At 44.7% G+C, this 288,358-nt stretch overlaps 7 protein-coding genes and 1 long non-coding RNA gene across 13 annotated transcripts in view; 3 read left to right on the top strand and 5 right to left on the bottom strand.

Annotated features, from left to right (window-relative positions):
* The window catches only part of ACADSB (acyl-CoA dehydrogenase short/branched chain), a 41,587-nt gene extending 7,199 nt beyond the window's left edge, over positions 1–34,388 (bottom strand). The window contains exons 1-9 of one of the 4 annotated variants that reach the window (XM_082674210.1): positions 34,255–34,388; positions 12,864–13,023; positions 12,549–12,649; positions 9,857–10,063; positions 9,136–9,306; positions 7,941–8,066; positions 6,672–6,764; positions 3,243–3,332; positions 2,186–2,323 (exon numbers count right to left, since the gene is read on the bottom strand). In XM_082674210.1, the coding sequence (XP_082530336.1) occupies positions 2,186–2,323; positions 3,243–3,332; positions 6,672–6,764; positions 7,941–8,066; positions 9,136–9,306; positions 9,857–10,063; positions 12,549–12,649; positions 12,864–13,023; positions 34,255–34,296 (1,128 nt within the window). In that variant the 5' untranslated portion in view covers positions 34,297–34,388. The remainder of the gene's footprint in view (positions 1–2,185; positions 2,324–3,242; positions 3,333–6,671; positions 6,765–7,940; positions 8,067–9,135; positions 9,307–9,856; positions 10,064–12,548; positions 12,650–12,863; positions 13,024–34,254) is intronic. The other 3 variants (XM_082674211.1, XM_082674212.1, XM_082674213.1) reach the window with 3 other exon arrangements.
* A 126-nt stretch (positions 34,389–34,514) lies between these two features.
* IKZF5 (IKAROS family zinc finger 5) lies at positions 34,515–50,110 on the top strand. 3 transcript variants are annotated; one of them, XM_082674232.1, is made up of 5 exons: positions 34,515–34,626; positions 36,139–36,287; positions 43,145–43,333; positions 45,323–45,505; positions 46,107–50,110. In XM_082674232.1, exons 3-5 carry the CDS (start codon positions 43,201–43,203, stop codon positions 47,048–47,050), a joined length of 1,260 nt encoding a protein of 419 aa, XP_082530358.1. In that variant the 5' UTR covers positions 34,515–34,626; positions 36,139–36,287; positions 43,145–43,200; the 3' UTR covers positions 47,051–50,110. The 3 variants fall into 3 exon arrangements, with proteins under 3 accessions (XP_082530358.1, XP_082530360.1, XP_082530359.1); XM_082674234.1 differs by lacking the exon at positions 34,515–34,626 and adding an exon at positions 34,803–34,923; XM_082674233.1 differs by lacking the exon at positions 34,515–34,626 and adding an exon at positions 35,638–35,721.
* A 556-nt stretch (positions 50,111–50,666) lies between these two features.
* On the bottom strand, positions 50,667–61,486 carry PSTK (phosphoseryl-tRNA kinase; the record flags this gene model as incomplete). The annotated part of the gene is made up of 6 exons (XM_082674156.1): positions 61,225–61,486; positions 58,558–58,849; positions 58,119–58,317; positions 54,705–54,780; positions 54,076–54,169; positions 50,667–50,866 (listed from the first exon to the last, which is right to left on the bottom strand). Exons 1-6 carry the CDS (start codon positions 61,438–61,440, stop codon positions 50,667–50,669), a joined length of 1,077 nt encoding a protein of 358 aa, XP_082530282.1. The 5' UTR covers positions 61,441–61,486.
* A 6,910-nt stretch (positions 61,487–68,396) lies between these two features.
* Positions 68,397–73,486, bottom strand: LOC309834948. The gene is made up of 3 exons (XR_014297911.1): positions 73,373–73,486; positions 72,533–72,603; positions 68,397–69,286 (listed from the first exon to the last, which is right to left on the bottom strand). It is a non-coding gene; the product is annotated as an uncharacterized lncRNA (long non-coding RNA).
* A 292-nt stretch (positions 73,487–73,778) lies between these two features.
* On the top strand, positions 73,779–89,542 carry LOC309834884 (ATPase PAAT-like; the record flags this gene model as incomplete). The annotated part of the gene is made up of 6 exons (XM_082674070.1): positions 73,779–73,942; positions 74,706–74,909; positions 75,742–75,814; positions 77,930–78,136; positions 84,633–85,087; positions 88,392–89,542. The coding sequence occupies 6 exons, from the start codon at positions 73,779–73,781 to the stop codon at positions 88,624–88,626; spliced, it is 1,338 nt and encodes a 445-aa protein (XP_082530196.1). The 3' UTR covers positions 88,627–89,542.
* A 20,931-nt stretch (positions 89,543–110,473) lies between these two features.
* Positions 110,474–127,056, bottom strand: LOC309834364 (ATPase PAAT-like). The gene is made up of 6 exons (XM_082673037.1): positions 126,890–127,056; positions 125,911–126,114; positions 125,014–125,086; positions 121,980–122,186; positions 116,441–116,895; positions 110,474–111,661 (listed from the first exon to the last, which is right to left on the bottom strand). The coding sequence occupies exons 1-6, from the start codon at positions 127,051–127,053 to the stop codon at positions 111,427–111,429; spliced, it is 1,338 nt and encodes a 445-aa protein (XP_082529163.1). The 5' UTR covers positions 127,054–127,056; the 3' UTR covers positions 110,474–111,426.
* Positions 127,057–127,338: 282 nt separating this feature from the next.
* On the top strand, positions 127,339–174,876 carry LOC309834793 (uncharacterized protein C10orf120 homolog). The gene is made up of 4 exons (XM_082673876.1): positions 127,339–127,456; positions 159,679–159,888; positions 173,495–173,570; positions 174,109–174,876. Exon 4 carries the CDS (start codon positions 174,178–174,180, stop codon positions 174,862–174,864), a length of 687 nt encoding a protein of 228 aa, XP_082530002.1. The 5' UTR covers positions 127,339–127,456; positions 159,679–159,888; positions 173,495–173,570; positions 174,109–174,177; the 3' UTR covers positions 174,865–174,876.
* Positions 174,877–198,699: 23,823 nt separating this feature from the next.
* DMBT1 (deleted in malignant brain tumors 1) lies at positions 198,700–241,902 on the bottom strand (the record flags this gene model as incomplete). Its single annotated transcript, XM_082672977.1, has 24 exons — positions 198,700–199,249; positions 200,728–200,999; positions 201,637–202,025; positions 206,540–206,724; positions 207,592–207,800; positions 209,685–209,835; positions 210,108–210,137; positions 211,835–211,861; positions 212,992–213,315; positions 214,591–214,620; positions 215,225–215,254; positions 216,035–216,358; positions 217,415–217,444; positions 218,045–218,074; positions 218,852–219,175; positions 221,639–222,026; positions 224,479–224,874; positions 227,301–227,696; positions 230,124–230,495; positions 232,947–233,318; positions 235,765–236,136; positions 238,594–238,937; positions 241,523–241,552; positions 241,845–241,902. 24 exons carry the CDS (start codon positions 241,900–241,902, stop codon positions 199,083–199,085), a joined length of 5,250 nt encoding a protein of 1,749 aa, XP_082529103.1. The 3' UTR covers positions 198,700–199,082.
* Between the last annotated feature and the right edge of the window lie 46,456 nt (positions 241,903–288,358).

The raw sequence follows: 288,358 nt of genomic DNA, 5'->3' as shown, positions 1-288,358 counted from the left end.
GAATATTCTTAGTAACGTGGATTCACTGTTATTGGCAGTTGGAAGGATTGAAGTCATTTTATAAATTAGCATTTCTCCTTAGTCCCATTCTCTATACATACCATTTATGTAAAATACCCTATTAGTTCACAAAACTCTTATTTTCTTAAGAAAATTAGGGTATTTGTTTAGACTCATACTTGTTACTCAGCAAATGTTAATCAAGGGCCTTCTTATGTCACCCACTCTGCCAGCCACAATGGTGAGGGGTGGCCAGTCACTCACTGCCCTTTTGGTCCTGCTAGTCATTCAGAGAGACAGAGATTGAATAGCAATCACCGAAACTGAAAAACTGTATGGGGCAAGAGAAGAGCCTGCTAGGGAAGCTGCCGTGACTTAGATGGAGGATAGGTGAGGAAATTACAGCCTCGCTGAGAACTAAAGGATGAGTTAGGGGACATTTCAAGCTGAGGAATGACACGTGGAAAGGCTCCAAGGGGAAAATGGGTTCGTCAGCCTCAAGGGCCTGAGGACCAATGGGCTGGGATCGGGGTGACCTGTAAAAAGGGAATGGGGTGCAGGTGGGCCCCACACGATGGTGAGCAGTTTGAATAACGTACTGGCCCCCAAAGATGTCCACAGGAGAATCCCCAGAAAGTGTAAATGTTCATCACCTACATGGCATAGAGACTTGCAGGTGTGATTAAGTTAAGAACCTTGAGATGGGGTGATGATCCCAGACTATCTGGGCCGGTCTCATGTAATCCCAAGGGTCCTTATAAAGGAAAGAGGGAGGCAGAGAAGACGATGTAACCACGGAAACAGAAAGCAGTCAGATCTGAACACCCTACACTGTTGGCTCTGAAGATGGAGGGAGGGGCTATGAGTCCAAGAAACAGAGTTGGCTCTAGAAGCTGGAAAAGAAAAGAAAATGGATTCTCCCCTAGAGCCTCCAGAAAGGCAGCTCTGCTGACACGTTAATTTTATCCCAGTGAGACTCATTTCAGACGTCTCACCTCCAGAGCTGTGACATAATAGAATTGTACTGTCTTAGGTCACTACATTTTTGGTATTTGTTAAAAGTAGCAATAGGAACAAATAAAAAGGCCCCATTTGTTGTGAGGAGCCACTGAAGGGTTTAAAGCTGGAGCGTGGCATGGCCTCATGGACACCTTGAAAAGGGACACTGGATGGGAGAAAGCAACAGGGGAAAACAAGAGGCTAGAAGGTGAGTCCAGTGGTTTGATAAAGAAACGGCACAGCGTGGACTAGACAGGTGGCAGTACGAAGGGAGAGAAAAACAAATTCAAGAAATATTTAGGGGGCTTCCCTGGTGGCGCAGTGGTTGACAGTCCGCCTGCCGATGCAGGGGACACGGGTTCGTGCCCCAGTCCGGGAATATCCCACATGCCACGGAGCAGCTGGGCCCGTGAGCCATGCCGCTGAGCCTGCACGTCCGGCTCCACAACAGGAGAGGCCACAACAGTGAGAGGCCCGTGCACCGCAAAAAAAAAAAAAAAAAAAAAGAAATATTTAGGGGGTTGAATCCTCAAAACTGAGGATGGATTCAACTGGGGGATGAGGGAAAGGAGGGTGTCAAGCGGACTCAGGTTTGCGACTGGGGTCGGGGGGAGGTGGGTAGGTAAAGCAGAAGCAGGATCTATTAGTCTGGAACTCAGAAGGGAGGCTGAGGCAGAAGATTAAATCTGGGGGCTGAAGATGTTAAATAAATATTTGAAGCCAGGGAATGACTAAGACGTACTGCCGAAGCTGGGAGAGAGCAGCCCAGTGATGAGGCTAAGTTTCCACCAAAGTCCGGTGTGTTACACGTAGAATGCATATGCATGAGCGGGAAGCATCAACACAGGGACAGTCCCTTCTTGGGCATTCTTATTTCACATTATCTCCAGGGCATTCACTTCGTCCCAACCATCGTTCAGCTGAGGTTCATCCAGGGATTTATGGTGGGCCTTCTACCTGAACTGGGTGCCTCGGTTTCCATCTAAGAGCCTATGAAAACATGGAGACCTCACAGAATCAAAGCACCTCCCTATGGCAGCTTTACTTTTTTGCATTTCTGGTGTAGAAACTAGAAAGTTCATGTTACTTTACTTGAAAAACAAATGCATAACCAACATTTCTAAATGAAGAGGTTAATAAATAAATATCTTTAAAAAATAAAAAGACTGACTTTTTTTTCTTTTACCTCTGATGCATAGTACTTGGCCATAGATGATTCTTTAATGAATGGCCTTCCAGCTTCTAAAAGCCTTGCAGCGTTGTATGTGAGTAATCTTGCAGCTTCTAGCTGGGTGGCCATGTGAGCCACTTGGTGCTGGAGCCCCTGTAACATTCAGGCCCAAGGTAGAGAACTGTGATTTCCGAAAACAGCTCATTGTCGAAGTCCTGCCTGGATGTGGAACACTGACAGATCCAAAATATACCCGTCCAAAAATTCACATTCATTTCGCAAGAATAGTTTAAAATCTGCAATCTAAAATAAACCACTACAGGGACCTCCCTGGCAGTCCAGAGGTTAAGACTCTGTGCTCCCAACACAGGGGGCCCGGGTTCGATCCCTGGTCGGGGAACTAAGATCCCACATGCCGCAACTTCTGAGCTGGCGCGCCGCAACGAAGACCCCGCGCAGCCACAATAAATGAGTGAATGAATGAATAAATAAATAAATAATAAAATAAACCACTACGTGTATTGCTTCTTTAAAAAATTTCAAAGTTCAGGTAATTGTTAACTGCCAAGATTTAAAAAATAAATGATCACAAAATTAGGTTTAAAAATTTGACTTATTTTTAATAATGTGTCAAACACTTGAAACATTTACCTGATTCTGAATCACCCTAGACGGTACAGAGTGTTATCTTTATTTTACAGATGAGGCAGTTGAGGTTTGGAGAGGTGGGGTAACTAAAGCTAGTAATAGTAAGACAAAGAACCAGGATTTGAACCCAGGAAGTCTGACTACAGACCCCATGCCCTGGAACTCTGAAGCAGTGAGGAGGCAGCTCCCAAGTGCTCACCAAGGTATCCTGAATCATGCCATAGCCAGGCCTCAAGGATTACTGCTCTGCCCTTGGAGAAGGTCAAGGTAGGCACAAGTATATGCACCAAGATCTATTCCTTCCTCTCTGTGCCTCTCCCATTAAAATCCCCGAAGGGATTCCCTTACAGCTTTGTAACGAAGCTCTTCATTAATGGGAAGAGGGAGAGCACAGCACTGTAGAAAGATGGTAATAATTATATACCTGAAAATCAAATATTCTTTTGCCAAATTGTTCCCTTTCTTTAATATATGGAATAGTGTGGTCAAAACATCCTTGAGCCAGTCCCAGCATCTGTTAAAAAAAAAAAAATCAGAATTTCTTATTTTTTATAAGTTTATGCTCTTAATTATTCAAGTTATGAAGTTATGAAGTTATTCAAGTTATGAATGCTTTTTACAGGCAAATTGAAAAGTTGGGGTAGGGAAAGGACTAGAGATACCGAGATGGTGAGGTCTAATGTTAATGACCTTCATCCACTGCATTTATAGAACTTAAGTTCTAGTAACTGGGAGAAATTTTTTTTTTTTTTTTTTGCGGTACGTGGGCCTCTCACTGTTATGGCCTCTCCCGTTGCGGAGCACAGGCTCCGGACGCGCAGGCTCAGTGGCCATGGCTCACGGGCCCAGCCGCTCCGCGGCATGTGGGATCTTCCCGGACCGGGGCACGAACCCGTGTCCCCTGCTTCGGTAGGTGGACTCTCAACCACTGCGCCACTGGGGAAGCCCTGGGAGAAAATGTGAGTAATTTCCTGTGAAGAAGAGCACATTTGATTCCAGGAGTTAATCTCCTGGTGTGGCTGTGCTCATGCACCCAGGTTACTTTTTGGGATTCTTCTCCCTTAGGCTTGAGTCTCCAGGCACAAAGTGAGCCTCAGAAATTTTGCTCAAAGACTGGCCTCAAAGACTGTAGAGTAGCTGCCTCTAGTCCTTCTAGAAGTCAAATGTGCAAGGTCACTTCTGGTCTTCTTTTGTATATGATCAGGATTAACAAGAGCTTTGGTGGGTAGGGCATCAGAACATAAAAGAGCAGGGTTTCTCAACCCTGGCAGCACATGAGAATCATCTCGGGGAGCTCAATAATGGGGGTGGTGGGGGTGGCGGTGGTGAGTGTGGCCTAAACACCAGCATTCTAAAAACTCTAATGTTTTAATGCACAGCTAGAGCTGAGGATAACTGCACAGAGGAGCTGGTAAAAACATCAGTTTATACATTTCAAGAACTAATCAGGATGTGGTGACAGTTTTAGCTGGACTGTCTCATTGCAAACTAACCTCCGTAACAATTGAATGACTCAACCTTAGAAATTGTTTCTAAATTCTAACATTAAATCACTATCTAATTACAGATGGCCAAGAGGCACATGAAAAGCTGCTCAACATCACTAATGCAAATCAAAACTACAATGAGGGATCACCTCACACTGGTTGGAATGGGCATCATCAGAAAATCTACAAACAACAAATGCTGGAGAGGGTGTGGAGAAAAGGGAACCCTCTTGCACTGTTGGTGGGAATGTAAATTGATACAGCCACTATGGAGAACAGTAGGGATGTTCCTTAGAAAACTAAAAATAGAATTACCATATGACCCAGCAATCCCACACCTGGGCATATACCCAGAGAAAACCATAATTCAAAAAGACACATGCACCCCATGTTCATTGCAGCACTACTTACAATAGCCAGGTCATGGAAGCAACCTAAATGCCCATCGACAGACGAATGGATAAAGAAGTTGTGGTACATATATACAATGGAATATTACTCAGCCATAAAAAGGAACGAAATTGGGTCATTTGTAGAGAGATGGATGGATCTAGAGACTGTCATACAGAGTGAAGTAAGTCAGAAAGAGAAAAACAAATATTGTACATTAACATATATATGTGGAATCTAGAAAAATGGTACCGATGAACTGGTTTGCAAGGCAGAAACAGAGACACAGATGTATGTAGAGAACAAACGTAAGGACAACAAGGGTGGAAAGGGGAGGGTGGTGGTGGGATGAATTGAGAGATTGGGATTGACATGTATATACTAATATGTATAAAATAGATAACTAATAAAAAAATCACTATCTAATTATGCCAAACCATGTAGGTTTTAGAAAAAGGAAAAGAAAAATCAATAGTTAAAGCTTTTGGGGGAAATGCCCACAAACTTATCAATATTTCATTAGTGTTCATTCAAATTTTCCTTTAGCCTTTTATTTTGAACTTTCTGGAGAATGGAATATTACACTAAAAATTAAAGGACAAAATCCAAACCAAACCAAAACAAAACCCCAAAAGTAAATTAAGGTGAGACAGCGACTCACTGCACTTTTGGCTATGAGAGAAGATGATGTCATTAAACCCTTATAACTAAAGTTTACAATATGCCAACAATATGGTATATCGACACAAAAACCGTAATTATCAGTTGTCAATCAAAACAGGCTTTTCCAAAACAGTGTAAAATGTTTTCACTATAAATACTGAAAAACTAAATTCTTTACAACTACAGAGTCTTGAGGTTGGATGCCTCCAGTTCACTGTTACATGTGCCTCTTTCTCCAAAAAGCATCCACAGTATTAACCAGGAAATAATAACTACCAGACCTCACCTTTTTCTCTCTTTTTTTCTGACCTTAACTTTTAACTCGGTTATAAGATAACTTGGAGTAATTAGACTAAAGCCCAGACTGTGCATTTACTGCCAGACATCTACATTATTTACAGGTCTGTGAATAAAGAAATCCAGTGTTGTAGTTTTTAATGTCATATCTGATGAAGTTGAATCACAGAAAAACTTTAAAAAGATTATCTAGTTTTGTGGGAAACATGGGTTAAGTTCTGATCTGAGAATACTTTGCTAGCAAATTAACAGCAGCAGCAAAAAAAAAACAAAAACAAAACTAGAGTACAATTACAATTTAAATACTCCAAAGAGCTAATATATGCACCATCTTCAAAATCTAAAAGCTGTAAGTTTTTGAATTTTGGATACTCATTGATTAAAAATAAATACATTACAAAAATGAAATAATTCATAATAAAACCAAAGACTTTATTCATTTTGTGATTCTAGGAAATAACTGCTATCACCTAACAGAAAAATTTAATATGCTATAAGGGCAAATTTGGTAAGAAATTGAATAGTTTTCATCATACATAACTGTTTAATTGTTGCCATATCAAAAAAATTGTCTGATTTTCACATGCAAAACACTAAGCAACAAATCTTTTATTATCTATAGAGACTCTTACTACACAATAGAATGTTACTTATTCTTAATTTTAAAAATTTCAGAATGACTCACATACTTTGAAAAGTTGATTTAAAAAAATACCACATTTAATCTATAATGTACTTAAGTTATCGATCCAGGTATTAGATAATACTTTAACGCTCTCAAAGCAGAAAAACTGTTACCACTAAGCCGTTGTTTGGTTCTCAGGACATGATATAATTGACCAAAGTGGAATCTTAAAGAAATCACAGCCAGAAGCTACTCTTTTACCTCATGGAAGGGAAGGGTGCCATCTTGTGTTCACAAGCTTCCAAACACTCATTGGTTTCACTGCATTTTTTCTTTTTATGTTTTGACTGTGTGTGGAAGAGTCAAGTTAAAGGACTAAAATTTGACTCACCTGTGCAGCAATTCCTATTCTACTTTCATTAAGACCCCCGATGGCGTACTTATAGCCATGTCCAATTTGTCCCAGGATATTGGCTTCTGGAACCTGAAAAGAAAAACGTGCAGTTATTTCTCAATTTAATTTAACATAATTCATTTTGGTAATATATTTTTTAATGCACATATACTCTCAATTTCTGTGATAATTCTCTAGCATGGTACTTATTAAACTCCAAGGAAATTATCTGCTATGTCTCTGTCTCCCTCTAAACTGTCTCCCACATGCTCTCAGAAGGATAGGACTCAAGTCCGTGCTGTTCACTATTGCATCCTCCAGAGCCCAGCAGAGACGTTCGGTGAATCTAGAAAAATGAAATCTCATACAATTAATCAATATCATAAATGAGTAACAATTTTCCCCGAACTCTTATCTGTATGCTACAATGTAAGATAAAATATTAGGAATAGCAGAAAACATATAAGGGTAGAAACATTTCTTCTGTTGAGACTATTATCACAACCAAAATCAGCTGAGGGCCGTGTGCTTGTGTGTGTGTGTGTGTGTGTGTGTGTGTGTGTGTGTGTATACACAGGCATGTGTACCAAACAGAAAGGAGGAGAGAAGAAATACATAAAACTATTCAACCGTTTACTTGAAAAAAGATCTAGACCAGGTAATTTTAGAAAATGCACTTAGCTTCTTAATATGGGCAGTTAGGAGAGAGAGTGGGCAGAACGGAGAAAGAAAAGGGAAATTAGGAGAAGAAAGACAGTTGGGGTGCAGTAGTGAGGCTCACACGACATCCATAAGGACACCCCATAGACACACACACAATCCCCAGTGAGCCAAAAGGTCCTGTCCGATCTATGTAAAGTTCTAAAGCACAGCATTCTAGTTATCTTTTCCTCGTTTTTTTTAAGACTCAACTCTAAACTGGGCGCTGCCTGGCTGTTTTCCACTCTCACTGAGCAACACCCCCATCTTGTGGCCTTGCTGGGCCGACACCACACTCCTCGGAAGCTATGTGTGATGCGCAAGTACCGGGTTTATGAAGTGTAAATGAGATTAATCCTCGGGCTGGCTCTTGAGGCCAGCTGCTGGGCAGACAGGTTTCCACCTCTGGTCTAAACTCTCGTGGGAAGTACATTTAGGTCATAACCTAACCTAAGATCATCGTTCAAGAGTTTTACAAAGTACTCTCCTATGCACGCCTAATAGTGCGACGGCTTTCTCGCACAGTTATACTTCCAGGCAGAGCCATTCCGCATCTAGGATACCCACCTTGACATTTTCAAACGTTAATGGGCAGGTAGAAGAAGCTCTGATTCCCATTTTATTCTCTGGTTTCCCTATATGAAGGCCCTCAGTATCACGATCTACCAAGAAGCAGGTAATTCCTTTATACCCCTGAAATGAAGATTTAAAATGCTATAATCACTTTGACTGATAAGATCCCTTGTTTCCAGAGTTCAAAGTAAACAGAAAACGAGGGACTTCCCTGGTAGTCCAGTGCTTAAGAATCCGCCTGTCAATGCAGGGGACATGGGTTCGAGCCCTGGTCTGGGAAGATCCCACATGCCACAGAGCAACTAAGCCCATACACCACAACTACCGAGCCCACGCTCTACAGCCCATGAGCCGCAACTACTGAGCCCGCGTGCTGCAACTACTGAAGCCCACATGCCTAGAGCCCAGGCTCCGCAACAAGAGAAGCCACCGCAATGAGAAGCCCACTCACCACAACAAACAGTAGCCCCCGCTTGCTGCAACTAGAGAAAGCCCACATGCAGCGACAAAGACCCAGTGCAGCAAAAAAAACAAAAAACAAAGCAAAACAGACTTTAGCAGTAAATACTAATGGACTCAGAATTGCAACATGTGTATTATGAAACAAGAAGTATGGGAGGGCATTAGGTTCGAAATCAAGAACCTTACTATTTATTTTACTCTTTCAGAAACCATTGTGGCTATTAAAATTATTAAGTGACACTAAAGTATTACATGATGAATTCCACATTTTAAATTTAATTTTATTACATATTTTAGTTTTAAAATTTAATTCAATTAAATGCTACACTAGACAAAAAACACAAGATATCTTTATCATTTTGCTATATGTCTATTTTCCAACTGAATAAAACATTTTTAAAAATAAATGTACTATTAAATAGGTAAATTCTTCATTATTAAATAGAAAATCTGAAATTCTACAAAATTTAAGATTAGCCTCCTATATAACAGCTTAGGAGATTAATTAAGTCATCCTCCATGTAGCTAATGTTTATTCATGTTAATTGTAATATTTATTTTAGGATATTAGTAAACCAGAGGATGAAAAGATGTCAGTTGTTTAACCTTTTCAGTACTGAGGAGAATGAAGAATTTAAGACTATGTCCTAAAAACGAAATGGAAGTAGGAAAAAAGAAATGAAAAGATTAGGAAGGAAATGGGGAGCAGCTTTGTTTTCAAACTTACAAGAGTAAGGTCTACATTTGCCATCACCACGAAGAGCCCGGCATCCTTGGCATTGCTAATCCACATCTTTGACCCGTTGATGACATAATAATTTCCCTTTTTATCAGCTTTGGTCTTCAAAGCAAATGAATCGCTACCTGCTCCAGCCTCTGAAAGGCAGAAACTTCCCATCTACACATAAAAGAAAAAATTCCAAATTAATACCTATATTTATACTTTGCATAACAAATACCCACTTACAGCAAAATAAACATTTGAAAATCAAACTTTTAGCTACTTCTAAAAGCCTGTATGTATCAAAATAGTAATGGTATTCTGACAGTATTATTTTCCAAACTATACCCCACTATTTGTCTAAGGCAGATTTAAAGACCTAAGCACACATATTCAATGTTAAGCTTAATTAAATTGGTTTTCATAATTACAGGAGAAAGACATCTCAATGTAAATGAAACTACCAAAAAAGGTATTAGACAATATAATTGGGACCAAAAAAGAAATAATTTTATTGTCCAATGATAATTCCCTACATTTCCAACTGGCAAATGAGAGGCAGAGTGTATTTTTCTAGTAGCATTAATTTATTGAGCATTGCTTGAGTTATTAATGGTGCTGTGTTGTGGTCCTGAATAGAAAAGCCAACACTGCGGCTGCTTTTCTCCTGAAAATATCCTATATTTAGAAAAGATCAGATCCATTTCAATAACTCATCTCAACTCACTTGTTCTGTAGCTAGCTTGGGCAAATAGATAGCCTTCTGTTCTTCTGTTCCGTATTTTCCAATTAGCCTGTTAATTATCGTGTTCTGGATGTCACATACCAGAGCCACAGATGCATCAACTTTGGCTAATTCCTCTATCACTAGGATAGAGGAAAAAAATGAAGCTCCCGTTCCTCCATATTTGGTGTCAATTTCAACACCCATCAACTAAAGGAAAAATAAGGAAACATAGATTAAGAAAGTTATTTTTATATCGGACAATTCCTTGCAAGAACAAGTTCAAAAATAATTTGTAACCACATCAGCTTAATTTTAAAATTCTGTATGTATATCTTTCTTTAATTTGGTATGGCTCTTTCACTCTAAGTAACAAAAAAATCTATAACAGAAACTAAATATATTTGCAAAGGATAAAATTACATGCTAGAACTATCATTTGTTTCCTTTTGGGATCTAAAAAACAAAAATAAGAGAGGTAAAATGCTTTGAAGGATACTGGAATGGAATAGTGAGAAAATATATAATTAAGAAACTGAAGAGAGCAGTGGAATATCTAGTTTCATTTAGCGTAATCTCTTCGAGTCAGCCCCCCACCTTGACTCTTTCAGCCGAGATAATAATTGAATGACCATTTCTTTTGGGCCATTTTAGCAAGTCCAGATGGTTAGCAGACCACATGTGGTGGTGTTTCCTAGAACCACACTAGACAAGGCCCAGGTGCCTGGTAAACATGGCCAAATACTGGTCAAGGCTTTCCAGTAACTGCCTGACTGTTCAGTAACCAGTCCTAAGTCTGGAACATGAAACGTCCGTAACGCTCCATTTTTAAGTGTCCTCATTTCAGAAGGAGAATGTGTGCACACATAATTCAAGACCCAAAGCTGTGAACAGGTAAAAGGGCAATGCTTCTTTCTATCCTCTTCAGGCACTCTAGAGTCACACGCGCTGCAGCCTGGGTGTTGCTGTTATATTCTAAGCTGATGGGAAACTTAGCTGATATGAAGTTAGAACCACATGGGGGAGGATACAAAGGCTGAGGGAACCAGAAATGATGTTCTATGAGGAAGAATCCAAGGATTGGGGTGTGCCTGAAGACTGGGGCCAGCATGAGAATATCGGACTATCATATCTTTAACAGCTGTCAGAGACACTGCTTCTCTAAAAAGGTCACCAAATTCCCCTACACTGGAAATATTTGTCAGTTATTATGGCAGGTGATCTTCATAGAAGTGGGACAACAGAAGCCAGGAGTCACATGAGGTTGAGAATAGCTGGTGCAGGATGTGCAACGCAGACCCTCCACGGGGTACGACATGCAGACAGGAGCAGCTGTGGAGGTGGCAGGCAACTCGTCGCTGCGTGCGACCCTGTCTGCAAGAGCTGCCCCTTGGGAGAGTGTTACTCAAGACCTCTCAGAGAAGCCTAGAGGTTCTGCAAACAATGAAGATGAAATCTGGCTGAGAAGTGGACTCACAGATGCCGTTTGACCCACTGTGGCTCCACATCAGATTCCATTTTCCCAAGTTTCATTGCTAAAAGAAAGGTGGAAAAATCACTACAATACATGGTAGTAAAGAAAAAAAAAAGCTGGTATCTTTTAAACAGTAAGAAATAAAACAGGGGGCCTTCCCTGGTGGTGCAGTGGTTAAGAATCTGCCTGCCAACGCAAGGGACACGGGTTCGAGCCCTGGTCCAGGAAGATCCCACATGCCGCGGAGCAACTAAGCCGGTGCGCCACAACTACTGAGGCTGCGCTCCAGTGCCCGTGAGCCATTATCTACTGAAGCCCGCGCTCCACAGCAAGAGAAGCCACCACAATGAGAAGCCCGCGCACCGCAACGAAGAGTAGCCCCCACTCACCGCAACTAGAGAAAGCCCACACGCAGCAATGAAGACCCAGTGCAGCCAAAAATTAATTAATTAATTATTAAAAAAGGAAATAAAACAGTTATGTGGAAAAGGCTAATTTTCAAACAGGATAACAGGACAAGATTTAAGCCAATGGCTTTGGGTAGGAGCTATTAGTTCTGGGATAGCCTTGGTATTCCAAATATAAAATCTTCACACCTATAGAGAAGGGAGAGATGAAGAGTGCAGTGGCTCTGAAATGTTCTCCTTGGGGCTCCCGTGCTGATAACCTCTCCCTTAGAAATCGGCTGCCTTGGTTAATGCGGAATTCAGATATCACCTCTTGTTTTTAAGTTTTCCACAAACACAGGGATTCAGGTAGATGTGCTGGTATGAAGTTTAAAGTAGGGTTTCTTAACCTTGGCATTACTAAGCTGGATAATTCGGTCCTGGCAGGCTGTCCTGTGTACTGTGGGATATTTAGCAGCATCTCCAGCCTCTATCTCACTAGATGCCAGCAGCACACCCAGCTGTGACAGCCAGTGTCTCCAGACATTGCCCAATGTCCTCTGGGGGACAAAAACAGCCCCCAGTTGAATACCTCTGGCCTAAAGAAATCGCTCTTGCTTCTAGCCTTTTACTTAAAAAGCACAGTATTTCTAATTTAAAATGTTAACTCAATTAAAATTTTTTAACTAGGATCTCAATCTAAAAGAGATCCCAGATAATTCTGATTAGGAAATTATGCTATCATTACAATTCCTAAATTTAAAAGTATGCATACATTTTAATCCTGGAAGGTATTTATGGAAGTTTGAAATTGGAAGAATCATTAATTATATACCCCTTGTTGAAATAATCCTCGTATTACTGATTTTTCCATTTTTGAATCTTCATCCATTTTTGAAACCAAAGGAGCAATCTGTTCCTGGGCAAATTTTTTAACTGTAGGGAAAAAAAAAATACTGCTAAGTCTTTATTTTATTAATATGACATGTATTACTGTTTTCAAAAAAATTTTTTTAATTAATGTCAAAAATTCCATTCACAAACTTAGATGAATACCTCTCCCAATCATGCCACATGTCATGTGATCTCACATTGTAGGCCCAAGTAATGACCAGAGGAATACTGTGGTGAAATTGAGAAGTTCACTCACCTGTGCTCTTTATCATCATCTCCTCATCTGTAAATGTTTGCAGAGGGGCATAGGGTTGTGCCTTATTTGTTGTTTTGAGTCCAGCTTCTGACTGGGAAGATTTTAGGACATGAGGAGGATTTTTCCAGGAAGACAGGCAAATTGGGAAGTTTCTTCTTAGCTGTAGGAACAGTCCCCATTGAATAAGGAACACACACACAAAAGGGAAGAAAAGTACTGGAACATCAGTTTCTTTGGGAATAACTTTATAACCCATTCTTATAACTTCTTTCAGCAAAATAAGGGAGATTGGGACTTCCCTGGTGGCGTGGTGGTTAAGAATCCACCTGCAACGCAGGGGACATGCGTTCGAGCCCTGGTCTGGGAAGATCCCACAGGCCGTGAAGCAACTGAGCCCATGTGCCACAACTACTGAAGCCCGCACGCCCTAGAGCTCATGCTCTGCAACAAGAGAAGCCACCGCAATGAGAAACCCGCGCACTGCAGCAAGGACCCAATGCGGCCAAAAATAAATAAATAAAACAAATTTATAAAAAATCATAATAATAAGGGAGATTAACCTGGCACATTATTTTAAGATTCACCGTCTTGTAACCAAAATCGCAAATTGGTTTGTTAACATATATCTCCCTTATCTGGCAATGAGCTGTTCTGAATAAACACATTCCCAGATAATTAACTTCTACCTTCAAGGAAACAGAACTTTCGTGGTGGAACTCATTCTTAAAATGTCACACTTCTCTAACTTCTTGGATAAGGGAAACCGGACTTCTAAGAGTACTGACTGCCCACTGTGAAGAGAATTCTCTCGTGGGGCAGGAATGAGTGAGGGCACAGGGGCAACTGAGGGAGCAGAGCGCCCCAGCCCACCGTGCCTGGCTGCAGGCAGCTGTGCTTTTTTGGTTTCCATGGCTAGTTTTGTTTTTTCAGCTTCTCATTAGTAAGAGAGCATACGGGTTAAGAAGAAAATGGGTTCTGGAGCCTGAAAGAACTAGTTTCAGTCTGATATTTACTATGTGATCTTGGGCAAGTGGTTTTTAACCTCTCAGTTAAAATCTCTCAGTCTTAGTTCCCCTCCTTGTAAAGTTTTGTATTAATAAAGCAATTAATGAAGCAATCCTCAACAAGGGTTTAGTGTGGGACCCACCGTACAGTAAGGGCTCAGAAAACGGAAACGACTAATTCTACTCTGATCCCTAAGAACACAGTCGTGGTGGTCATAACAGGAGTCATGGTTGTAACTTAGTTAAACTGCAAGGTTAGCTCTTCCTGCCATTAGTGTGTCCCCCTGTTGCAGGGCCCCAAATCCTTCAAGTCAGCAAAGGATTTGCTACAATTTTGTTGAAAAAAAGAGACCATCCAATTTCGAATGCTTGTTATACCTTCCCAATATTATTCTGTAGAATTTTAGTACAGGGGAAACAAATGAGGAATTAGTCTTTCCCTGAACATAAAACAAAACAAAAACATGCCAAGTGAAAGAAACCAGCCACTAAATATCATATATTATATGAGTCTATTTATAAGAAATTTCCGGAACAGGCAAATCCATAGAGACACAAAGTAGAGTGGTGGTTGCCTGGAGCTCAGGGTAAGAATGAAGAGTGACTGCAAAAGGGCACAATGATCTTTTTGGGGTGATGGACATGTTCCAAAACTGGATTGTGGTGATGGTTGCACACCTCTGTATATTTACTGAAAACCACTGTATTATACTCTTAAAAATAGTGAATTATATTGCTCTGTAAATTATATATCAATAAAGCTGTTTTAAAAACTAGTGTTTTCCTTTCATTCACCAAAAAAAAACCCCAGAATACACTGAGCATCTGTCAAATGCCTAAGAGCACATGTAGGGATGAAGTTCACCAGCTTCTGAGAAGCTTAGGATCTAGTTAGGACAAAATACAGTGCATGGAACAGGCAAGAAACAAAGTCAAGCTTTGCAGATTAAAAAGCAAATGTAGTAAGATGCTGCAGTATATTTTCTCAATAGTTTTGAGTGTACACTGAAAAGCTTATTGATAAAAAGAGAAAAAAAGAAGCAAGAGTCACCATATTTGAAACCATTGTTAATCTCCCCTACATATCGGTCAATCTTTGCAGTTCTGTGTCTTAGATATATTCTGCTTTGGATTCACCTGGGAAAAAGGAACACTGGCCAGTCAGAAAAAAAAAAGTGTCTGTCTCAATTTTTCTAGCTAATTTTGTTTTGAGAATAAGGAGACAGATAATTCAGGGCAAAGTTGCATGGAACATTTTTTTCTCATTAAAAGACAGAGCTGGGACATGAAAACTTTGGACTAGTTAAAAGGAAGGGGGCGGGGGCTTCCGTGGGGGTGCAGTGGATGAGACTCTGTGCTCCCAATGCCAGGGGCCTGGGTTCGATCCCTGGTCAGGGAACTAGATCCCACATGCCTGCCACAACTAAGGAGCCCACCTGCCGCAACTAAGACCCTGTGCAACCAAAATAAATAAATAAATATTTTTAAAAAAGGAAGGGGGAGACATGAGATACTGTCCTCTTCCTGATGAAACAGACATGAATGAAAAAGCAGGGTAAGGAGAAGCGAGGTAAGAAATGCAAATGTGAAGGGGCCTAGGCGAGGGGACGTGCAAGGGAGTGGTGCCAAGTAGCAGGAGGAGAAAGAGTGATCAGCAACAGCAGCAGGCACAAAGCGGGAAGAAGAATGGGAGAACGGATGCAACTAAGTGTGGGTGCGATTTTGCTCAGTGGCTGGATGGGGCGCTCAATATGTATCCAAATGAATGAAAGAATGGGCCAGGCCATCTTCTCCACAAAATGCTCATGAAACTTGCCTATTACATTTCAAAAGCTGCAATACATTGCACACATTTCTTATTTCTAGGGGAGATTTACTTCACTAAACTCACTACAGAATTCGTTGTGTCTCTTTGTCAATATATCACCTTTCTACCGAAGTTTATCTTTAGCAGAACGCCCAGCACTGAGAAACAAGCCAGTGGGTCTCACTACACCCATTTCTCCCTGCTGACACAACTGTGACCCCCTTAGTCTCAATATTGCTACTGACAAAGTAGATGACTGTTCAGCACAGAGCAATTACTTTAGACACAAGATAAGAGAAGCAAATGTACTTTAAAAAGTGGTATACAAGTGTAGGGGGAGATTATTGAAGATACTTATCATAAAATACAGTGGCTATATACGCTAAGTGAATGGAATCCATTTTTAACCGAAGCATTGAAAGATAACACCTATCCTTTTTGGCAGAAAAAAAATTTCCTTTTAACATGACAGCTTTTAATAAAGGAGATGTTTCCTTGCCTTGCCTTTAACCGCTCAGCCCAAGGTTTCCACGATGATTTTCAACTGTCCCCTGCCCTTCAGTGTTGACCTCAGCCTCTGCAGATTTGGTGCCCACTCCATCAAAATGATTTTCCACAGTTATAAGCCATTGTACCACATCATCACATTTTTTTGTATAGAGCAGCAATTGCTACTTGAATGGAATAATGGTTATTTATGCCTTGCCAAATACTTTTCGAAGCTTGAGTCTCATCTGTTTCCTACTCAACTGCCTAGAGTTCTGTTGCACCCACAAGTCCTAATGATCAAATCTGGGGTCTGCAGACTCCTAAAGGCAGAACAACAAAGTCCACAAACTTGGATGGGGGAAAAACTATATTTTATTTCATGAACCTCTAACTGAAATGTAGCATTCCCTTTGATTATGAATGTAGGCAACAAGTTACAGTAGTACTGAGTTATCTGTGACTGTCACTAAAAGAAATTACAGATATTTTTATATCAAATAACAGTTGAAATACTGTTGGTGCTCATCACTACTTCAAAATTATAGTAGTTATTCAAACTGCTGTCAGGTCTTATTTAAGAAGCACATAGTCCTATATCGCAATGTAAAATATTTTTATCACTTTTATTGTAACTGATTTCCTCTGTGATCCTATATATTTAAATTTATGAATTTTAAAACATTTTGAGAAAAGGTCTAAAAATTCGACTGCACTGCTGTTTACTTTCCACAGATGGCACAAAAACAGGTTAAGAACACCTGACTGCTGAGTGTCCTGGTGAAACTTTTGCTAAACTCATGTGAGTGGATCACAATCCTTCTCCATTACGTTCCAGTACTGTTCGAAACATCCTTAAAGCGCGTCAAGTCAAGAAGCTTTCGCATGTCTGAATGGTAAAAAGACACAGGAGAGGTGCTGCGATCAACTGCGAAGACCCACCTCGGCTTTTCCAAAGGACAAGTTCTGATAAAACAAGAGGGCTTCACCTTAAACCGCGACAGTCATTGGTTCCCACCACATGTGCCCTCCTGGCTCTCCTCACTGCATGTGTGCATGAATGTGTATTCTTTTTTTCGTATTTTGATTCCATTCTAGTACCAGAGTTCACAGGGTTCATTCTAGCCAGATTTTCTTATGGTAACTTCTGACACTGAGAAACCTGCCTATGACTCATGATCTAGGATGAATTTGCTTATTCAAACCTAGTCCACATATAAAATCATTTCAGAACTGCTACATACCACTGTGAGAATCAAATTAATCAGAGAGCTGTGTCCAGTTCTGTCTTTAGCCTCATGGTTCCCAGTCAAAACATTGTTTCTGAAAGTTCTTTCTTCCCCACCCCTGTATCTCAGTGTGGTTGTGTGATTCACTTGTAATGATTCTGGGACCAATTCCAACATTCGAGAGGCTTCCCCACACCAACAAGCAGTTTTCCAGCGCCAGTTGAGTGCCCTACCATTCAACTCAATTCTGACACTATCTACCTGTGAAAGCAGCTCTTTTGCCCCATTCCTCCCCGCCTCTAACCTTCAAAAACCTAAATACAGGAATGAGAGCACTAGGCAATTTAACCTAACTCCTGGCTTCTGCTCTCCTGAATGCACACCATGCCTTGCCTAACCTGTTGATCCTTTTCCTGGAAAGAATAACTAGCTCCTACCCCCAACATCCCCCATAGCAATCCTGCAGGCAGATCACTGGGCAAGATAACAGTGAAGAGAACCAGAGAGCCTGCACACAATGGAGAATGATGCAGAATCCAACCTCCTGCCTCAATGATTCACTGAGATTCTTCCCCCTTTTTTCCCTTTAAAAACTGTCACGGCTGAGCAGAATCTTCAGAGCTGGTCTCGGGACATGAGCCCACCTTTTCCCCAGATTTCCAGCTTTTCTGATTAAAGCATCTTTCCTTCCTTCTGACACTTGCCTCTCAATTATTGGCTTTTAAGTCGTGAGCAGCCGAACCCGAGTTCTGTAACAGATTTTGGCACCAAACGTGGGGCTGTGCTCTTGGGGCATCTAGTTGCTTCTGGCAATCCTGAGTTGGAGCTGCCAGCTGCAGTGACTTGCAGGGTTGACCTCGGTGAACGGGCTGTCAGCCAGCCCTGACACGGGATTCTCAAGTAAGTTCCAGCAGCTGCTGGAAGGAACTATTCATTCCAGGGATTTTTCCTGCCTCTCCCCCTGCTTGGCCAGCTGCCAATTTTCACTTTTGGTCAGTGGAAATGGAAATGTGCACTTGGATGAGCTATAAGCTCCAGGACCAGTAAGTGAAGACTGGACTTGGTTTTCTCTGCCTGTTAAGAGAAAAAAGTTTTCTTGGATAGCTGCTTTTGATAACAGATTGTGTGAGTTTCTTTGCCTTTAAGTGATCTGTATTTGCTTTTGAAATCTTTTGTCACTTTGGTTACCTAGAGTTTTGAAACTTTTTGATATCTTTCACAAACTTCTCAAATATCTACTTAAAGTTCCTTTGCCCTCCAGCTAACTTTGGGATGTTTCAGAGGGGCCTTGAGGCATTTCAGAGAGAACTATTTAATAGTATCATTTGGTATGTTAAATTACACGGAGAGCATTACGACGAGTGATAAAACTATTTAGAATATACTGTATGGATAAATGCTATTAATACAGACATTCTAAAAATTATATAAAATTTCTGAAATTTGGATATGCCCTGGTATATTATAATTCTAGTTGTTATCTTAAAATGTCGTATGTCACAGCAACTTGGTTAAGCTTCTTTGTCAAAAACATTGTAATCAGATCTTTAACCTTGACTTTTTAAGTCCCTTATCATTCAAAGACACTTAAACTGATGCTTGGCAAAACTGCTTCATCTTCAAGAAGATTTATAGAAAGGACTTTTTGACAAGTCCAGTTTTTTGATAACTTTTAAATCATACTGCTGAACTGGGTAAGATATTCAAAAAGTCTAATGGAAACTCTGATTTCATAAAACTGTTAACAAAAAAGGATTAGTTACATAAACTTGAGTAAACTGAATATGGTTATAATTTTTTTGGTTTTGTCTGAAATACTACTGGCTTTTAATCTGTATTTTTCCAGATGTAAGGAAACCTTTCCCTTAAGCTCATCATGACTTACAGCAATTTGGTAAATTATCCATTTGTAAGCAGAATTGAAACATTTACTTTTTCTGTCTGATCCCTCCAGAGACTGGAAACTCTTAGGTTCCCAGCAGCTTTATCAGAGAAATTAGGAAGGCCACCTCCTTACAGATACAAAAATCTCAAGGTATTTTGTGAACCTCAGGAAGCAAGGAATTCACCGCCATCTGTAAGGCAAACTCTTTGCCCCTGAGTTGGATGACACCTGGAGACCGCAGTGTCAGATCACACAGGTTAAGGGCTCAGCCCCACGACGGCCCACACTCCACATCCCCACACACCAACTGCAAGCCCAGGTTGTCACCTGGGCTTCAGACCCACTAGCTATACATGGGAAGTCCCCATTCCCCCTCCTTGGGTTCATTTGATTTGCTAAAGCAGCTCTAGAGAACTTAGAAGAGCATATTACTTATGGGATTAATGGTTTGTTATAAAAGGATACTACTCAGGAACAGCCAGATTGTAAGCAGGTAGAGTAGGAGGTCCCCAGAGAGAGAGAACCAGGTATGGCTTTCTTGACATGAGAAGCCACTTTTGGCCTAAGCCATGTTGTGATCTAAGCTTGGCCACGATGCTTGCACTAAAACATGTCTAACTAATAATCTTAAGGAAAGTGAGTGAATGCAGGAAAAAAGGAAAAGAAGTCAAGAATCCATAGATCAGTGATAAAATAGTCCCAAGGTCCTCTTCAAGGGATATGCATCACAAACTGACACATATCTTTGAGTTCTGCAGGAACTAAGGGCCCCATCCAAGAAGAGGATGATGTTGACCTTGTCTGACCCTTCAGTCAACTAAAGCTTGGACTCTATCAACCTTTGCCCCAATTCTATGTTAATTCTCCTCTGCTCGAGCCCCCTCATGAATATGCAGGTACCCTTAGCATAAAAGTTCCCCAGTTTTGCTGTTGGGAAAGATCTCCTTACTTAGCAGCAAATAATAAATCCTTCTCCTGATCTTTGGCTTGGTTGTGAGAAATGGAATATTTCCTGCCATATCAGTAAACAAAGGATGTCAGTCATCAGCACTTGCAGCCCTCCAAAGTGAGCTGGTGAGCCCTGAGGGAACTCAGGAAAAAAGAATACCTGCCACCTAGCCGCCATCAGACTGCAGCCACTCCCTACGGTGAGCCCTGAGGAAACTCAGGATGTGAAAATACAGGATACTGGTCCCAGCTAGCTGAGGTGCATATCAAAGGAATGATTTCAGTGAGCCCAGACTCTTGCATCTTCCCATACAGTCCACAATTGTGTCTTCTGGCTCGACACCCACCACGAGGTGAACACAGTTTTTCGGGTAACAGGATAAAGAGATGTATAGGGCAGGATATGGGGACAGGTATCAGAGCTTCCATGCTCTCTTTCCAAGAGAACCACACTCACAGCACCTCAATGTACTCACACCAACTGGGAAACTCAGAACCCTGTCCTTTTGGATTTCTATGGGGGTTTCATGTGACCCCTGATTCAACCTCTAGCCCCTCTTCCCTCCCAGGAGGTTGAGTGGGACTGAAAGTTCCAACTCTCCAAGCCTGTGGTTCATTTCCCTGGCAACCAGCCCCCATTCTTGGGTGTTTCCCAAGTCACCTCATTAACATAAACTCAGGAGCGGTTGAAAGGAGCTTGTTTTGAATAACAAGACACCCATTTAATCTTTAAGGCTCTGAAGTGATTTCAGGAACTGAGGACAAGAGACCAAATATTTTAACAAAAGATGCTCCCATTGCTCTTGTTACCTAAGAAATCCCAAAGTTTTGGGAGCTGTGAGCCAGGAACCGTGGAGAAAGACCAAAACATACATTTATTGTTACAGAGAAAAACCACAGGTCCAAAATGGCATCACTTGTGCTAAAGTGCATGATATCAAACCTAGATTTAATACGTGACCTAACTGCAGTTTTGACCTTCCCCGGAAGTATAATCCAGAAAATTTGGAATTTTCTGGTCAGTACCAATGAGACTGTCTGTCACTTGGGCCCTCTCCATCCCTCTCACCAAGAGGAAGCAGCAGCAATGTACCTGATAAAAGAAAAAAAACACCTGGGTGCACGCCTTCTCCCAGATGTCTTGACCCCAAATAGCCCTTTCTCTTCTTTTGCCCAACCCTCCTGTTTATAGAAAATCCTTCCATTTTGAACAGCTCTTAAGAATGACCTTCTGTTTACTAGATGGGATGCCACCCAATTCATGACCATTGAATAGAGCCAGTTAGATCTTCAAATTTACTTGGTTGAATTTTGTTTTTTAACATTATTATAAATCACAACATCAGAACTCGTAATACAGTGAGATTCATTTACCACAGCCTGAATTCCATCTTCCCTCTACACGCTGGTTCGATTTTATTTTTATATATAAAATAACATTCACCTTTGTGGTGTATGGTTTCATGGGTTTTGACAAATTCAGAGTTGTGTATCCAAACACAATTCCTCACAGAATAGTTCCATCCCTCCCCAAATTCCCTCATGTTGCCCACTTTGTAATCAACTCCTTCCCCTATTTCGTTGAAGTACAATCAAAACTCTAACCAAGAATGTGTCCAATGATTACCTTTTCCGAGCCTGCATCCAGAAGACTGACGCAGACACACACACGCTCACAGCCTTATAGTCACCGACCTCAACCTGCTCTTTCTCGTTCTCTGAAATGATTATCTCAGAGCACTCAAAGCTTCACCCCTCACTGGCAGCTTATAACCTCTTCTACTAGAGAAAATAAATGCCAACAAATGGGAACCGCCTCAACTTTTCACCACCAACCCCATACATTGTCCTGCACCTGCACCTATTTTTTCTCTTCCCTCCTAAGGCCAGTCCCTCTACCTCTTCTCTGGATCCCACCCCTCCAACCTCTGCAGGGTGCTCAGCCATACTTTTGTCTTCCATGTTTTTTCCATTTCTCCCTGCTCTAATTCTGACCATGTGAGTCATCCTTGAGCCTGGCATCTGCCTCCGGTGACCAGCCTCTCCCCTTCCTTCCTTCACAGCCACACATTGCTGAAGAGTTGCTCTACTAGCTGTCTCTACTTCACTCCTCAGCCCACCCCAACATGGCTCTGCCCCCCACCAATCAGCAGGATCTCCTCCGTTCGAGATCAAACATCTCCATGCTTTTCGGAGTTCAATTTATTCACTGCAGCTGACTCAGTTCAGCTGAGCGCCCCCTCCTTTCAGATGCTCCATCTCTCCGACTCCCAGGACCCTCGGCTCTCATTCTCTTCCCATTCGTTCCCGCCCCACGTTCCTCAGCCCCCTCTAGCTTCTCCCTTGCGCCCCATTTGACCCTGAAGTGTTGGGGAAGTTTGACAAAGACTCTCCTTAACCAAAGGAGTCGAGCTCCTCTTTCTGCTAGGTCCCAACCTTGGGCTGAGTTCAAGTGCCCCTCTATCCAGTTTTAGTAAGAATCCTGCTGGGACAGATTAATGAAAATCCCCTATCCTTGGTATCTCATCACTTTGGTCCACCTTTGGCAAGATCCTGTAGAGCGTGGGTCTAGCAAGAATCCCCCTGATGTCTGCTGTTTTCTCTTTTAATTTTCCACCCACTGACCCCCACCCTGCTTCTTGGCTATAAATATCCACGTGTCCTTGTATTTGGAGTTGAGCTTTGATCTCACATCCCTACTGCAAAACCCCAATGCAGTAGTCCCTTCCTGAATAAAGTCTTCTTTACCATCTTTTACAAGGGTCATGAACTAGTTCTTTTCTTTTTTTAACAAGCTGTTGTAGTGGGTGGAAGGGAATGGACGGACCCTTACACTTTATGGGTTAGTGTAAAAACTGATGTAATTATAAGGCCAGCAGGTCCGGGGAAGGGCCCAGGGAACCAGACGGAACCCCCGCCAAAGTGGCTGATGCAACCGACACCTGACATTGCCACAACACCCAAAAAGGGCTGCTTCACACAGCAAGCACTTCCCCTGCGTCCACCCCTATAAATTTTGTTCGCGCCCACGCCCGGGCGCGACTTCTCTGGCCCCTTTCTCTCGGACCAGTGAACCTCGCCCGGGAGCGTTCCCAAATAAAGCTTGCTTAAGCTCTCCTCCATTTTTTGGTGCCGTTCCTTACAGTAATTACTGTCCTAAGTGATAGTAAAGACAGACATACATGTCCTGAGGCCCAGCAATTCCATTTGAATTCATATGCACAATTATAAACATGCAAAGAATGAAATGACATCTGAAATGGTGAAAAATTAAGAATCTAATTATCAACAAAGGAATGCATAAGTCGTGGTATATTGATTTAACAGTATATTTTACAACAGTTAAAGTGAACTAGGGAGCTACATATATCAACATGGATAAGTCTTGAAAATATATTAAGCACAAAAAGTACTTTGCAAAAGGATTTATTCAGGGAGACAGCGTTAATGCACACTTTAAAAACACCAAATGTTAGTATATATTCTCACTGATACACACAGATGTAGTCTAAAGACAGGAAGCATACACATCAGCCTCGGGAGTGTCGTTATGTTGTGATTTCTCTAGTGTTAGGATTCCCACTCTCCTTGTGTGAAACTCACAGCAGTTGAGGTATGTTCAGTAAGTCAAGATGGATTCATGGCAGAAAATGTGGAGTCCCAGCGTCTTAGTGTGATAAATTAAGAGTGTTAAGGAATTTGTCTGGTAAAGCCTGAGGAAAACCATCACTGAAACAGAAGGAGCAACTGCTGGAGACAAGACCCCTTGGGCACCATGACCATTACACCTACTGGCCGACTCCTTAGAACACTGAGATGACTTGAAGGGTCTTGGTTGGAGGACCCGACTCCTCGCTGCTGGGCTGTTGCAGATGGACGCTGCCAGAAGGCCCTGCTGGAGCAGAAGGCGACTTTGCCTCCATGCTTGTCTCCACACCCGTTGCTGGACCAGGACTGCCACTCATGCTGAAACACCTGCTTTCCGGACTTCTGGGAGTGCTTGTTATCCTCTTGTCTAGTTTCCCTACTTTGACTAACCCGTGCTGTGTGCTAATTGTGTGCAATAAACTGAGATCAGCTACCTTTTGTCTGATCTCCGGTCCTGTGATCCAAAACTGGCCTCACTGCTGGGCCCCGGTTACAAGTTACTTCTGAGGAGAGGGTGGAAGTGCAGGGTTTATGTCAGAATTGTTTTATTTCTTAAAAAAAAAAAAAAAAAGACAGCAAAAGCAGCTTGTGTGGAAATGGGTGCCAGTTGTACTATTTCTCACACTTACCTGTGTTATTAGAAATATTTAATAATAAAAATTTTGATGTTAATATGTTTTAAAATGAATACCTGAACCACGTATTCTTCGGGCTTTCAAAGTAGGCTTGTTTTTAAAAATGCTAGATGTAGGTCTTAAATAATATGTTCAGCATCACACTACAGAACAATTTTATGGACTTAAGAACCTAACTGCAAAATATAATTATACATAATTAAACTAAAGAAACTAGTTTATCCTGGGAACTTTTACCAATGACTCTATTAGTGTCTTTGAAACAAGTCCCCCTGAGATTTAAATCAGGGGTTGCCACTCTTGGCTACATACCCAGATCACCTGGGGGCGCTTAGACTAAAAGATTTCAGCCCCACCAATTCAGACTCTGATCTAACAGACTTAGGATGAAGCCTGGGCTTCTGCATTTCTAAAATGCTCCCTGAGGTGTGTGAGTGGAAAAAAAAAATTGTTGCCTGCCAAATCAGTAAACAAAGGATGTTGCAGCCATCAAGCCATCACATTACAGCCACTCCATTGGTGAGCCCTGAGGAAACTCAGGAGACAGCACAGGATACTGGCCCCAGATAGCTTAGGTGCATATCAAAGGAATGATTTCAGTGTGCCCAAAACTCTTGCATCTTCCCATACACAGAAAAGTGCTAAATTCATTAACTTGAGATGTTTGGTTTTCTTTTAATTATCAGCAATCTTTTGATGTTCTTACCACCTGGTCTTTGGTGCAAAAACCCCTATATATCTTGGCCCCTCCCTTACCTCTTTGGAGCAGTCCCTCAGAGTGATGAGAGGCTGTCTCCCCAGCTTGAAGTCCTCAGAATGTCCGCTGAATAAAACAGAATTCTCATCTTTTAGGTTGTGCACTTTTTCAGTTGACAGGTGACTCTCATATGTAGCATGAGCTGGAATCTGTGTTTACATGCTTGACTCATGTCACCCCTTATAACTTTCAAAAGCCAAATTATTCACTTGTTGAACAAATGATCCACAACTGCACCTTCCCTGCTCCCCCTTCACTATGTCCCCAGTTGTCTTAAGAATTTTTGGTTTGAACAGGTAACTATGTTCAAAAAAGCTGTCGCCCTATTTCCCATCCAGCCCACTTTCAACATCCTCCATAGGGGATAGGGGAGATCCTTATGTATCCTTTTGGTATTCTTCATATACAAACATAAGCAAGTAGAAATATAGTTGCTTATTTTCCTCCTGGTCCTTCTAAGAGAGCATACTATGTACCATATTCTGGCCTATTTATTTATTTATCTATCTATCTATTTATTTATTTCCCCATGTAGCAATATATTCTGGAGATGTTTCTAACATGTAACAGAATTCCCTTTGTTATTATAAGTAATGCTGTAACAAGGGAGCTCTTTGTTGTGAATGTCTATCTGTATCTTGACTGTGGACTTGGTTACACAAATCTACAAGTGATAAAGTACCACAGAACTATATGTACACATTTCTTGGGAAGAAAACTTCTCTACTGCCTTAGGTTCTAATGGTAGAGGTTGGGTGGGGGGAGTAGGAAATGACTGACAATAAATGGATTTATAGGAGAAAAGACAGTTTCTTTATATCTACAGATGTACTTTCAGGAGGCTTTGTTTAAATTTAGATAATGTTTCTTTCTTGTGGCTGCTGAATGGTCAAATGTTTTAGGTTTAGAGTAATTTTCATACCACTTTGTTGGGCTATCCTTTCCTTGGCGTTACAATAATATCAATTTCCCGGTTTCAATAACTACTACTGAGATACCATGGGAGAATCTGAGTGGATAGGGGGACCTCTCTCTACTATTTGTATTTACGCAACTTCCTATGAATCTAATTACATACTGCAAAGTAAAGTTTCTAAAAAAAAATGCTGCAATGAATAACTTTTTTTTTTAATGAATAACTTTTGATGTACATTATTTCACATCTGTAGCACAAGCTAGAAGAGGGAAATCTCTGTCAATGTTAAAAATAAATTCAAAATACTGACAAATTTTCTCTAATTGTCCTCCGTAAAAGTTAAACCATTCTCACGCCCACTAGCAAATATATAATGGTGCCTGTTCCCCTAGAATCTTGCCAAAACAGCTTGTAGGCCAGTTTTTTAATTTCTGCATCCATCTCATAGGTAAAAAAACATTGTATCACAAAGTGTTCTTATAGCTGTCTTTCATTTACGAGTTTGCACCCCTTTTCATACATTTAAGAACATTTCTAATTCTGTTTTTGTTTATTCATGTCCGGTGCTCATTTTCCTATTCAGTTTTTTTTTTTCCTATTGATTTCTAAGAGCTCAATATAAATTAAGGAAATTAGCTCTTTGGTGACAGGTGTGAGCAAAACACAGAGCTTCCCTCATCATCCAGTTACACGAGGGTAAAGTCGCAACCCACTATAGTCTCCCACCAACGGTGTACCCTAAACGTAATTCAGACTTTTTTAAAAACCTGCAGGCTCAATGAAGCAATCTGTGCTTTCTACAAAAGGGTCCCTAGATGGATATATTATCTCAGGAAGAATTTCAATGACCCCAGATTCTTCCTGTGCATAAAAAAAAGCACTAAAATCATTAACTTGAGGTATTTGTTCCTTGTGGTTAGTATTAGTCTTTTATCAAGATGTATGCTTGACTGCATGTCTTTCCCTGCCGAAACCTTCGTATATATGGTGGCTCCTCCCCTACCTTTTTGGAGCAGTTTGTTTTGAGCTACTCACTGAGAGGCTATCTCCCAGGTTTAGTCATCAGTAAGTCCCTGATCTCACAACTCTCATGTTGTGCATTTTTCTTTAAGTTGACAGAGGAGCTGCAAATTTTTTTCAACCACTTTGTCATCTGTCTTTTGATTTTGCGCATATTTTTTTGTTTTGTCTATCAAAAGGTTTTGATGTTTATGTTGTCAAAATTATCAATTTTCTTTGATTGACGCCTTCCAGCTTTAAATTAGGATGACCTTCCTTACTCTAATAAAGGGGTTTACCCATGTTTATTTTTAGAATTTTATGCATTCTATTTATACATTTAATCTGAGTTTTTATATAGGCTAAAGATAACAGATGCATGAACAAAATTTTTCTTCTAAGTCCTTTTTGACTTAATAAGTCCAAAAAGCTCATATGATGATTCCAGAGCTAGATAATTACAGTGCTCACTCTTGGTAAGCACATTTTGATGGTATTTTTAATGTCCTCTTGCAATGAAGCAACTTTACAGATCAAGGAAAGGTAAAATAATATGTTATAATTAAATGTGAAATGTTAAAAAAAAGACAACAGGCCCCAAATGGAATCACTTGTGCTAAGCCCACATCACCAGACTTAATACCTAAATTAATTAGTTTCAACTCTTCCCAGGAGTGGAATCTTAGACCAGTCAATATGGAATTACCTGGTCAGCACTAGTGAGGTCATCTGCTTGACAGACCCTGCTGTCCCCTAAAGGAAGGTGACTTTGCCCCAATCATCTCCCTGCTAGCAACTTTCTAGCCCCACCCCCTCCTGCCTATAAGTCTTTTATTTTGTATAGCTCTTTGGAGCTTCCTTCTGTTTACTAGATGGAATGCTGCTCAATTCATGAGCTGTTGAATAAAGCCAATAAAATCTTTAAAATTTATTCAGCTGAATTTTGTTGTTTTAACAGTAAGATACTCAAAGAAGGATCTTTTAGCTCAAATAACCATTCTCCAAGTTGCTGGAAACTAAAGAATATTTTAAAATTAAATTAACACAGTGAGATATAATTACACACCTATCAGAATGGCTAAAATAAAAAAATTACCGACAATGCCAACTGCCGGCAAGGATGAGGAGAAACTGGATCTCTCATACACTGCTGATAGGAATGTAAAATGGTAGGAGGTCATGTTGGAAAACAGTTTCGTGGTTTCCTATAAAAATGCAGTTATCATATGATCCAGTAATTGTACTCCTGGGTATTATCCTAGAGAAACGAAAGCTTAAGTTCAAATAAAAACCTGCACACAAATGTTCATAGCAGCTTTATTCACAATAGTCAAAAACTGGAAACAATCTGGATGTCTTTCAGTAGGTGAATGGTTAAGCAACCATGGCATGTCCCTATCACGGTGTGGGGACCCACAAGGAACCTCAGATTCCAATAAAGATTATTCCAAGCCGAAGACATTTGAGATTCAACAGATGCAGAAAAAAGTCTTCTTATCTGACTAAAAGAAGCAACACTGGGAAATGAGGCTACTGTAAATCCCCTCCTGGGGGACTTTATGGAAAAGACCACTCATACTTAAACACTGTTATCATCTTTCTTACCTCATATCTGTTCAAAAATCTGTTTGGTCTTTCCTAAAGAACGCTATTTGTTTCTCCCATAGAATCAATTTCTCCCCCCTCCCATTTCCCTACTAAGTATATAAACCTTTAACTTTATTTAATGAAGCTACTTCTTTTGTTGGCTTCCCTATGCATATCAAGTAAACCTTTTCCTCAGGTTAATCTGTCTTCTGTCAGTTTAATTTGCAGGCTCCACACGCTAAACCCAAGAGAGTAGACGTTTTTTCCTCCTTTACAATGGAATACTACTCAGCAATAAAAAGGAACCAAGTATGATTCAGGCAACTTGTTTGAATGTCATAATAATTATGTTGAATGTAAAAAGCCAATTCCAAAAGGTTACAAATACATGATTCCATTTACCTAATAATCTTGAAATGATACCATTATACAGGTGGGGAACAGATCAGTGGTTATCAAGGGTTAGAAACAGGTGGGGTGGCGGAGTAGGGATGTTGTGTAGTTATAAAAGGGTAAAACAGGGCTTCCCTGATGGTGCAATGGTTGAGAGTCGCCTGCCGATGCAGGGGACACGGGTTCGTGCCCCGGTCTGGGAGGATCCCACATGCCGCGGAGAAGCTGGGCCCCTGAGCCATGGCTGCTGAGCCTGCGCTCCACAACGGGAGAGGCCACAACAGTGAGAGGCCCGCGTACAGCAAAAAAAAAAAAAAAAAAAAAAAAAAGGTAAAACAAGGGTTCCTTGTGCTGACAGAACTGTCCTGTAGTTTGACTGTAGTGGTGCATACATGTGATAAAACTGCACAGAAGTGTATAAATTTATGTGTAAAACTGGAGATACCTGAAAAAGATTGATGGTTTGCATCAATGTCAATTTCCTGGTTGTGATACTGTACTATAGTTTTGTACGATGTCACCTTTGGGGCAAATTGGATAAAGGGTGTGCAGGATCTCTTTGTATTAGTTCTTATAACTGCATGAGATTCTACAATTATCTACTGAAAAGAAATACTTTTAAAGAATTGTATCACTCCTCCCCCACACCCAAAAAAGTAAATTAAATTCCTTTAAAATTAGAGAAACCAAATGTTGTAGCTTTAAAATTATAGGAATTGGTATGGTTTATGAGAATTATAACAATGATTTAGAAGAATTAATGAATAAACATTTTATTTCTTATGCTAAATACTGTGTACTGGTTGTTTAAAAGACATATATTTAGGAGGTATTCCAAAAAGGAAGTAGTAGTAGAAAGAAGGTCCTTCATGTCAAGTTTTTATATAATAAATAGGAGATCAAACACCAATGTGCTTAATTATGCTCATCGCTTGTTACCGCTTTAGGGTAATTAACCTAAGCAAAATGAGAACAGTGATTTTCTGATGCTTTTATGCTCTGTGGATGTAAGGGTTAACATTGCATATAAACAGTTCTGCAATAGGCCAATATTTAATACAGAATTTAGATTTGACAGCTATGGCTCACTGTGTAATCAGTAGATGTCAGAACTACACTGGACACACTTTCTCCTACTGCCTTAGGTGCTGAGGTAGGCAGTCATGCCGAGGCAAATTTCCCTTATAGCAAAGAATGATGATGAGGAGGTGTGATGAGGATTTGCTTATAAAGGGGAGCAGAATATGCCACTCCTAAATATGCCACTTTGGCACACTGATCATTTTTTTAAAATAATTATTTATTTATTTTTGGCTGCATTGGGTCTTTGTTGCTGTGAGCGGGCTTTCTCTCTAGTTGCAGCGGGCGAGGGCTACTCTCCATTGCCCTGTGAGGGCTTCTCATTGTGGTGGCTTCTCTTGTTGCAGAGCACAGGCTCTAGGCACGCAGGCTTTGGTAGCTGTGGCGCGTAGGCTCCAGAGCGCAGGCTCAGTAGTTGTGGCGCACGGCTTAGCTGCTCCGTGGCACGTGGGATCTTCCTGGACCAGGGCTCGAACCTGAGTCCCCTGCATTGGCAGGCGGATTCTTAAACACTGCGCCATCAGGGAAGTCCCCACACTGATCATTTTGAATTAAAGATATTTAAGAAACAGCAGTGCAAGAAGGATACTGACCTCCTCTGTCCCCCCTGAAAACAGGAAATAATCTCCCCTGTGAAAGGTACTCTCCCTGTACCGGGAGGGTAGAAGGCATCCTCATCACCAGAAACAGGGAACTGAGGGCAGAGAAGGCTGTATAAACAAAGCTTGTTACTTCTTCACTAATTAGCTACCCCAAGCCCAAACCTCTTTTTCTTGTCAATTCTTCACAAATGTACCGTTTCTTTGTCTAAAGAGCATAAAAGCTTCAGGTTTTGGTCACTTCTTTGAGTCTCATATTTTTTATGGGCTCCTTTAAGTACAAAATCTGTTTTTCTCCTGTTAATCTGTCATGCCAATTTTTTTTTTTTTTTTTTTTTTTTTTTTTTGCGGTACGCGGGCCTCTTACTGTTGTGGCCTCTCCCGTTGCGGAGCACAGGCTCCAGAAGCGCAGGCTCCGGAAGCGCAGGCTCCGGAAGCGCAGGCTCAGCGGCCACGGCTCACGGGCCCAGCTGCTCTGCGGCATGTGGGATCTTCCCAGACCGGGGCACGAACCCATGTCCCCTGCCTCAGCAGGCGGACTCTCAACCACTGTGCCACCAGGGAAGCCTTGTCATGCCAATTTAATTATCAGACCAGCTAAAGAACCTAGAAGGGAAAAGGGGAACAGTTTTCCTCCCCTATACTTATTAATGCTGTTTTATCCTTCAGGGTTTATATGTTTTTGTTCAGTAAATTACACAATACTTATTTCTCTATGCCCTAATAGTTCAAGGACTCCCAGTCTTCTACTAAGCAACACTTTACTGAATTCTGACTAAACCTGGGATGTCCATTTTAAGATCTGACTTAAGTACTGCATACCTGACTTTAGATTTTAAAAGTTGATCCTGGGACTTCCCTGGTGGTGCAGTGGTTAAGAATTCGCCTGCCAATGCAGGGGACACGGGTTCAGCCCTGGTCCAGGAAGATCCCATATGACGCGGAGCAACTAAGCCTGTGCACCACAACTACTGAGCCTGCGCTCTAGAGTCCACGAGCCACAACTACTGAGCCTGCGTTCTAGAGCCCGCGAGCCACAACTACTGAAGCCCGCGTGCCTAGATCCCGTGCTCCACAAAAGAGAAGTCACCGCAATAAGATCATGCACCACAACCAAGAGTAGCCCCCGCTCGCTGCAACTAGAGAAAGCCCGCGTGCAGCAATGAAGACCCAACACAGCCCCCCCCCCCCAACCAAAAAAAAGAGTTTGATCGTTTCTGTTTTCATATGCCCAAGCCAAAACTTTGGCACCAGAATCTCTCTAATCCCTGCTTGCTTCCTCCCGAAACAGTAGCTTCTGTTTTCAGGTATTCTCGAAAACTACTAAACAGGTAACCTTTCCCTTCCATCAGTCTCAGGCTCCTCATTCCAGCCCCTAGTAGTTCCTAACAGTATCACCACCTTCTAGAAGAAGAGTAGACTGCCTCAGGAGTAGGCTAAATAAACCAAGACAGGGTACAGTGCCAGGAACCAGCATAAAGGAGACCTGTTTGCCTTCCGTGTGACCTTAGCCAAGTCAGCAAGTTCTCTTTCCCAAACTACCAGTGTACAAAAACGAAACCAGAGACTAACTTCCCTTTATTTCCAGAGGAATCTTAAAAGGTGGGATTATTAATGAACTTTTTTTTAAAATTGTGCAATTAACTTGGGTCCAATACCTTACCAGGTACTGGGAATTTCTTTGACCCACCCTCCTTTTCAGGGAAACCAGGCTGGTAGCAGAAAGAACAGTTAAGATAGAAGTAAGGACACCTGAGCTCCAGACCAGGTGTGGCATATTCCAGTGCCCCCAGGTGAACACCAAACTGAGTCAAGGGAGCACCAGAACCTCAAGCAGTTCTTCATGGTTCAATGGACCGAGTTCATGCGCTGCCTCAATTTTCAATCCGTATCTCCATAAATTGACCCTGGGTTAGGGGGCTGTATTTTGAACTTCTCAAAAAACACTTGCCTCTGCTTTCCTTGGGTTGTTTCCTTTACATGGCACAAACTCTGCTTGTATTTTTGCTCTTAAGAAAGGACTGAAATATCTCTCTACTTCTTTTGCTCCAATTCTGAATAAAGCATGTTTGTCACAAAGCCTCCTCTGATAGCCTACATTTATTCTCCTTTTGCTTTGCCTTTCTTCACCATTTACCCAGAATGGTCTGTAATGTACTCCAAAGGCTGACTTGTACCCTCCTGTGCTTCCATTCCCTCACACGCCCCATCCCTCATCTGTGGCTTTGCCTGTCTCCTACTTCTCTAGCTCTTATTTTTCTGCTGCTCTCCAGATCCTCCTCCTGCCCAGCTTCCAAAACTCTCCAGGGGTACATTTTACTGACACTTTTTAAAGTCTAAAAGAAAATTAATAAATTTTCCTTCTGTTCCCCCTAAACTACGTTTCCTCCAGACATCCCAATCTTTGCCCACCACTAAGCCACTCCATTTAGAAAATGTGGAGTCCATCTAATTCCTCCATCTCAAGGTAATTAGCAGCTCTTCTCAAGTCTATTAATGTATCTTCCTCGCTAACCGTCGGTGGTATCACCCTAGCTGAGGGCCTCATTACACCACAGGTGAACTTTTGAAATGGGTCTAAGTGGTAGCTGTGCTTTTGAGTTCCTTCTGCAAGCTACTGACCATTTAGCTTGTAAAACTCTTTGGCAAACAGCACCTCAGAATCTCAACCGCTCCTGTTGGAATCTTGAAGATCGATTCGTATAGTCAACAAACTGGGTACAGCAAATAGGTTGAGAGTTTTTTACCAGGTTGTAAGGAGAACGGTCCCTTCTTCCCACCCTTCTGGAGCACACAATAGTACAGGTCTACACCAGCGGTACTCAATCAGGGGCAATTTTGCCTTTGGTTGTCACAACTCCGGGGTGCTAAACATCCTACAGTGCACAGGACAGCCTCCCACAATTGAGATTTGGCCTCAAATGTCAACAGTGCCAAAGCTAAGAAACCCTGGTCTAGCACTTAGGAAGAAAGGAATCAAGACAAATGGGAAATGTAATCATTGGGGAAAAGCGACATCAGAGAAATGACATCTCTACAAAATGCCTCGAAAGATTCAAGACTCGGCAGCTTTCAGGACCCAATGGCCTGCAAAAGATACCTTGCAGCTGTGTCTCTCCGACTCCATGCAAGGTGATTGCTCCGTCAAAGAAGCTTCTAGACCAGCCCCTAGCCCCCTTCTCACCAGCTGCCACTCCCAGCCCTCCTTACAGAAACTGAGGCCGGCTCGGCGAGAGGCCTGGAGAGAGGTCGGGGTCGGGGCCGGCCCGCGGTGAGGGGTCTGAGAGAGACCCGGCGGAGGGAGGGAAGCGCGGGCCCGGGACGTGGACCGGGCGCCCCAGTCCCGTCAGGGGAAGACCCCGCTGCCGGGGCCAAGGTCATTCGGGGCCCCCAAGACGCCCGCCGCGAGCGCACTTACCAGCGCGCCGCCGCGCAGCAGCCGAACCGTGGCTCCCTCCATCTGCGCCCCAGGACAAGCTCCCTCAAGAATCCCGGGAAGCGGCTCTGGCGAGCCTCCGGGCCGCACACCAATGCCTGGGGGCGAGTGGAGCCAGAGCCCCGCCCACAAACTCCCTTGTCCCGCCCCCTAGCCCTTACGGAAAGCGGAGATAGACAAACAGCTCCCTCTCCGCTTTCGCCCTGCTCACGCGAGAGTTAGGAAAGGCCGTGGGGCGGTAAGGGAACAGGAGACACAACAAACATGGCGGCGGTGACGAAGACGGCGGGGGCGACGGCGACAGCAGCGGCGTTGAACAAGGCGGTAGGGGTTACTCGGTGCGCCTGTCAGGAGGTAAGTAGCTGGTTACAGGCTCGGACGGCGGTGACACGGCTCAGGAGAGCGGTTAAGGAGGAGAACGGTTAAGAAGGAGCGGCGGGAGGAGAGAGCAGGGTGTTCGCGAGAGGCTGACTCCGCCCTGAACTCAGCCTCAGGGAAGGGGCGGGCGTGGTCGGTTGGTCGGCGGGGGTCACGATCCAGGACCTTCCTGGCCCGAGCGCGGAGGGTGCGGTGTCTGGCCGCGGGAGCCCCGAGGAAGCGAGCGGTCCCTGCGGTGGTGTCGCCGTCTGGTAGGGGCTTGGCGGCTCCTGGGTAGGGAGCTGTCTCTCGCTCTGACAGGTGGTCGTGGTGGTGGTGGGGCGCCCCGAGGTTTGCGTCTTCACCGGGTCCTGGGGCCAGGGGATCAGCCGAGGTGCGGGTCTCCTAGTTGTTCCGAATCCTGGTGAGGATGCTGCCCCGACGCCAGTTCCGGGCTACTCGTTGGGAGGACTTTTTAAAGCCTCCGTCTTTTATCTGACGGTGGTCCTTCCTAGATCCGTTTCTACTGCTTGTGCACTCTAATTTTGGGGAGATGTGAGGTTTGGGGAGGATTTTTCAGCGAAGAACTGTTGAAGTTCGTGAAGGATTTGTCTTTTAATAAACTGTCCGGCGTGCGAGTAGTCAAGCCATGCATCTAGTAAGTGCTGGGTAAATTGAATCTAAATAGAAGTTAAACCGGTTCCAGCTGCCACTAACCACGTGGCCCATTTAGTGTCCCCTTAGTGTGCTGTTTAGGCACGAAGAGGAGTGACAAGTGGGAGAAGTAAAGCCGTTTTAAATTGTGAGCTCTACAGAACTTCAGTTTGGAAGAAACACAACTTCCTTAGAACAACTTTTTAAACGTCTGGACTAACAATTTTACAAATCCCGTTTAATTTTGATTTATGTTGTGCATTCAACACAGCTACAGGTTAATACAAGTTTGGGAGTTTGTTGCAGCGAATTGAGACGTTTTGTGTTTTTTACCCCCAGGGGTCCCAAGTGTTTCCCAAGAAAACCCTAAGTGTTTTGAGTTGCCATAGAGAGGATAATAAAGATGGGAATCAGATGTGCTGTTATTGGGCGTGCCTGGTGGGTTTTCTTTTCTAAACCTTTACTCACAAATGTTTCCGTGGGGCTAGGCTAGTACCTCGTTTTTATGCGATTGTAACTGTTCAGCAGTACTAAGCCTGAGCTCCTGAGCCTTTTAGAAGTGTACTACGAACAAATGAAGTTAATAACTTAATTTGGAAAGACAGTAACATTTTTGCCAAAAAATGAAATCCACCAGTGGAAAAAAAAACGATAGTCGCACTGATGCATGTTACTCTTTGGTGATTACTTGGAGCTTTTGCTGAAGTGAACCTGCTGCTTTGTTGTGTCTGTTAGCTTAGTTTTCTTTTCTGGTAGTGGTAAAATTGGCACAAGTTAGTTTGTTAGCTTATTAAACCCGTAGATCCTAATTTTTTGTTACAAAGGTTTTGATTTGTGGTGTATTTTTCTTTGCAGACCTCTGTATGGCTTTTCAATTTTAGTTGAAATTCCCTCCATGGCCTTTTGGAGTCCTTTGGTGTATCTCCAGAGTAAATTTCGATTACTCTACATTTCATCCATGTTGGAGTGGCAAGAAAAAGGAGGAACTGATTTGGGGTGAAAAGGTTAGATTGTGTAACTCCTCTTTTTTATTTTTCCCAGCTTGTATTTATTTAAGTTTTACTTTTATATTATGTTTTCTGATTTCTCAGCACCTCATAATGTCCCTTTTTGCCTTCAGAGAATTGTTTTTTTGATGGTTATGTAATCAGAGGAAATGTGTTCTAATTCTTTTTGAAGTCCATGTTATTCTCTGTACAAACGAAACCTCATTTGTTAGACTTCTCCATTGATACGTATTCTATGGCAGAGTAAATCTTTCAGTGACCATAATTATTAAGCTATAAAAGTAAACACATTCAGGGGCTTCCCTGGTGGCGCATGGTTGAGAGTCCGCCTGCCGATGCAGGGGACACGGGTTCGTGCCCCGGTCCGGGAAGATCCCACATGCCGTGGAGCGGCTGGGCCCGTGAGCCATGGCCGCTGAGCCTGCGCGTCCGGAGCCTGTGCTCCGCAACGGGAGAGGCCACAACACTGAGAGTCCCGCGTACTGCAAAAAAAAAAAAAAAAAAAGTAAACACATTCAATAGAACTGCAGTCACTTAATGTGTGTAGGCCTGCCTAAACCCCAAATTAAGTTACTGTATAAGGAAGTTAATTGTTAGTTACCTTATGTTTAATAACCCTACCAGAAATGGTAGACGAATAAAATGGATCCTACTATTGCCTAATCATGTTGTTCTCAAAATCTAGAGTTTGGGAGGAGGGTAGGTTAAAGAGCCCTTTCTGCTTCTTATATCACCTCTATTTCATAGTTGTGGTTGTCTTCTAATTTGCATCATGATGCCTCTGTTTTACATTGTTTGCTCCTGCTTAAGAGGAGTTGGTTGTGTGTGTATTGATGGACAACTTGCCTTTTATGAGACTGAAGATCAGAGGACTTGAATATCAGAACCCAAGGAAGGTCAAGAATAGTTTGTTACCTGCTTAAAGATAAAGAAGTTTTTGTATTCTTTGTTCTTTGGGGATATCAAAGCTTATTTCTCAAATGCTTCTTTCTTCGCTAGCATGGGTAGTCTCTGGTTGTTTTCTAAGAACCTTATTTGTGAGTTTTGAATGGATGGTTTGGGAGAGCTATTGGCATAAAAATAATTTAGGTGCATTCTAGCCAGTTTCTTTATAGACATGTATCTATACCCCATGGAATACCATACCATCTTAACTTTAATCAGAGGGATCACAGGGAGGACTCAGAAACTTTGCTGTATCATAAGAAATGATAATCATAAAGTATGGGAATGAGAGCATTATAGTTTGCTGATTCCTAACGTAGATTTTTATGTTACATTCATAAAGGTTTTAAAATTTATCACTGTCTTAGATGTATCTCTAGATACCAGTTAATTTATGGAGTTCTTAGATTAAACATTTGGTCCTAAGACTGATGATTACTTTATTAAAGACAGGAAGATGATTTGGATACAAAACTTTTTTTTTTTGATATCAAGAAGTCTTCTGTAGTTTCAGAATTATTCTTTTTCTATTTATTGTGCTTAGAAATACTGACTTGAGATGGAGAAAGCTGGGGTTTGAACCATAGTGTCCCTCCGGATTTAGGCATCTTTCATGCATACTCATCTCTTCTGCAGACTTGAGCTCTGCAAGGGCCTATAATGCTGCATGGCGGGGAGGTGATGTAGGTCAAGTGGGCACAAAAATGCTTAGGGATGGAAAGACAAATTTTAAATCATTGCAGAATGTCTACAACTATAAACCATATCAGTATATTTAAAATTCTTAAGAACAGAGTTTCTCTCAAGTTTACAATGTATCTTCCCTTTTTTCATTGGCATCCTTTATTGTTGTTTTTTTTAAGTCCATCATGCATTTTGATTGAGAATCGGCATGCAATTTTTGGCGGGGAACACAGTGAAACTTATAATGTGACAATGTGATAATAGCCAAGACTGTCAAAATATGCCAGTCGTTCTCTGTGATTAGGCTTATTTGAGTTCTTAAAACTTGAGATGCATGTATAAAAATATCATTTTCTTCTTAATGGCAGTCCTGTGCCTTTTTTTTCTGCATTATCACATGTACCTTAGCAGTGTTATGCTTTCTAATCAGGATTTGGTAAGATTGATCTTGCTTATTGAAGCCTATCAAAGTATGTTCAGATATTTTCCAGTGGCACCATCAGTTTTCATGTGAACTGATTGGCAAGAGGTGATGCAAAGTTGCAATGAAATACCAGGATTTCTTTCTAAATTATAGGTTTTATAATTAGAACACAGACAATCTGTAGGGCCTTACAGCTTTTACAATTTAGAAAACAACTTCCCACATCTTATTCTTTTCTTTTTTGGGGGGCGGGGGAGAGGTATCTCCCTGTCCTTACACCTTTTATTACTTTTTTCCTTTTTATATTGTGGGGTCTTTACCTGCTGCTGTACTGTGTTGAATAGCTGTAGTGATGCAAGCATCCTTGCCTTTTTGATTCTAAAGGGAGTGCATCTAGATTTTCTCCATTGTGATGTAGATTTTTGGAAGCTAGCCTTTAGCAGCTTGAGAAAGTGAAAACTATTCTAAGTTGGAGTAAATTGCTCTGTTGTTTCCTTGCACCCGGTGTTGCCTTTGATACTCAATATCTGATTGTTTTTCTTATGTGGATGGGCTGCTCTTCCTCACTAGAAAGTTTCATATTATTCTCTTTGACCTTGAGATTTTAAAATTTCACAATAATGTGTCTAAGTGTTATTTATTGTTATTTAATCTATTTTGCACTCTATGAACCCTTTCAGATTGAATTGAAAGGAATCTTTAATTCTGGAAATTTCTTGATCATTTTTTTAAAAAGCATTTCTCTTCTTTATTTTCTCTGTCTTTTCGGAACTCATTCTTCATCTTTATCTGCTATATTTCTTACCTTTTTATGTATACTTTTACATTGCTCCCCATCCCTGTATGTTTTGAGGTATGGGTTTTCTTTTTCAGTTTTGTTGAGATATAATCATATTATAGATTATTTTTTAATTTTATCCCCCTCCCCCCGCCGGTACGCGGGCCTCTCAGTGTTGTGGCCTCTCCCGTTGCGGATCACAGGCTCCAGACGCGCAGGCTCAGCGGCCATGGCTCACGGACCCAGCCGCTCCCGGCATGTGGGATCTTCCCGGACCGGGGCATAAATCTTATTCTTGGTAATCTTTTTCATTGGAGCCGACTGGCCCACTTTTTTCCTCCCTAACCAGAGGGCAAATTTTAAAGGACGGATAATCGGCAGAATCAAGTATAGTCATAAAACGAATACTAATCAGTGTTTAGGAAACAGGAGCAGTTCAAGTCAGCTAGGTAAGATGGGAAAAGAAGCAACTGAAACAAACTTGTTCAGAAACCAGCAGTAATCCTTAAGATTGAGAAAGCAGAGCCAGACTAAAGCAAGTGATTTAAAGAGGTGGCCTGAAAGAGTAAAATAAGAAGAGTTGGGGAAATTGTACATTGATTTGGGAAATTGCAAATTGCGATATGTGAATAATTGAGACTAAGGTGGACCATACCATGTTTGTTTCATTGTAACTAAAAAAGAGATATATACAATGGTAACATAAGACACTTGGAATCTGGGACAGTGAGGAATTTCTTAATCCAAGGTATAACCATTTTTGGCTGCAGAAATAGCTGCTGTCGTCTGAAAACATGCCATAAACTACACATCTTGCGAGATACTTTACACGTATCTGTAAAACTTAAAACAGCACTGCAAATAGGTATTATTATCTCATTTTACAAAGTAGGAAACTAAGGCTAGAGAAGACCCTGTTCAGAGTCTTTAAGCTAGTAGGTTTGACCTAATAACATAATATTCTGTTGATGCAGAGGACAGATTTTCAGTAGCTTCAACTTTCTAGAAAACAGTGAAAAGAGATAGTAATAATAATAAACCCCTAGGCATCTTCTAAGAAGGGAGGAAAGGAACTATTCATACGTGTTGCATCAAGAAAAATGAGAATTTGGTCACCTGCAGGTTCTTATTTGGCTAAATGTGTTCAGAGTAAAGAACAAATTAAATATAAGAAGAGAGGAAGACAAGAAATACAGAAGTAAAATATATCAGTCTGGGGCCAGTAAACAAGGGAAACCAAAACTAGCCCTGTGTTCCTTATTAGTTCCTAATTAGTTCCTGTTAGTTCCTCATAAGGAACTGATCGTTACACAGTTCAGTGATCTATAGTAGCAACACAGCCAAGGTAGTCTGACAATAAGGAAAAAAAAATTAAACAAAAATATCACTGATGCTGATGTACAGAGAATAAGCCTCATGTCAGATTTTGTAGTCCTAAACTAAACTGGTCCTCACATAGGTTTATAGCCCAAATTCGCAAATCAAATAACCAAAAAGTTTTCTAGTAAGAACAAGCTGAGGAAGTCTAGCACCTAGGAGACAACAATTATAAAATTATAAAATCTCAAGAACAGAGAATCCAGAAGTAGAATCACATATATAATCACCTGATTAGAAAGGTGATAAAAGAGTCTAGTGGAGAAAGACTGGTCTATTAAATGCATGTCGTTAGGACAGTTGGATGTCTCATTGGGGAAAAAATATATTTTGATTCTTACTTCACCATACACAAAGCTCAATTCCAGATAAAAATATGAAAGGTAAAAAAAAAAATAAAATTTTTAGAAGAAAATACAGGAGAACATCTGCGTGTAAAATATAGGCAAGGACACCAACAACTAACTGTAAAGGGTGGTGGTGGGGAAATGGGTAAATTGGACTATATTAAGAACGTCTGTTCATCAAAAGTTACCATTAAAATGAAAAGGAGGCAACCACAGAGTGGGAGAAGTCCTTAACATATACATATGTAATAAAGAACCCATATCCAGAATATTTGATGAACTCTACATATTACTTAGAAAAAGATGGACAACCTAATAGAAAAATGAACGTGAACAGATACTTAACTGGGTATGAAATAGAGGTTATCTAAGTGGGTAATTGAAGTACACAGCTTAATTAATTGTCAAGCCATACAAATTAAAACCAGTGCGATACCACTGTACACCCACCAGGGTGGCTAAAATGAAAAAGGCAAAAAAATACCTGAGTGTTGGTGAGGACGTGTAGGAACAAAACTCTTGTCCCCCACTGGTGGGAGTGTAAATTGGTACAGTCACTTTGAAAAACTATTTGGCATTATCTAAAGCTGAATATATGCAAACCTGGTGGCCCAGCAATTTCAGAAGTCAGGGTTATGGAGCCCTTGCTGGTGCACGGGGGGGATTAGTACTGGAAGGGTGCACAGGGGGGCTCCTGGGATGCTGGTAGCCTTCTGTTTCTTGACATTGGTGCTGATTTTAGGGATGTGTTCATTTTGTGATGATTCATCGAGCTCTACCTTTAGGATTGATGTGCTTTTCTGTGTGTATGTTATGCTTTGAGAAAAGATTAAGCATATATACAGAGAAGTGACTAATCTTTAGCTTTAAATGCCTGCTACTGGCTATTAAAGATGAGAACTTGGGCTTCCCTGGTGGCGCAGTGGTTGAGAGTCCGCCTGCCGATGCAGGGGACACGGGTTCTTGCCCCAGTCCGGGAAGATCCCACATGCTGCGAAGCGGCTGGGCCCGTGAGCCATGGCCGCTGGGCCTGCGCGTCCGGAGCCTGTGCTCTGCAACAGGAAAGGCCACAACAGTGAGAGGCCCGCATACCACAAAAAAAAAAAAAAAAAAGATGAGAACTTTTTTAGACAGTAAATTACTCATTAAATAGTTGGGTTTAGGGAAGGTAATTTTTAGCATATGCATATTTAAGAAGACCATATACATTTACATAAATATATTTTTATTGGAAGAAAAAGACCTGTTGTCTCCTAGGTGCTAGACTTCCTCAGCTTGTTCTTACTAGAAAACTTTTTGGTTATTTGATTTGCGAATTTGGGCTATAAACCTATGTGAGGACCAGTTTAGTTTATGACTACAAAATCTGACATGAGGCTTATTCTCTGTACATCAGCATCAGTGATATTTTTGTTTAATTTTTTTTTTTCCTTATTGTCAGAATGAGTTGGATGATGGGTGGTGGCAGAGGTAGTGATTTGGATTTCTAGGGCAGGGGTCAGGAAACTGTAGCCCATAGGCCAAACCTGGCTCTGTTCCTGTTTTTGTAAAGCTTTATTGGAACACGGTCACACTTATTCCTTTACATATTGTCTGTGGCTGCTTTTAACTATAATGACAGTTGAGTGGTTGCAGCTGAGACCGCATGACCTGCAAAGGCTAAAATATTTACTGTGTGGTCTTTTACAGAAAGTTTGCCACCCCCTGTTGTAGATCACCTACTTCTAGAGTACTCATTCATGTGAACCCTATGTTTTAAGAGCATTTGCTGTCCGATATGATAGTCACTAGCCACGTGTAGCTATTTCACTTTTAAATTAATAAAATAAGAAACTCAAGTCATTTGTATTAGCGACATTTAAGCCCTCAGTAGCTACATGTGGCTGGTAGCGACCGGATTGGACACGCAGGTATGCTCCATGTCCATCATCCACAAATGCTCTGCCACGGCCCCGATTGAGCCACTTGGTTTCTCTGCTGTCTCATTCATTGATAATCCCTGCTGATATGCCTGTTTCTTTCTTCTGAATTTTCTCTTTTTTCCTCTCTTTGTAATTTCTTTCTATCCTCTAAAAACTAAGTTTGAATCCCAGTTTATTTAAATATTAAATATATTAATTGTTCACCATTTTGTGTTTCTTTAGTTCATCAGGAAGATTATAAGATACTTAAAGGCGGGGACTGTGTTCTCTGTGGCTTTGTAGTGCCTGGCACATAATAATCTTTGTCACTGTTGTTGTTTTAATACATACTGTATCTCCCTAAATAACGTAAAATTATTTCATTTTTTCCCCCGTAGGTATAACGAACTGTAAACTAAAAAAAAAAAAAAATTAAAAAAAATAAAAAGCAAAGATGGGTGAAAAGAAACCAGAGCCTTTGGACTTTGTGAAAGATTTCCAGGAATACCTGACTCAGCAGACCCATCATGTCAACATGATTTCTGGATCAGTTAGTGGGGACAAAGAAGCAGAGGCTCTTCAGGGAGGTAGACTTATCTTAATACTATTAAATAATTCACTTTTTACAAATATATTAGTGTTTGTGTGTCATTACCCGTAGTATGAAGCCCACTACTGTTCACTAATGTGGATCATTCCGTTTTTCCTAGAAAGATAGGGGCAATTTTTTTCCCCTTCTTTAAACATGCCAAGTTTTTGCTGAGGGAAAGTAAAGCTCCAGCAGGGCTTACCGTGGCCCAGAGATGCATTATGGTCTTGTGGGAAGGTTAGGGGTTCTAAATTCCCTTCCCATTCTCCCGGTTCTGCTAACTAACAGCAGACACAAGGAACCAAAAGGGGGTCCAGCTTCATTACACAAGGGGTTTGGCCATTAGGAAATCTGGGTTAGACCTGAGACAAAATAGGGGTTTCTGTTTCTTCTCTTAAAATGAAGAGAAGGCCAACCATGTATACCCACCTAGGAGGAGAAATCAGAGTAGAGAAAGCAGTGACCTACTTGAGCCTATTCTACCTGACCTACAGACAGACTGTCTGGTTTGCTTACGAAGACTGGAATCTATTTGTGAACTTAGCTCAGGAGGTAGCAAACTACAGGCAGTGGGCCCCATCTGGACTGCTGTTTTTACACGACCTGCAAGCTAAGAGTGGTTTCTACATTTTTAAATTGTTGGGGTGTGGGGGAAACAAAAGAAAAATAATGTCATGATGTGAAAATTAGATGAAATTCCAACTTTAGCATCCATAAATAAAGTCTTATTGAAACATTGCCATGCTTGCTTGTTTACCTGTTTTCTATAGCTGTTTTTGAGTTACAACAGCAGAGTTGAGTAGCTGGGATAGAGATCATGTGGCCCACAAAGCCTAAAGTATTTGCTATCTGACGTTTATAGGAAAAATTTGCTAACCCTTGACCTAGGTGGTCTAGGGCCTTGTAATCCAGGGACCAGCAACAGCAGAGACCGGGCATCACCTGGGAGCTTGTGAGAGGTGCAAAACGTCAGGTGCCACCCCAAATTTCCTGAATCAGAAGCTGTATTTTAATACAATCCCCAAGTGATTTCGTATACATATTCTGTTTCAGGAGTTACTGGCTTGGGAAAGCAATGGGAGAAGGGGGGACACTGAGCCTTGCTGTCCCTCCAATGCAACGGACCTGTTGGATGTTGGACTTGCACCAACTAGCAAAGTCACTTCTCCTAGTGAAGGAAAGAGGAAACAGAGCAAAGGGCTTGAATTGTCTGCACCTGCACCGCTACCTCCTGCAGATGGAGTAGAAGTGCTTTTCCCGTGAAGCTGTAGGAACAAACATTTCCCTCTTAATACTTTAGTGTACAATTCTTGGACTGAGATCCAAGAGAGCAGGGTTGTGGTCCCCCGTGTGTTGGTTTTCCAGATTATGAGCACTTGCCCCTTCAGTTTCTTTATCTATACAAAGAAGTAGTTTGATTAAAAGCAAACAGCCAAACATCTCTTAACTCCGAAATTCTTACAGATCATAACATTCAGAGGTATCAGATACAATATTGCCCTATATGTGCTTAATTAGAATTTTAAGATCCTAAATGCAACCCAGAATCTAGAACATATGTGTAAGCTGAGTGTAACTGCAAAACTCAACATTAATTGTTTTAGATTAAATAGATTAGGATTTGGGGAGATGATCATGACTGCCCATTGTATTTGTAGAAGTGGCTAGAATCTTAAACGTGTAACTGCCATCACTGTTTACCCCCCTCTGTCTCCTTATCTGTCAAATAAATACCATACCTTGTTACCTTACTCAAAAGTATGTTGAGGACTGATATAATTTATGTGTTAGTAATTTGAAATCCCCCAATAGAATACTGCTTTTGTATAAAGTTAACCTCAGTTCAGAAAGGCTGTGATTTTTGTGAATTTAACTTTTGTGCTAAGCAAACTGTCAATTTATGAAAGATTTTCTACCACTCCACACTAAATTGCTAAATTGAGTTGATTCTGAGATGCATAATTTCTTTTGCTATATTTGTTTATAGCTGGAACAGATGGTGATCAAAATGGACTTGATCACCCATCTGTTGAAGTTTCCCTGGATGAAAACTCAGGAATGTTAGTAGACGGGTTTGAAAGGACCTTTGATGGGAAGCTCAAGTGTCGGTACTGCAACTATGCCAGCAAAGGCACCGCACGGCTCATTGAACACATTAGAATCCACACAGGTAACGGAGAAGTGGCTGGAGAGGGCATTTCTTTACGGGCAGGTTGATCTATCATATAAATAGTTGTGATAGTTTGAAAATGAAGGTGGATGTAAGGTTTGAATAAATGGAGAAGTGACTCCATTTTTGCACAGCAATAGCAGCATCCAAGGAAGTGAGGCCCCTTGTACAGCTTCCCCTTCCTTAGCCATCTTCCTTCTGAATCTAAATAATCTCAGCATCTGTCTGCTTCTCAGGTTGGGCAGGTTAATGCTGAAGACAGCATGAAGTGATAAAATGTTTTTATCTTTATCCTTATTAAGTACGTTTCCTTTGCAGACCAGGGAAAAGGTTTCTGTACGGTTGCAGGCTATACTGCTAACCCTCAGATGTCACCTTAGCCATCCCTTCTGTGAAAGGGATTCATTCCACTAGTCCGTATAGTATAAAGGTGGTTATATGCAGGTTTATTAATAAATTTTAATAATTTTTTTGCAAATGTGTTATTCTGAAAAGCATTTTATTTTTTGATCAATTTCTAAATCTAATGAATGGACAAAATATGAAACTTTTCATAAATGAGCTACTCTTGCAGTTTCTCCCCATTTTTCTTTTTAAACAGGTGAGAAACCTCATAGATGTCACTTATGTCCATTTGCATCTGCTTATGAGCGTCATCTGGAAGCCCATATGCGTTCCCATACAGGAGAAAAACCATATAAATGTGAATTGTGTTCCTTCCGCTGCAGTGATCGAAGTAACCTGTCGCATCATCGAAGGCGCAAGCATAAAATGGTACCAATTAAAGGTACTAGGTCTTCCTTAAGCAGCAAGAAGATGTGGGGGGTTTTACAGAAGAAAACAAGCAATCTGGGCTATAGCAGACGAGCACTAATCAACTTAAGCCCACCTTCCATGGTGGTTCAGAAGCCAGACTACCTTAATGACTTTACCCATGAAATCCCGAATATCCAGACTGACTCCTATGAAAGTATGGCAAAACCCACACCAGCTGGTGGCCTGCCAAGGGACCCCCAAGAACTCATGGTTGACAACCCTTTAAACCAGCTGTCAACTCTAGCAGGACAGTTGTCCAGTTTGCCACCTGAAAACCAAAACCCCGCATCCCCTGATGTAGTTCCCTGCCCTGATGAGAAGCCTTTCATGATGCAGCAGCCCTCTGCTCAAGCAGTAGTTTCTGCCGTGTCAGCCAGTATTCCTCAGAGCTCCTCTCCCACTAGCCCTGAAGCTCGGCCATCACATAGTCAGAGGAACTATAGTCCGGTGGCAGGTCCGAGCAGTGAACCAAGTGCTCACACGAGTACCCCCAGCATGGGAAACAGTCAGCCAAGCACTCCAGCTCCGACCCTGCCGGTCCAGGACCCTCAGCTTCTACACCACTGCCAGCACTGTGACATGTACTTTGCCGACAATATCCTTTACACTATTCATATGGGATGTCATGGGTATGAAAATCCTTTTCAGTGTAACATATGTGGATGCAAATGTAAAAACAAGTATGATTTTGCCTGTCATTTTGCAAGAGGGCAACATAACCAACACTGATGGGAAACAATCACGTTATGCTTTACTTGGTTTGCCTTTTTGTGTTTTGTAGTTTACTGTTGTTTTCTGCAGGGGAGGGGTGGGGGGTGTCGTCCCTATTAAGGTGTTGCTAATTTAAAGTCTTATACATACAGAGTATAAATTTGACAGTGGAAACAAAATTTTTTTTTTCTTCCATAAAAACCTCATCAGGGTCATTTATGTATTAGAACAGTTGGACACGTTGGTGTCTGTTTTTTCCTTTCATTTAGACATTTGAGAATTGGAGTGCAATGATAATCTTACAAGTGGTCATTTAAATTTCTCACATTTATGGTCCATAATAACTTCAAGGCTGATAGATACCCTTGATTTCAACATCTACACTGCAGCTAGACGTTATTTCTGCCATAATTTCAAAATGGTAAATTACTTTCTCTTACAAAATCTGTTACAATTTATTTCAATGTTTAGTGGAGGAATTGCCTTGAAAATTGCCATTAATTAAAAACTATTTAGTAAACATAGCTTAGTTGAATCAGTAGTTTAATTTCAACTGATAATAGTAAAGCAATTTCAGTGTAGTAAATCTTTCTTTTTTCCATAAGGGAAAATAAAAAACATTTAATTCTTTTAAAATTAAAGTTATAAAAATAGGTAAAAGTTCTGAAAAGAAATGAAACTTAAGACTTTAAATTGAAAATGGAGTTTAATATTTAAAATACCTGCCTATTCAACTTGTAGTTTAAACACAGCAATTTTCCATTGGATTCTTTTTATTATACTTGTAATTTATTTTAGAAACTACAGGTAAATATATGAGAACGCTAGAAATATCAGAGGATTATCTATGAAGATGCCTTTTTTCCTTTTAATCTGAACTGTTCATTTAAATCTTCATTCTGATGTTACACGGGAGGTTGATAACGATACTGAGGATCTGTTATTCCTTCTATTCCTTTGATGACCAAAGAGGTACAGTGGAAGTCATCCATCTTGTTCCTAGGAAATGCGGTCCTTCCCGCCAAAATCTGAAGTTTCCTTTTCCTGCCTTCTATCCATTTATTGCCCATAATTTTCAAGAAAAGGTAGGTATAGAAACACATGGGAAAGTGTGATGGTGAAGTGATATTTACAAAAATGAGAACATATGTCCAAAATGAATTCTGGACTCCTCTTCAGAATTGGCCATTTATTTTCTGTGAATTCAAGTTGTAATGCTTATTTGCAGTTTTACCAGTCTTTAATGTACAGCAAGAAAACTATATAAAACTGTGAATTGAATCATCATTAGTAGAAGAGGATAAAAAAAAATGTGGAAATAGATATAAAAATGAATTTAAACATGATACTTAATTTGTTTACAGAAATAAAACTTGCTGTATAAATCCGCAGTAATTAGTTTTGACTAGGAGGCTGTTTTTGTGTAATAACTAGCATACTCTGAGGACAGCTTGGTCAAACAATAAAATATATTGTTACTAACTGTTGGTTTCTGTGTACTTTGCAAAATTTTTATTTTTAATTTGGTTCAAATCTTGAAAGTTACTAATTGGCTTCTTAAGCAAGTATTCTAACTATTAAGCATTATAACTAAGAAGGACTTCTACACTTAATAGTAAGTGAAAGGGTAATGTTGATGGTATAAGTCCACAAAAACCCCCCAGTGCCAAGTTAATGCATCTTCTGCCCTCCCTTCCAAATGCTAGAAAGCCATTAAAATGAGTTCTGTGGTTTAATATCCAATCTAAACGAATCTCCATCGCATTGTTGAAAAAGCAGCATCAAGGAGTTTCTGCAAACAAATCTTGTCAGTCTGAGGCTTGTGAATGTAAAGTGTGCAGCCTGTTCTGCTCTGTTGCTTGGAGCGCTCGCTGCTCAGATCACTTTTAGTGCAGCCATTTCCCAGTGTGTAGATTGGCCCTCATATGTATATATTGTCAGAAACAAGTTGCTGTCATTTGGAAGCTTTTGTGGTTATTTTTTTCTTCTATTTTATTCTTCATATAAAAGCAATACCACAAAATAGAAAATGAAAGTTTTCATTAAACAAAAAAGAACTCTCATGTTAAAACCAGTCTATTAACTGTATATTCTGGGCCAAATAGTGACAAATACATTTTTTTTCTGACAACTAAAGAGAGATGTTTTGAAAGTACATTTTAGTTCAAACAGATTTTTTTTCACAATTGCAAACTAGAATGTATAATTTTAAAATTCCTAGGACTTAAAGAGCACAGTTGTATTCCAAAGGTATCGATGCTTGAAAGCTGTAGTTAATTCTAAATGCACTGAAGTTTTTGAAGCAGATCTACCTTAGAAACCTTCTTAGTATTGTATTTTTAAAAATATTTAGGATTTTATTTAAATTTTTTGTGAGTTAAATTCTGTATTGGAAAGATGTTAGCATCTTCTATTAAGTATTGAATATGTTTCTCCCATTTTATTTTTAATCAAATATTTTATAGAAATGAGTTCAGAAAAGTTTAACATGCACTATTTATAATACTTTGCTGTTAACAGGCAATGTTCTGAAACTAAATTTATTTTTGTTCAGTGAACATAAGTTTAGATTTTTAAAGTTGGTAGATACTTTATCTCCACTAATATTTTTTTAAGAAACTGTGAAGAGATTAACAGGGAGTAATTTTATTTCAGATTTTATGAATATAGTATGTAGCTACAACTTCTTGAAATTCAAGTAAAGGTTAGACTTTTACTTTGAAAAAATTTCACTGGATATTTTCCAGTGCTATTTCATTTTAGAAATAAGTGTTTGCCATTCATCTGCAGAACTGTTTGACAAAGGGAATATTACTAAAAAATGTTCAGAGATAAACCTCATTTAAGTTCTACAAAAATATTTATCAAATGGATGTATTATTTTTTAAAAAATTCCCTGCTAAGGACTTTTCATTAATTAGTCTTAGAGGGTATATGGTTTCTAGAACTTGGTTTTGTTAATATGTACTTTGATGTCAAGAACGTATTTTGTATGTAAAACATAAAACTTGAGTATGGTTGCAAAACACACTATTGTTTAGGGATTCCAGAAAGCAGTTTAATGCTGAAATAACTCTATCTAGTATGTAGTTCATATTGTGAATGAAGCTTTGCTTTTGTAATATATGAATAAAAAATAACACTTTTTAATGACCTCGATTTTTCTTTTTTGAAAACTAGGATCCAATTAGTTTTTTAAATAATTTTCCAGTGTGTAAAATGTTAATTTTTTTTGATTTTATGGCTACCTTGGTTTGGATTTGTAGAGTGCCTTACCCATGAGAAGATGTTGCATGAGTTAAAAGCAAAAACAGTTCAATAATGAGCATCTTGTCTCCTTCCTAATTTCTTCTCTTTATTTAAGGTGTGACCCCTGCCCCCCCAACTGTTCTGGCACATAAATGAGGAAGGCTTCCTGATGCTTAATTATCTGATGCTTAATTATCCATGTCACATCTGACAAGTGACTGACTGAAGTAGTTTCTGTTATGACAAATGGATCTTTTAGAATGGACTGATTCCCCCCCGCCTTTGGCAATTCACATCATTGGCCTAGAAAACACCCAGTAATACAGAATTGTTTAAATTAGTTTGCAAAATCGTAACCAAAATGGCTTTGATTGGAAATCAAGTTTTAATGCTGCTTTGAAAAATACTTCCGTACAATGTTATCTTTCTCATAATGAAAAAAAGAAATAACATCTGATAAGTCCATGGTTTGTTGAAAGCACAGGTATTTTTTGTTTCCTTGTCTTAGGTCTTCCAAAAACTCTGCTTTGAGCTTGTTAAGTTCTTCGGCTAGAAGTTTCAAGTTGTACGGAAACAACTGTTCACCTAAAATAAAGATATTCTCAAATTATTTGTGTAAATTAAATCAAGCTGGACTGATGACAGCAGGAAATTAATTTGATTACTTCAGACAAACCATTCAGATTCTTCTATAAATCATAATTGAGTTGGTGTAATATATAGACAAAGGTCACATTAATGTGATACAGGCAGATCATTTAAATAACTTGCTATGACATGCACGAGCAGAAAAGACAAACCTGAAAGGGACTTTTGACAAAATAAGTTGACTTAGTCTTATTGAATTAACAGGTAGTAAGGCAAAAAAGCAGAGCTAGAAAATGACAATTTGGCTTTGAAGCTCTGATAGACAATACCTAGAACAGTTGTCCAATATAATTTTCTACAATGATGGAAGTACTCTATATCTGCCCTGTTCTATCCAGCAGCCACTAGCCATGTGGGTAGTGTGACTGAGAACTGATTTTTTTGTTGAACAGCTTTACAGAGATATAAGTCACATAACATACAGTTTACCCATTTAAACTACAATTTAGTGGTTTTAGTATATTCACAGATATAAGCAACTATCACCACAGTCAATCTTTGAACATGTTTATCATCTGTACTCTTAGGTATCATCCTCTTAACTCCATTCCCCCCCTCTCTGCCCTCAATCCCTAAGCAACTGTTAATCTACTTGGGGTCTCTAGATTTCCCCATTGTGGACATTTCACATGACTGGACTCATAATGTGTGGCCTTTTGTGACTGGCTTCTTGCACTTTGCATAATGTTTTTAAGGTTCATCCATGTTGTAGTACTTCATTCCTTTTTGTGGCTGAATAATCCATTGTATGGATAGACCACATTTTGTTTGTCAGCCGATGGACATTTGGGTTGCTTCTACCTTTTGGCTATTAGGCATAATGCTGCTATAAGCACTTGTGTGCAAATTTTTATAGGAACATATGTCTTCATTTCTAGGTCCCGTGGTAATTGCATTTAATTGTCTGAGGAACCGCTAGGCTGTTTTCCAAAGCGGCTGCAGCACTTTACATTCCCAGCAATGGCATATGTGGGTTCTGAGTTCTCCGCATCCTACCTCTTGGACTTTTGGATGCTAGCTGTCCTAGTGGGTGTGCAGTGGTGTCTCACTGTGGTTTTGGTTAGCATTTCCCTGATGACTGATGATGTTTTCATGTGGTTACTGGTCATTTGTATATCTTCCCTGAAGAAATTTCAGATTCTTTGCCCATTTAAAAAATTGGGTTATTTTTGAGTTGTGAGAGTCCTTTATGTATTTCGGATATAAGTCCCTTATGAGATGTGATTTGCAAATATTTTCTCCAATTCTGTGGGTTGTCCCTTCACTTCCTTGATGGAAGGAGAACTGAATTTTTTTTCCGTTTTTTTTTTTTTTTTTTTTTTTGGTGATACGCGGGCCTCTCACTGTTGTGGCCTCTCCCATGGGCCCAGCTGCTCTGCGGCATGTGGGATCTTCCCAGACCGGGGCATGAGCCTATGTCCCCTGCATCGGCAGGCGGACTCTCAACCACTGCGCCACCAGGGAAGCCCAGGAGAACTGAATTTTTAAATTTTATTTAAGCACAGTTCTAGAAGCTAGTACCACCTCCTTCACACACACACAAAAAATTAATGGGTAGGAAAAGAGTCAAGAGTAATTTGGGCATAACCCTATTCCCCCTTCCCTTCATTTTATGGACAGGCAAATAGTTGAAAGAACTCCTACAACTATTTTTGTTTTCATTCTGATCCGATGCCATTTTTGTTCCAGCTCTCTTTTTCAAACTTTGGATTACAACGCATACTAAGATGGAATCAAATAGAACACAGTTCATTAAACATGTGAAGGTTTTGTGAAACTTGTTTCTATGCAGGAGTGTGTCTGTGTACTGGGCTACACACTAGGTTACAGTATTAAAACCTGCTTACGGATCATGGTTCAAAAAAAGTCTGAAAAGCAATATGGTTAGTATATTGTTTATTTTTCCAATGTTCTAAGTTTTTGTAAAGGTATTAATAATAAATGTTGGTGATGTGGGGGAACATGACAGAAAGCACCAACGAGAATCAGACTTAGCTCAGCAACAGGTTGCCCAGGTACAGTATTTAGCAGGTGTTAAGTTCAGCCTTGGGCAAGTTACTTATCCTCTCAGACCTTCCATTTCCCCATTTGTAAAATTACACTTACTTGATAGGATTCTAAAGACTAGAAACAATATTTATAAGGCACTTAGCATATAAAAGGAGTTCAAGAAATGTTAAGCTGCTGTTATTTTTTAAATCAAATTTTAAATATAGCAAAGAGTTCAATATTTAAAACCTGAAGGAGGGCTTCCCTGGTGGCGCAGTGGTTGAGAGTCCGCCTGCCGATGCAGGGGACACGGGTTCGTGCCCCGGTCCGGGAAGATCCCACATGCCGCGGAGCGGCTGGGCCCGTGAGCCATGGCCGCTGAGCCTGCGCGTCCGGAGCCTGTGCTCCGCAACGGGAGAGACCGCAGCAGTGAGGGGCCCGCGTACCGCAAAAAAAAAAAAAGAAAAAGAAAAAACAGAAAGGAATTATTTTATAAAACTATAATTATCACATATTTCATCTAAGTTCAGACTGACAATGCACTAAGCCTGTTCAAACTCCATGCTGATTTTACACCTGGCCCCTGACTACCTCTCCCCATCCCTTCAGCCCAGACTCAATGGCTTTTTTTCTGTTCTAGAACATACCAACTTTACCTGTGGACTTTTGCACTTGATGTGTCCACTGCCTAAAATGATCCTGCAGGCATCAGCATGGCTTGCTGTTCCCTTTCATTCACATCTTTGCTTCAATGCCATGTCCTCTGAGAAGGCTTCCTGATTACCCTTTTAAAAATAAATCCTCCCATCACTACCTTGCCTTACCCTACTTTACTTTTCTTCAGAGCACTGGCATATATTCATGTATTTATTTATTTTTTGTCTGTCTCCTCACTATGATGTTCTGCTCCCTCTCAACTCCCCAGTATCCAAAATAAAGCCTAGTACAGAGTAGCCGCTCAATAAAAACCTATTGGATGGATGAATGCCTGGTTCCAGAGGTAGAAGTTTTAGCTTAATATAACCAAGTTGCATATTTAAACTGAAAACATGATGTAAACTTTATGAATGAAAGCAAATAAACTACCCACGTCCACGGAACAAGAGTAGCAGGAAAGAATAGTCTCAACTAAATAGAATCTTAACCACTCAACACACCTTTCGCTTCCTTCATTGTCTGAGAGACAATTCTTCGGAGGGTCTGATCAGCTTGATGAAGAATGTTAGTTGAACAAATAATTCTGTCTGTTTCCTAGGTAATAGATATTGTTATTGGAACAGTTATCTAGTTTTACAAAAGAAATAACTAAAGTGTAGGGGATGCATAGGTGAAGAGATACAGAAAAGGAAACGTGACTTTTCTGTTCCAGTTATTCTTCCCTAGGAGAGGGTCTAAACGAAATACATCCAGTTGTAAACTGGGTTCCACGTAGGCAGTATGCTGGTAAATGTCTAAGAATGGGCTCTCAAAGAGAAAAACACAAACCTATCCATAGCATTTTGTCTATTTCTACGACGTAAATATTCCCATCCACGCCCACTTCGAGCTACCAACATGTCAACAGGCTCCAACGTTTCTGAAAATTGAACAGTCGTCTTCGACCAGGCAGTGCGAGCTCCCTCCAGAGTACCACTGCATCCAGGTGTCAGGAGCTGCATGCTGGTACGATGCCAAGGCAGGGACAAAGTGTCTCCCACGTGGTATTCATATTTTACACTCGGGGCAAAAAGATCTTCCTACAAAAAGGTCCTCCTCATTTATACTAAGTCTAAACTGGAAGACTTACCTTTTGTTCCACATTCTCCTCCACGTATTTTATTGGATTTTCCAAAGCAGTAAGCAGTAAATCAGTCAATTTCAGTCTATAAGAGAAGGTAGGACAAAATAAATCCTTATATCAAACACCTGTTTTTAAAGAACTTGTGTTTATGGGTACTAAGCTGAATTCTAGAGGAATGAAAGTGGTATATCCGAACTCCTGAAGAAAAGGGGAAAAGCAAAGCGATTTGGGAGCTACCTTCTACTTGCAAAATTAAAATGTAGAAGCTCAAAACAAGTCATAAGCCCCCCAAATCCCCTCATGTAAAAAATGTTAACTTCCTAAGACTCCTATCAATATGGTTTTAAAAGACATTCTCTCTTTTCCCTCATTAACTGCTGAACTTTAGGCTCCTAGAACTTTATATTCCCTAAAGAAGGAAGCTTAGTCTTTATTTTCTGGCTTCTGCTTATTTACTGGATGTGAATTTGCAAAGTTCCCCACAGGACAAGAGGTCATCGAGGGTTGCAGTAGAATTCATTTAACAAATATTTATTGAGCATCTTCATATATGAAAAATGTTGTACAACTATGTATGTGAAACTATGTGCTAAGCTGGGGGTGTAGCAAGATCCCTACCCTCTCTAAGCCTGATAACGTAATGGAGAGAGAGAATAAATAAATAAGCAAAAAATAATAGTTTCAGACAGTGACAAGTGGATAAGTGAGTGAAGATAATGAACAAAATGATCATAAGAGAGTAACTGGCTAGCCTACTTAACACCCTTCCCGCTGGGTAGGATGGTCAGGGAAGCCAGTGAAGCTTACGTACGTGGGAAGGGTAGAGGGGACGGCAAGCACTATGGCCCCGAGACAAGAACAAGCTTCTCGTGTTCTGGGGACAGAAAAGGCCAGTGTGGTTGAAAAGGAGCAAGGGGAGAGTCGTGGGACATGAGGCTGGGGAGTTAATCAGGATTAGAGCTGGGGGGCGGAGAGGATAACTTGGGAGGTTGGAATCGACACATACACGCTACCATATATAAAATAGGTAACTAACAAGGACCTACTGTAGAGCACAGGGAACTCTACTCAATACTCTGTAATGGCCCATATCGGAAAAGAATCTAAAAAAGAGTGGATAATATATATTATTAAGTGAGTCAGGTATAACTGACTCACTTTGCTGTCACCTGAAACTAACACAACATTGTAAAGCAACTCTACTCCAATAAAAATTAAAAGCAAACAAAGAAATTTAGGGATCAGATTTAAAATTCCAAAAAAAGGAAAAGAAAAGAAAGTACTGAATGTCATGTCTCTGAGAATATAATTATGAAGTCTGTCACTCAAATATCACGTACATGACAGGCAGATTTTCGTCTGATGAGATTTTTAATTATACGAAGTGAAAACTTTTAATGCAATCATTAGAGAGTTACATGTCAAAGTAAAGCTCTAATTTAAGTTTTCCAGAATAGTCTCATCTTAAAAAACAAGATTCTTTCCCCCCCAGCGTTCCACTCTCTGTTTTTGCTGACCTAAACTTTTCCCCCTATGAGTCACCCAACTAGAAAAACAAAACATCTTCCTTGAATGGACATATTTTTAGTAAAAGAATAGAATGTTAAAAAAAAAAAAGGAATCAGGGTTAGAGTGTGCAAGTTATGGTAAGGAGTTTAAATTTTACTCAGATACAAGGAGTAGCACTGAAGAAACGTAAGCCAGTGAAGTCATTGAATTAAACCTTCGCCTCAACGTGATCTTTCTCACAAAGAAAAGAGCCCAGGTTCTGGAATGAGTGAGATTGCAATGGGTCCAAATCTTGGCTCTGCCATTTACTATCTGCATATGTTACTTTACTTACCTGGCCCTCAGTTGTCCCATCATGAAAGGGAGTAATTGTATCTGCCCTCAAAGGGTTGTTGTGAGGACTGAGTCAGATTATACGTATAAAGTGTCCAGAACTTGCCCAGGACATAGTATCTGCTCGACAGCTGTTCCTGCTAATAGTAGTACTAGTAGTAGCATTAGTAGTGGTAGTGGTAACAGTAATAGTAGTGGTAATAGCAGCAGTGGTGATAGTAGTATAGTAGTAGTAGCAGCAGCAGCAGTAGTATTTCACAGAAGCCTGGGAAAGGTATATTTGTCACATCATCTTTCAACTTCCAATTCAGGGCCACCAGACTTCAGACTTCAGTCATAGCCATGCTATGACTCTTTTGGACCATATTCTTAAGACCCAAGACAAAACTGCAGATTATGTTCGGGGTTGGTACTGACACTGGCAAAGCTCACACTCTTCCTTGCTTCTAGCAAGAACTGGCCCCCAGAGCAGTGATGCTAACCTTAGACTGCTCTCATGGGGTAAAATGGGGTATCTCAATGCCTCAACCAGCCATTCACTTGCAAAGGAAAACATTTTCAGTACTCCAGAAAGAGTAGCCATCAACTGGCTACATGCTCGCCTTCTCAGAGTTTCAAGATGTTATGAGAAGTTAAAATTAGAAATCTCAGCCATAGCTTATTTCATTAACCCTATAAACAATGGTTACTTAAATCGAATCTTTTCTTTTTTCCTTAGAATGTTAGAGTATTACAAAATCCATGGAAACTGTATCCTGGGAACAAAACATTTTGAGGAATGAGTTTAAAAAATTAGCCTTTTAAAAACTGCTGATCCCCTCTGGACAACAGTCAGGCAGGAACTAAGGAACTGTGGGCAATATACCTCTCGAACTGCACTGTCCCATGCAGCAGCCGCAGGCCACATGCAGCCAGTTAAGTTTAAAGTGATTAAAATAACATTTAAAATTCAGGTAGTAAGTTGCACTGGCTATACTTCAAGTGCTCAATGGTCAGTCGCATGTGGCTAGCAGCTACCATGCTGGGCAGGGCAAACAGAGAACATTTCTATCATCAGTGAAACTTCTATCAGAAATGTGCTGAACTAGAACTCTCCAGAACTCTCGAACTCTCAAGACCTATTTTAGGAATGAAATGCATTAGGCACCATAGCCACAAGCCTCACATCTACACAAGCAGTGTAGGTTTTAGGCAAATTAGGATTTAGTACCAGTTCCACTCCTTTTCTCTCTATAAGAAGACTACTGGGCAGTCTATTTAGACTATGCTACTTCAACAAGAGTATCAGAGATGTGCCCTACTCTGAACTCCCTGCCCTGACCTCTGGAAAACAGTATAATTTTAACAAGAGTACACATCTGCAAACAAACCTGGGTTCACGTCTCAGCTGTAACTTACAATCTCAGTGACTCTGGGCAAACTAAACTTCCTCACTCAGTTCCCTCTTCTAAAGAAAGGGGAAATAATGTCCTTCTCCAAGGCTTGTGTGAAGAGTAACCGGGTGGATACAGGGAAAGCATTCAGCACAGTGCCTGGCTCAGCAAAGCAGCTAGTGAAGGACACCTTTGAGTAGGCTACCTGGCCTCTGAAGTACACGCTGGGCTCTGAATTGTGAGGCTGTTGTGTTCCCAAGCATTTTTCTCAGGGTTGGGCTTTTCTATCTTGCTTCCCATCAGGTGGATGGTCTCGGCAGGCACTGGAAGTGGTCTCTGGCCATTCCTCTGTAGACAGGTCTCGAGAGAACATTCTAAAAAGAGCTGGCAGAAGCCTAATGAATCTGAAAACCATTCAAAAACCACAAAATTACTAGGGTACTATTTTTCCAAAATGTGAAAAAAACGTACTTAGACAAGTTATCCCACCTGCAGCAGGAAAGACCATTTGCAATACTGAACGTGTAGCTTTGAAAATTAAGTAAATCCATATAAACCTCCTAATCCAATCAAGCTCTCACTAAAGACAGTAGTGATTTTGATATGCGAATGTCTGAGTGTAAGAAAAAAAATGTGTTAATTACATTTCCGAGCCAGCTGATAGACTTCATATCTCATACTTTGATAATAAAAGTTGTCATCTAAAATCAAAAGCAGAGGTCTAGAAACAGCAGTCTTCGTTAAGAGATAGTGAGACTGGGCCTCAAGTGCTGAAGAAGATATCAGATCTTGATCCTTCAAGCAGGTTAGAAAATCCTCCCACATGGCTTCAGTCCTGCTGGGTGGGGCAGACATCTGACACCCGTTAATGACAGCCAGAAAGAAGTATTCAAGGTACTTCAACAGTTCCTGGCGAAGCGATTTCCACTGGGATGGCTGCAAAATACCGTAGAATTGCAATTTATATTAGGCTTTGGCCAGTAGAGTGGTCATGCCTCAACAACCCCCTGCTCCATATGATAATTTCTGAACCATTTGGAGTTCTCTAGACACAACTTGCTTTCTCATCCTCATGTCTTCATATACGCTGTTCCCTCTGCCTGAAAAACTACTCAGTGATGTTAGTTCTCTGTGAACTCTTCTCAGACTCAACCATGCAGAAGGCAGCTCAGATCGTCCCTTGCCTATCATGACCCCCTGTTCTGTGTATATTGGGTCTCCACTTTAACAGGGTTTACATTGTTTAGGTATCTCTATGTCCCTGCTAGATCAATAGTCTACTGTATACCCAGGCTTCAGCAGAGGGTCAGACACCTAATAGATGCTCCAGAAATGTATATGAAATGACTGAATGAATAAGTGAATAAATGAAAGAATGAAAAGCTGTTACCATCCAGGAGAAAGGAGGAACCAAAATCAATATGCTGGGACTTCCCTGGTGGCACAGTGGTTAAGAATCCACCCGCCAATGCAAGGGACACGCATTCGATCCCTAGTCCAGGAAGATCCCACATGCTGCAGAGCAACTAAGTCCGTGCGCCATAACTACTGAGCCTGCGCTCTAGGGCCCGTGAGCCACAACTACTGAAGCCCACGCGCCTAGAGCCCGTGCTCCGCAGCAAGAGAAGCCACCGCAATAAGAAGCTCTCGCACCGCAATGAAGAGTAGCCCCCGCTCGTGGCAACTAGAGAAAGCCTGCGTTCAGCAACGAAGACCCAATGCAGCCAAAAAAAAAAAAAAAAAAAAAATATCCTGCCAAGATAAAATAGTCTAGCTAAGATATAGCAATGCTCATTTGCCCTTGAAATAAGAAAAGTTGTAGATAGAAAGAGGATCAGCTGAAAGGTCCCTGGGTCCAGATGAAAAGACCTCAGGCTAACAACAGGATTGGAATGGGATCGGGAAAGATAGAGGAAGCAGACTGAGGAGAAGAGAATAAATAGCTTGAAAATATAAGTAGTCTTGCACTACTCAAAGGCTCTGGTGAACACTGACATAGTTATGAGGTCAAGGCTGGAGGGAAAACACAAGGACAGGAGATCAGGATCCCTCTCCTGTCTGTCCATGCTCTACCACATCACTGAGATTATGGCACATAAAACAGATGCATCAGCAAAACCCACTCAAAAGGAAACAGAAACACGATCACTTCCTAAAAGGTGAGATATCCTACTCGTGGTGACTGGATGAGCTCCATGGCCTTGGTCTGTAGGGGGAGAGTGGAAAAAATATAATAAGAAAAGTGAGGGAAAACCCCAGCAGATACAACAATCCCTATCAACAACTTCCAGCTTTCTCCATAGTGGTAAAAATACTATTACTTAAGTAAATCCGGTGCTACCAGGGGCCTGATACTGTATTTACCTCACAATTAACCAAGAATGAGGAAGTATATAACTTTGGTGGAGAAGTTCAAAACTCTTCCATGTGCCAAACGTACTGTATTTTTGCATATATACTTAGAGTGGAATCACACCACATGTGAATCTTATTTATGTAAATTCATCTACATTCGGCACTAAATGACAAAAATAACTTTAAAATTTTCAGAATATGTTAATCAAAGAGTATTTTCTCTAGAGTGAGCATGAGATGGGTGACGTGAATCTACTCTTCCCCGCGGAAGTCTCAGTTTTCTCAAGGGGATGCATCTCACAGCGCTGAGGGTGATCGGAGGGCTTAAAGAGAAGTATGTACTGGGAACCCAAGCTGACCCCTAAATACAAAGCCTATTACTTCATCTGGTGGTCAACTAAGAAAGAGCCATCTTTTCCTATTCTGGCAGAAGCAGGTTTACCCTCGGTTGAATGAAGATCCAGCTTCAGAGGCCAAGTCCTTCATTTGTACAGACTCTATTGTCACAGGAGGGGCCCTAGTAAGTACGCTGTCACTTATAATTTTGTACGCTTTTTCTTTAAAAGGGTTTCCCCAAACCGCATAACTTAAAGCCCCACAATACCTGGGTTCGCCTGGCTGAATGTTAAATTGGCTGTGCTGGAATTTTTGAGAGATTCTGTCCTTCTTTTCAGAACAACTTTCCCAAAGGATTTTCAGGAGGATATTTGATTATGGGGGACTTCCACCTTGCACGCTGACTTCAGACCCTAACCTTATGCTGGTGGCTTGTTTGCATCGATTCCTATTTCTAGTCAACTCATTCTGTGTTAAACCAGCTCCCCTTTCCTCGAACTCCTGTCTCTCCTCTATCAGAGATCCACCTCCCACACCAGGTATTACCCAGTACAAGTATCGTGGAGTTTGTAGATTTCCCTCCGCTACAGCAGTCTAGGCCCCGCCCCCTCCGTACTGACCAATGGGCGAGCGCTCGCCTCCTCTAGGAACGCGTCTGGCATGACGTCATCATAGGCGACGACGCCCACGGCCCAGCTACTCTCCTGCCGTAGACGGTGGCTGAGGGCACGCGCGAAGGTCGACTTTCCTGCTGCGGGCAGTCCGCAGAGGACGCAGAGACCTAACTTCTTCGGCTTCTCGCTGCGCGCTCCTCTGGCGTCCTCGCCTGCCTTCATGCTGTCGCGAGAGACCCGAGGTGGCTGTGAGCGTTGTCTGCGGAAATGTCCGCCAACTGCGCATGCACACTCCCACCGCCCTCTTGCGCCGCCTGTTGGCGCAATGGAGGAATGGGCGAGCCTTCGGCTCCAAACACCATGCGTGGTGGCGGTTGTATCCGAGGTCGTCCCCTTGGTCGCCGGAACCCCTGGTACTAAGCTTTCTGTGAGGCGAGTCCTCTAGTCTGGTAAGTCCACGGGGATGCGTTTCGTAAAACCTGGACGTTTCCTAAAGGGTCGTAAAGTTAGACAAACTTCAGTTAGAATCATCCTTCCGGAAACTTGCAAACCATTAGGATCTGCGCCTCGGGCTTTTGTTTGTTGGTTTTTACGATGAAGTCCCTTGCCTAGGAAAATCGCTGAAGGGACTTCGAGTCTTTTCCTCCAGCAGTCTTTGGAAGGTCAGTTACTGGAAATCAAAAAATAGGAGTCGAATCTGGGTCCGACGACTGTGCTCCGCTGCCCCTCACAGATGTGATAGGTGGAAGGGCAAAGTAAATAGTAGTCATTGCATCCTAACGCCGCCAGTCGGCAGCAAGTGCGAAGAAATAAAGGCAGGAAAGGAACATCCCCAGACTTCAAGCCCAGTGCATTCATGCAGAAAACACTAGGTATTTTAGTGTTAAAAAAGAAATGCTAAGCTGTGAAGAAGTATAAAACAAATTCTCTCTGTAGGGATGTGGTGTAGAAAAATTGAATTCATATTCTAGCTTTCACCTCATTTTAGGAGATTACTTCTTAGTCATATGAAATTATGTTTAAAATGTGAACGAGTGAAAATCAGTGTATACTGGGACAAAATATAATCAATAACCCAATGCTAAATCTGATATATTTTTGATTACAGAGCATGTACACATAATCTCATTTTTTTTCTCTTGGATTGAAGGTGAGCATTGAATTAAACATACTTTTCATTTCATGACATTTTATTGTCATAGGCCCAGTGCAAGATCCCTCTCCTTTATTATTTTTCATCACTTATCCACACTCACACTCATTTCCTCCCCTTTTCCTAGGCAACCTTTTTTTTTTCTCGTTTAAACATGGTTATTGTTTGTTTACTTATTTTAAGATAGACTTTTTAAAGAGCAGTTTTAGGTTCATAGCAAAATTGAGCAGAAAGTACAGAGAGTTCACATATACCTCCCCCCGCCCCCAGTCTCTCTGGCTATCAACATCCAGTGTGGTACAGTTGTTACAATCGATGAACCTACACATACTATCGCCCAAAGTCCACAGTTTACACAGGGTTTACTCTTGGTGTTATACATTCTATGAGTTTTGGCAAATGTATGATGATGTGTATCCATTATTATAGTGTCATACAGAATAGGTTCACTGCCCTAAAGATCCTCTGTGCTCTACCTGTTCATCTCTCCCTACCTCAGCAGCTGGTTATCTTTTTGCTGCCTGCATAGTTTTGCCTTTTCCAGAAGGTTATATAGTTGGAATCATACAGCCTTTTCATATTTGCTTCTTTCACATCTTTCATGGCTTGATTGCTTGTATCTTTTTAAGCGCTGAATGATATTCCACTGTCCGGATGAATCACAGTTTATCCATTCACCTACAAAGGTTACCTTGGTTGCTTCCAAGTTTTGGCAATTGTGAATAAAGCTACTATAAACATCTGTGTTCAGATTTTTGCATGGACATAAATTTTCAACTTATGGTATCTGGGTAAATACCAAGGAGCGTGATTACTCGATCTTGTGGTAAGAGTATGTTAGTTTTGTAAGAAAGTGACAGACTGTCTTCCAAAGTGGTTGTATCATTTTGCATTCCCACCGCAATGAATGAGAGTTCTTGTTGCTTCATATCTTTGTCAGCACTTGGTGTTGTCAGGGTTTAAAATATTCTAATAGGTGGGTAGTGTAACCAAACAGGACCCTATGGGGCCTTCCCAGAACAGACCCCGCCCCCCCCCCCCACCATGTCCTCCGCCTGCCTCTTGTCTGTAGAAACACTTTAGCCTCCTAGGCCTTCCCCAGGTTCCAAACAGTAAATTTAATCAGAGAAGTGAGAAAATGCAGAAAGAAAGGAAAACAGTCAAGCAAGACAAAATAATAATAGTTTAGTCATTAAACAAAGTCAAGGACCTTTACTTCCTCCTCAAGGGTTATAGATAATATTCTGAGCCAAGTCCTTTGAGCTGTTTTGCAGATACTGAAATCCCCACTAGGCGGAAGAAGTTAACTCTATGCTGCTAACAAGCACGTATGCATGGGGGCCCTGGAATCAATCTCCAGCAGATACTGAGGGATGACTATCTTCTCCGGTGAGGTTTTTGTTCATATCTTTTACCCATATTTATACTGGGTTGTTCATTTTCTTACTGTTGAGTTGTAAGTGCTGTTTGTATCTTTCGGATAACAGTCCTTTATATGTCTTTGCAAATATTTTCTCCCGGTCTGTGGCTTGTCTTCTTGTTCTCTTGACACTATCTTTGGCAGAGTGGAAGTTTTTCATTTTAATGAATTCCAGCTTACCAATTACTTCTTTCATGGATCGTGTCTTTAAAGTTGTATCTAAAATGTCATCACCAAACCCAAAGTCATCTAGATCTTTTTTCTATGTTATCTTCTATAAGTTTTATAGTTTTGCATTTAGCATTTAGGTCTATGATTACATTTGAATTAATTTTTGTGAAAGATAAAAATCCTGTATCACATTTTTTTTTTTACATGTGGTTATCTGTTTTTTCTACCTCCATTTTGTTGAAGACTTTTTTTCCTCCATTGCATTGTCTTTGCTTCTTTGTCAAAGATCAGTTGACTATACTTGTGTGAGTCTATTTCTGGGCTCTGTATTCTGCCCACTGATCTGCCTATTCTTTTTGCCAATACCACACTGTCTTGATTACTGTAGCAGTAAAGTTGGGTAGTGTCAGTCCTCTGACTTTGTTCTTCTCCTTCAATACTGTGTTGGCTATTCTGGGTCTTTTGCCTCTCCATATAAACTTTAGAAAAATTTTGTTAATATCCACAAAAGAACTTACTGGACTTTTGACTGAGATTGTGTTGAATCTGTAGATCACACTGGGAAGAACTGACCTCTTGACAATATTAAGGCTTTCTATCCATGAACGTGGAATATCTCCTTTCATTTAATCCTTCTTTGGTTTCTGTCATCAGTTTTGCAGTTTTCCTCACATAGACCTTTGCACAAATGTTGTTAGGTTATACCAAGTATTTCATTTTTAGGGTGTAATGTAAATCATATTGTTTTAAATTTGAAATTCCACTTGTTCGTTGCTAGTGTTATGAAAGCAGTTGACTTTTGTATGTTAATCTTGTGTCCTGCAACCTTTCCATAATCACTTATTAGTTCCAGAAGTTTTTGGTTGATTCTTTGGGATTTTCTACGTAGACAGTCAGGTCATCAAAGACAGTTTTCTTTCTTCCTTCTCAATCTGTATACTTTTCATTTCCTTTTTCTTATTACATTAGCTAGAGCTTCCAGTATGATGTTGAATAGGAGTGGTGAGACATTCTTGCTTCGCTCCTGATCTTTGTGGGAAAGCATCTTGTTTCTCACCATTAAGTATGATGTTAGCTGTAGGTTTTTTTGTAGATGTTCCTTTTGAAATTTTATTTATTTATTTATTTTTGGCTGCGTTGGGTCTTCGTTGCTGCACATGGGCTTTCTTTAGTTGCAGCGAGCGGGGGCTACTCGTTGTGGTGCACGGGCTTCTCACTGTGGTGGCTTCTCTTGTTGCAGAGCACAGGCTCTAGGCACGCAGGCTTCAGTAGTTGTGGCACGTGGGCTCAGTAGTTGTGGCCCACAGGCTTAGTTGCTCTGTGGAATGTGGGATCTTCCTGGACCAGGGCTCGAACCCACGTCCCCTGCATTGGCAGGTGGATTCTTAACCACTGCTCCACCAGGGAAGTCCCTGTAGATGTTCTTTAGCAAGCTGTAGTTCCCCTCTGTTCCTAGTTTGCTAAGAGGTTTTTTTTTTTTATCATGATGAAAATGTTAGATTTTGTCAAATGCTTTTTCTGCATCTATTGATATGATTGTGACTTTTCTTCTTTAACCTGTTGATATATTACATTAATCAATTTTCAAATGTTCAGCCAGCTTTGCATGCCTAGAATAAACCCCACTTGGTCATGGTGTCTAATCCTTTCTATACATCGCTGGATTTAATTTGCTAATATTTGGTTGAGGATTTTTGCCTATGTATTTATGAGAGATATTGGTCGTTGGTGTTTTTTTCTTGTAATATCTTGTAATGTCTGGTTTTGGTATTAGGGTAATGCCGGTCTCATAGAATGAGTTAGGAAGTATTCCCTGTTTCTATCTTCTCAGAGATTGAAAAGAACCGATATAATTTCCTCTTTGAATGTTTGGTAGAATTCACCAGTTATTTTGGACCAGTTATCTTTTTTAACAACCTGTTTTGGAACAGAATGATTTTTTAAAATTTTTATAAAAATTGTTTTATATTCCAGAATATCAAAACGAACTATTATGACTTCAAGTTTAGGTGTCCACTATCTAAAAAGACATGCTTTTCAAGGACAGGTTCAAAAATAAGCATGTGATGTTGGCATAGAGCCATAATTAGAGTACAACCCTGAATTTGTAAAGCTTTCTTCACAGACCTCACTCCCACCTGAGACCCAGAAAAGGACAATCATGTGATGAGATACTTACTGAATATGTGGTCTCTTAAATTAGCAGGGTGCCAACATGGTAACATTGCATTTAGTACCAGAGACAGAATATTTGAGAGTCCAGGTGGGTGAGTTTTTGGGTCAAATAATGGGGCCCAGACCACTTGGGTATGTGAACTATGTCCTGCTTCACACACTCCCTTCTTCCCTCAGCCCCAGGACTGACCACTTTGCCCTAGGGAAGGGGGCTGCTCTTGGCTGTACTTCAGTGGAGGAAATGCTTCGCACCTCTGAGAGTGTAAAGGTGTGCCACAAAACCATCCTCTTCTTGAGAATGATCTTGAGAATGCAGTATCTCCTTATCAAAGAAGGCAAGTGATGGCTCACATATATCTAACTCAGAGTTCCTGCCTTTCCTCCAGAATTTATATAGTCAAGTGACCCATCCTCAAGAGACATCTGTGACCCATTTTCCCTCACATATAAACACATAACGTGAAGGCACACAGGTCACTCCTGTTTAGGATTTATTGTTAAACTTGATTTAAATCACTATTAGATTGGTTATGTCACATGGGCAGTGTTAGCTGTCATCATCCTGTTTCTTCTGATCCTCAGAAGAGAATGGAGGCTGGTCAGTAATCCTTCATGCTGGAGCAGTCACTCTGCTTTGAACTTGGGGTGAGACTGCTTGACTGACCTTACTTTGCTGGTTCTCTTCTATCAGTTCTGCCACTCACAGCCACAGGCATTGCATGGGACTCTTGCCTCACCTAGACTACCACATGGGCTGTAGGAGGTACCCAGCACCCAGTTCCAATTTTAGCTTTAGCTAAATCTTCCCATGTTGGGGGTGTTCATTCTGTTCTTCTCATGAGAGCTTTCAATTCACTGTGATCCAGCTGCCTGTTCCAAACATGTTAGTTGATCTTAAGGGGAACTGTATTCATCTGAGAGCAAGTGAGAAGAAAAAGCAATGTGTGACAACTCTGGGTTTAAGTTTCCGATCTGTGTAATGAATGAAGTCCTCTTAAGGGGACGTAGAAAATCTGAGATTCCACCTTCTGACATCCCCAGTATCTTCAGAAGCAGATTTTCTCCTCTAATTACTTTTAACACTGTTTTCTACCAACTCAGCACTCAAGTTCTTTAATCACTAACAGAAATTGCTAACAGTCTAACTGCCAAAGCCCAGGTTTATTTAAACATAGCAAGAGCCATAAGACCTCATCCCTCACCACTTTTGTCCATCTTCTCTTTTCTTTACTGATCCTTAGAGCTAAGCCTTCTGGAACCCCTTTCTAGTCACAAACAGATTTTTACTATTAAAAAGACCTTGAACTGCTTTATCTTAACCTCAAAATGACTCTGATAGCATGGCATTGTTCACAACCTCTCCAAAATCTTACTTGTAGTTGCTGAGAAGATTAACTAATACGTGTTTACTTTGTGGCCTAGCAGACACTTAGTAAATGCTGGTCTCCTTGGCTGCCACCCACTTATAGGTCCGTGAAAATGAACTTCCTTACTTTACTCTCCAATGAGGTATTGCTCATACCCATTTCAACAACTCCTCCTCTAAAGTTTATGCCAAAGTAAAAATTATAAGCTTATTCGCTCCTTTTCTATAATCACCATCAATGTCATTTCCAGTTGAATCATCATGTCACCAGTCTTATTGCCCTTCTTAGCTTCTTTAAAAAAACCTAACAAAGATAGCCTAAAGTGTGAGCCAGATACTCAAATGTTACCAAATCTTGAACTAATTTTACAGTATCTAGCGTTTTTCTGATTTCTCAAAGACCACTTTGCTCCTGGTGTTGTTAGGATGAAAGCGAAGTAAATGACCTAATACGCTGAAAGTGGGTACTTAGACCCAGAATAATCATCAATCTCACTAACGCTAAGAACCACCAAAGTGTCTGAGGAAAGATCAAAGGTACAAGAAGCAGTTCTGCTAAGAAGAATCTGAGTGCTACCAACCTCTGGCTCACAGATGAAACAGATGTCAATTCCTTGGTTTCTTAAGCTTCCAAAACAATTTTCTCAGAAGAAAGCAATTCCTAGAGATTTCCAACAGAGATTCTCACTGTTTCCTTGCTTCCATCATGGTGTCATATGTTTAAAATTATTATAAAGATGTTTAAAACAGTCAACCCCCTCGAAAGCCTAATAAATGAGCCTCGTATTTTAACACTGCAAAAGTTAACCATTCATTGTTCACTTGATATTTGTGTACCAAATACTGCCTTAAATGCTGGGGATTCACACATAAATAAAGACATCGTCTGGTGTTAAAAAAAGCTCATAATTTATTTGAGGAGAGAAAGTGAGAAAAATAAAATGTGCACAGCACAGAGATAAATATAACTACAAATTTTAAAAATTTACATTGGCTGTTCACATTACGTTGTATATAAAAGCACAACTCTCAAAGGTAAAACTGGTAAAAAGGATTCTATAGCTTCCTCTTAACCTGCAATCTAATAGTACAACATATCCCTGGAAGGACTTTAATAAACATACCTCAAAATTCTACAATTATACATAAAGACAGGTAATTTTTATAAAAAACACACAATATTCAAAATGAGTTGTGAACATACTATGTAGAATTTTTGCTCAGTTACTTCTTCACAATGTACAAGTGTCACAAAAACATAACAAAAAATAATAAAACACATCCAGGGCTTCCCTGGTGGTGCAGTGGTTGAGAGTCCGCCTGCCGATGCAGGGGACACGGGTTCGTGCCCCGGTCCGGGAAGATCCCACATGCCGCGGAGCGGCTGGGCTCGTGAGCCATGGCTGCTAGGCTGCGCGTCCGGAGCCTGTGCTCCGCAACGGGAGAGGCCACAACAGTGAGAGGCCCGCGTACCACACACAAAAAATAAATAATAATAATAAAACACATCCAATAGTTGATTTAGCTTGGATACTATTTTGTTTCATTATTAACTTACCAAAAGAAGAGTTAGTTCACATAGATCTTAAAACTCTAGGTAAGCAGTCTAAGACCCCAAGAATGCAGGATAAAACAATCCCATGAAATGGGTCCATTATGAAAGTTCTTTTTAAGCCAGGTATTCTGAAGCTGGAGTGGATTTTTCCATAGATGATACCATGTTATTCATGCTGGTTACTTTTCAAGCCACTCTTTCTGGATTCGTTCACATTAGTGTACATTGCTGTAGATCCAAGCAGAATAAGGTTGTTAATTTTTTTTAATGTAGAAGATAAAACCCACTTAAACAAAAGCTCTTTGCAGTTTTCAACAGTTTAAGCGTATAAAGAGGTTCTGAAACCCAGAGTATTTAAGAATCTGTTATAAGGCATGTACAGTTAGCAGTAAAACATGGTTATGGGATTTACTACCTACCTTACCCCCAATACCTATATTTGTATCTTTAAAGAAATCTTTTCCCCAATTTTAATTCTTCTCTTTACTAAGACTCTAGGGTAGTGACAGTGGGCAGAGACAGCGAAGCAAGAAAAGCATGTAACAGTAGTGCAGGGTTCTTTTTTAAAGCTGCACACACCATCTCCTAATAAAACTCTACTACTTTCCCCATATAACTACTGTTACTAATGGAAGAATGCGCAATTCTTCACGTCTTGTTGCTGTTTGTGCCTTTATAACAGATTCTTAAACAGGAAAGGATACAGACTAAAATTAGCAAAGCAAAGGCACATGGAGCAGAGTCCAAGAGAAACCAGGTGCAAGCATTCAGCAGTGATGTGTGACAGCATGTGCAGAGTACTGCCAACCAAGGAAGCTCACCTGAGTCTTGGTGTTCAAGGTTTTTATTGGGGGTCAATCAGGTAGGCATGGAGCACCAATGTGCTGACATTAGTTTCTTAGTCTTTACCTTCTTCACAGGCCAAACTAAAAGAGTATAGCCCTGGGGGCTTCCCTGATGGCACAGTGGCTAAGAATCCACCTGACCATGCAGGGGACACAAGTTCAAGCCTAGGTCCGGGAAGTTGCCACATGCTGTGGAGCAACTAAGCCCATGTGCCACAACTACTGAGCCCACGTGCCACAACTACTGAAGCCCATGTGCCCTAGAGCCCATGCTTCGCAACAAGAGAAGCCACCTCAATGAGAAGCCCACATGCCACAACAAAGAGTAGCCCCCACTTGCCTCAACTAGAGAAAGCCCGTTCCCAGCAACAAAGACCCAAAGCAGCCAAAAATAAGTAAATAAATTTATATTAAAAAAAAAAAGTATAGCCCTCACCACACATCATGCTGTTAGCACAACCTAGCTGGTGGGGCTGAGGCCCATAGTTAAAAAGACAATTTTATTAAGCAGATATTCCAGCAGCTTAGAGGATAAGACAGGAGTTGGTCAGGAACCAGGTCTTTCTTTGGAATGCGGGCAAGTTTTGAACATCCCACGCTTAACAAGTTAACCCTTTACTACAAAAACAGCTTTAGGATAAGAAGGTGTCACACAGGTGATAATCATGGATGTAGGCAGATTTAGCTACACATCAAGAGCTTCCCCATAATTTCTACATGTCTTCAGAAAGGCTGAAGCCAGGCTGTGTTGAAAACGGTATACAGTCCAGCAATGTTGGACTAACCAGAACAGAGGTTATAAATGACGTGGCGGTGGCGAGCAGCTATAAATGAAGTTGGGGAAAAAGGGGTAGGAAGGTTACTCTATCTTTCCTGCTTCTAACTTAATTGCAGGTCCAGCATTGAGGCAGGGTGAGAAGAAGGAACTCCAGGCAACCATAGGGCCTGCAGGGACCAGAAAGAACGGGAAGGGAGGAGAAGAGGTACAACTCAAGTGGTACCAGCTGGGAGGAAAGTTAAGTTCCTAAAACCACCTTGCTGGGAAGTATACTTCTGGGTAAAAGGCAGGGCAAATACAGTAAGAACTCATTCTACTTAAAATTAAGCTGGTCAACACCTCAACTGTCATATTACTAAATGAATGGGCCCAAGAAAATTAATACCACAAGTCACTTCTTCTAAAATGTACCTTTCAAATATGCACTGGTTCATATTCTGAAAACAGACTGGAAATACGCCTCTAAAGAGCATACTGAGTTCGTACACGTTAAGCTGTAACAAGCTTTAAAATGAGTGAGTGAAAGAATTGCATAGTACATCCTAGTGATATTGGTGGTAAGTTTCCAACATATATTTTATGATTTATTTCAAGGGGAAAAATAGGGCCAAAAAATCAGTTGTAATTCATGATGAGAGCAGTTTATCATATTAAGAGTGAGGTCAGTTCTGAACAACCACCACCCTGGCTGTGAAGAAAAAAGCATAAGCTTGAATTTACTATTTTTGCCTTTTTCTGTATCTCTTATTTTGTGATAAAGCTGCCAGCCAACTCTCACCAATCTATCAATTCCATACAACAAACCTGTACTCAGCCCCTTTACCAGGCATAAAATAATTACTAACCTCAGCAAGCCTACATAGTAGGGAACACAAATATGTAAACTGATAAAGTCGGAAACCATAAGAGAATCATAGTACCTGACAAAGATTCTTGCCTGGCCGAACTTTATTCAGGCTCCTGAACCTTCTCCTAGGCTCATCTGGGCATTTCCTTGTAAAATCTAGTTTTAGCAAGAACACTGCTAAGTCAATTTAGTCAACTTATTTTAATTCCAAATCCCCCATCCTCCATATCTGACCACCCTTGATAGCTAATCAGGTTCCTCATCTTCCATCATCCCCTGGGTGATGTCTAATAACCCTGGCCGCTCACCAGCAAGAATTCTGTTAGGTAGGTTCAGGCACAATCATCTTGGCCCTTGAGGTTTCTCATTAGTAATTTTCTTTCCACTGATCCCCCTACCCTGCTCCTTGGCTTTAAATTCTCACTTGTCCATGCTGTATTTAGAATTGAGCCTGGTCCTACACTGAGGTCTTTTCCCCTATTATATAGTTCTGAATAAAATCTGCTTTTACTGTCCAGTTTGGGTTTTTCTTTGACATAAATTAAAAGTATAAGAGTAGTACAGAGGAATGAGTTTAATTCTATAGCAGAGTGGAGATCTGCTTCATTTTGAACGATGCACAGGATTTTCCCTGTTCCCAAAGAACAGGCATTCCAGAGGGAAAAGCCTGCACACAGGTGGGGGAGATGGGAGGGCAGGGAGGCAGGTGGGAGCAGCAAGCACCGGAAGGAGAAGAGGGCAGTGCAGAGGATGGAGTGGAAGTGGCTGAGAACGAAGGCTAATGACAGTAAAGAAGCTCCCGGAACTGTTCAAATGAAAGCTGGTGCTTGAAAACAGAAGCAGCAGAGATGAAGAAAGATAGAACAGGTTTCCTCTAAGAAAACCAAGATTTGGTGATTTACTGGCTGTGCGAAAAAAAAAAGGGGAGACAATAGGAGTCTAGTTTCCTGACTTGGCCCTTCAGCCTTATTCAAGAAAGTCAAAGTCCAGGTGATAGTACTGACCTGGCTCCTTAAAGTGGACACGGGTGTTTCTGAAGAAAAGCCTATTTTCTTTGGGCTGTCCAAAGCTGGTCCTGTGAATTAAAGTTAATATATAGGAAGCAGGAACTATAAGACAAAAATACTGATGTAGACAACCGAGAATGCGTCGGCAGTATTAAAACACCTTTGCAAATTAGGCCCTTTACACTCAAGGCCTTTGGAACTCTGACATTCCACTTTTCTATATTCTAACTCCCTTTTTTCTTTCAAAAGGTGGAAAACTCATCTGCACAGGCCTCTTCAGGAAGGGGACAGATAGTGGTCGTGGGGAGGAACCATCTACCTTCCTATCCCGGCAGTATCTGGAAAGAGCCGCCCGCTCCCACTTCCCCGGACCCAAAGCATCAGGGTCTTTCAGGTCCAGCTCGCATTCTGCTCCACCGCAGACCCGAGGCCGCCGTCCTGCTCGCTTTTCCCGAGGCCGGGAGAGCAGACCCCACCCCGCTTCGGGCCCAGGCCTTTCTCCACCTTCCATCCGGCCCGGGGGACACGAGGGCGGCCAGGGCCACAGACCTTCCTCAGACGCCACTCGCCCCGGCCCCACACCAAGGGCGACACCGTCCCAACCTCCTCCTCAGCTAAAGCCGAACGACCGGCAGCCACCTGACACCCTCGGAGGAGAGAGCGCGTGTGCGGAGCGGGCTGAGGACTTTCTGAAAAGCCGACTCCACCGCCCGGCCGCCGCGTCCCCAGCCCCCCGCACCCCACCGCAGTCCGCGGAAAGGCTCGGCGTCCGCGACACAGACAGCGAGGGTCGGGACGAGGTCCTTCAGGTCTCGAGAGCCACGACATCACACCTACCTCACGACGTACTCTCCTCACCGGACCAACCTTGCGGGTAGGTCCAGACACCGGCATCCACACGACATCTCCGGGGCCAACGTCAAACCACCACTGGGTTCCCACGCGCACCGCATCGCGCCTGCGCACAGCCCAGCAGCTGGACCAGGCTGTCAGTGCGCATGCGCCGGACTCCAGCTCTTCCCGCACCCCCCCGCAGATTTTGCACCATCTGCTCAAACCGGCCGTCGTGCGCTTGCGCGTGTACGGTAGTTGGTCTCTCCCCACCCCGGCGAGAAGCTGCGGCTCTGGGGTTTGCAGCCGGACGAGGCGGAAGTCGCTCTTTTCCTTTATAGTCCCTCAGTCTGGCGGAAATTAAAGAGCTGTAAGAGAGGTTCCGGAGCTGGCCTGGCGTGTAGGTGGCCAGATGGAGACCGAGACCGTACACCCGCCGCTGACCCGCCGCCCGCCGCTGGCCTCTTCCTGGGATGTCGCGTGCGGAGCCCTGGCCCAGAGTCTCCATCTCACCCGGTCTGATCTCGGCGCCCGGGACGCCGACTGGGAGGAGCTGCTGGCGCCGCCTGCCACCGGGTGCGCCGGGCCGGCGGGGACTGGGGTTGTGATCGGTGCCAGCCACGCTCCTGGGGGAGCCTGGAGGGGAGGCGGGGGCCGTGAGGGGAGAGGGTCTGGACCCGGAGCCGAGCCGGTGACGGGTCTGTGCGGGCGGCGAGGGCGAGGAGGCAGGTCCCGGGTGGCGGGAGGGTGGGGGCGGGCCCGCGGGAAAGAGGAGGCGACTCCGGCGTGAGCGTCGGGCGCAGGTGACCTGAAGACTCGGCGTTTCACCCCCTTCCCCCTTGTGTCCGTCACGTCGGCTCCTGAGGCCCCCTGTCGGGATCAGAACCGCCTTTCTATCCCGAAACAAAAACCTCCTGTCGACCAAAATAGGCATTAAAAAAAAATCCAGATGTCGAAAATCTTCCTCAGCTTAGTTTTGAAAATGGCACACTTTGGTCCTTTATTCCATTCTGCACCCCGCCCCACCCCCACTTCTGAACTGTTTTTTAATTTACACTAGCTGCCCAGTACATATATTTCATTAACTGGACAGGCAATTATAGGAAGTCGCTTAGAATGTATTACAAAAGTCAAGGGAAAAGAGAGTGGAGAGCCCTCACCTCTAAAGCATCATTTCCTTGGGAATTCTGTATTGAGCATTTCGTCAGTGCTTTGCAAGGCGCTTGGTCTCCAAATGCAAATGTAAATGAGTAGGATAACATGTCAACCCCTGTGGCCCATTAAGTGGGTTAATGACAGTGTTCAGAGAACTGTATAATATTCTTCCTTTTCTTTTCAGCCAGGATCTGGTGATTTTGAAAAGGAACGTGAACAGCCAAGGTGAAAACCCCTGCTTCCTTTACCTGCGATGTGACCCTCCTGGAGGTGAAGAAATCGTTTCTATTGGCATTTTAAGTTCAGCAAGAAATATGGAAGTATACTCAGGAGAGGAGTACTGTGGAACCAGTAGGGGCAAGAATGTTTGTAATGTTCTGGATAACAGGTTTGTGACGTATGCGTGTGGAAGTGTTCTTCTGAAGTAGTGTTTTATTTTCTTGAACTTTTGTGATATTTATTGATTCTCTGACATTGTATCTGACCTTGGTGCCAGATACTAGGGGAGAGAAGATAAAAACATACCAGCAGACATAGAAGTTTAGACCTTTAGGGATCTTAAAGACAGTCTAGATCAGCCTAGTTGTTTTTATAAACGTGGAAATTGAGAGCTAGTGGAAGAGAGAGTAGTTGGTAAAAGATCATAGCTAGTTAGTGGAAGACTATGATCAGATGAAGTTCTGGTGTTTCTTGTCTGTTTTCTTTAACTCACAGCGATCTGTTTTCCAAAAATTAAGTTGTCTATCAGTCTGGAACTTTGAACATTTTCCTGTAGGAAACTCTTTACACATAGTGCGTGAGCCCCACACTGAGCCATACCAGTATACTTATTTAACCCATTTTTATACTTCTTGATTTTTTTTTCTGATTTCTTACAAAGATTCTGACCTAATCTCTCCTTAATATGAATCAAAATATGAAGTGTTTTATATACCGTGCATGTTGGACATAATGGGTACGTTATTGAGCTTTACAGTGTGCTCTGTGCTACGTAAGTATACATTTGATATCTAATTTCATTTTCTTATACAGCTAGTAAGTGGCAGATGTTGTCTTTGTAGCCAGTGCACTTCAGTAGGAAGTCCCTGCTGTTTATGCCTCACCAGGAAAACTGAATCCAAGGATTTAAATATTGTCCTGGAAACTTTTAATTTTAAATGTAACTGTTAAAAGTGATAATATGTAATTTTTTTTATAAATTAAATCTTTTTTATTTTTAGTGAACATGAAAAGATTATTTTGTACAAAAAATATCTAAAATTGGAGTCTTCCACACATGCTTGTAAAATAAAGGTAAGTCATTCCTAAATTTTAACTAATTTGAAAACTACAGTTGTTTTTCTACTATATATACTTATTTTCTGTAGGTTTGGTAATGTAGTTAGTCCAACTTGGTCCCTGGTTTTAGTTCAGAAATACTTAGTAAACATGTAAAAAGAAATTCTTTTCTAAATAATTGTCTACCTCTTTCAAAATTTGAACATATATTATTTACAGCAATGTCATTACATGTACGATTGATAATACAGTGGTATTGTACTTTTAAGCCTTGAAAAACTGTGATGAAAAAAAGTTTTTTAAATCGAGGTATAGTTTATTTACAATAATACATAAGTTTAAAAAATTTTTTTATCTTTATATAAAACTTAGGTGCCAAAAAAAAAGCACAAGCAGTTTTGGTCCCAACATATGGAGAAAGATAGAATATAGTTAGAGAAGTTTCAGACAAGAGCACCACAAAGTTAAAGGGATTTGGACTGCTGTCTTCAGCATGAAAAATATTGTTAAGGTGAACTTTCCTGATGTCATCAGATCTAGGGAAAGGGTACGGAGCTGGAAATCATAAGCCCTGACTATTAAGTGAGCTCTTTTGCTGACTAGCAGAATAACCTTGGGCAAGTTTCTTCACCTGTTTGGACCTACTTCATGGGTAATATTAGGAGACTAAGGAAAATAAATCTTGGATTATTTTTATCTCTAAAATTCTATGCTGATTATTACTTACAGAAGAGCACAGAACTGATTATCCCAAGATGTTGTTTTACGTGTATATACTAATAGCTTCTGAAGTCATTTAAATAAGGTGATTCATTCATCCAACAAATACTGGAGTGCCTATTGATGCCAGATACTGTACTTGGCATTTAGGAATTGGCAGTTATGAAATACATTGGAATGGAGCCCTCATTCCAATTCTAATATTATAGTGGGCAAGACAGATAATAGGTTGACTCAGTGTGTAAAATAGGTACTACATTCTCTAGTGAGAAGGGCTTGGGGGTTAAAAAGCAGAACAGGGATAATGTGGAGGTTGGAATGTGGGTGTTTACATTTCATGAGGCATTTACTTATTTGTTGATGACAGTCACATCTTTGGTGCCACACTGAGTTTTTAGATCATGGGTCTGTGTTCACCTGTGTCTTTGTGTGATATATGTGTTTGTTGTGTCTCTGAAGGTGAATGGTATTTGAAACTGTGCTGTGGAAGTGCCAGGGAGTGAAAGAGTGTTTCATTTAGGGAAATCCTTGGGTTTGTATGAAGGCTTCTTCTGGGCCAATAGTATATGTAAGTTAAAAGTAATAGTTACTGATGCATATGTTTGAGCACTTACTCAATGATATATACTGGAAATTTTAACACATAATCCTCATAACAACCATGTGAACTCATTTTACTCCTGACTCAAGTTTGGCATTTGCCCATGGTCACGCAGGCAGAGCCATCACTGAGCACAGGTCTCTCTGATTCTAAATGCTGTTTACTTTCCACTTTGCTGCTTTGTTGTCCTACACCACACATGAAATGTCTTTTGGTCTAGAAGCATGGACAACGTGAAGAAGCATAAAGCATTGGAAAAGCTACTGGGATAGAAGCCAGATGAGCTAGGGTCAAAGCTTGACCTTTATTTACTCTTTTCACAAGTTAGAAAATCATCGTGAACTCATCTTTTCTATATGTAAACCATTGCGCTCTCTTAAGTCATCTGGACATTCTCTTAGAATTCCTTTAGAATTCATTTTAAGTTCTAAAATACTGACTTATGTTTAGTATTTCAGCAAATACTTTGCATGGGTTTCTAGAGAGTCTTATTTTGTATTAAATAATATTATAGCAAGTTTCAGTATGTTAAGGTTTCAGATTGGTATAGTTTATCCTTAATTCCTTAAATTATTAAGTAAAACATTATTTACACTTAATTTTTTAGTTGCAGTAAGACTTTTTAAATTCATGTAGTACTTTTTAGCCTTTTTCTGACTATGACTAGAGAAAACTTAAAAATGTACTTGAAGTTAATTTTCAGATTCTTGAATGCTTCAGTCTGACTGCAGTATTAACAAGAAGTGACCTTAAATAATGATTGTTTTTATTATCATTATTAATTTTCCTGAACTTTTGTTTTATATTAGTTGCTCTCCCTTGGCGAAAAGCAGTGTGTGTTCATCAGTAAAGTTGTGGTACACATGAGGCCAGTTTTGGCAAATTCTTCAGCAGGCTGTCCTGCTCTAGGATCAAGGATAGACCTGGAGAGGGTCCAAACCATCATAGAGTCCTTGGGGTCAAAGTTATCACCTGGAGCTCAGCAACTGATGAATATGGTTAGATTCCAACAGCAGGTGAGTAGAAATGGATTTCTTTCCAAATACCATTAAAATTCTTTAAATAATGGATTCTTACAAAGACTTGTGGTGACATAAATTTTTTCCTTTCAACTTTTATTATTTTTTTTAACAATTTATTTTGGTTCAGAATTCTTTTTTTTTTTCTTTAGTTTTTAAATTTTGTATTTTTTTAAATAAGTTATTTAATTAATTAATTTTGGCTGCGTTGGGTCTTCGTTGGTGTGCATGGGCTTTCTCTAGTTGCAGCAAGCACGGGCCACTCTTTATTGCGGTGCTCAGCCTCTCATTGTGGTGGCCTCTCTTGTTTTAGAGTGCGGGCTCTAGGCGTGGGGGCTTCAGTAGTTGTGGCATGCGGGCTCAATAGTTGTGGTTTGTGGGCTGTAGAGTGTAGGCTCAGTAGTTCTGGCGCACGGGCTTAGTTGCTCCGTGGCATGTGGGATCTTCCCGGACCAGGGCTTGAACCTGTGTCCCTGGCATCGGCAGGCGGATTCTTAACCACTGCACCACTAGGGAAGTCCCTCAATTTTATTATTATTATTATTATTTTTTAAATTTTATTTATTTATTTTTATTTTTGGCTGTGTTGGGTCTTCATTTCTGTGTGAGGGCTTTCTCTAGTTGCGGCGAGCGGGGGCCACTCTTCATCGCGGTGCGCGGGCCTTTCACTGTCGCGGCCTCTCTTGTTGCGGGGAACAGGCTCCAGACACGCAGGCTCAGTAGTTGTGGCTCACGGGCCTAGTTGCTCTGCGGCATGTGGGATCTTCCCAGACCAGGGTTCGAACCCTTGTCCCCTGCATTGGCAGGCAGATTCTCAACCACTGCGCCACCAGGGAAGCCCCAACTTTTATTATTGATTTGACTGTTACCTTTACTGACTTAGGTAAAAGTAGCATCTTGCAAAAAAAATGTTTTTGGTACAGACTTCACAGTTTTCTATGAATCCTCTTGCTCATTCATTCAGCAAGCATTTATTAAGCTCCTTCTTGAGGTATAAGACACTGTTTTGGTTAACTTTCGAAGATTCAAAGATCAGCCTGTCTTTAAGGATCTTTATTTGTAGTCTTATTAGGAGAGTCAGGGTATCTAAGTGGGGAATGATGAGGAATGCTAAGAGAGGCTTATTAAAGGAAGTAGCGTTTTGTCTAGGCCTTTAAAGAGGAAGGGTGGGATTAGACAAGTAAACTTGGAGGGGTGCAACTTAAGAGGTAGAGAACAGTATGGATTAAATCTTCAGTGCTAGAGGAATAGGATGTAGCTAGGAAATGAATACAAGTTCATTTCTCTGGAGTGAAGAAGCGACAGGAAGTTTCAGGTAGACTGGGGCTGGACCTTAGAGGATTTTGAATGATGTTACAGAGTTTGTGGGTGTTTTCTAGCTCTGTTTTAATAAATTTAATCCGCTATTATGTGTAAGATGAGTCAGTAGGAAAGATGCGTCAACAGAAAGTGAGGCTACGAGAAGGAAAGCAGCTCTGTTATTTCCATCATCCAGAGGACAGTTAATGAGAGTCTAAACTTGGAAGGAGTAACCTGATGCTGGATTGTGAGAGGCTACAGCAGTGGGGCCATTGGGACTTGACAACTAACTTAATATGGGTTCTGTGGGAGAAAAACAGAATCAAACGTGAAACTGAAGTTTTGAAAATGGTGATACCATAATATACATGGAACCCAAGGCGGGAAGCGACTTGGGGGGAAAAAGAGTGTAATTTGGGAGTGTTGAGTTTTAGATGTGAATAACACATGCCCTGGGGTGATGATGTGAGGCTATGGAAACACAGGTGGGGCTGGTGGAATGGAGGGAGGTTTGGGAGGAGCATGCCTAGTAGATGATGGGGAAGCGGGTGAGGGGAGAGACCGGAGCCAGGAAGGAAGACCCTGGGAGAGTAGGTGCGTTTGCTAAGAATACGGGGAGAGGAAAAGGGAACCAGAAGAGCAGGTCACGGCAGTGCTTAAGAGTCGCAAGAGATCTGATGTCAGGAGACCTGAATTCAAAGCTCTTAGTTCTGTTATTTGGCATCGCTTCCTCTTTTTGAGGATAAATTTCTTCGTGTTTACAATCTAAACGATAATCCTGGTAAGATCATAGGATGAAAGTTAAAACCAATAATATGAGTTTAAAAGCTTGCATAACTTTTGTGAGATTTGCCGATATTAATTTAGGACGAGGATCGTTGGATCGACAGGCAGACACAGGAGAGCAGGAGAGTTGCTCATGATCTTGGAAAGCATGGAAAGGAGAGCTGTGAAATGAACAGCGTCCGCACTCTCCTTGCTCTGGCACTAGCATCTCACCTCCATACCTCAGGAGGCTCCTAGCTGGTCCTCCTGCACCACGCTCCCTCTCCACAGTGCAGCCAGCATGGCCTCATCAGACTCGACGTCCCCTGTGTCAAGCCCCCTGACTGCTTCCCTTGACACTCAGAACTAATCCAGGTTCCTTACGCTCTCACCTGAGATCTGGGCCCTCGTTACCTCCTCAGCCTCATCTCCTGCTGCATCTCCTTAGATGCCTTGCTCTAGACATTCTGATGTGGGTATTCCACAAACATCCAGATGTGCTCCCACCTCAGGACCTTTGCCCTCTTAACCGTTCTCTTTGGCCAGAATCCTCTCTTCCTGACTTTAGCAAGTCTGCCTTTTTCTTGTTATTTCAACCTCATCTTAAACGTTCCATCTTGAATGACACCTTCCCTCACCACCCTGATTAAAATATTAGCCTTTTCCTCCACATCTGTGTCATGTGTTTTCATCAGCGCTTTCTTGCCTGTTTCTGTTTATGTGTTGTTCTGTGTATCTCATTAAGATATAAGCTTTGTGCAAAGATGACCTGTCTGTCTAGTTTATGGCTCCGAGTAAATTTTACATAATATATATGCCCTTTGGATTATCAACTAAATACTCCTTGGAGATCTTCAGGGGGTCAGTTTGAATAGTGATGAGATGGAAACCAGATTTTGAGGGATTAGATGATAAATGGGTAGTTAGAATGTGGAGGTAGCCAGGGTAAAGTGGGTTGTTTCAAGAATGATAGAGATAAGGAACCTGCCGGTATCAGAATCCCTTGGAATGTTTATAAAGTGCAGAATCCTGGCCCTCACCAGTGACCTGAAACACTGAGCTTGTGATCCAGGACTCACCTATCTTATACAGGCAATGCCAGATGAGTCTTATGCATAGCATATTTTAAGAACAGATGTTTGAGGGGAAGGATCCAGTGGACATAGAGATTAAACATTTAAAAACAAAGTTTTTGTGTGTGGAAAATTTTGGAAACATTAGAGAGGGTTAATGAATTAAGTAAAATCAGTTCATGGACTGATTTTTATGTTTTAAAACCTTGACTTTGGAAAAGAAATGACGTGAATAGTAGTTTGTGGGTTTTTTTGCCCATGTTTTTAGGGTTTTTTGTTTCATTCCCAAAATAATACATTTTCTTTGCTATGAATTTCCGTCCATTCACAAGTACATAAGGTATGTTGTAAGAGGGCTCTCCCAACTCTCATCCTATTCCCAAGCTTGGTGTGTGTCCTTGTCGCATTTTCTATCATATAGAAACACAAGTCCTCCAACCAACAGCACGTGTGTTGTAAACCCCCAACACACGTGCTAAATCATTATCTATGGGGACATTTGGGAAACCCCCTGGGGAAGAAAGAAGGTGATCCTGTTAAATCGTCTTTTAAACATGCTAATAAAAGTCTTCTTTCTCGTGGGGAGGCTATATTTATGAATGATTCTCACAGGATATACCTGGTTCTCTAGGATTGCTTTTGTCCACAAACAAGGAATCCATGGAACGTCTTCCTGGAAAGTCATTTAAGCTCTGTAACTATCTGTTGAGTATAAAGTAGGGATGTTTCATGACCAGAACCTCTCCTTCTATGGAAGGGGTGTAAACCCACACTGTTTGGAACCTTCATATGTTAATTGGGGCAGGGCCTGTCCTGATGAGGAAAGAAAGGACCTGGGGAGCAGCTTTCTAGACTCCCTGCTTCACCTTTGCCTTGTGGTTCCTTGTTTCCTGGAAAGTTTCTTAAAGTGATTTCTTCTTTCCTTGTATTTGAAGTTCACATGTGCTGACTTTCATTTGTTTTTGCTTTAGCAATTTAGAATAATTGAGTAGGAATTCTGAGTCAAAGTGCCTGGCATATAGTTGTCATTTAATGTTATCTGAGGGAAAGCTGTGCCCCATTGTCTCAACAAAAATATATTCAGTTATTCAAGGTTTTCACTGTTTACCTTTTTCATCTTAAAAAAGTAAAAAGATCTTTTTTCTTGCATTTTCAAGGTGATACTTGTCAAATTCTTTATAATTAAAAAAGTTAAAGACAGTGTCTTGAGAAATCCTACAAGATGTTCAGAGATAAACAGTTTTTCAAAAATCTGGGGGTATATGTGTACATATATGAAATTAAGTATACACATGTACAAGTATGTGGACACAATTCTACATAAATGCTTTCATGTTTTTTTAGGCTGCTCTGTAATTTTTTTTTTCACATAAAATATGACACGGACCCTAAACAGTAAGTACGTATGAATTATTTTATACATATTCTTCTGCCTACTTTTAAAAGGGTTTGAGGTGCCTTGCAAGACAACATACGACAGCTCAAGAAAATTAAGAATTGAATAAAGTCAAACAAAAGGAGCAGAAGAATAGTCATCAGCAACTAAGGTTGGGTCATTTACTGCACTGCCATATAGATTAACCTGTGAATTTCTTAACATTTAATTCAAAGTGAAAAATAATCACCGTAAGAGCTTTTATCTGAGAAAAATATGACTAATTTTTATAATCAGTGAATTTATTATAATAAAATATTACTGTATATCAAAATAGAAACACTGGTATAGCATGTCTTAATTCCATTTGGATTTTTTAATTATAATTTCTGCCAAATTAATTTTCGCGTACGATTTTGACATTGATTCCACTATTTATGTGATTGCTGTTTTGTAGAATTTTCAATTTTTTATCATAAAATTTTTTTGCAGTACCAGAATTTTGCCACTACCAAAAATAATTGAGTTTTTCCTTTATGACTGAGTAAAGCTCCTTTTCACCTAAGGAGAGTTGTCTAATTTTTAAATTTTGTAAATATAATTGTATGTAATCCTCGTTTTCAGGAATAATTTAAGATTTTTTCAAAACTTGCATTCAATAGAAGAAGGTAAGATTTCTTTATAAAGAGAGTTTCTCCAACAGGCGGTTCAGTAGAAGTTCCGTGGGGCCTTTGTTGTTCCCACCCTACCAACATCCCTGCTCCCGTCATTCCCCTATCCTGCTATATTTTCCCTAAAGTATTTATCACCATCTCTATTCACAGGATGTATTGTCTTTCTTTCTTTTTTTCTTTGTTGTTTGTCTCTCCCTGCTCCCTAGATTGTAGTGTCCACAGATCAGCAATTTTCATTTGTTTTGTTCACTGGCTTATTACCAGTGACTGAGACAGTACCTAACACAGAGTAGATTTGTGGTGAATATTTGTTGAATGAATGAGTTTGGGGCTGGCTTAATCCAAGAATCATTTTTTAGAATATCCAGAAAATATACGGACTGAGGGTCTTCACCTAATCTTGTGTAATTTTCTCAGTCTCTCTCACTAGATACTGAGCAACATTAAGTATGAGATGATATTCCCTATAAGAATCCCTAGTAGAGTTCTGTGTTTAGAATTTAGGATGGAGGTGTATAACTTAACATTTAGATAGGCTAGAGGTAGTTCTGCTTTTCTCTTGTGGAAAAATTGAAGAGCATAGCAAGAACATGGCCCTGTGTAGGAGACAGTGTAACCTGCTCTCAAAGGTGAGCCTGAGTCTTCTCAGGAAATAATATAGCATAGCCGGTTGCGTTGAGGCCACAAAACATAATCATTACCCTACAAATTATTAAGGCAGACTTAGCCAAAAGGTAGGTCGTTTTAGTCATTGAAAATGTCACAGAAGTACTCATATAACATCATACTTTAAATATGTAACTATCTGGTCTGTCTTCCAGTGAAAATAAGTTGCATATCCTTAGGTTGGCTTACCATATGTGACGGCGGGCAGATGATTTTTAATTCTATGAAAGTTATCAATTACTGTGACTCAGCTGAGAATACTACATTTTTACCATATATTAAGGAGGCCTTTGTAGTGGAAACATTAAAATATGCCCATGCAATTTTACTAAGTATGCTTGTATTTATTTGAATATTTTCCTTAGCAAAACTACTGAAATGATTAGAAGTCCTGACTCTGGAGTTCGGTGGCCTGGGTTCCAGTCCTGCTTCTGCCACTGACTAGTTGTGTTACCTTGGCCAAGTTAACTTTAGTCTTGGTTTCCTAACTTGATATTGGGATAGTAGTTATAGCCTACTCCATGTGAAAGTTCTGGGGATCAAATGAAAGTAGGCAGGTTGCCTGACTCTGAGTTACTCCAGAGGTTACCTGTCATTATCACTCATGTTAATAATAACATTTTCTTATTTACCTTGCTTAGAATTGTATTCCCATCGGACAGCAGCTTCAGTCAGTTTTGGGAAGCACTGGATTCAAGCACATGATCGGACTGCAATCATCATCTGCTTCAGGGGCCTTCGACAAGTCATCCCCCACACCTTTCCCTTCCAGGACTGGACTGACATCTGGAAACGTGGCTGAAGACTTAAAAGCTTACATTGATAAAAGTACGCAGCCAGCTGGTGGAGGAAATATGACAAGCCTCCAAGAGTGTAAAATTGTGCCACAAAACCATTCTCTTCCTGAGAATGATCTTAAGAATGCAGTATCTTCTTTGTTACCAAAGAAAGCAAGCGACAGCTCACATATACCTAACTCTGAGTTGCTGCCTGTCCTGCAGAATCTGTGTAGTCAAGTGAACCATCTCCGTGTGGGACCCAACACCAAGTGGCAGGAAAGCATCACCAAGCCCGGCGAAGGCGTTGTTGGTGTTACGTGAGTGTCTAAGACAAGTGTGGTTTCGATTGGGGGCGGGAGGGGGGAGGCAGGTGGAGGAAAGCAGGTTTGTTTCAATAACTACTGCCTGAAAATGTTTCCAGAGAGGATTGTAGGAGCTTTCACATTTCACCATTAACACACTATAGGAAGGAAATACTCAGCAGAGTAGGATGGATTGCTTTGAAAGAAGTGGGTCAAACTGGAGGTGCCGAGCACTTCTCAGGCATCTGATGGAAGGGGTACAAGCAGCAGATAGGGTCAGAGTAGAGAGTTGTCTGCATGAATGGAGAGGAGCTGTGGTGACCATGATATGTACATTTTTTGCCTGATTGTATGAAGTGAGCCATTGTAACAGATGTCCTCTGTAGATCGTGTGTGACCTAAGCTAATTTCGGAGTCATCCAAACGTTTTTCAGCTCTGAACTATTTCTAGTGTACAGGCCCTTATCCCCTGATCTCATAATTCCAATTTTTTCCAGTCCTGATTTGGTTGAGGGGTGGCTAAGTGTTTAGTATGTTCCTCAACCTTTATATAGATGTAATGTGTCCAAATTTTGCGCTAGATTGGAATTCAGGACTCTAATCATAGTTCTAGCTTAACTATTTTGCCTTAGTGTTTAAATCTTTTGGTTTAGACATTTTTCCCATGTAAAATGAGGGAGTTGTATTGGTTGAAATTTTAATGTCTCTAATAGCATTGAAATTTGAGGAGTTTAATAAGTTATTGAAAAAAAGTGGTTCTTACTTGGGCAGGACAAGGAAGGATAACAGTAGTCTTTAATAGTTGATTGTCTATATCAGTGTTAACTTGTGATATGACAAAACAAAACAAACAAATAATAAAACCCAAAGAAAAAAACCCTAAATATTTAAAAACTGCTCCTGGGTCCAGCTGAGATGGAATGTCCCCATTTCTCTCAGATCCCCCACTTTACCAATAAAATCCCTGGACATAATCCAGCAAACATACAAAGACTGTAAAAGGTGGAAAGAAGTCAGATTGCTCAGGGACTGTGAGGCTTAGTGTTCCTTGGTTCCTAGTTACCTGCAAGTTCCTTTCATCATAGATGGGTATAGGATTTTGTCAAATACTTTTCTTATGGCCATTCATAGGATCATGAATTTTCTTCTGTAGTCTGTTCATATGGTGAATTACATTAATTTCAAAAACTGAACCTGCCTTGTATACCTAGAATAAATCCCACTTGGTTGTGGGCTGTAATTCTTTTTTACACGATGCTGGATCTGATCTGCTAATATTTTGTTGAGTATTCTTGCATCTAATTCACTAGAGATACTGGTCTGTATTTTTCTTGTCCTGTCTTTGTCCGGTTTTCACGAGGGTGATACTGGCCTCATAAGATGAGTTCTACATCTTAGAAGAGATTGTGTAAAATCGGTGTTATCTCTTCTTAAGGTGTTTGGTAGAAGCCTCTAATGAAAGCAGCTGGGCCTGGTTATTTCTTTCCTGGAAACTGTTAAATTACCAATTCAATTTCTAACATAGTAAAGTTGTCAATTCTCCCTATTGATATGCAGGCTTAATATTATGCATATTGAAATCCCACCACAATATTTGGCAGACATAAGCAGGATCATTTTCAAAATTATATGAAAACAAAAGAGGTAGAATAGCTAAAACAACTTTGAAAAAGAAGAATGAAGTGGGAGGACTCACTCTTCCCAGTGTCGAGTCTTATGTAGTTAGAGTATTCAAGATGATGTAGTGATGGCAGAGGGACAGACACATAGGTCAATGGAACATAATGGAGGGCTCAGAAATGGACCCACAAAAATATGCTCAACTGATTTTTGACAAAAGTGCAACAGCAATTCAATAAAGGAAGAATAGTCTTTTTAACCCATGGTGATGGAGCAATTGGATATCCGAAGGGCAAAAAGTGAACCATGACCCAAACCTCATACCTTATACAAAAATTAGCTCAAAGTGGATCGTAGGGCTTCCCTGGTGGCGCAGTGGTTGAGAGTCCGCCTGCTGATGCAGGGGACACGGGTTCGTGCCCCGGTCCGGGAAGATCCCACATGCCACGGAGTGGCTGGGCCCGTGAGCTGAGCCATGGCCGCTGAGCCTGCGCGTCCGGAGCCTGTGCTCCGCAACGGGAGAGGCCACAACAGTGAGAGGCCCGCGTACCACAAAAAAAAAATAAATAAATAAAAAGGATCGTAGACTTAAATGTAAAACATAAAGCTATAAAACTTTTCTAATAATACATAGGGGACAAACTTTGGGGACCTAAGACAAGACTTCTTAGATATGACACCAAAAGCAAGGTAATAGAAAATTTGATATATTGGATGCCATGAAAATGTAATACTTTTGCCCTGTGAACGACTCTGTTAAGAGGAATAAAATACAAATTACAAAGTGGGGAAAAATATTGGCAAATTACGTATCCAACAAATGACATATCTAAAATATAGAAAGAACTGTCAAAACTCAACATTAAAAAAATCCAATTAGAACATGGGCAGAAGACATGAAGAGACATTTTATCAGAGAGGATGTACAAAAAGCAAATAAGCAAATGAAAAGATGTGTGACTGACCTCAGGGCTATTAAGGAAACGCATATTAAAACGACAATATACCACTATACAGTTATTTAAATGGCTAAAATAAAAAGTTTAAAAGTGGTAACAACAGCAAGTACTGATGAGGATGTGGAGAAACTGGATCTCATTTTAAATCCTGTGAGGTTTTAAAATGGTACAGCCACTCTAAAAAATATTTTAGCAGTTTCTAATAACTAAACGTACAGTTGTGCTCCTGGGCATTCATCCCAGAGAAATGAAAACATCTGTCCACACAAAAGCCTGTACACAGTTATTCATAGAAGCTTCCAGTAATTTAATAAAGTTGTGTGGATTAAAAAAGAAAAAAACTATTTAAATTGTACAGTTGCTTGGGGAAGTACTTGGAAAACCTTAAAAAATCTTGCAAGATTACTTTAGATTTGGAGCTCAAAATCAAAAGGACCCTTTCTAAAGAGCCATTCTTTGAGGGTAGAAATTCCATCATCTTCATTTTTATATTCTCATTTCAATTGTATGCTTAAATGTTTAAAGAATTGAAGAAATAAGAATGCTTTGGGCATTCAGGATTGTGGTCACCTGTTGAGTGTGTATTTTAGAACCTGGAAGTGTGTTGTATGGAGACAGTATAGTTGTGGAGACAAATTTCAGCAATGTGTGTTCGCTGCTTTATCGTACTACAGTTTGGTTGTTTTTGTTATAATATTAGGGAAAATTGTTACATTATTATTTTTTAAATTTACTTTTAGAATGGAAGAGCAATCCATTTGTTCCTACTTGGAAAAGATTCTTTCTAAAAATATGGAACTGATGGAAAAGAAACTTACGGACTACATTGATCAGCGAATATATAAACTCCAGGAGCACATAGATAATAAGATTGCTTTGTTAGTGGACTTGCTGCAAAGTCCCAACTCCCCACCCTCTGGCACGCCTCTAAGACATTATGACTCTGGAGAAAGACTTTCAAATGGAGAAAGATAGCACTGAACGTGTTCAAAGTACTACAGATATTTATTACATATTTATTACAAATCCAAACCCCAAAAAGTCAAAGCAACTATTTAATGTCATTTGAGGATCACCGTTTACTTACGTAAAGCAATCTCAGTGTTCATTTTAACTGACTGTTACTGTAAATCTCATCCTGTACACTAAGAGTTAACATGATAGGGTCAAAAATTATTTTTGTTTTCCATATTTTTCACTTTTATAAGAAATTCACATATACTTGCTTGAAGTGTTCAAGTTTTTTAAGGATTTCTAATGCCTTTCATTAGTTGGTAGTTTATATGTGTTTGATTGGAATACTCTTAATTTTTAGAAAGACCTTATGTTTTACGGGTATACAAAATGCTTAGAATACTTGATTGTTATTTTTTCGTTTTCTAATTGATCTTAGAAAACTGGGTACTTAAGACTTGCAACCTTTAATTTCAGATCACCATATTACCTTTTTTATTGTTTATTTCAGATAAAAAATTAGATGTGATATTTGGCATGTGTAAAATTGGTTTACATTGGGGCCATTAATTTTGTGTTCTGTCACACTGTAGTTATGGATAGAAAAGTAAAAATTAGAACTGACCTATTCTTTGTTAGGATTATTACTTTAGATTTTATGTTTGATGTAAAATGAGAGAAGTCATCTTGTTTGATCTCCGTCAACTCAGAAAGTAGAAGGAATTCTCTCCTTTTCTGAGCTGATACAGGTTCTTCTTTCCAGAGCCCTTTTCTGATTAAAGTGTGAAATGCTGAGGTTCTGCACTGAAGGATTAAGGCATATGAATCAAGGAGATTGCAGATCTCTCTGGCAGACATGATTTTCAGAAATTATACCTATTGTATATGTGTTGTAAGGTGATATACTTGCATCTGAAAAATAAATGCATCCACTCTGGAAAGTGCTTGTCTTAAACAAATAAAAATATTTTTTTTCATCTAATATTTAAGATGAAAAAGGATGGTTTACACTCATTTAGTATGTTGTATTTTGATGAATTTAGTTCTTTGAAGTGAAAACTAATATAAAGTGTGGTCATTTATTAATCACTCTGACCTTAGGGACATGAGGACTTGTATATTACTTTTTCAGTCTTTTCCTAATTTATTAACAACATATGTAGCCATTAGGTAGCATTTCTTTCAGCACTCAGGAGAAATGTGTCTCATTTAAAGCTGAACCCTTTCATTAATAGTTTATACAATTTCTAAAAAAAAAAATAGTTTATACAATTTCTGATTATTGTGGTCTGTTCTTTGATTCACAAATTGCTTTAATATAATTATAACGAGAACACATGTGCTATGTTTTCTAAAGTAATTAAAATAAATACAATATTCATGATTATAGTAGTAGAAATAATTCAGATGAGCTTTAATTCCTGATCATCCATTTCTTAATTTCTCCATGTTAATGAAAACCTAAATTACATTTTATATATATATTAGAGATTCATAGTTATTGATTTTCTTATACTTACAAATTGCTCTACGTATATATATGTAATTGCTTTATTAAAATTATTATCACCTAAGAAAATACTGCCTGCTCAGATAAGAGGAACAGACCACAGTATGTACAAAATATCTATTAAGTCTTTTTTTTCTTGTAACTTTTCTGCCCTTGTATGCGGCACACCCAGTAAGTCAAGTCTGGGAAATCAGGGCTGGCAAATGCACCTTCAGAGGTGTCACGGTAACCACTGCAGTTTGAGGTGGCTGCAAGGGGTGTGTGGGTGATCAAAAATTAAATCAAGATACAGGTTACGGGGAACTTCCCTGGTGGCGCAGTAGTAAAGAATCCGCCTGCCAGTGCAGGGGACATGGGTTCCAGCCCTGGTCCGGGAAGATCCCACGTGCCATGGACAACTAAGCCCGTGTGCTATAACTACTGATCCTGCGCTCTAGAGCCCGTGAGCCACAACTACTGAGCCCGCACGCCTACAGCCCGTGCTCCACAAGAAGCCACCGCAATGAGAAGCCCACGCACTGCAATGAAGAGTAGCCCCCCGCTCTCTGCAACTAGAGAAAGCCCCCACACAGCAACGAAGACGCAGCGCAGCCAAAAATAAATAAATTTATAAAAATAAAAAAAGATACAGGTTACGTATTTTAATTTCCACATTGCCTTGCCTTTGAGTATTAATTCATCTCTTTCTTTCCTGTGGTAGCATATTAAGTTTTTCATCCCTCTATCATCACTGGACTTTGATCCTTTTAGGTTCAGGGCAAGGAGTGAGTTTGTGTGCTGCTGCCATGTGGCTCATACACAGAGACGACCACTGGAGGCTCTTCCTCACTTAGCCCCAGCCTGGCTTTCCAGGCTCATTGGCCACCACCACATGACCTGCGTTGCAGCCCGCCCTTTCTTCCCAAGTCTCCTCAAGCTGCTGCTTCCGGCAGATGAGAGTCCTCGTGCACTGATCCCCACCTCTTCCTGCCCTACATCACACTACTGTTCAAAGCTTAGCTGAGGTGCAGCCTTCATGAGCTGCCCTTGGTCTCTCCGTTCCTCAGCAAGCGACTGGACACGTGAAACATGAGAAAACAACACAGAAGGCTCTTTTTAGGGGTAAGTAAAACAGTTTAGATTGGCTCAAGCACATGACGCATGTCAGGTAGAGGAAAGGCTTGAAAAGGTAGCCTGGGTCTGGCCTGGGAAAACCATCGCTGCTCCACTCGGGATTTGTTAGCACCAAATAATCAGTGGCTCAAGCAGGAGGGTGACGTGATTCGCTCTGGGCCTCAGAAAGGAGTGGAGCTTTGCTTGGGACCTCACGTGCAGAATTTCTTGGCGTTCTGCTTTGGGTGCTATGAATGTACAACCATGTAACATCTGGTTGCCTGACAAAGGTAAGTCAGTGTTGCTCTTCATTTGCTCTCCAATCTTCGTCAGAATCACCTGGGGAAGTTGTTAAACATGAAGGTTTAACAAATCGCACCAGAGGGAGAAGCGGTCCCTGAATAGGCATTTCAAAAGATCTCAGGGTTATTATTATTTAGATAACAGGCTGAGCTTGGGGAGTCCGCTTTGGTCTCTATCATAGCACACCTCGACACAGAGCCATCTGATCAGCCCCTCCCACCTGCCTTACCTGGGAGCTGGTTAGAAAGGCAAACTCGAGCTTTACCTCAAAACCAATGAATCAGAACCTCTGGTGGGGCCCAGCAGAGACCCTTCGGTGAAGGTTCCATCAAAAACTTAATGTTTTCACTTTCACACTTTGCATCTGGATGAAGCCTGTGAACGGAACACATCTGTGGTTGGAGAAGAGCCACCATCAAAGGGATCAATTGCTCACATTGGCGTCACAGTTTACAAAGTGGTGACACCTGTGTTCTCACTGAAACCTCTCAGACGTTAATAGCCTCCACCGCCATTGTCAAACCACGCATTATTCATTATCTTTTCTCTTTCGAGAAGCAGCAACAGGCACGGGGAGCTGAACCACTTTGCCAACCATTCTATCAGGTAAGTGGGAAAGATGGGCCTGGAATCCAGGACTCCTTTCCTTCTCTTGCTTCCATTCTCTGTTCCCCGTGCCCATGTGGGTTTTGGTATAGAACCTTCTTACTTGGAACTGATCCCCTTTGACATTCGAAATCCAAGGCTGTTGAAAGGAGAAGTGACGCCTCTTCCATGGCCACCTCTCTCAAGGTAAAGCAGGTACACCATCTTCCTAGTTGTCCCTTCCTTTCCTCACATCACTACTTCCTCCTCCTTTTTTTTTGGCTGCGCCATGCACAGCATGTGCAGCTTGTGGGATCTTAGTTCCCTGACCAGGGATTGAACCCACGCCCCCCTGCAGTGGAAGTGCGAAATCTTAACCACTGGACCACCAGGGAAGTCCCACTACTTTCTCCTTCAGGGCAGTCCCATGCCCTGCATTGGACAGCAGCCCAGGATTTCAGTTTTCTGCCATTTTGACATTTTCTCTCCAAATGCCCTCAGAGACCATATTTCCAAGATGACTTAGAGAAAAAAATCACAAGGATAGAAAAACCTGAATTCTCTTTCCATCTTAGTTATTCCTGCTGTGTAACTTTGGATGAGTGGCTTTACCTTTCTTGGCCTCAGTTTTCTCTTCTGTAAGATTGGAGATATCACAGCCTACTCATTCTCTTGTATGAAGTTTATATGACTTGCCTAGCACAGGCCTAGTATATAGGAGATACCCAGTAAATGTTAAATTTTTCCCTCCCTCTTTCTACTCTTCTGTTCTCTGTCTTCTTAAGTAGCAAGAATGGGACTTCCCTGGTGGCCCAGTGGTTAAGAATCCGTCTTGCAATGCAGGGGACGCCCGTTTGATCCCTGGTTGAGGAACTAAGATCCCACATGCTGTGGGGCAACTAAGCCGAGGTGCTGCAACTACTGAGCCCGTGCACTCTGGAGCCCATTGGCCACAACTAGAGAGAAGCTTGCCCACTGCAACAAAAGATCCCGTGTGCCGCAACTAAGACCTGACACAGCCAATAAATAAATAAATATTTAATAAATAACAAGAGTGACATACGTGGTTCTTAATATCATTACTATTCCAGTACATTTGAAAGTCCCCCCTCTCTTCCATCTTAGGTGCTATAGGGAAGTCACATTCAAAGTCAATTATATTGAGCAGTCGTTCTTGAGTCTGGTTCCTGAAGCAGCAGCAGCAGCATACCCTGGGAACCTACTTGAAATGCAGATTTTCAGGCCCTACCTCACAATACTGACTCAGAAGCTCTGGGGTTGGGCCCAGCCATCCATGGTTCATCAAGCCCTCCAGCTGATGTGGATGCATGCGCAGTTTGAGAACCGCTGGTCTACGTTTAAAAGCACAGGCTCTGCAGCCAGATTGCATGGGTTCCTTGCTAAAACCCCACTGACACCCTCCAAAGGTGTTCTATAACAGGCAGAAAAAAAATCTAGACTTTTTACTAAGAGCTCTAAACCCCCATAAGATTTTGTCCTTGGCTAATTTTTCCAACTCCGTCTCCTACCACTGCTCTCCCCTGGATGCATCCCACTAGCCACAATGGCCCTTTTCTTGTCCCTTGAACGCACCAAACCCACTGCAGCCTTGGGATTCAGTTACTATTTTCTTTGCCTGGAATACACCTCCTCACTTTGCTCCCCCGTTTTTCTAGGCCTCTGCTGGAATGTCACCTGTTCAGAAAGGTATGTCAGCTATTTTTACTTTCTTTTCCTTTAACTGTCCTTTAAGGGGTAGATCTTTTCAGGACAAATTCTATTAGTTTTTCTTCATCCGAGAATGCCCTTTTTCCTCCATTCCTGAACGATAGTTTTGCCAGATACAGAATTTAACAGTTGTTTTCATTCAGCACTTGGAAAAATGTCATGTACTGCTTTCTTCTGGCCTCCATGGTTACAAACAAGAAAGAAGTGCGTTGTCCTGTGAATTGGTGTTCCTCTGTAGGTAATGTGTTGTTTCTAGCTGCTTTCAAGTTTGTTTCTTTGTCTTTAGTTTTCAGAAGTTGAATTTAGAACGTGTCTTGCCGTGGATTTTCTTGGCTTTATCCTGTTCAGGATTTTCTCAGCTTCTTGAATCTGTCTTTTGCCAAATTTGGGAAGTTTTTAGCTATTATTTCTTCAAAACCTCATCCCCATTCTCTCTCTTCTTTCCTAAGACTCTGATAACATAAATGTTGGAACTTTTGTTATGGTCCCAAAGGTCCCTGAGGCTTTGTTAATTTTTGTTCAGATTATTAAATTCTCTTGTTCTGTCCTCAAGTTCGCTGATTTGGTCCCGTCATTTCCATCTGCTACTGAACCCTTCCAGTGAGGTGTTTTTGTTTTGTTTTGTTTTTTAATTTCTGTTAATGTACTTTTTAGTTGTATAATATCTATTTGGTTTTTTTGTTGTAACTTCCCTTTCTTTGCTGAAATTTCAATATTGTCATTATTTCAAGAAGATTTGGTATTGATTACCAAAGGCTTTGTAGGATTCTGTCTTCAATTCTTTCTGGATAATTCCAACATTTGATTCATATTGCTGTTAGCATCAATTCATGGTCTCTTCTCATTCAGGTGTTACTTCTCTGGTTCTTGGTCTGCCAGGTGATTTTCCATTGAATCCTGAATATTTTGGCTATTATGTTAGGAGACTCTAGGTCCTATTTAAATCTTTAATTTTATCAGGTAGCCACCGGGTTAGGTTTAGAATGCAGATCCTGGCCTATTTTCGTGGGATGAGGTTCCAATGACAATATAATGTTCAGAGGCTTTTCAGTGCTACTTTGATCTGCTTAGTTTTTTTGGTGCCACTGGGGCTCCCAAGCCTCCAGCAGTGCTGCCTGAAGGAGCAGGAGATTCCCCAGGCTACAGCCATTTGGTGCATCTAGGTGTGAGAGGGAATCTCTGGCCCACTTCCGCTAGCCACTGACTGTCAGGGGGCTCCCACACTGTCCGCCTTGCCACTGGGCTAGCCTGGGCTTGTCAGCAGGGCTCGCATTAAATCCAGGGAGAATGAACTCTCCAGAGCCACCCTCTGTTGCTGGATTCAGAGTTGGGGAACATCGGGCCTGGGCTACCTTCTTCTATCCTGATGCTATACTGCTCATCCAGGCCCAGGATCCCTAACCAGTTTGCTTTCTCTTTCCAACTTTCACGGTTCTCCTTCGTTTGACCTTTGTTGTGTTTTCTTTTGGTTTTTACCTCAGGTATTACAGTTATTCTTTGCAGAGAGGAGCCAGGAGAAACAAATCTAAGCTTTCTTGTCTGTATCTGGAGTCTCCTCATTTAATGTTACTAGATTGGCTGCGTATGAGTACCTTAAATCATATATACTTGACTTAGAACAGGTATCCTATTCAACTTTCATTTTTGTAACCCTTTTAACTATAAAGTATGAAAATCTTGCAATGTCAATGAGCATATATGCTTTAATCCTAGTAAATGGCTCTGTATTATTTCATTGTGTAGCTAACATAAAGTCGTCTATAATTGAACTCCTAAGTGTAAGACTATTTTTAATCTCCCCGTTTCTATCTTTTTCCTTTATTTTTTAAATTGAAATTTTAAATCCTTAAAATTGTCGTGAGGGAAATAAGACGTGCAAAGTTAAAGACTTAGAATTAAGTGATTCAAAATAGTATATCTGTTTCATGGGGGCTAAAATATACCTACACATGGAACAGAACTCGGAACTCCATGAAAGAGCTGGTGTCCAGAGAGCTGATGTCACACAGCCTATGGCCTGATAGGCATACAAGTTGGAGCTGGACAGACGCTGTGCTTCTAAAGTGAGCTCTTCAACCTTGGATCTTAATTCCTCCTAACGGGGATGATTCGATCCCTGTTTCTCAAATTACAGGTTTGATAAAATATCCTGTTCCCTGAAGTTTTTTTGTTCAATTTTTTTCCAGTTGGCCTTCATCCAGATCTGGATGGTTTAACTGTAGTAAGTATGTTTAGCCGTAGAATTGTTTATGCTTCTTTCCTGGCTCACGTTCCCCAATTGCATTGTGTTAGATTAAGCAAATTGCTTATTCCAGACAAACCGGATTTCCTGGGAGGATTTAGGGGGTAAAATGGCAGAAAGGCCTCTGGTCTCCTGTTGAGACAGAATGAGGGACAAAAGTCTCCTAGAATCTCCTTAAACCATGAGATGGCATGACAGCTGTCAGTGGGAGAATTAAAAACTTTCTTTCCTTAAAACATAATCACTTATGAAATGGGTTTGTGTATTCTATTACACAGCATGATATTTTTTAAAAAGTCTTTCCCTTAGTCATTCCCATAAAACAGTATTTTTAAGTTTGCTGAACAGCAAAGGGTCAATCCTGACTCTATCAGTAAATATATTTCATGAGACCCAGGTGTTTGGGATCAAAACCATTTGCTCAAGTGCAGGCCTGTTTTTTACTGACAGTTGCACATTACTGCCTGTGAAAGGGAAAAGATTCTTCTCAATTTTTCTATTAATTTCCTTCTCTCTGGACTTTGTAGTTCAGTCTTTTTTCATCCGTGAATAAACCTTTACCCAACCTGGACCAGCTCAGGATTCTGGGCTTCTCCGGGAAGATCCATTCATGTTTTAGATGCATCAGGAAGGCTCTGTAGCTTGGGTTCATTCTTCTTCCACTGAAGGAAGCCTACTGAGGGTGCTAAGTGACTGTGGGCAGGGGGAACTCACACTCACTGCTTGCCTGCACTTCTCTGCCCAGGTGTGTGTAAGATGTTTGACCTCAAGATTATGATTTGCCATTGGTGGCGGCTTACTGGTGACCGCATTTGTGCTGATAGACGTTATCATCTGTCTTTACTTCAAAGTAGCTGACACATTAAAGTGAGTGATGTGGGTAAGAGTGGCTAACACCCCCCCAGATGGGATCCTGGGGCTCTGTGCTGAGCGGGGTCATCCCTTGCCCTATGGCCGCACCCCGGGTGAGGTCAGGAACAGCAGGAGGGTTTGAGACGACAAAGGCAGTGCGTGTAGAATCTTGGCTTCTTCCCCTTCTGGTTTGGGGCTGTGAGCTCGTAAGTAGAATGTTCTCAGCCAGGTGGCTCTGTGCTGCTTTGTCACTTAACCTCATTGAGTTTACCTTCAGCTGGCTGATTGCACACTGGCTGGCCCCGCTCCGTTCAGGCTCTGCAGATTGGGGACTGTCGGGGAGACTGTGTGAATGAGTCTCTGCCTCTGTTCACCCAGACGACGGGCTGAGCTGACCTCCTCTTGCCTGAGTTGGGGAGCTCTTGGGGTGTCCTCGGGGACGGGGAGGGGGGCCTACAGGACTCTGGGGAAGCACCTGAGGAAGCTGACAAGGGAGTGTAGATCAGACAAGAGAGCATTAAATTGGGGGGAAAGAAACCTTCAAACATGGGAGAGATTGGTTGTCAGAAGCAGTGGTGTTCCCATTCTAGGGAAGTTAGGCCTGTGTGCTGGAAGGTGAATCCCAGCACCCAGGGGACGGCTGACTTTGGCACCTGTCATGCTCTGCACTTGGAGGACTTGCAGTGATCATCTCGTGACCCACACTTGCAATTCACTCTCCCTTATTTTCTGTAACCTGATTATACATTTCTGGCAATCATAGGAGAGAAAGGGATTAGACAGGAACTTGGGACGGGGGCAGAGCACTTTGCGCTGGTGTCGTGTGTTTGATTGGCTCCAGCCCCAAACTTTCCAGATACCCCTGACAATTGTAACAGATGGACTGAAATGAAAAATTCTAATTCCATGCTTTGTGTATATTTTTCTGAAGTGCTGCAAAGGCCCCTGTTGCTATGACCATAACCAAGAGCAATCGAGACAAGGTCACTGGGGCTACAAACTCCATCTCTGAGTCTTATCCCAGCCTCCAGTGCTGTGAAGAATGTAGCTTTCCTGCCGAATTTGACCCCCTGCCATCGTGCTTCTGTGACATAAACAAGGGACTCTGAATACAGAATGAGTAGTAGAAGGTGTCTATAAATACCAACTGCTACCATCTGAGCAGTTACAGAAACAAGGATTCTGTCATATTTCCTCCTTATTTGTTATGAATATATTATGTGTGTATTTACATATATTAAGAAAATATCTTTGTTTTCTTTCCTCTCTTATTTCCATATCATGTAACATAAGATATATTGACTTTATGTCAGCATTCAGTATTTAATTTTACATCATAGTATTTAGGTTACAGGATATCAGGAAAATAGTGAACATCACTCAAGGACTTCCCTACTCTTCTGGAGAAGGAACTAGTGTGTTTTGGGTTGCACGCAGAATAGTTGTATCATGTTAGGTGGAATTATGACCTTATTGTTGTCTTTATCTGGAGATTAAGTATGCTTTAAGAAGATGCATACGAGTGCCACGTTGACTCAGGGTGGACTTGTGGTGGTTAATTTTATGGGTCAACTTTACTGAGCTGAGGGATGCCCAGACTGCTACTAAACCATTATTTATGGGTGTGTTTGTGCGGGTGTTTTCAGAAGATATTAGCATTTGAATCAGTAGACTGAGTAAAGATCTGTCCTCACCCGTGTGGGTGGGCGTCATCCAATCCCTTGAGAAACTGAATAGAACAAAAGGCAGAGGAAGAGCAAATTCATTCTCTCTCTTCTTGAGCTGGGACATCAATCTTCTGCCTTCAGACATTGGAGCTCCTGTTGGACTCGGGGACTCACACTAGCAACCCTGCCACCTCATCCCTCCTCCCCTGGTTCTTAGTGGCCTCGGACTGGGAGTTTCACCACTGGCTCCCCTGGTTCTCAGGTCTTCAGACTCAGACTGAATTACACCACGGGCTTTCCTGGTTCCCCAGCTTGCAGCAGGCATATTGTGTCATATCTCATCCTCCATAATTGGGTGAGGCAATTCCATTATACGTGTCCTCTTATGTATCTGTATATATCCTATTCTGTTTCTCTGGAGAACCCTGACTAATAGAGTTGGATAGGACATGAAAAGCACTTGGAAACTAAAGCATTTTTAAGTAGTATGAAAAGCAAACAAACAAAGCCCCCTTAATTATTCTCAGTGTACATTTTCTTGAGCACCTCCTGCATCTGAAATAGTGGGTTCAGCAAGACAAAGTACAGACACAGAAGCTTTGGTTCCTGAACTCAAGTATCTGTCCACAGTGTAAAATCCTACCCTGGAAACCTGTAGGTCAAACAAAATTCAGGTTTCATTAGAGGCCCAAGCAAAGGGCATGGAGATCCAGTGGAAGGAATAATTAATGGTGGGGGAGGGGGGACAGGTGAGAGCCTCAGGGGAGGCTTCCTGGAGAGAAGACATTAGGATTCCAGCAACTGTAGGAGGAGATGGAGGGCGGGCCCAGGCAGCCAAACGACGCGGCCCAGGCTCAGAGGTTTGAACACGTGTGGGCTGTGGGATGTACAGTGGGAGGTGAGGCCGGATAATAAGCTAGGCTGAGACAGAGACGGTGTTGGAGGCCACGCTAAGGGGTGTGCCTTCCATCCTGCCCTGTGGAGCTCCAGCTTCAAGCTCCTGGGGGCTCTCCACTGAGCTGAGGGTGGACCTGTTAGGGGAACCACAGACCGAAACCGCCCGCCCTGGCCAGACATAATAGTAACCACTCGCATGAGTTATCTTACAAGAGGAGGTCCTGGTAAGAAATGCGGAACTAACATTCCTTACCCACCCACCCACAGGAAGAATTCGGGAAAGGTCAAAAGGAGACAGGAGACGCCAGTCCATGTCCTACCAGCCTCCCAGAATCCTTCTCGCTGGAATCCATCTCGGCTGAGCAATGCGCGTGCCACCAGGAAGGACCCTGAGTCAGACCAGATACGGGCCAAGCAAAATGATTGGCCAGAGACCACCCAGAAACTAACCCCATCACCATAAACCCTGAGACTGCGAGCCACGTGGCAGAGCAGTCCTCCTGGGTTCCCTTACCCTGCTGCTCTCCGCCCGGGCGCCCCTTGCCAATAAAGTCTCCTGCGTTGTCAGCACATGTGTCTCCTTGGACTATCCATTTCCGAGTGTTAGACAAGAGTCCGCTCTCGGGCCCTGGAAGGGGTCCCCCTTCCTGCAACAGATCCAACACTCCCGCACGAACATCCCTCCATCTCAGCCTCCTGCAGCTCTGAGTTAGCAGGTCTGGCTTTGCCTCCACCTCGCTTACCCTTGTGTGTGGCATGTAATTCCTCCAAACCCCGTTTTCCTTGTCTGTAAAATGGAGGTAATAGGACCCACTTGATAGGCTTGTTCTGAAGATTCAATGGGATGTTGAAGAGGAAACATCTTAATTTAGAGACAAATACGGTAAAAATATAAGTTTCTCCTGAGAGGATAAGCCTCCAAGCAATACAGTGCTCACCACGGAGACCGAATTGGCAATAACGTTCGGAGCAGTCTTTTTCTCAGGCTTCTAAAATATATTTTCTTGAAAATGAGAATTCTTCTAGTAGTCTGCATGACATTAAACTCTTTTGTCATTTTAGTGTTTGCTTTTGAATCACATCACATAATTGTATACATAAAATTAGAGTGAATATGAAAATTCACTAAAGTTGCACTTTTGATATAAAAGATTCAGGAGTGTCTAAAGCTTTTCTTAAGAAGACATTTTCTTCAAACCTTGTAAAAGCTCAGTTTTTCTTTTCCATGTTAAGTTGAACAAACCTCTTGACTATTTTATCACTTAAGATTAGGTGTGATTATAACAAAATCTCAAAATAACAGTGGCTTGAACAAGTAAGAACTTGATTTTTCTCCTCTTCAAGATGCCCAGCAGCAGACAGTCAGGCTGGCTGCAAGATGACTGCTGGTTCTCTAACCTTCATGTCCAAATTCCAGACAAAGAGGAAGGAGGTTGAAAAAAGCTGTGCGTTCCATTTCTCTGTAAATCCCCTGTGCTAGACAGAACTGAATCACATAGTCTCACCTAGCTGCAAGGGAAGCTCATAAATGTAGTTTTTATTCCAGTTGTGAATGTGCCTGGTAAACATCAACGTAGTAATAGACTTTGCATGTAATGAGCCATCTTCACCTCAATCACGAAGTGATTTCTGACCGTTTATCTTCTAAATATTCATATAAAACACGTTTTGATTATGTTAATTCACATCTTTGCGGTAATGCATTAACATTTAATATAATCCTTATCATCAGAGTCATTATTTTTCCCCATTAGTGAGCTATTACATCTCATAAATGAGTGAAAGCATGTAACACTTAGAACAGTGCCTGAGAATGTGTCCCATAAACGGTAGCCTAACACACGTTCTGTGTGTTAGCACAGAAATGGGCAGCACGATGCACGCTTGACTGTTCTGGCACCTTCCACTGAGCCTCTAGCACCCCTTTCTAAGCACAGGCTCCCCATCTGTAACCACAATTTGTACTTCCTGCAACAACAGAATGCTTGCTTTATAAGCATCACATGTTTACTTAGAGTTAACTAGTGACAGGTGATTACCTACTAAAAGGGGTAAAAAAGATAACTCGGAAATGAAGGAAACAGCTACTCCCTCTGGGATGAACATAGAGCTCAGCATCTTCCAAAGGCCCCCTCTCTGCTGAGTTTCAGTCCTCTCCACACAGGGCTTGGCTCATGGAATAGTCAGCATTTCAGCGATGCTGAAATTTGCCAGAAGGGCTGATGGGGACAAACTTCCTAGAGGGTGAGCGCTCCCAGCCCCAGTACAAGTTTTAAGCAGCAAATTTAGAATTGCATCTTCCCTGGAGGCTGCTCTGAAACGCTCCACTTTGAAATGACCTGTCCATCTTGAGTTCCAGGACACTTTCTCTGCTCCTCTCCTGGCATCTATTCCCAGGTTCATCTCAGGTGTTCATATGCCTTCCAATTTTCTCTTGCCGCCAGGAAGTTCCATATCAGACTTGAAGGCAGGACTGTGTCTCTCATATTCAATTCTGTATCCCAGGCCCTGAAACAGTAACTAACGGATATTTTTTGAATGGATGAAAGAAAGAAAAGGAAGAAAGCCACACACACACTTGCTCTTTTTAGTCCCACCTTTGACACCAGGATTCCTTTCTATCATCTGCAAAAGGTAGTGCCTGAGGGACTTTAATGTGCCTTCTTCAGGCTCTCTGGACATAGTAGTTTGAAATTCCTCCAAACTGAACTTAGATCTGCACTTTCTTTTTCCTCCTGATCCTGTGCCACCTCCCCACCCCCTCCCACTCAGGGTCAGCACCCTGGCAGGCTCAGAGGAACGCAGCTGGACCCAGAGTTTGTCCAGGTGCTACACTACCTGCCTCACATGGCTAATCCCTTAGACTCCAAAGGCTTTAATTTTGCAGAAGAGCAGTGAAGGCTTAAGAGGTCAATGGTGCTACCCCCTTCATGATCTGAACAAACAGTAAGGCAAAGGCACAGTCCCAAGTCAGTGCCACGAGGGATTAGTTGTGCCTACTGTGTGCCAGGTGTTGGAGATCCCCTGTGAAGAGCTTTATCTGGGCACCTCCTGCAAACCTTCCAGGAAAAAAATTGGGGACAGCAGACACTCACTGTTTGGAATCGTTGATAATAAACCAGTCACACAGAAGCTATATTCTCACATAAATCTACCCTTTGCATAGTCAAACTGACACATTTCCCTAAAGGTGGCCAGGAGGCTTATGAAACTAGATAAGTTATGAAATGCAAAAAAGTATAAAAGTCTGCTCACCCTCAAGGCTGCCTCCTCACAAAGATGGAGGCTGTGAGAAGGGTCATCCCTTCTGACTGAATCATGTTTGGCGGAGTTGGATTTGACCAACTCTGAAGGTAAGAAAATTGAACCAGGTTTTTCAAACAAAACAGGGCCATTCAAGAGGCACCTGCCAGAGACTTAAAAATTTTTTTAATGTTCTGCTGCCCTCAGTGTGGAAAAATTTACTCTTATATATACTTAGTGGAAGATTAATTTAGTACCAGCTTTATTCAAGGTGATATAACAATATTTATAAAAATATAAAAAGCATAAGGAATTTTACCAGGTATATTACTTCTAAAAGTTTAATCTTTAAAGAATACCAATCCTTCTCAAACTCTTCCAGAAAACAGAAAAGGAAAGAACGCTTCCAAACTCATTTATTTATTTATTCCCATTGAATAGTCTCGGCATCCTTGTCGAAATTCATTTGACCATATACTTGAATGTTTTTCTGGGCTCTCTATTCAATTCCATTGATTTCTGCATCTGTCTCTATAACAGTACCCCATAGCTTTGATTACTATAGCTTTATTTCTTTTCTTTAAATCAATTTATTTATTTATTTTTTGGCTGCGTTGTGTCTTTGTTGCTGTGCGTGGGCTTTTTCTAGTTGCGGTGAGCAGGGGCTACTGTTCATTGCGGTGCACGGGCTGCTCGTTGCGGTGGCTTCTCTTCCTGCAGAGCATGGGCTCTAGGTGCGTGGGCTCAGTAGTTGTGGCTCATGGGCTCCAGAGTATGGGCGCAGCTGCTCCACGGCATATGGGATCTTCCCAGACCAGGGCTGGAACCCGTGTCCCTGCATTGGCAGATTCTTAACCCCTGAGCTACCAGAGAAGTCCTGCCATCAGGTCTTTTTCAACACACACACACACACAAAGACAGATACATAGGTGATAGATAGGCAGAAATAATGTAATTTAGATCTTCAGAACTTGGAAAGATTAACAAGATGAAAGAGAAATTAATGCTCATCTGAATTATTTTTAGTATTATAATCACAATGTTATAAAATTTACTTTTATTATTTTACAAAACGTGTACAAATTACGATAAAACATTTCTATAACTACAGCCATAATTACTAGAATTTTAAAGTGTATTTTAATTTTTATAAAGAAGGCCCTATTTGTGTTTTCTGGTGTTTTAACTTTTTTTAAAAAACATTTTCATTGTTTGCAACAGAAACCAGGAAAATTAATTCATTTGTGCTATATTTTGGTAATAAACAGAATGTCATCAATCTACAAAATATATGTGGCATTCTAAAAAAAAAAAGAGGCGGAATATTTCTTTTAAAGTGGTTTCATGGTTTTCTAAAGCTAATGGATTTTTTTTTCTTTTTTTTAAATATATCTCGCTCAAGTGCAAGGGGAGCATTCAAATCTGGCCATTCACTCTGTCATTAGGAATGGATCCTAGAAAAAAAAGTCAAATAATATGAGTTTAAAGAATTTTTCTTTTTGAATTTTATTTATTTTTTTATACAGGTCCTTATTAGTCATCAACTTTAGACATATTAGTGTATACATGTCAATCCCAATCTCCCAATTCATCCCCCCCCACACCCCCGCTGCTTTCCCCCCTTGGTGTCCATACGTTTTTTCTCTACATCTGTGTCTCTATTTCTGCCCTGCAAACTGGTTCATCTGTACCATTTTTTTAGGTTCCACATATATGCGTTAATATATGATATTTGTTTTTCTCTTTCTGACTTACTTCACTCTGTATGACAGTCTCTAGATCCATCCACGTCCCTACAAATGACCCAATTTCGTTCCTTTTTACGGCTGAGTAATATTCCATTGTATATATGTGCCACATCTTTATCCATTCGTCTGTCGATGGGCATTTAGGTTGCTTCCATGGCCTGGCTATTGTACATAGTGCTGCATTGAACATTGGGGTGCATGTGTCTTTTTGAATTATGGTTTTCTCTGGGTATATGCTCAGTAGTGGGATTGCTGGGTCGTATGGTAATTCTATTTTTAGTTTTTTAAGGAACCTCCATACTGTTCTCCATAGTGGCTGTATCAATTTACATTCCCACCAACAGTGCAAGAAGGCTCCCTTTCCTCCACACTCTCTCCAGCATTTGTTGTTTGCAGATTTTCTGATGATGCCCATTCTAACTGGTGTGAAGTGATACCTCATTGTAGTTTTGATTTGCATTTCTCTAATAATTAGTGATGTTGAGCAGCTTTTCATGTGCTTCTTGGTCATCTGTATGTCTTCTTTGGAGAAATGTCTATTTAGGTCTTCTGCCCATTTCTGGATTGGGTTGTTTGGTTTTTAAATATTGAGCTGCGTGAGCTGTTTATATATTTTGGAGATTAATCCTTTGTCCATTGATTTGTTTGCAAATATTTTCTCCCATTCAGAGGACTGTCTTTTCGTCTTGTTTATGGTTTCCTTTGTTCTGCAAAAGCTTTTAAGTTTCATTAGGTCCCATTTGTTTATTTTTGTTTTTATTTCCATTACTCTAGGAGGTGTATCAAAAAAGATCTTGCTGTGATTTATGTCAAAGTGTGTTCTTCCTGTGTTTCCCTCTAAGAGTTTTATAGTGTCCGGTCTTACATTTAGGTCTCTAATCCATTTTGAGTTTATTTTTGTGTATGGTGTTAGGGAGTGTTCTAATTTCACTCTTTTACATGTAGCTGTCTAGTTTTCCCAGCACCCCTTTTTTTTTGCGGTACACGGGCCTCTAACTGTTGTGGCCTCTCCCGTTGTGGAGCACAGGCTCTGGATGCACAGGCTCAGCGGCCATGGCTCACGGGCCCAGCCGCTCCACGCCATGTGGGATCTTCCCGGACCGGGGCACGAACCCGTGCCCCCTGCATCGGCAGGTGGACTCTCAACCACTGTGCTACCAGGGAAGCCCCCAGCACCACTTACTGAAGAGACTGACTTTTCTCTTTGCCACCTTTGTCATAGATTAGTTGACCATAGGTGCGTGGGTTTATCTCTGGGCTTTCTATCTTGTTCCATTGATCTATGTTTCCGTTTTTGTACCAGTACCATACTGTCTTGATTACTGTAGCTTTGTAGTATACTCTGAAGTCAGGGAGTCTGATTCCTCTACCTCCACTTTTTGCCCTCAAGACTACTTTAGCTATTCGGGTTCTTCTTTGTCTCCATACAAATTTTAAGATTTTTTGTTCTAGTTCTGTAAAAAATGCCATTGGTAATTTGATAGGGATTGCATTGAATCTGTAGATTGCTTTGGGTAGTATAGTCATTTTCACAATATTGATTCTTCCAATCCAGGAACATGGTATATCTCTCCATCTGTTGGTATCATCTTTAATTTCTTTCATCAGTGCCTGTCTTATAGTTTTCTGCATACAGGTCTTTTGTCTCCCTATGTAGGTTTATTCCTAGGTATTTTGTTCTTTTTGTTGCAATGGTAAATGGGAGTGTTTCCTTAATTTCTCTTTCAGATTTTTCAATGTTGGTGTATAGGAATGCTAGAGATTTCTATGCATTAATTTTGTATCCTGCAACTTTACCAAATTCATTGTTTCGCTCTAGTAGTTTTCTGGTGGCATCTTTAGGATTCTCTATGTATAGTATCATGTCATCTGCAAACAGTGACAGTTTTACTTCTTCTTTTCCAATTTGTATTCCTTTTATTTCTTTTTCTTCTCTGATTGCCATGACTAGGACTTCCAAAACTATGTTGAATAATAGGGGTGAGAGTGGACATCCTTGTCTTTTTCCTGATCTTAGAGGAAATGCTTTCAGTTTTTCACCATTGAGAATGATGTTTGCTGTGGGTTTGTTGTATATGGCCCTTATTATGTTGAGGTAGGTTCCCTCTATGCCCACTCTCTGGAGAGTTTTTATCATAAATTACTGTTGAATTTTGTCAAAAGCTTTTTCTGCATCTATTGAGATGGTCATATGATTTTTCTTCTTCAATTTGTTAATATGGTGTATCACATTGATTGATTTGTGTATATTGAAGAATCCTTGCATCCCTGGGATAAATCCCACTTGATCATGGTGAATGATCCTTTTAATGTGTTGTTGGATTCTGTTTGCTAGTATTTTGTTCAGGATTTTTGCATCTATACTCATCAGTGATATTGGTCTGTAATTTTCTTCTTTTGTAGTATCTTTGTCTGGTTTTGGTATCAGGGTGTTGGTGGCCTCATAGAATGAGTTTGGGAGTGTTCCTCCCTCTGCAATTTTTTGGAAGAGTTTGAGAAGGATGGGTGTTAGCTCTTCTCTAAATGTTTGATAGAATTCACCTGTGAAGCCATCTGGTCCTGGACTTTTGTTTGTTGGAAGAATTTTTTTTTTTTTTTTTTTTTTTTGCGGTACGCGGGCCTCTCACTGCTGTGGCCTCTCCCGTTGCAGAGCACAGGCTCCGGACGCGCAGGCTCAGCGGCCATGGCTCACGGGCCCAGCCGCTCCGCGGCATGTGGGATCCTCCCGGACCAGGGCACGAACCCGTATCCCCTGCATCGGCAGGTGGACTCTCAACCACTGTGCCACCAGGGAAGCCCCTGTTAGAAGATTTTTAATGACAGTTTCAATTTCATTACTTGTGATTGGTCTGCTCATATTTTCTATTTCTTCCTGGTTCAGTCTTGGAAGGTTATACCTTTTTAAGAATTCATCCATTTCTTCCAGGTTGTCCATTTTATTGGCATAGAGTTGCTTGTAGTAGTCTCTTAGGATGCTTTGTATTTCTGCAATGTCTGTTGTAACTTCTCCTTTTCCATTTCTAATTTAATTGATTTGAGTCCTCTCCCTCTTTTTCTTGATGAGTGTGGCTAATGGTTTATCAATTTTGTTTATCTTCTCAAAGAACCAGCTTTTAGTTTTATTGATCTTTTCTACTGTTTTGTTTGTTTCTATTTCATTTATTTCTGCTCTGAGCTTTATGATTTCTTTCCTTCTGCTAACTTTGGGTTTTGTTTTTTCTTCTTTCTCTAGTTCTTTTAGGTGTAAGGTTACATTGTTTATTTGAGATTTTTCTTGATTTTTGAGGTAGGCTTGTATAGGTATAAACTTCCCTCTTAGAATTGCTTTTGCTGCATCCCATAGGTTTTGGATCATCGTGTTTTCATTGTCGTTTGTCTCTAGGTATTTCTGATATCCCCTTTGATTTCTTCAGTGATCTCTTGGTTATTTAGTAATGTATTCTTTAGCCTCCATGTGTTTGTGTTTTTTACGTTTTTTTCCCTGTAATTCATTTCTAGTCTTATAGTGTTGTGGTCAGAAAAGATGCTTGATACGATTTCAATTTTCTTAAATTTACAGTGGCTTGATTTGTGACCCAAGATGTGATCTATCCTGGAGAATGTTCCGTGCGCACTTGAGAAGAAAGTGTAATCTGCTGTTTTTGGATGGAATGTCCTATAAATATCAATTAAATCTATCTGGTCTATTGTGTCATTTAAAGCTTCTGTTTCCTTATTTATTTTCATTTTGAATTATCTGTCCATTGGTGTAAGTGAGGTGTTAAAGTCCCCCACTATTATTGTGTTACTGTCGATTTCCTCTTTTATAGCTGTTAGCAGTTGCCTTATGTATTGAGGTGCTCCTATGTTGGGTGCATATATATTTATAATTGTTATATCTTCTTCTTGGATTGATCCCTTGATCATTATGTAGTGTCCTTCCTTGTCTCTTTTTATTTTAAAGTCTATTTTATCTGATATGAGTATTGCTACTCCAGCTTTCTTTTGATTTCCATTTCCATGGAATATCTTTTTCCATCCCCTCACTTTCAGTCTGTATGTGTCCCTAGGTCTGAAGTGGGTCTCTTGTAGACAGCATATAGATGGGTCTTGTTTTTGTATCCATTCAGCAAGCCTGTGTCTTTTGGTTGGAGCATTTAATCCATTCACGTTTAAGGTAATTATCGATATGTGTGTTCCTAAGACCATTTTCTTAATTGTTTTGGGTTTGTTTTTGTAGGTCCTTTTTTTCTCTTGTGTTTCCCACTTATAGAATTTCCTTTAGCATTTGTTGTAGAGCTGGTTTGGTGGTGCTGAATTCTCTTAGCTTTTGCTTGTATGTAAAGCTTTTGATTTCTCCATCGAATCTAAATGAGATCCTTGCCAGTTAGAGTAATCTTGGCTGCAATTTCTTCCCTTTCATCACTTTAAACATGTCATGCCACTCCCTTTCGGCTTGTAGAATTTCTGCTGAGAAATCAGCTGTTAACCTTATGGGAGTTCCCTTGTATGTTTTGTTGTTTTTCCCTTGCTGCTCTCAATAATTTTTCTTTGTCTTTAATTTTTGCCAATTTGATTACTATGTGTCTCAGTGCGTTTTCCTTGGGTTTATCCTGTATGGGACTCTCTGCTCTTCCTGGACTTGGGTGGCTATTTCCTTTCCCATGTTAGGGAAGTTTTCGACTATAATCTCTTCAAATATTTTCTCGGGTCCTTTCTCTCTCTCCTCCTTCTGGGACCTCTATAATGTGCATGTTGTTGCATTTAATGTTGTCCCAGAGGTCTCTTAGGCTGTCTTCATTTCTTTTCATTCTTTTTCCTTTCTTCTGTTCCACAGCAGTGAATTCCACCATTCTGTATTCCAGGTCACTTATCCGTTCTTCTGCCTCAGTTATTCCACTATTTATTCCTTCTAGTGTAGTTTTCATTTCAGTTATTGTATTGTTCATCTGTTTGTTTGTTCTTTAATTCTTTTAGGTCTTTGTTAAACACTTCTTGCATCTTTTCGATCTTTGCCTCCATTCTTTTTCTGAGGTCCTGGATCATCTTCACGATCATTATTCTGAATTCTTTTTCTGGAAGGTTGCCTATCTCCACTTCATTTAGTTGTTTTTCTGGGGTTTTATCTTGTTCCTTCATCTGGTACATAGCCCTCTGCCTTTTCATCTTGTCTGTCTTTCTGTGAATGTGGTTTTTGTTCCACAGGCTGCAGGATTGTAGTTCTTCTTGCTTCTGCTGTCTGCCCTCTGGTGGATGAGGCTATCTAAGAGGCTTGTGCAAGTTTCCTGATGGGAGGGACTGGTGGTGGGTAGAGCTGACTGTTTAAGCTAATGGATTTTAACTGGACCACCATACTGCACATTAATAATGGCAAGCAGGTGAGGAAAAGTATTCAAATTCTAATATAGGTATCATTTTTTAAATTAATTCATGTGGACTCAGAAATTTAGGCTTAGGGGAATTTTGCTATCTTGCAAATCCAAAGTCTTAGCTTACATTAGTCTGAACTGAAGACTTTGTCTCTTTAGAGAGATTTTGGCTTCTACAAACTGGAAAATTTAATTGAAGAATATTTTGTATCATCTCTTTTCAATATTGTACCTTTATACATCTTTTTGACATGACCATATTTCTGTTTCAGATGTAATCAAGATGAGGCTTGTAAGATGAATCATGTATCTGGAAGGAGGCATTTTGTAAATCAACAGACTACAACCACCAGAAGCTGTAAAACTTAACTAAAGGGTTCAGCTTGCAGTGAGACAGATTCCTCCTGAACAACAAAGGAAATACTATCTTACAGCTATGTATGTTGTGAATGTCCCATAAATTTGAAAAGACTAGAAAAATATGTAAATTTTCAAGTGGCTATAGTGACAGTATGTTCTATATACTGTGTCACCTTTGTAGTATGATACAAATTAACAAAGAGTATACAAATTAGCCCTCATTTTAAAGAACTGACCAAAATATCAATTGTGAAACACCCTTTTTCATAAAAATACAGCATTTTAAGCAAAGATTAGTTGAAAATTAAAAATTTGTATTTACTTAGACAAGTAGTTTCCAGAGTGGATACATTTATTTTTTAAATGCAAATACATCACCCTTCAACACATATACAATAGTTATAATTTCCAAAAATTAAGTCTGCCTGAGAGAATTGCAATCTCCTTGATTCATATGCCTAACCCTTCAAAGCAGAACCTCAGAATTTCGCACTTTAAACATATAGAACAAGGTTCTGGAAAGAGGAACCTGTATCATCTCAGAAAGGGAAATAGTTCCTTATATTTTCTGGGTTGACTGAGATAAAACAAGATGACTTCTCTCATTTTACATCAAACATTAAATCTAAAATAATATTCCTAACAGGGAATAGGCTAGTTGTGATTTTTACTTCCCTATGTACTGCTACACTGTACTGAAACAAATAATATTAACCTCCGTGTAAACTCATTTTACACATGCCAAACACTGCACCTTGTTCATTAACTGAGATAAACAATACAAAATGTAAACTAGTGATTTGAATTAAAGGTCTTAAGTATCCAATTTTCCAAAAACAATTGATTAGAAAAAGAAAAATTATCAAATACTCTAAGCATTATTTTTCAGACGCCTAAGACTATAAAGTCTTTGTATAAATAAAAAATGTACTTCTATGAAACACATACAATACGAACTAATGAACTGCTTTAGAAATCCTTAAAAAACAGTTAATCCAGAAGTATACATAAATTTCACTGAGAGTGAAAAATATTGCAAACAAAAATAACTTATGATCCTATCATGTTAACTCAGTGTACAGTACTGGATTCACGAGTGCAGTAAAAATGAACAGTGAGGTCACGTTAATTAAGTGGTAATATTTCAAAGGACATTAAATACCTGCTTTTCATAAACTTTTTTGGGGGGTTCGGCTTTGTAATAAATATGTAATAAATATCTGTAGTATTTTGAACATGTTCAGTGCTATCTTTCTCCATTTGAAAGTCTTTCTCCAGAGTCATAATGTCTTAGAGGCATGCCAGAGGGTGGGGAGTTGGGACTTTGCAGCAAGTCCACTAACAAAGCAATCTTATTATCTATGTGCTCCTGGAGTTTATATATTCGCTGATCAATGTAGTCCATAAGTTTCTTTTCCATCAGTTCCATATTTTTAGAAAGAATCTTTTCCCAGTAGGAACAAATGGATTGCTCTTCCATTCTAAAAATAAATTAAAAAAATAATAATAGAACAATTTTCCCTAATATTATAACAAAAACCAAACTATAGTACAATAAGCAGCCAACACACATTGCTAAAATTTGTCTCCACAACTATACTCTGTCCCCTTACAACATATTTCCAGGTTCTAAAATACATATGCAACAGGCAACCACAAACCTGAATGCCCAAAGGATTCTTACTTCTTAAATTCTTTAAACATTTAAGCATAAATTGAAATGAGAATATAAATATGAAGATGATAGAATTTCTACCCTCAAAGAACAGGTCTTTAGATAGAAAGGGTCTTTCTGGTTTTGAGCCTCAAATCAAAAGCGATCTTACTGACTTTTTTTAAGGTCTCCATGTTTGTCTTCCAAGTGCTTCCCCAAGCAACCCTACAATTGAAACAGTTTTCTCTTTTTTCATCCAAACAATCTTACTAAAGCAGTGGAAGGACAAGGACAGTGAACTTCAGAGTGTGGTCCACAAAACCCTGGGGTCTCCACGACTTTTTCCAGGGGTTCCATGAGGTCAAAAGTATTTTTATAATAATAATATTATTTGAACATGAATCATACAATGAATTATCCAGAGGCTATACCATGTATAATGTCATTACTGTGATAACTAATAGCATGTATGGTTGTATATTCTGTTTCCTAGAATTCCTTAAGGTAGTAGGTTTACAGTACAGATAAATGTTTTTTTCAGAGGTAACTCAATTTGTTCTCAGTATTTCTACTGTGGTCTTACTAGCTATGTATGTTTATACATGCTATAATGCAACATATGAGAATACAATCCAAAGCTAATAAAGTTTTACATAAATTTAAAACAATACCGAACTTCCCTGGTGGTGCAGTGTTTAAGAATCTGCCTGCCAATGTAGGGGACAGAGGTTCGATCCCTGGTCTGGGAAGAGCCCACATGACATGGAGCAACTAAGCCTGTGAGCCACAACTACTGAAGCCTGCGTGATCTAGGGCCCGCGTGCCACAACTATTGAGCCCACGTGCTGCAACTACTGCAGCCCGCGCACCTAGAGCCCATGCTCTGCAACAAAAGGTCACCACAGTGAGAAGCTCGTGCACCGCAATGAAGAGGAGCCCCCACTCACCGCAACTAGAGAAAGCTGGCGCACAGCAACAGAGACCCAATGCAGCCAAATAAATAAATAAAACTATACAATTCTCACTAAACTTTTTAAAAAGAAAATATGGTATTTTTTCATAAAAATGTTTATGTTACTAGGTAATGAGCTTATTGTTATTTCTAAACTAATAAATATTTTTATATAGCCTACATAAATAAAAGTTCTTTGGAGTGCTCAATTATTTTTAAGAGGGTAAAGACCAAAAAGTTTGAGAACCACTACTCTAGAATATACGAGGAGCTTTTTATTTTTCTCTTCATTTTCAAATAATTATAGATTCACAGGGGTTGTAAAGATACTATAATTCCCCAATGGTCCCAATCGTTACATCTTACCTAACTATGGTATAATATTAAAACCAGGAATTTGATGTTAGTATAGTGTGTGTGTATGACATTTTATCACATGTACACACATTCATGTAAACATCACGTTCTTGACAGAATCAAGTTCTGTCTCGATTGTAAAAACCACAATCAAGAGACAGAACTATTCCTTAACTACAAAGATCTCCCTCCTGCTACCCTTTTATTGTCACATCCACTCTCCTAATCTCCTCTATCCTTAACACTTGGTAATCACTAATACAGTTTTCATCTCTATTATTTTGAGACTGTTACACAAACAGAATCATATAGTATGTGACCTCTTGAGATTCTCTTTTGTCTATCAGCATAATGCCTTTGATAGACAACCAAGGTGTTGCATGTATCAACAGGTCCTTCCTTTTTATTGCTGATAGTACCCCATGATATGGATATACCAGGGTTAATTTAACCACTCATCTATTTTAAGACATACTGGTAGTTTTTGGCTTTTACAAATAAAGCTTCTATGAACAACTGTGTACTGGTTTTTATGTGAAAAGAAGTTTTCATTTCTCTGGGATAAATGCTCAGGAGTATGACTGCTGAGTCACATGGTAACTATATGTTTAGCCATTAGAAACTGCCAAACTTATTTAGAGTGGCTGTACCACTGTAAATCGCCACGAGCAACGTACGAGAGCTCCAGTTTCTCCACAGCCTCATTGGTATTTGGTTTTGTTACCATTTCTAAACTTTTTATTTTAGCCATTCTGTGTAGCGGTTTCTTGTGGTTTTCATGTGTGTTTCCTTAATAGCCATGAGGTCAACAGCACTTCTATTCATGTGCTTATTTGCTTTTTGTACATTCTCTCTGGTATAATATCTCTTTATGTCTTTTGCCCATGTTCTGATTGGATTTTTTTAATGTTGAGTTCTGAGAGTTCTTTCTATATTTTCGATATAAGTCATTTGTTGGATATGTATTTGCAAATATTTTCCCTCACTCTGTAATTTGTATTTTATTCCTCTTAACAGAGAAGAGCAAAAGTTTTACATTTTCATGGCATCTAATATATCAAATTTTTGATTACCCTGCTTTTGGTGTCATATCTAAGAAGTCTTGTCTTAGGTCCCCAAAGTTTGTCCCCTATGTATTATTAGAAAAGTTTTATAGCTTTATGTTTTACATTTAAGTCTATGATCCATTTTGAGCTAATTTTTATATAAGGTATGAGGTTTGGGTCATGGTTCACTTTTTGCCCTTCGGATATCCAATTGCTCCATCACCGTGGGTTGAAAAGACTATTCTTCCTTTATTGAATTGCTGTTGCACTTTTGTCAAAAATCAGTTGAGCATATTTTTGTGGGTCTATTTCTGAGCCCTCCATTATGTTCCATTGACCTATGTGTCTGTCCCTCTGCCATCACTACATCATCTTGAATACTCTAACTACATAAGACTCGACACTGGGAAGAGTGAGTCCTCCCACTTCATTCTTCTTTTTCAAAGTTGTTTTAGCTATTCTACCTCTTTTGTTTTTCATATAATTTTGAAAATGATCCTGCTTATGTCTGCCAAATATTGTGGTGGGATTTCAATATGCATAATATTAAGCCTGCATATCAATAGGGAGAATTGACAACTTTACTATGTTAGAAATTGAATTGGTAATTTAACAGTTTCCAGGAAAGAAATAACCAGGCCCAGCTGCTTTCCTTAGAGACTTCTACCAAACACCTTAAGAAGAGATAACACCGATTTTACACAATCTCTTCTAAGATGTAGAACTCATCTTATGAGGCCAGTATCACCCTCGTGAAAACCGGACAAAGACAGGACAAGAAAAATACAGACCAGTATCTCTAGTGAATTAGATGCAAGAATACTCAACAAAATATTAGCAGATCAGATCCAGCATTGTGTAAAAAAGAATTACAGCCCACAACCAAGTGGGATTTATTCTAGGTATACAAGGCAGGTTCAGTTTTTGAAATTAATGTAATTCACCATATGAACAGACTACAGAAGAAAATTCATGATCATATGAATGGCCATAGGAAAAGTATTTGACAAAATCCTATACCCATCTATGATGAAAGGAACTTGCAGGTAACTAGGAACCAAGGAACACTAAGCCTCACAGTCCCTGAGCAATCTGACTTCTTTCCACCTTTTACAGTCTTTGTATGTTTGCTGGATTATGTCCAGGGATTTTATTGGTAAAGTGGGGGATCTGAGAGAAATGGGGACATTCCACCTCAGCTGGACACAGGAGCAGTTTTTAAATCTGTTTAGGTTTTTTGTTCTTTCCTTTGGGTTTTATTGTTCGTTTGCTTTGTTTTGCTATATCACAAGTTAACATTGATTAGACTATCAACAACTAAAGACTGGAACGTCCCTGGTGGTCCAGTGGTTAAGACTCCGTGCTTCCAGTGCAGGGGCACGGGTTCAATCCCTGGTCGGGAGACTAAGAACCAAGATCCCGCATGCCACGCAGCATGGCCAAAACAAAAAAAACAAACAAAAAAAACAATTAAAGACTATTGTTATCTTTCCTTATCCTTCCCAAATAAGAACCACTTGTTCAATAACGTCAACTCCTCAAATTGAATGCTACTGGAGACATTAAGAAAGTTTCAACCAATACAACTCCGTCATTTTACATGGGAAAAATGTCTAAACCAAAAGATTTAAACACTAAGGTAAAATAATTAAGCTAGAACTATGATTGGAGTCCTGAATTCCAATCTAGTGCAAAATTTGGACACATTACATCTATATAAAGGATGGGGAACATACTAAACACTTAGCCACCCCTCAATCAAAGCAGGACTGGAAAAAATTGGAATTATGAGATCAGGGGATAAGGGCCTGTACACTAGAAATAATTCAGAGCTGAAAAATGTTTGGATGACTCCGAAATTAGCCTAGGTCACACACGATCTACAGGGGACATCTGTTACAATGGCTCACTTCATACAATCAGGCAAAAAATGTACATATCATGGTCACCACAGCTCCTCTCCATTCATGCAGACAACTCTCTACTCTGACCCTATCTGCTGCTTGTACCCCTTCCATCAGATGCCTGAGAAGTGCTCGGCGCCTCCAGTTTTACTCACTTCTTTCAAAGAAATCCACCCTCCCCTGCTGAGTATTTCTTTCCTATAGTGTGTTAATGGTGAAATGTGAAAGCTCCTACAATCCTCTCTGGAAACGTTTTCAGGCAGTAGTTATTGAAACAAACCTGCTTTCCTCCACCTGCCTCCCCCCTCCTGCCCCCAGTCGAAACCACACTTGTCTTAGATACTCACGTAACACCAACAATGCCTTCGCCGGGCTTGGTGATGCTTTCCTGCCACTTGGTGTTGGGTCCCACACGGAGATGGTTCACTTGACTACACAGATTCTGCAGGACAGGCAGCAACTCAGAGTTAGGTATATGTGAGCTGTCGCTTGCTTTCTTTGGTAACAAAGAAGATACTGCATTCTTAAGATCATTCTCAGGAAGAGAATGGTTTTGTGGCACAATTTTACACTCTTGGAGGCTTGTCACATTTCCTCCACCAGCTGGCTGCGTACTTTTATCAATGTAAGCTTTTAAGTCTTCAGCCACGTTTCCAGATGTCAATCCAGTCCTGGAAGGGAAAGGTGTGGGGGATGACTTGTCGAAGGCCCCTGAAGCGGATGATGATTGCAGTCCGATCATGTGCTTGAATCCAGTGCTTCCCAAAACTGACTGAAGCTGCTGTCCGATGGGAATACAATTCTAAGCAAGGTAAATAAGAAAATGTTATTATTAACATGAATGATAATGACAGGTAACCTCTGGAGTAACTCAGAGTCAGGCAACCTGCCTACTTTCATTTGATCCCCAGAACTTTCACATGGAGTAGGCTATAGCTACTATCCCAATATCAAGTTAGGAAACCAAGACTAAAGTTAACTTGGCCAAGGTAACACAACTAGTCAGTGGCAGAAGCAGGACTGGAACCCAGGCCACCGAACTCCAGAGCCAGGACTTCTAATCATTTCACTAGTTTTGCTAAGGAAAATATTCAAATAAATACAAACATACTTAGTAAAATTGCACGGGCTTATTTTAATGTTTCCTTAATTTACGGTAATAAAATCTAGTACTCTCAATTCAGTCACAGTAATTGATAACTTTCACAGAATTAAAAATCATCTGCCTTGGACAGGAATAAAGATGCAGACGTAGAGAATGGACTTGAGGACACGGGGAAGAGGAAGGGTAAGCTGGGACGAAGTGAGAGTGGCATCGACATATATACACTACCAAATGTAAAACAGATGGCACAGGGAGATCAGCTCGGTGCTTTGTGACCACCTAGACAGGTGGGATAGGGAGGGTGGGAGGGAGACGAAACAGGGAGGAGATATGGGTATATATGTATATGTATAGCTGATTCACACTGTTATAAAGCAGAAACTAACACCCCATTGTAAAGCAATTATACTCCAATAAAGATGTTAAAAGAAAAAAAAAATACACAGGAAAAAAAAATCATCTGCCCACCGTCACATATGGTGATTCAACCTAAGAATATGCAATTTATTTTCATTGGAGTATAGACCAGATAGTTACATATTTAAAGTATGATGTTATATGAGTACTTCTGTGACATTTTCAATGACTAAAAGGACCTACCTTTTGGCTAAGTCTGCCTTAATAATTTGTAGGGTAATGATTATGTTTTGTGGCCTCAACTTAACCGGCTATGCTATATTATTTCCTGAGAAAACTCAGGCTCACCTTTGAGAGCAGGTTACACTGTCTCCTACACAGGGCCATGCTCTTGCTATGCTCTTCAATTTTTCCACAAGAGAAAAGCAAAACTACCTCTAGCCTATCTAAATGTTAAGTTATACACCTCCATCCTAAATTCTAAACACAGAACTCTACTAGGGATTCTTATAGGGGATATCATCTCATACTTAATGTTTCTCAGTATCTAGTGAGAGAGACTGAGAAAAATATTATACAAGATTAGCTGAAAACACTCAGTCCATATATTTTCTGAATATTCTAAAAAATGATTCTTGGATAAAGGCAGCTCCAAACTCATTCATTCAACAAATATTTACCAGAAATCTACTCTGTGTTAGGTACTGTTTCAGGGACTGGAAATAAGACAGTGAACAAGACAAATACAAATTTGCACACATACCCTCAGATTTCTGAAAAAAATAAGTATCTCTGAACATCTTGTAGGATTTCTGAAACGTCTGTCTTTAACTTTTTTAATTATCACAAAATCCAAAAAGTATACCTTGAAAAAGCTAGGAAAAACGATGTTTTTATCTTTTCAGATGAAAAAGGTAAACAGTGAAAATCTTGAATAACTGAATATATTTTTGTTGAGACAATGGGGCACAGCTTTCCCTCAGATAACATTAAATGACAACTATGCCAGGCACTTTGACTCAGAATTCCTACTCAATTATTCTAAATTGCTAAAGCAAAAACAAATGAAAGTCAGCACATGTGAACTTCAAATACAAGGAAAGAAGAAATCACTTTAAGAAACTTTCCAGGAAACAAGGAACCACAAGGCAAAGGTGAAGCAGGGAGTCTAGAAAGCTGCTCCCCAGGTCCTTTCTTTCCTCATCAGGACAGGCCCTGCCCCAATTAACATATGAAGGTTCCAAACAGTGTGGGTTTACACCCCTTCCATAGAAGGAGAGGTTCTGGTCATGAAACATCCCTACTTTATACTCAACAGATAGTTACAGAGCTTATATGACTTTCCAGGAAGACATTCCATGGATTCCTTGTTTGTGGACAAAAGCAATCCTAGAGAACCAGGTATATCCTGTGAGAATCATTCATAAATATAGCCTCCCCACGAGAAAGAAGACTTTTATTAGCATGTTTAAAAGACGATTTAACAGGATCACCTTCTTTCTTCCCCAGGGGGTTTCCCAAATGTCCCCATAGATAATGATTTAGCACGTGTGTTGGGGGGTTACAACACACGTGCTGTTGGTTGGAGGACTTGTGTTTCTATATGATAGAAAATGCGACAAGGACACACACCAAGCTTGGGAGTAGGATGAGAGTTGGGAGAGCACTCTTACAATATACCTTATGTACTTGTGAATGGATGGAAATTCATAGCAAAGAAAATGTATTATTTTGGGAATGAAACAAAAACCCCTAAAAACATGGGCAAAACCCCCCACAAACTACTATTCACGTCATTTCTTTTCCAAAGTCAAGGTTTTAAAACATAAAAATCAGTCCATGAACTGATTTTACTTAATTCATTAACCCTCTCTAATGTTTCCAAAATTTTCCACACACAAAAACTTTCTTTGTTTTTAAATGTTCAATCTCTATGTCCACTGGATCCTTCCCCTCAAACATCTGTTCTTAAAATATGCTATGCATAAGACTCATCTGGCATTGCCTGTATAAGATAGGTGAGTCCTGGATCACAACCAGTGTTTCACTGGTGAGGGCCAGGATTCTGCACTTTATAAACATCCCAAGGGATTCTGATACCGGCAGGTTCCTTATCTCTATCATTCTTGAAACAACCCACTTTACCCTGGCTACCTCCACATTCTAACTACCCATTTATCATCTAATCCCTCAAAATCTGGTTTCCATCTCATCACTATTCAAACTGACCCCCTGAAGGTCTCCAAGGAGTATTTAGTTGATAATCCAAAGGGCATTTATATTATGTACAATTTACTCGGAGCCATAAACTAGACAGACAGGTCGTCTTTGCACAAAGCTTATATCTTAATGAGATACACAGAACAACACATAAACAGAAACAGGCAAGAAAGCGCTGATGAAAACACATGACACAGATGTGGAGGAAAAGGCTAATATTTTAATCAGGGTGGTTAGGGAAGGTGTCATTCAAGATGGAACATTTAAGATGAGGTTGAAATAACAAGAAAAAGGCAGACTTGCTAAAGTCAGGAAGAGAGGATTCTGGCCAAAGAGAACGGTTAAGAGGGCAAAGGTCCTGAGGTGGGAGCACATCTGGATGTTTGTGGAATACCCACATCAGAATGTCTAGAGCAAGGCATCTAAGGAGATGCAGCAGGAGATGAGGCTGAGGAGGTAACGAGGGCCCAGATCTCAGGTGAGAGCGTAAGGAACCTGGATTAGTTCTGAGTGTCAAGGGAAGCAGTCAGGGGGCTTGACACGGGGACGTGGAGTCCGATGAGGCCATGCTGGCTGCACTGTGGAGAGGGAGCGTGGTGCAGGAGGACCAGCTAGGAGCCTCCTGAGGTATGGAGGTGAGATGCTAGTGCCAGAGCAAGGAGAGTGTGGACGCTGTTCATTTCACAGCTCTCCTTTCCATGCTTTGCAAGATCATCAGCAACTGTCCTGCTCTCCTGTGTCTGCCTGTCGATCCAACGATCCTCGTCCTAAATTAATATTGGCAAATCTCACAAAAGTTATGTAAGCTTTTAAACTCGTATTATTGGTTTTAACTTTCATCCTATGATCTTACCAGGATTATCGTTTAGATTGTAAACACGAAGAAATTTATCCTCAAAAAGAGAAAGCGATGCCAAATAACAGCACTGAGAGCTTTGAATTCAGGTCTCCTGACATCAGATATCTTGCGACTCTTAAGCACTGCCGTGACCTGCTCTTCTGGTTCCCTTTTCCTCTCCCCGTATTCTTAGCAAACGCACCTACTCTCCCAGGGTCTTCCTTCCTGGCTCCGGTCTCTCCCCTCACCCCCTTCCCCATCATCTACTAGGCATGCTCCTCCCAAACCTCCCTCCACTCCACCAGCCCCACCTGTGTTTCCATAGCCTCACATCATCACCCCAGGGCATGTGTTATTCACATCTAAAACTCAACACTCCCAAATTACACTCTTTTTCCCCCCAAGTCGCTTCCCGCCTTGGGTTCCATGTATATTATGGTATCACCATTTTCAAAACTTCAGTTTCACGTTTGATTCTGTTTTTCTCCCACAGAACCCATATTAAGTTAGTTGTCAAGTCCCAATGGCCCCACTGCTGTAGCCTCTCACAATCCAGCATCAGGTTACTCCTTCCAAGTTTAGACTCTCATTAACTGTCCTCTGGATGATGGAAATAACAGAGCTGCTTTCCTTCTCGTAGCCTCACTTTCTGTTGACGCATCTTTGCTACTGACTCATCTTACACATAATAGCGGATTAAATTTATTAAAACAGAGCTAGAAAACACCCACAAACTCTGTAACATCATTCAAAATCCTCTAAGGTCCAGCCCCAGTCTACCTGAAACTTCCTGTCGCTTCTTCACTCCAGAGAAATGAACTTGTATTCATTTCCTAGCTACATCCTATTCCTCTAGCACTGAAGATTTAATCCATACTGTTCTCTACCTCTTAAGTTGCACCCCTCCAAGTTTACTTGTCTAATCCCACCCTTCCTCTTTAAAGGCCTAGACAAAACGCTACTTCCTATCATAAGCCTTTCCTAGCATTCCTCATCATTCCCCACTTAGATGCCCTGACTCCCCTAACAAGACTACAGAGATCCTTAACGACAGGTTATCGACTAATTCATCTTTGAATCTTCTAAAGTAACCAAAACTGTGGTATTCACTAAGAAGGGGCTAAATAAATACTTGCTGAATGAATAAATGAGTGAATTCATGGAAAATTGTGAAGTCTGTAGTAGAAATAGTTTTTTGCAAGAGAGTATGTCTACATAATGTTATTTTTAGAAAAGTTAGTAAAGCTAACAGTTAAATCAATAACAAAAGTTGAAATAAAAAGATTTATGTTTCTACATGTCCTTATAAGAAGACATCATTTAAAGAATTTTAACAGTATCTGGAAAGAAATCCATTTCTACTTACCTGTTGCTGGAAAATAACCATATTCATCAGTTGCTGAGCTCCAGATGACAACTTTGACCCCATGGACTCCATGATAGTTTGGACCCTCTCCAGGTCTATTCTTGATCCTAGAGCAGGAGAGCCTGCTGAAGAATTTGCTGGAAGTGGCCTCACGTGTACCACAACTTTACTGATGAACACACACTGCTTTTCACCAAAAGAGAGCAGCTATCATAATACAAAAGTTCAGCGAAATTAATGATAATAAAAATAATCATCATTTAAGGTCAGTTCTTGGTAATACTGAAGAGTGAAGCATTCAAGAATCTAAAAATTAACTCCAAGTACATTTTAAAGGTTTCTCTATAACAGTCATAGACCAAAAAAAGACTCAAGAAAACAATATAAATGCAAAAAGTCCTTTTTAAATAAAAGATTATGTATAAATAATGTTTTACTTACTTAGTTTAGGGAATTAAAGATAAACTATACCAATCTGAGATCGTAACATACTGAAACTTGCTATAGTATTATTTAATACAAAATAAGACTGTCCAGTGTCACATGCAAAGTGTTTGTGAAACACTAAATATAAATAAGTCAGGATTTTAGAATTTAGAACTGTAGGGAATATCAATACAACCTAAGAGAGCTCAATAATTTACACATAAAAAGAGGAGTTCAGGGTGGTTTTTATAACTTGCAAAAGACACCCAATTAGCGAAGTTGAGCTCTGAGCTTGTTTCTTCTGGCTTCTATCCCAGTAGCTTTTCCAATGTTTTATGCTTCTTCATGTTGTCCATGCTTCTAGACCAAAAGACATTTCATGTGTGGTGTAGGACAACAAAGCAGCAAAGTGGAAAGTAAACAGCATTTAGAATCAGAGAGACCTGTGCTCAGTGATGGCTCTGCCTGCGTGACCATGGGCAAATGCCAAACTTGAGTCAGGAGTAAAATGAGTTCACATGGTTGTTATGAGGATTATGTGTTAAAATTTCCAGTATATATCATTGAGTAAGTGCTCAAACATATGCATCAGTAACTATTACTTTTAACTTACATATACTATTGGCCCAGAAGAAGCCTTCATACAAACCCAAGAATTTCCCTAAATGAAACACTTTTTCACTCCCTGGTACTTCCACAGCACAGTTTCAAATACCATTCACCTTCAGAGACACAACAAACCCATATATCACACAAAGACACAGGCGAACACAGACCCATGATCTAAAAACTCAGTGTGGCACCAAAGATGTGACTGTCATCAACAAGTAAGTAAATACCTCATGAAATGTAAACACCCACATTCCAACCTCCATATTATCCCTGTTCTGCTTTTTAACCCCCAAGCCCTTCTCACTAGAGAATGTAGTACCTATTTTACACACTGAGTCAACCTATTATCTGTCTTGCCCACTGTAATATTAGAATTGGAATGAGGGCTCCATTCCAATGTATTTCATAACTGCCAATTCCTAAATGCCAAGTACAGTATCTGGCATCAACAGACACTCCAGTATTTGTTGGATGAATGAATCACCTTATTTAAATGACTTCAGAAGCTATTAGTATATACACCTAAAACAACATCTTGGGATAATCAGTTCTGTGCTCTTCTGTAAGTAATAATCAGCACAGAATTTGAGAAATTAAAAATAATCAATTCAAGAATTTTCTTCAATTCCCTAATATTACCCATAAGGTAGGTCAAAAAAGGTGAAGGAACTTGCCCAAGGTTATTGTGTTAGTTAGCAAGAGCGCTCATTTAACAGTCAGGGCTTATGCAAAAAAGAGTGGATATATGTATATGTATAACTGATTCACTTTGCTGTACACCTGAAACTAACACAACATTGTAAATCAACTCTACTCCAATAAAAATTAAAAAAAAATTAGGGCTTTCGATTTCCAGCTCAGTACCATTTCCTTAGATCTGATGACCTTAGTAAAGTTCACCTTAATAATATTTTTCAGGCTGAAGACACCAATCCAAACTCCTTTAACTTTGTGGTACCCATGTCTGAATCCTCCCCGATTGTGTTCTATCCTTCTAGATTTGGGGACCAAAACTGCTTGTGGTTTTCTTGGCACCTAAGTTTTATATAAAGATAAAAAATGTTTTTAACTCAGTTTTTTAAGGCTCAAAAGTACTATACTGCTGTACTAACAACAGTACATGACATGACTAGGAAATGGAGGAGGACCCTATGGTCCTTGCCCCCCTTGTCCTCAGCCTGCCTTTGGTCTGTGGAAAAACTTTAGCCAAAGAATAAGTTTAATCAGACAAGTGAGAAACTGCAGAAACAAAGGAAAACAGTCAAAGGAGACCAAATAATAATAGTTTAGTCATTAAGCATAGTCAAGGACCTTTAGTTCCTCCTCAAGGGCTATAGATCATATTCTGAGCCACATCCTGCGAGCTGTCTTATAGATACTGGAACCCTCACTAGGTGGAGGAAGTTAACTACATGATGACCAGACTGTAGCCACGACAGAAGTTGCCACAATTCCGAGAACTGGCCTCAAGGAAAAGAGAATAAACCAACCCTGGAACTGAAGAACAATCAAGATGATGCTGGTCAGGCCACCACATGACCAATTTCAAGATGACTGTCAGAGGTGGCTGTGCTGTTTCTGCATGAAGCCCCCTCCCTCTGTCTATAGAAGCTCTTGCCCCATGATGGTCAGTGGGAGGAGTCGGCCTTCAGACAGGAGTCCAGCACCCCCAACGCCCCACCCCTGCTGTTGCCGGCATACAAAACAAAGCAAACTTTCCTGTCCAGCAACCGTGCCTCTTTATTGGTTTTTGAGTGGCGAGCAGCTAGACACCACTTTTGGTTACAACCGTAGCTAATAAATGGTCAAATTTTAACAGAAGAATGTTGACAAGTTTTTAGAAAAGAAATTCTTTTTACATGTTTACTGAGTATTTCTGAACTAAAACCAGGGACCAAGTTGGACTAACTACATTACCAAACCTACAGATAATAAGTATATATAGTAGAAAAACAACTGTAGTTTTCAAATTAGTTAAAATTTAGGAATGACTTACCTTTATTTTACAAGCATGTGTGGAAGACTCCAATTCTAGATATTTTTTGTACAAAATAATCTTTTCATGTTCACTAAAAATAAAAAAGATTTAATTTATAAAAAAAATTACATATTATCACTTTTAACAGTTACATTTAAAATTAAAAGTTTCCAGGACAATATTTAAATCCTTGGATTCAGTTTTCCTGGTGAGGCATAAACAGCTGGGAGTTCCTACTGAAGTGCAGTGGCTACAAAGACAACATCTGCCACTTACTAGCTGTATAAGAAAATGAAATTAGATATCAAATGTATACTTACGTAGCACAGAGCACACTGTAAAGCTCAATAACGTACCCATTATGTCCAACATGCACGGTATATAAAACACTTCGTATTTTGATTCATATTAAGGAGAGATTAGGTCAGAATCTTTGTAAGAAATCAGAAAAAAAAATCAAGAAGTATAACAATGGGTTAAATAAGTATACTGGTATGGCTCAGTGTGGGGCTCACGCACTATGTGTAAAGAGTTTCCTACAGGAAAATGTTCAAAGTTCCAGACTGATAGACAACTTAATTTTTGGAAAACAGATCGCTGTGAGTTAAAGAAAACAGACAAGAAACACTTACCAGAACTTCATCTGATCATAGTCTTCCACTAACTAGCTATGATCTTTTACCAACTACTCTCTCTTCCACTAGCTCTCAATTTCCACGTTTATAAAAGCAACTAGGCTGATCTAGACTGTCTTTAAGATCCCTAAAGGTCTAAACTTCTATGTCTGCTGGTATGTTTTTATCTTCTCTCCCCTAGTATCTGGCACCAAGGTCAGAGAATCAATAAATTTCACAAAAGCTCAAGAAAATAAAACACTACTTCAGAAGAACACTTCCACACGCATACGTCACAAACCTGTTATCCAGAACATTACAAACATTCTTGCCCCTACTGGTTCCACAGTACTCCTCTCCTGAGTATACTTCCATATTTCTTGCTGAACTTAAAATGCCAATAGAAACGATTTCTTCACCTCCAGGAGGGTCACATCTCAGGTAAAGGAAGCAGGGGTTTTCATCTTGGCTGTTCACGTTCCTTTTCAAAATCACCAGATCCTGGCTGAAAAGAAAAGGAAGAATATTATACAGTTCTCTGAACACTGTCATTAACCCACTTAATGGGCCACAGGGGTTGACATGTTATTCTACTCATTTACATTTGCATTTGGAGACCAAGCGCCTTGCAAAGCACTGACGAGATGCTCAATACAGAATTCCCAAGGAAATGATGCTTTAGAGGTGAGGGCTCTCCACTCTTTTCCCTTGACTTCTGTAATACATTCTAAGCGACTTCCTATAATTGCCTGTCCAGTTAATGAAATATATGTACTGGGCAGCTAGTGTAAATTAAAAAACAGTTCAGAAGTGGGGGTGGGACGGGGTGCAGAATGGAATAAAGGACCAAAGTGTGCCATTTTCAAAACTAAGCTGAGGAAGATTTTCGACATCTGGATTTTTTTTTAATGCCTATTTTGGTCGACAGGAGGTTTTTGTTTCGGGACAGAAAGGCGGTTCTGATCCCGACAGGGGGCCTCAGGAGCCGACGTGACGGACACAAGGGGGAAGGGGGTGAAACGCCGAGTCTTCAGGTCACCTGCCCCCCGTCCCCTGCGCTCGACGTTTACGCCGGAGTCGCCTCCTCTTTCCCGCGGGCCCGCCCCCACCCTCCCGCCACCCGGGACCTGCCTCCTCGCCCTCGCCGCCCGCACAGGCCCGTCACCGGCTCGGCTCCGGGTCCAGACCCTCTCCCCTCACGGCCCCCGCCTCCCATCTCGGCTCCCCTAGGAGCGTGGCTGGCACCGAGCACAACCCCAGTCCCCGCCGGCCCGGCGCACCAGGTGGCAGGCGGCGCCAGCAGCTCCTCCCAGTCGGCGTCCCGGGCGCCGAGATCAGACCGGGTGAGATGGAGACTCTGGGCCAGGGCTCCACACGCGGCATCCCAGGAAGAGGCCAGCGGCGGGCGGCGCGTCAGTGGCGGGTGTGCGGTCTCGGTCTCCATCTGGCCACCTACACGCCAGGCCAGCTCCGGAACCTCTCTTACAGCTCTTTAATTTCCGCCAGACTGAGGGACTGTAAAGGAACAGAGCGACTTCCGCCTCGTCCGGCGGCAAACCCCAGAGCCGCAGCTTCTCGCCGGCGTGGGGAGACACCAGCTACTGTAAACCCGCATGCGCGCGCCGGCCGGTTTGGGCGGAGGGTTCAAAATCGGCGGTGCAGGGGGAGAGCTGGAGTCCGGCGCATGCGCACTGACAGCCTGGTCCAGCTACTGGGCTGTGCGCAGGCGCGGTGCGGTGCGCGTGGGAACCCAGTGGTGGTTTGACGTTGGCCCCGGAGATGTCGTGTGGATGCCGGTGTCTGGACCTACCCGCAAGGTTGGTCCGGTGAGGAGAGTACGTCGTGAGGTAGGTGTGATGTCGTGGCTCTCGAGACCTGAAGGACCTCGTCCCGACCCTCGCTGTCTGTGTCGCGGACGCCGAGCCTTTCCGCGGACTGCGGTGGGGAGCGGGGGGCTGGGGACGCGGCGGCCGGGCGGTGGAGTCGGCTTTTCAGAAAGTCCTCAGCCCGTTCCGCACACGCGCTCTCTCCTCCGAGGGTGTCAGGTGGGTGCCGGTCGTTCGGCTTTAGCTGAGGAGGAGGTTGGGACGGTGTCGCCCTTGGTGTGGGGCCGGGGCGGGTGGCGTCTGAGGAAGGTCTGTGGCCCTGGGGCTTCGCCCTGTCAGGTGTCCTGGGCCGTCCTCGTGTCCCCCGGACCGGGTGGAAGGTGGAGAAAGGCCTGGGCCCGAAGGGGGGTGGTGTCTGCTCTCCCGGCCCCGGGAAGAGCGAGCAGGACGGCGGCCTCGGGTCTGCGGTGGAGCAGAATGCGAGCTGGACCTGAAAGACCCTGAAGCTTTGGGTCCGGGGAAGTGGGAGCGGGCGGCTCTTTCCAGATGCCCCCGGGATAGGAAGGTCTATGATGCCTTTCTCCCCCTTTCAACCGCACCTTGTGAAGAAGTGCAAAGTAGAGTAAAATACACTTGTAATGTCAGCATTCTGCAAATTTGGCCCGTCACTTCTGTATTTCTGGTGGTGTTCTGTGTAGGAAATAGAGATCGAACTCTGCTACGGCAATTCCCTGGCCGTCCAGTGGTTAGAACTCGGTGCTTTCACTGCGGTGGCCTGGGTTCCATCCCCGGCCGGGGCACTAAGATCCCAGAAGCCGTGTGGCGTGGCCAAAAAAAGAAAAAAAGAAAGAAAGAAAGAAAGAAAAAGAAATCTTTCCTCACGTTAATTTTGTCTTAGTACTTCCTACTATGGGTTTTCTGGGTAAAATAATATTTATTTTCTTTTTCTTAAGTTTTCATCTGAGTTGTTATGTTGGGATATTTACCTAATGAGAATGCAGTGCTCTTTTGCCTTCTTTGTACGTACTTGTGGAGTGGTGCTAGAAAAATTATTAATGTATTTTTCTATAAGTGATTATCCAGAGTGTTTGTTAGATGGACTTAGGATGATTGAAAGAGAAACCTACCACAGATTTGATAGGTACAGAATTTATAAAGTTAAAAGTCCTTAACTGTAAATGTTCTGGTTTCAATGATTGCAAAGATGAGTCCCCCAGACTTAACGGTAAGCAGTGTATTTGTCATGTATGTCCTGTCTCTTGTGGTCGTAAGGTAACTTTGATCCATGTTGCACAGTCCGAAGGAAAACTGGCTCTTCTTCAGAAATACCAATCTGCAATTTATGCGCAAGATCAGTATTAACAACTGGATGTTGGCTTCCTTAAATAAAGCTGAAAGACCATAGGTCAGAAAACTAAAGACTTCTGTGGTCCCCCCTCTTTTATTCCCATATATCCAATAAATCACTGTCTTGATTTCCCTCCTCCTTTTTTTTTTTTTAAGGAAAACTTTCCTCTTTTTCTCCATCTCTGCCTTTTCTGTTTTCCAGCACTGACTTTCAGCTGAAAAGTTCCAGGATTTTCTTTATTGGTCTTTTAGCCTTTTTTTTTTTGGCCGCACCACACGGCTTGCAGGACCTTAGTTCCCTGACCATGGCTCGAACCCGGGCGCCGGCGGTGAAAGCGGGGAGTCCTAATCACGGGACTGCCAGGAAATTACCGAACCTTCATTTTAATTACCTCCATTTCATCCTCTGCATTGCCCTCTGATCCTTCTGGTGTTTGCTGCGCCAGACTGAGTCACATCACTCATTAACATGGCATACAAAGCCTTTGGTACTCTTACTCCTGCCTGCCTCCCATTCTCCTCCACCTTTGTACATGCTTTTCCCTCTATCTGCAATGCTTTTCCTTTTGGATAGCAGGGAAAATTCTGTTCATATTCAAAAGCAAGTACAAACCTCCACCGTGCTACAGAATTAATCACTAATTCCTCTGAACTACACTTTTTAGGTACTATAATTCTCTTGTGGTTTGGGACTTTATAAAATAATTCTCACATTTGTGTTTCCTACCATGTGTATACTTATGGAAATTAGGAAGTATTTTACACCTGGTAGAGGGTTTTTGTATGGAATTGATAGGGATAACAATAGAAGCCCTTCCTTGTTGGCCCAACACCCCCATGTCACTTTTATGCCCATTGTTTCCACTGACTCCTTACTGGACTATGGGACGTTGGGGTTTGGGGGAAGGATATGGTCCTAGACTGAACCAGGAGGATCCATTCCTAGTTGTAGCCAGGTGTTTGGCAGCATGCTTGGTGTTGCCATGGCAAAGCTAGCACCTGTGATACAGGGGAATGTCATGCCCATGAAGAACCTGGGAGCTTAGAAGTAGACCTCTGTAACTTCCCTTGGTTCTTTACTGTTGGAGAATTCTTGGGCTGGCTGTATACAAGTTGAGGACTGGATGTCCTCGTGAGAGTAAGTAAGCAGGAGGCGTGACTATGGCATGCAGACCCTTCTGATTCCTAAGGGCTGCTTATCCTCAGCTATGTCCACAGATACTCTGTTTATCTCTGCTCTGCAAGTAGTCTCACTACTCTCTAGTTTCACTACCTTCTGTGTACTGTGTGTATACATTCCGTGTATATATTTCATGGGGGCCATCAACCCAAATTGGGAAAGATATTCCCATCTTTATTTTTGTTAACCTCCTACTGAAATGTAACAGTTTAATGATTAGTAAAACTAGCCACAGTAGAATTAGTAGACTTAGAAACACCTATTGCCTTGTCACTAAAATAAATGACATTTTCACATCACAGTATTCTTAGAGCTGTCTCAAAATTTTATCAAAACCTCAAACTTATAGTTATTAGACTACCACTGTAAATTTTTATTTTTATAAGTCAGCTTCATTAAGGTATAGTCAACATAAAGAGTCACAAATTTTAGTGTATAATTCTTTGCCTTTTGACAAATACATATAGTTATATAATGAACTCTACAGTGCCATGATTTGTGTGTGGTAGTTATTAGACCCGTCAGTATTCTGGGCATTGAATCTAATTGTAAAGAAGCACATATACTACTATATTATACATTTGGTTTTTAAAATATTTTGTGATGATTTCAATTTGCTTGATTTCATTTGTAATCCTATGTATTTTATGTTAAATACTTAAATGTATTATCCTGAAAGGGTCCATAGGATTCACCAGACGAAGTTTCTCCATGACACAGAAAGATTAAGAGCTTCTATTACTGTCCATCTTCCCACCACTATCTTAGGGCATGGTAGAATATAGGCACCTTTTAAGCCTTTAAGGTCTAGTTGGCTAGTCACTGACGAGGTCAGAAAGTGGCAATATGGTGACAAGTTTGCAGTTTGTTCTCCTTGATTTATTTTAGCCTCATTGCATTTTATAAAACAGGGGAGGAAGGGATTGGATAGGAATTGAGAGAGGTCACATGGTATGATTTGCCTCAGTAGAAAACTCCCAGACAGAACCCCCTGATGAATGTAACAAATGGACTTAGAAAAAACTCCACAAATCTAATTTTAAAAAATATATCTTTAGAGCATTGAAGAAAAATATTGAAAGCAATGACTGACACAAAAGGCATATAACAGAGTTTGGAAGAAGATAATCCTGAAAAATCTGATATCTCCTAACCCTTTAGTTGTTAGATACTTGTTATGTAGCCTTAGAGAATAATATTGTGGCAGTTCACCAAATACAGGTGAACTCCCTTGTGCCACCCCCTGCCACAATTCATTTGTGTGAAGGATGTACCGTCTACGCCAGGCTCCATTACCTCCTGACATGCTTCTGTGACCAAAGTGAAGGAGTCTAACCTGGAAATGCTGGGAACAGATAACTTCATAATATCTTTATGGTTTACATTTAATTTCTTCTTAGTAAAATTTTTTAGAATTTCAGTTAAAGTATATTCTTATTTCTTCATTTGCTTTAGAAGGTCATATTTACGTTACCTCTGATGTATTTTTTGTAAATATGCAATTATGGAAAAAATTTCTTTGACTCTTGTATCCTTTTCTGGTGACGTTTCTTTTACTTTTTTATTTTAAAAGTTTTTATATTATCCACTTTGGGACTTGAGACAGCTGGTTTATTTATTTTTTCATATGTATATGAAGCTGGTTTTTTATTTTTTTAGTTTTTATTGGAGTATATTTGCTTTACAATGTTGTGTTAGTTTCTGCTGTACAGCAAAGTGAATCAGTTATACGTATACATATTGACATATCCCCTCTTTTTTAGATTTCCTTCCCATTTAGGTCATCACAGAGCATTGAGTAGAGTTCCCTGTGCTATACAGTAGGTTCTCATTATTTATCTATTTTATACATAGTAGTGTATATATGAGACAGCTGGTTTAAAATCACAACAAAAGAACAGGTTGAATAGAAATTAAAGGAGGAGGTGTAGCAATTTGAGAAGATATATCTGGTGCTAGATAGGGATTAGCAAACTTTGTAAAGGGTCAGATAATCTTTTAAGCTTTGTGGGCCACTTTCTGTTGACACTACGCAATTCTGCTGTTGTAGCATGAAAGCAAAAATAGACAACTTCTAAACAAATGAGTATCACTGTGTTCCAAAATCTTTATGGACACTGACATTTGAATTTCATGTAATTTCCATGTCATGAAATATTATTTTGAATTTTAGCTCAACCATTCTTAGCTCATGGACCATACTAAACAGTGGGCTTGTACTTACAAATGGAATTTGTACTAAAAAGAATTTTTACTATTCTGTACTGTTAACTTTGTACTATTACAATTTGTACCATTAAAGAGAAATTAAGAAAACAATTCCACTGTCCTTGTGTCTTGGCATCCTTGCACCTTTCCACATAGGCCATGCAAGCAAAGGCTATTCTGAGTTTTGGCGGAATGCTTTGTACTCCTCCTAGATCAAGAGACGATGAGAGGCTTGTAAGGAATCGTTATGGGACCTTCTGTCACTTCCTTCTCTCCTCTGGGAGGTTGTCGTGAGACAGTTCCTCATTGTCTCTGGATTCTGATGAGTTCTGAGGCTTTCTGCCTTGCCCCCTCCCCGCCCCTTTCCCCCCTCCAAAATAAAACTTCAGAATATAAAACCACTTAGCTACAGGCTAGAACTGACTCCTCAGCATCGAAATACTCCACAACTTGCACTGCAGGCATTCAGCCTCTCTTGCTTTGGTCTCATCCTTTTTGGAGTGTGGAACAGGGATTTGGCACATCTTTCACTGTCTCTGTAAATAATAAACTGTCTGAATCTAGAAGTGGATTGTTTTATCTTTACCAGCAGAATCAGTCGGGTCTCACCCTGTCTTATGAGTGTGTGACAGTGCCCTGCTACTCACCTTCATCCAGGTCAGTCCTTTGACTCTTAAGAATTTGCATTTTGGGGGAAGAGCAGAGAAGGTTTAATCAGCTCATTTATGATCTTAACAAACAGAACTGCAAAGCAAGAATGTCTTATCAATTCCATGAGTAATTAATTACTCAGTGCCTACTCTGTGCTGGGTATTGAGATACCCCAGTGAAGGGCTTTAGTTATAGTACTCTCTATAAACCTTCTGTGAACGAGTGGGGTAAAGGGAACACTCCCTTTTTGGGAATTGCTGATAATAAACCAGTCATACAGCTGTGGTATTCTCACATACATCTATATATGGCTGGAATTGATATGTATCCCTGGAGGCCAGCAGGAAACTTATTCATCAGATGGTGTGAGAGACCAGAATTATAAGACTGCTGGCCCTCAGAGCTGCCAAGCCATTTGCCATGATGGAGGCGTTAAGAAGCCTTGTCCCTTTGCCCCTTTTCATTTTACCATGTTTGACAAATGAATTTGACTGAGGCTGAGGGGAAAAAAAATTTAACCAGCGTTTCGAATGAAATCAGTTAAGTTCTCCTTTCAAAAGCCCACAGCCAGAAATTTTAAAATTAAATTATCCACTGCTGGACATAATATGGAGAAACATTTGCTGTTATATACACTCTTAAGTGGAAGATTATGTTAGTACCACATTTCTTCAGAGCAGTTCGACACTATATAAATATGTGGAACTTGACCTGGTAATTCTAGTTCTAAGAATTTATGAAATAATCAGATATATGCATAAACTTGTGTATCAAAGTGTTAATTATGGCATATGCTTATTATTGTAAAATATTAAAGAGAACACACGTTTGTAAACCCATACAACCCATACAAAGGATTACTCCAAAGTTAATTCTTTTTTTTTTTTTTTTTTTTTTTGCGGTACGCGGGCCTCTCACTGCTGTGGCCTGTCCCGCTGCGGAGCACAGGCTCCGGACGCGCAGGTTCAGCGGCCATGGCTCACGGGCCCAGCCGCTCCACGGCATGTGGGATCCTCCCGGACCGGGGCATGAACCCGTGTCCCCTGCATCAGCAGGCGGACTCCCAACCACTGTGCCACCAGGGAAGCCCCAAAGTTAATTCTTTAATTAAGGCATATTTATAGGAAAGATACCCATGATTTTATATATATATATGTGAAGTTGTTAACAGCTATTTTCCATAAGTAGATTGGATTATGGAATTTTTTTCTTTTAATTTTCTTTGCTTTCTTATTTTTCTGTAACAGACATGTATTGCTCTTATGGTAAGAGTTGATTTTAAGTAAGTAAATAATTTAAAAGCCCTTATCTTCAAGGCATTACCCTTCAGCCAAAAATAAGAAAGAAAAATAAAATGAGGGGACTTCCCTGGTGGTCCAGTAGATAAGATTCCATGTCTCCAAGGCAGGGGCCACGGGTTTGATCCCTGGTCGAGGAACTAGGATCCCACATGCCGCGTGGTGTGGCCCCAAAATAAAAATAAAAGAAAATGATTGTTTTTTTATATGTGTTGATTACAAATCACAAGTTAGGTTTCATTACAGATTTTTTTTAAATGCAGTTAAAGAATCTTCTAGTAAATTCATCTTTTCTTCTTTTTTTTTTTTTTTTCCCTTTGGTTGTGCGGCATGTGGGATCTTAACCACTGGACCGCCGGGGAAGTCCCAAACTCATCTTTCTTTACATAGAGAAATCATAAATGCTTTTCTCCCCAAGGGCTCTAGGAAGGAGAAATCAGTTTTGGTGGCTTACTTTGTGAGGACATAAGTACACTTCAACATTAGCTGCGTGGTTGTTAGGCTGCGCCCTCCAGACCTGCAGACCTTGTAATTGCCCAGCCGAGAGACTGAAGAAAAAGCCCGGAGACAGTGACACAGAGACATTAATGGTTTATTGGATAGGGAGTCTTACAAGTCTTACAATTCAGTAGATGTGAAAATTTATGACCAGAGAAGTCACTTAAGACACAGTTACATAGTAATGAAAAGTGGAAGAGGAATCAAATCTTAGCACTCTTGGCTCCAGAGTCCATGTTCTTAAACATAGATCAGTGGTTCTTTAAATAAGCTTGCATTCCAGTGAGCTAGAGGGCTTGATGAAACACAGATGGCTTACTCTGTGTAACTACAGATGGCTGGGTCCCACTTCAGAGTTTCTGACTCAGAAGTTCTGAGCTGAGGCCTGAGAATTTGCATGTCTAACAAGTTCCAGATACGGCTCCTGATGCTGCTGGCCTCAGGCACACTTTGAGAACCACTATATTATTATCTTAATTAAATGTTATTGAAGTGACCTCCATTTGACTCTCAAACTAGGAAATAAAAGAGAAGAGGGGCTTCCAAATATTCTGGAATGGTGATGTTATTAGGGTCAATACAAAATATTTTTGCTGTTTTAAGTAGAGGAGAGAGATCAGAGCATGGGAAGAACAAGGGAAGAGGAAATTGACATTTAGCATTTACTGGGCACCTCTTGTGTGCCAGGCCTGTGCCAGGTGCTTCATGTTCAGAATATCATCATGCCATAGTATGAAGTAGGCTGTGATATCCGCATTTTACAGACTAGAAAACTGAAGTCGAGTGATGTTAAGTCACTTAGCTAAAGTTATAGAGTGACTAAGGTAGGATAAGAATTCAGGTTTGTCTACGCTTGTGGTTTTTCCTCAAAACCACCTTGGAAATGTGTGTTTGGAGGGCATTTGGAGAGACCCTGTCAGAATGAGCAGAAACTAAAATTCTGGGTTAATTGTCTAATATGTGGCATGGAACTATCTTTAAGAACGTGAAAGTGGTGATGTGGGAACTGGGGAGACGCTAAGTCTTGCTTTACCCATATTTGGATGAAAATGGCCTATTTAAATGATTTACCTCTCAGGTATTAACCTGGGCAAGGGAATTGCAAGAGTCTCAGGGTAGCCACGCAAGAAGAGTTACTTCACCTGACAACAGCTTTGGATTTCAAATGCTAAAGGAGGTCAATTACCCATGAAAATACCTGTTTGGGGCTGAATTGTGCCCCCTCCCTCCCAATTCACTTGCTGAAGTCCTCACCCCCAGTATCTCAGAATATTATGTATTTGAAGATAGGGCCTTTAAAGAGGTAATCGAGTTAAAATGAGGGCATTAGGGTGGGCCATAATCCAATAAGACTGGTGTTCTTATAAGAAGAGATTGGCACAAACACAGAGAAAGGAACACATGAAGATACAGGGAGAAGGCTGCTGATTTTTTTTTTTTTTTTGGCACTACTGTTATCCCCATCTTAAAACAGTGTTGACACATACTAGGAGTTCAATAAACATTTATCCTTAAGCTAAATTAAAATGAATTAAACAAAAAATTGAATGGAAAAATCTACACGAGTTAATTTTTACCTCATGGAAAACTATGTTGCACCAAAAACTCCCTGGTCTTGGACTCCTCCATTGCTCATTAATATAACCGTCATCTTGTTTGTGGACAGGATGATGCAGCATGAGCAAGGTCCTCAGCCACACAGGTGTCTGAAGGTAAAGCTGAGAATCCCAGGAGCAGAGCAGAAGGAGCTGTGGAAGGGGCACAGAGCTGGAACTTGGGCCAAGTAAGGGGGCCTCACAGGGTTACTCCCAGTAGACTGGCATCTGGTCTGCTTTCTGCCACCATAGATACAATTTGCAGGTATGAGGGTGTGCAACCAACTGACCCAGGTGTTAGTCACAGGATGGGCACTTGGCAAAATAACTGACCTGGGTAAAAGGCCTTGAGTGTGAATTACAAAGAATTTCCCACAGAGAGAAAACAAGCCCCTGTAATCACATCACAGCGTTCAGCTCACTGATTCTGAATACAGCTACTGCTTACCTTTTGTCATCTGGAACACACGGCCCCTGGTCCCCATCGGTCCGAGTACTCTGGACTAGTCATGCCATGTGTGCCAGTGAGATAGCTCTTAGGTTGAAAACATAATGATAATAACCAGCCCCTTTCCCCAAATGAAATGCAGCTGGATTTCTTTGCCCATCTTTCAGCTCAGAGTCAAAATCAAAGTCTCTGGATAATAGACTTGGGGGGACTGGAAATAGGAAACAACATATCATTTCAAACCGTTCAGAAGGCAGGGGGCTGGAAAGGTGTTGGACCTGGGAGGACAGGGGCTGGAGGGAAAGATCACAGAACCAGGCCCTAGTTCCAGTCCTGCCAGTGACGTGCTAAGTGATCCAAGGGAGTCATTTGTTCTCTGAGCTTCAGTTTCCTCATCTGCCAAACAGAGGTTTTAGCTATTTCCTCCTAGTCATCTCTAGAAAGCTGTTACTAAAACACGTTAGAAATGGTCAGGCCAATAGTTAAATGTTGGTAACACAATGTGAAATATCCTTATCAATAAATGAAATAATACTGGTCAGGGCTTACTGCTATGTCTGAATTTATTGCTGTGTCTGAATTTGGAGGCTCAGGTGGGGAAAGGTGTTACCAGATTGATAAAATTCATATTTGAGTCATCATCCATGACATGTGCTAGCACCTAATGGATTCTAGGCTCTCTTTTTGATGCTTGGGGATCTAGAGTTCGTTCCTCATGAAACTTACACCTTGCAAAAACACACTCTAAACGTACAGAGTCATCAAGTAACTCAACAGTCAAGTAACTACAGGAATAGAAGGAAACCAAGAGATGAAGTGGTCAGCTCTGTAAAGAAAGTCAACATAGCCTGCCTCCTTAATCATGACTTACCATATTCAAGACTGTGTCCCTCAGAATCGTTACTGCTTCAATAGGAAGGAATAGAAAAGAAACTTGGAAAAATAAGACATTTTTGAGTGAGATAAAAAGCAGAAGGAAACCCACAGTTAATTTAACTCAAAGTACTGGGTTCAGTGAGTGTGAGCATAGTAGGTTCCTTTACTCAAGGCAAATGTCTGTTCAGAGTTAAAGCAGGAGCTGGAAAACCTTAAGGCAAACAGAAGTCAAATTTTCAGAGAGGTACAAACAAAGGTCATGATACAGAGGGAGAGGAGCAATTAACATGGGGTGGGGAGCAGACGGGAATCAGTGAAAAGTTTACCGATGAGATGGCATTTTAATGAAGCTTTGCAGGATTAGTATTTCAGCTGATAGAGGAGGAGAGAGACTCGAGAGCCATCTAGCCAAAACTCAGGCATGAAAATCCATTGGGTGTGGGGAAATGCAGTGGGGAATGAGGCTGGAAAGATAAGCTATGATGAGATGACACGGCCCGGTCTAGGATGACACACGTGAGGTGCCTGGGGTGCACAATTTAAGGAGGCATTCACTCTCAGGGTCGGACAAGCGGGGTTGGCACAGTGGCTTTGCTCATCAAGTAGAGGGTTGATGTCAAAATTTCCCACATGAGAGACTTCTGCTTCTGGTAAGATGGAGTAGATGTACCTTTCCTTACGCTTCCCACTAACTGCAACTAAAAACCCTGAACATATAAAACAAACATAAGACTCTGACAGATGGAGAGACGAAAACAGACAAGCTTAGTAACCTTGAGCTCCAAGGACACGTGGTGGTGAGTCCCCTGGATTTTGTTTTTGCTTCATATTTCCAGACTTGGAGCCAAAGAAGCTGGCAACCTGGAAACACCAGTGGGTGCAGACAAAAAAAGCCCAACAGAAGCCTGCTGTTTCTAGCCAAAGGACCAGGAAACAGGCAGCCTAGAAAGAAGGAAATAACTGCTGTGTTCCAGCCAAATGCCACAGAAAAAACTGGTCTCACTTCTCCTCCCCTTTCTGTCCCCCACAGCAGAGACTACATGCAGAAACTAGACTTCCATTATCACCAGGCTCTAAAGAGGTGTTCCAACCCCCTCTCTCCAGGTTGGTGCCCGAGAAGCCTGAGTAGAGCTGAGACCTGCATCCCTTCCCAGCCCCTGTGGTGTCAGTGGAGACCTTGGGAAGTCTGGACTTCCGCCCTCATCTGGTGGAGATGAGGCACTGTTCCACCTAACTGATGCAGTGATACCAGAAGAAGCCTAGTGGAAATTCAAGACTTTATCTCCCAGCAGTAATAAAGCCACCTCCAATGTGGTGTCATTGGAGACCAAAGCACGAGGGGTTTTTTCTTCAGTCTTTACCATAAGAACCTAATTGAGTTCCTAAAGGTAACAATCATGAAAGTGTGCCCCCCACCACCAAAAACAAAACAAAACAAAACTCAGCCTCCAGGAGGTTTTTGGTTTTGTTTTGTTGTTTTTGTTTTGTTTTTTGTTTTGTTTGTTTTCTCTCTTAAGCTAGTCCTCATTCAGTAATTCATCAATTACTATTTAATTGTTCCTACCCATTGCTGGCTCCAGCAGTGACTTCTTCTCCTGGTGTACTGTATGCCATGATTCTCTGTATTCCCCTGTCTCTTAACTTTTGGGGGTGGCTATTTTCCATGTGACTTCAATTCTCTTGTTAACTTAAGAAGACTTGTTGATTTTCAATTTGTTCCAATTGTTTTTTCTTGTTTTGAGGATGACAGTTCCCGAGCTGTTTACATTTTGGAATGGAAATTGGAAGGTCCATGATTATTTTTATTTATTTTTTCTTTCGGTTCCTTAGACTGGATAATCTCAATTGACCTGTCTTCACTTTCTTCTCCCTGTTCAAATCTGTTGTTAAGCCCCTCCAGTGATTTGTTTTTTCAGTTATTGTACTTTCCAACTCCAGAATTTCCATTTGGTTCTTTTAAAAAATAATTTCTCTCTCTATTGATATTCTCTATTGGAGACATTATTCTCATACTTTCCTTTAGTTCTTTAGAAGTGGTTTACTTTGGGGTTTTCCCTGGTTGTCCAGTGGTTAAGATTCCACGGCCCCAATGCAGGGCTCCCGGGTTCTATCCCTGGTCAGGGAATTAGATCCCGCATGCCTCAACTAAGAGCCCACATGCTACAACTAAAAGATCCTGCACGTGGCAATGAAGATCCCATGTGCTGCAACTAAGACCCAGTGTAGCCAAATAAATAAACTAATTAATATTAAAATAAAAAGAAGTTTTACTTTGGTTTACTTTGGACATGTTTAAAATAGCTGATTTAAAGTCTTTGTCTAGTAGAGCCAATGTCTGGGCTTCTTCAGGGAAAGTTTTTTTTTTAAATTTTTATTGGAGTATAGTTGATGTACAGTGTTGTGTTTCAGGTGTACAGCAAAGTGAATCAGTTAGACATATACATATATCCACTCTTTTTTCTTTTCTTTTCTTTTTTTTTTTTTAGATTTCTTTTCCCATATAGGCCATTACAGAGTATTGAGTACAGTTCCCTGTGCTATACCACAGGTTCTTATTAGTTATCTATTTTATATAAGGTAGTGTGTATATATCAGTCCCAATCTCCCAATTTATCCCCCTCCCCCAGGGAAAGTTTTTATTGATTGCTTCCCTCCTCCCCCTTTTTGTGGGCCATACTTTCTTGTTCCTTTGCATATCTTACATTCTTTTGTTGAGAACTGCACATTTAAAATAATATAGATAATAAAGAGTTCCCTGGTGGCCTAGTGGTTAGGATTCCAGGCTTTCACTATCATAGCCTGGGTTCAGTCCCTGGTTGGGGAACTGAGATCCTGCAAGCCACACACCACGGCCAAAAAAAAGCAAGAAAAAATAATATAACATGGCAACTCTAGAAATCAGGTTCTCCCCATTCTCCAAGGTTTGTTGTTGTTGTTTGTTTAGTGACTTCTCTTAACTAATTCATTGTAAAGTCTGTATTCTTTATTGTGTGTGGACCCTGAAGTCTCTACTGATTAGCTTAGTAGTCAGCTAATGATTGGCTACTAAGCATTTAAGATTACCTTAAATGCCTGGAACCAGTATACCTCCCAGTCTTTCATGAGGGGCTCTGTGTGCCTACTGGGGCATGTCTTCAACAGTATCAGCCAAGCAGTTGAAAACTCTGCCTTTGCCTTCACTTCCTCCTTGGGAAAAGCTTCAAGGTCAGCCGGGGTTGAATGCATAGGGCCGTCTCATGTCTTTCTTGAGCATGCTCACAACCCTGCATGCACACGGCTCTGTACATGTGCGTGGACTTCTAGACGCCTACGGATATGTCAGAGCTGTTCAGAACCCCTATGGACATCTAATTTACCAGCTTTTCCTTTAAGCTTTTTGGCTAGTCTGTCAGTTGCCCCAAATAATCCAATGCCTCAGAGAGCCAGGAAGTTAAAACATTTTGTCAAAAGTTTTGCCAAAAGTTCTGTGAGGAGAAGACTTTTTTTGCTCTGAGTGGACTCCAAGTTAGGTCAAATGCAGATAGCTTTGCAAGCAAGTGACGTCTTCCAGAAAACCAGCAGATGAGTCAGCTAATGACAGTTCTTTGGGAATGAGACTCTGAAAGGGCTCTACCTCTATTCTGCTCCCTCTCGTGGCTGCGTTGGAATCTAGGCTGTTGAAAATAAGGCTACCATGGAGCTGGAGAGTGAATGATGGAACAGTGCCACAAAGCATGCTGTTCAATACTGAGATTCAGTTGTTCTTAAATAAATGTTTCCTGAGCTGCTGAAAGCTTATAGTTAGTATCCAGAGTCAGAAAAACCTGATTCTGACAATTTCTTTTTTTGCCACATTTTTCATTGCTTTTACAGAGGAGAGAATTTTCAGAGATCTTATGCCACCATTTTGGGTTATATCTCCCCTGCAGTTTGTAACCTCACCCAGGGTTTGGCCAGAGCAGCAAGGAATAACCTTTGTAGTTAAAGTAATTCCCTCATTTAATGGAACCAGCTTTGCTGATGTGAGTACCTTGAAATCACAGAAACCCGATTTAAAACAGATATCCTCTTCAAATTGCTATTTGAAATCTTTTTGTCTTAACTATAAATTATGATAATATTCTGAAGTCAATGAACCTATATCCAAATCCTGTTCAAAGCTACAAGTATATACTATTTCATTGTGTTACTAAAACATAAAGTCTAACCAGCCTTCTATGACTGTACTTTTAGATATGAGTATTTTTAGATATTAGCCTCCCCACATCACTGTCTTTTTATTTTGTTGAAATCCCAAATTTGCTTTTTTTCCCCCCCCAAATTTGCTCTTGATTAGCAGTCAAACCTTAAATGGTCCTCTGAGAGAAACAAAATCTGAAAAGGTGAGATTGAAATTAAATGATTTAAAATAGTATTTGGGCATTCACATTTCCATTGGTGCTAAAATATATCTGAACATGGAATGGAATTCAGAACTCCATGAAAGAGAGCTGGTGTCCAAAGAGTTGATGTCACACAGCCTAAGGCCTGATAGGCGTACAAGTTGGAGCTGGACAGTGGTTGTCCATTCTGGTCGCACTGGTGGAGACTGGGCTTCTAAAAGCGAGCTCTTCAAACTTATATCTCAATTACTCCTAACAAGGATAATTAGAATTTTCTTTCTCAAATTAAGGGTTTGAGAAATTCCTGATAAGATGTACTGTTCCCTAAAGTTGATTTTAATTGTAATTTTTTTAAACTGTCAGCATTTATCCAGCTCTGGTGACTTAGATACTCGTAAGTATGCTTTGGCAGTTGGATTGTTTATTCCTCTCTTCTGGCTCACTTTTCCCCAGTTTCAGGGAGTCAGATTAAACAAATTGCTTATTCCACACAAATGGGGCTTCCTGGAAAGATTTAGCGTTTAGGAGGAAAAATGGCAGTAGTCAGAGGGAGAATTGAAAGCTTCCTTTTCCTGAAACACATATCACAAAATAGATTAGTGTATTCTTAGTATTTTTGAACATAACATTTAAAAAAAGTCATTCCCTTAATAATTGCCGTAGAAGATTTTTAAGCCTGCGGTACAGGGAAGGGTTTAATTCTGACTCTGAAAGGGAACTTATTTCAGGAGGCCCAGGTGTTTGGGAATAAAACCATTTGCTCGAGTGCAGGCTGGTTATTTACAACTGCACTTTACTGCACGTGAAAGAGAGAAGAAGATTCTGCCCACTTTCTTTCCTTCCTTCTCTCTGGACTTTGCATTTCAGTCCCATCTCATTTAGAAATGAACCCTTTCCCCCGTCTCTGGGCCAGCTTAGGGTCCTGGGCCCCCGCTAGGAAGACTCATTTGTGTTTTACACGCATAAGGATCTGTGGTTTGGGTTCATTCTTCCTCCACTGAAGGAAGCATATTGAGGTTGCTCGGTGGCTGTGGGGAGGGAAGTCACATTCACTGCTTGCCTGCACTTCTCTGCCTAGGTGAAGCTTCCCAAGTTAACACGGTAATTATGTTCTGCATTGGTGGCGGTATCCTTTTGGCTGTGCTTGTGCTGATGGCTGCTGTCATCTGTCTTTACTACAAAGTAGCCAACGCATTGAAGTGAGTGATGTGGGTAAGAGTGGCTAACGCTCCCTCAGATGGGATCCTGGGGCTCTGTGCTTGAGTAGGGTCATTCCTTGCCGCATGGCCGCACCCCGGGTGAGGTCAGGAACAGCGGGAGGGTTTGAGACGACAAAGGCAGTGCGTGTAGAATCTTGGTTTCTTCGCCTTCCTGTTTGGGGCTCTGAGCTCATAAGTAGAATGTTCTCAGCCAGGTGGCTCTGTGCTGCTTTGCTGTTACTTGGCCTCGTTGAGTTTACCCTCAGCTGGCTAATTCCACACACTGCAGACTGAAGACTGTGTGAATGAGTCTCTCTGCCTGTGTTCACTCAGAGGACGGGCTGAGTTGATCTTCTCTTGCCTGAGTTGGGGAGCTCTCAGTGTGTCCTTGGCCTTGGGGACAGTGAGGTGGGCCTATAGGACTTTGGGGAAGCTGAGTTGTGTGAAGATCCTGGGGTTTGCCTAACAAGGGAGTGTAGATCAGAAAAGTGAGCATTCGATTTTGGGGAAAGGAACCTTCAAATATGGGAGAGATTGGTTGCCAGAAGCAGTGGTGTTCCCATTCATTAACGTTCCAAGGAGGCAGCATAAGTTGTTGAACAGAGTCCTGCATCAAGCTTTCAACGACCTGCCTTTTATTTACAGCTCCTCCTCTGCTTGTATGTGTTTGATCAAGGCACTGTGTTTCTCCATGTCTCAGATTCCTTATCTAATAATGGAGAGAAAAAACAAGCAAAAAAGCAGTGGTTTTCCCATTCTAGGGAAATTAGGCCTGTGTGCTGGAAGGTGAATCCCAGCACCCAGGGGACGGCTGACTTTGGCACCTGTCATGCTCTGCACTTGGAGGACTTGCAGTGATCATCTCGTGACCCACACTTGCAATTCACTCTCCCTTATTTGCTGTAACCTGATTTTACATTTCTGGCAATCTTAGGAGAGAAAGGGATTAGACAGGAACTTGGGACGGGGGCAGAGCACTTTAGTCTTGGGCTGGTATCATGTGTTTCATTGGCTCCAGTCCTAAGCTTCTGAGATACCTCTGACAAGTTGTAACAAATGGACTGAGAAGAAAAATTCTAATCCTATGTTCTGTGTATGTCTTTTCTTAAGAGTTCCAAAGGTACCTATTTCTTCAGCCTTAAAAGATGATCCAGACATGGTCACCCAGGACAAGGTCACTGCGGCCATCACCACTGGGTCTTATCCCAGCCTCCAGTGCTGTGATGAATGTAACTTGTATGCTGGCTTTGATGCCCTGCCACCGTGCTTCTGTGATGCAAACGAGGGACTCTGACTTGGGTGGGCACAAATATCTTTGTAGGTGATATTTCTTTATTAGTAGAATGTTTTATTATTCAAGTCAAGTTTTATACTGTTTACATTATATCAGGTACTATGTAACATATTTATGTACTTTTGAATAACTGAAATATTGAAAATAATCCTCTCTGCCTCCAGTATTGTTGTTGTTAGTTATAAAAGTACTTAAATTTGTGTAGTACCCACTTTGGGACTTGGGGCAACTAGCTTATAAAGTTATACTGCAATGTAAGGAGAGTTAGAGTAGAAAATACACCTATATATCCAACCCCAGAAAAAAAAAATTGACCTTAGAGTGTTTCTAGTTTCAGACCCTGCTAAACTTCCCACGGTCGGCCCTCCTCCTTCTAAGGGCTTCATTCACTCTCATCCAGCTACTCTACCATGGGCAGTTGTTACACTGCCCTGGAGGGAAACTCCATTCATCCCAGAGGGAGAACAGCCAGATGGGCTACCTCTGGGTTGAGGTTGCCTGATATGTGCAGTCATGGGGTTGAGCTCTGCGGTGTCAAAAGGACATTTTAAAAACCTGAGATTCCTCCTCCTGCTATCCTCCAAATCTTCAGAAGCAGATTTTTTTCTTCTTTTTGGATCACTTTAACACTGATTATTGCTGACTCAGCTGTCAGTGTCTTTAACTGCAAACAGGAACCTCCCGCTGAATGGTGAAGCCCAGATCCTCCTGGTCTCAGCAGTAGGCAGGAGGGTGCACCCCTTGTCACTCCTGCTCGTCTGCTCCCTTCTGTTCCTGCTTTTTCCTCTGAACCTCTGGAACCCCCTTCTAACCATAGACTCTCCATTTGTAACCACAATTTGTTCTTTTTTTAAAAAAAAAAAAAACATTTGAAATGTTGATAGCACATATTTAATTTATTTTTATTTATTTATTTATTGGCTGCATTGGGTCTTCATTGCTGCGCGTGGGCTTTCTCTAGTTGCGGCGAGCAGGGGCTACTTTTTGTTGTAGTGCACAGGCTTCTCATTGCGGTGGCTTCTCTTGTTGCAGAGCACGGGCTCTAGGCGCACGGGCTTCAGTAGTTGTGGCACGAGGGCTCAGTAGTTGTGGCTCGCGGGCTCTAGAGTGCAGGCTCAGTAGTTGTAGTGCACGGACTTAGTTGCTCCGCGGCATGTGGGATCTTCCCAGACCGGGGCTCGAACCCGTGTCCCCTGCCTTGGCAGGCAGATTCTTAACCACTGCGCCACCAGGGAAGTCCCCGCAATTCATTCTTTCATTAACAAAACCCTTGCTTAGTGAGCATCATGTGTTTTACTCAAGGTAAAGAATTGACTCGTAACAGGTGGTTGGTTACCTGCTAAAAGGGATGGAAAAGGTAACAGGAAATAATGAAGGAAACGGCTACTATCTCTAGGCTAACAGGGAGGTAACAATGGTAGGACTAAGCATTTGGAAGAGGCCACCTCCTGGCTGAGTTTCAGTGCTCAGCAGAGGGCTTGGCTGATGAGGGAGTGTTCAGCGCTTTAGTGCTCGTGAAATTTGCCAGAGGGATGTGGGAGCTGGAGCTGCTGTCACACAGTAGCCCTTGGAATGTCTGGGAAACTCGATGGAGGGTGGAGTGTCCCCAATCTCAGTAAGAGTTTCAAGAGGCAAATTCAAGGCTGCACCTTCCCTGGAACCTGCCTTCCAGCCGGACGTGACGCGTCCTTCTTGAGTTCCTGGAGCACTTCCTCCCTCTCCTGGCACCTACTGCTTTCTGCCCCTTCTTAGGAGTTCAAATGCAGTTCTATTTTCTCTTGTCACCAGCAAGCCCCTGAGCACGTCCAATTTCCCTCTGAACCCCACCCAGTGGGCAGCTCAGTGCCCAGCATCTGGGAGGCCCTGCACAAGTGTGTTCCAAATGTGGGGAATATGCCATAAGTCCAGGCATCGCAGGGTCCTTGAGGGAGGCAAGATGGAGTAAGGGGTCTTTGAGACAAACCCCTCTGGTTGGCAGTACGGACAGAGTGTAACACAGGGGCTTTAGAACTGGACACAGTTGGTTCCAATCCAACTCTGCCTTTCACAAGCTAGTGCCACTGGAGAAGTTTCTTAACTTCTCTGAGCCTGGTGGCTGGGGGCTGCCAAACAGGCAGCCACATTCCTGATGCCCAGAGGCCCTCTCTTTACTCCTGTGTATGAGTATACAGTATGCTGGGGATACACCATGGATACAACAGCATCTCTGCCCTCAGCGAACAAGTTCTTAGGGGCCTGACTGAATTCCAGCTCCAAATCAAAACAGATTTCCCCCGTTTTCTTCTTAATATTTCCATGTAGATCTTCCAAATACTTGCCCCAGTGGCCATGCGGGTGAATCTCCTCTGCATTCGTTCATATAACGAATAAGATCTTTTCTAACCCAATGTGAAAACACTTAAGAACTTACTTAGAATGGGCAAATCAAATTAAGTATTTAAAAACAGCGCTGAAAAATTATCTGGTCACTGGCCCATCAGTCATCCCTCTGTCAGGAACTGACTAAACATCCACTGGTGGCCATGCGAGGGGCGTATTCAGAGGTGCGTCAGGTGCCATAGTGTAATACGAAGAAAACTGTCAAATACTGTGACTCACTAGAGAGTGTAAAATCATATAACCAGGAATAAAAAAAACTTTGTAGTGCAGCTATTGAGCTATACGATGCACTATCAGCATATAATAATATATAATATCAATGTTGTTTTTTCTTTAGTCTTAGCAGACTCAAAGGGGTGCCTTAGACCTGATGGGTGGAGCTGGAAGTCCAAGCTCCCCACCTGGCCTCCACCTGACTTGGGGGTGCAGGGTGGCCCTCCTTGCTGCCTGGAGGTGATGAAAGTCCCAGCTCTTCACTCTGCCTTTTCTGACATCACCCTGGGGAAGGGAAGGGAGGGGAGGACAGGGGATGAGATGGGTGTGGGGCACGGAGAGCAGGTGGAAGTCTAGGCTCCCTACTTCACCTTTGCTGCCTGGGCTGGGGGTGGGGCATAGTTTTACCTATGGTGTTTAGAGCAGGTAGGTTATTGCCTAAAAGTTTTCTGAATTGGCTGGCTGCCCCTTTGCTCCTGGTCCTTTGGCTAGAGGGAGCAGGCTTCTCTTGGGCTGTTTTTTTTCTGCACCCATTGGAGTTTCCGGGTTGCACACTTTTCCCTGTTAAGTGCATTTTGATCCATGGGGCATAAGATGCTGAACAGCGGCCTTGGTTTGCAAACTTCATGATTCCTAAGAATCACCTGGGTGCTTTTGGAAAGGGCAGCTTCCTGGCTCCCATCCACTGAACTACACCCAGAGTACCTGAAATGGAAGTTCATTGGACCCTTATTTATTTATTCTTAAAAATTCAGTCCATTCATTGTCAACACTTTTCACATTAGGGATTTGCTAAAAGCCATAAGATGCTAATTTTGGAAACTGTTACCCTCCCACTTTCTCAACAAGATTTGGATAGGTACCAGTTAATGGGCAGATGAACTTTTCAAAGTGGAAACTCTAGCAGCTCTTGGTTACTTGGAAAAATTCCTTTTTTCATCTGAAGCACTTGCATGAAATAGATGCCAGATGCTAAAATCATTGTTTCGTGTGATTGAGAAGCTACTCATGAGAGATAATTAACTTTTGATACAAAGATTGCCATCTTCATCAAATTGACCGTTAATTACATATCATCAACTTCGACTATGTATCAGCAGGAAACTTACTTTTACCAAGACAGTTGTTGGTGAAGGGCATGTTTGTAATCAAACTGACATGTCTCCCTTTAGAGGCAGTGTCCCTCCTTGGGTCACTTGTCAGATTTTCACCTCTCAGGAATTTGGGGTTCACTCCCAGGCCCCACCAAACCCTGCCTCCTCCCTGGGGGACTTGACAATACTGTATTCTCATCTCACACATGCTATTTATTGACAAAGATGGGAACGATACCCTGGACTTGAGGGCTCATATTTTAAATATTGTTACTGAATATTTCTAAAAAATTTTTATTGGAGTATAGTTGCTTTACAATGTTGTGTTAGTTTCTACTGTACAGCAAAGTGAATCAGCTTTATGTATACATATGTCCCTTCTTTTTTGGATTGCCTTCCCATTTAGATCACCGCAGAGCACTGAGTAGAGTTCCCTGTGCCATACAGTAGGTTCTCATTAGTTATCTATTTTATACATAGTATCAATAGTGTATATATGTCAATCCCAATCTCCCAGTTCATCCCCCCCCAGCCCCTTTCCTCTTTGATATCCATACGTTTGTTCTCTACGTCTGTGTCTCTATTTCTCCTTTGTAAATAAGATCGTCTATACCAGTTTTTTCGGATTCCACATATATGCATTAATGTAGTTACTGAATATTTATTGAAAAACAACAACAAAAAAATCTGGCTGTGTCCAAGTCTGTTTCTTTAAAGACAACTTTGAGGGTACTGAGCCTAGTGCAGGCCTCTTTCTGTTAAGGTATAAAAAGATTAGATTAAGTGGGTGCTGCCCTTCTTTTCTGGGAGCGTGTGGGAATATGCTAATCTTTCTTTGCGTGCTTTTCAGGTTTCCTGTAATGTTTTGAAGATCTGGGAAACAGACTAAGTGCGTGGTAGCTCACAGAGCAGTCCTGAGGGGTTGTCGTGATTGTCGTTAAGTGTCTCATTTGCAAGCTTAACCCAAACTCAACAAAGCCAAGGCCCAATTTGTTCCCTTTCAAACAGACAAATAAAGCTTGTTTTGAGTAAATGACATCTGATTCAACTGACCAATTATTGTAGTTTAAAGAAAAAACAAAAAAAACCCAGCGACTTTCTGACAGACACTTAGTTTATTCTTCACAAGACCCTTGACAAGATCTGAAAATAAATTCTCACAGCATCAGAGGGACAGAAACAAAAAGATACACCTACTAGCATCTAAACATTAAGGAGTCAAAGATATCTTTAAGTTGGCAATGTGGTATCAAGAGATAACTGTTCTTTATAATATGTTGCACTGTTTAAGACAATGATCAAGTTCTTGATAGTGAAGAATTATAAAATGCAAGACTTCTAGCTGCAAAGAGAGCAACTGCCTTAGAAGTTGAATAATCAGAGAAGAAGACTTACTTAGCAACAAACCTCAGAGAGAACCTCTTTAGCTATTTCTTTTACCTGTCTCTACATGGACAACCTCAGATTTGTCAAACTTTATTTTGCTGAGCAGGAATAGAATTTACTTCTAATTTCTAACAGACTGACGTGAAACTTGGAGAAATCACACAAGGGTCTTTCTTCGATCAGTTCCTTTGTGGATCTCCAGTGGCCCCACCATTTGGAAATATTCAGTGTGCTCTACTGTGACCTCCATGGGGCCTGTGCCCCCTCTTACTCTGCCCTGCACAGCCCTGGGAGCAGTGGGAGGCGTGGTCCCGCACTTTGCACACGGCAACTTTACACTGCAGATCGATCACATCATAGCTGGTGAGAAAGCTGAAGACGTTGAACTTGAACTGGGCTATGTTCTTCTGTCGGGAGTGGAGGTTGACATTTGTATTGTCTTTGATGCACCTGATGACAAGAAAAACCCCAGGCCAAGAGGATTAACTTAAAGCATGGTGTGAATTAATTCTGGCTCAAATAATCAGGCTTGGACACAGACCTTTGAATTTCAACTGGAGTTCTCCCCACAACCCACTCTTCCTTTCGTTTATTAAAAAACCTTATAATACTACCATGAGGGGAAAAACCACCATTCCTGGCCAAACCACCATTCTTGGCCAGAAACAGAAGGGAACTGTAAAATAAAATAAAAACAAGACAAAGTAATTAAATTATAGCTAGAGCTGTTTCCTGCTCTACTTTTTTCAAAAGGGGAGATTGAAGGTGGTGGCTGCATTATTTGAAGGTGAACTTCAATTATTTTAAAATGTATTTTGTAAACCCTAGTGCAACTACTGAAAAACTTAAGGAAAGAAGTAAATGATATATCAAGAGAGGAGATGAAATGGAATAATATAAAATGCTCAGTTAAAACCAGCATATAAAATGTTGTATTAAAACCAGAGAAGGGACTTCCCTGGTGGTGCGGTGGTTAGGAATCCGCCTGCCAATGCAGGGGACACGGGTTCGATCCCCACATGCCGCAAAGCAACTAAGCCCATGTGCCACAACTACTGAGCCTGTGCTCTAGAGCCCGTGAGCCACAACTACTGAGTCTGTGTGCCTAGAGCCTGTGCTCTGCAACGAGAGAAGCCACCACAAAGAGAAGCCCGCGCAGCACAATGAAGAGTGGCCCCCACTCGCCGCAACTAGAGAAAACCCACACACAGCAACGAAGACCTAATGCAGCCAAAAAAACCCAGAAACCAGAGAAGGCAGCAAAAGTAGAGTGGGGGGAGAAACAAAGAACAAATGCAACAGGTAGAAAACAGTTACTAAGATGGTAGATTTTAATCGAGCTATATCAATAATCACTTTAAACATGAATGGACTAAATATACCAATTTAAAGACAGAGACTGCCAGAGTAGATAAAATGAAACCAAGATCCAACTATATGCTGGCTATAAGAAACCCACTTTAAATATAAAGATAAAGATTAATTAACAGTAAAGGGATAGAGAAAGATTTACCATGCTAATACCAATCAAAAGAAAGCTGGATTAGCTACATTAATTTCAGACATAACAGTCTTCAGAGCTAGGATAATTATTAGAGATGAAGAGGGGCATTACATAATGATGAAGGGGGATCAGTCCTCCAAGAAGATGTGGCAATCCTTAATGTATATGTGGCAAACAATAAAGCATCAAAATATATGAGGCAAAAACTGATAGAACTGCAAAGAGAAATTGACAAATCCATTATTATAGTTGGAGACTTTAACACCATTCTGTCACTAATTGACAGATCCAGCAGGCAGAAAATCAGGAAAGATACAGATGACCCAAACAGCACCACCAATCAGCCAGACCTAATTGACATTTATAGAACACTTCAACAACAGCATAATACACATTCTTCTCCAGCCCACATGGAACATTCACCAAGATAGACTACATTCTGGACCATAAAAAAACACCATAACAAATTGAAGAGAATAGGAATCACAGAAAAGACATCTTCAGATCACTTCGGGATTAATCTAGAAATCAATAACAGAAAGGTTGCTGGAAAATTCCTAAATATTTGGAAATTAAACAACACCAAGTAACCCAAAGATCAGAGAAAAAAATCTCAAGAGAAATGAAATCTTTCAAATGAAGTGAAAATGAATATACAATTTACCAGAATTTGTGGGATGCAGCTAAAGCAATGTGTAGAGGGAGATTTATAGCATTAAGTTAATGTATTTGAAAGAAGAAAGATCTAAAATCAATAATCTAAGCTTCCACTGTAGGAAACTAGAGAAAGGAGAGCAAATTAAACCTAAAATAAGCAGAAGAAAAGTATGTCAGTTGTTAAATTCCAGCCTCTCTCCTATATGTGTATAATATTTTTTTGGCTGTGCCACGTGGCTTGCAGGATCTTAGTTTCCTGACCAGGGGTTGAACCTGGGCCATGGCAGCGAAAGTGCTGATTCTTAAACCACTGGACCTCCAGGGAACTCCCTCTCCTTGATATATTTTGAAAAGGGAGAATTGAAAAGGGAAGAGCTTTCTCACTCTGACTCAGTGCAGTTTAGTGCCACATCTGTGCACCTCCTGCACCGTGGCTCACACTGCCTCTGGAAGGTGCTGCCTCTTGCCCCTCACTGGCTTTTTGGAAACAGGCACCATGATGCTTCTCATGGGCTTTAGGCTGCTGTGGCTCTCACTACTCTGCAGCTGCCATCAGTAAGTGATGGGTTTTGTTATCTTCACACTGGTTGCCAATTACCCATCCATAAGCATTTTGCCTTGGTCGGGGGACATGGGAGCTATAAAGGCAAACAACTTGTCAGAGTTCTAACTTGGCAAATCCTTTGTTTAACCAAAGGCACCAGAATAAATCTCATCACTGTAAGAGCCTAGCCTGGGGTAACCCACCAGCCCATCAGTGTAGGCCAAATATCCTGAGGAATGGGGAGTGGAATACAGTTATAAAACTTAAAGAGAAGCGGGGCATGGGTATGAAAGGCTGGGATGAGACAGCAGAGCCTGAGACAGCGAGGGTTCTGCCCAGGACTCTTTGGGGATTCAAGGGAAGTTGTCTAGACTTCCTATGATTATTTGTCCCCAACTAGAATGAGAGGGATGGTGAGGGCCCGGGCTCTGCTTCTGGGGCATGATGAGGACTCTCTGCACAATGTTATGATTTAGGACTGCCAGTTAAGAAGCCACAGGTCCCCAAAAGAATGCCACGTGAATATAATAGTCAACCAGCGAGGGCCTTCTAGTTTCCTTACCCTTGTTGGATCAAATCATGCCTGACAGTTGCAAAATCACCAGGATCTGGAGAAGCCACACAGGTTTCCACAGAGAGCCGCAGGCAGGGATTGGGGCTACGGAGTGTGACCTGGAGGAAGACCTCTTTGCTCTGGCTGGCGTAGTGCGGCCCCATGCTCCCCACGTGCTGGGACGTGGGCAACTCGAGAAGTGATATGGACACATCGTAGCTGGCATTCTCCCTTGGGACGTCAGCCCCAGGGACAATTTCAACTGCTAACTGGCCATCCACCTTGCAGGTGAATGTGAGCTGAGGCACCTTGTGCCGTACAATGACTTGGCCAGGGTGGCCCTGTGTCTGGCCTCTGATGGAGTTGGAGTAGCTGAGAGAGCCGAGGCTTTCCTGGGAGGAGAGAGGCAGGTTGGTGACCAGTGCTCCTGGCTCCCTGACAAGTACTTTCTTCATGAGCAGAGACCTCTGCTTCATGTCCCCCACTTGGAGCCAGTTTTCTGAGAAGCTGGAGGGCACGAGGCCTCGGGCATGACCTTGCAGGTACCTGAGGCCATGATGGGTGACCTTATGTCCTTGTTTTTGGGAGTTGGGGGTGCATGCAGCGAGCCCCTAGTGTGTGAGTCTGGACTCCCGTCTTCCCTCCTGCGAGGGCCAGGCCGTGGGATGTGAAGTGGGGTGGGAGGTCCACGCTGGCTGCTGGATTCTTCCACTGCTCCTCCCTGCTCTTGACCCCAGGTCAGCCCTGGCTCCCTGTGAGCTGTGGGCCTGGCCCTGCTGACCTTCATGCTCAGCCATGTTCCTTTTTTAAATCCAACATGACTTGAAGGGGCCGAGGGGGTGCTGAAGGCTGATGAGCAGGGGCCACTGCCTCTGGCAGCCTCCTTCCTGTAGCCTGGTGGGTCGCCAGAGACTCACTCTGCCCAGGGACGTTTGTTCAAGGAAGCGTTGGCTTGTGCAACTCAGATCCAGTGACAGTCTGCCTTGAAACCCTCCAAGGACTGCCCTGTCAGCTTACAGCAGTGTTTCTCACTGATCTGCCTTGTTTTCCTTTTTTTGCTTCTAAGAATCAATGTCTCTCTTCCCCCTTGAAGGGGATGTCACCCTTGTTGAGAGGACACAGCTAAGAAGGAAAGCTAAACTCCAGGACCACATGGCCCTACCCACTTCCAGCCGAACTCTGGGCTTCCCGTGGCTGCTGGGCCTGAGTCTCTCCCTCGAGCTCTCCAAGCTGGCTGTCGGCTTGGGGGCTCTGCACTGGCTGACCCCCTGCCTGGAGCCCTTGTTCCTCTGTACTTGGCTCCAGCTCCTTGTTCAGGCCTCGGCTCTTTGACCACCCTGTTCAAAGTGGCCCCAAAGCATTTTCTAGCCTCTTCCTCGTTTGATTATCTTCTTAACCCTTTTCACTATAAAGGACTCTCATTTGTGTGTTTATCCAGTGCCTCTCTCCCTTCTCTCGAATGTAAGAGCCGTGGAGCTGTGGCCCTGTCGGTCTTGTTGGCTGCTGTGTCCTCAGCACCTAAAAGGTTGCTCATTCACTGACTCTGAAATCAGATACAGGAGAACCTTTTTATAGTGCTGTTTTTCCCATAGGTGGCCTGGGGCTGGTCACCACTGCAGGTGGTTCCTGACTTCTGTGTCCTCTGGCCCCAGCGCTGTGGTCAGCACATGAGGTTTGCAGGGGGAGCTGGGCCAGCCAAGGCTAGAGAGGACAGCTGCAGGGCTCTCCCTGCTGGCCTGGAAATGTCTGGGGCCTGCTCTCCTCCCAGACACCCGGGGGGTTCCAGCATGGTTTCTGGGGCAGAAACCTCTGAGATGAAAACTAGAATTTTTAGAGCGAAAGGGATAAGAAAGACCATGGTCTACACAACCAAAGAGACAAACTGCGAAGCGTGGAGTTGAAGTGGTCACTTAGCATCATGCAGGTGGTTTGAATGAATTCAACCTCCAAAAATACCAAGCATGTTGGTTTTGGGTTTTCTTGGCATGTGTCTAAACAGAGATGTGAAAGAATAGATGAATAGCATAGGGATCTTGCTTTGGGACATGTTACATTGTTAAATGTACCTTCAAAAATGATTTTGTGGTTATACACTCTTCCTGGAGAAGGAGCCTGACAGACTTGAAATGACTCCCCCACAAAAGTGACTTCCTCCTGTGAAAACAAATGAGAGAGCCGGGGCTGGGTTCTTCAGGCACGCAACGTGCATTTTCCCGAGTACAGAATCCAGAACTCCAGCAAGCTCGGAAGTGAATCACAAACTGGGAGGGAATTGTGCTGGTGTAGACGCGGTTGTGGCTTGGCTGGTGTAGACGCGGTTGTGGCTTGGCTGGTGTGTGGCTGTGCCCTGAGAGGGGGTGAGGGAGGAGGAGAGATGTATGACAGGTAGGCAGGACCCTACGACTGTAGGTGAGACTGGAAACGGATTGGATACGTACATGGCAGGTGTGGGGTGTCCAGTGACACATCCTTAATGCTCTCCCCAGCTTCCTGCCGTGCAAACCAGCCCATCTAAGATGCAGACAATCCACCTACTTGTGAGGGCTCCGTCCCACCACCTCCTTCCCCTCATGCCGGCAGGACAGCAGACGTCTGTTCTACTTTCATGAATTATCACCATGATTCCACCCTTTATAGGTTATACTTTCAGCAGAAGAGAGTTACCTTGTGGGATAGGTGCTTGGGGAATGGCAGCTGCAAAAATCAGAACCAAAACAATCAGGAAAAAGCTTGGCACGATAACATCACCTTATATCAATACCTAGGTACAAATGAATGAAGCTGCTACTACTCTTGAACCTTAATATATGGTGTGGACACACTCATTCCTCTTTTCTCCCTGATCTGAGATGCAACCTCTCCCCTTCTTGCAGTGATTCACCAGGAAATCACAGACAACACACAGTCACATGATTTGTTTTCTCTTCTGTGCTGGGGTCCACCACCCCAAGGGCTGTCCTGAGACTGACCAGTCATGAGGCATCACCTACAGTAACATCTGGGCTTATGAACATGCCACAGTGCCTGTAGAAATTTATCAGGTGCCAAAATGCAGAGGGACAATGCAGCTTTCAGACCCAGAAAGCTGAGTGAGAGCCATGGTGGGGAAAGGTAGGTTGGACAAGTATTCCAATGAAGTAAGACGGGCCCCTTCCCATAGTTCTGCCTCTGCAACCCGCACCAAAAGGGCAACCTACAAGGGATGGCAACTTCCACCTGGGACGCCCTCGGAACCTGGACTGGAGTGGGTAAGAGGCTCCCAACGCGTGTCCCTCCAAATGCACCATAGTGGTGCCAGCCCAAGGTAGGGACAGCTGCCAGCCACCTCACCTGGCCCCCAAACACTGCAAGGAGCACCCCTGACCCCGACTTTCCCGACCCAGGCCACCACTGAGGGCAGAGAGTGGCACCAGTCACTGGGTAAGGCTGGGAGGAGGGTGTGTGGGGCCCAGGGTGCCAGTGAGCAGGGAAGCAAGCGGCTGAGAACTTGTCCTGGAGAGGCAGGCAGATGCAGGAGGCAGGACCGTAGGTGCTCTGATGCAGCAGGAGTCTGAGTTAGGAGGTCACTGCTGCACATCGACTTTGAGTAGGTTACCTGAAGAAGGTGTACCTTTCTCTATTCCTGCTGTGTTGGCTAAGCCAGGAGGCCCACAGAGGAGCCCCAAATGTTTTCACTTCCCCAGTCTGCTTTCTACCCACTGGGAGAGTTCGACATTCAGTGCTGCTTTGTTTACTTGCATGCTTTCACTGTCTAATTCGTATCCCTGAGAGGTAAACCTTTCCTCCTTCCTCCCTGTATCAACCCTCTTCTCAGCCACTGTGATGGAACCATCCTCTTTCCGTCCCCTCCTGCCGCTCTGTGATCTGTTGTCCAGAGAGGAGAGTTTCAGATGCCATTTCATTTGGGAAATGTGACTTTTAGCTCGTTGACCATGCCCCTGGTTCTCAGCCTTGGCTGCATGTTGGAATCACACAGGAAGCTTTAAATACCACTGATGACTGGCTGTGACCCCAGAAGAGCTGATGTGACTGGTCTGGGGTGCAGCTTGAGCATCGGAAGTTTTTAAAGCTCTCTGGGTGATTCCAGTGTCTGGGTCCAGACAGAGGTTAGATTTCTTTTTTTTTCTTTTTTAATATAAATTTATTTATTTATTTTTGGCTGCATTGGGTCTTCATTGCTATGCACAGGCTTTCTCTAGTTGCGGCGAGTGGGGGCTACTCTTCGTTGCGGTACATGGGCTTCTCATTGCGGTGGTTTCTCTTGTTGGGGAGCACGGGCTCTAGGCGCGCAGGCTTTAGTAGTTGTGGCACATGGGCTCAGTAGTTGTGGCTCGCGGGCTCTAGAGCACAGGCTCAGTAGTTGTGGCGCACGGGCTTAGCTACTCCACGGCATGTGGGATCTTCCCAGACCAGGGATCGAACCCATGTCCCCTGCATTGGCAGGCGGATTCTTAACCACTGCACCACCAGGGAAGTCCCAAGGTTAAATTTCTTATTCACTTTGCAGAGATAATGGGTTCAGTGTCAGACCTACCTGGGGGTGCAGGAATCACATCTGGAACCCAGTCCCCTGCATCTGCATGCATTAAAAAGAGGTAAATTTAGGAAATTTAAGTTACATTTTATAAAGACAAGTGGTGGCTTTCTAGTGTGGGCAAGTCCCAAACAGGCAGGCTTCGTCTTACACAAGCAAGAACAGGGCATGTTTAGACTCTGGAGAAGCAGTTCCAGACCTGAGAGAGGCTGCAAGGAACAGGACCAGAAAATTGTGTGGCCCTGGAGTGTGTGTTCAGAAGAGAGTGTGGCTCTCAGCGTTCTCTGCCAGCCCGGCTGAAGGGACATTCATCTGTCTGGTCACCTGGCCCTGCTCTGTGCACACCTTCCACCCGAGATGCTGAAAGACCAGAAAGAACCTGCCGCAGGAGGAGAGGTACCTGAGCAGATGACGCCAGCATCCTCGTGGTGACCACAATTGTGGTCTACCAAGGTCCCATAGGTGGTCACACACGGTGCCCCAGGCCCCTCATGGAGGATCTCCAGGCGTCCTGAGCACTGTCCAGAACCACCCACCAGCCGCAGCTCTGGTCCATCTTCTAAACAAAGCAGGATTTTATTTATTTATTTATTTTTTGCGGTACGCGGGCCTCTCACTGCTGTGGCCTCTCCTGTTGCGGAGCACAGGCTCCGGACGCGCAGGCTCAGCGGCCACGGCTCACAGGCTCAGCCGCTCCGCGGCATGTGGGATCTTCCCGGACCGGGGCACGAACCCGTGTCCCCTGCATCGGCAGGCGGCCTCTCAACCACTGTGCCACCAGGGAAGCCCAGGATTTTATTTTTGAGTGTAGGGAGTTTTAAGTAAGAAGGATTTCTAGCTCCTGTATTTGTGGCTAAGGGAAATAAATGCAAGAATGAAGCCTTAAGGCTGTCTTGATTCCGTAATACGTTGGGCTGAAGGGCTTAAGAGTGAGACAGGGGCGGGTTTGGATCCCAGCTCTACTGCTCCCTAGTTGTGTAACCTTTGACAAGTTATTTCATCTCCCTGGGCCCCAGTTTCCTCATTTGTAAAGTGGGGCTTCTAGCAGCATGTATCTCAGAGGTGACAAGCCAACAAGAGTGTGACTATAAGGCACAGTGCTTAGCCCCAGCACACCTTGGGTTCTGCAGATCTTGCAAAGGTGGGTTCCTGGGGAAATGGGTTCCCACCTGCTTCTTTGGACATGTCTTGGATAAGTGCTTGGATAAGTGTAGATTTAGTCCCCTGAAGGCACTTGGTCACAAGGGTGTCTAGGACTTCATAAAGCCCAAAGGGAATGGCGTTTTCTGGACTGACGGGCTGTGTCCAGCTGGAGTCACCTGTGGTCTCCTGGAGACACCCTAGGGACAGTCTTCCCTTACTGTGTCCACAGGCTCTGCCACCCTGGCCTTCTTTCAGTTTCTCTAATATGTCCAACTCTTTCCTCCCTGGGAGCAGCTTTTGCATTGCTATTCTCTCTGCCTAGAATGCCCCTTCATGGTCACTCATCACATATAACCTCCTCAGCAAGGCCGCCATCCCCATTCAATCCACAATAGCACCTCCTCCACCCCAGGCACTGTCTTCTATCCCATCTGGCTCTGTATTCCCAGCCTTATCACTACCCCCCAAATCATCTTGTTTATTTACTTGTTTCTTATGTCTTGATCCTTCCCCACTCACCCAAATCCACGCTACTGTAAACTCCACGAGGGAAGGACATTGTACTGTTTACTGTGTCCCCAGCACTTATATAACTGGACCTGACACAGAGTAGGACCTTAGTGAAGATTATTGGATGAGAAAATGATGATCTTGAGTCAGTGAATGGTCTGGATTTCAAATGCTGGACCTTATTTAGCCTCCCCAGGGCAAGATCTCAAGCATGCTTTTGAAGGTAAATATATAAGGAATTCCCTTACTCAGAAACAAACACCCCTCAGCTTCAAAATACACCCAGGGAGTTTCCACCCAAATTCCTAATGACCTGAGTTACTGGGGCCCCACAATCGGCAGGTAAGTATGCTTTCTGGGTGCAAACTGGACCTGGTCCTGGAATGACAGGCTATAGCGTCCATCCATTAAGGAGTCCCCAAGCCTCTTATTTGGGTGAGTCTAGGGTCCAATGCAGGCAAGATGTAGAGTGAACCAGCTGGTGGAGGGAAAAGAATTCTTGCAAGTTTGACTTTTACATTTCAGCACCCTGGACAGTTCCCAGGCAGCCGGCAGTGTGGGATGCAGCTGTGGAGAGGAGCCGCCTGCCCATTCAACATACAGGCTGCACGTCACTGTCTTATTTCATCGTTCATGAGCCCTCTTAATGGAAAAATCTAGCAGCGATGCAGCAGGGCTTGTGTGTGTGTGTGTGTGTGCTTTTAAAACTGAATCCCAGGCCTCTGCTAAGAGGGGAATCCCTTAAATTAGAAAACTGTTCTGTCTTTTCAGGGCCAAAAACCTGCTTGAAGCTTCCTACCTGACTCTCTTTCGCCCTGCGGAATTGCATTGAAAAGAGCATAAAAGCCACTGTTGGTGATCACAGAATCACTTCAGAACACCACAGTCCTGATGTCAGAGGAGGAGAAAAACATCACAGCTACTGAGGCACAGAAATTGCCCATGGACAGCAGGCAATCCTGGGGCTGTCAAAGATTTCAAGTGAGTCATATGGGCATCCAAGGATGTCTTCCAGCCTGGGGGAATCACAGCGGAGGGTTAGCGGCAGGTTAGGGCATCCTAGATCTTAAAGTTTGAAAAGTATGACAATCACAGGATTAAATAGTTGGATTGTACTTTAAATTGCATATTAATATATAAAATATCAATTAACTTTTTCAGATGCCTTATTAACAGAACTCTTATTATCTTTGTCTGAGTAATGTGTGAGGCTTATGGTTACAACTTAGTAATAGAAATTTAAAAATCATAACGGTTTTGGCCAATCACAACTTACACAGAACATTAGGAAATGCGAATATACACTGCAGATAAAATCTGAACAGTAAAATCATCCCAGTGATCAGCATGTAACCAACATCACAGCCTGATTTTCCTACCTCTGTATTTCACAACATTTTCCATACCCAAATTCTTGGGGAGAAAAAACTTGATTTTAAAATAAAAATAGGGACTTCCCTGGTGGTCCAGTGGTTAAGACTGCGTGCTCCCAATGCAGGGGGCCCAGGTTCCATCCCTGGTCAGGGCACTAGATCCCGCATGCCGCAACTAAGAGCCCGCATGCTGCAAGGAAGATCCTGCGTGCCACAACTAAGACCCGGCGCAGCCATAATAAATAAATAAATAGATATTAAAAAAATAAAATTAAAATAATGTCAGCATGTAGAAGAGTATTTGCACTTTGGTAATTATCCAAAAGGATGTGTATGAGAGCTGATTTTGAAGAAATGGATAATGACAGGCTTTAGAGGTTTGGGTTCAAGGCTCTCACTTCATTGTGGGCTGTGTCCTTAGGGTTTTAGTCAACAAAGATAACGTGTTTCTAGGATATCATTTGTCACAGGGCATGTTGGACTCCGTGGACCGAGCAACAATTCAGTGCATGATAAAGGGGGATTTTCATAGCATTTCACAGTATTGTTGTGTTTGTAGCATGATGTGTGTCACAGACAACAAGAAGAAGGGCTTTGTACAGACTCTGCTTACAGAACCATATACTGGTGAAGAGCTAGGCCATCTACATCCAACAGAACTAGAAGGTTGGCCTTGGGCCAGTTAGTTAACCTCTCTGAGCCTCAGCTTCTTTGTCTCTAATTGGGATGAGAAGGACATCTATCGTAGGGCTAAAGTGATGCTGGAACATGACAAAGCATACACAATACATAGTACAGAATCTGAGCACACTAAAAAAAGTCAGCTATTACTTTATGTCCTGAAGGTTAAAAAATGGCAATGACTTAGGAAATTCTATCCTTTTTATATCAGAGATGAGGCAATGACTCTACCATCCCCTTTCACTCTGTGGCAACATTTAGAGGATGTGGGGCTCAAGGCTGGAGTAGCCAGCTAATGTATGTATATGGAAAGCCTCTTAATTTTTAAGCTTGTTTAAAATGTAAAGAAAAAGAAAGTCTAAGAGAATAAATATTGGTACCCAGTGTATAGTGAGGGCAAAGCTGATAAGAATATTTTTAGAAAAAAATCAAAAGAAAAACCATCATAGGAATGTTAAGTCAAATATGTTAATAAACCACTTATTGAATTTTTCAAGCTAGAAGTAGCTCATTGGATAGCACTACAAAAGCAACTCCAGCTTCAAACTGGAAAGAATTTGGCATTCTTCTCGTTTTGCCCCTAAATGTTTCCCACTAAAAGAAACATCTTTATTATGATTTCACAAGGCCATACTCTTATTTAGGTGGACTCTTCCCTTTAAAAGTTGGTTTCTTACTTCAAAGTTGGAATCATGAGTTCTATGCGGAATTTTTTAGCCACGTGGATCTCCCAAACACACTGGACGTCTGTTGGGTAGTCTCCTGGATGCAGCGGACTGGAAAATGAGCCAGAGACACTAGAAATGACCCCTCCACAAGAGTTACTTCCTCCTGAAATGACAGGATAAAGGACGCCAGGAGGTGCCTCCATGGCATCACTAACGACTGCCTCACAGCCAGCGGCCTGGTGGAGTCAGGCTGCCGTCGGATGGATCTTTAGTCTAAATGTCTCCTGGGAAGGAGAGTCCGTTCAATCTAATTCTTATGGGTCAGAAAGTATTAATGCGTGAGAGCTCCCTGCCTTTCTCCCTCCCTCTATCATCTGATGAAGAAAATATTATCTTTGTCCTGTCTGTTTACTCTCTCCTCGCTCTTTCTAAAGTGGAAGGGTTCTCGCTTGCTGGGAGAGAGGCAGAGCAGATCGACATGAGGGTTTGGGAAAGAGAGACAGAGACTGAGGCTGGACATGCCTGGGGAAGGGGTGAGTCTGACGAGGTTTGGGTCTGAGGAATCTGAGATGGAGGGAATGGGGGTGGGATGGACTGTTTTGGGAGGTTATGACTGGGACCTCCCTTTCACTACTTTTTCATCACTTTTTCTGGGTAGATTGTGTTTTCTTCAACTCAGTATCTACTGCAACTGGAACTTACAGGTTTTGGATTTATAAGAATTAAACAAGGGGCTTTCCTGGTGGCGCAGTGGTTAAGAATCTGCCTGCCAATGCAGGGGACACGGGTTCGAGCCCTGGTCCAGGAAGATCCTACATGCCGTGGAGCAACTAAGCCCGTGCGCCACAACTACTGAGCCTGCAAGCCACAACTACTGAGCCCACGTGCCACAACTACTGAAGCCTGTGTGCCTAGAGCCCATGCTCCACAACAAGAGAAGCCACCGCAATGAGAAGCCCGTGCACTGCAACAAAGAGTAGCTCCCGCTTGCCGCAACTAGAGAAAGCCTGTGCGTAGCAACGAAGACCCAACGCAGCCAAAAATAAATAAATAAATAAATTTTATAAAAAGAAAAAAGAATTATACAAGTAAAATCTAATTCTTCCATACTAGTTGTCATGTTAATATCAGTTGATACACACACACAAACATACATATGTAAAGCAGCATGCCACACAAAAAAGTAGAAAACTTAGAATTGTCAAATTATTTTAGAGGAAATTTGAAAACGTAATGTTTTATTGACCTTGTGGCCAAATTATGAAGATGCTTAACTTTCTTCTTTCTGTTCTCCCCTGCCCACCTCCTCCTGGAATCGCACAGATTCCTGGCCTTTCCCACGATGGATGGTGGGAAGTGGTGATGGGCACAGAGTGCTAGTGTTGACTGCGCTTGTAGGTTACAATAACTGGGCCTCATCACGCTGATGCTGAAACCCCGGGGAGCTGGCAGGGGGTGATGAGCTGGTGCCCGTCATGGGTGTCCGCTGCTGGACGGTGCCCAGAGGCAGCAGGCTGAGAACGGCCAGACGGACCGAGCCACATTCTCTTCAAGTCCCTTGTCACCCTCCTGCCTACTCTGACCTGGGCAAATCCACACGCCCCCTTCCCAGCCTGAAAGTCAGCATTTACAATTTTATACAAAACTTATTGTTCCCCTTCATTATATATGGATGTCGGCATTTATTCTGCTACTTCTATCCAGTTATTTTCATTAAAAACATGCTTCTTAGCAGACTCACAGATATAGGGAACAAAGTAGTGGTTACCAGTGGGGAGAGAGAAGTGGGGAGGGGCAATATACAGGTAGGGGAGTAAGAGGTACAAACTGTTATGTATGAAATAAGCTACACAATGTGGGGAATATAGCCAATATTTCATAATAACTATAAATGGAGTATAACCTTAAAAAATTATAAATCACTCTGTCATATACCTGTAACATATAATACTGTGCATCAACTAAACTTCAACAAAAGTTTTTTAAAAAATCATAAAACAACAAGTCAGCATTTACAGGCATTAGAAGTACTAATGCCACGCCCCTCGGCAAGGCTGCAGTGAGGACAGAGATGCTCCTCCGATTGAGTCCCGGCTGCCCTGCCTCCTTGTGGAAGGGGCTGCAACAGGATGGGCTTGAGCAGCAAGGAAGCAGCCCCTCAGCCACGCCACACCAGCCTCTCTGTGCCTTTTCCTGAGCACACCGCCTGGCATCTCCTATGATGGTTCTCTTGGCATGGAGTTATCACCATGTCAATTTAAAACAAGCGACTACCTGTTACACGATCCTGAGAAGCTGTGGAAAGACCCAGAAGGAAAAAAAAAAGATACTGATGACCTCCAGGGGAAAATAGTCTCATCTACTAGGTTAGCAAAATGTAAAGGGTCTCCTTAGAAATGTCCGTGTACTTAGTGCAAACTGAGAAAAGTCTGAAGGTGCTGAGAGAATTCCTGTGGTAGGTTAAAGAAGGCCACAGATTCTCAGACATGCCTCTCGTCGCGAGGTGGGTCCCCTCCCTTGAACCTGGGTGGGCTCTCTGACAGTCTGACCAGCAGAGTATGGCAGAAGCGATGCTGTGCCTTAAGACACTGGCAGCTTCCACTTCCTGTCTCTGGGAACCGTGGCTTGCTCGTGGCACCCTGAGCCACCCCGTAAGAGGTCTGATTACCTGGAGAGACCTTGGGAATGTGAAGAGGCCCTGAGACTGCCTGGAAAGGAAGAGGGCCCCTGGCTGAGCCCTCCGGGGCTCCACCAGGACCCCAGGCATTGGAGTGCAGCTGTCCTGGACTCTCCAAACCAGCCACTAGGTGACCCTGCTCAGTGCTATGTGGAGTGGAAGACTCTCCCAGCCAAGCGCTGCCCCACAAAACCGTGACAGACAACTAAGTGGTTGGTTTTTTTGTTTGTTTGTTTGTTTGTTTTTTGCAGTATGCAGGCCTCTCACTGTTTTGGCCTCTCCCGTTGCGGAGCACAGGCTCCGGATGCGCAGGTTCAGCGGCCATGGCTCACGGGCTAGCTGCTCCGGGGCATGTGGGATCTTCCCGGACGGGGGCACGAACCCGTGTCCCCTGCATCGGCAGGCGGACTCTCAACCACTGCGCCACCAGGGAAGCCCTGTATGCATACTTTTTAAGAAGCCTGTTTCTGTTTTCCACTTCTCTCCAAATGTCACATTGTTTATATGCCACCTTGAAAGATGCAATGAGTGACGTGCATATGAAAAGACCCTTTTAAAATATTACCATCATCTTGAGTCACAGAGACAAAGAACAAGAGTCCTGCCAGAAAGAGATGTGAGCGATGTTTGCATTGAGAGGAGCTGAAGGCGCATTCTACCTTCCTTGTCTGATGTCTGAGGCCTGCTGGACCCTCACTCTCACCTTAGCGAAGAACAATTCTCATATGTTTCCTGTTGTAACAAAGAATCTGCACTTTCCAAGTCTGAGCGCCAGTGCTGTAGACGAGCACCACTTTCCATGTTCAAAATGATCCTGACACATCCCCACCCAGATAAATCCCGGAGTAACGCAGGGTTAGCAAATTCTGACACAGAGACAGCGCAGAGCTCTTCCTTCACAGTTCTTCCTTCATCTGGTTCCAACTTGTTCCACAGGACCCTGGGTCTACCCAAATTCTGTCTCTTTAGGTTCCTGGCATAAAGTTACATACTGGATACAAAGGTGAGATTGCTCCTTCCCCAAGTCAGGCTGGGAACTGGGAAGTTCAACTGTGAAGTCCCCCTGGGGGTAGAGCACTGGCCCTAGGGACTCTTCTGGAGGGACAGGGCAGAGAGAAGCTGAGTGGCCAGACCTGGCGTCTCCAGCTGAGACTGTCTGGTGCTGGGGTCCGACAGCGGTGAGTGCTCCAGAGAGGCCCCCGAGCAGATGCAAGACTCTGGGATTCCAGGATGACGGAAACCCCCGTGGGACAACGGCAAATTTTACTTCCTTCCTCCTGTTGGCAAATCTCATTCCTACTTTTGTTCCACTGCAGAAGGGAGAGGCCCGTGTGAGAGATCAACTCTCCCCTGCAGCCGGGCAGAGATCGCTCGCCAACACTGACTCACCCCACTCAGCAAATGCCCTCAACCTGCTTCTCTTCACCCATCTCCTCTACTGCTCCAGGCCCGCTGCAGTTTGTAGAGTCTATTCCAGGCCAAAAATTAATAGAAAGCCCGGGAGGTGGATAAACTTGCCTTTCCCCAAATTCTCATGCACCTTATCTCTGAACACCCATAGTTTGCCCCATGGGAAGTTTCTCTGAGCCCCTGGCTGTTAAGAATCTTCCCAGTGTTGCCAGAATACCACCTTTCTTGCACCAGTTATAATGTGCATTATTACATTCTACACTGACCTTCTGTATACCTGTGTCACCCCATTTTGTGAGATCTTCTGCAAAAGAGAGACCCTGTCCTGTCTTTTTCCTCTGTTTCCTCAACATCTAGCAGAGTTGAGCTCATGGCGTGCTTGAGTGGAGGCATGCGTGCACACATGAACATATGTATGCATGTGTGAGTACCAAAGAAAGCATACCCAGAGAAAAATGTTCTCCCTACAGAGTGTTACATTCAAGCAGACATTTAAGTAGACTAAGTACCCTGCTTTGATACCCCTGTAACATGCATCTATAACGGGCAGCTTTTGCCAGTAATGTCAATACTTGCAAAATGTGCAGAGCAGACATTTAATGGTTAGTCCACTGTCTAGGGGGCTTCTGTGCATAAGAGAAGAAAACGTGAGAAGTTTGTCCACCTACCAGTCAAATGCCAGTCTCTTTCCATCACTATATCCCGACCCTAAATGTGCCAGGTCTTTGCCTCTGTATTTGGTGGCTCCTCCTTGCCCTGGGGACTCAGCTCTGCCACTAGATCACAAGGAGTGACAGGCAGGAAGGAGCGTTCCAGATACAGGAAGCTGTCCATCCCCTGGTCTTCTGCTTTGTCTGGTTGCAGTGGGACCAGCAGAATCATGGTCTGGTTTGCCTGGCACCATCTGCACACCAGGCTAATACAGGAAGTTGTTATTTAAAGATAAGGGAAACCACAATTAACACCCTCCCTCCATAATCTGATAGAGTCTTGGAACTGCTGAGTTGTTTCTGCATTAGCCTACGGAAAGGTAAGATGATCTTCAGCCTGATTCTCCAAGTGAGTTCAGGCATCATCCCAGCTACAAGCCTAGGCAGGTACTTCCGGCTTCATGGGAAGAGGGCAGGTTTCCTGAGCACGGATTTAGCAGTGCCTCTAGTGGTGACAGAGGGACAACAAAAAAACCCAACTCATCCTACAACAGAAAGCCAAGGAGGCGAGGGTAATTTGAAGCTAGGAAGGGGTCATTTTAAAAAGAAAACACTTGGGCTTCCCTGGTGGCGCAGTGGTTGAGAGTCCGCCTGCCGATGCAGTGGACACGGATTCGTGCCCCGGTCCGGGAAGATCCCACATGCCGCGGAGCGGCTGGGCCCGAGAGCCATGGCCGCTGAGCCTGTGCGTCGCAACGGGAGAGGCCACAGCAGTGAGAGGCCCATGTACCGCAAAAAAAAAAAAAAAGAAAGAAGAAAACACTTGAACGCAAATCTGTCGAGATAGAAAGTTGACTAGTGGTTGCCAGGGGATTAACTATAAGTGACCATGAGAGAGCTTTTCGGGGAAATATTCCAAAACTGAATTGTGAATTATACAATTCAGCAAATTTATTAAAACTCATTGAATTGCATGTCTAAAACAGGCAAATTTTATGGTAGGTAAAGTATATCCTATGGCCCAGGGCTTCTTGATTCACTTACAGTGCTATCTTAGCTATTTTTTTTTTCATTCCACAAATATTTATTGAGTGCCTTCTGTGTGTCACAGACCATGCTGGGACTGTGAAAATAGCAATAAATAAGATTTTAAAAGTTCCTGGTCTCTTGGAGCTTGCATTCTAATGGGAGGAGTGAGATAGTAATAAAGATAACTACAGATCGCTATAAGACAGTAATTCTTAACCCACATGGTAGGACCACCTGGAGGGCATCCAAACATCCCAATGTCCAGGCCACACCCTATCAGACTCTCTTGGGTAGGATCTTAATAGCAAGACAGGCAGCCAAAGGAGAATTCTCAAAGCCTCCTTTCAGACTGAGAAGGTGGTGTTGCACAGTGGTCTGCGTTAATCGGTGAGGGAAGGGCTAGGGAAGACCCTCCTTCTTGTGCCCTGGTGTCTGTTACCTCAACTCACCTCCGTGGGACAGATTCCACTGGGGAGGGGGAGTCCTCCTTGGTGGGCCTGAAATTCTGGTGGGAAAAAATAAAAAACACATGCAGGCAGGAATATCGTCATCCTGGCCTAGATTCTGAGGTCTGATTAGATCACCCTTTTGGGACTTGACCTTCCCCAGATAATAATCTGTTCCCCCTCAGTCAGAAAAAAAGAATTAGAGACCCTGCTTCTGACACCTCCATGTGACCAAGCATTCCCCAGAGGTCTAAATGGAAACAGGCCTCGCCTTATCCATAGGTTCCACTGTTCTGGGTGGACCTCCCACAGAGGCTCCAAAAGTGGACCTGTTTATTCCTAAGTAACTATTTGTAACAACTCTGCTTGAGCCAGCATCTCCTCAATCCTCATGCCAAGAGGAAGCAGACAGGAAGCTGGAAACTGGATTGATTTTTTAATTGTAATTTTATTGGAGTATAATTGATTTACAATGTTGTGTTAGTTTCAGGTGTACAGCAAAGTGGTCCAGTTATACATATACATACAATTGTTCTTTTTTAGATTCTTTTCTCATATAGATTATCCCAGAATATTGAGTAGAGCTCCCTGTGCTATACAGTAGGTCCTTGGTGGTTATCTATCTATAGATATATAGATATAGATATCGATATCTATATCTATATATACCTATATATAGATATAGATATATAGATATATAGATAGATCTATCTATATAGTAGTGTGTGTATGTTCATCCCAAGCTCCTGATTTATCCCTCTCCCTCTTGCTCCTGCTTTGGTAAACATAAGTTTGTTTTCAATATCTGTAAGTCTGGGAAACTGGATGTTAGAAACAGGTTGGTGCACAGCAGGTGAATCCTGACCACAAGTCCTCTGGGCTGACTCCATGGGGGTCCGTGTGGAGGCTGTGTGTCATCTGATTCCTCACGGGGCCAACCAGCTGCCTTTCGCACTTTTCTGTGTGTGGGATTCACCTGGGGAGCTTGTTGAATTGCAGATTGTGACTCAGTTGATCTGGGACAAGGCCTGAAATGCTTCATTTCTAACCTGCTCCCAGGTTATACCACTGCTGCTGGCCCCCTGGCCACACTTGGAGTAGCACCTCGTGCTGAGGAGTCCCACACACTGAGTTGCAACTTTGTTCCTCTTGGACCAGCAGCATTGGCCTCCCCTGGGAAGTTGTTAGAGGTGCAGATCTTTAGGTTCCACCTCAAATCTACCGAATCTCTGCATTTTAATAAGATCTCCCCGGAGGGTTATATGCACATTCATGTTGGAGAAGCATTGACCTAGAAGACCTGTCCAGGAGGCTGGCCTGCCCAGAGCCAATGGCTTTGTAATGGGAACTATGATTTTAAGGCACACAGCTGCTCATATAAAGTCTGGATATAATGCAATGTTAGAAAGGAGCACCATTCTCGTAACCAAGGGGGCTATCTCCATAGGGAATCTTAGCCCAGGAGTAGGGGGATGGCTGGTGGGGCTTTGCAGAGCCACCTTTCAGTGAGTGGCAAGGTCCACCAGAGGGAGCCAGAGCCTAGGAGGTGACTGAAGGGACAGACGTGGCGGGGGGAGGAGAAGCCCGGACTTCTTGTGTACGACTTGCACACACAAACACACACACACGCAAACACACACATGTACACATACTCCTTGATAGCCATTATAATAACAAATTGGAAAATGTACTTAAAGAAAAAGAGGTAGAAAGTGAACATTAAAGTTAATAAGATGAGGGTAGGAAGTTAAGAAAGTTCAAAAGAAAAACGTTTTTAGAGAATAATATAAGAGAACTCATAAATATATATGCAATATAATATAGTAGAGTATCATTCCTACCTAGGATAGGAAATGATTTCTTAAACAAGTCATGAAAAGCACTAACCATCAAGGAAAAGACTCATAAATTGGAGTGTAGCTGGCATAAAAGTAAGAAAGGAGAGAGGCCAGTCTAGAATAGGAGCAGATATTTGCAACATAGGTTACTGGCAAAGGGCTTATATCAAGAATATGTAAAGAAGTTGTACATATCAATAAGAAAAAAAATATTAGAAAAAATAGACGAAAGACTTGTTGAATAGACATTTCACTAAGGGTAATCTCAACGGGCAAGAGAAAAAGTGTTCAACCTCATTTGTAATCAGAAAGCGCAAATTAAAGCCACAGTGAGATATCACAAGACACCCATTAGTGTTGGCAAGAGGGAATTCTCATACTTTACTGGTGGAATGGTGAATTGTAGGGACACTTTGGAATAGAGCTGAGAATTCTCTAGGAAATCAAAGCTACACGTATCCTAGGGCTCAGCAATTCCACTCTTAGGTATGCACCTGACAGAATAAGTGCAAGGAAACATGACAAGAATGTGCCCCAAATTTTAAAAAAAACAGCCTAAATGTAAACAACAGAAGACTGATTAATAAATGAGTCTTCTCTTTGAAGAGAAGGTGGCTTCTCTTTGTTGCAGAGCACAGGCTGTAGTTGCTCGGGCTTCAGTAGTTATGGCACGTGGGCTCAGTAGTTTTGGCTCACGGGCTCTAGAGTGCAGGCTCAGTAGTTGTGGTGCACGGGCTTAGTTGCTCCACAGCGTGTGGGATTTTCCCAGACCAGGGCTCGAACCCATGTCCCCTGCATTGGCAGGCGGATTCTTAACCACTGTACCACCAGGGAAATCCTATTTTGTGAAGGTGTTTTTGGATGAGATTAACATTTAAATCATACTTTACATTTACATTTAAATCATACTTTTACATACTTTTACATTTAAATCATACTTTACATTTACATTTACATTACACTTTACATTTACATTTACATTACATACTTTTACATACTTTTACATTTAAATCATACTTTACATTTACATTTACTTAACATTTAAATCATACTTAAATCATAAAGCATACTTTGAGTAAAGCAGATTGGCCATTGCTCCATAATGATGGTGGGCCTCATCCAATCAGGCCTGAAGAGAACAAAGACTTATGTCCCCTGAACAAGAGGAAATTCCACCAGTGGACTTGAATTTCCACATGGGCTCTCCCTGGGTCTCCAGCCTGCTGGACCACACTGCAGGTTTTGGATATTCCAGCCCACACTCATGTATGTTAATTCCTTAAAATAAATTTCTCTCTGTCTCCAGATCCCACCCCAAACCTATCATTGCCATGGTGACATCACTTCTGGGCAGAGTGGCAGGGTGTCCTTTCTCACTCTCCTTTTCCCTGATGCCTGGAGGAGCTGAGTCCTGACAGTGCCACCCTTTTCTACCTGGACCTGCTGGGACAAGGCCATAGCTTCTCCATCTCAATACCTGGAGGTAACCAGGCTGCTGGTACATGGCCAGCCCTAGAATATCCCCCATCAGCCCACAGTCCACTGCTGATGTCTCTGTGAATTTCCTTCTAGTCTTTTTTCCTCCTGCATATTTGTATATTGACAGCATCTGGATCATACTCTATATATAAAGTTTTGTATTCTGTCTTTTTAAAATATCACATTACATCATGAGCATATTATTGGAAATTTGACAAAGACTTGATTTTTTGATAGGCCCATAATATTCTATCATGTATCATTCATTGGTTGTTCCACAAATATTTGTTGAGTGCTTGCAATGTGCCAGGTGTTGTGTGGCTTGTGCAAGCAGTTGACTGTAGGACAAATGTGTGAGTCAATGAATACAGGGCAGGAGGCTCAGAGGCACTTGTTGCTATTTCCAGGTTCACAGCTGTTCCAGGTAACTGAACTTGCCCAGGTAAGAGGAGCACCAATGTATTTTGGGTGGCTGGCATCGGTACGAGCACTGGACCGAGCTCTAAATATCCCCATTTGGGGATGTTTCCTGGTAGAAGCAAAGGAAAGCTTTAGGACCAGTACTTGTCAGAGACAACTTCTTCCATAAGCTGCTGCTTTACTTTTTAAACTTATGTTTTCAATAGGTAATATGCTTACATTGTTCTAATATTCAAGACGAAATAATAATGTACACAGTGAAAAGGCTCATTCCCACCTCTTCCTCATCTGCCAGGTACCCACCTCTGGTAACCGTTTTTATCATTTTTTTGGTATGTATTAGTCGAGAGTTTCTTTATGCAAATACAAGTTTTCTTTCCAACACAAAAAAGTCATCTACAATTTATATACTTTTGCACCTTGCTTTTTGCACGAACAATATTTCTCAGCAATATTTCCAAATAACTAAAGATCTTTTTATTACTTCTATAGTCCTATTACTCCTATATAGTATTCCATTATATGGTCAACCATAACTCTCTAGCCAATCACCTGTTAATGGACATTTGAGTTTCCCATTAGGTTTGTCATCTCACACAAGGCTGCACTGACAAACTTGTGTATATTTTATTTTATACATGTAATTGTTGGGTCAAAGGGTAAACACACTTGTAACTTTTGGTATATATTGCCTAATTACTTTCTACAGGATTGTGCCAATATACATTCCCAGCAGCAACACTCTTGACCCCACTTTTGGGCAGGAACCCAAGATGATTGCTTATTAGGTCAACAGGCTGAACATCTGCTCTATACTAGATCCCATGATAAACAGCCCCAGTGCAAAGAACAAGATGCTATTGGCACCTGCTTTTGAGCAGAGGGAGAGACAGACCTATTTATTGGACAAGCAAGTCAATACGTGACAAAGCACTATAGCATGATACAGGAAGTGCTGTGAGAATGTGGGCCAAGGGATAATTTATTCTGCAAGGAAATCTTCAGAGGAAGCAATAGTTAAGCTGGGCCCTGAAAGATAAGCAAGTTGTCTAGGGGGAGAGAGGTATTTGAGACAGCGGGGAGCATGTCTAGAAGCTGATTCCAAGAACCATAGATAGAGTTCATGGATGGAGCATGAGGAACTAAGATTGGAGCTAAGATTGGAGAGGCAAGCCAACACCAGGGAGAGACTTTAGCTGATGAGCCTTCATCCTGAAAGAACTGAGCAGTCTTTATGGGCACATAAGTGGCAGTGACGTGGTCAGATCATCTCCCAGCCACACTCTCTGCCCACTCTATTCCTCTAGACTCCAACACTCCAGGAGCGTGGTAGTGTGCATCCATTTCACCCCGAGGGGTCATTTGTTGCCTAAACTCAGACCTCACAATAGCTCCACGTAGGCCAGTTATGATGCAAGAAGTTTGTGACTGTCCCTTGGGTTCCCATTAAAACTGTCTTACAAAGAAACTCCAGGCACTGACACCTCCCATCTTAGCCTATTGCCAGAGTATGATCAGAGAATGGGAGAATGGCTGTCAGAAGACTGGAAAACAGAGGGCTAGAGATTCAAGGGCCCAAGAAAGGATGACTACAGAGGGGAAGTCAAATAAGCATGGAACACCAGTCCAGGTATTCAATATAAGCGATTCCTTTCAGGATAAAGACTCCCTGTGCTGCCAGGGGGATCCATGTTCTGCTTCACCATTGGGGTGAGTATGACCTGTGCTTCTGGTCTATTCCTTCCCACCCATGTCAGAACCAGGCCAAGTGGAGGAGCCCACTCTAAGGCTGTAGAAACCCTGGTCACAGTGACCCTACCCTGACTAATGTAGAATCACCCTTTGGAGATTTCCCATTCCAAAGGGGAAACTAGGAGGACCCTTTCCGAGTTCTAATACACCTCTCTGCCTTCCAGGATATGGACCAAATTCTGCAAATCAGACCCACGCGTTGCCCCCGGAAAATACTCCCCCTTGGAAAAAGAGATCCTAGTAAGTGCTGTGAAATTTATACACAGGGAAGCCCCATGGAAGCCAGGCAGTTAGGCTAGGGGAGCCAGAGGTTCAGAAACCACCAGCAATAGAGATGTAAGTCTCCCAAACAGCAGACTGGAGTTGGCCACTACTTGGCCGTTGTGAGCTAGTGGCCTCCACACCTGCATAGCCAAAGCAAAATACTGTCTAATTTCGAAGTCCCAAGTAGGAATATAACTACAAGTGATAACAAGTCACGGAAGCTGCCTTTTCTCAAGCCCTTTTCTTGCACTAGTTGCTTTCATGTATATCTTATGGAGACCTCACAGGGGCCTGTAAGATCAATAAAATTCTTTCAAATTCATAGTAGGTAAGAAGGAGAGTCAGGAGTTGAACCCAGGCTCATCTAACCCCAAAGATCTGTGCTCTTTCTCACTACCCAGGGGCTCGGGCACCCTCAGCGATGGAGGGTGAAGGTGCCACTAGGTAGTTGTTCCTGTGGGTCCCCCCTACTCCTGTCCCGTTGAGATTTTAACCATCCCTTTCCCGTTGTCAGCGTCTAGGTGGTGTTCACACCATAGCATCCAGGAAGTTTCTGACTTATAAGCAAGAAGAAGAACGGAAAATGCTCAAGGAACTACAGGTGCTGTCTTCAGACTACAAAAGGGCGGTGGAATATAGGAAGCAACTCACCCCTCCTTGTGCCACCTGTGGACCCCTAGAAAAAATATGGACGGCGAAGGTGATGGTGCCCCCAGAGGAGTTCAAAATGCCACAGCGGGAGAGGCTGAACGTCAGCAAGCACATAGAACGAATGCAGCTCGCTCGAGCCCTGAGGAATAAGCAGCCTCTACCCTACATTGAAAGATTTAGGAGCTCTTTGCTTCTGTCTGGAGGGGGCCTGGGCCTCCCGGCAAGGGACAAACCTGGGGAAGGCAAGGATGACCGAGACGCCGATCCCTGCGACTATGCCCATCAAGAGAAGAGAGATGAGGCAGACAGCAAAACCACGAAAAGACAGGAAATAAAAATGAACGTAATTTTCAAGTCAGAAGAACCAAAAAAATGTGTGACGTACCATCCAAATGATCTAAAACCATTCCTCCCTCCAAAAAAAGCAGAAAGATCCATTGCTGGCTTAACGAACAGAAATCTTTTGCACCTGGCCGAATTCCCTGGAGACCTAATGCTGCTGAGTCAGGATTTTATATCACGGGGAATCCACCCCAGTGACGTGTCAAAGGCCAGCTGCCTGGAAGAAGGCAGCGCCTGGAAAGAGTACATGCACACAGCTGCTTCCCACCATTATTAAAGGTTTATTTATTCCCCATGGAAACCGAGTGCCCTGGTCCTTATTACTCCTGCAGCTCTGCCCCAGGTGGCTTCCCTCTTTCTCTTTTTTTCTTTCTTTTCTTTTCTTAACTTTAAAAAAATTTTATTTAAAAAGTTTTAAATTTTATTTATTTATTTTTAATGTTTTTAAAATTTATTTATTTTATTTACTTATTTTTGGCTGGGTTGGGTCTTCGTTGCTGTGCACAGACTTTCTGCATTTGCAGCGAGTGGGGGCTACTCTTCTTTGCGGTGCGCAGGCTTCTCATTGCAGTGGCTTCTCTTGTTGCTGAGCACGGGCTCTAGGCGCTTGGGCTTCTGTAGTTGTGGCACGTGGGCTCAGTAATTGTGCCTTGTGGGCTCTAGAGTGCAGGCTCAGTAGTTGTGGTGCACGGGCTTAGTTGTTCCACGGCATGTGGAATCTTCCCGGACCAGGGCTCGAACCCATGTCCCCTGCACTGGCAGGCGGATTCTTAACCACTGCGCCACCAGGGAAGCCCCCAGATTTTTATTTTATGTTGGAGTAGAGTTGATTAACAATGTGTTAGTTTCAGGTGTACAGCAGAGTGATTCAGTTATACGTATACATGTATCTATTCTTTTTCAAATTCTTTTCCCATTTAGGTTATTACAGAGTATTGAGCAGAGTTCCCTGTGCTATACAGTAGGTCCTTGTTGGTTATCTATTTTAAATATAGCAGTGTGTACATGTCAATCTCAAACTCCTTAACTATCCATCCCCCCCACCCTTCCCCCCCGGTAACCATAAGTTCTTTCTCTCAGTCCGTGAGTCTATTTCTGTTTGGTGGCTTCCCTCCTTTTCTCCTTACAGGACCCGATCTCCAGGGCGTCCTCAAGGTAAGACCTAGCTGCTGAGGCTTCCTGGTGTCAGGCAGCTGTTGGCTGTCAGCTGCTCCCCCGACCCCAAGCAGCCCAGGCCTTCGCAGGATGCAGACTCCTCTTTTTCATCTACTCCCACGGGACCTGCATCAGTTACCTGCTTCGGTTAAGCAAGTCACCCCAAAATTTAACAGCTTACACCAACTTTCATTAATTTAGGTTATAATTCTAATTGTGGGTCAGCAATTTGGGCTGGTCTCAGCTGAGTTCCTCCTGTGTCTGCAGTCAACGGCGGGTCATTTGGGTGGTCCTCTTTCTCGGGGGAGAGCTATCAGCTGGGTCAGTGGGAGTGATGGGTTACATCTTTCCTCTTCCAGCAGCTGTAGCAGGCCAGCCCCAGGCTTGTTCACGGGGCTGCTGCAGGAGCCGAGAGAGCAAGCAAAAGTCTGCAAGGACTCTTGAAGCCAAGACCAGAACCGGCACACCACCACTTTGCCACACTCTGTTGGCCAAAGCAAGATACACAGCCAGGTCCAGATGCAAGGGTGTGTAAATGGACTTCACCTCTTGTTGGGGGGAGGTGGAAAGTCGTACTGCAAAAGCTCAGGGAGGCTGGTACAGACAGGACTGTGGCTGCAGTCAGTCTGCCCCAGAGCCCCTGGGGCTGGAGCTGGGACCGGCCTGTAGCCCAGATCGGGGGAAAGAACCCTGCTCAGGAAAGAGGCTGCCCACGCCTAAAGGCTAGAGGTCTGTTCCATGCTCCCCACTTCTTGCCTAGACATGCAGCTTCTACCTTGGAAGGCAGAGCCGGCCTGTTCCCGGCCTGATCTCTGCCGCCTTCCTCTTCTGCACAGCCACGTGACTTACACCCTCCCCATCAAGTCAAGTGCAGGCACGGGACACGCAAGGCTGTAGCAGGCACAATTCCTTTGGATGTGTCAGGAGGATAATCCAAGGTCTCTGCGGTCAGTTATTGCTACTCCCATGAAGGCCCTGCCTTGGCCCCAAGGTGGCAGATCTGGGAGATATTTCAGTGTTTGAGAAGATGGCACATTCGTTTCTTGTCTGCATCTGAAACCCAGAAGGATCCCCCGGTTAATCACACGCTGTCCTCGGCAACTCTGCACAGTTGGAAAGACACTGAGCTTGCCCACAGGTACAGCTTCCGGGGACAAGGCCAGCATTCTTTCTAGATCGTTCCTCTCCGTGGATTTTTCGCAATTGGCTCTTTCAGAACCACAGCTCTCCTCCAAGCAGAGGGGGAGTCATGGGCGGGAGGCTGACCCTCTCCCATTTTCCAGGAGAACTCCATTGGCCATAGCCACAGGTTAAGAGAAAGTATTGTATCGGTAGCAGCTATTGCCAAGAGAGCGATTTAGGGAGAGGTAGCATAATTCCAAAGTCATCAGTGGAAGAATCAGTATAAACCAAAGGGATGCTCGAACTTTTCAACTGGGGCAAAGTTGGAAATTAAGGAGAAGGAAAATATTATTTCCAATATTGATATAACTTCTCCAATGGCTATAAAATTGTGAATATCAAAGCAACACATGAAAACTCAAACTGGTTTGAAAACATTTTAAAGCTATTTAGCTGGATCCTAAACATTGCTCAAGATCAGCTCTGCAATGTGGTAGAAAGTTCTTTGCATGAGAAGCGAGACCAGTGCTCCTCTTAGAGATCTACCACCAACCAGCTGGGAAGTGTGGGTAAACCACAAGGCTCTCTGTGACTCAGCTTCCTCAGCAGTGAAATGAGCTCATCAACTAGAGCATCACCAAGGTCCAGTTCTGGGATTCATTTAACTAGCTGTTTGCAGTGGAGTTTGCATTGCTCACCATCTGCTTAGTGTCACAACCTAAGAACTGTGTTACAGCACCAGGTGGTGCTGGTCTGGAGACATTTTCACTAAGTCCAGTAGTCACCTCTGAGAATAGATCAGGGAAGGTGTTAACAACCTTGTTGATAGTGTCATTTTAATTACAACAAACATTAATTACTTGGAGCCATCCAGAAATAACCCACAGTTAACCATACAGGTTTGTGTATCTGTGTGCTATCTTCTAGGAAGTATATATGAAAATAAACTTAGATTTATTTATTATTAAAGGTTTCTGAAAAATCTCTGAATGAAGTATGGATTCCTTCTAACTGCTTACCTGGAGTTATATAAACACACCCAGATGATAATATTTGATAAAAAGATAAGTGACCTAAAGAGCCCTGCAAGAGCCTTAGGCTATGGTGAAATTTAATTAAAAATTTATTTTTTATTTTTTTAATTAAAAATATTTTTATTGAAGTATAGTTGATTTACAGTGTTTCAGGTGTACAGCAAAGTGATTCAGTTATATACTTACATATATGTATATATATGTATATATATTTATACTCTTTTTCAGATTCTTTTCCATTATAGGTTATTACAAGATATTGAATATAGTTCCCTGTGCTATACAGTGGGTCCTTGTTTATCTATTTTATATATAGTAGTATGTATCTGTTAAACTCAAGTTCCCAATTTATCTGTCCCCGCTGCTTCCCCTTTGGTGACCATAAGTTTATTTTCTATGTCTGGGAGTCTGTTTCTGTTTTGTAATAAGTACATTTGTATCATTTTTTATTTAGATTCCACATATAAGTGATAGCATATATTTGTCTGACTCACTTCACTTAGTATGATCATTTCTAGATCCATTCATGTTGCTGCAATGGTAATATTTCATTCTTCTTTTTAGCTCAGTAGTATTCCATTATATATTTATACCACATCTTCTTTATCCATTTCTCCATCGATGGACACCTAGGTTGCTTCCATATCTTGTTTATTATAAATAGCGCTGCTATGAATATTGGGGTGCATGTATCTTTTTGAGTTAGAGTTTTCATCTTTTCCAGATATACGCCCAGGAGAGGGATTGCTGGATCACATGGTAAGTCTATTTTTACTTTTTTTTTTTTTTTTTTTTTTTTTGCGGTACGTGAGCCTCTCACTGCTGTGGCCTCTCCCGTCGCGGAGCACAGGCTCCAGACGCTCAGGCCCAGCGACCACGGCTCACGGGCCCAGCCGCTCCGCGGCATGTGGGATCTTCCCGGACCGGGGCACGAACCCGTGTCCCCTGCATTGGCAGGCAGACTCCCAACCACTACGCCACCGGGGAAGCCCTATTTTTACTTTTTTATTTATTTATTTATTTATTTATTTATTTATGGCTGTGTTGGGTCTTCATTTCTGTGCGAGGGCTTTCTCTAGTTGCGGCAAGCGGGGGCCACTCTTCATCGCAGTGCGTGGGCCTCTCACTATCGCGGCCTCTCTTGTTGCGGAGCACAGGCTCCAGACGCGCAGGCTCAGTAGTTGTGGCCCACGGGCCTAGTTGCTCCGCGGCATGTGGGATCTTCCCAGACCAGGGCTCGAACCCGTGTCCCCTGCATTGGCAGGGAGACTCTCAACCACTGCGCCACCAAGGAAGCCCTATTTTTACTTTTTAAAGAACTATGGTGGAACTTAGAAAGCCTTTGGGCATCAGCCCAAAGAGAGTTCTGGTAAGGAGTAATTTAATCTGAAATTTGTAACAATTCTTTATTCCTTGAGAACTCTGATACAAAGTAGCCTTGTGGGACAAGTGATAGATTAAATTTTTCCCAAAAGTCCTGTATTGGTTATTCAATATACAGAGGCAAAAAGAGATAGATGACAGATAGATAGATAGATAGATAGATAGATAGATAGATAGATAGATGATAGGTAGATATTTCAGAGGAAAAAAGAATCTGATAGTTGATTTTCACATAAGCTTAGTGTCGTCATTACTGGAAAAAGTCAGAACTTCTTTGGACTTCCTTAAACTTACAGTTTAGTATCAGTTTTATTTTGAATTACTTATGGAAACAGACCTCATTGTCTTTTCCATTCTTAGAACCAGTACAGATTTTAATCTGTTCTTGCCCGAGACTCACAGGAGCCCTGTGGTGTCAGAGAGGGCTCATTTACGAGGATGGTGTCTGAAGAAGGTGACCAAATGAGCTGGAAGATTCTGGGCTGAAACATCTGGCTAGCACTTTGGACATGACCAGACCTTCAGCTCCATTTCCTGAAGAGACACTGGGTGCTTCCTGCTATAGTTCACCCCTAGACTGTGTCTGTTGCCCCCCTTTGGGATCCCATAGCAATCTGACTTTGCTCCACCTTCCCTGTTTCCTATTTCCTCATGTATAACCCACTGGCTGATGAGCCATTTGTGTGACCCCAGCGCCTAGGTTCAACTTAATCATTCTGGCAGCCCTAGTGCCTAGCACACCTTCTGTACTCCATAAATCATTACATCACTGTAATGAGGTGACATTTACATTCCTTAAGAGCTGGTACCAGGATGTATCTTAGGGTAAATTGTCTTTCTTGGGGAAGAATAACCTTCCAATCCATTTTGAGCTGAAACGGGATGCTTGAGGAGCCCCCCAAACAAAACAAAAGAATGGGTAAGCCTTCTTCACAGGGAAGTGAGAGGAATTCTCAATTTCCTCCTGAAAAAGGGAGAAAGAAGGGAGAGAGAGGAGGGAGGAGCTAGTGAGATGGAGTAAGGCAGGGTGCATGGGTAGAGGGACCACATAAAACCCCCAGGTGGCGATGAAAAGGAAGACTTGGACTCCACCCTCAACAAGCTTGTAAACTGGTTAAAGAATGAGACAAATATTCAAAAATGTTAATACCATGGAGCCCCACCTATCCAAGTTTATCTTCCTCTCAGCACCATGAATCTCCAGTTTCAGGAAACAGGCCTTCAGATTCTGCCCTGAAGGAGATGCTGAGAGTTCAAGGACCACCTGGGCTATGGTGGTGGGCACACCTGGGTTCAAGTCCTTGCTCCATTATGAGGTGAGCTGTGGGATCTAGGTCAAGTTCCAGACATCTTTCAGCTTCAGGTTCCTCACCTGTGAATGGGAGCAATAATGTGTCTCCCTCACAGGGATGTTGGAGGATTAAATGAGGAAATGTGTGGGAAACACTAAGAACAGTTAATTCAGCATGAGGCTTGGTAACTACTTCATATCAGCTGAGAGTTTATAGTATCTGAATCTCTATTATTATTATTGAGTTCAATCTGGTTGAAGCCCCCCATATAAAAATTCAATAAAATGTATATGCTTTTCTCCTGTTAATCTGTCAGTTTAATTTTTAGACCCAACCAGGGATCCTAAGAAAGTCGAAGAAAATTTTTCTTCCCCTACAATATGCATGTCTGCTACTTCAGTTCAGTGTTTCATCAAAGTCTCCAAAAGCCAGCAAAGCTGTCAGAAAAGACAACCTGATAAAAATATCAGGGATAATCAGAGGGAAATATGCAAAATACAATGCTTGGAAACATCCATCCTAAAGGTTTACGTAAAACGATTCTTACGTGAAACGATTCTTAAACTTTTTTGACTGGAAAAATCAAATCATGGAAACTGTGACACCATTAGAACAATGGCTCCCATACTGCTACCCTGAGCTACATTGTCATATTCACATTGAATAAAAGAGCCTCAATATCAGTTTGAGTAATTATTGTTCATCTTTGGTACAAACTCAGAATTCTTCATATGAAAAAACCCAGGAAGTTCAAAAGGCTTGCTTTTTAGTGCAGAAACCCAAATTCCTAGATAGATTAAATCATGCCCTGATTGCATCTCTCTTTTTCTTTTGTATTCTGTGGTAATTGCCTCCTGAGAGATTAAGCAAAAGATTTAAAATCCACAAAAGTACCCTAATGCACCAGTGAATGTTCGAGACATTCCAATTAGGTTCATTACTTACCATTTGGTAAGCGCTCTTACTGGTGAATAGTATAGCTTTTAGCTTCTAAGCCATACATTACCCTGACATCCTTTCTATCTCAGCTTTTGACAGTTCAACTCGTCACCCATATCAGGTGTTACTTAAGCAATTTTTGAAATAGAGGGTATAAGATATTCTTTCCTGTTTAGGGGAGAAAATTTTCCATTTAAACCTGAAACACTATTGCTTTTAAAGAGACATATGGCATTCTTGGTTTCAAAATCATGGTGGTATTCAAGGGCTTGAAATATGAGGGGGGGAAATGTTAGTTAATTTTATTTTCATCCTAGTGAGTACCAGGTTTATAAGCATCAAATGGTAAATATTATAACAATAGAAACTATTCCTCCAATAGCTGAAGGAAGAAAGGACTCATACACCTGTTTTTCACTTGCCCCTACATCCCAGCTGTCTGTGCACATAGTGTGGGAGAGGAAAAATTTCCCCCTTTACCCTTTCTAGATTCTGTGCCTGCTCTAAGAATTAAACTGACATAAGACAGATTAACCACTGGGGGGAAAAACAAATTTAATTATCGCTGTATTTATGGAGCCCCATAAAGATATGGGACTCAAAATATGGCCAGCTGATTGGGACTTATAAGCCATCCTGAGCTAAGGAAAAGGATAGGAATTGTAGGTGAAGAGAAGGCAATCCAAGGACAGGTGGGAAGAGAAAATGTATGGGAAACAAAGGTTCTTACCCTTCCAGGCAGGTAAATCTCAGGTGAAAAAAAAGTGATCTCTGGGAGTAGCTCTCCTCCCTTACAAATACTCTTTCCAGTGGAAATTTCCTTTATGAATGTAGATTTCCCTTACAGAAGGGTACCTTCTCTGCATCTACAGTTTCTTAGAAATAACCAGCTCAAAATAATCCTTATGCCAAAGGGGCATATTTGGGGTGGCTTGTTCTGCTACCCTTCATAGATTTTGTTTTTTTAAATTATCCTTGTGTACTTGGAATAAATCCTGTATTTTCATTATTATTTTTTACATTGCTAAATTCGATTTCTTAACATTCTATCCTATTTTATCTTTTTTTTGCCATACATGGGCCTCTCACTGTTGTGGCCTCTCCCGTTGCGGAGCACAGGCTCCGGACGCACAGGCTCAGCGGCCATGGCTCACGGGCCCAGCCGCTCCGCGGCACGTGGGATCCTCCCGGACCGGGGCACGAACCTGCGTCCCCCGCATCGGCAGGCGGACTCTCAACCACTGCACCACCAGGGAAGCCCCATCATCATTATATTCTAAACATTTAATAATTTCTATTACCATTTTACCTCCCTCTCAAGAATTATTTTATTTTGGAGTTCATTTTCAAAGTTTACAAATAATTTAATACTTTTATTTTACTATTTAATTGCCTTGAAGTTATAAACATGGTGTATATGACATCTTTAATTACTGGATTTAAAAATTAATCTATGACACGATTAATTTTTGTGAATGTTCAACACGTCCTTGAAAAGACAGTTCATGAGTTCTAGGGTACGAGTCCTATATTCATCTTTTAGATCAAAATTTTAAATATTCACACTTTGTGGTAAAATCACCCACCACATTCATTTCTCCTTCTACCACGATCAGTTTTTGCTTTGCAGTTATGTTAAGTGTGCCATTTGTGATTGTTGTATCTTCTTAGTGGACTTTCTTCCACTATTTTTTAGTAACTATTTTAATTTTTATCCTTATTATTGATTTGTGCATTAAATATCTCATTCCTGAAACATACCATCTTGGCATACTGATGATTTGAACTGAAGGCACTTGAGAAACAGCAGATGCAGGAAGGGCTCTGATGGACGCATTTCTACCCACAAGCTGCCCACAAAATGTCCCATCAGAATGGCGCACCCGCTGGACCAGGCAGACAGGAAGGTCCTCACAGCAGCCTGGGATGGACACTGACAGGGGTCTGTGCTCACACACTGACCGCACTGACCTGTCCTTCCACTTGCCACCACCTGCATCTCCTAGCCCCGACCCGCATTGCCTGAAGGTGATGAGAGCAGTGAGGAGGAGAGGGGAGGGGAGAGCCTAGTGATGGGGGCTGTCCTGCCCTGAAGTGTGAGGGGCAAAGGTGAGCAGGGGAGGAACAATAGGTCGAGGGCAGGGAAGCAGAGTGAGCAGAGCTGAAGAGGAGCTGGAGCAGAAAGGGGGACAGCAGGGGAAAGGACAGAATGAGACAGAGATACAGAATGAGGGAGAAGAAGACAGAGGTCTCCCTGAAGAAATGACGGCTTCTTTTCCCCTCCCAGCGTCGGGAATCAGCGCTGCTCTCCCTCCTGCGGTCAAGGGCAGTCCCAGCGGCAGGGCTAGGCTCTCCCTGTCAGGACATCCTCAGCCCCTGGGGGGAGCTGCTGTTCCTGCTGTTCGTTCCCGAACTTGTGTTGCTGCCACGTCTCAATCCCTGGGGGCAGGTGCAGAGCACACCCACCTGTCCTGGGGCTTCCTCAGGGGCCCCCGTTTCCCCATTGGTCACCCCCTCCAGCTCAGGTCCAGCCAGGGTGCCCCCTCCAAGCACCCACACAGTCACAGCTCCAAGAACCCCTCCAAAGCGAAAACACGTCTGGTTCCCCTCATCCAGGTCTGGGCTGAGCCCTGGCTGCCCCGCAGTGCATCCCAGGGACATTGGCTTAAGGCAGGAGGGAGTGGGGAGGCAGGGAGACCCAAGAAAACATCTCAGAACAAAGACAGGGGAGCCCAGAGAATGTTTAAAAATCAAGGTGGTCTCAGCGCAGGGTCATGGCCATCCTGTTGGACCCCTCCTCCTGCAGCCCAGGGTGAGGGAGACATCTCGTTGGAGGAGAGTATCTTGCAGACTGTCTTCGCTGGCAACAAGCAAACTGCATAGAATCTCTAGATTGAACAGGAAGCAGAGAGAGAGGCCCAGGAGTAAGGGGCTCGGGGCCAGGCTTTACCTGTGCTGAGCAGCAAGGCCCAAGGGATGGCGCTGGACAGCTTCATCTTAGCAGGCCTGGCAGCAGCCTCAGGAATGAGCCTGGCCCTGGAGGCCTGGGGCTATATAGACACAGCCGCTGACACCTGATCTCCTCCCTCCCTCTGGAGGCCAGGCCAGCAGGGCTGCAGGAGCCTCGGGTTCTCTAGAGGGAGGGAGGCTGCCTGCTACTTACCCCTTGTCTTTCTAAGACACTTCTGTGTCCTTTCTCACCCAGACTGGGAAATAATGGGCAGTTTCTTCTCTTCCTCTCCTCTTCCTGTGGTCCTGGATGAAGGGTGGCAAGTTGCCCACCTGCTACATGGAACTCTTGTTTGGGGAGCACCTCCTGCCTGGGGTTAAGTGACAGCACTTTTACCTCTAGTAACTTGCAGAAGCCTCACAACACTTTGGACAGGATGGGAACTGAGACCCAGAGAGATCAAGGGACTTGCCCAACGTCACAGGGTGACAGTGGCAGAAGCGGGATGAGGTCTGATCTCCTGGCTGCCTGGTCTCTCTGAGAGCCCTCCTTTGTCACTCAGGGCAAAGGCGCATAGACAGCCCCCAGTCTGCTCCAGGTGTGGGTCAGGATTGGTGGAGCAGCTGTAGTGCATACCAGCCCGTGTGTGGTGTCTCCACAAGGATGACATGGGTACACACGTCAGAATTCCTTCTGTATTTATGACACCAATACCATATGGCTCTGTCCAAGGAGTGTCACAGTTATAAGAACCCAGGGAAACTTCCTGTGGAAGACAGTCTAGCAGGTGCTCACCAGACTCCACAGGAGTTTCCATGTGGCCCAGCTTTCCACTAGGTATTTACCCGAGAAATGAAAATGTAAGTCCACACAGAAAAGTATGCATGAATATTCGTAGCAGGATTATTGTAAGAGACAAAGTGTGGAAACAACCCAAATGTCCAACCACTGATGAATGGGTAAATGAAACGTGATCTGTCCATACAATAGAAGTCATTCAGCCATAAAGAGAAATGGCAGCCCAACTGCCTTCGAAGGAGTATTAGCAACTACAAACCAAACAGAAACATGAGAGTCCAGTTCCCTGAAAAATAAACATCTCTGGATTTTACCAAATCTGTCAAAATTTCTTGTTGATCTAAAACCCTATAATTAATATCTAGTTTTTTTTAATTGTTATTTCTCCAATTGCCGGGGGAGTTGGTCTCTTTTTATGTTTCTAATGCAACTGCAGCTCTTTGGTGAAATGCCTGTGCATACATATCTTTGGGCCAGTTTTCTATTACTGTTGCATCACTCATCTTTTTCTTATGGATTGTAGAAACTTCCTGTCCTTTCCAATCCCTATGTCTTTTCATAGAGGCCCTAATGGGTTCACAGTGTGGAGAAACGTTCCATCCCAAGCAGAACCCAGGGAAGCTGCCTTGAGCCATCTGGTCACTCAAGCTCTCCTGGCTGATGAATGGGGGAGGAAGCACACTGGACAGCTTCTCCCTCTCAGGATACAATGAGAATTCTGCTTCAGTCGTTAAGCTCCCTGGTTATTACCAATATAAAATATAATATTTCCTCACAGTTCTCCTTCCGTCTAGAATATCCCTTTCCTAATCTTTCCCTGTTACCCCTCACAGCCACCTTTACTCAGAATACTACCCAGCCCTGGTCTGTGGAGAGGACGGATGAGCTCCCCAATGGATATAAATGCAAGAATTGAGTCAACACGGGAACCCTGGGGAAAAGGCAGTTCCTCATCTTACATCCCAGCCCAAGCACCTGCCTTCAACTCCAAAGTGTCAGGCTGGCTGTCCTCCCAGCAGTGTCCAAGCACGGCTGTGGCTGCCTGGGGAGAAAAAGTAAGCACGGTCCCTTTTCCAGGGAAATTCAAGGTTCCTAAAATCACAACGTCCTCTGGAGGAAATTTATGGGTTAACAGCAGTTTTTGAGGATTTTTGCCCCTCGGATTCTGTCCCCAAAGGTCACACCTGGTTTCTAAACAAGCCTGGTCTCCCCCCTTCTAAGCTCCTTCCCTGTGGACTGCTCCACGGCACATCTTACCTCTCCTTCTCCATGAGATGTACTAGTTGTCTCCACCTGGCTCACAGACCCCTACGTGCCTTCCACCCCATGAGAACTTTCCATCGACTCTCTTTCCAGATGGGCGTCATCTCCTGCTGAGCACCCAGGCTTTATTCTCACGGAAACATTCAAGGGTCTCTTGGGCATTTTGTAAGCTGCCTCCCCAGCATGGATTTCCTCCTCGTTGACAGAGAACCACAGGTTTATTCAGTTTCTCTTCCCCCCTGAATGTCCCATGGGCTTTGGGAGAGGTTGATCCCAGACCCAGCTCTGAGAACTGGCCTCAGTGGTGGAAGAGGTGGTGTGAGTGTCACCAGGGGACTCCCTGTCCTGGTTGGTGATGGTGCAGGAATGAGCGTGTCCCCTAAATGGGCCACTGAAGTGAAAGGAAAGGTCTGGCTGCAGGGGAGGTGGGAGAGGTCTGCTCTCCACTTCCTCTCAACTGAGAGTGAAGTCAAGTCACAAGGCAAGAGGAGGGTGGGGCTGCCAGTCCAGAGCCACTGGGCAACCTCACCTCCAAAACCTCCACTCTTCCAGCCCCAGGAGTCATCCCCATCCTTGTTGTTGAAGGCATTTGAGATGGGGTTTCAATCACACGCAGCAGGAAACATCCTCACCCATTTAAGGTCTCATGAATCCAAGGACAGAAAGTGCTTCTAAGTTTCCTTAGAGACTCAGAAGAACAAGAGCTGTCTTCTGTTTGGGCCCCCCAAGCTGAGCAGACCTGCTCCATCTCACTTTTCTTGAGGAAAGGCTATATTGGCTATACTGGAGGAAAGCCTCCAATCCAATGTTGACTAAACTTGATGACAGTCATTCTGTAGTGTTCTAGGCTTGCTCCTGACGTCTCAGTTATAAATTATATGTTTTGCTGTATGTTCTTTCTTGTTGTGAGTTATGAACTTAAACTTGTTTCCTTCAATGACTAGTTTCTAAGCGTTTTGTTACAACATTAATAGCTATTCAGTTTTGTTGAATTTGCTTCTGTATCCATTGAGGTGTTAATATGGATTTTAGTGTTAATTCTATTAATATGAGAAATTTCATTAATAGATTTTCTGATTTCAAATTATGTTTGCATTCTTAGGGTAAAACCTTACTTTTTTTTCCCCTTGTTTACTAATTTTATTCAAATTCAGTCCTTGCACACACAAAAAATAAAACTTTAAAAACCAACAAAGAAGGAAATTATCTCATCTACTGATAAATTTAAATAAATTTAAATAAGAAGTGGTTAGTAGCAGTATCCAACTATATCTATGTAAAACCTTACTTTTTAAGAATATTTTATAAACTACTAAATTCAGTTCCCTAAAGTTCTATCCTATTCCATTTTCTTTTATCTTATATTTGCATCTATGTTCATAACTTTGCCTAGTTTCCTCTCCTGTACTGTCCTTGCCTATTACTCACATCAGATCATAATTTTATGAGATTATTCTAAATTTAAAACGATTTGGGTAGCCTTTTTACTTCCTCTAAGATATTTTGAATAAGGTAAAGATGATTGGGCTTTCCTGGTGGCGCAGCAGTTAAGAATCCGCCTGCCAATGCAGGGGACACGGGTTCAAACCCTGGTCCGGGAAGATCCCACATGCCACGGAGCAAGTAAGCCCATGCGCCACAACTACCGAGCCTGTGCTCTAGAGCCCACGAGCCACAACTACTGAGCCTGTGCGCCTAGAACCCGTGCTCTGCAACAAGAGAAGCCACCACAGTCAGAAGCCCGCGCACCGCAACCAAGAGTAGCCCCCGCTTCCCGCAACTAGAGAAACACCGCACGCAGCAACAAAGACCCAATGCAGCCAAAAATAAATAAATAAAATAATTTTATATAAAAAAAAGATAAAGATGATTGAAAACAGTGATATTTCCTTGTAAAATTGCCTGAAACTATGGCCTTTGAGCAGAAAACTTTTTTTTTTTTTCACTCTGGATAATTTCAGGGCATCCGCCATCATATTTTATTAAATAATCTCTGAATTCCTATTTTTTCTTCCACTTTTATTGAGATATAATTAACATACAGCACTGTATAAGTTTAAGGTGTATAGCATAATGATTTACCTTACATACATCATGAAATATTTATCATAATAAGTTTAGTGATCATCCATAATCTCATATAGTTATAAACTAAAGAAATAGAAAAAATTTTTTTCCATGTGATGAAAACTCTAAGGATTTTCTTTCTTAGCAACTTTAATGTATAACATACAGTGTTGATTGTATTTATCATGTTGTACATTACATGCCTAGTACTAAGTTTTCTTATGACTGGAAGTTTGTCTTTTTTGACTGACTTCATCCAATTCTCCCTCCCCCACCCACCTCCTCTGGTAACCATTAATCTGATACCTTATTCTGTGAGTTTGTTTGTTTGTTTGTTTGTTTTTGAAGTACAACAACCTTAAACACTCTGTTAGTTCCTGCTACATAACATAGTGAAGAGATATTCCTGTACATTTCAAAGTTTTGTTACGATGTCACCATAGAAAGATATTACTTAGTTATCGATGGTATTCCTCACACTGTACATTTCATACTTGTGACTCATTTATTTTGTAACTGAAAGTATCTACCTCTTAATCTCTGTCACCTATTTCTTTCCTCCTCCTACCCATTTCCTTTCTGGCAATCACCTGTTTTTTCTCTATGTCTGTAATTCTGTCTGTTTCGTCATGTTTGTTCATTTGTTTTGTTTCTTAGATTCCACCTATAAGCAAAATCATGCAGTATTTGTCTTTCTCTGTCTGACTTATTTCACTTATCATAAAACCCTTTGGGTCTATCATGTTGTTGCAAATGACAAAATTTCATTCTTTTCTATGGCTTAGTAACATCGCATTGTATGTATGTACCACCTCTTCTTTGTCCATTCATCTATTGATGGGCCCTTAAATTGCTTCCATATCTTGGCTATTGTAAATAATGCTGCTATGATCATTGGAGTGCATATATCTTTTCATTTTCTTCAGATAAATACCCAGGAGTGGAACTGCTGGTTAATATTGTAGTTGTATTTTTAATTTTTTTACAAATCTGCATTGTGTTTTCCATAGTGCCTGCACCAACTTATACTCCCACCAACAGTGCACAAGGATTCCCTTTTCTGCACATCCATGCCAACACTTGTTATCTTTTTTCTTTTGGAAATAGTTGTTCTGATACGTGTGGGTGATATCTCAGTGTGGTTTTGATTTGCATTTCTCTGGTGATTAGTGATGTTAAGCATCTTTTCATGTTCCTGTTGGCCATCTGTATGTCTTCTCTGGAAAATATCTATTCAGACCCTCTTTTTTAATCAGATTGTTTATTTTTCACGTTGAGTTGTGTGAGTTCTTTGTAAATTTTGGATATTAATCCCTTTTAGGACACAAAATAGAATAGGACCCTATAGGGCTTTCCTGAGGACAGACGCCCTCCTGTTTCCCTCCTCTTGTTTGGAGAGAAGATTTAGCATCCTACACCTTCCCTGAGTTCCAAAGAACAAATTTAATCAGAGAAGTGAGAATATGCAGAAACAAAGGAAAGCAATCAAGCAAGACAACATAATAAGAGCTTAACCATAAAACAAAGTCAAGGACCTTTAGTTCCTCCTTAAGGGCTATAGAGAATATCCTGAGCCATATCCTTGAGTTGTTTTGCAGGTACTAAAACCCCGACCAGGTGAAGGAAGTTAACTGTATGCTGACCACCAGTATGTAGACCCCAGACCTTTTTGAACCAGAAGGTTGATGATTGAGATTCCTGAAACATCACACTGTTACCTCACCATCAACCAACCAGAGAATTGTGCATGAGCTGAAATACACCCTGTGACCCTCTCCCTCACACTGTCTTTAAAAACCCTCCCCTGAAAATCATCCAAGATTTCAGGCCATATGAACATAAGTTGCCCATTCTCTTTGCTTAGCACCCAGAAATAAATGCTGTACTTTCCTTGACCACAACCCAGTGTCAATATATTGGCTTTGCTGCACATCAGGCATGTGGACCCAAGTTCAGTTCAGTAGCAGATATATCATTTGCAAATATCTTCCTTATTTCAGTAGCAGATATATCATTTACAAATATCTTCTTTCATTCAGTAAGTGGTCTTTTTGTTTTGTTGATAGTTTCCTTCCCTGTGTGAAAGATTTTTCTTTGAAGTAGTCTTATTTATTTTTACTTTTGTCTCCCTTGCCCAAGGAGACATATCCAAAAAATATTACTAAAACCAATGTCAAAGAGCTTATGTTTTCTTCTAGAAGTTTTATGGTTTCTAGTCTTACATTTAGGTCTTTAATCAATTTTGAATTTATTTTTGTGACCAATATAAGAGGGTAGTTTAGTTTCATTCTTTTGCTGGACAAGTAACTGTCCAGTTTTCCCAACACAGTTTATTGAAGAGACTGTCTTTTCCCCATTGTATATTCTTGCCTCCTTTATCTTACGTTAATTGCCTATATATGTGTGGGTTAACTTCTGGGCTTTCCATTCTGTTCCATTGATCTATGTGTCTGTTTCTCTGCTGGTACCAGACTGTTTTGATTACTGTAGCTTTATAACATAGATTGAAATCAGGCAGCAGAGAGATAGCTCCAGCTTTGTTCTTCTTTTTCAAGATTACTTTGACTATTCAGGGTATTTTGTGTTTCCATACAAATTTTAGAATTATTTGTTCCAGTTCTGTGAAGAATGCTATTGGTATTTTGATAGGGATTGCTTTGATTCTGTAGATTGCCATGGATATTACAGTCATTTTACCAATATTAATTCTTCCAATCCATGAACTTGGTATATCTTTTCATCTGATTGTGTCATCTTCAGTTTCTTTCATTAGTGTCCTATAGTTTTCTTGATACAGGTCTTTTACCACCTTAGGTTTATTCCTAGGTATTTTATTCTTTTTGATGTGATTGTGAATGGGATTGTTTTTTAAATTTCATTTTCTGATAGTTTGTGTTTAGTGTATAGAAGTGAAACAGATTTCTTTATATTAGTTTTGTATCCTGCCACTTTACCAAGTTCATTGATGAGTTCCAGTAGTTCTTGGGTTTTATCTTTAGGATTTTATATGTATACTACGATGTCATCTGCAAACAGTGACATTTAACTTCTGCCTTTCCAATTTGGACTCTTTTTATTTCTTTTTCTTTTCTGATTGCTGTGGCTAGGAATTCCAATACTGTGTTGAATAAAAGTGGCAAGAGTGGGCCTCCTTGTCTTGTTCCTGATATTAGAGGAAATGTTTTCAACTTTTCACCATTGAGTATGGTATTAGCTGTGGGCTTGTCATATATGGCTTTTATTATGTTGAGGTGTGTTCCCTCTATACCCATTTTGGTGAGAGTTATAGTTCTTTAAAAAACTATGGTTTTTTGATGCAGGACACTTTGAATTACTAATACCATTTTTTGGGCAAACAATAAACATTTATTGAATCAAAGAATTAATGAATGGATAAAATAGTTATTTTAAAAATCTGTCTCATTACCCTTGTTTTCATGAGACCTTTTTTTTTTTTTTTTTTGGCCATGCCATGCAGCTTGTGGGATCTTAGTTCCCCAACCAGGGATTGAACGCAGGCCCCAGCAGTGGAAGTTCAGAGTCCTAACCACTGGATCACCAAGAAATTCCTGTCATAAGACTATTTTTAAAAGCAGTTTTAGGTTTAGAGCAAAATTGTGAGGGAGTCACAGAGATTTCCCACATATCCTAAGCCCCACACATGCATAGCCTAGTCTATTATCATCATAACTCATCAGGGTGGTACATTTGTCACAACTGATGAATCAAAATTGAAGCATCATAATCATCTGAAGTCGGTGGTTTCCATTAGACTTCACTCTTGGTGTTCGAACATTCTGTGGGTTTGGACAAATGTGTAATGACATATATCCATCATTATAATATCACACAGAGTATTTTCATTGCCCTCAAAATCCTCTGTGCTCCACATATTCATCACTCCTCCCTAAGCCCTGCAAACCACTGACCTTTTTACTGTCTTCATAGTTTTACATTTTCTAGAATGTCAAATAGCTGGAATGGTAAAGTATGTAGCTTTATCAGATTGGCGGCTTTCACTTATCAATATGCCTTTAAGTTTCTTCCATTTGTCTTTTCTTTTTTTGGTTTTGTTTGTTTGTTTTTTCGGCTGTGTTTGATCTTCATTGTTGTGCGTGGGCTTTCTCTAGTTGCGGTGAGCAGGGGCTACTCTCCATTGCAGTGCATGGGCTTCTCATTGTGGTGGCTTCTCTTGTTGTGGAGCACTGGCTCTAGGTGCACAGGCTCCAGTAGTTGCAGCATGTGGCCTCAGTAGTTGCGGCACGCAAGCTTCAGTAGTTGTGGCTCGTGGACTCTAGAGCACAGGCTCAGTAATTGTGGTGCATGGGCTTAGTTGCTCCATATCATGTGGAATCTTCCCAGACCAGGGATTGGACCCATGTCCCCTGCATTGGCAGGTGAATTCTTAACCCCTGCACTACCAGGGAAGTCCCTTTTCATGGTTTGATAGCTCATTTCTTTTTAGTGCTGGATAATGTTCCATTCCTGGATGTACTACACTTTATTGATTCATTCACCTACCAAAGGACGTCTTGGTTGCTTCTGAGTTTTGACAATTATTAATAAAGCTGCATAACATTCGAGTGCAGATTTTTGTGTGAACATAAGTTTTCAATTATTTTTGTGTAAATACCATGATACATGATTAGATTCCACATATAAGTGATATCATATGATATTTGTCTTTCTCTGTCTGACTTACTTCACTTAATGTGATAATCTCTGGGTCCATCCACATTACCGCAAATGACACTATTTCATTCTTTTTTATGGCTGAGTAGTATTCCATTGTGTGTATATATATATATATATATATATATATATATATGTATGTATACCACATCTTCTTTATCCATTCATCAGTCAATGGGCATTTAGGTTGCTTCCGTGTCTTGGCTATTGTAAACAGTGCTGCTATGAACATTGGGGTGCGTGTATCTTTTTGAATTAGAGTTTTCTCCAGATATATTCCTAGGAGCAGGATTTCTGGATCATATGTTAACACTATTTTTGGTTTTTAAGTAACTTCCATTCAGCTCTCCATAGTGGCAGCACCAATTTACATTCCCTCCAACAGTGTAGGTGGGTTCCCTTTTCTCCACACCCTCTCCAGCATTTGTTATTTGTAGGCTTTTTAACTATGGCCATTCTGACTGGTGTGAGGTGATACCTCATTGTGGTTTTGATTTGCATTTCTCTAATAATTAGTGATATTGATTATCTTTTCATGTGCCTGTTGGCCATCTGTGTGTCTTCTTTGGAGAAATTTCTATTGATATTTAGGTCTTCTGCCCATTTTTTGATTGAGCTTTTTTTTTATATTAAGCTGTATGAGTTGTTCATGCTGTCTTGATAACTGTAGCATTATAGAAAATTTGAAGTCAGATAGTGTCAGTCTTCCAATTTTGTTCTTCTCCTTCAATATTTTCTTGTCTATTTTGTGTCATTTTTCTCCACATATAAAGTTTTCAGTCAGCTTGTCCATACCCACAAAATAACTTGCTGGGATTTTGAATGGGATTGCATTGAATTTATAGATCAATTTGGGAAGAACTAAAATCTTGACAATATTGAGTCTTCCTGCCCACGAACATGGATTATCTCTCCATTCACTTAGCTACCCTTTGATTTAATTCAAAAGAGTTTTGTAGTTTTTCTCATGTAGATCACGTAAAAATTTTGCTTGATTAAAACCTAAGCATTTCACTTTTGGGGTATTAATGTAAATTATATTGTGTTTTTTACTTCAAATTTTGTTTGTTCATTGCTAATATATAGGCAAGCAACTGACTTTTGTATATTAACCTTTTTAATTCTGCAGCCTTGGTATAATCACGTATTACTTCCAAGAGGTTTTTTTTTTTTTTCTTAACAGTTCTTTCATATTCTCTAAGAGACGATCATGTCATCTGTGAACAAAGTTAATCTCTTCCTTACCAATCTGAATACTTTTTACTTACTTTCTTTGCCTTATTGCATACTGGAAGCAAAACTTTCCAGTATGATGTTGAAAAGGAGTGGTGAGAGGGAATATACGTGCCCTGTACCAGATATTCATGGGAAGATTTGAATTTCTCATCATTAAGTGTGATGCCTGCTATGGGGTTTTTATGCATATTCTTTCTGAAGTTGAGGAAGTTTCCCTCTGTTCCTATTTTACCCTGAATACTGATGATGAATGAGTTGAATTTTGTCAAACGTTTTCATGCATATATTGTTATGATCATGTGATTTTTCTTTTTCACCCTATTGATGTGCTGGATTACAATAATTGACTTTTGAATGTTCCACCAGCCTTACATACCCATAAGTAATCCCACATGATTGTGTGTATACACTATTGGATTCAACATACTAACACTTTGTTGAAGATGCTTGCCCATATGGCTTTGAAATTATTTCAAAATAGATTATTATTTTTTTAACTGTCAGAAGTTATGCCTTCAAGATACCATTGATCTCCTTCAAGATTCCTATTACAGTCTTTGCAGGAGTGTTCTTAAAAATTAATCTGGAGTGACGAGGTAAATCTGTAGAGACAGAAGCAGACGGATGGTGGCAAGGTAGTGTCAGTCTTCCAACAGGATGGAGGGGAAAAGAGATGACCATTTATGCTGTGGGCTTCATTTAGGGCTGATGAAAATGCGTTGGAACTAGATAGACTTGGTGGCTGTACAACACGGTGATAACACCGAACTCCACTGAAGTACCCTTGAAATGGTTCATTTTATGTTATGTAAATTTGACGTCGTTAAAAATAATCTCAGTCTCCCAGTTCATTGGGATTGACGTATATACCCCAATATGTATAAAATGGACAACTAATAAGAACCTGCTGTATAAAAAAATAAATAAAATTATAAAATATAAAAAAAAAACCATAAAAGAGCCAAATGGCTTTTAGAACACCTTTGAGGAAACTTGTCACTGATTAAATAAAGTTGGTCATTTAGACACGTGAGGCAAAACAAAAAACCATCTCCCCAAACACACTAACCCAGAGTAAACTTCTGTGCCAGGTGTTGATTTCCTTGGCCAACATGCTTAGCATTTCCTTCAATAAATGTGTTGTGATTTGGTTTTGTAGGTCCATGTGGAGCGGGATATCGTCATGATCCCTGTGTCTCCCGCAGCCCTCTCCCCATTCTCCGTCCCCGCACTCTCCTCTCCTGGTCCTAGTGGTTTCACAGTCACCTCCCTGTGGCTCTTTCCTGGGCCAGCTGGATCTCCTGCAGAGATACTGCAGATCTAGTTGCAGATCCAGTCAGAGATCCAGGAGTGCCTGCGCTGTGTCCACCTTCTGTCTCCCACAGCGGGGCCCCAGGTCCAGCAGAAGATCTTCATCAGCCTCCCTTAGCTGGTGGTCGTTGGGTGGGTGGGTGCACATCAGTCCCCATGTGGTTGGCCGGCTCCTGGCCCTCCCAGCAGGTCATGTCATTGGAGGACACGGCGGCTCCCAGCTCTCAGTTGACCCCTGAGCTTCAACCTACTGGCCATTTTTGTGTCATCAGTGTTTCCAGATCTTAGAAACATTACTTTTCTATTTGAACCCATGTGAGCTTTTGATTTTTTCCTATGTTATCCATATAGTCATGGGCTGAATTTCAGGGAGGTTTTTACGCAAAGGCAAAGGAACATTTCTCAAAGTGACTGGTGAGCCAACTCTGTAAGAATCACAGTTGGGAACGGGAGGACTGTAGATCACTGCCCTGCACCAGCTCAACCAGAGAGGCTCCTGAGTGACTCTAAAGTTTGAAATGACTTAGCTTTAAAACAATTGAGCCTATTTAAAATCTTGAACCTGTTTTCATGTTTACCCTGAAGGAATTCAGAACTTGCCACCAGAAAGTATGTTGATGTGGCATATTGACTGTTTTGACTTAAAGACACTTAAAAAAGACAAATCGAAAGCAACAGCACACTCACGCGCACTCTGACCTTCCTTCTTTTTCTTAAAAACAGGAGACAAGTTGCCATTGAAATGCATCCTCCTGATGCCAGAAGGAAATAACATCCTTATCATCAGGACATAAAGTTGAGTCCAGAGCATTCTATACACAGAGACCTTGGTAAAATAATTCTAAGTATCTTGTCTTCCTCACATAGTGTAATTACTTTTCCACCGTTGTTTCTCTTTGTTGAAACACATATAAAAGCAAGTAGGTTTCCCAATTTGGGGGGGTTCCATTTCTTATGAAGTCTCTCCCCACGTCATGTAAAACTTGCATTAAATAAACTTGTATGTTTTCCTCCTGTTGAGTTGTCTTCTGTCAACTGAAGCCGCAGCCCTGCCGCATAAAACCCTAAGAGGGTAACGATAAGCTTTTGCCCCCCCACAACCACTACAAGCCAAACCTAATTCCAGTTCAGCAGCCTTTGTCTCCAGGGAGGACGTCAGTCTGCTTCCCTGTGTTAGAGAAAAGAGTCAGGCACATTACAGATGCAGTTACAAACTGAGAACAAGTGCAAGGAAAAGTCCTGGGCCTCATCTGACTGCTCTCCGTTCCCGCAAAGCGCAGCCCCAGGGTGGGCTCAGTGCCTGCGGCTTTGCGGAGGCAGCCCGTTTGCAGTTTCCAGCTGGTCCTCCAGAAAAGGGCAGACAACTCCCAAATGGCTTCTTCTCTCTCTGAGCTAGACCTTCCCTCAAGAAGGGAAGTCAAAGCAGGACTAGCCTTCCTTCTAGGAATCTCTTCCTGAAACGGACATCTTGTTAGAATGGGGTCCTGTGACTCCAGCCACCAGGGACCCTTCCCCACTAGACACTTTCCCTTTTCCACTTCTCCCGCAGGCAGAGACGTCACTGTGCTCACACACTGGAGAGTGAACATCAGTGGTGCTGGCCTAGCTCCTCACGTGGTGCTGGAAGACGTTATCCAGCCCACCCCAGATGTGCGCGTGCACACGCACACACACACACACACACACACACACACACACACACACACGTCATGAAGGCCCATATGCTTTCGTAACTCAGGGTCTTGATCCAGTCCTGAGTAAAACCTGAGGTCTTCTCACCCATCTGGTCTTGGCCCCTAGAGACCAAAAAAAAAAAAAGACCAGACACTCACCTGAGCTAAGGGCCGTCTCCCAGATCCTGTGTCCGGGGCATCAAGGCAGGTAGCAGCCACCTCGGCTGCTGCACTTCGGCCTGGTCTCCTGCCTGCTTCTCCATCCTGTCTGCTACATTGCATGGTTGTCATGGGAACCTAGACCCCAGCTCCCCGCTAGCCCTGCTGCCCAAAGTTTAGGCTGACCAACCCTCCTGGTTAGTCGGGGAACAGAGGGGGTTCTCAGGACAAGGGGCAGCAGTGCCAAACCAAGAAGATCCCAGGAAAATAAGGGTGAGTGGTCCCCTCCCAAACCAGGGTGATATAAATGAGGCTCCAGTGGCCGAAGGACAGGGGACAGAGGTTTTAGTGGTCAGATGGCCAACCGCATGCAGTGGTGTCAAGCAGGTCCCCTGTCAACCTAGTGGGAGATGCTTTCACACAGATGTTAAAGGCTCCAACTTCCTGTACTTCCTGACCCTCCACCAAGTCTACTCCACACTTCACACCTCACGGGAGGCCATGTGGGAGGTAGCAGACATGTCATGGGTCATTGCGGGTCTCGGTCGAGAGTTTTCTGTCCTGTTTCCCCCATGAGCTCCTGACATTTCACCCTCTCAGCCCACACCCCAAGCTTGACACCACCCCAGGCCCCTCGGGCCAACCTCAGCCCTCCTACAACTACCTGCTCCATTGAGGACACGTACAAGAAGGGAATGTGCCCAGCTTTGCCTCCCATGCCCTGTGTATGGAGGCTGTAATGGGTCCAGGGAGGGGAGGCAGGTTGATGTGGGCATGGCTGTCTGCCCATCACAGCCGCCTTGCCCGTGAAGACCCCCAGGGGCTGCGTGTGGAGGATGCGGTGAAGCTGTCTCAGCCCCATCTGTTCACTGCTCACTCCGCACTCTCCTCTGCCTCAGGGGCACGACAGGGCAGGGCCCCATGGCCTTTCTCACTCCTTGTGGGAGCCCACGTTACCTACCTAACATGAAGGGATTAGTGCTTAGATGTGACGCTGGAAACAGTGACCAAACCGACACTTGCTTTGAAAAAGTTCTTTATTTGGCTTGTCCTATAATAAGAAAAGGCTAAGATATACACTAAGATATACACCACAGGCCAAAGAAGCTGGTTCATAAAAAGTCAGAAAAGAAATTCTATCTAGAAAAAGCGCTGCTGCTTCTAGCGTGTGGCCCACTGCCTCACGTGGGATTTCAGGTTCCAGCACCTGCTTGACTGACATTTTGTCCCAGCACCAAGTCTGTGTTTCTGGGAAAACCTGCTCCCATCTTTCTCACCCCCTCCTCCACCACCCACCACTGTGCACCTGGGCCAGAGTTGGGTGCTCTATGTGCCAAGCTCTGGACACTGGTTTCTTCCCTCCTCTCACGGGCTCCAGAGCATGGGGGCCTGTGTCTGAGCATCGCGCGTTATCTCCTGCTTCACATCCTAGAGCTCAGACGCTGGCCATGGGCAGCACGGGTGCTCCTCCCCAATGTGAAGGCTGCTACAGCCAAGAGCACGACCAGGAAGACCCCAGCAAGGATGGTGGTGCTGTGGTAGCTCCCCTGGGCGCTGGCCTCCTCTTCCAGGTCAACCTCTGTCCGGTCTGGGAAGGAAAGGGGAGAGAAGTAAGGACGGGGGTCCGAGGGCAGGGTGATGGCAATCAGAACTGTTTGGTGGGCGGGGAAAAGAAGGGAGAAAAGAGTGCCTTTCAGGAAACTGAGGTCAGACCCCAAGGAGCAGCTGAGTGTCAGCCCTGGCAGATTTCCCAGTGTCTTGTCAGCCAACAGGAGCAAAGGTTTGTGAACAGGAAGTCAGAGCTGGCCTTTGGCATAAGATCTGGCTGAAGGCTCCCGATGGACGGGAGGAGAGTGAGTTGGGGCATTTGAGTCCATTTGGGAGATGGGCACAAAGGGCCCAGCAGGAGGGACACTGGACTTAAGCTACTGCAGTGCCGGTGGGAAGAGAAGGGAAAGGAGAGACATGAGCAGAGTCCCCATCGGCCGCCTTTGCCCCTCCCCCTGCCCTGCCTTCCTTCTCTCTTGTAGCTCCAGCCCCCGTGGTGGGTACCATGCAGGTGACTTATGGCCGCACTGTGTCCCCTCCCACTGGAATGGAAGCTCCTCCGGGCAAGGATTTTGATGTATTTAGTTCTCTGTCTCCTGGCACATAATAGGTCTTCCAAAGGTGCCTGGAATGTTGCAGATGGGAGGAAAGAGCCTGGAAGCAAGCCAGACTTCCAGGGGAGGGCCTGGATCTGGGCCCTGAGGGGAGAGAGCTGTCAAAGATCCTTGTAGGGTGAAGCCTGTGACTGCGGGAGGATTTGTGACTCTAGCGCCGCCCCACATCTGCCCCTGTCACCAAGGCCACCACATTTGTTGACCTGGCCCTGCCTGGACCAGAAATCATGGGACTCCCTCGGCAAACATTTCCTCACCCACATGCACAACAGAACAGCACAGTGGGAAATCTGCTTCCCGTTCTAGATGGGGAAAATGAAATGGCTTTTCCAGGATCAACCCCTGGGAGCCGTGAGAATACACCAGTCCTGCCTGGACCTACACGGCCCTGCCCAGACCCTGATTGCATGCGCTACTCCAGGGCTACAGTTTGTCATCATCATTATAAGTAATAATGTGATGATTAACGTTAACATTGGTGACAATAACGACAGTAACAACATCACCGTTCTTTGCAGCCAGTGGCTTATACCAGGCAAGGGCCAGAGCAGTGCAACTAACAGTATTTTGTGTAACCCACTCAACAGTCCTAAGAGGTAAGTATTAACGTTTTTGTTTTACAGATGAGTGTGAGGTTGGGTATTCAGAACCCAGAGGGTAAAACTGTCAGGTGCTCTGTGTCCCACATTAGAACTGTCTTGACCAAACCCTACACGCGCATCCCCCATAGACCAGAAGCTCTTGGAAGAAGGTGAGAACCAGGTCTAGCTCCACTTCATATCGCCCAGAGTAGCACAGGAGCCCTATTCGAGGGGAAATGGGACACCCACGGAAGCAACCCAAGTCCCCATGGTGCACGGGCCCGGGCCCCGGCAGATGGTGGGGTGGGGAGATGGCCACCTACCCAGGCTCCTCTTCTCAGCATGCGGGACCTGCAGCTGGATGGGTCCCAGGGCGACATCCACCTTCTCCTGGTAGGAGCCCACGCCCCTCTTGGCCCTCACGATGCAGCCTCTGCTGCAGCGGGATGAGGCATCGTATGCCCTGCACACGACCATCTTGCACTTCAGGTACACGGAGGGGAAGCGGCTCAGGAAGTGGAAGGAATTGAACTTGAAGCGGAGGACGTTGGGTGAGGGCTGGTGGTAGGATCGGTAGGTTTCATCCTTCACACACCTGGAGGAGGAGAGGAGTCACCGTCAGCTCTCAACAAGGCACTGCACTCCTCATGCCACCCACCCCGTGGGCTGTGCACCCTCCTCAGAGGGTGGCGGTCAGGGGACCACCTGCTGCCTTCACAGCCTTCCTTGTGGACCACCTGCTTGGCATGCTCTTTGTGCGGCACCCCATCTCCTCCTTCTTGTTTAATCCTTCCAACAGGCTCTTTGTGCGGCACCCCATCTCCTCCTTCTTGTTTAATCCTTCCAACAGGCTGTGATATGGGCTCCACTACGCTCATTTGATGCCTGCAGAAACTGGCTCAGAGAGGTGCTATTGCCTGTCCAGAAAGATGCAGCTGGGACGGGGCAGAGCAGGCATCCCAACCTCCATCTGCTTCAAAATCAACGTTTTCCCACTACAGGCATGTCTTTTTTCATATTAAGGCTTGCCTGGAATTTAGTCACTCAGTCTAATTTTACTTTATAGCTAACCTGCTTGATGGCCACTCAGTTCTCCAGGTGCCCAGAGGTGACAGCCTGGCTAGTTAAGCTGGAGCTACCGGGAGCCCAGTCTGCCTTCCTTGAGCTCTGGGCTGGTTGTGTGTGAGTTATCAGGTAGAGGCTGAAGTCCACCCCATGAAGACACTCCTTACCCACTCCGGATGAGATCATAAGTCAAAGATGTAAAGTCATCGCGAGATGGTGACGCCACACAGGTGTCCACAAATAAGGCCAGGGAGGCGTTAGAATGGAGGATTTCAGCCTGAAGGTACAAATCCTGGTTCAGGTCCACATAGTATGGGCTGCTGGTCACGGGATATAAGAATGAAGAGGATGTATAAAAGGAAATGTTCATGTCAAAATTGCTGTATTGTATGTTCTTGACCTCGAGGGTGTCATTAGCAATGTACATCGTGTTAACCCAGGTGTCCTGGAGCATTTTGCAGCTGACGTAAATGTTGAGGTCCTTCCTCCTCTTGATGATGCCACGCGAAACAGCTGCTTTGAGGGAGTTGGAGTAGGTGATGGTATCATTATCCACCTGGGAGAGACAGGCAGGCGAGCAGAGTCAGGCAAACGTCACCTACTAAGGGAATCTCGTTGCTGCTTTGGGTGAGAATGAGACTGAAATGATGCTGCAAGATTTCAAAACCTTCCCAGAACCACACAGAGACGGCACATGCCTATCACCATGGCTACCGTTCCCTGGGATGGATACACTTCACCAGCTAGACTCCCTCCTTTCACACATCCCCTTTCCTCTGCCACGTGATGGGGACCACAGTGTGCTGGTGCCTCCCAGGAGCTGCTGCTTATGGAAAGATGGGGGTGTCTGGATGACCCCCTACCCCTGCTGTATGACTAAGCTGAGTTTGGTCTCCATGGCTCAGGACCCTTCTGGCTTGTTCTATTTCATTCTCACTCTTGCTGGGAGAAATCAGGGGAGGCAGTCATGGGAGGGGCTAGTAGGATTCGTTTTCACTGTGCTGTTTGGATGGGTCAGTAGTTACTGCAGTTTGGTGTCTGAAGCTGCTGGAGCCTGAAGCAACAGAGATCCAGGGTTATGGCTGCGGCAGGTCTCTGACCTCTGGGGCAGGAAATTCCCCAGAGGCTCATATGGACAACAAGGTGGTGGTGGTGTGTGTGGAGGTTGGAGTGGAGGCCATGGCAATGCTGGAGCACTTCCTGTCACGCTTTGCTTCTCCACTCCCCAAACCACAGGACCATTTCCTGCTGTGCCTTTCATGAAGCAGCAAATTCATAAGAACGTTGGTCTCTCACGCTGTTTGATGTGCCTACCATCTCGTAAGAGTGACCTTTCCAGAGACAAGAGTCTCACACCTGGTGGTCTGTAAGCATTTCAAGGAAAGGGTGATGTCTAAGCATCTCTCTTTTCCCAGGGCTTGGTGTTAACTATAGCATCAGTAGCATCAATAAAGATCCGTGGAATGGAGGAAAGGTCCAGGGGACGGAAGTCCAGCAAAAGTACTTGTGATGAAAGAAGGATGGTGCCAGGAGCAACCAGCCCAAATGGCCAAGAGGACACAGGTGAGCAAGCACCCCTGCAGGCCCCATGGTCATGATCATCTGGCCGCAGGGGAGGTGAGCACAAGAGCAGCATCCCCAGGTGGAGACTGGGGGTGGTGCACTCTTTCCCTCCCAAATGCTGTGATGGTCCTAAGCAAACTTGTCCTTGCCTGGTACGAGTTCCCACCAGCCGTGGGTGCCTCTGCGAGAACAGGCACAGAAATAACACCATAGCGGCCTAAACAGAAGCCCTAAAATGTAAGACAACCTTACTCTTAAAAAAATATATAGGGGCTTCCCTGGTGGCGCAGTGGTTGAGAGTCCGCCTGCTGATGCAGGGGACACGGGTTCGTGCCCCGGTCCGGGAAGATCCCATATGCCGCGGAGCAGCTGGGCCTGTGAGCCATGGCCGCTGAGCCTGCACGTCCGGAGCCTGTGCTCCGCAACGGGAGGGGCCACAACAGTGAGAGGCCCACGTACCGCAAAAAAAAAAAAAAAAAAAAAAAAAGCAAGTTTGTCACTGTCACTAAATGTCATATGACATTTAGTTATACACCCTGTCAGGAGCAAAAGTTCATTCCTGGCCATTTGGGAAATCAGACAAGTTCCCTTCTGAAGCCAGCACTTGTACAACTAAATATAATTATTCTTTAGAGCAGCATGTGTCGGAGAGGCTTTAACTTCATGTCTAAAGTTGTAAAATTCAGCTCTGAGTTTGTCCCTTCCAGAAAGACATGTGAAAAGAGACAAGTTTAACAGCTATCTAAAGTGGTCTTGCCACCCTGGGACCCTTGCCTACTCTCTGACCGTGGGTTTCCCTTTTCTCCCGTCAGAGGGAGGCTCTGGCCTGCAGGGGGCGCCAGAGCCCGCACTTTGGACTCAGGTCTGGCAAAGGGCCTAGGATGGGCTCTATGCCTTCCATTCCTTCATGGGAAGTACACTGTATTTTCCGCCTTTATATTTTCTTTAAAAAAGCGGGGGGAGCTTTATATTGGAGTGCCAGTGGTTATCGCAATAGACCATATAAATGTTGCCACCTTGTTACTCCTTCAAAGACAAGCTGAGGTGCCTTCAGTTGAACTCTGTATATTCACATGACAGTGTTCTTGAATCCACATCTGCCTGTGGTTTCCGCGGTCAAGCTAGATTCTGAATGCACGCCAAACAATGAAAGTGGGGTGCCGGTGTATTTCTTGATCATCAGAAGCTGTTCTGATTTTAAATTAAAATTCATTATTAGACGTCTGCTCAGCGTACAAGGCACTTGGGATGGAGTGGGAGTCCGGCAGACACATCAACAGCTATCCCATAGAGACCCGGCCTCTTCCGCCTGGCATCCCACTCCTGTGGTGGGGAGACCTTGCCTATTCAGACACACGAGCCAACGTTTGTCAGACACCCACTAAACGGGGCACCTGGAGGAGATGCAGAAAGTCCCAGCTACGGATCATACCGTCCTGCCTTTGAATGCCGGCTCCACAGTTCATGATCATGTGGCCTAGGGCAAGTGGCTTAACCTCTGCAAACTTCCGTTTCCTCACAATTAAATGGGAATAAAAGTTGTCTCGGGAATTTTGAAAGTCTCGTGGAACTCTTAGTTCAGTGCCTGGCACGCATACTAGTCCCTAATAATATGATTATAAAGGCTTAGGCTCCACACCAGGGGCACTCGCAGTTGCATAGATGAATGAAACATTGGCCTGCCCTGGAGGCACGGTTTACTAGGGGATACAGGTATTTAAGTAAGCAGAGGAATCAGAATGTAGCTTGTGCTGCCCATGACCAGCCAGGTTAGAAGACCAGGGCTGGCCCGTGGCTTGGGCAGCTCCTATTGGAGATGAAGGAACACAGATAGGAGGGCTCAGATGTCAGAGGCTCCAGGCTGCATATTTGGAACTGGGAGGGGTGGGTCACCTTTGGCAGACTGATTCCCACTGACTAAACTCAGGACAAACCAGAATCCAACACGATTGACTGACAGCGCGAAATGTAAAAGCCAGGTCGACTAGAACGTTTGCAGGGCGTGACCCATCTGTACCCTCCTCTGCATGTAAGCCTCCCTGACCCGCTCAGCTCCTATCAGAAGGAGATCTGGTGTCTGTAGGGACTGTCCAATGGGAGCTGGGGGGCCACAGTGGCAACGGCAGACCCTCGGGCCCAGGCACCCACCTGTGGCTGACAGGCCCACCTGGTTAGCTAAACGAGCGTCCCCTCCCTCTCTCACGGTTCCCTGTGACCTTGCCAGGTAATGAACACACGCTCATAGCACCTAGCCGGGCACGCGGCAAATGTACGGTACGTCTTTGGTGACGGGCAAACCCTCTGATCGCGTGTGTCACACACATTGTACGTATTTGAGCCTTTTGTGCTGTATATATACTGCGGTCCTAACCTAATAAAAGTATTTGCACTGTGTCTGTTCCCTGACAGACAAAATCTTGAAGTGATTACTTAGGTGTCAGCCAAAAATTCAGAACTTAGAGTGCAGAGTTTTAAATGAATTTACATACAATGAAGTGCAACAACTCTAAGTTTACCATTCGGTGGGGTTTGACAGTAAAAGACCCAACACTCCCATTAATTCAAACAGCTCCATCCTGCCCCTTTGCAGGCAGTCCCCTCCCACCAGGTCGGCTCACTATGTACACAGATTTCATAGAAACGACATCACAGGGTGGGTAGCGCCTGGCTTCTTTCACTCAGTGCCACATTTTTGAGATTCTCAGAGTCTGGCGTTGGCCCTACCGCTTCCTGGCTAAGTAGCTTTCAGCAACCTGCTTGACCCCTCAAAGCCCAGTCTCCCTGTTTTTCAAGCAGGATGACAATGAGGGGAGACTTGCCTCATCTTGGTGGGGATTTGGGGGAGTTTGACACAGACTAATCTCAGTGTCTGCCACTTGTAGGGGGACAGGATTAAGGAGTTTCCTGGGACATGAGATTTCTCCATGCTAAAATCTGCAAAGTCCCAGGTCAACCAAGACAACTGGTCACCCCAGGTGGTGACAGCTCAACAAACGATAGCTGCAGAGGCCAATTTACTGTGAAGCTAATGGAGGTTAAGCTTCAGGGCCCCCCTGCACAGGCTCTTCCGGGGCTCAGCAATGCACTGGCTCAGCCATGTGCTTTTGTAAGATTTCTAAAACTAAGATATGCTTGCATTCTTTCCATGAACGAGGCACCTGCCTCTCTTGCCCACCCCAACACCAACCTGTATCAGCTCCAGGCCCTTCAGAACCTGGAGCTGGCCCTGGGAGCTGCTATCGCTCTTGCCGAAGTGATAGCAGCCTGCCAGGCACCCTCTCTGGTGGACAGTGTGGGAAAACCTCCCCACTGACTTTCCTTCCTTCTATTTGGACACGGCTGCAGCTGCGTCACGGCACCAAGGGACGGATTTGTATCTTCAGCCCGATTACGTTCTGGTTATACCATAATCGTGTTTTCTGGGTCCCCAGAATTCAAAAAGCACAGCGCAGGGCACTGTAAGAAACCTGGCTCAGCAGGAGGGAGAGGAAGAAGCTCCAGGCTTACCTGCTCGATGGTGCCACAGCCAGAGTAGGGAACTGTGAAGGTCACCTGGCTCGAAGTAATCTGGGGCCGACACCGGTAGTTCCTGTTCCAGCCGGGAATGACAAGGTCCCTGGCAGAGTAGCCCAGGGACTGGAGGTAGCCCACGCTCACACTGGCTCGCATGTGATTCTGCAGGCAAAGCAGCTCTGGGGGCCAAGGGCAGACAGTGCGGTCAGTGTCAGCGCCCCCCCAAGCCCACAGGAAGGTGCAGAGATTGAGGTGGCTGGCAGATGGTCTGCCTGCGGACACAGCTCACCACCGCGCCAGGTGCCCTGGGGCTCAAGTCAGTTTCACTCTCATGAGACCCCTTGAGGGCCCAGGGACTAGGATTTCTCTGATGGAGAAGTGAAGGCAGGGTGTGAAAAAAGCAAAATGTTTTGCTAAGTTGCCGTTTATCCATATAGTAAAGTAACGCTCGGGTTGAATTGAGGGGATGTCGGAAAGTCAACATCCTTAGCTATGGACGTAAACATAGGTCCTTTAGCTAAGGGGCAGGTCGGTGCTTAAAATCCTGACCTCAGGATTTTAAAGAGAGCCAGTACCTCACCTTGCCCGGCCCCTGGCCAATCTGTACATCAGTCCACTTAACAGCTCAAACCGTGGCCATCAGCCTCTGCTGGACGAGGCTGAGCGGCCAGCTCAGACCGTCTTCAGGCAGCAGCCGAATGTGCTAGGTCTCAGGACAAGGTCACAGTGTCCCACACTCTGGGAAGGCCACAAGGCCTCAAGCCAGGTGATCCCCTCTGCCCTTGACACTGACATCTCACTATCTGTTGAAAGCAACACCTTGCCCTTCTACTTCATCTCTGCTGACCACAGAAAGGCCAACGCGCCACCCATCGGCCATGTCTGGGAGGCAGAGTCCCAAGACCCACTGCCCTTGGCCCCTTTCTGCACCGGATCGAGCCTTGGTGACCTGAAAAGGCGGCCATCACTTCTCATCTCACAGCCATGGGATGGCTGAGCAGCAGAAGTCACTCCGAGAGGCCCCACCCAGACAGACGGGGACTTACTTGTGCTCCCAGGGGAAAGGCTGGAGTAGTATTCAGCCTGGAACCCTCTCATCTTGACGCTGCCGTCGCTGATGAAGCGAATGGACATGAAGTTGGATGACGAGGTGAAGGAGCCCCTTGCCCCATCACAAACCCGGGCGAGCAGAGGGGAGCTGTGGTAAGGGCCGTCAAACACTTCAATATAATCGTAGTTACAGCTGCCTTCAAGCCTGCGGAGACACAGCACACAGTTCTGGCTTCACTTTTTTTTTTTTTTTTTTTTGCGGTACGCGGGCCTCTCACTGCTGTGGCCTCTCCCGTTGCGGAGCACAGGCTCCTGACGCGCAGGCTCAGTGGCCATGGCTCACGGGCCCAGCCGCTCCGCGGCACGTGGGATCTTCCCGGACCGGGGCATGAACCCGCGTCCCCTGCATCGGCAGGCGGACTCCCAAACACTGCGCCACCAGGGATCTGGCTTCACTTTTAACCAGGATTTGTTGCAGGGGGTCTGATCTCCGTGAGAGGCATCACACCTCTAAGCCAGAAACTGTGACAAAATTAATAATTGAAAGTAATGGATTTCCTTTTTTATTGAAGTATAGTTGATGTACAATATTATACAAGTTACGGGTGTACAATATAGTGATTCACAATGTTTAAAGGTTATACTCCATTTATAGTTATTATAAAATATTGGCTATATTCCCTGCACTGTATTGATACAATGTATCCTTGCAGCTTATTTTATACATAGTAGTTTCTACCTCTTAATCCCCTACCCCTGTACCGTCCCTCCGCCAATCCCTCTCCTCACTGGTCACCACCAGTTTGTGAGACTTTCTTAAATCGGGCGGAGATTCATCTTCCCACGACCTCCATACATGGTTCTAGTCCTGCCTTTTGGGGTCACACATATGAGATCTACAGCCCCTCTCCTGACAGCCTTTTGCATCACATGAGAAAGGATCACATCCTACCTTAGACTTTTTCTTTGATCAAAGAGACCCCAGTTTCCCATAGAATTTTTTAAAATCCATGAATTCATAGTGATAGAAACAAATAATTGAACAAAAAAATACTGGGCAAGTCAAATAGCCTCTCTGCAGCTCCGGTTTCTTATTTACGAAGGTGAAATCTCCCTACCCATGTATACTGAAGAAAGCCGTCGTGAGGCTCAAACAGTGTAATATATGGAGAAGTGCTTCATAAAATGTCACAAATGGTGGTCATTGTTATTAAGACGCTGACTCAGAGCCAGTCACGGTCAACCTTCCTCCAAAGGATTTCATACAGTCCCCACAATCCAGTATGAATTGTAATGATGAAGAGATTAAAATAATATTGTACCTTTCTCAAAACCCCACACAAATTTCTAAGGCAGAGACTCCCAAGGCCACTGCAACCAAGAGAGAAAACTACTTTGTTCGGTGGTGGCTGTTAGAGGAGAAATTATGGACGCCCCTTCCCAGGACTCTAGAAACTACTGGTGACTCGCTGTGGTCACCCCTCCTTGAACCAATCATGTACCACTGCCATTCTGATGAAGCCTCCTCCACTTAAAACAAGGATTCCCACTCTTCATTGGATGAGGAACAGATAACCTAACCTCTGCTGCAGGGATTTCTCCTCCTCTGCCCGAAACTCACCCAAAAAAAGGAGGGAGTAGAGCGAAAAGGGTTCAGAAAAACTGGTGTGGTTGTTAATAGGATTCTTGTTATTATTACTCCTAACAATTATTATTATTACTATTATAATGAATATTGTAATAATAATAATTATTATTACTCCTAACAATAATCCCACTGGATAACATTGTCCAAGTATTTTCATATATTTCTCGTGACCCTCCCAGTAACCAGCAAGGGTAGGAAAGCAGTTATTTTATTCTCCTCTCTTGAGGCTAAGGTGAATTAAGTGATTTCCCGTGGTCACACAGGAAATTAGTGACATAGGTGCAACTTGAAACCAGTTGCTCTGGTCCTGGTGCCACCTCTGTGCTCGGTCGAAAATGGAACCCATAAGAAAAAATGTCAACGGGGCAAACATCTCTCCTGAAGTGCTAGGTACCATTTATCCCCTTCTACATGTCTGCAAGGTCCCTCGCACACACTTACTGGACGTCTCTGAAGACCAGAGTCACACGGTAGTTGTTCTGAACTTCGATGTCCCACACGCACTTGGCATTGTTCGGATACTTCCCAGGGTAGAATGGGCTGGAAAAGCTCCCTGAAGGTTGGGACAGGAAGCCTCCACAGGAATAATTTGCTGTTGGGATAAAATGGATATAAAATGGATATACTGATGACCCACAATGCACACTGCACAGTCACCTGGGGGAGATTTTTTAAACAATTCCCAAGACAGAAACCCACCAGGCGGTGCCTAGACCCCAGCTACACACTGATGGTCAGTGGGGCGCCCCTCCACAGAGACTGTCCTTAGGGAAAACATCTCCTCACCATTCTCCTCATCCCTCCCCGGTGTCCCTGTCACTGAGGAGAAGGGAAAGGGGACTTGTCAGGGAGCTCAGAACTTACTGGCTGGGCGGGTGGGGGTGGAAACAGGATCTGTTGACAAAGAGAAAACATAATGATCAGTTCCCTGGTACCCTTGACACAACTGTTGAGTCCTTGCTGGCTCTGTGCCTGGAAATGCGCCAACCCTGGGTTCACAGTGAATGCTGGATACAGGCCTTGCCCTCAGGGACCACACAGCCTGGAGGAGAGGATGGAAAAGAGCAAATCCCAGTGTCATGGGCTGGGACTGCGATGGAGCAAAGCCCAGGAGGTGGTGGGAGCCTGGAGCTTTGGCTCCTGACCCAGACTGAGCAGGGAAAGGGGGTTGGATAATCAGGGAGGCAAGGCAGAAAGGGAGAAAGGGTGTTCCAGGCAGAGAGAACAGTGTGTGCCAAGGAACCTAGGTGTACGCGGCACATTTGGGGAACCTCAGTGTGCATGCAGCAGGGACAGGAGGGATGGCGGGAACTAGGAGAGAACTGTGCAGAGCCCTAGAGGTTGTCCTGAGCAGTGAGGATCTGTGATCAGAAGGCCCTGAGGAATCAGTCCCTGAGACTGGGACTGACCTTGGCATCTTGTGAAGATGCCCCTAGCTGCACTGCAGAGAATGGATCAGAGGGGAGGGGCAGCCTGAAGCTGCTGCGGCTTCAGGAAGCCAGGTGGGGAGGAGGGGAGGGTGGGACGGAGAGGAAAGGTCTCAGGGGTGGGGGGAGAGGGGGAGCTCAGCAGCAGCTCGAGAGCAGCCGGTCAGGAGCTCTTGCTGATCACACACTGAGCTCCGAGATGAAGCGGGCTCCAGCCAGCCAGTGCTGACCGGGGTCTAGTGTCCAAGGGGAGGGGTGGGATCTACACGGGGGAGGGGGGGCAGCCTCGCCTAGGGACTGACCAGAGATCCGAATCTTAGGCTGGCCAGGCTACTAAAGGGCAAAGAGGAGCCTAAAGAGAGGCCCAGCCCTCCTGGGGCTGGGACATCAGCTGCAGGCGTTGCCACGTGCCAGGAAAGGCAGGAGAGGCAAACGCTTTGGAGAGCGAGCACCGTGACTGCAGCTCGGGGACCAGCAGGCAAGGCTGGGGAGAAGGAACCCGTGCCCTCTCGGTCAGGTGGAGAAATATGATAGTTACTCTGAGTGGTTGCAGTTTCTAGAAAGAAAATGAAGTGATTTTAGGATATTGCTGCATCATTCTTTAATTCCATGGTCATCAGTTTGATGGAGAAAATAAATCCTTTTCCTTACTGCAGGACTTCTCAGAGCCTTGACCATTCCAATTTAACACTGTGACTGGCCAAAAAGGGTCGGAGTATATAGCACTTCCCAACATATTTAGCACCAGATCTTTTCTCTGTATCATAAAAATCATTTGAGGGATTGCTCTCAATGTGAAGAATTCTTTAACAGACAAACGTTTGTAGCAGTGTCCCTCGGCCATGTTTCCAGCATGGCCACAGTTCTCTATGGAATGACTACGAGTTATTTTCATTGGAGACAACCAGAAAACCAAACCTCTTCCCCCACAGCGTCTCTGAAGGAGCGCTGGCTGCAAGCAGTGGCAGGAGACCAGAGGGGCCCTCCAGCCAGAGATGAGTAACAGCCATAGTTTGGGGGACTCAGCTTATCACTAAAACAGATTCCAGAGTCCTCAGAGGGAAAGCACTCCATAGGAGGAGGCTGCTCTTCTCCTTCTATTTCTGGAAACCCGAGAGGGTAGAATTCCGGAGAGGAGTCTTGGGTTGCGCTGCAGTGACTCACCTGTGGTAGTAGAGTAGATTTCTGGGCCTGCAAGAAAGAGGAAACACGATCAGTCTCAGCACCCAGTATGTGCTGAAACACGCCTAGCAGGTTCCTGAGAGAGAGATGCTGAGTGCCTGGCCCCTACCCTCCAGGGCGTGAGAAGAGCGGCCTGGGAGTTGTCCAGGAGAGCTGAATAGCAAACCTCAAACTCATATATCAGTCTCCACAATAAAAACGGTTTGGGGGGAATTTGTTGTTGCAACCTGTATTCACCCTTCTCTGCTCTGGTGGTCCACTAAGAAAGGTACTACACCAGACCCAAGAAATTCAGGGACCAAGGAATATGGGTGATGCATTCAGGGAAACTGCCCATCTTTCAGGGAAGTTCAGGGTGAGAGGAGCCCAGCACAAAGAGCCCTTTTCTGGAGAAAACCACACTAAAATTGAAGCTCAATGACTTGGAAGCCAAGCTGAGCAGATGAAACTGGCGGCCACGTGGTGCCCACAGTTGTGGGAGTTCCAACTGCTGTGGGAACTGCTCTACAGGCACCCAGACAGAGGGGTCCAGGAAGCCCAACATCACTTATTTCCAACGTCAAAGTGATTAGCTCTGTGCTAGATGGCCGAGTGGACCCAAACCAGTCATCAGCCTCACAGCATTTATGGGCCCCCTGAGGCAGCAAGACTGACGGGTCCAGTTGAAAGTCCAAATCCCATGTGTGATCTGTCAGGCCTGACCGTAGGTGATGACAAGGTTGTGGCCGGCAGGCCACCCAGGGTTCACTGCGCTGCACACGGCAGACCTGCTGCCCAGACAGTGCATCCCAGTTCCCTGCAGGGGCTACCGTGCAGGACGCAGGAACCAATTCCTGGGCCACCTGCAGTCCTAGGCCATGACCTCCATTCAGAGACCTCGTGACAGAACTAGCCTCTCTTGCCTCTGCCTTGCACTGTGGCTGGAGAAAAAGGGCTTCAAGTCACTTTCAGTTCGGGTCTTTGTTCCAAATCACCATCTACATGCCTGGCATCTTGTCAAAGAGCTCATACTAATTCTTAGCAGAGAGACAAGGTGATGTAAGGAAGCGAAAAGTGTAGAAAATGCTTTGAGAGGGGATCAGAGTGAAAGAAGGAAACCATACCCCCAGAGAGGGACACCCAGCTTATGTGAGACCAACCTGAGCAGACGACACCGGCGTCCTCGCTGTGTCCACAGTTGTGTGTGTTCCAGCCATTGTGAGGGCAGCTCCACAGGTAGCTCTCATGCCCCGAGCAGCCCACGTTATCCAGGACGATCGGCCCTGAGCCCTGACCGTACCGGGCACTTCCAGGGGCCGACGTGGCCCAGCCACAGCCCAGCTGCCTGCAGACCACGTTGGCGTCGTTGGTGTCCCAGCTGTCATCACACACTGTGCCCCAGGAGCCTCGGTACAGGACCTCGACCCGGCCCTCACACCTGTCACCTCCATTCACTAGCCTCAGGGCCAATCCTGATTCAGTTCCTGGAAGGAGACGGGAAAATGCACTCTCCTGTGTCTTCCGGAGGAACAGGTCCTGAGGACCGAACGCGATTCAGAATCCTTCCAGGGAAAGACTTCTGAGTTCACGGTAATGTTTTCCTTCCGGAGGACCTGACTGAGCCCGGTCATCATCATTTATCCCCACGGGGCTGTTTGATAGAACCCTTGGCTGTGGACAGAGGAACGCACATTTTCTGATGGGTTCCCCACAAGGCCCAGCAATTCAGTGGCTGATCCCAGCCTTGGGAAGGAGGTGGGAAGAGGGGAAGTCCACAGCCTGAATCCCCAGGGACCACTGGGATGAACTTGAGCCCCTGTAGCAGGAGCCCAGCAGAGACAGCTTCCCAGACCCCGCCAAGGAACCACCTTCAGATGTTCACTCCCACATGGGAACCCACTCCATCAGGCCCAAGGTTATTCTAAACACTATTTTTCTGCTGAGCACTCACTCATGTCATTTTTTTTTTTTATTGCGTTATGCGGGCCTCTCACTGTTGTGGCCTCTCCCATTGCGGAGCACAGGCTCCGGACGCGCAGGCTCAGCGGCCATGGCTCACGGTCCTAGCCACTTCACAGCATGTGGGATCTTCCGGGACCGGGGCACGAACCCGCGTCCCCTGTATCGGCAGGCGGACTCTCAACCACTGCGCCACCAGGGAAGCCCACTCATCCCATTTTTAAACCCCAAACTTATGTTGACTCTTGAACAAGCCGTGCACCCACTGAAAATCATCATGGCACATGCACATCACTATGGAAAAGGAATCTATTGGTAGCAGGCTGTTCAGAGTCCTTCCAGGGCTTGTGAGCGCAAGAGCTAGAAAAACACGTACTCTCTCCCCTCCTGGGTTGTAGACCTGTGGCTATCACCTGTCCCTGGCAGGAAGCAAGCCGACAGTGAAGTCCATAAACATGAGAAAATAGGGGTAATAAAAGTGCAGGGGAAAAGCTGTACTGGAACTTCTGGATCCAGATCTACCTGAAGACCGTCCTACCACTGACCTATGGAAGCCATTGCGGCCCCTAGTCCCACCCCCAACTTCAGAGAGTGTGAGCTGGGATCCGGTCACTTGGCAACCAAAGCATTCTGAGTAATGTATGCCACAACTGGGAGGTGAAGGTTCTCCACAACTCTGGCACGCGAAAGGAACCCTCCACATTAGATGAGGTGCTGAGCTCAGACGCTCAAACCAAGAGTCAGGAATTGCACCCAGGCCTCATGAGTGGAGTGTTTTGCAGGATCCAAGTGAGGCTTACCTTCGGTAGGAGCTGTGGGCGTCCACCAGCCTGAAGGGAAAGCACAGCAGGATTAGAGAGAAGGTGTCTACAGTCAGGGTTGCTCTAGTGACCTGTCACTCACATCAGGGAATGTGGGGTCTGAGACTCTCCACTGCCTGGGGGAGGAATAGGTCTTTTTTGAGAGCCGGCCGTGAGCCGGACCATGCCCTCCAATGTCCAAGGCATGGCGATGAGGCGCCCCGCTCCACAGGAGCAATTAGCACGCTCTCCTGACTGAGTGCTCTCTGGGGAAAGTATCCCTTTTGGACTCCGCGGCTGGGGGGTGGGACCCGAAGCAGCCCAGTTCTCCCTGCACACATAACTCTCGGTCTAGACAATGCTTTCAGGCAGAAATGACCCCAGAACAGGCCTCCCTGTCACCCAAAGCTCTGGGGAGACACTGTGTAGCCACAATGCCCTTAAATGGCTGAGTCAGACCCGAGGACCCTTGTGCTATGGCTCCTCTGGAAGCGTCTGCTCGCTCTAGAGTGACCAGGGCAGGTACTGAGAGGGGGCAACCGTCCACTCGCCCCGCCTGGGGCTCCTGGCTGGAGTCTGTGGAGGTAAGTGGGGAGGGAGGGGACAGCCCGGAGTCAAGAGGCACAGGACTCACCTGGCAGGCGCGTGGACTGGGGCCTGGCACCTGGGAGAGAGAGAAGGCAGATCAGAAACCTTGCACAGAAGGGGCACCACAGGGGCAAAGGGGGACGGCGCTGAGCAGGTGACACGCTCAGTCCATGCCTGAGCCCTGCCACGCGGGGTGGGACCTCTGCCATCCTCACCCCGCCAAGTGGCTCCTCCTGAGAGGTCCAGGCAGCCCAGCATCCCTTATTTCCGATGTCAAGGTGATTAGCTCTGTGTCTAGATGTCCAAGTGGACCCAAACCAGTCATCAGCCTCACAGCATTTATGGGCCCACTGAGGCAGCAACACTGAGGCGTCTAGTTCAAAGTCCAAAACCCGTGTGAGATCTGTCAGGTTTGTCTGTAGGTGGTGACAAGGCTGTGGCCGGCAGGCCACACAGGGGCCACTGCCCTGCGCACGGCAGACCTGCTGCCCAGACAGTGCATCCTGGTTCCCTGCAGGGGCTACTGCCCCGGACTCAGGAACCAAACCCTGGGCCACCTGCAGTCCTAGGCCATGACCTCCATTCAGAGACCTCGTGACAGAACTAGCCTCTCTTGCCTCTGGCTTGCACTGTGGCATATGGAGAAAAAGGGCTTCAAGTCACTTTCAGTTTGGTTCTTTGCTCCAATTCACCAGCTACATGCCTGGCAGCTTGTCAAAAAGCTCATACTAATTCTTAGCAGAGAGACAAGGTGATTTAAGGAAGCAAGAAATGTAAAAATGCTGTAAAAGGGATTCAGATTGTCAGAAGGAAACGACTCCCCCAGAGATGGACACCTGGGTTATTTGAGACCAACCTGCGCAGACGACACTGGCGTCCTCACTGTGTCTACAGTTGTGTGTGTTCCAGGGGTTGTGAGGGCAGCTCCACAGGTAGCTCTCATGCCCTGAGCAGCCCACGTCATCCAGGACGATCGGCCCTGAGCCCTGACCATACCGGGCACTTCCAGGGGCCGACATGGCCCAGCCACAGCCCAGCTGCCTGCAAACCACGTTGGCGTCGTTGGTGTCCCAGCTGTCATCACACACGGTGCCCCAGGAGCCTTGGTACAGGACCTCCACCCGGCCCTGACACCTGTCGCTTCCATTCACTAGCCTCAGGGCCAATCCTGATTCAGTTCCTGGAAGGAGACGGGAAAATGCACTCTCCTGTGTCTTCCGGAGGAACAGGTCCTGAGGACCGAATGCGATTCAGAATCCTTCCAGGGAAAGACTTCTGAGTTCAAGGTAATGTTTTCCTTCCGGAGGACCTGACTGAGCCCGGTCATCATCATTTATCCCCACGGGGCTGTTTGATAGAACCCTTGGCTGTGGACAGAGGAACGCACATTTTCTGATGGGCTCCCCACAAGGCCCAGCATTTCAGTGGATAAACTCAGGCTTGGGAAGGAGGTGGGAAGAGGGGAAGTCCACAGCCTGAATCCCCAGGGACCACTGGGATGAACTTGAGCCCCTGTAGCAGGAGCTCAGCAGAGACAGCTTCCCAGACCCCGCCAAGGAGCCACCTTCAGATGTTCACTCCCACATGGGAACCCACTCCATCAGGCCCAAGGATATTCTGAAGACTACTTTTCTGCTGAGCACTCACTCATGTCATTTTTTAACCCCAAAATTGTGCTGACCCTTGACCAAGCCGTGCACCCACTGAAAATCATCAGAGCCCATGGACTTCATTACGGAGAAGGCATCTATAGGTAGCAGGCTGTTAAGAGTCTTTCCAGGGCTTGTCAGATGAAGAGCAGGAAAAATAAAACTATCTCTGCTCCTGGGATGTACACCTGAGGCTGACAACTGTCCCTTGGCAGGAAGAAAGCCGACAGTGAAGTCCATAAACATGAGAAAATAGGGGTAAGAAAAGTGCAGGGGAAAAGCTGTACTGGAACTTCTGGATCCAGCTCTACCTCAAGACCGTCCTACCTCTTAGCTAAGGAAGGCATTGCGACCCAACTCCCACTCCCAACTCAAGAGAGTGTGAGCTGGGATCCTGTCACTTGGCAACCAAAGCATTCTGAGTAATGTATGCCACAACTAGGAGGTGAAGGTTCTCCACAACTCGGGCACGTGAAAGGAACCCTCCACATTAGATGAGGTGCTGAGCTCAGAGGCTCAAACCAAGAGTCAGGAATAGCACCCAGGCCTGACGAGTGGAGTGTCTGCAGGATCCAAGTGATGCTTACCCTCGGCAGGAGCTGTGGGCGTCCACCAGCCTGAAGGGAAAGCACAGCAGGATTAGAGAGAAGGTGTCTACAGTCAGGGTTGCTCTAGTGACCTGTCACTCACATCAGGGAATGTGGGGTCTGAGACTCTCCACTGCCTGGGGGAGGAATAGGTCTTTTCTGAGAGCCGGCCGTGAGCCGGAACATGCCCTCCAATGTCCAAGGCATGGCGATGAGGCGCCCCGCTCCACAGGAGCAATTAGCACGCTCTCCTGACTGAGTGCTCTCTGGGGAAAGTATCCCTTTTGGACTCCGCGGGGGGGGTGGGACCCGAAACAGCCCAGTTCTCCCTGCACACATAACTCTCGGTCTAGACAATGCTTTCAGGCAGAAATGACCCCAGAACAGGCCTCCCTGTCACCCAAAGATCTGGGGAGACACTATAGCCACAATGTCCTTAAATCGCTGAGTCAGACCCGAGGACCCTTGTGCTATGGCTCCTCTGGAAGCGTCTGCTCGCTCTAGAGTGACCAGGGCAGGTACTGAGAGGGGGCAAACGTCCACTCGCCCCGCCTGGGGCTCCTGGCTGGAGTCTGTGGAGGTGGGTGGGGACGGAGGGGACAGCCCGGAGTCAAGAGGCACAGGACTCACCTGGCAGGCGCGTGGACTGGGGCCTGGCACCTGGGAGAGAGAGAAGGCAGATCAGACACCTTGCGCAGAAGGGGCACCACAGGGGCAAAGGGGGACGGCGCTGAGCAGGTGACACGCTCAGTCCATGCCTGAGCCCTGCCACGCAGGGTGGGACCTCTGCCATCCTCACCCGCCAAAGAGGCTCTCCTGAGAGGTCCAGGCAGCCCAGCATCCCGTATTTCCTGTGTGAAGCTGATTAGCTCTGTGTCTAGATGACCGAGTGGACCCAAACCAGTCATCAGCCACACAGCATTTATGGGCCCACTGAGGCAGCAACACTGAGGCGTCTAGTTCAAAGTCCAAAACCCGTGTGAGATCTGTCAGGATTGTCTGTAGGTGGTGACAAGGCTGTGCCCGGCAGGCCACACAGGGGCCACTGCCCTGCGCACGGCAGACCTGCTGCCCAGACAGTGCATGCCAGTTCCCTGCAGGGGCTACTGTCCCGGACTCAGGAACCAAACCCTGGGCCACCTGCATTCCTAGGCCATGACCTCCATTCAGAGACCTCGTGACAGAACTAGCCTCTCTTGCCTCTGGCTTGCACTGTGGCTGGAGAAAAAGGGCTTCAAGTCACTTTCAGTTTGGTTCTTTGCTCCAATTCACCATCTACATGCCTGGCATCTTGTCAAAGAGGTCATACTAATTCTTAGCAGAGAGACACGGTGATGTAAGGGAGCAAGAAATGTAGAAAATGCTTTGAGAGGGGATCAGAGTGAAAGAAGGAAACCACACCCCCAGAGAGGGACACCCAGCTTATGTGAGACCAACCTGAGCAGACGACACCGGCGTCCTCGCCGTGTCCACAGTTGTGTGTGTTCCAGCCATTGTGAGGGCAGCTCCACAGGTAGCTCTCGTGCCCCATGCAGCGAACATCGTCTAGGACGATCGGCCCTGAGCCCTGACCGTACCGGGCACTTCCAGGGGCCGACGTGGCCCAGCCACAGCCCAGCTGCCTGCAGACCACGTCGGCGTCGTTGGTGTCCCAGCTGTCATCACACACTGTGCCCCAGGAGCCTCGGTACAGGACCTCGACCCGACCCTCACACCTGTCACCTCCATTCACTAGCCTCAGGGCCAATCCTGATTCAGTTCCTGGAAGGAGACGGGAAAATGCACTCTCCTGTGTCTTCCAGAGGAACAGGTCCTGAGGACCGAACGCGATTCAGAATCCTTCCAGGGAAAGACTTCTGAGTTCAAGGTAATGTTTTCCTTCCGGAGGACCTGATTGAGCCCGGTCATCATCATTTATCCCCACGGGGCTGTTTGATAGAACCCTTGGCTGTGGACAGAGGAACGCATGTTCTCTGATGGGTTCCCCACAAGGCCCAGCAATTCAGTGGCTGATCCCAGCCTTGGGAAGGAGGTGGGAAGAGGGGAAGCCCACAGCCTGAATCCGCAGGGACCACTGGGATGAACTTGAGCCGCTTCAGCAGGAGCCCAGCAGAGACAGCTTCCCAGACCCCGCCAAGGAGCCACCTTCAGATGTTCACTCCCACATGGGAACCCACTCCATCAGGCCCAAGGTTATTCTAGACACTACTTTTCTGCTGAGCACTCACTCATGTCATTTTTTAACCCCAAAATTGTGCTGACCCTTGACCAAGCCGTGCACCCACTGAAAATCATCAGAGCCCATGGACTTCATTACGAAGAAGGCATCTATTGGTAGCAGGCTGTTCAGAGTCTTTCCAGGGCTTGTCAGCTGAAGAGCTAGAAAAAAAAGACTATCTCGCCTCCTGGGATATACACCTGAGGCTGACAACTGTCCCTTGGCAGGAAGAAAGCCGACAGTGAAGTCCATAAACATGAGAAAATAGGGGTAAGAAAAGTGCAGGGGAAAAGCTGTACTGGAACTTCTGGATCCAGCTCTACCTCAAGACCGTCCTACCACTGACCTATGGAAGCCATTGCGGCCCCCAGTCCCACCCCCAACTCAAGAGAGTGTGAGCTGGGATCCTGTCACTTGGCAACCAAAGCATTCTGAGTAATGTATGCCACAACTGGGAGGTGAAGGTTCTCCACAACTCGGGCACGTGAAAGGAACCCTCCACATTAGATGAGGTGCTGAGCTCAGAGGCTCAAACCAAGAGTCAGGAATAGCACCCAGGCCTGACGAGTGGAGTGTCTGCAGGATCCAAGTGATGCTTACCCTCGGCAGGAGCTGTGGGCGTCCACCAGCCTGAAGGGAAAGCACAGCAGGATTAGAGAGAAGGTGTCTACAGTCAGGGTTGCTCTAGTGACCTGTCACTCACATCAGGGAATGTGGGGTCTGAGACTCTCCACTGCCTGGGGGAGGAATAGGTCTTTTCTGAGAGCCGGCCGTGAGCCGGAACATGCCCTCCAATGTCCAAGGCATGGCGATGAGGCGCCCCGCTCCACAGGAGCAATTAGCACGCTCTCCTGACTGAGTGCTCTCTGGGGAAAGTATCCCTTTTGGACTCCGCGGGGGGGCGGGGGGACCCGAAACAGCCCAGTTCTCCCTGCACACATAACCCTCTGTCTAGACAATGCTTTCAGGCAGAAATGACCCCAGGACAGGCCTCCCTGTCACCCAAAGCTCTGGGGAGACACTGTATAGCCACAGTGTCCTTAAATCGCTGAGTTAGACCCGAGGACCCTTGTGCTATGGCTCCTCTGGAAGCGTCTGCTCGCTCTAGAGTGACCAGGGCAGGTACTGAGAGGGGGCAACCGTCCACTCGCCCCGCCTGGGGCTCCTGGCTGGAGTCTGTGGAGGTCAGTGGGGACGGAGGGGACAGCCCAGAGTCAAGAGGCACAGGACTCACCTGGCAGGAGCGTGGACTGGGGCGTGGCAGCTGGGAGAGAGAGAAGGCAGATCAGACACCTTGCACAGAAGGGGCACCACAGGGGCAAAGGGGGACGGCGCTGAGCAGGTGACACGCTCAGTCCATGCCTGAGCCCTGCCACGCGGGGTGGGACCTCTGCCATCCTCACCCCCCAAAGAGGCTCCTCCTGAGAGGTCCAGGCAGCCCGGCAGTCCTTATTTCCTGTGTTAAGCTGATTAGCTCTGTGTCTAGATGACCGAGTGGACCCAAACCAGTCATCAGCCACACAGCATTTATGGGCCCACTGAGGCAGCAACACTGAGGCGTCAAGTTCAAAGTCCAAAACCCGTGTGAGATCTGTCAGGATTGTCTGTAGGTGGTAACAAGGCTGTGGCCGGCAGGCCACACAGGGGCCACTGCCCTGCGCACGGCAGACCTGCTGCCCAGACAGTGCATCCCAGTTCCCTGCAGGGGCTACCGTGCAGGACTCAGGAACCAATCCCTGGGCAACCTGCAGTCCTAGGCCATGACCTCCATTCAGAGACCTCGTGACAGAACTAGCCTCTCTTGCCTCTGCCTTGCACTGTGGCTGGAGAAAAAGGGCTTCAAGTCACTTTCAGTTCCGGTCTTTGTTCCAAATCACCATCTACATGCCTGGCATCTGGTCAAAGAGCTCATACTAATTCTTAGCAGAGAGACAAGGTGATGTAAGGAAGCGAGAAGTGTAGAAAATGCTTTGAGACGGGATCAGAGTGAAAGAAGGAAACCACACCCCCAGAGAGGGACACCCAGCTTATGTGAGACCAACCTGAGCAGACGACACCGGCGTCCTCGCCGTGTCCACAGTTGTGTGTGTTCCAGCCATTGTGAGGGCAGCTCCACAGGTAGCTCTCATGCCCCGAGCAGCCCACGTTATCCAGGACGATCGGCCCTGAGCCCTGACCGTACCGGGCACTTCCAGGGGCCGACGTGGCCCAGCCACAGCCCAGCTGCCTGCAGACCACGTTGGCGTCGTTGGTGTCCCAGCTGTCATCACACACGGTGCCCCAGGAGCCTCGGTACAGGACCTCGACCCGGCCCTGACACCTGTCACCTCCATTCACCAGCCTCAGGGCCAATCCTGATTCAGTTCCTGGAAGGAGACGGGAAAATGCACTCTCCTGTGTCTTCCGGAGGAACAGGTCCTGAGGACCGAACGCCATTCAGAATCCTTCCAGGGAAAGACTTCTGAGTTCACGGTAATGTTTTCCTTCCGGAGGACCTGACTGAGCCCGGTCATCATCATTTATCCCCACGGGGCTGTTTGATAGAACCCTTGGCAGTGGACAGAGGAACGCATGTTCTCTGATGGGTTCCCCACAAGGCCCAGCAATTCAGTGGCTGATCCCAGCCTTGGGAAGGAGGTGGGAAGAGGGGAAGCCCACAGCCTGAATCCACAGGGACCACTGGGATGAACTTGAGCCGCTTCAGCAGGAGCCCAGCAGAGACAGCTTCCCAGACCCCGCCAAGGAGCCACCTTCAGATGTTCACTCCCACATGGGAACCCACTCCATCAGGCCCAAGGTTATTCTAGACACTACTTTTCTGCTGAGCACTCACTCACGTCATTTTTAACCCCAAAATTGTGCTGACCCTTGACCAAGCCGTGCACCCACTGAAAATCATCAGAGCCCATGGACTTCATTACGAAGAAGGCATCTATTGGTAGCAGGCTGTTCAGAGTCTTTCCAGGGCTTGTCAGCTGAAGAGCTAGAAAAAAAAGACTATCTCCCCTCCTGGGATGTACACCTGAGGCTGACAACTGTCCCTTGGCAGGAAGAAAGCCGACAGTGAAGTCCGTAAACATGAGAAAATAGGGGTAAGAAAAGTGCAGGGGAAAAGCTGTACTGGAACTTCTGGATCGAGATCTACCTCAAGACCGTCCTACCACTGACCTATGGAAGCCATTGCGGCCCCCAGTCCCACCCCCAACTTCAGAGAGTGTGAGTTGGGATCCTGTCACTTGGCAACCAAAGCATTCTGAGTAATGTATGCCACAACTGGGAGGTGAAGGTTCTCCACAACTCTGGCACGCGAAAGGAACCCTCCACATTAGATGAGGTGCTGAGCTCAGAGGCTCAAACCAAGAGTCAGGAATTGCACCCAGGCCTCATGAGTGGAGTGTTTTGCAGGATCCAAGTGAGGCTTACCTTCGGTAGGAGCTGTGGGCGTCCACCAGCCTGAAGGGAAAGCACAGCAGGATTAGAGAGAAGGTGTCTACAGTCAGGGTTGCTCTAGTGACCTGTCACTCACATCAGGGAATGTGGGGTCTGAGACTCTCCACTGCCTGGGGGAGGAATAGGTTTTTTCTGAGAGCCGGCCGTGAGTCGGACCATGCCCTCCAATGTCCAAGGCATGGCGATGAGGCGCCCCGCTCCACAGGAGCAATTAGCACGCTCTCCTGACTGAGTGCTCTCTGGGGAAAGTATCCCTTTTGGACTCCGCGGGGGGGGTGGGACCCGAAACAGCCCAGTTCTCCCTGCACACATAACCCTCTGTCTAGACAATGCTTTCAGGCAGAAATGACCCCAGAACAGGCCTCCCTGTCACCCAAAGCTCTGGGGAGACACTGTGTAGCCACAATGCCCTTAAATGGCTGAGTCAGACCCGAGGACCCTTGTGCTATGGCTCCTCTGGAAGCGTCTGCTCGCTCTAGAGTGACCAGGGCAGGTACTGAGAGGGGGCAAACGTCCACTCGCCCCGCCTGGGGCTCCTGGCTGGAGTCTGTGGAGGTGGGTGGGGACGGAGGGGACAGCCCGGAGTCAAGAGGCACAGGACTCACCTGGCAGGAGCGTGGACTGGGGCCTGGCACCTGGGAGAGAGAGAAGGCAGATCAGACACCTTGCACAGAAGGGGCACCACAGGGGCAAAGGGGGACGGCGCTGAGCAGGTGACACGCTCAGTCCATGCCTGAGCCCTGCCACGCAGGGTGGGACCTCTGCCATCCTCACCCCCCAAAGAGGCTCTCCTGAGAGGTCCAGGCAGCCAGCCCAGCATCCCGTATTTCCTGTGTGAAGCTGATTAGCTCTGTGTCTAGATGACCGAGTGGACCCAAACCAGTCATCAGCCTCACAGCATTTATGGGCCCACTGAGGCAGCAACACTGAGGCGTCTAGTTCAAAGTCCAAAACCCGTGTGAGATCTGTCAGGCTTGTCTGTAGGTGGTGACAAGGCTGTGCCCGGCAGACCACACAGGGGCCACTGCCCTGCGCACGGCAGACCTGCTGCCCAGACAGTGCATCCCAGTTCCCTGCAGGGGCTACCGTGCAGGACTCAGGAACCAATCCCTGGGCCACCTGCAGTCCTAGGCCATGACCTCCATTCAGAGACCTCGTGACAGAACTAGCCTCTCTTGCCTCTGCCTTGCACTGTGGCTGGAGAAAAAGGGCTTCAAGTCACTTTCAGTTTGGTTCTTTGCTCCAATTCACCATCTACATGCCTGGCATCTTGTCAAAGAGCTCATACTAATTCTTAGCAGAGAGACACGGTGATGTAAGGGAGCAAGAAATGTAGAAAATGCTTTGAGAGGGGATCAGAGTGAAAGAAGGAAACCACACCCCCAGAGAGGGACACCCAGCTTATGTGAGACCAACCTGAGCAGACGACACCGGCGTCCTCGCCGTGTCCACAGTTGTGTGTGTTCCAGCCATTGTGAGGGCAGCTCCACAGGTAGCTCTCATGCCCTGAGCAGCGCACGTCGTCCAGGACGATCGGCCCTGAGCCCTGACCGTACCGGGCACTTCCAGGGGCCGACGTGGCCCAGCCACAGCCCAGCTGCCTGCAGACCACGTTGGCGTCGTTGGTGTCCCAGCTGTCATCACACACTGTGCCCCAGGAGCCTCGGTACAGGACCTCGACCCGGCCTTCACACCTGTCACCTCCATTCACTAGCCTCAGGGCCAATCCTGATTCAGTTCCTGGAAGGAGACGGGAAAATGCACTCTCCTGTGTCTTCCAGAGGAACAGGTCCTGAGGACCGAACGCCATTCAGAATCCTTCCAGGGAAAGACTTCTGAGTTCACGGTAATGTTTTCCTTCCGGAGGACCTGACTGAGCCCGGTCATCATCATTTATCCCCACGGGGCTGTTTGATAGAACCCTTGGCAGTGGACAGAGGAACGCATGTTCTCTGATGGGTTCCCCACAAGGCCCAGCAATTCAGTGGCTAATCCCAGGCTTGGGAAGGAGGTGGGAAGAGGGGAAGCCCACAGCCTGAATCCCCAGGGACCACTGGGATGAACTTGAGCCCCTGTAGCAGGAGCCCAGCAGAGACAGCCTCCCAGACCCCGCCAAGGAGCCACCTTCAGATGTTCACTCCCACATGGGAACCCACTCCATCAGGCCCAAGGTTATTCTGAAGACTACTTTTCTGCTGAGCACTCACTCATGTCATTTTTTAACCCCAAAATTGTGCTGACTCTTGACCAAGCCGTGCACCCACTGAAAATCATCAGAGCCCATGGACTTCATTACGAAGAAGGCATCTATAGGTAGCAGGCTGTTCAGAGTCTTTCCAGGGCTTGTCAGCTGAAAAGCTAGAAAACAAAGACTATCTCCCCTCCTGGGATGTACACCTGAGGCTGACAACTGTCCCTTGGCAGGAAGAAAGCCGACAGTGAAGTCCATAAACATGAGAAAATAGGGGTAAGAAAAGTGCAGGGGAAAAGCTGTACTGGAACTTCTGGATCCAGCTCTACCTCAAGACCGTCCTACCACTGACCTATGGAAGCCATTGCGGCCCCCAGTCCCACCCCCAACTCAAGACAGTGTGAGTTGGGATCCTGTCACTTGGCAACCAAAGCATTCTGAGTAATGTATGCCACAACTGGGAGGTGAAGGTTCTCCACAACTCTGGCACGCGAAAGGAACCCTCCACATTAGATGAGGTGCTGAGCTCAGAGGCTCAAACCAAGAGTCAGGAATTGCACCCAGGCCTCATGAGTGGAGTGTTTTGCAGGATCCAAGTGAGGCTTACCTTCGGTAGGAGCTGTGGGCGTCCACCAGCCTGAAGGGAAAGCACAGCAGGATTAGAGAGAAGGTGTCTACAGTCAGGGTTGCTCTAGTGACCTGTCACTCACATCAGGGAATGTGGGGTCTGAGACTCTCCACTGCCTGGGGGAGGAATAGGTTTTTTCTGAGAGCCGGCCGTGAGTCGGACCATGCCCTCCAATGTCCAAGGCATGGCGATGAGGCGCCCCGCTCCACAGGAGCAATTAGCACGCTCTCCTGACTGAGTGCTCTCTGGGGAAAGTATCCCTTTTGGACTCCGCGGGGGGGGTGGGACCCGAAACAGCCCAGTTCTCCCTGCACACATAACCCTCTGTCTAGACAATGCTTTCAGGCAGAAATGACCCCAGAACAGGCCTCCCTGTCACCCAAAGCTCTGGGGAGACACTATAGCCACAATGTCCTTAAATTGCTGAGTCAGACCCGAGACCCTTGTGCTATGGCTCCTCTGGAAGCGTCTGCTCGCTCTAGAGTGACCAGGGCAGGTACTGAGAGGGGGCAAACGTCCACTCGCCCCGCCTGGGGCTCCTGGCTGGAGTCTGTGGAGGTGGGTGGGGACGGAGGGGACAGCCCGGAGTCAAGAGGCACAGGACTCACCTGGCAGGAGCGTGGACTGGGGCCTGGCACCTGGGAGAGAGAGAAGGCAGATCAGACACCTTGCACAGAAGGGGCACCACAGGGGCAAAGGGGGACGGCGCTGAGCAGGTGACACGCTCAGTCCATGCCTGAGCCCTGCCACGCAGGGTGGGACCTCTGCCATCCTCACCCCCCAAAGAGGCTCTCCTGAGAGGTCCAGGCAGCCAGCCCAGCATCCCGTATTTCCTGTGTGAAGCTGATTAGCTCTGTGTCTAGATGACCGAGTGGACCCAAACCAGTCATCAGCCTCACAGCATTTATGGGCCCACTGAGGCAGCAACACTGAGGCGTCTAGTTCAAAGTCCAAAACCCGTGTGAGATCTGTCAGGCTTGTCTGTAGGTGGTGACAAGGCTGTGCCCGGCAGACCACACAGGGGCCACTGCCCTGCGCACGGTAGACCTGCTGCCCAGACAGTGCATCCCAGTTCCCTGCAGGGGCTACCGTGCAGGACTCAGGAACCAATCCCTGGGCCACCTGCAGTCCTAGGCCATGACCTCCATTCAGAGACCTCGTGACAGAACTAGCCTCTCTTGCCTCTGCCTTGCACTGTGGCTGGAGAAAAAGGGCTTCAAGTCACTTTCAGTTTGGTTCTTTGCTCCAATTCACCATCTACATGCCTGGCATCTTGTCAAAGAGCTCATACTAATTCTTAGCAGAGAGACACGGTGATGTAAGGGAGCAAGAAATGTAGAAAATGCTTTGAGAGGGGATCAGAGTGAAAGAAGGAAACCACACCCCCAGAGAGGGACACCCAGCTTATGTGAGACCAACCTGAGCAGACGACACCGGCGTCCTCGCCGTGTCCACAGTTGTGTGTGTTCCAGCCATTGTGAGGGCAGCTCCACAGGTAGCTCTCATGCCCTGAGCAGCGCACGTCGTCCAGGACGATCGGCCCTGAGCCCTGACCGTACCGGGCACTTCCAGGGGCCGACGTGGCCCAGCCACAGCCCAGCTGCCTGCAGACCACGTTGGCGTCGTTGGTGTCCCAGCTGTCATCACACACTGTGCCCCAGGAGCCTCGGTACAGGACCTCGACCCGGCCTTCACACCTGTCACCTCCATTCACTAGCCTCAGGGCCAATCCTGATTCAGTTCCTGGAAGGAGACGGGAAAATGCACTCTCCTGTGTCTTCCAGAGGAACAGGTCCTGAGGACCGAACGCCATTCAGAATCCTTCCAGGGAAAGACTTCTGAGTTCACGGTAATGTTTTCCTTCCGGAGGACCTGACTGAGCCCGGTCATCATCATTTATCCCCACGGGGCTGTTTGATAGAACCCTTGGCAGTGGACAGAGGAACGCATGTTCTCTGATGGGTTCCCCACAAGGCCCAGCAATTCAGTGGCTAATCCCAGGCTTGGGAAGGAGGTGGGAAGAGGGGAAGCCCACAGCCTGAATCCCCAGGGACCACTGGGATGAACTTGAGCCCCTGTAGCAGGAGCCCAGCAGAGACAGCCTCCCAGACCCCGCCAAGGAGCCACCTTCAGATGTTCACTCCCACATGGGAACCCACTCCATCAGGCCCAAGGTTATTCTGAAGACTACTTTTCTGCTGAGCACTCACTCATGTCATTTTTTAACCCCAAAATTGTGCTGACTCTTGACCAAGCCGTGCACCCACTGAAAATCATCAGAGCCCATGGACTTCATTACGAAGAAGGCATCTATAGGTAGCAGGCTGTTCAGAGTCTTTCCAGGGCTTGTCAGCTGAAAAGCTAGAAAACAAAGACTATCTCCCCTCCTGGGATGTACACCTGAGGCTGACAACTGTCCCTTGGCAGGAAGAAAGCCGACAGTGAAGTCCATAAACATGAGAAAATAGGGGTAAGAAAAGTGCAGGGGAAAAGCTGTACTGGAACTTCTGGATCCAGCTCTACCTCAAGACCGTCCTACCACTGACCTATGGAAGCCATTGCGGCCCCCAGTCCCACCCCCAACTCAAGACAGTGTGAGTTGGGATCCTGTCACTTGGCAACCAAAGCATTCTGAGTAATGTATGCCACAACTGGGAGGTGAAGGTTCTCCACAACTCTGGCACGCGAAAGGAACCCTCCACATTAGATGAGGCGGTGAGCTCAGACGCTCAAACCAAGAGTCAGGAATTGCACCCAGGCCTGATGAGTGGAGTGTTTTGCAGGATCCAAGTGAGGCTTACCTTCGGTAGGAGCTGTGGGCGTCCACCAGCCTGAAGGGAAAGCACAGCAGGATTAGAAAGAAGGTGTCTACAGTCAGGGTTGCTCTAGTGACCTGTCACTCACATCAGGGAATGTGGGGTCTGAGACTCTCCACTGCCTGGGGGAGGAATAGGTCTTTTTTGAGAGCCGGCCGTGAGCCGGACCATGCCCTCCAATGTCCAAGGCATGGCGATGAGGCGCCCCGCTCCACAGGAGCAATTAGCACGCTCTCCTGACTGAGTGCTCTCGGGGGAAAGTATCCCTTTTGGACTCCGCGGGGGGGGTGGGACCCGAAGCAGCCCAGTTCTCCCTGCACACATAACTCTCGGTCTAGACAATGCTTTCAGGCAGAAATGACCCCAGAACAGGCCTCCCTGTCACCCAAAGCTCTGGGGAGACACTGTGTAGCCACAATGCCCTTAAATGGCTGAGTCAGACCCGAGGACCCTTGTGCTATGGCTCCTCTGGAAGCGTCTGCTCGCTCTAGAGTGACCAGGGCAGGTACTGAGAGGGGGCAACCGTCCACTCGCCCCGCCTGGGGCTCCTGGCTGGAGTCTGTGGAGGTAAGTGGGGAGGGAGGGGACAGCCCGGAGTCAAGAGGCACAGGACTCACCTGGCAGGCGCGTGGACTGGGGCCTGGCACCTGGGAGAGAGAGAAGGCAGATCAGAAACCTTGCACAGAAGGGGCACCACAGGGGCAAAGGGGGACGGCGCTGAGCAGGTGACACGCTCAGTCCATGCCTGAGCCCTGCCACGCGGGGTGGGACCTCTGCCATCCTCACCCCGCAAAGTGGCTCCTCCTGAGAGGTCCAGGCAGCCCAGCATCCTTTATTTCCGATGTCAAGGTGATTAGCTCTGTGTCTAGATGTCCGAGTGGACCCAAACCAGTCATCAGCCACACAGCATTTATGGGTCCACTGAGGCAGCAACACTGAGGCGTCTAGTTCAAAGTCCAAAACCCGTGTGAGATCTGTCAGGTTTGTCTGTAGGTGGTGACAAGGCTGTGGCCGGCAGGCCACACAGGGGCCACTGCCCTGCGCACGGCAGACCTGCTGCCCAGACAGTGCATCCCGGTTCCCTGCAGGGGCTACTGCCCCGGACTCAGGAACCAAACCCTGGGCCACCTGCAGTCCTAGGCCATGACCTCCATTCAGAGACCTCGTGACAGAACTAGCCTCTCTTGCCTCTGGCTTGCACTGTGGCATATGGAGAAAAGGGCTTCAAGTCACTTTCAGTTTGGTTCTTTGCTCCAATTCACCAGCTACATGCCTGGCAGTTTGTCAAAAAGCTCATACTAATTCTTAGCAGAGAGACAAGGTGATTTAAGGAAGCAAGAAATGTAAAAATGCTGTAAAAGGGATTCAGATTGTCAGAAGGAAACGACTCCCCCAGAGATGGACACCTGGGTTATTTGAGACCAACCTGCGCAGACGACACTGGCGTCCTCACTGTGTCTACAGTTGTGTGTGTTCCAGGGGTTGTGAGGGCAGCTCCACAGGTAGCTCTCATGCCCTGAGCAGCCCACGTCATCCAGGACGATCGGCCCTGAGCCCTGACCATACCGGGCACTTCCAGGGGCCGACATGGCCCAGCCACAGCCCAGCTGCCTGCAAACCACGTTGGCGTCGTTGGTGTCCCAGCTGTCATCACACACGGTGCCCCAGGAGCCTTGGTACAGGACCTCCACCCGGCCCTGACACCTGTCGCTTCCATTCACTAGCCTCAGGGCCAATCCTGATTCAGTTCCTGGAAGGAGACGGGAAAATGCACTCTCCTGTGTCTTCCGGAGGAACAGGTCCTGAGGACCGAATGCGATTCAGAATCCTTCCAGGGAAAGACTTCTGAGTTCAAGGTAATGTTTTCCTTCCGGAGGAACTGACTGAGCCCGGTCATCATCATTTATCCCCACGGGGCTGTTTGATAGAACCCTTGGCTGTGGACAGAGGAACGCACATTTTCTGATGGGCTCCCCACAAGGCCCAGCATTTCAGTGGCTAATCCCAGGCTTGGGAAGGAGGTGGGAAGAGGGGAAGCCCACAGCCTGAATCCCCAGGGACCACTGGGATGAACTTGAGCCCCTGTAGCAGGAGCCCAGCAGAGACAGCTTCCCAGACCCCGCCAAGGAGCCACCTTCAGATGTTCACTCCCACATGGGAACCCACTCCATCAGACCCAAGGATATTCTGAAGACTACTTTTCTGCTGAGCACTCACTCATGTCATTTTTTAACCCCAAAATTGTGCTGACCCTTGACCAAGCCGTGCACACACTGAAAATCATCAGAGCCCATGGACTTCATTACGGAGAAGGCATCTATAGGTAGCAGGCTGTTCAGAGTCTTTCCAGGGCTTGTCAGATGAAGAGCAGGAAAAATAAAACTATCTCTGCTCCCGGGATGTACACCTGAGGCTGACAACTGTCCCTTGGCAGGAAGAAAGCCGACAGTGAAGTCCATAAACATGAGAAAATAGGGGTAAGAAAAGTGCAGGGGAAAAGCTGTACTGGAACTTCTGGATCCAGCTCTACCTCAAGACCGTCCTACCTCTTAGCTAAGGAAGGCATTGCGGCCCCCACTCCCACCCCCAACTCAAGAGAGTGTGAGCTGGGATCCTGTCACTTGGCAACCAAAGCATTCTGAGTAATGTATGCCACAACTAGGAGGTGAAGGTTCTCCACAACTCGGGCACGTGAAAGGAACCCTCCACATTAGATGAGGTGCTGAGCTCAGAGGCTCAAACCAAGAGTCAGGAATAGCACCCAGGCCTGACGAGTGGAGTGTCTGCAGGATCCAAGTGATGCTTACCCTTGGCAGGAGGTGTGGGCGTCCACCAGCCTGAAGGGAAAGCACAGCAGGATTAGAGAGAAGGTGTCTACAGTCAGGGTTGCTCTAGTGACCTGTCACTCACATCAGGGAATGTGGGGTCTGAGACTCTCCACTGCCTGGGGGAGGAATAGGTCTTTTCTGAGAGCCGGCCGTGAGCCGGAACATGCCCTCCAATGTCCAAGGCATGGCGATGAGGCGCCCCGCTCCACAGGAGCAATTAGCACGCTCTCCTGACTGAGTGCTCTCTGGGGAAAGTATCCCTTTTGGACTCCGCGGGGGGGCGGGGGGACCCGAAACAGCCCAGTTCTCCCTGCACACATAACCCTCTGTCTAGACAATGCTTTCAGGCAGAAATGACCCCAGAACAGGCCTCCCTGTCACCCAAAGCTCTGGGGAGACACTGTATAGCCACAGTGTCCTTAAATCGCTGAGTTGGACCCGAGGACCCTTGTGCTATGGCTCCTCTGGAAGCGTCTGCTCGCTCTAGAGTGACCAGGGCAGGTACTGAGAGGGGGCAACCGTCCACTCGCCCCGCCTGGGGCTCCTGGCTGGAGTCTGTGGAGGTCAGTGGGGACGGAGGGGACAGCCCAGAGTCAAGAGGCACAGGACTCACCTGGCAGGAGCGTGGACTGGGGCGTGGCAGCTGGGAGAGAGAGAAGGCAGATCAGACACCTTGCACAGAAGGGGCACCACAGGGGCAAAGGGGGACGGCGCTGAGCAGGTGACACGCTCAGTCCATGCCTGAGCCCTGCCATGCGGGGTGGGACCTCTGCCATCCTCACCCCCCAAAGAGGCTCCTCCTGAGAGGTCCAGGCTGCCCGGCAGCCCTTATTTCCTGTGTTAAGCTGATTAGCTCTGTGTCTAGATGACCGAGTGGACCCAAACCAGTCATCAGCCACACAGCATTTATGGGCCCACTGAGGCAGCAACACTGAGGCGTCAAGTTCAAAGTCCAAAACCCGTGTGAGATCTGTCAGGCTTGTCTGTAGGTGGTGACAAGGCTGTGCCCGGCAGGCCACACAGGGGCCACTGCCCTGCGCACGGCAGACCTGCTGCCCAGACAGTGCATCCCAGTTCCCTGCAGGGGCTACCGTGCAGGACTCAGGAACCAATCCCTGGGCAACCTGCAGTCCTAGGCCATGACCTCCATTCAGAGACCTCGTGACAGAACTAGCCTCTCTTGCCTCTGCCTTGCACTGTGGCTGGAGAAAAAGGGCTTCAAGTCACTTTCAGTTCGGGTCTTTGTTCCAAATCACCATCTACATGCCTGGCATCTGGTCAAAGAGCTCATACTAATTCTTAGCAGAGAGACAAGGTGATGTAAGGAAGCGAGAAGTGTAGAAAATGCTTTGAGACGGGATCAGAGTGAAAGAAGGAAACCACACCCCCAGAGAGGGACACCCAGCTTATGTGAGACCAACCTGAGCAGACGACACCGGCGTCCTCGCCGTGTCCACAGTTGTGTGTGTTCCAGCCATTGTGAGGGCAGCTCCACAGGTAGCTCTCATGCCCCGAGCAGCCCACGTTATCCAGGACGATCGGCCCTGAGCCCTGACCGTACCGGGCACTTCCGGGGGCCGACGTGGCCCAGCCACAGCCCAGCTGCCTGCAGACCACGTTGGCGTCGTTGGTGTCCCAGCTGTCATCACACACGGTGCCCCAGGAGCCTCGGTACAGGACCTCGACCCGGCCCTGACACCTGTCACCTCCATTCACTAGCCTCAGGGCCAATCCTGATTCAGTTCCTGGAAGGAGACGGGAAAATGCACTCTCCTGTGTCTTCCGGAGGAACAGGTCCTGAGGACCGAACGCCATTCAGAATCCTTCCAGGGAAAGACTTCTGAGTTCACGGTAATGTTTTCCTTCCGGAGGACCTGACTGAGCCCGGTCATCATCATTTATCCCCACGGGGCTGTTTGATAGAACCCTTGGCAGTGGACAGAGGAACGCATGTTCTCTGATGGGTTCCCCACAAGGCCCAGCAATTCAGTGGCTGATCCCAGCCTTGGGAAGGAGGTGGGAAGAGGGGAAGCCCACAGCCTGAATCCGCAGGGACCACTGGGATGAACTTGAGCCACTTCAGCAGGAGCCCAGCAGAGACAGCTTCCCAGACCCCGCCAAGGAGCCACCTTCAGATGTTCACTCCCACATGGGAACCCACTCCTTCAGGCCCAAGGTTATTCTAGACACTACTTTTCTGCTGAGCACTCACTCACGTCATTTTTAACCCCAAAATTGTGCTGACCCTTGACCAAGCCGTGCACCCACTGAAAATCATCAGAGCCCATGGACTTCATTACGAAGAAGGCATCTATTGGTAGCAGGCTGTTCAGAGTCTTTCCAGGGCTTGTCAGCTGAAGAGCTAGAAAAAAAAGACTATCTCCCCTCCTGGGATGTACACCTGAGGCTGACAACTGTCCCTTGGCAGGAAGAAAGCCGACAGTGAAGTCCATAAACATGAGACAACAGGGGTAAGAAAAGTGCAGGGGAAAAGCTGTACTGGAACTCTGGATCCAGCTCTACCTCAAGACCGTCCTACCACTGACCTATGGAATCCATTGCGGCCCCCAGTCCCACCCCCAACTCAAGACAGTGTGAGTTGGGATCCTGCCACTTGGCAACCAAAGCATTCTGAGTAATGTATGCCACAACTGGGAGGTGAAGGTTCTCCACAACTCTGGCACGCGAAAGGAACCCTCCACATTAGATGAGGTGCTGAGCTCAGAGGCTCAAACCAAGAGTCAGGAATTGCACCCAGGCCTGATGAGTGGAGTGTCTGCAGGATCCAAGTCATGCTTACCATTGGCAGGAGCTGTGGGCGTCCCCGAGCCTTAAGGGAAAGCACAGCAGGATTAGAGAGAAGGTGTCTACAGTCAGGGTTGCTCTAGTGACCTGTCACTCACATCAGGGAATGTGGGGTCTGAGACTCTCTACTGCCTGGGGGAGGAATAGGGCTGTTCTGAGAGCCGGCCGTGAGCCGGACCATGCCCTCCAATGTCCAAGGCATGGCGATGAGGCGCCCCGCTCCACAGGAGCAATTAGCACGCTCTCCTGACTGAGTGCTCTCTGGGGAAAGTATCCCTTTTGGACTCCGCGGGGGGGGGGTGGGACCCGAAACAGCCCAGTTCTCCCTGCACACATAACTCTCGGTCTAGACAATGCTTTCAGGCAGAAATGACCCCAGAACAGGCCTCCCTGTCACCCAAAGCTCTGGGGAGACACTATAGCCACAATGTCCTTAAATCGCTGAGTCAGACCCGAGGACCCTTGTGCTATGGCTCCTCTGGAAGCGTCTGCTCGCTCTAGAGTGACCAGGGCAGGTACTGAGAGGGGGCAAACGTCCACTCGCCCCGCCTGGGGCTCCTGGCTGGAGTCTGTGGAGGTGGGTGGGGACGGAGGGGACAGCCCGGAGTCAAGAGGCACAGGACTCACCTGGCAGGCGCGTGGACTGGGGCCTGGCACCTGGGAGAGAGAGAAGGCAGATCAGACACCTTGCGCAGAAGGGGCACCACAGGGGCAAAGGGGGACGGCGCTGAGCAGGTGACACGCTCAGTCCATGCCTGAGCCCTGCCACGCAGGGTGGGACCTCTGCCATCCTCACCCGCCAAAGAGGCTCTCCTGAGAGGTCCAGGCAGCCCAGCATCCCGTATTTCCTGTGTGAAGCTGATTAGCTCTGTGTCTAGATGACCGAGTGGACCCAAACCAGTCATCAGCCACACAGCATTTATGGGCCCACTGAGGCAGCAACACTGAGGCGTCTAGTTCAAAGTCCAAAACCCGTGTGAGATCTGTCAGGCTTGTCTGTAGGTGGTGACAAGGCTGTGGCCGGCAGGCCACACAGGGGCCACTGCCCTGCGCACGGCAGACCTGCTGCCCAGACAGTGCATCCCAGTTCCCTGCAGGGGCTACCGTGCAGGACTCAGGAACCAATCCCTGGGCAACCTGCAGTCCTAGGCCATGACCTCCATTCAGAGACCTCGTGACAGAACTAGCCTCTCTTGCCTCTGCCTTGCACTGTGGCTGGAGAAAAAGGGCTTCAAGTCACTTTCAGTTCGGGTCTTTGTTCCAAATCACCATCTACATGCCTGGCATCTGGTCAAAGAGCTCATACTAATTCTTAGCAGAGAGACAAGGTGATGTAAGGAAGCGAGAAGTGTAGAAAATGCTTTGAGACGGGATCAGAGTGAAAGAAGGAAACCACACCCCCAGAGAGGGACACCCAGCTTATGTGAGACCAACCTGAGCAGACGACACCGGCGTCCTCGCCGTGTCCACAGTTGTGTGTGTTCCAGCCATTGTGAGGGCAGCTCCACAGGTAGCTCTCGTGCCCCATGCAGCGAACATCGTCTAGGACGATCGGCCCTGAGCCCTGACCGTACCGGGCACTTCCAGGGGCCGACGTGGCCCAGCCACAGCCCAGCTGCCTGCAGACCACGTCGGCGTCGTTGGTGTCCCAGCTGTCATCACACACTGTGCCCCAGGAGCCTCGGTACAGGACCTCGACCCGGCCTTCACACCTGTCACCTCCATTCACTAGCCTCAGGGCCAATTCTGATTCAGTTCCTGGAAGGAGACGGGAAAATGCACTCTCCTGTGTCTTCCAGAGGAACAGGTCCTGAGGACCGAACGCGATTCAGAATCCTTCCAGGGAAAGACTTCTGAGTTCACGGTAATGTTTTCCTTCCGGAGGACCTGACTGAGCCCGGTCATCATCATTTATCCCCACGGGGCTGTTTGATAGAACCCTTGGCAGTGGACAGAGGAACGCATGTTCTCTGATGGGTTCCCCACAAGGCGCAGCAATTCAGTGGCTAATCCCAGGCTTGGGAAGGAGGTGGGAAGAGGGGAAGCCCACAGCCTGAATCCCCAGGGACCACTGGGATGAACTTGAGCCCCTGTAGCAGGAGCCTAGCAGAGACAGCTTCCCAGACCCCGCCAAGGAGCCACCTTCAGATGTTCACTCCCACATGGGAACCCACTCCATCAGGCCCAAGGATATTCTGAAGACTATTTTTCTGCTGAGCACTCACTCATGTCATTTTTTAACCCCAAAATTGTGCTGACTCTTGACCAAGCCGTGCACCCACTGAAAATCATCAGAGCCCATGGACTTCATTACGAAGAAGGCATCTATAGGTAGCAGGCTGTTCAGAGTCTTTCCAGGGCTTGTCAGCTGAAGAGCTAGAAAAAAAAGACTATCTCCCCTCCTGGGATGTACACCTGAGGCTGACAACTGTCCCTTGGCAGGAAGCAAGCCGACAGTGAAGTCCATAAACATGAGAAAATAGGGGTAAGAAAAGTGCAGGGGAAAAGCTGTACTGGAACTTCTGGATACAGCTCTACCTCAAGACCGTCCTACCACTGACCTATGGAAGCCATTGCGGCCCCCAGTCCCACCCCCAACTCAAGACAGTGTGAGTTGGGATCCTGCCACTTGGCAACCAAAGCATTCTGAGTAATGTATGCCACAACTGGGAGGTGAAGGTTCTCCACAACTCTGGCACGCGAAAGGAACCCTCCACATTAGATGAGGTGCTGAGCTCAGAGGCTGAAACCAAGAGTCAGGAATAGCACCCAGGCCTGATGAGTGGAGTGTTTTGCAGGATCCAAGTGAGGCTTACCTTCGGTAGGAGCTGTGGGCGTCCACCAGCCTGAAGGGAAAGCACAGCAGGATTAGAGAGAAGGTGTCTACAGTCAGGGTTGCTCTAGTGACCTGTCACTCACATCAGGGAATGTGGGGTCTGAGACTCTCCACTGCCTCGGGGAGGAATAGGTTTTTTCTGAGAGCCGGCCGTGAGCCGGACCATGCCCTCCAATGTCCAAGGCATGGCGATGAGGCGCCCCGTTCCACAGGAGCAATTAGCACGCTCTCCTGACTGAGTGCTCTCTGGGGAAAGTATCCCTTTTGGACTCCGCGGGGGGGGTGGGACCCGAAGCAGCCCAGTTCTCCCTGCACACATAACTCTCGGTCTAGACAATGCTTTCAGGCAGAAATGACCCCAGAACAGGCCTCCCTGTCACCCAAAACTCTGGGGAGACACTGTGTAGCCACAATGCCCTTAAATCGCTGAGTCAGACCCGAGGACCCTTGTGCTATGGCTCCTCTGGAAGCGTCTGCTCGCTCTAGAGTGACCAGGGCAGGTACTGAGAGGGGGCAAACGTCCACTCGCCCCGCCTGGGGCTCCTGGCTGGAGTCTGTGGAGGTGGGTGGGGACGGAGGGGACAGCCCGGAGTCAAGAGGCACAGGACTCACCTGGCAGGAGCGTGGACTGGGGCCTGGCACCTGGGAGAGAGAGAAGGCAGATCAGACACCTTGCACAGAAGGGGCACCACAGGGGCAAAGGGGGACGGCGCTGAGCAGGTGACACGCTCAGTCCATGCCTGAGCCCTGCCACGCGGGGTGGGACCTCTGCCATCCTCACCCCCCAAAGAGGCTCCTCCTGAGAGGTCCAGGCAGCCCAGCATCCCTTATTTCCAATGTCAAGGTGACTGATTAGCTCTGTGTCTAGATGACCGAGTGGACCCAAACCAGTCATCAGCCACACAGCATTTATGGGCCCACTGAGGCAGCAACACTGAGGCGTCTAGTTCAAAGTCCAAAACCCGTGTGAGATCTGTCAGGCTTGTCTGTAGGTGGTGACAAGGCTGTGGCCGGCAGGCCACACAGGGGCCACTGCCCTGTGCACGGCAGACCTGCTGCCCAGACAGTGCATCCCAGTTCCCTGCAGGGGCTACCATGCAGGACTCAGGAACCAATCCCTGGGCCACCTGCAGTCCTAGGCCATGACCTCCATTCAGAGACCTCGTGACAGAACTAGCCTCTCTTGCCTCTGCCTTGCACTGTGGCATATGGAGAAAAAGGGCTTCAAGTCACTTTCAGTTTGGTTCTTTGCTCCAATTCACCAGCTACATGCCTGGCATCTTGTCAAAGAGCTCATACTAATTCTTAGCAGAGAGACAAGGTGATGTAAGGAAGCGAGAAATGTAGAAAATGCTTTGAGAGGGGATCAGAGTGAAAGAAGGAAACCACACCCCCAGAGAGGGACACCCAGCTTATGTGAGACCAACCTGAGCAGACGACACTGGCGTCCTCGCCGTGTCCACAGTTGTGTGTGTTCCAGCCATTGTGAGGGCAGCTCCACAGGTAGCTCTCACGCCCTGAGCAGCCCACGTCGTCCAGGACGATCGGCCCTGAGCCCTGACCGTACCGGGCACTTCCAGGGGCCGACGTGGCCCAGCCACAGCCCAGCTGCCTGCAGACCACGTTGGCGTCGTTGGTGTCCCAGCTGTCGTCACACACGGTGCCCCAGGAGCCTCGGTACAGGACCTCCACCCGGCCCTGACACCTGTCACCTCCATTCACCAGCCTCAGGGCCAATCCTGATTCAGTCACTAGAGGGCAGCACAAGGACACCTCCTCTTATCTCTCCTGAGGTCAGAGGCCTAAGGCCCGTTGCAGACTCAGGGGACTTCCTGTCGGTGAGTCTCCCCTGGGCAGGAATCACCTTTCTTTTATGCCCAGGAATTAACCTTCATCACAGGGAAGTGAGCAGAGATTCCTATTCTGCCCAAGTCTGAAGATGCTCAAATGCAGAGGCACAGCCCATCACTCCAAGAGGAGGCGAGCACGAAGGTAATCCTACCCACCCAAGATACACCCAGGTTAGTGCACCATGGTCGCAGGAGGAAAGTCAAGACCATCCCCCTGTTGGTAGCTTGTTGGCTCCCCGGTGGTTCTCCCTGGGCTCTGGCCGCACCCCTGGAGATGACGGGACCGGGTTCAGGCATTTTACACCCAGCCCTTCGGGCTGGACAGCCATCCATGGCCTGAGAGACCAGTAGAGGTACCAGCAAGACGGACAGGCATGCAGGGCCTACACTGACCGCCTGGAAGAAAATCTTTCCTGAGCATCTGGACCGATCCCATTGGACACAGCTCACCAGCCCACTAAGATCGGACCTCAGACCTGGCCTCCAGAGACTCTTGCTTCACTCACAGCCACAAGGATATGGACGGCCACACCCTGAACCTCCTCCTGTCACATCCAAACCCCCAGTTTATCCAGAAGCGGAAACTAAGCCCCAGGGAGGTGGATAGGAATATTTACCTATGTGTGACGGAGCATGTGAGGATACGGTCTGCCAGGAGGCTGGAAGTGGCAACAAAGGGAAAGGTCAGAGTTAGACAGCACAGGAAGGAAGCCTTGGAAAACGTTTACCCAGCATGATGACACCAGTTCCACATCTGGATCCTGCCACTTGCTACCTGTGTTTGCTGAGCAAACCTCCTGCTCTGCTAGCTCCTCTGGGACAATGGCCCTGTCTGAGGTCAGCCGGCTCCCTCCACCTCTCTAAGCCTGGCATGTTCTCCTTCCCGTGAGAAAACCTTGGCCACCTCCCTTCCATGAGCCATGTCTGCACTGGTACATCTGAGGGGTTGTCCAGAGGCAGAAGTGGACAGAAAAGTCAGGGGGTGAAGCTGGAGCCAATCATGGTCCTTGGCACCCAGAGCACTGCAGTCCCTTATGACCCACCATCTCCTGGGCACTGTCCCTGCCACTTCCGGATACAGGTGTGGCCCTGTTGGATCTGAGGCGTGGCCCAGAGTGAGGGATGCAGGCACTCCTTCCTGCTCTCATGTCCCATCAACAGAAGGTCAGTGATTATCAACCTTCCTTCTCCCACAAAACTCTCCTCAGCTGGGATGTAACAGGGCCTAGAGTGGTGGAACACATTCCTGGTTCTCTGAACCTGCAGGTGACAATCTCTGAGACAGTATCAAGGACAGGATGTGACAACTCAGATGGATCAATGGGAAGACGGGAGTGTTGGAAACCCCATGTCTAGTTAAGAAGAGCCAGCTGGGAGACTGAGCAGGGGAGGGGACAGAACCTCCCAGGTTCTGCAAAGTACAGCGATGCCCCCAGAGGGGAGAAGAGTGGGGCATGGGCAGGGAGTAAAGGGACATCCGGAGGAAGGTCGCCTGAGCCTCACTGGGCCAGGCAGTGGACTGGGGCCGAGCAGCTGCGAGAAAGACACGGAAAGTCAGACACAAAGCACACAGGGGTCCCACTGGGATCCCAGGGGGAAGAGGCTCAGCCTTCACACGTTGCTGACACTTTTCTTAGGACCTCCGCGTGGGGAGTGTGTGCCCACCATCAACGACTCAGTCCACTGGGGCCCCTCGTTCTGTCTCACTTCCTGTGCCTGACCGCCTGGACCTGAGGGCTTACTTTCCTGAATATGAAAGTCCCTGGCATGCCTGCGACCGGCCACCAGTGCGACCAGCCACCGGAGCTACCGCCTTAACTCCCTGTGGGAACAGCAAGGAGGAGCCCAGGTGGTTAGGGTAGGACCCCAAGTCCACCAGCCCAGCTGCAATGAGGGTGAGGCTCCTCCAGGCGCCCCAGAGTTTCTGCCTGGGGTCCAGCTCCTGCCCCCGTGTCCTAGCAGGCTCGTTACCAGTCCACACAGCCACCCGCTCCCATACCCCTCCGCCTTCTCAACCGTGTTCACCACACTCACACGTGCGCCTTTTACACTGGAACTCTGTTGACTGAGTCGGCCCTGAGAGGACCCCAGTCTGTAAGCCATCAAGGGCACCTTTCCCTTTTGGTAACAGCATCCCCTAGACTCCACCGGGGGTGTGGGACATGAGAAAGCCCTGTTCTCCCTGCACACAGAACTCTCGGTCTAGACAATGCTTTCAGGCAGAAATGACCCCAGGACAGGCCTCCCTGTCACCCAAAGCTCTGGGGAGACACTGTGTAGCCACAATGTCCTTAAATCGCTGAGTCAGACCCGAGGACCCTTGTGCTATGGCTCCTCTGGAAACTTCTGCTCGCTCTAGAGTGACCAGGGCAGGTACTGAGAGGGGGCAAACGTCCACTCGCCCCGCCTGGGGCTCCTGGCTGGAGTCTGTGGAGGTGGGTGGGGACGGAGGAGACAGCCCGCAGTCAAGAGGCAGCAGGACTCACCTGGCAGGAGCGTGGACTGGGGCGTGGCAGCTGGGAGGGAGAGAAGGCAGATCAGACACCTTGCACACAAGGGGCACCACAGGGGCAAAGGGGGATGAGGACGGCACAAGGACACCGCCTCATGTCTCTCTTGAGGTCACAGGCCTAAGGCAGTTTCCAGACTCATACCATTTCTAATGGCCACAGCTCCCCGGGCAGGGGGTCACTTTGAACATGGCCATGAGTTAACCTTCATCACAGGGAAATGAACAGAGACTTTCCTTCCCCAAGCCCAGGCTACCAGAAGCGCAGGCTCTACTGGCTGACCTCCCAGCTCTCCTACTTGGGGCACCCCCATGGGGGTTTACGGAACCTCTGACGTCCACAGGCTGAAGGGTCATAGTTCCTGTATAGTGCAAAGAAATCAACGTGGCCTCATATGGGCTCAGCAAAGGGCACAGACAAGGTGGTCCCCTCAACAGGTATGCACCTGCCTCTGCAGGCTGCGCAGCCAGAGACCCAGGACCCTAGCCTGACCAGAGGTCAACATGCATTGGTGAGGACCACACGGTAGGCTCTGAGCATGGGCAATAAGACTCTCTTGGAGACAGAACACCAAGCTCCATCTTGGAGCTCCCTGGAGATACCTCTGCAGGTTGATTCCTCCCGTCTCTCAGAGTCAAGGTCCATGGAAGAGATACCTTTTCAGACCTGAGGGCTTGTTCAGAAGTCCCCACCCCTGAAAGCTGAGCACCCCCATCTCTTACAGCTTCTGCACCTTTTCTGGATCAGAGATGGACCTCTGGGTGCAGAAAGGTAATGAGCCCCCAGGGATCCCACATAACAAACGTTACCTCCTGCTGTACTTGCTGTTGAGGGTTCCTCCGTGACAAACAGAGCTGCAGAGTGGAGAGAAGGAAAGGTCATTCGATGTCGGCTCTCCTCCAGGAGGGTCGACCCTCTGCACCTTGGCTCAGAGAAGGGGCTGGATGCAAAGATCCGGAAGCTCTGCCCACTGCCCAGAGGCTGAGAACCTCTCTCTCTGTCACTCTGTCGGCCCTCATTCAATGCTGGAGGCCACCAGGGACATTCTTGGTTCTGGACATTCACCACCTCCTATGCTTCCACAATGTCCATCCCAAATATCACCCTTTGATGAACAGCCCAAATCTATCCACAAGATTAAACTTCAAATACCAACTGCCTATTTCTATGGCTCAAACGTAGTCTCAAATGACAATACCTACCATCACTGAGATATGCCTGAATGTGGCCCCAGCTAGGAGGAAAGGCAGGTTCCAAAGATGCAGCCCCAAATGTCAAAATAACGTGCTCCAAAGCGACTGCTTGGACAGACATGCTCTCCTGGGGAACACATTCTCATGTGACAGCTGGGTTATCATGGTCACATCCTGTGCATAGTGACATGTATGTACACACAGCAGTCCACATAGTAAATGCCAGAGGTTGCTCTAAAGATGGATAATTTGACTAGAAACTCCCCTTTGGGGCACACAAGACGGTGACATCCTTAGAGGCTTCTTTGTGGATTAAAGGACCCATGGGTGCTAGAAGACCCACCAGCACTCTGAGCATAAAGGAGAAATGCTGAGATTTGCTAAGTTAAGTCAGGGAGCATTCCTCTTCTTCACGGAGGCTGTACATATCCTTCATTTGTCATTTAATCACCGATAAAGAGAACATATTGGTTACTGCTTAGTTTCCTTTTGATATAGATTTAAGTTTTAAAGACCAAAACTCCCCAGTCCTTCTTCCTCGCATTTAAAAGGATGAGAAGGTACCACTTAGAAGGTGTTTGGTCATCCGAGGCCAGGGATGGTTGTGATGCTGTTCATAGGTTCTCCTGTTTAGAAGGATCCCTGGTAGGACCTCTTCTGGCCAAGTGAGGTGGCATGGATGTGGAAGCCATTGTGCAAGATGCGTAAAAGTTCAATCTCAGCAATTCACTTATGGAAAAGTCTTTACAGCAACAAGTCAGACTTAGGATGGAGCCAATAACCATTTGGGAAAATGTGAAAAACCTGCATTTACTTGACATTAAGCAAAATACAGACGTTAAGAAAAAATAAGTTTAAAAAGGTAGCCCTTAAACTATATACACGTATCTTCTGTTGCTTGCTTTGGAAATTTTTAGCCAAGTCCCATAATTACATTGTAAACATGAAAACTTCATTGAGTCCTGGGCCATGCAGCATGCTTGCTCAAAGTGTGGTCTGCAGACCATCCTTATTTTCGGTTATATAAAAATGCAGATTCCTGAGCCCCACCCCACGCCAGCCAAATCCGAGTGTGTGGAGTGGGGAGGTGAACTCTAAGGACCTGCATTCAGCCACATATCTTAGTTGATTCTGATGTGCACTGAAGTTTGAGGCAAAGGCAAATTAAAATGGAAGAAGAACCTAACTAGATAACCACATGGTCCATTTATGCTGTAGCTGAAGGAAGTTTCTATTGCCCTTGTATTTCCGTAAAGGACACAAATCATATTCTTATGCAACCCTCATACCATTCATTGAAGTCCAGTGAGGCAGTGTTTATTCTTTAAGATATAAATAACTGTATAGAAGGATAAATAAATTTTAAACCAAATACAGAATGCTGTTTTCAAAGTACTTACCACTTGTTCTGGGAAGATCTGATTCAGAAACTATAAAGGAATAAAAGAAAAATCAGACGCGTGCATGCTTCACGCACAGGGAACCCTAAGCAAGAAATCTACCTTTGAGCCATTGCTTTTCTTATAGTTGACTCTGAACTAACGATGTAACAACTGCATGTAACTCAACATCAACAAATCTGGAATCTGTTTTTGAAATTTAATTCAAATTGAAAAGATTTCTTGAGGCTCTAGTGCAATGAGAGGTCTAGGCTTGCTTCAAAAATGCCTCAAAAGTCCACCCTTGTGCCATCTCTTCTCCTCCTTCACAGGCACCCAAGGGTGCTGATTCTTAAAAGCTTAATCATGGCAGAAGATTTTGTACATTTTCTAACCTGGGGACCTGGGGTCATATTCAAGAGTTTTATGTGTCATTTTAGTTACTCCTCGTACAACCCCATAGGGAAACTGAGGCTTGGGTAGGTGACCCAAATCAACTGACTAGTAAGTGACGGGGCAGGATTTGTGCTCAGACACTTTGCTCTTAACCATATCACTATCCTGGTTGTTGTCAGGGTAGGGGTCGGGGAAAGAGAGAGGAAAGGCCAAACGGACTATCTGTTGGGTTTTCCCAAGGTGCATTCTGGGCTCCCTTAGCCCCTCCTGCTGTCCCCTTCTGGTCACTCCTGTGAAAGGTCCCTGCAGAAGAGATCTCAGCCTCGGCCTGTGCCTTGCTGGAGGTCAATCACCAGAAAGCTGTCCCTCAAGTCCCTCCCAGGACATTTCTGGACTCTCAGGGCATGCTCTGAAAGGGCAGGGATTGGCCTCAAAACAGCTAAGCCCCAATGGCAGGGTCAGCTGCCCTAAGTGAGCACATGAAGGATCCTGACGGATCCAATTTGGTGCAAAGTGTGTGTATTCTCACTGAGCAGAGGAGAAGAGATGATACAGTTAGAAAGAATCCTGGACAGAGGCAAAGCCACCTGTTCTGTGTTCAAATCTCTACCCAGCCACTGACCCACCATGTGACCTTAGACACAAACTTGACAAGTTACCTAACAATGGCCCGGTTTCCCTATCTGCACAAGGAAGGTGATGATACTACTTCCCTCAGTGTTGTTGGAAAGATTTCATGATAATAGCACTTACTATGTGCATTAGTGAGCACTTATTATGTGCCAGCCAGTCTTTTTTTTTTTTTTTCTTTTCGGTACGCGGGCCTCTCACTGTTGTGGCCTCTCCCGTTGCGGAGCACAGGCTCCGGACGCACAGGCTCAGCGGCCATGACTCTCAGGCCCAGCCGCTCCGCGGCACGTGGGATCTTCCCGGACCGGGGCACGAACTCACGTCCCCTGCATCGGCAGGCGGACTCTCAACCACTGTGCCACCAGGGAAGCCCGCAGCCAGTCTTTTAAATGCTTTTTTATATAGTAACTCATTTGGTGTATGAAAATAATTTTGTGCAGGGTACAAAGCAAATGCTTGGGAGATGTTAGCTATCTTTGATAGAACTGACATTCATGGTGAGAAGAGACACTGATTTGTTTTTCACCTCTCTCTCCTGACACCAAGCTGAAGGTAATCTCATGCAATGAATAACTGAGAGGCAGAGAGAAGAAGGAAGGAGAATGGCAGACGAACCTGGCTGAGCATGTGTCTGGGACACGCAGAGGATCTCTGAACCCTTGACCCCTCCCTCTCCATCCCTGCGTTCTAAAGGGCAGGCACTTGCTCTGTGGCCAAGACTGCACTCAGCCTCAAGTAACCCTGGCCAACCCAGCCAGCGAGCAAAACCCCAGGGAGGACAAATAAAGAAAAAATATCTTACCATCATCTGTGGTGTGGAGAACCCACGGATCTAGAAAGAAATCAAATTCATCTTAGGCGATTCTGCTGTTGGTAAATGGTCTACAGACACAGAAACTGGCTTGACGTTCACCTCACGATCATGCCACGGGGTGCTGTGGTTCAGTGTTGGGTTTCTGTGCCTGCAGCATTCTTGCTGAAAGTGTTTGGGGTTTTGCAATAGACTTTTAAAACAAGTGGGTTGGATCTGGGGTGTTCAGTAATATGAGACGTAATAAAGTACGTGTCTCCTTTCCGGGCCCTCTAACACCAGTTATAGTCCCAGGATGTGATCTATGCTCAGGAAGCACCCAGCTTATTTCATGCTCTCAGGTACTATATTTTCCGCCATACAGAATGCATCCATCTCAGTGAAGTTTAAGGATTTTGTGGATGGGAGCCTTGTCTGAGCCCTCTCCGTGGACGAAGGGGAGGATGTCCGGCCTAAGGGGATGGTACGGAGGGACAGGATAGCACAAAGTGGAGACTGTGCCAGGCTGCTCACTGCTTGACGCGTCAGTTTGAGACATGCCCAAGGATGAGCATCCGGGAGATACGCTCATGGGTACGTCTCTGGATTTGCCTCCATCATCTCCACGCAGATTTAGACGAGGGCTTAGAAAGCAGACAAGAACCGAGTCTGACTGCAGCTGCCCACACACCTGCTCTTCACCCATTTGCCCCAAAAGACAAACGGTGTTCTACCACCAATGGCAGGTGACCCTTCCAAACTTTGTTGATCAGAAGCTTTTTTTTTCTAGAGCTTCAGAAAATGTATGAAAGGCACAGTTTGGGGAATGGGACCTAGAGATGACCTCCCATCAGCACACTACGCTGCTTAGCTACACGATAGAAGGATGGCTAAGCATGGGGAGGGGGGAGTATCTGACTGCAGGGGGAGGGTGGCTACTGTCAACCTAAGTCTGTATCTGTTCCCTCAAGTTCCTGGCAACAGTGCCAATGAGTAACAGAAAAACACCCTTCCTCCTCTGTCTGGCTAATGCCACCATCAGCCCCGGACCTCAGGTCACCTGTGGCTTCCTCGGGGCTGCTCTCTCTGATGGCTTGAGCATGTCTCTCTCGCTCTGGACCTCTTGCTGCAGCACCCGTCACAGCTGTAGCTGTAACTGTGTGCTCAGAGATTAATGTCTATCTTTCCACTGGACCCTGAGTCCCTGCAGGGACTTCTCCTGTTTAGAAGGATCCCTGGTAGGACCTCTTCTGGCCAAGTGAGGTGGCATGGATGTGGAAGCCATTGTGCAAGATGTGTAAAAGTTCAATCTCAGCAACTCACTTATGGAAGAGTCTTTACATCAACAAGTCAGACTTAGGATGGAGCCAATAACCATTTGGGAAAATGTGAAAAACCTGCATTTACTTGACATTAAGCAAAATACAGATATTAAGAAAAAGGAAGTTTAAAAAGGTAGCCCTTAAACTATATACACGTATCTTCTGTTGCTTGCTTTGGAAATGTTTAGCCAAGTCCCATAATTACATTGTAAACATGAAAACTTCATTGAGTCCTGGGCCATGCAGCATGCTTGCTCAAAGTGTGGTCTGCAGACCATCCTTATTTTCGGTTATATAACAATGCAGATTCCTGAGCCCCACCCCACGCCAGCCAAATCCGAGTGTCTGGAGTGGGGAGGTGAACTCTGAGGACCTGCATTCAGCCACATATCTTAGTTGATTCTGATGTGCACTGAAGTTTGAGGCAAAGGCAAATTAAAATGGAAGAAGAACCTAACTAGATAACCACATGGTCCATTTATGCTGTAGCTGAAGGAAGTTTCTATTGCCCTTGTATTTCCGTAAAGGACACAAATCACATTCTTATGCAACCCTCATACCATTCATTGAAGTCCAGTGAGGCAGTGTTTATTCTTTAAGATATAAATAACTGTATAGAAGGATAAATAAATTTTAAACCAAATACAGGATGCTGTTTTCAAAGTACTTACCACTTGTTCTGGGAAGATCTGATTCAGAAACTATAAAGGAATAAAAGAAAAATCAGACGTATGCATGCTTCACGCACAGGGAACCCTAAGCAAGAAATCCACCTTTGAGCCATTGCTTTTCTTATAGTTGACTCTGAACTAACGATGTAACAACTGCATGTAACTCAACATCAATAAATCTGGAATCTGTTTTTGAAATTTAATCCAAATTGAAAAGATTTCTTGAGGCTCTAGTGCAATGAGAGGTCTAGGCTTGCTTCAAAAATGCCTCAAAAGTCCACCCTTGTGCCATCTCTTCTCCTCCTTCACAGGCACCCAAGGGTGCTGATTCTTAAAAGCTTAATCATGGCAGAAGATTCTGTACATTTTCTAACCTGGGGACCTGGGGTCATATTCAAGAGTTTTATGTGTCATTTTAGTTACTCCTCGTACAACCCCATAGGGAAACTGAGGCTTGGGTAGGTGACCCAAATCAACTGACTAGTAAGTGACGGGGCAGGATTTGTGCTCAGACACTTTGCTCTTAACCATATCACTATCCTGGTTGTTGTCAGGGTAGGGGTCGGGGAAAGAGAGAGGAAAGGCCAAACGGACTATCTGTTGGGTTTTCCCAAGGTGCATTCTGGGCTCCCTTAGCCCCTCCTGCTGTCCCCTTCTGGTCACTCCTGTGAAAGGTCCCTGCAGAAGAGATCTCAGCCTCGGCCTGTGCCTTGCTGGAGGTCAATCACCAGAAAGCTGTCCCTCAAGTCCCTCCCAGGACATTTCTGGACTCTCAGGGCATGCTCTGAAAGGGCAGGGATTGGCCTCAAAACAGCTAAGCCCCAATGGCAGGGTCAGCTGCCCTAAGTGAGCACATGAAGGATCCTGACGGATCCAATTTGGTGCAAAGTGTGTGTATTCTCACTGAGCAGAGGAGAAGAGATGATACAGTTAGAAAGAATCCTGGACAGAGGCAAAGCCACCTGTTCTGTGTTCAAATCTCTACCCAGCCACTGACCCACCATGTGACCTTAGACACAAACTTGACAAGTTACCTAACAATGGTCCGGTTTCCCTATCTGCACAAGGAAGGTGATGATACTACTTCCCTCAGTGTTGTTGGAAAGATTTCATGATAATAGCACTTACTATGTGCATTAGTGAGCACTTATTATGTGCCAGCCAGTCTTTTTTTTTTTTTTTTTCTTTTCGGTACGCGGGCCTCTCACTGTTGTGGCCTCTCCCGTTGCGGAGCACAGGCTCCGGACGCACAGGCTCAGCGGCCATGACTCTCAGGCCCAGCCGCTCCGCGGCACGTGGGATCTTCCCGGACCGGGGCACGAACTCACGTCCCCTGCATCGGCAGGCGGACTCTCAACCACTGTGCCACCAGGGAAGCCCGCAGCCAGTCTTTTAAATGCTTTTTTATATAGTAACTCATTTGGTGTATGAAAATAATTTTGTGCAGGGTACAAAGCAAATGCTTGGGAGATGTTAGCTATCTTTGATAGAACTGACATTCATGGTGAGAAGAGACACTGATTTGTTTTTCACCTCTCTCTCCTGACACCAAGCTGAAGGTAATCTCATGCAATGAATAACTGAGAGGCAGAGAGAAGAAGGAAGGAGAATGGCAGACGAACCTGGCTGAGCATGTGTCTGGGACACGCAGAGGATCTCTGAACCCTTGACCCCTCCCTCTCCATCCCTGCGTTCTAAAGGGCAGGCACTTGCTCTGTGGCCAAGACTGCACTCAGCCTCAAGTAACCCTGGCCAACCCAGCCAGCGAGCAAAACCCCAGGGAGGACAAATAAAGAAAAAATATCTTACCATCATCTGTGGTGTGGAGAACCCACGGATCTAGAAAGAAATCAAATTCATCTTAGGCGATTCTGCTGTTGGTAAATGGTCTACAGACACAGAAACTGGCTTGACGTTCACCTCACGATCATGCCACGGGGTGCTGTGGTTCAGTGTTGGGTTTCTGTGCCTGCAGCATTCTTGCTGAAAGTGTTTGGGGTTTTGCAATAGACTTTTAAAACAAGTGGGTTGGATCTGGGGTGTTCAGTAATATGAGACGTAATAAAGTACGTGTCTCCTTTCCGGGCCCTCTAACACCAGTTATAGTCCCAGGATGTGATCTATGCTCAGGAAGCACCCAGCTTATTTCATGCTCTCAGGTACTATATTTTCCGCCATACAGAATGCATCCATCTCAGTGAAGTTTAAGGATTTTGTGGATGGGAGCCTTGTCTGAGCCCTCTCCGTGGACGAAGGGGAGGATGTCCGGCCTAAGGGGATGGTACGGAGGGACAGGATAGCACAAAGTGGAGACTGTGCCAGGCTGCTCACTGCTTGACGCGTCAGTTTGAGACATGCCCAAGGATGAGCATCCGGGAGATACGCTCATGGGTACGTCTCTGGATTTGCCTCCATCATCTCCACGCAGATTTAGACGAGGGCTTAGAAAGCAGACAAGAACCGAGTCTGACTGCAGCTGCCCACACACCTGCTCTTCACCCATTTGCCCCAAAAGACAAACGGTGTTCTACCACCAATGGCAGGTGACCCTTCCAAACTTTGTTGATCAGAAGCTTTTTTTTTCTAGAGCTTCAGAAAATGTATGAAAGGCACAGTTTGGGGAATGGGACCTAGAGATGACCTCCCATCAGCACACTACGCTGCTTAGCTACACGATAGAAGGATGGCTAAGCATGGGGAGGGGGGAGTATCTGACTGCAGGGGGAGGGTGGCTACTGTCAACCTAAGTCTGTATCTGTTCCCTCAAGTTCCTGGCAACAGTGCCAATGAGTAACAGAAAAACACCCTTCCTCCTCTGTCTGGCTAATGCCACCATCAGCCCCGGACCTCAGGTCACCTGTGGCTTCCTCGGGGCTGCTCTCTCTGATGGCTTGAGCATGTCTCTCTCGCTCTGGACCTCTTGCTGCAGCACCCGTCACAGCTGTAGCTGTAACTGTGTGCTCAGAGATTAATGTCTATCTTTCCACTGGACCCTGAGTCCCTGCAGGGACTTCTCCTGTTTAGAAGGATCCCTGGTAGGACCTCTTCTGGCCAAGTGAGGTGGCATGGATGTGGAAGCCATTGTGCAAGATGTGTAAAAGTTCAATCTCAGCAACTCACTTATGGAAGAGTCTTTACATCAACAAGTCAGACTTAGGATGGAGCCAATAACCATTTGGGAAAATGTGAAAAACCTGCATTTACTTGACATTAAGCAAAATACAGACGTTAAGAAAAAATAAGTTTAAAAAGGTAGCCCTTAAACTATATACACGTATCTTCTGTTGCTTGCTTTGGAAATGTTTAGCCAAGTCCCATAATTACATTGTAAACATGAAAACTTCATTGAGTCCTGGGCCATGCAGCATGCTTGCTCAAAGTGTGGTCTGCAGACCATCCTTATTTTCGGTTATATAACAATGCAGATTCCTGAGCCCCACCCCACGCCAGCCAAATCCGAGTGTCTGGAGTGGGGAGGTGAACTCTAAGGACCTGCATTCAGCCACATATCTTAGTTGATTCTGATGTGCACTGAAGTTTGAGGCAAAGGCAAATTAAAATGGAAGAAGAACCTAACTAGATAACCACATGGTCCATTTATGCTGTAGCTGAAGGAAGTTTCTATTGCCCTTGTATTTCCGTAAAGGACACAAATCACATTCTTATGCAACCCTCATACCATTCATTGAAGTCCAGTGAGGCAGTGTTTATTCTTTAAGATATAAATAACTGTATAGAAGGATAAATAAATTTTAAACCAAATACAGGATGCTGTTTTCAAAGTACTTACCACTTGTTCTGGGAAGATCTGATTCAGAAACTATAAAGGAATAAAAGAAAAATCAGACGCATGCATGCTTCACGCACAGGGAACCCTAAGCAAGAAATCCACCTTTGAGCCATTGCTTTTCTTATAGTTGACTCTGAACTAACGATGTAACAACTGCATGTAACTCAACATCAATAAATCTGGAATCTGTTTTTGAAATTTAATCCAAATTGAAAAGATTTCTTGAGGCTCTAGTGCAATGAGAGGTCTAGGCTTGCTTCAAAAATGCCTCAAAAGTCCACCCTTGTGCCATCTCTTCTCCTCCTTCACAGGCACCCAAGGGTGCTGATTCTTAAAAGCTTAATCATGGCAGAAGATTCTGTACATTTTCTAACCTGGGGACCTGGGGTCATATTCAAGAGTTTTATGTGTCATTTTAATTAATCCTCGTACAACCCCATAGGGAAACTGAGGTTTGGGTAGGTGACCCAAATCAACTGACTAGTAAGTGACGGGGCAGGATTTGTGCTCAGACACTTTGCTCTTAACCATTTCACTATTCTGCCTCCCAGTATATATATATATTTTAAAGTTTGTATTATTTGGCCCAAATCATGGTCTGCAGTTTTGCACAGGCAGGTATGCTCATGGGTGTACAGGACTAGAATAAAAGAGGAATTAGGGAGCAGAAGTTAGCCTTTAAAGCATTGACTGAGGCAGGGGTATTCACTATTTCCCCAAGACCTGTTAACAGTTCTAGAAAAGAAGAGAAATGTGATTATATCCAGAGAGGCTCAGTTAGATGCTGCTGTCCCTGTCTGCCCCTGCTGCCCTGCTGTCTGTGACCCCTGCTGGACACCCAGTGGGGCATTCTGGGGGACAGAGACCTTAGGAAAGAAGTGTGGCTGGACAGAGACTTGCACGGAAACTTGGGGTCTATCTTATGGTCAGTATGGTACCTCACAAGGAAGGAGCTAAGGGTCCAGGTGGACCCCCTCAGAGGACCTGTCCTACATCTAAAACCCAGCAGGACTCTCCGCAGCAGTCCCTCCTGAGTTCTTGGGGGTGGCCTTGGGCACCACAATCGCCCGGCTCCCAAGTTTGATAGAGTTACCAGAGCTGAGTGTCTGTGTCTCCCAAAAAGCAGTTTCTCTGGTGTCACTCACTGTTGATGTTGCTGAAAATACAAGGAAAAATAGCCAAATGAGAGGTCTTCCGAAAACAAGAATTAAACCCGGACCCACCCTCCCACCATCTAATTCAAGCAGGGGAGAAAGTTGCATTACTCTTTGCTTTGGAGGCTAGCTGGACCCATCATTCATTAATTGATTCACTCAGGGAATATGGACCAGGCTCTGACCGCACAGGGGGCACAGGACAGTAGGGATCCATCAGAGAGGGTAAGGTGTAGTCCTCTGGAGCTCAGAGGCCACCTGGCAGCCAGACTTGCTAACCAGTAACTCTCCATCTTGGTCAATGAGGAACACAGTGGAAGGGGAATGGAAATCTCAAAAGAAACAATTCCTGGGCTTGGGAGAAGGGCAGGAGGAATCCAGAGAGGAGAAGATATTTCAACAAGGCTTAGAAGAAGACATAGACATACATCAGGAGAAAACAGGGTGGAAGTCGAGTTGCCAGATGAAACACAGGATGCCCAGTTAAATTTGAATTTCAGATAAACAATGAATACTGCTTTAATATAAGTATGTCTGCAATATTACATGGGATATATGTATACTTAAGAAAAAACTTTATCTGAAATTCGAATTTAACTGGGTGTATTGTATTGTTACTTACAATATCCGGCTACTCTAGATGAAACGCATCTCATAGGTGGCAGTAGACAAGAAGTTGTCTTAACTACCCTATATGTAACCCACTAGCCAGATCCACTGAGGCTCTCCATCCTCTCTGTAAACCTACTGAACACTAGGGCTGGTAGGCTAATATCTAGTACACTTGGCATCTTTCACTCCAACCAAGCTGTGTGATCGATTAAAGGCAGATATGAGTCCTGAACCTGTTTATGCTGGTTGTACCTGGCATTAGATTAAATATTAAGTAAATTGATCAAATATGGGTACAAAAAGAAAGATGCCTTTAAAAAAAATAAGGCTGAATGCTTTGGAAATAAAATAAAATAAAGTTGCTAAAAGAAATCAGGTGGGTTAAACAGCAAAAAGTAGAAGGATATGTAAAGTAATAGAACTTCTCCCCTCATACTGCTTTGCAAATGTCTTTCATTTCATGCTCTACTTTAGAGAAACTAAAATTAGAAATTATAGATAATGCCAAATGGACGTAGTTTATGTAAGAAAGACATTGCAGAATTGCAGAAGATCCCTACTGAGAGAAAAGCCTACAGCCACAAATTGGCAAATCAAAGTGTGTTTATATATTTTAAGATAAAATGAAACATTTAAAATGTGTCTGTATCATATTTTATGATTTCCCCATTTTAAACAACATTTTTGAAAAACCAACCAACTACCGGACCCAGTCACGTTAGAAAAGTGTTCCTTTAGAACAACGGCTCTTAAAACGGTTCCCTGAATCAGCAGCACCATCCAGGATGTGGGAATCTGTACAAAATGCACATTTTTAGGCCTCCCCCAGACTTAAGAATTTACGCTGGAGGCAGTGCCCAACAATATGTGTTTTTAACAGGCATTCGAGGTGATTCTGATACACACTAAGGTTTGAAAACCGCTCTCTGTCCTGCAGCAAGAGCGCTTCGACACAGTGATAGATGGAATAATTCATTCAACAATCATTTACTGGCACCTCCTGCATGCTAGACTCCAGGAAGCCGGGGGAATGCTGAGATTACATGATGCCGCCGCTGGTAATCGGCTCTGGTTGTCGAGGCCTGCAGGTAAGCAATTACAGGACAGGAGACTGAGGTCTCTGATTGCGGACGTCCAGGAGTCCGGCAGAAGATCACGCGAGATTTCCTGGAACGGGACCTGGACGTCCAAGCGGATGTGCGCCAGGCAGAGGGGAAGATGTGGGTGAGAATGAGCTCCGAGGAAGTTAAGACATAATGAATAAACTTTCCTTTCGAAATAAACTCATGAGAATAAAACTACAAACTCTATGTGAAGCTTCGTGGCTCTCTCCTGGCAAATGAAGAGATGAATCGGGTTTCTGGATGGAAGGACTGAATATAGGAAAATGAGTCATTCTAAACTAATTCATAGGTTTGATATAATTTCCATCCAAAGGTTTTTCTTGGATTGATTGGTTCTTTAAAAAATGATTCTGGGGGCTTTCCTGGTGGCGCAGTGGTTGAGAGTCTACCTGCCGATGCAGGGGACACGGGTTCATGCCCCGGTCCGGGAATATCCCACATGCCGTGGAGCGGCTGGGCCCGTGAGCCATGGCCGCTGAGCCTGTGCGTCCGGAGCCTGTGCTCCGCAACGGGAGAGGCCACAACAGTGAGAGGCCTGCTTACCACGACAAAAAAAAAAAAAAAAAAGATTCTGAAGTTTATCAGGAAAAATAAATAGGCTAAAAATGACTGATAAGTTCTTGAAAAAGAGAAAAATACTGATGGGGCAGGGGCAGGGGTGGGGGCAGTGAGAGTGGGGCTGGGAGGTCTTGTCCACCTATGAACCTGGGAGACAGGTGACTTAGGTTCAAATTCTAGCTCTGCTGCTTATTTGGTCTCTAAACTTGGGCAATTCATTAATTCTCACTCAGTCCTAGTTTCCTCATCTGCAAAAGGGTAGTTACACTAACCTACTTCACAAGGTTATTGTGAAGACAAAATCAGAAAAATATATCAAGTGCTTAATATAGTGTTTGCCATGTAGTCATCATTCAAAAAATTATTAGCTCCAAAATATTCAAAATAAAGCCATAAAATTAAAACAAAGTTTAAAATTTTAAATAATTTAAAAATTATTTTAGATACCTATTTCACACCAGAAAGCAAAATAATTTTCAGAACAGAAGAACTAGATTTTTTTAAACACACCAAGACAGGAAACGAATTAAATGTTTATCCAATTTCTGTGAAATTTCTAGGTGTTAAATCAACAGGAAATCACAAAGGAAAATAGCAATTAATTTTGTAAAAATACAAAATATTTGTGTGGAAGAAAATCAAAATTAAAAGGCAAACAACAAACTGGGAAAATATTTGTCATCAATGTAATGGACAAAGTATTAACATCCAAATTATAGAGAGAGTTTATATAAATCAACAAAAATGATACTAGCTTTCACACACACAAAATAAATGGATAAAGGATATAAACAGACACTTCAAGGAAAAGGAATGTAAATGGCTTAAAAACATTCACCTTCACTGTAAGCAAAGAAATGCAAATTAAAATGACTGTACACCGTTTTTCACCCAACAATTCAGTCAAGATTTTTGCGGTATGCGGGCCTCTCACTGTTGTTTGACTTAGTAATTCCACTTCTAAGAACCTAGCCAAAGGAAATCATAATTTACTTAATGTGGACAAAGATGCATGAACAAACATTATCTTCACAGTATTAGCCATTATAATTACAGAAAGAACCTGAAAGGGGGTGGAAGAAATAGGGAGAGGTTAGTAAAAGGGTACAAACTTTCACTGATACCATGAATAAGTTCTCAGGATCTAATGTAAAACATAGGGACTATAGTTGATAACACTGTATTTATTGTACAGTTGGAATTTGTTAAGAGGGTAGAACTTAAATGCTGTCACCAAAATAAAAGATAAAAATGTGAGGTGATAGATATGTTCATTAACTAGGTGGGGGAGAATGTTTTCATAATGCATATGCATATCGAATCACCACGAGATACTCTTTAAATATCCTATAAATTTCTTGGTCAATTGTACCTCAATAAAGCTGAAATTAAAAAAAAAAGAAGGAGAAAACCTGAAAAAAGTCAGTCTCCAAAATCATGACTGCATGTTAAAATGTTCAGAATATAAACTATAGAAAGACTGTATATGAAAAGATATCACTTAGGGACTTCCCTGGTGGTCCAGTGGCTCAGACTCCGAGCTTCCACTGCAGGGGGCACAGGTTCGATCCCTGGTCAGGGAACTAAGATCCCTCATGCTGCACAGTGGCAGCCAGAAAAAATGATATCACTACATACACACATAATTTGAAAGAAATACATATTTTAACAAAGGCAATCTCGAGTGATAGGATGACGAGAGTTTTCACCTTTTCTCTGTTTTTCTCTAGCTCCTACATTTTCCACACTAACTATGCATTAAAAACTGTGGTTTGAGGCTGAAGGCATGAAATGAGGTGGCAGGTAAGGTAAGAGGCAGATTCTTTTAGGGAAAGAATCTTTTAGGGAAATGGGGTTGTAGCCTAAAAGAAAAGAACAAGGATGAAAAAGAAAAAGAAGATAAGGAAAAAATGATGCTAAGGATAAAGCCGAGAGGCAGGAAGAGGAGAGAAAAAGAAGGAGGGGAGAGGGGAGAGGTAGGGAGGGGAGATGCTCATACCTTTTAGCAATTAGGACATTCCGGCATTAAGCTAAGTGGTCTACCTGTAGTATCTCATTTTATCTTCACAATATCCTTTATGGTAGAATTATTACACAATCTATTCTATAGAAGAGAAATCCAAGGCTTAGGGAAGGAAAACAACTCGTCAAAGGTCACACAGCTGTGACAGAGTGAAACTGATGCTGGAAGTCGAGTGCACTGATCCCAGAGCAAGTGTGCTCACAGCTCAGCTCCACTGCTTCCCAAAATTCAAGTGAAAACACTGAGATTCCATTTCAACTTGTCAGAAAGCAACACAGTCTGACATAATACTATTTAGTAATGGAGAGGCTGTGGTCAGTATTGTTCCTGATATGGTGTCTGGCTCCCCATAAACTATACATAAGGGAAGAGAAATACTTCACGGGACCTGGCACAGGGCACAGAGGGGATGTTTCAGGGCACAAGCACCCTCTCTCCTGCCCTTCCATTACCATCAGCGGGAGCCTTTGGTAGCCTCCTGGTGATGCACTGTGTTGTACTAAGTGAGCAAGGTGTGGTCCCTGCCCTCCAGGGACTCCCGGCATAGCAGGATCTCTAGAAAAATCCACAGATGATCTAGTGTAAGAGTTAAGATGTTATGGGAGAATAAGAATGGCAACCATAGGCACACTGCGTGTGTGTGTGTGTGCGTGTGTGTGTGTGTGTGTGCATGTTTGTGTGTGTATTGAGAGTACATGTCAGGGTTCCTGGATGGGACAGTGTCCATCGTATTTAAAAAGAGTAGCTAGATTTAGCCAGAGGAGGGGAAGAATAAGACTGTGTTCCAGGTGGAGGGAACAGCGTGAGCGCAGTCACCATGGCAAGAGGCAGCATTACTCTGGGGCCTGAGGTGGGCAGGACAGGTTGCTTTGTACTGTGAGACATCCCGCTACCAAGTGTCCTGGAAAACAGGTAGAACAAATAAAATCATGGGGTGGAAAACAGCAGGGAGCAAGTGGGAACCGAAACCCAGGTGGGGGTCTGGAGAGACACAGGAGGCTGGAGAGGATGGCCGGGCAGGAATGCAGGGTCCCGGTGCCAGGCTGTGACGCTCTGGGACTCGTTCCCGGGGCACGGCCTTGGACTTTACCTCCTTTCTGTAACATTCCGCACCTAGACTGGACTGAGTGACATAATGCCCAGGGGGGGATTTTACACAGTAAAGACGAGCTGCAGCCAACAGAACTGGCGAGGGAGTAATTAGACGTCTGTGAGGTCTGTTTAAGTGATAACGGAAGTGCCTCCCCAGTCCAATGTCACCCGCATAAGGGCATCTCGCAGCGCCTTAAAGTCCTTCCATTCCATTTCCTCCTTTTTTTCATGGCGTTAATCATTGCCAAAACCCCTGATAAACTGTGAAAAGGGGAAGTACAGGCATTAACACTTTGCTAGGAATTAGTTTGTAAGCAACTATTACTTTCTTATTTTGCAAAACATTGACCTTGAAGAAATGGGACCAAGGGAAGTTGAGTTAAAAGAAATTCTTTCGCAATAACTTTACAGAGTTATAGAAAAGTTGCAGAAAATACAGAGAGTTCCCATATACTCTTACCCAATTTCCCCTCATGCTAACATCTCACATGACTGAGGTACCTTTGTCACAATTACCAAATCAACAATGGTACATTCCCACTAACTAAACTCCAGACTTTATTGGGATTTCACCAGTTTTTCCTTTTTCTAGGATCCAGTCCAAGATACCACTTTGCATTTAGGAAGTTATGTGAGGAAAATGCCTAGGAGAGTAACAGTGGACAGCACCCAGGCCCCCTCACACCCTCCAGGTGCCAGACACCGCGTGGGTGACCTCAGGTCTATGCAACCCTGTGAAGCTGGAACACAACCCCAATTTACCAGTGAAGAAAATGATGCTTGCAGAGGCTCCAGAGCTGGTAAATGGTAGAACCAAAGACATTGGCAGGAGCAGCAGGGGTTCCACTGCCCCTAGAGCCCTGCACAAACCTGAGCTCACTGACTCCTTCTCAAGATTTTGTGCAAAGACCGGAGCTGAGAAGAGTGTCTGCTGCATGGGTTCCCCCAGCACAAAGCTCCCCCGGGGGGCTCCAGCACTCCTCAGACCTCTGCAAGGAACAGCAGGGGTTAATGGGCCAAAGCCGCTATCCGCTACCCGAATGCCAGCAGACCTCCTCCTGGTTCAAATGCCGGCCCACCGCCCGCAGCAACTGCTGACCTTGGATGGGACACAGAACCTTTCTGAGCCTCAGTTTCCTCATCTGCAATGTGGATACCAAACTCGTTAGCAGATTTAGACAAGGGAAGATAGGTACCCTGTCTCACAGAGCAGCTGGTACAGAGCCAGCGCTTTGCAGAGAGTTAATCCTTACGTCTAAAGTACAAATGCAGGCACACTTGTATGTGTGTGCACATAGCATATGTGTGCACATAACATCATGTCAAACCACAAGTTCCCTCAAGCCACGCGTAGAAGCTGCCTTAAGCCCCTTTGTAGATAAGGACATGGCAATTCGCTCCCTGTCCTTTAGGGGCTGACATGAATCCCCTGTCACTTTTCAGAGCCAGTGCAAGTCCAGGGATTAACTTCGCACTCATAAAAGCTGGAGCTAAGAACACTGCCTTCCATTTTCAAATATTTTGATGCAGACGCAATCTCCAGCCCCGAGATTGTCCAGAGCCTGTACCCCCCGAGGTCCTCCTGACAAGAAGGGAAGGTGGGTGTCACCTGTCAGCGTGCTCCTGGGCAGAGACAGAGAGTGAGAGAGACAGAGAGAAAAAAAGAGAGAACTAATAGACAGACTGGCTAATTGTCCTGTTCACTTAGCATCTCGGTAAAATGACATTGAGATTCAAGGTCTCACTGATTTGCCCAGGGCTATTTCGTGTCCATTTTATCACTTGACACTCTAAGAACACAAAGATATGCTTGACTAACTAAGCTTCAGATCATTTCTCTAGGACTTCCCTGGTGGTGCGGTGGTTAAGAATCCGCCTGCCAGTGCAGGGGACACGGGTTCGATCCCTGGTCCGGGAAGATCCCACATGCCGTGGAGCAACTAAGCCCGTGCGCCACAACTACTTAGCCTGCACTCTAGAGCCTGCGAACCACAGCTACTGAGCCCACGTGCCACAACTACTGAAGCCCATGCGCCTAGAGCCTGTGCTCCGCAACAAGAAAAGCCACCACAAGGGGAAGCCCGCGCACTGCAACGAAGAATAACCCCTGCCCGCCACAACTAGAGAAAGCCCGTGCGCAGCGACGAAGACCCAACGCAACCAAAAATAAATAAATAAATAATTTTTTAAAAAGAGAGAATTTAACCACATCTTATAAAAAAAAATCATTTCTCTAAAGTAGTGACAGACACAAACTTGATATCTTAATGATCTTATCTGTGCTCAGCCACTTGATCTGATTTTGCTCGGTAAATATTAATTAATAAGCCAGACACACCTGCAGAAAGAAGTCACATGATGAGCATTTCCAGGGCAATCTTTTCTGCCCATTTTCATCAGTACACAAACTAAGGGCTTAACCAATGATGACAAAGTTTTAGGACCTCTTAATAGTGCACACTTTTCCTTAATTTCAGGAATTTTTCTAAGACCAGTCAATCATTTCCTTAGTTGAGTAACTCACTGTAGACACTGACATAATGATTGACTTTTTCTAACTACAACCATGGCATTTCTCAGCCAGAAACAAAATAAAAATACTTGCAATTACAATGATTAGCAAAGAATTGCCCCCACCTTTGATAGAAAACTCCTCTTGAGATGGAAAGTCTAGCACCAAGAAACAGATATAATTTGCCATGATTTGGAGTTAGAGCAGTGAAATTAACAAATGTAGTAATTAGATATAATACCTGTAGATAGAACTTGACCCAATAAAAGACATATTTCAAGGATGACTGTGGAGATCCCCATTTTTCTGGGTTCTTCTCAATTTGAAGAAAAATGCCTTGCTATTTATAAGTTCCTAGCTATAAGGAGGCGTGTCTTCCGGGGTACTCTATTTCTACTGCTGCCGTAAAGATAAAGGAAGTAAGTGACTTTTCTAACAATCGATGGTTAATCTGTGGGAACAATTTAGGTGTGTTAGGTTGATTGTTATATGAACAGTCTGGCTATCGCCCAACTACAAAAGCACTGACATTAGCAATGCAATTTCCACTTCCTTCTAGGTGAACCTCTAAGTCTCTCAAGTGTTCCCTGAATATAGGATTGATTTTAATCTTGGAGAATTTGAAAGAATTTGTGGGAAGACTGCTCCAAGGTTCGGGGCAGAGCAGGATGCGGGCTGCTGAGCAAATACAGGACATGGTGCCAAAGGGGAAAATCATCTCTTGGGGATGATTTGCCCTGGCAGGGAGGTCTCCTGTTGGCCCTTTGCCTTGGAGAAATGAGGATGGCGTCAGTGCAGACATGACTGGAGAGCAGAAGACGTGAGTGATACCCATGGATTCCACAGGCTTATATTAGCTTTAGCCGTCACCTTCTGCCTCTCTCATGGATTCCATAACCCAGCAGCTGAGAACATGAGATCTCAAACTGAACCACCTCCAACCGCTCACAGTCTTTGATTTCTTGCCCTTGGCATTCACATTGTCTGACCTTTGGAGCTTTGCAAACCCACCACACCTGCCCCCAACCTTGCCCGCAATCCCTCTCTTACATAGAGGGTCCCACGCTTTGGGACCCCCAGTCTTTCTTTATCACCAGACTCTGGTTTTACCCCGACAATCTACCAGGAAGTTTTCTTGTCGTTTATTTTTTATCAAAACTCTATTGGTGGTTGGTAACTCTTGGTTAGAAGCATATGGCTTTGTAGGACTTGCCTCTGTTATCGTGGCCTGAGTGAGCCATGTCCCGCCTTTCAGCTGAGATGTGGAGGCTGTGAGAGGACACCTTGGCCTCCTTGCCACGAGCTGTTAACCCCTAGTCTCCTGGTGCTTCATTCTGGAAGTATACCAGGAGCCCATGCCCTGTATTAGCCACCAAGCAGGATTTAGGGCTGGATGTCTGCGTCTGGCTTCATCCACATGCAAGTTACTTTCAACCTTGGATTTCTTTTTTAATCCTATAGCTCTTCCCATCATTCCCAAGTTCCTTCTCTCCCCTTGATGAGAATAGGCAAATTTCTGCAGGATAACCTCACTCTTTTTCATTCTCCTACTTTCAGTCCAACAGTTGATGAGAGTCAGGTGACAAGAGAACCAGGATATACACCTGCTAGGGAAGCCTAAGACCAGACAGCACCGTGGGTTCCTCTTACGGGGTTATGATTGTTTGGATCTTGAAGTGCTGGGCTGAGAATTATTATGAAGCGCTGAGTTTGGGATCATCAAAAAAAGAGTGCTGTGATTGATTCGTAATGCCTGCCCTGAGCACAGCAGAGAAAAATGGAGGTAGGAGTACGAAATATCCAGGAGGGAGGAGGGGGTACGAAGTGTCCCTCCCCCACAGAAGCACACTGTCTGGTCTTAGAGACGGACCTGCATAGTGATGATTACAAGAGGGCATGAGTATTAATACAAGTTGCTATGGGAGAATACAGGGAATAAAACGTCAATCAGATGGCAGAAGCAGTTTCTCTAAGGAAGTGAGACTTGAAATATAAGCAGGGGTCATCGGGCAAACAAGGGTGGGAAGACCAGATGAGAAACAGGAGTGACCTTTCAGGATTGTGTGAGAGTGGAGTGGGTGGTGGGGATCCTGCCAGGGGACTGTGGAGGAAACCGCATTAATAGCTCAGCTCAGAGCAGAAAGAACAGCACCATTTCCTCATTTTTGTCATTGTGATGACCCTGTCCTCTTCCCCCTGTGGTTAGCATAAGGATCCTAACACAACAAGGGCTTGTGAGCTCTTTGTTCAGAAGACACCAGGAAGGAGGAAGAGGAGGGAACGTACCTGTCATTTCAAAGCCAGCTGGAGAGGTGTCCAGGTGGAAAGGTGGGCGATGTCAGTGGAGCAGGAAGGCGGTGGGGTCCTGGATGTGCAGGAAGAACACAGTGGGGGCGCAGGCCACCTGCCACCACAGTGTGCGTCCTTCATCACCAGGACCCCACCCTGTCCCAAGGCCCTTTGTGTCCCATGGCCTTTCATCAGACCCTGTTCAGAGTGGTCTTCCTCTTGTGTAGAGAAGAGGGTACTGGAGAGACCCACCCCTCTCAGAGGGCCAACCATTCTTTCCCCTGCCCACTGGTTAGAAGCATCTATGTCAACAGCATGTCTGGGTAGAAAGAGCAGAGCTACAGAACTCCATTTCCTAATGAAACCTGACATTAAGAACAGTAGGGAGAAGGAAAAGCTCATTAAAGATCCAAGACTCTAGGGCTTCCCTGGTGGCACAGTGGTTGAGAGTCTGCCTGCTGATGCAGGGGCCACGGGTTCGTGCCCCGGTCTGGGAAGATCTCACATGCCGCGGAGCAGCTGGGCCCGTGAGCCATGGCCACTGAGCCTGCGTGTCCGGAGCCTGTGCTCCGCAACGGGAGAGGCCACAACAGTGAGAGGCCGGCGTACCGCAAAAAAAAAAAAAAAAATCCAAGACTCTGCCCTCAGACCCCATTTCTCAAGGACCTTCCCTGGGTGATTATGGTCCCGATGACCACATGCTCTTGAAAACTCCAAAACGCAGAACCAAGCACTGGGCCTCAACGCGGGAGGCCTGGCCTTCACTGGGGAGAATCCTCTGTAGGGGTCCCTCACGGCTTTTTGTAAGAGGCAGAACACTTTCCTAAATGGAAAGTCGTGGGGAAGCTCCAAATATTAACATTAACGTCACTGGGACCGCTCTGAGTGTGGCAGGGGAGTCCCTGCCAGCTCAGCCAGTGCCACCAGCCCCTGTCCTCCTAGAGGGCAGCCTGTGGCAGAGCTGGGGGTTCCCTGATGGAGGCCAGCCCCTCCCTTTACAGACCAGGAACTGGAGGCCCAGAGAGGCTCCTGCGGTTGCCAGAGGCTCTGCCCTGATACTGAGCCAGGTCCCAGTGGACGCCGTAGGGCAGGCCCTGCCCTCAGCTTGCGTCACCTAAACCCCTTTCCTCAGAGGTTGGCTCTACACCCTGCCGGCCACCTGGGTCCTCCCACCCTGTGAGGTCTCTGATCTCTGAGCCCGGGAGCCCCGTGACGTGGGACAGACCTAGGTGGGGAGAATCGGGGGGCTGTGGCCTCTCAGACATCATGCGTCCAGGTACTGGGTCCCAGGAGTCTGTGTGACCGTGGCTCCCCTTTGGGTGTCAGCTTGACCCCTAAAATCTAACTTTACTGTCGCTGAGTAGCCTGACATAATTGTTAGCCATGGTTACCATTGTAACAACCCTCTGGGCACTGTGTATGTGACACCTACAATGTCGCAACATCACTCAGCTTTGCCCTCAGAGAGCCTGTCTTCCCAACCGGGTTCCCAGGGACCCGCACCCCACCCCAGCCCCCAGCCTGAGGACCAAGCTGAGTCTCATCCTTTCCTGCTGCTCCTCTGTAATTGGGAGCTTCAAGGCGATCAGGTGTTCAGTCGGCACTGGCTGTTGAAAGTGGCTGTCAAAAGCAGCACCACCCCCTGCCCCTGCCTTCCAGGGTAACCTACAGCCTCGAGCAGGGGACACTCCAGGGAGAGGAAGTGACACGCAGAGCCAGGCCAGTGTCCAGGGCGGCAGAAACTGCCTCTCGTGAGAAGGATGGAGAGTACAGGCCTGACACAGCTCTCTGCTCACCAGGGGGCAGTCCAGCTGCAGAATCTTCCAGCAACAAACACAGCCCTCTAATGACCCTAGAAAATAGAAGGCTCACCATATTCTTCTCATCTTTCTCAGGGCAACGCAGAAAGCCCTCACCGTGGTTTACGAGGGCCCGCTCAACCAGCCCCCGTGACCTCTCTCCCCGCAGCCCACTCCAGCAATCATCCAGCCCCAGGAACTTTGCACTTGCTGTTTTCTCTGCCTGGAAGACTTTTCCCCCAGAAATCTGTGAGTTCACCCCTCCCTTCCTTCAGGACTTTTCTGACATATCATCTCCTCCAGGCAGACTTTACTGACCCTCCCTCCCCAGCACTCCCTACCCACTCCACAGCCCTTCTCACAGTCTGGCTTCTTTATAGTTGACTTCTTTATTCTTTTGCCTGTCTGCCCACTAAAACTTAAGCTTCACGAGGCAGGAATTTGTGTCTGTTTTGTTTACTGCTGTATCCCCAGAATCTAGGACAGTACTTAGCACACAGGAGGTACTCAGGAAATATGTGCAGAATGAGTGGACTGAATGAGTGTGGGCCGATCGGAAGAGGAGGACCAGCGCTCTCTACCCAGATGGTTTGAGTGCGTTCTACCTTAACTGGGTGTCAACCACGTGCCGAGGATTATGTTATCCATACATTCGTTCAGTCAACAAATAAGTGCTGAGCACCTACGATGTTCTAGGAACTGCTCTAGGTAATAGGGCTGAAGTTTAAAGCCAGATAGACATGACCCCTGCCCTCCTGGGCTTTATAAACTAGGGCAACACAGACAATAGGCAAGAGATAAATATGTAGGGAGAAACATTTCAGATTGGGATAAGAATTTTGAAGGAAATGAGCAAGGTGATAGAATAGCAAGTACCTGTGGTAGGGAGGGCTATTTGGATAGGGTGGTCAAAATCTCACACTAGCTCAATAACTCCTTCAGAGACTCCTCATCTCAGGCTCAGAGAAGTTAAGTAACTTATGAAAGTCACACAGCTAGAAAGTGGCAGAGCCAGAGCTTGAACTGAAGTCTAACTCCAAAGCCTGGTATTTTTCCACTAGACCCCAAAGCCTTCCCCTTCCCCCAAGAAGACTGTGTTTCCATTCAAATGGCAGGCCTTGTGTCTAAGTGCCCCTCACCGAAGGATGCCTTGCTATTCAGAAACATTCAAAGGAATGGGTAGAGAAGGAAAACTGGCTCTAAGGTCATCAGAACAAGCACAGAATTTTTTGGCATATGCCCCGCAAAGGATGCTAAGTGGCTTCTCCCTGAAAGAGTAAAGGGAGAATATTTAAAGGCAACACTAGATCTAGACCAACATGGTTGGAAGTGATATAGGCGAAATTACAGTGCCCAATAGGCTCACAGCAAAGTGGGAAAATAAAACATCAGAGATGTGACCATCTCCCTGGAGTTATTTACTCCTTAACACTTTCCCTTAAGGTACATGAGGTTGGTGGAGCCCAGCGCACTTCCCCAGGGAAGCCTCAAGAGTGAAGGTCTAACAGCAAAGTGAAGGGAGCGCCTGGCGGTGGGGGAGAGCGGGGACAGCTGCTTCAGGCGGGGCTGTAGACGGGGTAGCAGCATCATGGAGTGTTAGCCTTTTCAAGTTCAATTCGTCCCAGTGTGATCAGATTCTAGGAAATCCAGTTACATTAATTACACTCGCCAGACACTAATTGGTGAGCCAGGAGACAAATTCATTCATTTGCAGTCAGAGTATACTTTGACTAAAGAATTATTCTGCTTGAGGGATCAAATTATATGCCAGTAGTTTGCTTGGGGAACAAAGAATGAGAACAAGGAAACTGGACAGTGTCCAAAAGAAACTCTTATTAAGATAATGGAGCCTGTCATTACCCCATTTGGGAAGTCTCAGCATAAAGAACCGTTTGGGGTTCCTCTAAATGCTTGTCATCCTGTCTGCCCTTCCAAACCCCCGACATGGGGCCCCTGGTAAGTAAGAGACACAGGAGACTCAGATAGACCACCTCCAACAAGAGCATGGGTGAACGTGGGCCACAGCCAAGTTGGTTCGTTTCATGATTTTCCATGTTCGATTCAGTTGCTTCAGAAGGGTGGCATTTGACAGTCTTTTTGTTAAATTAAGGGACTAGAGCTCAGCTACTTTAGGTGAAGTCTTGTGGTCCAGAGGGGCTGATGATGGGTCTACTGAAGGGTTTCCTGAGCCGCAGGTGAATCCTTCATCCCCAGGTCCTTCAACACCTCTACACATGACTGGGCAACAACATAGAGGGAGGGATGAAACAGAAACAGAAGTTACCACCCGTACGCATGACAATCTAGAAAGACTGAACCACCAGCCGAGCCAACCATGATTAAATGTACCCAAATCACACCTGTCTTTGAGTCTAAAAATCAACTGTGCCAGTCCTGGATGGTGGGGGTGGGGGGTGGGTTTTTACACGTGTAAAAACCATGATAACGTTAGAATCGACCGGAAAAGGCGTCACCGAAAGTGAATGGATCTAAGGGCGTCTTAATTGCTGCTCAGGCGTGGGGTGGGCCTGAATGAGGAAGAACCCACTTCCCTCTGGATGAACCAGACCATACCTCAGGGACTAGCTCAGGTTCATCCGGCCAGTTGGTGCACTAAAGCCACTGGTGCTCATCAGCACCGGCATCATCTGGGCACCTGTTAGAACTGCAAGGTCTCAGGCTGCAGAGTGGGTCCCAGCAACCTGCGGCAGCTCCGAGGCTCACCCTGCACCACACAAACCTGCGGGGAGCGCTGCCTACGCGGCGGGCTCGCTTGCCCAGCCAGGGACATCCAGGTGAGTAGAGCAGGGCCCTGACCTGCAGGGACAAAGCAGGGCCAGTGGTGGCGGGGAAGGAGATTTTAGAGGTGATGGCAGCTGAAGTCAGGAATGTAAGCTGGGGGCCGACTGGATGGCAAGGGCGTAGGGACAAAGGAGATGAGGGAGCCCAGGAAAACCAGTTCTGCTTAGGTCTCTGGGCCTCCAGGTAAAAGAGGCACCACGTGGGACAGGGAGCCCAGGAGGAAGGGTGGGCACTGGGGACAATGAACGCTTTGTCTCTTCTCTTCCCTCCTGACGGACTCCATCTGCTCCCGTGGCTTCATGGGACACGCACTCACCCCAGTCCTTTCTCCCCAGTCCCTGCGTCCCCCTCCCACTTCGAACTTCCCACTGGTCACCTCCACCTGCACAAAAGCTTAACCTGCACCCTCAGTCGATGCAGCCCTGGAGGGGATGGGAGAGGAGCCCCGAGACAAGATACTACACTGAAGGGCAAGCAGCAGGGGTGGCCGAGACTAAGCACAGATGACAGCAGCCCAGACCCCTGGACTGCGGTGTCCTCTCCACCCAGGGCGGGGCGGGGAAAATGTTGGGAGGTTCCAAGGTGGGGGTCTGGAAGGCGTGATGAAAAGGAGGGGTAAGGCTGGGGGTGCAGCAGATGAACCTGAGGGTCACCTGTGAAATGAGGCCTGGACTTGTCACCATCCGTGCGGAGGCACTAAGGACAGGGAGGGTGGAGGCTCGTGACTGGGAGTGGTGTCTGGCAGCACATCAGGCTGAGTTCTTCAAGTTGCTAAGGTCTGGTGTGGCCATGGGATACAGGAAGGTCACCGGGCAGAAGGGGGCCAAGAACCGAGGCGCTGCTGGACTCTGCACTTCAACGTGACCCCGACCTGCTGTTCCCAGACATTTGCTTTCACAGCCCTATCAATTTTCAGATAAATGTTATTTGGGGTCATTTTTGTCCCCACAAGTCTGCCATGTTTTATTTGGTAAACGGAGACGTTTTTAAGGCCCAGTTTTCATCACCATTGTTTCATAAACTTATAGATGTTTAAACAAAAAGAATCGGGGATGACAGAAGATCAGATTCAAGGACCATCCTCCCTGAGAAGAGACCTGTTTTCTCATTTTGCCACAGATCAGTCCCTCTTCATCCTAGTGGCGCTGTCCACACGTCAGCATCTGGGGGTCGGCGGTGAGGGCCAGCGGCAGATGCCAGGGCAGCATCCCTGCCTGAGAGGGACCGGGGCCGTCCAGTCTCCCTGGGACAGCCCTGCTTCTTACTTCTTATCCCAGAGCCATGATTGCTGGAGCATCCGTCCATTTACACCAGTGTCCTGGTTGGGATGAGTTGACATGGCCCCCGCACCCTCCCACATCTGGCCCCCTCCAGCCCGGCTGGCCTTCCTTCCTGTCCTCGGCCACACCACGTGCCCTTCCCCCTCAGGATCTGGAACTCTCTGCTCACACCCTTCTCTCTCCTTCAACAGGGAGTATGGGCCTTTCAAGCCAGTGAAACAACACCAAAGCAGAAGAGGAAAGCCATGTGGGCATCAAAGGAGGGGGTGACACTGGTGATACATGATCCAGATTCAAACCCAGACTGACGAGCCCCAATACTGTGGATCTTCACACTCTCTGGGCCCCAGAATTGGAGGGGAAATATGAGGGGAGCCCAGCGCTTAGCAGGAGCCCAGCAGGACCACCATCGGACCTTTGGGCAGGATGTCAGACCCAAGCCACCACTCTCAGTCTTGGAGATGAGGCCTGTGTCCAGCCTTTCATTCTGATTCTGAGGATAGAGGGCAGTGGTTCCAAACAGCAATCAGGGTGGGCAAAGAAGAGCATCCCGAAGGACCCTTATCACCCAAAGGGAAAGCTTTCTATTAACAAAAGGAGATCGTCCGTTGCCCACGTTGGTTGAAGAGCCCACTGTAGCCCCAAAGTGAGCTCAGGTGGCAGGTGTGGCCCCAGGGGCTGGGATGCTGCGGCCATGGCCACTCGGCTCCAGAGAGCTGGTTCACACTGGCTTTGAGGCAGTGGTTCAAATCCGCTTCTTTGTGTATCAACAACCCTCAAGTCAGTCTTTGTTGTGGCCTTGACAGGTGGTGTTGAAAACCACAACACCTACTATAAAACTCCAAGGAAATTGGAACGAGAAAAGAGTCTTAAATGGGTATAGGGCAATGACAAGCACATAACACGCAGCCCAACCAAAGAAAACAAAAGTACCTTAAAAACAGCACAGCCATAATGGAGTTCTTATGCACGGCCAGCGAAGAAGGCGACGTGATTGATGGCCTCCACAAAGCTCTCACTGGGTCTCAGCTAGTTCCTTGAGTGAGAAATGTTTCGTCCATATTTCCTTCTTCCTTGTTACAACACAAGACTCAGAGAGCCAGTGCACATGTGTGTATGTGTGTGTGTGTGCTGCACACACGCATGGGCGGTATCCCCCAGGAGATGCCTGACCAACCGTCTGGGTGGATTTAATGGCATGAACACATTTTTGCCGTAGCCTTTGATCGGGCTGAGAATTGACCACCAGGGAGTCCAATCCAGGAGGGAGCTGACCTCAGGCCAAGAGAGCCAGCCTGGCTTTACCCAAGGCTGGGGGAGAGCTGCGTGACCTGCCCCACCTCTGGGGTCACTTCCGAGCCATTGGCGGCCTGGGCTCTGAAGAGGGGCTCTGGACTGGTAGACGAGCCGGTGCCTAACCCTTTCCTCTTGCCGAAAGTGCCAGGGCATAGGGAGGGCTTTAACCCTTTCTCATTCAGCCAAAAGACTTATTCAGAATTCTCTCTCCTCCTCTGGGGTTGCCTCACACATTCTCAGAAAACCGGATTAAGCCCTCTTGCCTCTCTCCACGAAGCCTTTTCTCTCCACACTCATGGAGTCAGTGGCCCCACTCACTCCCTGTCTTCCTCTGGCGCACATGCAACATTGGACGGGGCCTAATTATTCTGCATATCACAAGCTGGGTCCTCCTTGTGAAATCAGGAATCACAGCTTCTACTCCCCCAGCACTGCATACCCAGCAAGATCTCAAACAGCACTTGAGGACAAGTTGCAAAAGCGGTCATGCTCTCAGCACCCTGTACTTGACCACAAAGGCTCACATATGCTCTTCAGGTGAGACTCAGCCCACTTCACAGATGAGGAAAACTGAGGCTCGCAGAGGTGAAGTACCTACTCCCATGATCAAGTTTAATAAGTGAGCAGAGTGGGGAGAGCTCAGGACACAAACTCACGACTGCCTGACTCAGATCCTACAAGCTCCCTGATGATACTCTCCTTGACTGAGATTCCCTGAAGGGATGTGATATTTCTTCCATAGTTTGTGTGCACCTGCCTTGCTCCAAAACAGTTTGATGCGATTTTCAAAACCACATATGGTGTAATAGCAAGGAGAGAAATGTTTAACAAGACCATGAAAACTAATGGTAGGTTAGAAAACAAAGCCAGGGGAAATTTTCAACACAAAATTGAGAAATACCATAAGGTCCTCCACCGAAGGACCTTAGTTGCTAGAGAGCAATTGGAATTGTGGCTCTAAGCTTCCTAGCAGCCAAAGCAAAGAAGGAAACAAGATCAGTATAAAATTTAACTCATCTGTTGTTCTTAGAGGCATTAGTTTTCTTGTTCCCAAGCCCTGAAAAAATGTCTCCCAAATGGCCTCACGGACAGATTACCTGGGTGAAACACGGCAGCTTTCAAATCATATTCCCATATCCTGCGCCCACCTCCTCCTCACCAACCTCAGCTCCAGCAGAGCAGAGATTATACTTAGAATGCTACGGTGGCCTGTGAAGCCTAGAGATAGGCAGCTCCTGCGTGTCAATTCACTGCCATCAGGAATTTTGACTTTGACTTTATTAAAATCTTCCAGCTTATCCTATTTTCTAGCACCCAAAACTCCCAGGAGGCTTTCATTTTTCTATGCAAACAGACATACAAGGATCTCAGTCCCGTGCAAGAGGCCCTGCATCTGGACCCCCTGTCGCTTTCTCCTTTCTTCCTCTCTTCACTGCTAGGAGCCCTCAGTGCCTTTCCTGAGCTGACAAACCCCCTTGGAGGTGGTTTTTCTCTTTACCTTATTATTCTCTCAAGAATTCTCCAGTAGAGCTTTAGTCTCTTCTCTCCTCGAAAGGAGGGAGAAGGGAAAAACACTCCACACTCAGCAGAGAGAGAAGGGCTGTGTCCCCCTCTTAAAATATACAGAATGCCCTTGATTATAATATGGCGCGGATCATATAGAAGTCTTGTCCTGAGTTAATAACTATGTTGGAAGAGGAAGAAGGAAGAAACAACACAGTAAAAGTGTCTCAACCGAGACAGTTCCCAATTTCAGAACTGTTAAAAACCGAACCCACAACGTGTATGTGTGAATCAACAAAATAGTTTGATTAGAAAAGATTTTTTTCTGATAGTTCCTTGCAGTACAAAAAAGAGAGCTTAGACGTCATCTACTCAATGCCCCTAAAGGTTATGTATCTTCCCTAAGTTTCCCGACCCCTCCCTGGTCAAAGTCTTTTCCGTTCCATCTGGTGACTCTTTACAGATTTCTAATAAAACTAAGAACCTACAACTCCTTGATAACCACTGCCTCTCCAGTAGCAAACTACAATGATAGCTTCGAGATAAGTGGAGATAAGAGAGCCAGCGTTTTTGAAGCTGGCTTCCTGGTTGAACCAGAAATACCTTGCCTCCCTTGTCCTGTGGCCCAAGGTGAGGAGGACCCTCCCTGGGGATGGAGAAACTTTCTCCAGGTCCTCCTGGAAGCTGTCCTCATAGAACCGTAGAAACTTACACAGGGCAGGGGCTCATTAAGTTTCCCTTTTGTTTTTCAATAGGATGACCTGCAGTGGGAAGCTGATGAGGTTGCTCCAGACTGATTTCAAAACCAGAGGCCACTGAGCTCTTCTGGTGAGGGGTTGGGGTGGAATGGGGGAAGTGGAATCATCAGGGGTATCAGGGGTTCTGGTTTAAAATACAGAAGCCTGGGTCCCATGCCCTCGAGATTCTGATACACTAAGTTTGGGGTTGGACCTGGAGATCTTTCTGCTTAAATTTCCCAGATGATTTTGATGTACACCAAGGTGTGGGAACTGAGAGAGGCCAGCTCTGAGCAGGACCTCCTGGCTGCAAACACAGGAGGAAATTCACACTGGGGCAGTGGCAAATTCATTTGAGAACAGCAGAAAGGAGGTTTGGGCTTCAAGGAGGTGATTTCAAACAGCTTACGGAGGACTCTGCATTTAATTCACTGGCAGGGTTTTGAGGAGGAGAGTGGTGGGATGCGTCTTTTATAAAGACAGACAATAGAACAAGAAATGACGGTGTGTCTGTATCGGGATGCATGGAGGCACACACGCATTTAAAGAGCACAGCCATACTCGTCATATTGCGCAGGAGTCTGGAAAACTACCAGGAAGAAGAAAATAATCCCTGCCTGAAGAAACAAACAATCGAGCTGGACAGAAAAATCACTGGCTCGTCAGAAAACAACGGATGGAAACTTTTCGGCCCCTCTAAGACCTTAGAGACCATAGAAGATTTTGACTTTAAGAAAAAAGCTTAGATGAACTCTAATTCCTTTACAAGTTTGAATCTGGGGAACAGATAAGAGTCAGATCTCTAATAGGGAAAGATTTGTGAGATGGTACCTAGCAGTGCCTAGGCATGTGTAAGTTCAAATCTTCATCTATATTATGTATTCACTTTTTTTATAGCTAGAAAATCACTGGGTGTTTTGAATTATTATTTGCATAAATATTTTTTATTTCAAAGGTAAAAATGAAATCACCAGCAGTACCCAGGCCATCTGTGCTGTGTCTGGTGGGTGAATGCACCAGGTGGCCTGTGAGGCCAGCTTCCCTGGATTCGAGGGATGCAAGGAGACTTAGAGCAGTTTAGGGCCTCAGCTGGACCTTGTGGTTGCTGTCAAAATCCTTGACATTTCTGGGAGATGTGTCCCCAGATCTTGTAAGTGTCTGATCACAAACCGCTTTAGAAAATTCTAATGTATTGACAGAACAGCAGCCAGAGGGAGGTGAAATAAGCCATAATTTGAGTCATGAGTTAGCATTTGTGCTTAGATTTAAAGCAGTCTCATTGACAAATTGCTGCAACAAGCTATCAAAATTTAATTTCCAGGGCTTCCCTGGTGGCACAGTGGTTGAGAGTCTGCCTGCCGATGCAGGGGACACGGGTTCGTGCCCCGGTCGGGGAAGATCCCACACGCCGCGGATTGGCTAGGCCTGTGAGCCATGATCGCTGAGCCTGCACGTCCGGAGCCTGTGCTCCGCAATGGGAGAGGCCACAACAGTAAGAGGCCCGCGTACCGGAAAAAAAAAAAAAATTAATCTCCAGGTCATATACAATTTTGTAATGGAAGTGCAACTTTTTTTAAAAAAGGGAAAAATGTTTCATTTTATGAAGAAGGGCAAAATATGTGAAAATAAACTCTTTCACTTTACATTTGTATAAATGCATCTTCCAAATAAATGTTTTTTAAGAAGAAGAATACGTTTGTATCTTTATCACAAGCCATGGTGATAACTGCTTCACAATTTTCAGATGGAATAAACACCACATTAATTTTTCTTAATCCAATCAAATCCTGCCACAAGCCTCCCATTCACCAATTTTATTTTTGGCTGTGCCGCACAGCTTGTTCCAGAATCTTGGTTCCCCGACCAGGGATTGAACCCGGGCCCCAGCGGTGGAAGCTTGAACTCTTAACCACTCGACCGCCAAGGAAGTACCCCATCCACCAATGCTGATGAGAAGGCCAACACCCATCATTCCTCAGGGATTCTCCTGCCTTCTAGGGTTGTACCGAGGTCCCAGGTTCTTCCTGGGTGCTCTCAAGTCCCTACCACCTCGCTCCACCTCTCATCCCCAGCCTGTGGTTGACTGACACTAGGTTAATCCTGATCCTTCCCAGCCATCCATCACTATAACTTTGTAGAAGCAAGTCTTCCTTGAACTGCATCCTGCCCAGGCCAGCTGGCTTACTCAGTGGTGGGTGACCCTAGTGTCCAAGCCCCTGGGCTTAGTGCCCAGGCCCCCAGGCTGGAAGCCCCAAAGCTCTGGTTTGTGATTTAAAGCAACCACAGTGCTCTACAGAGCTTCTGAAGAACACCAGCCTAAGTTTTCTTTCTGGAACAGGGGGCGATACTAAATTTTTAAGGGACAGAAACAAAAAATAAATTTGTGTTTCGATTCCACCATGGACTGCGTTTTTTCAGTGTATCAATTACACAAGCAAATTTCTAAAGGAGAAGTACGATTTTTAAAATAAGTTACAAAATAATAAAATGAATGGCTTCCTATCATAACACAGACTCCCACCTATTCCCCTAAAAGATTTATGAGTCTCGAAATGGCCCCGGAAGGATTTTAAGTATATTTTCTTTACACAAAGGAAATGTCCTTGAAACTTCATGAGTAACGTTGTGAATGGAACTTTATTTGTATGGAAAGTAGGGAAACTGGTCATTTAAAGGAATCCGTCAGGACCCTACTTGTACATTGAAAAATCATTTGCTGGTGATTTGGGGGTAAATCAGGCTTCTGAAGCATCAGCTTGCTCAAAGGTTTAGTTTACTTTACTTTTCTAGGTTAGTTAAACTGTTCTTTCCATTTTGGCTGAGAAACGGAAATTGAAAAGGCAAATCAGTTGTCCTTATAACCGGAGAGTAGGAGCGTCCAGTCTTAAACCCATAGGAAGCCATGGCTCCTTCACCTTGGCTTTTAGGACCCCTCGGCTTCCCTGTTTGGAAACCGCCCACCTGCAGTTCCAGGTCCCCTTAAGTCGCCGGATCCCAGCACTAGCAAGGACCTCAGCGAACATTCACATCCAATTCTTCTCCTGCCCCTGTTTTAGAGATGAGAAAACAGAGTTCCAGGGAAGTCAAAGCACACATCCAATATCAAAGGAGTGGGTCCAACTCCTCCTGCTTCCCACTGGTCACCCTGCCTCTGGGAAGTCCCCCCTCGGAAGGGGCTGCTGCAGGCTGGACAGAGCTGCTTGCCCTCCAGACCGTTCAGCTGGGGGACGTGTGTGACGGGAAGGACAGGCCGCACAAGGCCACTGTGGGGCAAAGGGAAGCATCTCACCCAGCTTCCGAGCTGTGCAGGGGCCACTCAGGTAAGTGTGTTCCAGAAGGACTGAGCCGCCCAATCAGTGAGAAGCCCCCGCAGCCCCCGCCATGCCCCGGAAGCCCCAGGACAAGGGGCAGGTCATCTGAGTGCCCTTTGTGAGGCAGTGACTACGGCAAAGGTTGCACAGGAGTTGGGGACAGCTTCCTGTGCCCACTGCCAGACTTCCCAGCTGCCCTCTGTCACCTCAGTCAGCGTCCACGGCCTGTCCTTCCACATGGTGGGGCCTCAGTCTTCTCCGACCTCTTCCTAGTCTGTCTCCCTTTCGTTTTTTTTTTTTTTTTTTTTTTTTTGCGGTACGCGGGCCTTTCACTGTTGTGGTCTCTCCCGTTGCGGAGCACAGGCTCCGGACGCGCAGGCTCAGTGGCCATGGCTCACAGGCCCAGCCGCTCCGCGGTATGTGGGATCTTCCCGGACCGGGGCACAAACCTGTGTCCCCTGCATCGGCAGGCGGACTCTCAACCACTGCGCCACCAGGGAAGCCCTGTCTCCCTTTCTTTTTGACCTGCTCTTCCGGAGCCAGACAGAGGGTTCCCTAGCCTCCCCTCTGCCTGCTGGCTTTCAGGGCCTTCACCCTCACCCTCTCACCGCCTGACTCCTTGTCTGGGTAGCCCCATCTCAGAATTCAAGCATGGTCCTGCCAAAGAGCCAGGCCTGAGACCGCCCACCCCACTGGTACCTGCCTGTCTCCATCCTGATTATTGTCCTGTTGTCCTGTGCCTGAAACAGGCATCCCTCCCCACATGGCTCTTTCACAGCCTTCCTATTCCTATCCCACTCTGTTTTCTTTGCCTCGCGCGGTGTCCACAGTGTTGCCGCCATCTGTCATCATGAGCTCAGGAACTAACGCTTAAAGCTTCAGGGTGTGCATTTCGGGGGCCTCTGTCAGGCCACCGGGCTAGGGCTTGCCGGCCACACCGTGTTCATCACAGAAAACATATGCGTAATATCTGGGGATCTTTGGACAAGAAGTGTTTCACTAAGAAGCCAACATATCCGTACCACAGCCTTCAGGTTAGAATAGCTCTTTGAATCAACCCCAGATGGCGAAACTTTCTTGCTTTGAAAAAATTCAAAAAACAAGGCTCCACTACTCTCAGCCACGTTATTTTGTGGGAAATAAAACACAAGAGTCATAAGAATAAAAGTTGTTAAGCACTGTCTAAAATAAGGAAGTGTCCCTTTGTCCCAGTCCTGCTAGGGCAAGTTTCCCTCTGCCTTCCTCTGAGACCAGCAGAAACAGGAATGGGATGGAATGGCCCGTGTCAGCCTGGCTGAGAAGCACCCTTGCCCTAAATAGGCATGTGTGCACAGGTGCACAGGCACAAACACAGGCAAAGAAGAAAAAGAGATTCAGCTGGATATTAAATTAAACGCTGTCATTCAGAATTTTTTCAAAATTCATTTTGTGCATTATAGATGGCATCTTTTCTCAGGTCCACATGTTATATGAATTTCTCCTACCACCTAGAATATTTCATGGTTCCTTTCCTTGTTCTAATTGGACCACTTCTGGATTGTAGGAATAGTGCTGACAGTGCTTGTGCCATACACAAGCCATCACAGTGTCTGTGACTAGAAAGGACAGGCCCTCTTTTTTCTGTTCCAATTCAAAAAAATCAGGGGAGGACTCTGATTGGCCTAATTTAAGTTCAGTGCTCACCCCTGAACCAATCAGCAAAGGCCAGCTGCTGGAGTCTCTAAGAACATGGCAACGCCTGCTCCAGTGTATGAAGCAGTTTCCCAAAGCAAGAGGAAAGCTACCCTCAAAAGAATCGAAGACAAAACACTCAAGACAATAGACATCCACAATAACGTATTCGTAAGTCTGCACATAGATGTAGTGAGCTATGACAACACCACTGCCCGAAGACACATTTAAACATAATAAATACATTGAACAGAAGGTAACAAAATGCCAATAGCTATTACATTAAGACGGTAGATGGTAGAAACTGAATACCTTTATATTTTTCTAAAAAATGTTAGAATTATGTATTAAGTTGAGAAATTTAGGGGTAAGAATAAAATAAGAAATGCAGAATTTATAGCTTCCACATCAGCAAAAGAGGAAAAGGGAACATGAAAAAATTTCATCAATCTAATCGAAGGCAGGACTGCAAAAAAAATGCAAACAAAAAGGATGGGAAGCACAAATCATAAAAGAAGATGTTTAAAATAAGTTTAAATATATGAGAAATCAAAATAAATGTAGATTATGCTTACTCTTTAAAAGAAACAGACTATCCATTCATATTTTTTAAAATGTTTTTTAACATCTTTATTGGGGTATAATTGCTTTACAATGGTGTGTTAGTTTCTGCTTTATAACAAAGTGAATCAGTTATACATATACATATGCTCCCATATGTCTTCCCTCTTGCGTCTCCCTCCCTCCCACCCTCCCTATCCCACCCCTCCAGGCTGTCACAAAGCACCGAGCCCATATCCCTGTGCCATGCGGCTGCTTCCCACTAGCTATCTACCTTACTACGTTTGTTAGTGTGTATATGTCCAAGACTCTCTCTCGCCCTGTCACAGCTCACCCTTCCCCCTCCCCATAACCTCAAGTCCGTTCTCTAGTAGGTGTGCGTCTTTATTCCTGCCCATTCATATTTTTTTTAACTAAGCTATATTCTGTCTATAAAAGTCATGCCTAAAACAAAATGACACAGAAATATTGAGGAAAGATATACTGTGTAAGTACTAAACCATAGTTTGCATAGTGGTATTAATTTATAGTAAAGTATGATATAGCTTACCAAAAATCATTAATATAGATAAGGAAGAACGCTACATAGTAATAAAAGAAACATTCCACCAAAATTTGATTGCATCTACCAAAATAATCTGGAAACATATTAAGCAAAAACTGAGGATCTTAGCAGGTTTTTCTCAGACACTTACAGATCAAGCAGGCATAACATTGTTAAGAATACAGAAGAGTTGTTTAAAAAAAAAAAAATGGGGCTATTAGTCACCAAGCCCTGATTAAAATCCAACCACTAATGCAATTCCAGGTAAATCATAAAAGGCAGAGTTTTTCACTCCGTGGTTCTCAGTGCCCTTTCTCTTAACAGCCTGAAAGTAATTTATTAGTGAATAACATGACTGAAAAATGATGGCTCTTGGAAAATGATCCTTTAATCATTAACCTAATACAAGACACATTTATAAAACTTGCCACAGGGCTTCCCTGGTGGCACGGTGGTGGGCTTCCCTGGTGGTGCAGTGGTGGGCTTCCCTGGTAGCGCAGTGGTTGAGAGTCTTCCTGCTGATGCAGGGGACACGGGTTTGTGCCCCGGTCCGGGAAGATCCCACGTGCCGCTCAAAAAAACTTGCCACAGGGTAACAATTTTATAAAAACAAGAGCAAGCCAGTCCTTGACTTTTTATCCTTTCATCGCTTTGAAAAAAATGGCATCAAGCTGAAAGAACAAGAAGATCACCAACATCTCCTGTTGGTCTCTGCCATAAGACCTGCTACCTATTAACCAATGGCCTGGTCACCATTCAGGAACTCTTTCTGTGCCGGTGGTTTCCATCTAGATTTTGGCAGGAACTTGAAGAATAAAAGACTCAAAACAGCACTAAAGGTTACAACAGGATTTCCATGCCGTCTATAAAAGCATTCACAGTTAATGTGATATTCACTTGGCTGGTTTTTATGACCATATCTCTGTTTGATCAAGAATGTTTGTTGCCCTGACTGTATTCTCTTAAATACTCACGTCCACATCTGCCTCTGACTCAATTTCATGCTAAGCCTCATAACTCTTTGGGGAAAGAGCTACCTTGCTTCAAATGCCTGCTTAGTTCAACGAGCCTACGATCAATACCACCTAACAAAATAAATCTTTTATTAAAACAAAAATACATTTTAAATGTTTATCTGACTCTTAACCAAGGGTTCATAACCTGTTGAGGTTTCACTCGAGAACCACAGTTCTAGGGTCTTATTATCCTGACATCCTAGAAGTTTTCCTTTATAACATTTTGCTTTCATTTAAGTCCAGTTCCAGGAAGGGAAAAAAAAAAAAAGAAAAAAACTTGCATAATCCATTCAATAAGAATTTACAGAGTGCCGGCTCCATGTCAGCTCCTGGGCTAGGTGTTGGGCTTCAAAATGAGTCATACAAGGTCCCCGCTCTTAAAGTGCTTCTGAAACAATGGGGAGAACTATTAAGCAGATAGTAACCGTACAGTGTGATAAGTTAACTAAGGAGGCTCTGGGGCACCAAGGAGAGGCCTCTTGCTTGGGGACTGGCACAGAGTGAGAGCATTAGTCACTGAGGCCATGCCTGAGCCAAGTCATGAAACAAAGTAGGTAGTAAGGAAGCAGAGGAGGGAAGTGGGGGTGGGGAGGGCTTTGAGGACAAGAGGATTAGCATGTGCAAGGCCATGAAGTCTCGAGAAAGCACTGGCACGCTGGGAGAATTGCCAGGGAAGCATAGAGTGGGAGGAAGAGGCACCTGGTGAGAGATGGGGGGCCTTGTGTGAGCCGCTGAACGAGGAGATGGGGTGCATTCGTGGCTGCAGGAGGGGGCTTGGTTTCCTCTCTACAGCAATTTCTCATGGATCTAGAGGCCTGATATACTCACCACTTTGCTATATCTTCTTTGGGTTTGAATCAATTCTGTAGCCTTTTGACCTGTTTCCAGCTGCCATCAGATGCGTCTAGAAGCCTTCAATGCCCATTGTCTACAGGACAGACTTCCAAGTTTGACATTCAAGGGCCCGCACCACCTCCATCCAATCTACCTGCTTCTGCACACACTCTCTCCTCCTGACCAGCCACGTCCTAGTAACAGACCTTACCCTCCTTCAACTCTTCTCATTTGCTTACAACGGCCAGCTCTCCTTCTGCAAACTTTTTTAGCCTCAGAGCCTGAGAATATGTCTGGCATTTCATACACACCATCTGGCATTGTCAAATTTCTTATAAGTTTATTTCTCATCTCCCGAGCGAAACTGTGAGCTCCTAGAGGCAGGCCATGTGCTCCTAAAGGCACAATGTACGTTTTAAAAAGTGGATTGGATTAACGTGGGTCAGAACTCGAGCTTTGGGAAATTGTTGTTAAAAGGAAGATTCAAGGTTAGGGAATGTTAAAGCCTAGCACCAGAGACAGCGTTACTTAACAGACTGCAGGAGAACGGACAAGGACTTATGTTCTCACTATGAGAGTCAGTACATGGTTCCTGTACTGCCAAGGTTATCTCCTGACCACCAGTCATATCAGCAAACGCTGACATCCATAAGGGTCTGAATTACTAAACGGGAAGATATGGAGAATATCTAGCTCTGAAAGTGGCAATGTAAATCTATGAGGGAAATTTCCCCTTTTACTGTATAAACTTTGGCCTTGTTTGACCCTATTGTACATACATAAGATAGAGTCAAAATAAAAACAGCTATTAAAGGGTCCTTTTTTAGTGCCAAACAACCGGAAGGCTTACAAAAAATCATGTCATATTTGGATGTTGTGTTCTTGGCCAAGAAATCAACAACAAATTACTCATGGATTTAGCAAATCCTAGTAAAGAAAAGTTGATCATAATAACCGTGAAGGGGGAATTCGCTGGCGGTCCAGTGGTTAGGACTCTGCATTTCCACTGAGGGGGCACAGGTTTGATCCCCTGGTCGGGGAAATAGGATCCCAGATGCCACGCAGCACGGCCAAAAACATAAAATCTTAAAGGTTTCCGTAAATTATGGGGAGTTCTCTGGTGACCTAGTGGTTAGGATTCCAGGCTTTCACTGCCAGGGCCGGGGTTCAATCCCTGGCCTGGGAACTGAGATCCCACAAGCCGTGCAGCACGGCAAAAAAAAAAAAAAAAAAAAAGAAGGAAGCATTTTAATTAGCATTAACTATGTCAGCCTTGTTAGATTTATAAGGACTTTGAGAAAGAGGTACTGGATGCCTCCATGCTCTATATGAACCTCCGATTTTTCCCTCAATACTTTTTCTACAGCAAGTAGAGAAGTCAAAATCATTCCGTGGACCTTAAGTCCTTCAAACAGACCCACAGAAGCACCTCTATTGGTTGATGGCAGAGTTTCTGCTCAGAACAGCAGTTTGAGAATCAGGAATCATCATTTATTCCACAAATATTTATTGCATCTACTGTGTGCCAGGCACTGTACAGTGAACAAAGAAAACAGGAGCCCTGCCTTCCTGGGGCTTCCAGACTAGAGGAGGAGCCGTAAGCGATCAAACATGTAGGTAAAGAGGAACTAAAGCAACATTGTCCCCTTTATCCACGCCTATTTTATCTGAGTCCCCCAACTAATTTATTTGGATGCATTTAACGACCACCAGCGAAGAACAGTGTAGTAAAATCTGTTCTTGATTTGCCTCATCCTTTCCCATAAGGGGCTTATTGAGTCTGCTTGCTTGAACTTGACCACAGAAATACTTCTCACTTGAGTTGAGTCAAAAAGGCAATTCTCTTTAGCACAAGTAGTCTAATCTGAGCATCCAGACCTTTCCCTGGGAAAGAGAGCCGAGGAGGCTCCCCTCCACTGAGGACCCAGATTCTGACTTTGGCAGAATTTGTGATTCAAGGAAGAAGGCTGGGGTCAGCCCACTGGACCCTCAGCTTCGAAAGGGTCAAGGGCTGGTGAAAAGTAGTAACTGCCAATGCCGTTTTGAATCCCGCCAGACTGCAAGCATGGTGCATTGTAAGAGCTCCATAATCCATTTATGATTAATTTCTTTTGAGCCAGGGGCTCCCAAACCCGGTCCCATGGACGTATGGGCTTGAGAGGCCTATGAACATTTAAAGTACAGGGGTGTGTGCATCCTCCTAGTTATAGAGTCCATGGCTTTCATCCAATGCTCAGAAGAGTTCTGAGCTTTAGAGGTTGATGTTCTCATCTAACGAACCATTATGAGTGGAGGTCCAAAGTGCAGGAAGAAGAGCAATGAATTCAAGTTCTGCAGTCAAGGTCGCTCATAGGAGGGCACCCAAACCGCTCTGGAAGACCAGACAACGATGACAGAGAGAAGCTTTACTAAGCTCAGTGCATTGTGCTGCAGTATTTCATTTATCCGCCCATAGTTTATGAGACAAGTACCAATGCTTACTGCTCTTATCACAAATAATAAGTGACAGGGCTTGGATTCAATCCCAGGTCTAGGTCTAAGTGGTTTCCAGCCTGTGTGCTTAACCACTACCTTGTATTTGCTCTTCCCAAGGTCAGAAGCACTTGCCGTCTCCTATGGGAACGTGAGAGCGCTATGATTACAAAGAGCCTCTAGCTGTCCCCTTTGCCAATAAAATCAAGTCGAAAACCTGGTACCGGAAGGCCCCAAAGGTGTCTCCAGCAAAATCCGATTTAAAAAAAAGAAAGGGAATCCAGACAGGTTCCCAAGACTTCACAATGCTCAGAGCTCTGACGCTGGTGAACGTATATTTCAAAGAGCCATTGTGCATCTTAATTACAGGTAAATAGGTGGACATAATAGTCTCTGTTGACTCTTTTCAGGTCTAGTCATTTCCTTTGGTCTGCTCAAGGGTGAAAAACTCAAGTTCCCCATCCCCTGTCAAGATCTAAAGCTTATAATTCAACTCAATTCCACCATAATCTCACCCAGCACCTATCACTTACAAGTCAACAAGCCCCAGGCAACTGTGGGCAGGAAGGTGGTCACAGAGATGAATAAGACATTTCATATATCCCTCCTGGCAAAAAACAAGGATGCAGGATACATTTTATGTAATCTATACAGCCCTAAAAATGAGGCACAGATCTATGGAGTCGGATTGAAGAATGGTGGCAATGATGAAGATCACCACTGTCACCCCCATTTAAGGAGGACCGACATGGCGTTGGCACGTTATACGCAGTGTCCCGAAACACTGCAACAATTCTAGGAGGTAAGTTTTACTGGCCCATTTTAGAGCTGCAGTGAAGTGGAGGATATTGCCCAGTGGCGCTATAATAATCGCTAACTAATTGCCTGAGTGAGAGCTCGAGCCCGGTTCTGTTTGCCTCCAGAGTCCTGCCTACTTGCAACCAGCTCGTTCTGCAAACCTTTTGCCGTAACGTGAATGCCCTCTGCTTTATCTGTTTTATGTACTTGTCTTCCAAAAGCATATTCAAAATAGTAATTTTTAAAACACAGTGTAATTCTAGATTTTAGCACCACGCAACATAGACCCGTGACCTAGGAAGAGTTAAGAGCTTCATGCTGACCTTTCCTTTTCAACATTATTTTAAGAAGTCTTCCATTCACAGTTGCCCATTCACTGAGCAATTCACATCTTCCACCCCAAGCCCAGGGCTGGTGTTCTAGAAGCCTTCTCCTGGGGAGCTGCCTAACACTAGGTGATCTGGTTTCCTTCCCATGAAAATGAGCTTGAGACACCTACCTAATATCCAACATTATCCAGTGTGTTCATCTTTACACTTCAGTTAATCATTTGCAGTGTTTTGTCACAGTTTAGACCATGCAAGTAACGCACAGCACAAAAATAATCTGCCAGAAAGATTAGCTGTCATTGTTCCAGTACGTTATAAAACTACCAAATTGCTGACATAAGTTATCACCCACTTAGATTGTGAGAAAACACCATGTCCCAACAGTGGCTTTCTTTTATGAATAACTTTGATTCCCCAAAGTTTTCCAGGCAAAAAGTCCAGCTTCCTCTATTTGTCAAACGTCGGGCTCCTAAGAGCCATATATCATACTGATAACATGAGTTAACAGGTGGAATGATAAATGTTGATTTAGGGAAACTGATGCCTGCTGGACGTGCCATAAAATGCTTACTGTTGTCCCTCCTAATAAGTGTTTTTTGGGTTTGTTTTGTTTGTTTGTTTTTCGGTCACACGGCATGTGAGTTCTTAGTTCCCTGACCAGGGACTGAACCTACACCCCCTGCACTGGAAGCACAGAATCTTAACGTCTGGACCGCCAGGGAAGTCCAGTTACTCCTAATAATTGTTAATAGAGGGCAATTAGGAGATAGCTTTTATCCAGGCTGTTCTGTACTCTATAGAAATCTTACAGGAAAATCAATCATAAGAATTAATGGGTTCAGCCCAGGTGCACTGAGGCCCCAAACTTCATGCTAATTAAGTTCATAAAACTGCCAAGACTGTTAATATTTTGAAAAACTTTTGTCCAATAAACAGAAAAGTCACACTGTTCTCAAATCATAGGTAACATCTGAATCAAGGGGTCTGGGAGGGGGTAAGGAATCTTAATATTTGCTCAGGTAATTCTGATACAGGTGATCTTTGAGATTGCACGTGAAAAGGATGTAGCTGACCATCTGGGTACAGGGCATCCCCTCCCCTGGCAGCACGCCCATCAGCAATGCCCTGGGGCTGACCCACACCCTGGTGTAAGGAACGGTAATGCTAATAGTTCCTCCTCCTTGTTTTTCCTTATTCTTTTCAGAGGCGAGGGCTTGGGTCTAAGGATAAAGGCCATTAAGGTCATTTTAACCCCTGGCAAGGTGGCTAACTTGTTTAGCTGGCAAGTGACTGTAAATCATAGAGGTAGATATGCTCAGAGCAGCTTACCAAGTCCCTGCTCTCTCTCAGAAACTCCTACCCACTTGGCCCCAGTGCCTTCCCCTGATCCCTCCCTCCAGCCTCTCACCAGTCCTTTCCCTCCTTCACGTCCCCTGAGCTCCAGTACCTCCCCTTCTCCTGGTTCTCTGTCTTTAAGTTTAAAGAAATGTTTATCTTCACTGCTGTTCATTTAAAAATCAGAGAACTCCTATTTTAATTTCACTTACAAAAGCTGACCCAGTTTAACTGTGTTTTCTTTTGTATGCTGTTTTCTTTGTATGATGGGGCCCCTCAGTTACTAGCTAATTACTACTCATTTCTTTTGAGCCGGGACCTCTAAAAACACAAAGATTTTAGATGTGCTTTTCTTAAGGGCAGAGAGTTGTTTTACTCATGCCTGCGTTGCTTTCCACAGAGACAATACTCTCAGAAATAGAGCAAGTGCTCAAAATATAGCTACTGCATTAAGTCAGTCCAGGCTTCAGAAACTTACATCCTGGCTGGGGGTGTGGACATAAGTGCAGGGGAAAAAATCATGACACGGACCGTATTAGTTTCTTATTGCTCATGTAACAAATTACCACAAACTGGGTAGTTTAAAACAACGCAAATTAATTTTCTTATAGTTCTGGAGGGCAGAAGTACAGAACAAAAGGTCTTCTGGGCTAAAATCAAGGTTTTAGCTGGGCTGTGTCCCTTCCAGAGGCTCCAGGGGAGAATCATTTCCTTGTCTTTTCTAGTTTCTAGAGGTGCACGTATTCCTTGGTTCATGGTCTCTTCTTCCATCTTCAAAGCAGATCACTGCAACCTCTGCTTTTCTGGTCACATCTGCTTTCTCTCCTTCTGACTCTCCTGCTTCCCTCTTACTAGGACCCTTGTGATGACACTGGGCCCACCCAGATAGTCCAGAGCCCAAGATCCTTTATTTAATCACACCTGCAAAGTCCCTTCTGCCACGTCAGGTGATACAGCGGCAGGTTTCAGGGATTAGGACGTGGGGGCATTATTCAGCCGACCTCAGACAAGCACAGACCTAGGGATCCAGGAAACAGTGTTGGGGGAGGGAGACCCCTTAGGTGGGATGGGTAGGGCTTGGCTTTCTATTAGAAGAGGCTTTCCAGCTGAGCCGTGAACGGTAGGTAAAGGTAAGAGCATACGTTTCCAAGTGAAGCAAACCCGAAGCCTCGGTTTCCTTATATGTAGATTAATATAATGTCTATTCCATAGGGTTATGGGAGGATTAAATAAGATAATGTGTGTAAAGTGCCTGGCAACGTGGTGAGCCTGCCGCGTGACTAATACGTAAGACTAGAAAGAGGATTTTGGAAACAACAGAGATGACATCCGCCTCAACTGCTCATTACAGGCTATTGCCCCTCAAGGCTGGGAGGACAAGGAAAAAGAGAAATTGTCAGTGAAAAATGTTGTGTCCTAGGAGTGACCAAGAAAACATCTTACAGTGCCACCCTCCTTCCCAGAGGTTGTAAGTTCCACATCTAGCTGTCAAGATCTCTTGCCAAATGGCTTGGCCATTTCCATCCAGAATAAAAAGAAGTTAGGGGTGCGGCCAAGCCAAAGGAAATGCACTTGGCTCCAAACCGTTCCCATAGTGACCCAGCCCCACCCACCAGGCAGCCGCCATCTTGGGCTGTGTCAGGTGCTTACCCACTGCCAGGGAAATGCTCCCTCCTCGGGTTTCCTTTTAAAACACTGGGTTGGTTTTATGGGAGAAATAAGTCTGGAGGGGACTGTTGGTGATGATCCCAGTGGTGGGCGGCTGACTCCATGCTGCTTGGTAATTGCCTCTTAAATGTGCAGTGCTGGTGAGTTTGGGGCTTGTTGCAACCAGGAGGATGGGGGGAAGCTCGCCTTCTCCTTCTCTACGTGTCAGACCCTGCTCAGGGAAGGAATAGGACCACAGGAATAGGAAAGTCACAGATGGGTACCCAGCATCCTCTGGGTGCACTATGGACGTGGCATCAGAACATGGGAGGGAAATTGGAAGCACGGGCAACACCTTAGGAAGGGCCGAGACGCCAGATGTCGGGTGCCTGTGCATCCCCACGCCTTCAGCTTTCTCCAATATTTAAATATAAAGCGCTCACATGCCTTGTCACCTACTGAGAGCATCAGCACAGCTCCCATGGTTCTGTAACTCACACTGGAAATCACCACTGGTGCCTGCTTCCTGCACACACTGAGCTCGGCGACCGGTCTCACCAGGGTCTTACCACCTCATCCGTGTGCTCCTCTCTGCCCAGCATTGACCTAAAGTTTCATCAGCAAAACTTTACCCACGTTTGGGGACAATGAAAGGGGTTTACAGAAGAGCTAGAGCTTCACGTACAAGCGCCTCTGTCAGCTCTCCCCACCCACAGGAATTTCTCACTGGCTTCCCGTCAAGATCTGTGTCTCTTTGCCCCTCTGCCCTCAGATTTTTCTGGGCTTGCTAACCTCCCTCTGAAGGCTGCCCAGGAAAAACCCAAATTCCTCTTGTCTTCTTTGACAAAGCAGCCATCTCCTTTTCTAGATCAGGAGTTTCGCCGGAGTCGGGGCCTTCACTTTTTCAATCCCAAAGGCCTCCAAATTCTCCCCCAAAACAAAGCACCACCTGCTGTGGCGTGAGTGACGCCATTGCCCTGGGGCTGCATGGCAGCTGCAGACAGCTCTCGGTTCAAAGAGCAGTGTCCCCTCTCTCTGCCAGAGCTGTAAAGCCACACTGAGTGACCTTAAAGCGCTGTACACACCCGGGTGAGCCAGCACGATGCTGCCTTCCAGTGTGAAGGGTGCCTCCTGGAAGAAGAGAATCGTGCCTCATGGACCCTGGAGTCAGAAAAGACCTGGAATCAACTTCCTGCTCTTATTAGCTGAGCATCTGGGACAAGCTACTTAGTGAGCAAAACCTCACTTTGCTCATCTCTGAAATCGGGCCATAACACCTATGCTGCTGGGTGTTCTAAGGACCAAATATGAGAGTCAACACACTTCTTTTTTGTTTTTAATT

The sequence above is a fragment of the Grampus griseus genome (assembly GCF_964374135.1).
Source record: "Grampus griseus genome assembly, chromosome: 16".
Classification (NCBI taxonomy): domain Eukaryota; kingdom Metazoa; phylum Chordata; class Mammalia; order Artiodactyla; family Delphinidae; genus Grampus; species Grampus griseus.
Note: the sequence above shows the minus strand (reverse complement) of the source record. Positions and strands in the feature narration are given on the sequence as shown.

Excerpts from the sequence above, each read along its gene's own strand:
- IKZF5 (XM_082674232.1), top strand. The coding sequence starts at position 43,201 with ATGGGTGAAAAGAAACCAGAGCCTTTGGACTTTGTGAAAGATTTCCAG. Across the intron at positions 43,334-45,322 it reads AGCAGAGGCTCTTCAGGGAG|CTGGAACAGATGGTGATCAA; the intron begins GTAGACTTATCT and ends ATTTGTTTATAG. Across the intron at positions 45,506-46,106 it reads ACACATTAGAATCCACACAG|GTGAGAAACCTCATAGATGT; the intron begins GTAACGGAGAAG and ends CTTTTTAAACAG.
- LOC309834364 (XM_082673037.1), bottom strand. The coding sequence starts at position 127,053 with ATGGAGACCGAGACCGCACACCCGCCACTGACGCGCCGCCCGCCGCTG. Across the intron at positions 125,087-125,910 it reads TGTAATGTTCTGGATAACAG|TGAACATGAAAAGATTATTT; the intron begins GTTTGTGACGTA and ends TTTTATTTTTAG. Across the intron at positions 122,187-125,013 it reads CACATGCTTGTAAAATAAAG|CTGCTCTCTTTTGGTGAAAA; the intron begins GTAAGTCATTCC and ends GTATTATGATAG.
- LOC309834793 (XM_082673876.1), top strand. The coding sequence starts at position 174,178 with ATGCTCAAGGAACTACAGGTGCTGTCTTCAGACTACAAAAGGGCGGTG.